This window comes from Schistocerca cancellata, chromosome 6, assembly GCF_023864275.1.
Source record: "Schistocerca cancellata isolate TAMUIC-IGC-003103 chromosome 6, iqSchCanc2.1, whole genome shotgun sequence".
Taxonomy (NCBI): Eukaryota; Metazoa; Arthropoda; class Insecta; order Orthoptera; family Acrididae; genus Schistocerca; species Schistocerca cancellata.
This window is the reverse complement of record NC_064631.1, coordinates 714371018-714659375: the sequence shown is the minus strand read 5'-3', so window position 1 is coordinate 714659375 and position 288358 is coordinate 714371018. Positions and strand designations below refer to the sequence as shown.

At 42.4% G+C, this 288358-nt stretch overlaps 1 pseudogene; it reads left to right on the top strand.

Moving 5' to 3' along the window:
* The first annotated feature begins 271154 nt into the window (after positions 1-271154).
* LOC126089647 (5S ribosomal RNA) lies at positions 271155-271272 on the top strand (annotated as a pseudogene).
* The last annotated feature ends 17086 nt before the right edge of the window (positions 271273-288358 follow it).

Sequence of the window (288358 nt, the reverse complement as noted above, 5' to 3'; positions counted from 1 at the left end):
AGGAGGTTTCCAGTTCTTTAACGGCTCGGAGAAGGGGTGTTCATTGAGAAACACATCAGCCAACAGCATCGCAGGCATACTCTGTAGCGCTTACGTCCGAGGAGTGCGCAGGACTTTCCACACGTTCAATATCTTCACTTTCCACTATGTCTGACCCCTCAGCTGTCGTGTGTGGGCAGATATTTTCGCCGATGAACAGAAAGTCAGGACATACCGCGCGCTTCAAAAAACGGATATGATCCACAGTAATCTCCCTGCAGTACCATCGCACTGTAACGGTACCTGGCGCAAAGATATAACGTCGAGGTCATACTGATGACGTTAATGAACATTATGTGTAACGCGTTCCCCTCTCTCACCATGGTATCTGGTGGCCAGGATCACTGGCCACAGTGAAACGGGATTCGTCGGAAAACGTCGCCCTCGACCACTGTTGCTGACCCCAACCAGTATGCTCCCTACGCCAACGAACTGCTGCTTGACGATGGCATGCCTGAAGTGGGATCCATTTAACAGGCTTCCGAGCATACAAACCAGCTTGGTTTGATCGCCGGAAAATGGTTCTGGCAGGGACACATGTACCGGTGGTGGCTGCAAGGTCTGCAGAGATCTGCCTTGGAGCGAGACGTCTGTTCCTTCTTCTCACTAGGGCTACGTACGTATCGATTCTTTAGCTGGATGATGGTGCAAGGTGCCGGGGCTAGCAGTGTATTTAACATTAAATTCTTCTAGAATCTAATGATGCTCTAAGCCCCCCTATTCTAACTCCGACTTTTGCTGTTGCACAAGGATAAAAAAAATACGCAAACTGACTCTAATCAACCCTGCCAGTGGAGTAGAAGAGAGTTTGGCACCTGCAATAATTTAATTTGATAGTTAAGTTAAATAAACGAAGGTTTCATTAACATAGTGAGGAATGATAGGGTTGCTCTACCGATTAACAGAATGAAAGTTCTGTCCAAAATAACAATATGATTTATTAAGACTAAACACAAAATAATAAACAAAAACACATGAATTCTTTTACAATACATCAAATTGGCTCAAATTGGATACTCAAACAAACGCTGTGAATGTGAAGTTGTCCCTAAACAAGATTGTGAGGATTATGACGAAGTGGTATGTGCAGCCAATTCCTTGCAACTCAAATCTTAGAGAAAACACATAGCACCCGTACAAAACCGAACACAGAACATTCCCGCCCCCACGACAGTGGCCGTGGTTAAACGTTCCAATCAGCAACTCGAAAACCGGCGGAAAATTCCACTCCATTGCTGGAACACTACCATTCCACCAATGGAGATTCTTGACGCCAACTTCTGCGCCGATCTTGCTACGTCACGGAGCTATGCCCTGAGCAAGCCAATCACAGTTACTATTTTGCAGAAAGCGCGGGAATTTTCCCGCCACAGCTGCCTGGGTGCACAAGTCATTCCCACGCCTCGCTGGTAGCCCGCCAGAAAGTGTTTTCGCTAAGTTTCTGCGAAGTAACAGAACCTCTAGCCCAGCCGCTACTTCAGGCCCTGCGGGCGTGCCTCTTGACAATGTCGGCGTCTGGAAAGCATTCACTCGACTCCCTCACACCTGTCGGCTTACCCTTTCAAAGTCAAACAGAGCCCGCCTGTCACTGGACCACCTGGGTGACGAGAGACACTGCGTGGGAAGTCCGCGTGTGAAGGAATAGCAACTTTCCACCGCATGCAATTAGAGAGGAGAATCGTAAGATAGAAATACGAGAGGGGGCTCATGCCACCTCTCAATGGTCCGTCTACGACACCCGGCTTTTGGACAAACCCATTGCTTTGGTAACAGCATTGACACTACCGTGGATACAGTAGTGACCAGCTTCCAGCCGTCTAGCTGCTCGTCCACGGCCGTAAGCACTTAAATGATGCCTTGTAGACTTGTTGCCATAGCACACGAAATGTCACTCTGAACAGCTCCCCAAAAAACAACAAACTTTGTAAGGCAGCGTACTGCATGAACTGTCGAATGCATATAAAGCATTCGTCCACAGACTTTGCTGCAGTTAGCACGTCCCACACCATTTTCTTTTACTACATTTCTCGGGTGTTCTGTAGCAAATGGCTGATGTTCCTTAGCAAGAGTCAGCTGTCCCTTAGTAATAGTCAAGCAGTCTATGTTAGCTGTAAAGTTGATTTTGTACAGCTTCGCTTGTTTTTTTTGCCTCTTCGTGGCTTGACACCGTGCTATCTGCAAAGCAATAGAGAGATTCTGATTAAAAAGTTATTTCTGGAATACTTCTTTCGAGATTATATTGGTATATTTTGTGTACTTACGGTTTCCTTACACCTCTGGTGTGCTTTCTTTATTGGTTGCAATTAGACACGCTGTTTTTCACACCTTTTACACTTACACACTCCTCAAATCACATACTTTCAAACAAAAAACGAGATTTGGAAGAAATTTATGATACCATTGTCATCGAGAGACGCCATATTAATGTCGCAACTCACTTGTTCATCGGTTTGTTTTTCTCTAGTGTGGCGCTGATTTCGAATGTTCAGTGTTAGTTTTCATGGTGTATCTGGTGAAATGGAGGCCTAAGTAAGATGACACACAGGTGTCGAAACACGTTCGGCCGAAAAGGAAAAAGATATGCATTGTGCTTTCCAGAAAAATGAATTTAAAATCACGTGATGGTTAACATGATTAAGAGTGGCAGAATTTCAGATGTTAACTTCGAAAAGAGTTGCTATACTTTTTTGAAAAAATGTGAAGAATATTCAACTTGAGTAGCAAAAACTAAGATACATTTCTTATCGATGGCGTGGATATAGTTTAATGGAAAATTGGAGAGCTAGAAAAACGTATAAAAGAAAGTCCTGATCATTGCTATATACCCCAGTTATCAGTGATTATAAATAATGGGAATACATGTGACTCAATTCTAAGTAAGTGAATTATTTAAAAACAATGCCATTCTACTTCCAGAAATGAGATACGCACTAACTGTGAATGCGCTCTGTGCTAGGATACTGATCGATACCGCAGGTTTCGACAATCTTCATCAGGATTGTGGGAAATTCAGAATGGAAAGACGAGTTATATAGGGAGACTCAATGTGACTGACATAACCCATTCTCAGCAGCACTAGAAGATGGTTTCAGATCATTAAAATGGAAAACGAAAAAGCAATATACTTTAGTGTAACGTATCACCGTTTCATTGATGGCATTGTACTCTTTGTCTTAAGTGCAAATACACTTCAACAAGTGACGAATGTTAGAAACAGTGCCAAACTGGGTTATGTTAAGTAGCGAATAACATTGTCCGTTTATGTAGAGAGAGTTTTCATCAGAATTTCAAATTTTTCTACGATCTCAGAAGTACCCCAAATTTCTTACTAACTTATAAGTTGCTTAATCTGTTATTAGTTATAAGCATCTGAAGAAAATGACTTGAAACAATTTGGTTCGCTGGTAATGTAAAAACGTAGCTGAACTTCTAAACCACTAGGAACGTCGCTCACTTCCAATTTCAGTAACAATAACAACATAATTTTGTTTCTCAAACACGAAATTAGTATTCCAAACATGGATATAAATCATGGCTTCCGGGTGACGTAGAATTTTTCCAGTCTTATGTTTGAAAATTTATGTTCCACGTAAGTGGCTTTCTTAGAGACGTTCACTGTATTAACATAATTTGCAATGAAATTCGAGGTGACTTGCAAGGACTTTCAGACAAGGCATACTCTCATGATTGCGTTTACGTTCTTTGCAAGAATTCGATCATCTGTGACGACTGCACCGTTGTTCCTGTCGGTCTCCAGTTGGACACTAGAAAACACGTCTCTTGTGGACATACCTTGAAGATGTTATGTTTTATAGAGTGCTGAGCTTGGGTAATGTGCTTGTCACTCGAAATGAACATAATGCAGTAGGTTTAAGATTCTTATGCATGTGGGAACTTGAAAAGACACCGGGGCCGTCTAACGCTGTGTGCACTGGAAAGCCGAAGATTTGCCCGTCTCACACGCTGTGGTTTCCGCCATACAGAAAATCGTCAATTTTACGATGGCCCACAGCGTTAAATCTACATCTACATCTATATCTCTGCAATTCACATTTAAGTGCTTGGCAGAGGGTTCATCGAACCACAATCATACTATCTCTCTACCATTCCACTCCCGAACAGCGCGCGGGAAGAACGAACATCTAAACCTTTCTGTTCGAGCTCTGATTTCTCTTATTTTACAGGGTGATTCAAAAAGAATACCACAACTTTAGGAATTTAAAACTCTGCAACGACAAAAGGCAGAGCTAAGCACTATCTGTCGGCGAATTAAGGGAGCTATAAAGTTTCATTTAGTTGTACATTTGTTCGCTTGAGGCGCTGTTGACTAGGCGTCAGCGTCAGTTGATGCTAAGATGGCGACCGCTCAACAGAAAGCTTTTTGTGTTATTGAGTACCGCAGAAGTGAATCGACGACAGTTGTTCAGCGTGCATTTCGAACGATGTATGGTGTTAAACCTCCTGATAGGTGGTGTATTAAACGTTGGTATAAACAGTTTACAGAGAATGGGCGTTTGTGCAAAGGGAAAAGTTCTGGACGGCCGAGAACGAGTGATGAAAATGTAGCACGCATCCAGCAAGCATTTGTTCGCAGGCCAGGAAAATCGACTCGCAGAGCTAGCAGAGAGCTGCAAATTCCACAATCAACTGTATGGAGAGTCCTACGAAAAAGATTAGTTATGAAACCTTATCGTCTGAAATTGGTTCAAGCACTGTCTGCAGCTGATAAGATTAAAAGAATCGATTCCTGTGATTTTATCCTTGCTCAAATGGAAACAGATGAATCTTTCATTTCAAAGATTGTGTTTAGTGATGAAGCAACTTTCCACACTAACGGGAAAGTCAACCGTCACAATGTCTGTATATGGGGCACTGAGAATCTGCGGGAAACAACTCAGTATGAACGTGACTCGCCTAAGGTGAACGTTTTCTGTGCCATTTCAGCCAATAAAGTTTTTGGTCCCTTTTTCTTCGAAGGTGCTACTGTAACTGGACTACAGTATCTGGAGATGTTAGAGAATTGGCTGTTGCCTCAACTCAAACAAGAAGCACAACAATTCATATTTCAGCAGGATGGAGCGCCACCACATTGGCACTTATCTGTCCGTAACTACCTGAACGTCAACTACATGAGGCGATGGATCGGCCGCCAGGCAGCCCGTGACAGAGCACTTCATCACTGGCCTCCAAGAAGCCCTGATCTTACCCCCTGCGATTTTTTCTTATGATGGTATGTTAAGGATATGGTGTTTCGGCCACCTCTCCCAGCCACCATTGATGATTTGAAACGAGAAATAACAGCAGCTATCCAAACTGTTACGCCTGATATGCTACCGAGAGTGTGGAACGAGTTGGAGTATCGGGTTGATATTGCTCGAGTGTCTGGAGGGGGCCATATTGAACATCTCTGAACTTGTTTTTGAGTGAAAAAAAAACCTTTCTAAATACTCTTTGTAATGATGTATAACAGAAGGTTATATTATGTTTCTTTCATTAAATACACATTTTTAAAGTTGTGGTATTCTTTTTGAATCACCCTGTATTTTGATGATCATTCCTACCTATGTAGGTTGGGGTCAACAAAATATGAGGGGTTGCTTGCGCCACAGTAGTGGCCTAATGAAGCAGAGGCACACTTCCAACAATACGGCCAGCAACACATTGCTGTGTATGGTATGTGTGGTGCTTTTACGGTAAAATGGACGTTGCAGTCGATAGAAAGGAATTAAATATTTTGCTATAGGATAGGTCTCTACTATGGGACACGACAACAGACACACAAAAATCGCACTGCCTCCCGGAATATTTGGTGAGAGGTCCTGTCACGCGGAAAAAAGGAAGAAGTAATTATAATGGTGTGATTAACTTTCTCTCAAATGATGTGGATGAAGTTGGCTTGGTGAACGATGTATTTGTGTAGCGTAGCGAAACGGAGAGAGATTGACTTGACTGGATGATTTGATAGAAACCGATCGTGCGGTTTGTTCCCAGCCTGAATGACTTCAATTTTTTCAACGATTAACAGAGAGCCACAGTTCTGCAAGCACAGTATACTCGTCAAAGAAGTGAACAGAGGTGAATCTTCTGATAATAATTTATGTATAGGGCCAAACGCTCTACGAGTGGCTTTATATACCTTGTGTCAAAGCCTTTTCAGGGAAGCAGTCGAAAACTCAAAGAAGGTAGCAGTGCTTAGATGCGTTGGAGAACCTGCATATGAGTGACGACAGTCCAGGTGAACCAACAGGAAGTCAGCTGACGACCTGGTACAGGCCATTTGACCGAGTGCGAATCTCCAACGACAACTGGCAGGATACAGGCTGGGGAATGAGAAGTATGTACAGGCAGCTTAGAAATAACCGACACTACACTTTTAATTAAACAATTCTTAGCTATCAATTGGCTGCGTCCGAAGAGCAAGGGATCCCAGAGATATTGATCAAAGACCAGCAACAGGGAGCGGCATCCGAACCAACAGGAAACAAGAGGACCACCTCGGCGATTAAAGTAGGGAAGTATCTGTAGGAAGCAGTGACAGGAGAGGAAGATATGCATGCTGTATGTTGGACCCATCTGAACTAAAGTAACAAAAGTCTGATTAAGTCTGTATTGGACGGGTGGCATTCCTGATCGACTCGTGTCGTTGCTAGCCCACACAACCCTCATGATTGCTGTTCACCACAAGAGAAAGTTTCCTCACTCACAGCTGATCTACAGTTTGCCCATCACCATCAGGATTGCAGGATTGTTGCTCACGCTGCCACAGGTCACTCTCATCGTCTCGTTTTGTCTTCCATGTCGCTACCTGTCGTCACGGTCATCACCATCGCTTGGATTGACAGGCGTGTCTCTGCCTCTCATCACCTGGACTTTGCCTCTTCATCTTCAGCTGATAGTGGGTATATTCCTGCCATCGCCGTCACCTGGACCCTCTTTCTTGTCGCCATTCTCTCTATACTTCGATTAAAATAAACTTGTAACTGACATTCCGGCTGGTTGAGAGATAAGGGCCTGTCACCAGCTAGTTGTAGTTCTTCCTCAAGGCCGCCAAGCACCACACTGACTGTTTTGCAGGTAAACCTAGAGCGTTTTCAACTATGGCCGCTGGCACATCTGCAGCCACCACTTGCCTAAATGTGAATTTTGTCACCACCACAACATCCAGAGCCGTTTACTCTCAGCTCTATTCTAACCTACCACTGCTTGTACCATCACCATATGTACCATGTCCTCACCAATTCTAGAACGTTTTCCATTAACCCTGACGGTAAGATGGTATCTCTCGTTTTCACTACACCTTATTCATTATCACCAAATCCATCCGCCATTTACTTTACACCAGCATGTGGCACGCCTCTGTTACTACCACAGCGCCCTTCCAGCAGCATCATCAGGTATAGTACTATCTTCACCATCCTATGTTTTATATTCATAAACGATTTCCATGCCAGCCTCACCTACCCCTGCTAAGGCCGTTCAAACATCGTCAGCACCTGGAACGTCAGCACCGTCTTATCTACCATACCATACCCCATATTGAACATGTTGCCAAGCAGATCTCATGATGCTGACCAATCAACTTTCTTAGAAATCATATATAAACAAAAATTGATCTCCGTATTAATTAATGGAGTACAGATAGCCTACTCATCCCAAGAGGTGTAGTGCCTCAACACGAAAAAGTCAACACAAAGTAAGTACTCCATCCCGAGCACATTCTGAATTCTTAGCTCAAACCATTCATTTATCCTATTAAAATCTGTCTAAAGGTTTCTTAATCCAAAGACCCTAAACATTTTTATATCAAAGTATTTTCCTAACCAGAAACTCAATAAAGAACACAATTTATTTACTTAAAGGATTCTTTGTCAGCAGAGAAACTTTTAAGACTTGAGAGGTGGCATGAGCCCCCTCTCATATTTCTATCTTACTCTGAGTAATTCGATTTTCCTCTCTAATTGCATGTGGTGAAAAGTTGCTATTCCTTCACACGCGGACTTCGCACGCAGCATCTCTCGTCACCCGGGTGGTCTGGTGACAGGCGAGTTCTGCTGACCTTGAAAGGGTTACGCCGACGGGTGTGAGGGAGTCGAGTGGATGCTTTGCAGACGCCGACATTGTCAAAAGACACGCCCGGAGAGCTCTGAAGAAGCGGCTGGGCTAGAGATTCCGTTACTTCGCAGAAAGTTAGTGAAAACACTTTCTGGCGGGCTACCAGCGAAGCGTGGGTATGACTTGTGTTCCCAGGCAGTCTTGGCGGGCAAATTCCCGCGTTTTCTGAAAATCGTAACTGTGATTGGCTTGCTCAGGGCATAGCTCCGTGACGTAGCAAAATCGGCGCAGAAATTGGCGCAAAGAATCTCCATTGGTGGAATGGTAGTGCTTCGGCAATAGAGTGGAATTTTCCGCGGGTTTTCAGGTTGCTGATTGGAACGGTTAACCACGGCCACTGTCGTGGTGGCGGGAATGTTCTGTGTTCGGTTTGTACGGATGCTCTTGAGGGAGTCGGCTCTCGCCTTTCGGTCGGAGTAGGTTACAAGACTGAGCTCTCGCTGCTCTGGACGGCCTGCTTTCCGTTAGCTGTCTAATATACTTTTATTTGATTGTAAATGTGGGACGAAGTTGCTGAAGTTTCGACTTCGACGTAACTTTCCGAGTACAGTTGGCAATTGAGCGTTCTGCGTACAAGCGGCCTATGTTTTCTGTCTTGAGCAGTTTTGGCTAAAATTTGTTTTTGCGGAGTTACTGTATGACTTCGCTTGTTAAAATCCGTCACTGTACCGTCAGTGATTGTGTGGCGAGCCTTTTTCGTCGCCCTCAGAGGCGCATTTGTATTGATAGGAAGTCTTTAGTATGGAACAACCAGACCAGGATAGTTTGTTTCGGGCTGTACTCGCGACATTGTCATCACCGCGACGGGACGTTGAAGCCACCAGCCATTGCTTCCGGTACGCCAGATCGTGTCCTTGCAGTTAAGAAGACAGCTTGGTAATGTATGTCCGCAGCTCCGGCAGATTAGGAAATTTGCTTTGTGATAATCAGAGCTCAGCAGAGCGCGCCTGTTCCCGTCTTTTCTTACGTGGTTCTGTCTTGGATGTTCATTGCGTGAGTTCTCACTACTGTAGCAGCAATTAATGTTGGATTGGCTGGGCGTTTCTCTTAAGATTTGAGTTGCAAGGAATTGGCTCCACATACCACTTGGTCATAAATGTCACAATCTAGTTTATGGACAACCTCACCTTCACAGCATTTATTTGAGTATCCAATTTGATGTATTGTAAATGTTTCATAAGTTTTGTTTACTATTTTGAGTTTAGTCATAATAAATCAAATTGATATTTTGGACAGAACTTTCATTCTGTAGATCGGCAGAGCAACTCTTTCATTTCTCACCACGTTAATGAAACTTATTTATCAAATTAATTTCTATCAAATTAAATTATTGCAGGTGCCAAACTCTTTTCTACTCCATTTGCAGGGTCGATTAGAGTCAGTTCGAGTTTCTTCTTAATCCATGTGCAACAGCAAAAGTCGGAGTTAGAAAAGGGGGGGCTTAGAGCATCATTTACATATGAAGATTCGAGAAGAATTTAGTGTTAAATGGACTGCTAGCCCCGGCACCTCGCAGACTTAAGCAGTTATTACGTATGGAATGCCTCGTAGATCATAAAATCTATCTAGTTAACCAGCCGTGGCTAACTCACTTCGTCTGCAGTTGAATCCCAGGACTATAATCTAGAATACCCAACTCGGCAACAAGTTGTGAGAGAAACACGGTGCGACAAATAACTTTTCCGTTAAAATACCTCTACACACGAACTCCAAAGTTGTTTAACGTTCGGTCTTGTGTTGTTTCGCTCCCCTTCCACTCCCCTCCTGACGCCTCTAACGAAATCAACTCCATCACAGCCTCAGAGAACACAATCAGCCCCAGAAGAATAGGACTTGAACCACAAAAGACTATGTAGACGCGCAGTTCGTTACAGAATACACTTTGTATACTAATGAAGAAATATGACAAAATTCAGCTTTTAGTCAGACAGAGTCAAGTTCTAAGGTCTGCAATATCGAAACTTTAAACACAACTAAATACAACGGCGCTTTCAGAATGTGTTAGAATGGCTCTGGGCACTATGGGACTTAATTTCTAAGGTCATCAGTCCCATAGACCTTAGAACTACTTAAACCTAACTAACCTAAGGACATCACACACATCCATGCCCGAGGCAGGATTAGAATCTGGGACCGTTGCGGTCGCGCGGTTCCAATCTGTAGCGCCTATAAGCGCTCGGCCACTCCGGCCGGCAATGTATTAGAAAAATGTAACCGAACTTTAAGTGCAATCTCCAATGCAAACACACCCCTATACGGCCAGTGCTGGGCTGCATCAGCGCACTAGTGTCGCTGTAAGTTTGGGTGTCATGTATAAAATTGTGAAAAAGAGTTACAAATTACTGAATTAAACTAAGTACACTAAATATTAATTAAACCTACATATCCAACCCGAGAAATTCTGTAACTACACGAATTGTTACTTTACAAAGGGCAACTGCAACGTGCTAAATAAAATTGACAAAAGAGTTGTAAGCAGGCTGTTTAGGTTTTTATATTGGTAACGCCACGTAGCGCTCTGTATGAAAATCACTGACTGTGCTGTGTGATGGCTTTGGTTGGTTTGCATTGTTGGAGTAATATTCGCCATTGTAGTGTTGGGCAGCTAGATGTTAACAGCGCGTAGCGTTGCGCAGTTGGAGGTGAGCCGCCAGCAGTAGTGGATGTAGGGAGAGAGATGGCGGAGTTTTGAGAGCGGATGATCTGGACGCGTGTCCATCAGAGACAGTAAATTTGTAAGACTGGATGTCATGAACTGCTATATATATTATGACTTTTGAACACTATTAAGGTAAATACATTGTTCTCTATCAAAATCTTTCATTTGGTAAGTATGCTATCAGTAGTTAGTGACATCAGTAGCTAGAATCTTTTATTTAGCTGACAGTATTGGCGCTCGCTGTATTGCAGTTGTTCGAGTAACGAAGATTATTGTGAGGTAAGTGACTTGTGAAAGGTATAGGTTATTGTTAGTCAGAGCCATTCTTTTGTCGGGATTATCAAAAGTCAGACTGCGTTGCGCTAAAAATATTGTGTGTCAGTTTAGTGTTGATCAGAATATGGAAACAGCGAAATGTCTGAGTACGTTCAGTTCTGCTCAGCTGTTTGAAAATCAAATAATGTAAGAGGTTTATCAGCACAGTAATTCATTAATTTTTCTAAGGGGACGTTTCAAAGGGATATTGTGGAGGGTTTTCATGTATTACGCTTACTGAAATGAGCGAAAACCCAGAACTCGTCTTGGCGTAAATAAACGTATATAAAAAGTGGCTGGTTGCTGTATTTCTCCAAGTAATTTACTCCACAGCCACCGATCAATCACCGTTTTTAGGGTTCCATACCATAACCGGTAAGAGCGGAACCCTTTTAGGATCAGTTTGTTGTATGTTCGTCTGTCAAGACTCTATTTTTCTCAGTCACAGGTCGAGGTATCAAGATGAAATGTACGAGGATTGCCCAGAAAGTAATGCTCTGCATTTTCTTTTTCAGCCGAAAACAATGCTACCTATGCGAAATGTTACGTATCTATTATTTGAAGTCTCCTGATTAAGCGCGCCAGGTTTCCACCACTTCCGACAGGTAGCGTAGCTGCAGAACAGTTTCAAAATAGCGTCTGTAGGTGATGTACGTGACAAACAACGTGCCGTCGTTGAATTTCTCACTGCAAAGGAAGAAGTAGTGGGGAATATTCACAAACGCTTGTGCAAAGTCTATGGAGCATCTGCTACCGACGGAAGTACGGTTAGTCGCTGGGCACGGAGGGTGAGGTCATCAGAAGAAGATTCAGCGGAGCTCCGCGATTTGCAGCGGTCGGGGAGACCATCCACGGCTGTAAACTTGACATGTTGCAACAAACTGATGTTATCATTCGCCAGGACAGATGTCATTCATGGAAGACATTTTAGGACGATGAGGAAGTGATTCATACATTGAACCACTGTCTCCGCTACCAGGACAAGAACATGCACTTGTTTTGTGCTAGACGAAGATCATAATACGGGGTGGAGATTACGTGGAAAAACAGGGTGTATAGATAAAACACCATTCTGTCGTGTGTGTAGTTTTTATTATGATCAATAAAGAATTGTTGAAGGAAAAAATGCTGTGCATTACATTCTGGACAATCCTCGTATGTCAAATACAAATGTCTGTGGTCCCGTGGCGGTATAAAACATTCAAACTTCTAAGGGAATGCAATTTATGTTGTAAGTAGCCTCTTTAGGTTTTTATTTTGGTAACGTCACGCAGCGCTCTGTATGAAAATCACTGGCTGTGCTGTGTGTACTCTGTGGATGGTTGGCATTGTTGGAATATTCGCTATTGTAGTGTTGGGCAGTTGGATGTGAACAGTGCGTAGCGTTGCGCAGTTGGAGGTGAGCCGCCAGCAGTGGTGGATGTGGGGAGAGAGATGGCGGAGTTCTGAGAGCGGATGATCTGGACGTGTGTCCATCAGAAAGAGTAAATTTGTGAGACTGGATGTCATGAACTGTTCTCTATCAAAATCTTTAATTTGCTAAGTATGCCTATTAGTAGTTAGTGCCTTCAGTAGTTAGAATCTTTTATTTACCTGGCAGTAGTGGCGCTCGCTCTATTGCAGTAGTTCGAGTAACGAAGATTATTGTGAGGTAAGTGATTTGTGAAAGATATAGGTTATTGTTGTCCGCCCCGTGGTCTCGCGGTAGCGTTCTCGCTTCCCGAGCGCAGAGTTCCGGGTTCGATTCCCGGCGGGGTCAGGGATTGTTCCTGCCTCGAGATGACTGGGTGTTGTTGTGTCGTCTTCATTATCATCATTCATCCCCATTACGGTCGGAGGAAGGCAACGGCAAACCACCTCCACTAGGACCTTGCCTAGTAAAGCGGTGCGGGTCTCCCGCATCGTTCCCCTACGCTCTGTAAAGAAGCATGGGACTTCATTTCCATTTCATAGGTTATTGTTAGTCAGGGCAATTCTTTTGTAGGGATTATTAAAAGTCAGACAGCGTTGCGCTAAAAATATTGTGTGTCAGTTTAGTGTTGATCAGAATATGTAAAGAGCGAAATGTCTGAGTATGTTCAGTTCTGCTCAGCTGTTCGAAAATCAAATAACGTAAGAGGTTTATCAGCAGAGTAATCCGTAAATTTTTCTAAGGGGATGTTTCAATGTCACATATTTTGATACTCATAGACCCTCTTATCAATACCTGCACAAATGCTGTCTACATATATGTGTATAATTACGTTTGCACGTAACGTGCGGAGTGTGAGTCCTTCTCGTACCTGTTTGGCTTTTTGTGTCATCAGTCTTCTGACTGGTGAGAGGTGGTCTGCCACATCTTCCTCTCTCTCCTGTGTTAACCTCTTCATCTCATTCATCTAACACCCGCATCTAAAGTTCTCAGTTATTCGTTGGATACATTCCGTGTCCCCATACATATTTTATCTTCCACAAATTCCTCAAGAATCATGGAAGTTATTCCTTGACATCTTAATGCGTGTTCTTTCACACTGTCTCTTCTTCTCATCCACGTTTTCCTCTCCCCGCCTTTTCTACAGAGAACCACCTCGTTCTTATCTTATCAGTTCACCTAATTTTAAACATCAATCTGTAGATCAGACCTAAAACGCTGCCCGTCTCTTCCTTTCCAGTTTTCGCCCAGTCCTTAGTTCACTTCCATATAATTCTGCGCTTCAAACGTCAATTCTCAGAAATTTCTCCCTCAAATTTCTTGGTACTGCTAGCCTTTTTTGGTCATAAGTGCCCTCTTTGCCTGCGGTAATCTGCTTCTAAGTCCTCCTTGCTCCGTTCGTAGTGATTTATTTTGCTCCCAAAGTAGCAGAGGTTCTTCGTATCTTGTAGTCCGTAGTCCCAAATTTTGGTGTCAAGTTCTACATCTATATCTACATCCATACTCCGCAAGCCACCTGACGGTGTGTGGCGGAGGGTACCTTGAGTACCTCTATCGGTTCCCCCTTCTATTCCAGTCTCGTATTGTTCGTGGAAAGAAGGATTGTCGGTATGCCTCTGTGTGGGCTCTAATCTCTCTGATTTTATCCTCGTGGTCTCTTCGCGAGATATACGTAGGAGGGAGCAATTTACTGCTTAACTCCTCGGTGAAGGTATGTTCTCGAAACTTCAACAAAAGCCCGTACCGAGCTACTGACCGTCTCTCCTGCAGAGTGTTCCACTGGAGTTTATATATCATCTCCGTAACACTTTCGCGATTACTAAATGATCCTGTAACGAAGCGCGCTGCTCTCCGTTGGATCTTCTCTATCTATTCTATCAACCCTATCTGGTACGGATCCCACACTGGTGAGCAATATTCAAGCAGTGGGCGAACAAGCGTAATGTAACCTACTTCCTTTGTTTTCGGATTGCATTTCCTTAGGATTCTTCCAATGAATCTCAGTCTGGCATCTGCTTTACCGACGATCAACTTTATATGATCATTCCATTTTAAATCACTCCTAATGCGTACTCCTAGATAATTTATGGAATTAACTCCTTCCAGTTGCTGACCTGCTATATTGTAGCTAAATGATAAGGGATCTTTCTTTCTATGTAATCGCAGCACATTATACTTGTCTGCATTGAGATTCAATTGCCATTCCCTGCACCATGCGTCAATTCGCTGCAGATCCTCCTGCATTTCAGTACAATTTTCCATTGTTACAACCTCTCGATACACCACAGCATTATACGCAAAAAGCCTCCGTGAATTTCCGATGTTATCCACAAGGACATTTATGTATATTGTGAATAGCAGTGGTCCTACGACACTCCCCTGCGGCACACCTGAAATCACTCTTACTTCGGAAGACTTCTCTCCATTGAGAATGACATGCTGCGTTCTGTTATCTAGGAACTCTTCAATCCAATCACACAATTGGTCTGATAGTCCATATGCTCTTACTTTGTTCATTAAACGACTGTGGGGAACCGTATCGAACGCCTTGCAGAAGTCAAGAAACACGGCACAGCTAATCTCGTTGCTACGACTCCTCATACCTTTTGTCTTTCTTAATTTCATTCATCAGATCTTCCACTTCTTCCTGACTTTCACTGAAGATAGCGAATTTTATCACTGATATCCTTTCACCATGAGTTTTAATCCCACTTCTTGACGCATTGCCATAAGTAAATGAACGGAGAAGTCGTGCTTGTTAAGAGGAGGTTCAGAGCCTCGAATTAGGAGTCATGAGAATGAAATGCGAAGACTGGTTGCAGTGTGCGACACGAGACACAGTGGTGCTTTTGACCCGGCAGCACTTCTCCACCGACGCGTCCCGGCAGAGTTTTTCTCTCGCCCGGTCGCGGCAGTCGACCACGCCGGCCGTTAGCCCCACACCCCTTTGGTCTTGTTGCGCAGCGCCGCACATTTGTCCGCCGTCACGACTCGCGTGTGGCGTCGCCGCCCGGCGACCCGACCCCGCCCGCGTGGGTTGGCAACCCTGCTGCGCCGCGCAGCGCCGCGCCCGCCTACTTTGTCACGGCCGCCGGATTCAATTTGTAATAACCAATCGCATCCATCCCGGGGGGTTAATTGACGCGCATTACCGTTAAGCTTTGCCAATAAATCGCGCGCGACGCAACTGGACGCCGTGGGAACAATCGGACCAGGATTAAGGATGCTGCCTCGGTGTCGCCGGTGTGACGGAGTACCCCAGCGGGGCTCTACAGTGTCCGGCAGGGATACCACCACAGCGACTGTCCGGTGCGCATTGTTTAGTGCGCCATACTGTGCGGTGGCGGACTGCTGGAGTAGGTGCTGCCACATCTGTTCAGTGGCGTGCCGGCAACAAATTAAAAATAGAATGAGATTTTCACTCTGCAGCGAAGTGTGCGCAGATATGAAATTTCCTGGCTGATTAAAACTGTGTGCCGGACCGAGACTCGAACTAGGGTCCTTTGCCTTTCGCGGCCAAGTGCTCTACCAACTTTTCTTTGCGGACGTCGCAAGACATCCTGTTCAAGTTCGGTGGTGGATCCTTCCACTCAGTTTTTTTATTACAGAGGCCAACCGGCTCTCTGGCCGAACACGCTGAGCTAATCAGCTGAGCTACCCAAGCACGACTCACGCCCCGTCCTCACAGCTTTACTTCTGCCAGTACCTCGTCTCCTACCTTCCAAACTTTACAGAAGCTCTCCTGCGAACCCTGCAGAACTAGCACTCCTGAAACGTCCCCCAGGCTGTGGCTAAGCCGTGTCTCCGCGACATCCTTTCTTTCAGGAGTGCTAGTTCTGCGAGGTTCGCAGGAGAGCTTCTGTAAAGTTTGGAAGGTAGGAGACAAGGTACTGGCAGAAGTAAAGCTGTGAGGACGGGGCGTGAGTCGTGCTTGGGTAGCTCAGTTAGTTGAGCACTTGCCCGCGAAAGGCAAAGGTCCCGAGTTCGAGTCTCGGTCCGGCACACAGTTTTAATCTGCCAGGAAGTTTCAAATTAAAAATAGCTGCAAAAAAGACTACGTACTTGCTGCTTGATGGTTGACTTTCTGTTACAAAAATGGTTCAAATGGCTCTGACCACTATGGGACTTAACATCTATGGCCATCAGTCCCCTATAATTTAGAACTACTTAAACCTAACTAACCTAAGGACATCACACAACACACAGTCATCACGAGGCAGAGAAAATACCTGACCCCGCCTGGAATCGAGAATGCTACCGCACGACCACGAGCTGCGGACTTTCTGTTACATTCAGTACTACTACTAGGCTCTGTGTCATATCAATAGAAGGAAATATCGCACGTTAAGTATCTGTACTTGCATGGCGACAGGAAAGAAATTTTTCGACGCATACATCCACAAAAATACAATATCTACAGGGTGTCCATGTTTAAAGTTCCAGTTTCAGAACGCTGTAGAAAGAGAAACACTGCTCAAAATAGTGTCACATTTGAACAGCATATTATTGACGTAGGGGTAAACATCTTGGAACAAAAATAATTAACAAAAATTTCACCACTAAATGGCCGTGTAAGAGTTTTACCGTAAATGGGGTCGGCTACAAATGAGAGATGAATTACAGTACGACGGCTATGGGTTGAGTTGCACATTACACCATCTGTAGTATTCAGTGCGTATGACTGCACGTTCTAGGCGTAACTATCCAGAGTGACCTTAAGTGGGCCGGCCGGAGTGACCGAGCGGTTCTAGGTGCTACAGTCTGGAACCGCGGGACTGCTACGGTCGCAGGTTCGAATCCTGCCTCGGGCATGGATGTATGAAATGTTCTTAGGTTGGTTAGGTTTAAGTAGTTCTAAGTTCTAGGGGACTGATGACCTCAGAAGTTAAGTCCCTTAGTGCTCAGAGCCATTTGAACCATTTTTTTGACCTTAAGTGGGATGACCATATAAAACGGATAGTGCGAAAAGCAGACACCAGACTCAGGTTCGTTAGAAGAATCTTTGTATTGTATGTTAACCGGAGACCTAGAAGCGACGGAGAGGCTCCGTCCCCGCCGCAGCCGCAGTGGTTGTGGACCACAACCCAACGACGACTACCGCAGTCCACTTACCCCTCCACCGCCCCACACCGAACCCAGGATTATTGTGTGGTTCGGCCCCCGGTGGACCCCCCAGGGAACGTCTCACACCAGACGAGTGTAACCCCTATGTTTGCGTGATACAGTAATGGTGATGTACGCGTACGCGGAGAACTTGTTTGCGCAGCAATCGCCGATATAGTGTAGCTGAGGCGAAATAGGGGGAACCGGTCCGCATTCGGCGAGGCAGATGGAAAACCGCCTAAAAACCACCCACAGACTGGCCAGCTCACCTGACCTCGTCACAAGTCCGCCGGGCGGATTCGTGCCGGGGACCAGGCGCTCCATCCCACTCCGGAAAGCCGTGCTTTAGAGCGCTCGGCTAACCGGGCGGGCCAGGAAGAATCTTAAGGACATGTAACTCATACGCGAAGGAAGGGGCTTATAAGGCGGTTGTTCGCACGATACTTGAGTATTGTTCTTCTTTCTGGGATCCCTACCAGGTAGGACCGATAGAGCAGATCCAACGAAGAGCGGCGCGTTTCGTCACGGGGTCATTTAACTGGTGAGAGAGCGTTACGGAGATGCTAAACAGACCTTACAAGAGACGCGTTGTGCGTCACGGAGCGAGTAACTACTGAAATTTCTGGATAGCACTTTTCAGGAGGACTCGGACAGCATATTACTCCCCCCCCCCCCCCCACATACGTGTATTGACTGCGAAAAGAAAATTCGAGTATTAGAGCCAATACAGAGGCTTACCGACTATCATTCTTCGCACGCACTATTCGCTAATGGAACAGGTTTTGAGGGATCAGATAGCGGCATCGAAAGTACCCTCCTCCACACACCACTAGGTATGATGTAGATGATGCAGATGTACAGGGCTACTACAAATGATTGAAGCGATTTCATAAATTCACTGTAGCTCCATTCATTGACATATGGTCACGACACACTACAGATACGTAGAAAAACTAATAAAGTTTTGTTCGGCTGAAGCCGCACTTCAGGTTTCTGCCGCCAGAACGCTCGAAAGCGCAGTGAGACAAAATGGCGACAGGAGCCGAGAAAGCGTATGTCGTGCTTGAAATGCACTCACATCAGTCAGTCATAACAGTGCAACGACACTTCAGGACGAAGTTCAACAAAGATCCACCAACTGCTAACTCCGTCCGGCGATGGTATGCGCAGTTTAAAGCTTCTGGATGGCTCTGTTAGGGGAAATCAACGGGTCGGCCTGCAGTGAGCGAAGAAACGGTTGAACGCGTGCTGGCAAGTTTCACGCGTAGCCCGCGGAAGTCGACGAATAAAGCAAGCAGGGAGCTAAACGTACCACAGCCGACGGTTTGGAAAATCTTACGGAAAAGGCTAAAGCAGAAGCCTTACCGTTTACAATTGCTACAAGCCCTGACACCCGATGACAAAGTCGAACGCTTTGAATTTTCGGCGCGGTTGCAACAGCTCATGGACGTGTTTTGTGCAATCTTACGGTTTAAAGTTTGCGGCCCCTTTTTCTTCTGCGAAAAAAAAAACGTTACAGGACACGTGTATCTGGACATGCTGGAAAATTGGCTCATGCCACAACTGGAGATCGACAGCGCCGACTTCATCTTTCAACAGGATGGTGCTCCACCGCACTTCCATCATGATGTTCGGCATTTCTTAAACAGGAGTTTGGAAAACCGATGGATCGGTCGTGGTGGATATCATGATCAGCAATTCATGTCATGGCCTCCACGCTCTCCTGACTTAACCCCATGCGATTTCTTTCTGTGGGGTTGTGTGAAAGATTCAGTGTTTAAACCTCCTCTGCCAAGAAACGTGCCAGAACTGCGAGCTCGCATCAACGATGCTTTCGAACTCATTGATGGGGACATGCTGCGCCGAGTGTGGGAGGAACTTGATTATCGGCTTGATGTCTGCCGAATCACTAAAGGGGCACATATCGAACATTTGTGAATGCCTAAAAAAACTTTTTGAGTTTTTGTATGTGTGTGCAAAGCATTGTGAAAATATCTCAAATAATAAAGTTATTGTAGAGCTGTGAAATCGCTTCAATCATTTGTAATAACCCTGTAGAAGTTCGCCATTCAACTCTTGTGCCACCGTTAGCTAGGTAAGCTGATCCATCACGGCAAGATGGGATGGAAAAATCATTGTTTAACTATCCTGGGCCTAAAATCCGTACAAAATGCAAAATGACATCGGTTTCTATTTGTCGTGAGACTGGTGCAAGACATGTTCAATATGCTGTTAACCTTTTCCTGCCACAAGTTCAAATCCAGAAACTGCATGTTCCACACCAGATCGGAGTATCTCGGGGGTCACGTTCAGAACGCGTTGCGCAATGCGTGCCTTCGATTCAGCTACGTTCGCTACTGGAGCACTGAATACATCTTTTTCAGATAACCCATCAGCCAGAAGTCACAAGGATTAAGATTAGATGATCTGGACGGCCAAGCTATATGGAAATGACGACTGATAATTCTAGCATTTCCAAAATGCCTGTGCAGCAGTCGCTTCACTGGGTTGCAAAAGGTGGTCCTACCCACACATATCCATGTGTAACCTCCCCCTCACTTATCGACCTTAATGACAGTGAAAAATGAAACCGCGTGTACCTAATGGGAATTTGGGAAAAGCAATCGTCACCGAAGTTAATCTGTCGGTAAAGAGGGAAGAAAGGGTTACATCTAAATGAAAGGAAAAATGCTAATGAAACTGGTGGAAATTAATTTTGAAAAGGGGTAAAGTTAATAAAGAAAGTAAATGTGCGGCCGTTACGTTAACAATTAACTAGCGGTGATTAGATATTTGAGATTTGGGGGAAATTACGGTCGCCAGTCCTATGGACAATTACTATAGTAACTGAAGAAGAAAGGTTATTACACATATAATTAGCACTAGAAGCGTGGCAACTGAAGGTTGACATGTGTAGTGTGAAAACTGAAAGTTTGTCAGAAGTAATAACTTTCGCTACACTCTGACTTCATTTAGCAAAAGAATGAATAAAACCGGAAAATCGAAAGTTAATTTAGTGACTGAAGTTAATAGTGAGCTTTCTTTCTGAAGCACATCGAAATTCAGTAAAATACGGTTAGTCTTGGACTACCTCAACAATCATTTCAAAAGTTACTTGAATCTATGCAATTTAGAAATAAGAGATTTAACTTTGAAAGATGAATTAAATGATTCTGAACAATTAACAATAGTAAAATTTAGTACATACCAAGCTGAGCTGCAGTCACAGGTAAGCTAAAATACGGTAACAAAACTCGCACTCTTAATTTGTGCTTGTGTAATCTAAATATTGTAGCCAGCTATGAATACTTTAACTGAACTTTGAAATTAAAGCAGCGAAATTGAATTATATTACTTTAATGCTGGCGTTTGAATTTCAACGACACTCGGGTTCATTTCGGAAAAGGAAGAGACCCTGCTTGGTAATGCAATTGGGAGAATGAGCAACAAAGTTTCATGCTAAGTTGCTGTAATTTTGTGATGCAACAATTTTAAAAGTTTGAAAAGCTGAGGTCTGCCATACAGTTCAAAGACTTTACGTGCTTCCCGTCTTCCTTGTTGGTTGATTGAAGGTTTGATGCCGTCGATCGAGGAGGTGGCGACAGTCACTCATTGTCGGCCGTTGCTGTTGCAGAAGCTGGATGTTGGCGCGCCTTATTCTCGACACGGTCACCAGACGAAACGGGCTCTTGATGTGCGCCAGCTAATGCTTCCCGTCCGCGACACATGTCAGAAACTATCATCGCAAGTCGAGCGCTATTACATGCTGCCAAACCCCGAAAGCGCGGCAACTCGCGGGAGATTCACACAACACACATGCTCCACTGCACCACCCCAGCCAGACTCCCTCTCTGCCCGCGCTCCCCGCGACAGAGTTAACACTACCAAAGATCCTAAACACTTTGGTTCTCCACACGACCTATCGATGTATTCGTTCGATAGCATAGTTTTCCCTAGGCCAGACCCAGCGCATAAATACAAATAATATTCACAAAACAAACCAATTATAAATCGACATAAATGCATATATATACATATAGTAAAACAATTACAATATACAAAGACACAGAAATGTCATATCTTGAGGTAACAAAACAAGGAAAAAGAATTATAGTACAATAGATGGAAATAGGAGGATATGCATTTCCGGTGTTACACATGCTGTTCAAGGGTTGGAATGACGTTCGTGTGGAAAAGACTCTCATAACGTTTGCAATTAACCAAGTAACAGGAATCGCAGAGCTCGTCTCCTCGGAAAAAAAAGAAAAAGGAAAAAAAGGCCCTACGAGAAACGATGCCATCAACCTGCACCACACAGAGCACAGAGTAGCCTTTGCAGAATGAAGTGGTACTGGTTGACGTGCGTGAGGATTTTCTGTTGGCCATATTCTGCAACTGCTTATTGACATGGCCTTGGAAATGTCCACAGATTGTTCCATGACCATTCATTGTTCATTTCCATGCCAGGAGGTCAGCGGGAGGCATGAACATGGGTGATTTTGTATGGATACAATGCAGGATATTTCGTAGGATTTTATGCACTGTGCTCGCAGGCATGATCAACGTTCTTGCAATTCTCTGGGCACTGCATGTTTGCACACCTCCGCTCAACCTCTCCTGCAGTGCTGTGGTAACATCATCTACTGACGTCGGTTCCACTGATTTCCTCCCTCTGGCACATTGCACTTCAAGAACGTGACTTTTTGACTTTTGTTATCATTATTTCCGGACTCTTATCAAACTTCGGAGCAACACCCTTGAGTGTTCGAATTTGTGCAGGACCACTGGCGCATAGTCACCTTTCTTGTAAAAGAGCTATACCAGCAGCGCGCCGTCCTTCTAGGGGACAGTCAATGTTGGGCGTCTCCGACGGAAACTGAGGAACAGCCGTGTCTAGGGTGCTTATTGGTGTACATATTCTGACGCTTACGGCACCATTCATTACTAAAATTTTCCTTAGGCTTTTTTTCGTGACGTTTCCCCCAGATTCAATAATATGCTGCTCAAAAGAGCACAGGTAGTCCCAGTCTTCAACAAGGGTCGTCGAGCAGATGCGCAAAACTATAGACCTATATCTCTGACGTCGATCTGTTGTAGAATTTTAGAACATGTTTTTTGCTCGAGTATCATTTCGTTTTTGGAAACCCAGAATCTACTCTGTAGGAATCAACATGGATTCCGGAAACAGCGATCGTGTGAGACCCAACTCGCTTTATTTGTTCATGAGAGCCAGAAAATATTAGATACAGGCTCCCAGGTAGATGCTATTTTCCTTGACTTCCGGATGGCGTTCGATACAGTTCCGCACTGTCGCCTGATAAACAAAGTAAGAGCCTACGGAATATCAGACCAGCTGTGTGGCTGGATTGAAGAGTTTTTAGCAAACAGAACACAGCATGTTGTTCTCAATGGAGAGACGTCTACAGACGTTAAAGTAACCTCTGGTGTGCCACAGGGGAGTGTTGTGGGACCATTGCTTTTCACAATATATATAAATGACCTAGTAGATAGTGTCGGAAGTTCCATGGGGCTTTTCGCGGATGATGCTGTAGTATACAGAGAAGTTGTAGCATTAGAAAATTGTAGCGAAATGCGGGAAGATCTGCAGCGGATAGGCACATGGTGCAGGGAGTGGCAACTGACCCTTAACATAGACAAATGTAATGTATTGCGAATACATAGAAAGAAGGATCCTTTATTGTATGAATATATTATAGCGGAACAAACACTGGTAGCAGTTACTTCTGTAAAATATCTGGGAGTATGCGTGCGGAACGATTTGAAGTGGCATGATCATATAAAATTAATTGTTGGTAAGGCGGGTACCAGGTTGAGATTCATTAGGAGAGTCCTTAGAAAATGTAGTCCATCAACAAAGTAGGTGGCTTACAAAACACTCGTTCGACCTATACTTGAGTATTGCTCATCAGTGTGGGATCCGTACCAGATCGGGTTGTCGGAGGAGATAGAGAAGATCCAAAGAAGAGCGGCGCGTTTCGTCACAGGGGAATGATCATATAAAATTAATTGTTGGTAAGGCGGGTACCAGGTTGAGATTCATTGGGAGAGTCCTTAGAAAATGTAGTCCATCAACAAAGGAGGTGGCTTACAAAACTCTCGTTCGACCTATACTTGAGTATTGCTCATCAGTGTGGGATCCACACCAGATCGGGTTGACGGTGGAGATAGAGAAGATCCAAAGAAGAGCGGCGCGTTTCGTCACAGGGTTATTTGGTAACCGTGATAGCGTTACGGAGATGTGTAGCAAACTCAAGTGGCAGACTTTGCAAGAGAGGCGCTCTGCATCGCGGTGTAGCTTGCTCGCCAGGTTTCGAGAGGGTGCGTTTCTGGATGAGGTATCGAATATATTGCTTCCCCCTACTTATACCTCCCGAGGAGATCACGAATGTAAAATTAGAGAGATTAGAGCGCGCACGGAGGCTTTCAGACAGTCGTTCTTCCCGCGAACCATACGCGACTGGAACAGGAAAGTGAGGTAATGACAGTGGCACGTAAAGTGGCCTCCGCCACACACCGTTGGGTGGCTTGCGGAGTATAAATGTAGCAGATGAAATTTGACGTCATTATGAGCAGTGGTTCTCTTTCTCCGTCGTTTTCAAACTGGAACTAATTATTGCCACACTGTAGGTATCTAGATTTGCACATCGATAAGAAAGTTTTCGATGCAAGTTTTTTCACCGAAATGTGTGCGTAAGTATTCAGGTTTTTTATACTGATTAGAAAGGAAATTTTTTGACAAGTATATCCACAGTTTTACAGGAGATGGATGCACAAGATTGCTCGTCCAGCACTACAGATCATAAAGTACTGTTTAAGTATCTAGGCTTGCATGTTGGTAAAAACAAAATTTTTGAACGGGTGTATCCACACTTGTACAGAAGACAGTCAAAATTATCCATAAGATAGCCCTCCCACCACTGTAGATTAAAGAATACCACCAAGCTTTCTGCGTGTGTATCGCACGCTATTTTCAATGCAACAGACGGGCCTGGGTCGAGTCTGCGGGCACATCCGTTGTGACTGAAAATATAGGGTGTCCAACGGAGCAGTTCCTGATTCCACCTGGATAACTATGATCCATAGACGAGTGCAGCAAAAGTTGGTTTAGTACCCAAAACTGCAAGAAAAAAAAATGGTTCAAATGGCCCTGAGCACTATGGGATTTAACATCTGAGGTCATCAGTCCCCTAGAACTTAGAACTACTTTTACCTAACTAACCTAAGGACATCACGCACATCCATGCCCGAGGCAGGATTCGAACCTGCGACCGTAGCGGTGGCGCGGTTCCAGACTGAAGCGCCCAGAACCACTCGGCCAGACCGGCCGGTGAAAGCTGTAAGAATTTCATACAAAAGTTATCGAGAAGTTTCGAAACAGTTCGAGAAGCCGCTAACAAATGGCACTGTTTAGCTCGTACAGTATCAGCGTGCATTATTAAAGTAGTCCTCTGCAAGCAGTGTTTGCAGACACATCACAGTCTTTTCGAAATGGTGACAACTCGCAGCAGTGAAATTTGTCATCACATCCTGTGGTGTCTCAACGGAAATGGTTTCAGATGTCATACAGCTCGCATATCAAGCTTGTCCAGCGTGGAGGGCTGGTTCCAGTAGACGGTGTCTTTCAATGCGCCCCTCAAAAAGTAATTACAAGAAGTCAGATCGGGCAAATATGGAGGCCAATCCATCACCGCGCCAGTAAATTTGCAATAATCCACTGCAGTGCCTCTGTTCCAGAAGAAAGCGGAACACCTGTTCGGCGTGATGTCGTCTAACACCATCTTGCCAGTCAGTACCTGGTCGGTCCTCCAACGCTAGCTGTGTGGCGGCAAATTGTTCCAAAATTGAAATGTAACTTCAACTAGTGACTGTTTTTCGGGTGAAACATGGGCCAACAATGCCTGTGCTGTACGTCGCAGCCCAAACAGTAACTTTGGTAGAATACAGCGGTTTCACTTGACACAAATGGGGATTCTCGGAGCCCCGAAATAGTCTATATTGTTTATTCAGACTCCATTTAGATGGAACTGTGCTTGATCCGTGAAACGGGTACATCCAACATCATATCCTTCATTACTGATCACTGTGGAAATCTGGTTCACAATGTCAGCCGTCCATGGCACAGCTCGTACAGGTGTGAGCTGGTTGTTTTAAATTTTGAGTGGAAACATGTGTGGGCTCTGTGTCAGTATTATCTGTGAGCTGGAAAGCATTAAACCAGCCTCTGCTGCAATTCTTCGAACGGCTTTCCTTGGATTTTGCTAAATAATTCCAGATACTGTGTGTGACGATATTTTAAGGAGTAAATTAAGTTTACAAAATTGCTAAGGCTTTCGTGGCCACTTGTTGACAAACTGCCTATTGGCTTCTGTCTCGGGTTCATTCGGCCGACGTTCATCTGATGATTTTACTGACGTTTCGCACGCACGAGTGGCTGGCATTGTCAAAGCTTCGCCCTCCACTGCCGGTGGTGAACTGGGGCCGAGCTCGCGGCCGCAGACTATATGTACCCTGCGAGGCCAACGTCCGAGGGCTTCTCCGCGGCCGTTTCAGATATGCTGGTCACAAGGGATGGCGAAAAACTGGGATACAGTGTGTATTGAAAACCGACACACACGGCCTGCACAAACTAACAAACCACCACCCGAGCCAGAAAAGAGGCATGATTAATACGCACGTAACTCCAGCAGGAGGAATATGTGAGCCGCAGCACCTCAGACGCGAAATGCAACACCTGTAAAGTGTTTTGAGGAGCAATGGGTACTCCACAAATTATATTAGGAGTGTAATAAAGCCAAACACTCGGCCAAGTGACAAATCATAAAAAGAAATATCGGGTACGGCCTTTCTGCCATACATTCCCAGAGTGACGCACAGAATCGGCCGTATATTGCGCAAACACGGCGTAAAGACGATATTGAAACCCACAAGGAAGATCAAAGAGTGTCTTAGATCGGCAAAGGAGAAAAGGGACCCAGTTGCAATGTTGGGAATATACCGTATACCATGCACATGCGGAAAAGTTTATGTAGGAATGACTTGACGATCAGTCAACACCAGGATCAAAGAACCTAAGCGACATTGCAGGTTGGGGCAGGTGGAGAAATCGGCCGTGGCAGAGCACGCACTGAGTGACACCGACCACGTAATAAAATTCGCCGACACGGAAGTTCTGGCGGTAGCTCAAAAAAATGGTTCAAATGGCTCTGAGCACTATGGGACTTAACTTCTGTGGTCATCAGTCCCCTAGAACTTAGAACTAATTAAACCTAACTAATCTAAGGACATCACACACATCCATGCCCGAGGCAGGATTCGAACCTGCGACCGTAGCAGTCTCGCGGTTCCGGACTGCGCGCCTAGAACCACTAGACCACCGCGGCCGGCTGGCTGTAGCTAAGCACTATCACACCCGCTTGTTCAGACAAGCTGTAGAAATACAAAAACACGCGGATAGCTTCAACAAGAAAGAGGAAACCCTTAAGGTATACGGATCCTGGTTCCCGTACTGCAACGAACGACCATCGCAGGTAGCAAGAGGAGAACCGCACCGGAAATGACCGCGAAGAAGCCCTTGGACGTTGGCGCGCCAAGTACATATAGTCTGCGGCCGCGAGCTCGCCTCCAGTTCACCACCGGCAATGGAGGGTGAAGCTTTGACAATGCCAGCCACTAGTGATGGCGAAACGTCAGTAAAATAATCGGATGAACGTCGGCCGAAGAACCCGAGACAGGAGCCAGTAGACAGTTTGTAAATTAAGTTTGCCTGGAGTCAACATTTCCCGCTAGATCATCATCCACGCTGCCTTTCTGTTGGAATTTGGTGAAGAGCTTGCGCATGACTCCAGCATCGGCTCCTTTTGGAACTCCAAATCGTGTTTGCAAACAGCGTCTTGTCACTGTGGAACTACGTCCTAACCTGTTCTATTCCAGTACCACAAAAACACGTTCAATGGCATACATGTTTTGAACCTCTTCGTTTCGATTACTAACCGCCTTTCACGTTTCAGCGGTGGAAATGATCGCTCGCACTCACTTGATCTCTTGATCTCGTTTCGTTGCTAGTTCTGGCACTTGTACTGCCTTGCCTTCTTATCTGCTCATTTTTTTTTTGGCATTTTATACTTCTCTTCTAGTTTTATTAACCTCTTACTCTTATTGCGCGCTTTATACACGCAATATGTCCGGCCACCTTGTGGTCCGGCACCATTGTATCTGGTTGCCCAGACTGGCGATTAAAGGGTTTTCAGACCGCTGCGCCTCTTCACAGAATTGGCGGGCTGTCTGTCTGATGCAGCCTTTTAGCACTGGAACGCCAGCCTGCTCACGAAGCTCCCTAGTGGGGACGCGTTTGGATGGGAGCAGTGCAAGGCGAAGAGCTTGTTTTTCAATGCGAATGTTAGCAGCATTGCCCCATACCACAGAAGCGTACTCTATAACGGGCCTAATAAGTGCCAGATACAGTGTTAATCCACACTGGGTGCAGCGCACTATTCATAGGCACTATGTATTGCGATTAAAGGGCCATCTGTTAGCAGCTTTTCGGACTATTTGGGAACCTCTGCGTAACTTGTAATGGTCGCCTGGTCGTAGATATTGCTAATTGCTATAATCGCACTATTTCACTTCCATTTACGGAGCTTGTTAGCACTTGATGTTAGGTTGGCGCCATTAACATGCATTGTGTTGTGGTAATCGCTGCTACTTGCTGGATCGCTGCTGTGTCTCGATGCTGATGCTGGCTCTAAATCTGGTTGTCTAGGGTTAAAAACTTGAGGTCGCGTGTTTTTTATGTGCTTTTGATGATAAAGAACGAGCGAAACCAACAAATATGTAAACATCAATTATTTATTACTCTGGTAGCCATCTTAATTCCACAGTCCACCAAAGACCATGACACAACACAAAGTAGTACTTCCTTTACATGTTCTCTGCATTGTTTATCCACCTCAAACAATAACACACAAACCCACTTTACCATAGTGACATTCCGACTGCCTCCCGACCCTTCTTGCTGCTTGTATTTATAACATTGTTAAAGAACTACTAAAAAGAGATATAGTTTATAAGTCACATGTACATCTGTTATCATAATTTGTGCAGAAAAGTTATTAATTTGCATCGAGTGACATAATTTAACATGTTATTAAAATGACAGACAGATTTGTTGACTTGACAGAATAATTCTTTGTTACAAAAAGGCCGTTTTTTAGAAGTTTGTCAATTGACTTCTCTAATTTGCATAAATAAGTAAATAACATGAATTATTAAGAATTACATTGGTTTTCGTCTAAAATAGGATTGATTACATGAATACTGAGTAAAAACGCTCCTAGTGAACAAATAGGTTTCACTGGGTGATTTTTATTTAAGGAGATCCAAAATACCTAAGTTGGCCACTATTTTTCGTACTTCATATTAATTATTTAAGATGAACTTAGTGTTTTTACATGATGACATTTACTGTATCAGTGATCAAGTGATATAAACTTTTGTGTGGGTCAGTTATTCAGTATAATTTAATGGGTTGACTGTTTATGGAGACATGTTATGTAACCATTGTTAACATACACAATAACTTTTCTATAATCATAAATACTCGTTAAAGTGGTTGAATTTGGAGGGTATCGCATACTTCGGTACAGTAAAGCCTTTAATAAGTTCCGTTACAAACTTCTGTATAAAATTCTTATATTTTTAATAATAAACATACCTTTCGTTGCGCTCGTCTATCGATCTTAGTTTTCGAGATATTTAATTCTGAAATCAGAGACTATCGCAGGACCCCTTGTATACGGGAGCATGTTGAAAAGAGAGGAAGGATGCGTACTTCTAAGACTTTGCGGAACAGTCAGGATGGTACCGGATGAACTCCTGTTTGTGAGTCTTGGAATGTTACCTGTAGATATCACTGCGAGATATTCAGTTGCGCCGTAATGGTTCCACTGAAAAAAAAATAAAAAAGTAAAAATAAAATAAAATAAAAAATAAACCACAAAGGATATCTGAAAATCGAGGTTCCAGAATAACGAACAAAGGCAACATAACACTCTAGAAGACAAATGAATTTATGGAATATTCCTTTACATTACATCACGGAAAGACTACGTTGAAACACTTTAGCCAGAGTCAGAGGATTCTAATTTTTATTAGTGGTTATGCCCCTATTATTGTTAAATATTGAGAAACAACACTCACACGTGCATAAATGTTGTCAGATCGGGATACCGGAGCACGATAAAAGAATGAAGCACCCAGAAGAAATGGTCGGATGGCAATGTAACCTACACGTACACATCATTGGTGCGTGTGTATTTCTCTGTGACAGTTATAACGGCCACCATAGTACATTAGTGTTGTTCTTGTTCAGTGGCCTTACCAGTCTTGGTAAAGGTGTAAGGGATATGAACGGCATCAGCTGTTGACTGTGAGGGACGCGAAATTGCGAGGCAGCATTATCAGCGTCGGACAGGTTTTGGAAAGGATCTCATTGTGGGCCTCCATTGGGCTGGCTGATCTAACCGTGCAGTATCCAGACAGACGGGGCATTCAGGTGTGACAGTGGCGTGCTGCTTTCCTGCTTGGGAATGTGAGAGCAGGCATACCTGCCGCCAACGTTTAAGTCGGCCACTTCTGACCACCAAGGAAGGTTCAAAGTGGTTCAAATAGCTCCGAGCACCATGGGACTTAACATCTGAGGTCATCAGTCCCCTAGATCTTAGAACTACTTAAGGGGCTCCGGAAAAGCTCAAAATCGTGAAAAGTTCAATTTTTACTTTTTTGCGTTTTCTGAATCTGCAGACTATTACCTTTTAATAGATACATAATTTATTCAATTGCGAAGACTACAACTATTTTCAAATTTTTTTTGAAATGTGTTCTACATGGGCGTGTCACTGTCACGTTTTGGCCCGTCGACGCCCCCAACCAAGTTTACCACCTACAATAAATTAATAGGGTCTAAAGTAGAAGATGTCTGTATAGAATCTATGAAGAACGCTGTGGAAGAGGCAGTAATGGAAAATAATGGTAACAGAGATTTGACTGCAGCGTTCGATGGTACCTGGCATAAACGGGGACACACATCTCTTCATGGTGTAGTATCTGCCACCAGTATGTATACAGGGAAAGTTTTAGATGTAGCAGTAATATCAAAGTATTGTAGATGTGCACAAAAATATAAAGGTACACATGAAAATAATTGCAAAGCTAACTATAGTGGCAGTAGTGGGGGAATGGAAGTGGCTGGTGTTGCCAGTATATTCCAGCGTTCTGAGGCGTGTGATAAAGTGCGATATGTTAATTACCTTGCTGACGGTGATTCTAAAAGTTGTAACCTTCCCAGAAAATTTCGTATGACAATTATTTTATTATATATGGAGCCAAATGTAACCTCCCACAATAATGTAAGAGAAGAAAGACAATAGTGTAACCTCCCAGAAAAATTTTCTTAAAATGACAATAATTAAATGTTAGAACTAGCAATCTGACCCCTGTATAACCTCCCACAAAATGAAAGTCAACTCAATAAGAAATGAATAAAATCTCAGTGACAATGCAAACACAAATAGACCGAAATGTCGATCTTTAGGCCCTGATTAGACTCAAATTCTTACCTCAGTAAAACTGCATCTGCTCTTATTGTTTTCCATAGCTTGGAGGAAATGCTTCGTAAAAATTCTTTGAACTTAAGTAAAAATTTTCTTTAAGGAAATACAAGGGAAATATTATTGCAAAAGAGGATTGTTTGTTAAAAATGCTTAGTTTGAAAACAAAATTATTATTGGGGCGATTCTTGTGAACAATTAAACACATTTACGATACATTACAATACATTATTAGATGAGCGCAAAGCTGCTTATTGTGTTATTTAAATATATACCTTGTCCTCAATCTTGACCAGAATGCCATGTCGACGCCCGCCGACTCCTCACACACAACTGCACTGGGCTGCTACTACCGACAGACTGCCTACATGCAGCTGCACTGCAAACTCTCAACCGACTGCCTCCTCTCGCGGCTCGCTACTCACTACTACTGCATCTCGCAACAAACTGCTTACTCTCACGGCTCGCTATTACTCTCTGGTCAAAGACTGTTATGCCTCACCATCGCTGCGTACGCGTTTCATAACCCTCCACTGGGGGGGGCAAAAATTTGGCAGCGATGGTGAGTCATTTGGACTTGCCAATCGCGGCAAAATTTTTCTAACTAATTAGCTTTACAATTTACAGAATATTCAGATGTAGTACATGAATTAAATGTGGTGCACATGCACCGTGTACAAAACATTTCAGACAAAGACAAAACGTAAGTACAAAACATATCAGGAAAATGTATATACAAATTATTTGATAGATAACAATGTGCACACGCACTGAAAAATTCTTTAGCATTTTCACAACAAATAAACAATGGCAAAAAATCATGTGACAAGTGCACATGCACTGCAGTTTAAAACATATCATCAAATCACAAAATGTATTAATAAATGGTAAAAGTGCACACATACTGAAATACAGAAGATGTTTTTCTACAACAAACAAACAAATCAAGAAGTGTAATAAAGTGCACATGCACTATAGAAGTCTTTAGTAATTTCAGGATAACTGATCTCATTAACAAAAGAAAAGAAGTGCACACGCACTGTATATGACCTTTTCATTTTACAATAATTAGGGAAGGAATAGGAAGGATTGCGTCATGGTTGTAGCACTTAGGTTGCACGCAGCTGCACTGAAAGTCCATATCTTTCCACAGAAATACAACACCAAGTGAGACAATTTGAAGTTCTTTTCCCATAAGTGTTTATCAGCGTATCCAAGACACTGAAATGTCGTAGTAATATTCCCAGTTTTCATTTTGGCAGTATATCAGGTACACCAAACAGTGGGACCATAATAACGTCTTCATCGCTCATGGTGGTGGACAGCATGTCGTGTCAACACCACGCTTTTACAAGGCACACCAACGTAGAAGTAGTGCAAAACCAAATATAGTGCTCCATGATCATGAGGATGGACAGGGCAAATGGATATTACAGTAATTCAGGGTGTTTAGCTCAGAAAGTGAAGGACATTAGGACACATACAAGTAATTACCTTAGTAGTTTGCGGCATTCATAGCCCACTATTGAACATTTCTGTACCATGAATGTAGTATTACAGAAAAATGTTCACAAAATTAAATTATTGGCATCATGGGTAATCGTATTACAATAAACAGTGGCAGTCCTTGGCCAGTTACAAAGCATATTTAGTATGACAGAATAATGTTAATTATTGGCAATCAGTGGCCAGCAAGTACTGAATAGTACAAAACATTACACTAATTATTGGCATTTGGCAATCAGTGGCCAGCAAATATTGAATAGTACAAAACATTACACTAATTATTGGCACTCAGTGGCCAGCAAATATTGAATAGTACAATATTTTTTTATCATTCAGTATTATTCAGAAATCTCTTAATTCATTATAAAAAATCAGTTAATTACAGTCATAGCATTAATAATCAGTATTACTCAGAAATCTCTTAAGTCATTATTAAAATCAGTTAATTACAGTCATAGCATTAATAATCACACACATTATAAGTAGTCTCATTACAATAAACAGTGGAGTTATTATAAGGGAAAGCAAGAAGAGAAAAAGAAAAAATTGGTTCTGGGTTGTTCCTGTAAATGAAAAATGTGTAACGTCATTCGTCATGAGTCAGCTGTAGCAAGGTTGTGAAACAAGGCAGTAATGTGATCACATGTATAAATGATAGACACAAATGGGTAAAAAAAATGTAAGTGCTAGTACAGGTATAATAAGTAACAGGTTTAGTAAGTATCATGAAAAGCTTCTGCTGGAAAAAATACAAAATGGATTATTGAACTGAAAGAAGAAACGCATACTATGCTGAAAAGTAGTGAACTTCGAATTAACAGGTAGTGAAATGTGTGTAAAAATATGTTCCATAGCTGTCCTTTCCAAAACCTTCAGTCATCCTACTATGCAATATAACACCTGCTGTCAAAGCAAACTGCAACAAATACTTAAATAACTACATAGCATAAATACATAAACTTCAACATCATCCTCATCTGTAAAGAAAAAACTTCATTATTCATCACTTCATTATTCATATTATCATAACTTCATCATTATCATCACCTGTAAAGAAAAACTTCATTATTCATAGTATCACACTCTTCAACATTATTCATCAGCATTCATTATCATCTGCAAAAAATATCACTTCATTATTCATTATACAATTATTCCTTATCTCTATCATATTTCATCACTAAAACTAAAATGTGTAGTTCTCTCTGACAGCCTGCATCAATCGCCTCGTATTCTGAAAGAAAAAATTAGTTAAGACTGCTATTCTGCGATGTGTATTCTATATTCTTGTTAATGCTTGTTAATTCTGATCCATTTACTCTTCCTCATAAAGTTTTTTTTTTGCATCTTCCTTCGTTTATTCCGTAGGTGAAATGCCCATTTCTGTTTAATTTATTTTCTTTACACGTTATTTCTTTCTGAAAATGATGAACAAAGATTAATGTCTTGCATTCAAATCATATACCCACTAAATAATTACTGATTAACGGTAACAGAATCAAGCATACAGCATAACATGACAGAAAACGTAATATGTCAAAAGCATAGACAGTGTTCAAAGGCAAAAAATGTACACGGAATATCACAATGCAGCAGCAAAAAATGTAAAAATAGTCACGATGTTGAGATATCTTAAAGCAAAAATGTCAAAGTCAACTGGTGTTTGCTATGTCTTAACTAATTCATAGTGCATACAAACAAAACAGGAAAATAATAATATATACATAAAAATGGAAAATATGCACGGTCTGACGTGTAACGACAAGAAAAGCGACCTGCTAACCTTATCTTGCCAGGCACTTGCCAAGAAAAAATAGATATTCATCAGTAAGTGTTCATGTGCGTATAATTGCATAAGTAATCATAAAAAAATTAGGAAATGGCATTACTGTGCGATAAATCATAAAGTATGTTTATTGAATAAAGGGTTTGATGTTGGAGACGTGGTGATTGCCTTTACTTTTTTTCGTTCTCAAAGTTTCGACGTGTACAACATTGGGGTGAGGAATGCTGCGAATCCGATATGGACCTGCGTATGGAAGTTCAAATTTACTGCAGCTACCTTTTATTTTGTTGGATAAATAGTGTGTACGTACTAATATCTTCTGTCCAACGTGAAAGTCTCGGCGTGTACAAACCTGTTTTTGCTGTCTTCTCCGGAGCTCTGCGGCACGTTTCATGTTGTTCAGTGCAATGTCAATTATTTCGTGGTGTCTCAGTCGACGACAGGTAGGGAAGTTGACTAATTCTTTAATTTTGTTTGGTGGTACAACGTTTTTCAGTATAACAGACGGAGATAACATAGTGGATTCATTTGGAATGGAATTAATTACATCTTGGAATGAGAGTATGTGTGTATCCCAATCAATATGTCTTTTGTGGCAGTATATTCTACACAGTTTACCAATTTCTTTCATTAATCGTTCACAAGGGTTCGAAGAAGCATGGTACTTGGATATATAGATGGGAGAAATGTTTCTAGCTCGTAACATACGTGTCCATATTGCAGATCGAAACTGTGGTCCATTGTCGGAAATTACTTTCATCACATGCCCTACATGAAATAGAAAATGCTTTACAAATGCTTTTGAAACAGTTTTAGCAGTAGCTTTGCGTAACGGAGTGAAGGTAACAAATTTTGAAGTGAGTTCAACAGCGACAAAAATGTAGCAAAAACCTCTATTAGTTCTAGGAATCGGACCAAAAATGTCTACTGCGGCCATATGTCTTAATTTAACAGGTACAATCGGATATAATGGAGGAATATGTGAAGTTGTGTCTGACTTAGCTTTCTGGCAAATTTTACATGACGCTAAAACTCGTCGTATACGTTTCTCCATGTTGTTAAAATAACAGTTCTGTCTCAATATAAGAAAACATTTTCGTGCTCCGTAATGTGCGTAACTTAAATGAGTGTACCAGATTAGTTTGTTAACAAGTTCGTCGGGAATGCATAATAACCAATTGTTGCTGTCAGGGTGAGAGCGGCGAAATAGAATGTTATTGCGTACAGTGTAATGGTGTCTAATCGTAACATTATTCTTATCTTGCCAAAGGTGTTTAATTTCTTTCCACACATTGTCTTTATTCTGCTCTTTTGCTATGTCCTGTAATGACGACGAAATAAAATTTTCAAATGCAACTTGCTGAATGTACATGATGCTGGAATTTGTTTTGCAGAAGTTGGTTGCGATGTCTCGCTGATTGTTGCTGAGAGAACGAGATAGTGCGTCTGCTACAACATTTTGTGTGCCGGGAATATGAACAATTGTAAAATTAAATTCCTGTAAATAAAGCTTCCATCTGCTTAACCTGTCGTGAGTGAATTTAGCTGAAAGTAAAAATTGTATAGCTCTGTGGCCTGTGTAAACGGTGGTATGTCTTCCGTAAAGAAAGTGCCTAAATCTCGTAAAAGCCCATACAACACATAATGTTTCTAGTTCTGTAACGGAATAATTTCGTTCAGCAGGTGACAAAATGCGGCTTGCAAATGCGATGTTTTTGATTACTGTAGAGCCATCTTCATCAATTTCCTGAAAAATATGTACGCCTAAAGCTGTGTTGGAACTGTCAGTGGCAATGGAAAAATTTCTGGTAAGATCTGGGTGCGATAAAAGTGGAGCATTCAACAAGGTTTCTCTCAGGTTCACAAATTCAGAATGTGCTTGCTTATCCCAAGACCAAATACTGTTTTTACCTGTCAGTTGACATAATCTAGGTGTGTCTAAAGCAGAGTGATGAATAAATTTACGAAAAAAGTTAATTAAGCCCAAAAAGCTGCGTAATTGTTTCTTTGTCGTAGGAACCGTAATGTCACGTAGAGCTTGAAGTTTTTCCGGATCAGGCGCAATGCCTTCTGCTGAAATTACGTGTCCAAGAAATTTTATAGAAGTTTTGCCAAAATGCGATTTACTGAGGTTAACTGTGAGTCCTTGCGCATGAAAAGTTAGCAACAGTCGTTCTAGAATCAGATTGTGTTCAGACCAGTTAGCTTCTGCGATAAGAATGTCATCTACGTACGTCGTAATTCTGTCTTTAAGTTCTGTCGGAAGTATTGTGTTCAAACCGCGAATAAAAGCTGGAGAAGAAATAGTTAAGCCGAATGGTAATTTGCAAAATTGATAGCAGTCGCCAAAACAGAGAAAAGCTGTATACTTTCTGCAATTCGGATGAAGTTGAATTTGCCAAAATCCCGATTTCAAATCTAGTGTAGAATAAATAGCAGTACCATGAAATTTCTGTAGTAGTTCTTCCCGTGTCTGTGGTCGATCTGTTTCATTAATAATTATGTCATTAATGTGACGTGAATCAAGTACAAGGCGAAGTGAGCCATCTTTTTTCTTAACAATATGTAGCGGGTTTATGTACGGACTAACTGCTGGTTCAATAATTCCTTGGTGAAGCATATCCTGCAACTCTTTTTTAACCTGTTCTCTGTGTATATATGGAATGGGATAATGTTTGGCTTTAAATGTATCGTGCGGTTTGACTTGAAATTCATACATAAATCCGGACATAGTACCAGAAATGTTGTCAAAAACGGGAGCTTGCTGAAAAAGAATTTTGTGTAGTTGCGTGCGTTCGTCGTCTGTATTTGCACAACTCTGTTTAACCTTATCAGAAATCATCTGTATTACATCATAGTCAGCTTCGTCTGGGGTGTTATAGTTGTGTACGTACGTATCTGTGAACAATGTGGGATTACTGTCTATGTTACGCGTTACGGAAATGACCTCTGTGCAATTAATTGTCTGTTCTTCCGCAGATAAAGAGTGCTGAAATTCTAAAGCCAATTGTACATCTTCATCCTTTAGCATTAAATAGGAATTCTGAAAATCAACCACTGCGTCGTGTTGTACGAGAAAATTAGTACCTAAAATAACGTCTGTTGTCAATAAAGGAACAATCCAAAAATTAGAGTGAAATGTGTGACCTGCAATACAAAATGATAAATGTGTCTGTAATTTAACGTCTACTCCTTTACTCGATACTGCTCCTTTTACTTTCGTTTTACCTAGTGGTAATGTAGGATACGTATTCTCTTTATTACACTTGTTGAAAGTTTCTTCATTAATAACTGACATAGGTGAGCCAGAATCGATTACTGCTGAAAATTTCGATGAACCAATTTTAATTTCAATGACAGGGTGTGAAATAGTTTTCTGAACAACTGGTCTTTCCTGTAAAAGAGTGTCTCTGATGTCGTCAAAAGTAATAACATTTTCGTGAACAATATTCTGCGTTTCTAAAGTAGTGCTTGTGTTACTGGAAGATGTGGCCTGTACAGTATCTAGTCATATTCTATCTGATGTGTTATTATTTTCAGGACGATTCTGTGGCATTTCGACTATTTGAACTGTTCTATTACTTCTTCCAGACGTATTACGCTCTGGATGAAATCTACTGTCGGTTTCATTCATGAGAATATGTTCTTGTGGATAATTTTGCTGCTTATATGACCGACTGTTAGATGTGCGCTGAAAATTGCACTCATCGTTTTTACGTCTGTCGTGATAGTCATTCCTATACGGTGCATTGCGATAGGAATTGTAATACTGTCTTCTCTGTCCATAGTTATTTCCTTGCTGCCGTGCGCTACTATTTGTTGTATCAGGGACTATACGCGCACGCGGCGAAACATTAAAGCCTGGTTGACCTTGTGCATTCCATTGTTGGTTAGGTATTCTAACCGGCTGGTTTTGTTGCAGTTGTTGTGAAAAATCTCTATTGTTACTAAAATGTGTCTCCTGTTGCTGAAAATTCTGACGATGTTGATAATTAGAATCTTGTCTGTTATTAAAGTTTTCGTGGTTGTCATTCCTAAAGCGTCTGTTACTTTTACTACTGAAATTACGTGACTGATCGTAATTACTGTAAGTTTGTTGGCCTTGGTTGTTATACGAAAAACTTTTGTTTACGAAAGAATAATCTGATTGCTGCACTTCTAAAAGCTGCAGCAGATCCCTGAATGCCAAAATGTTTTCTTTTTGCTGACCTGTTAGAAGTGACACTCTTAATGATCGTGGTAATTTAGAGATACATAATTGAATAAGTGCAGATTCACTGTAAGGTTCACTTAAATACTGGTTTTGTTGCACAATGTGCTCAAAAAATTGCGTCACACTGGGAAAATTTGTGTTCTCATAATTTGGTAAACTAATTAACTGATCTTTAATTCCGCGCTGTGTCGTCTTCGACCAGTACGCTGACAGAAAAGCATTCTGGAATTCTTCTACCGAGTAACATTGCCTCGCGATCGGTCTCATACGAGTTGCCGGCTCGCCTTCCAAAAAACTACAAATAAATTCAAGTTTGTGCGTTACAGGCCAAGTCGGTGGAAAAGCAATGCTAAATTGTTGTATCCAATCTAGTGGGTGAATCTGTGTTCTGTCATTCTTAAACACTTTAAACTTTCTCACTGACAGAAAATGTTTGTAATCAAAATTATCGTCTCTATATGTTGGAACAGGTTCATGATTGTAAGTGAATCTATTTGTCTGGGTCTGTTCGAAATCTACGTTGTGTACTCTCTGTTGATTACCTAAATTACACGCGCTGCGCGAGTCTGACAAATGTTCGCAAAGTGTCGTCTGTTGTGGTATGTTATTAACTGAAGTGTTTTTCATCTCTGTTACTTCTTGTTGTAAACTTGACAATTTTCTACGCAACGTGTTATTAGACGAATCGATCTCATTAATTGTCTGCTGCAAATTTTGAAATTCAGGTGTTTGGTTAAATGAAACCGGTGCAGTGTCGTCTGATTTATTATCATTATTACTTTCAATAGCATCAATACGACTGGCTAATTCATCATATTTTTCAGTCAGTATTTTTGCCTGATCATCGGTTTTAGAATCGGACGCATTAATCTGTTTTTGCAACTTACGTGTAGTTTCGCTCAGTTTTTTAACATCAGCTTTGATGACATCGGAATCCTGTGTTAGTTCTAATTGTTCGAGTCTGTCGGTCACTGTTAGAAAATCTGTTGTGTATGTGTGTGTTTTTGATTTAAGCTCAGAAATTTCATCACGTAATTCCGCGTTCAACTGTTCGATGGTATTAATTTTGTCGGACACTGTAGTAATATTATTGTCTACATACGTTTTTGCCTTCGCAAACATTTTACGTTTGTCTTCTTGTCTTTGAGCAGTGATTGTTTCCATTACTTGACGTTTGACTTTATTTTGATCTTGAATAAATTTTGCGGAAACGTGTATTACTGTTTTCTATGTGGTGATTAAAGCGTTCGTCAATCTGAGTGTTCTGTTGGTCGAATTTCGCGTCAATCTTTTCATCCATTGTGCGTGAAAGTTCTGCTGTCATTGCTTTAAACTCGTCGCGTAATTGTGTAGCCTTATCAGAGCATTGTTTAGCGACCGTACTAATTTCGTCTCTAAGTATTTCCGTTGCGGCTGTTTGCATTTCCCTTAATTCCTGAGCAACAGACCTAATTTCTTCGCTACCTTTTCTTGAACAAGCCTCAATTTCCTCGCGTAACTGTTCCTTAGTGTCATGACACTGCGCGGCAACGGCTGCAATCTGCTCGCTAAGCTGTCTGGAATTGTTGTCTAATTTTTCATTTAACTGTCTGGAATTGTTGTCTAATTTTTCATTTAACTGTCTGTTCTGTTCACTAAACTGTTGTTGTAGCAATCTTGCCATAATTTGTTCCAAGTCAATATTACCGGCTCTATTCTCTGTGCTGTTTAATGGTGGATCTGGAATTGTCTCGCTTTCTATAACCATTTGGTTATTCTGAGACTTACAAAAAGGTTTGCCAGTCGAATGTACACGGTCGGTCACTATTTCGGAATAAAATGGATCCGTCGTACTTTGTGTATCCTGTTCATTTTCATTAGAAGAATTCGTCTGAACGTTACTTGAATTTTCCAAACCGGGTGTGTTAAGCTGGGCAGCGCTCATTACAATAGGGCGCCCCGCGTCATCGATTGTCGTCAAGTCAACAGAGGACATAACCGAGTTCGTTTGTTCATCATTAAGACAAAAATCATCATGGGTGGATGGAATGCACTGATTGTTAGTGAACGCAGGATCGTCATCATTACATTGCGTGTCACAATTACTATCGGTCACATTGTTTAAGTCGGTAATTTCATTCACAATACCTCGCGATACACTATTCACACCGAGCGAGGTGGCGCAGTGGTTAGACACTGGACTCGCATTCGGAAGGACGACGGTTCAATCCCGCGTCCGGCCATCCTGATTTAGGTTTTCCGTGATTTCCCTAAATCACTCCAGGCAAATGCCGGGATGGTTCCTCTGAAAGGGCACGGCCGACTTCCTTCCCCATCCTTCCCTAATCCGATGAGACCGATGACCACGCTGTCTGGTCTCCTTCCCCAAAACCAACCAACCAACCACTATTCACAGTCTTTCGCGGCATTTTTACAATAGTCACAATTATTCACAAAACAAATAAGCACAATGCAAAAGCAACACACAAATACAACAGAGCAACGAATTGCCGATGATCTGAGGAAAGAAAGTCACAAATTAGTAAAAGCGTTGCGCCAAATGCTGATTATTTTAAAGCAAATAAGAGCAGATTTCTGACTACTTTTCAGAAGATTCTCAACGAAATACGATCCTGGACCGGATGACGCCAAGTGTAACCTTCCCAGAAAATTTCGTATGACAATTATTTTATTATATATGGAGCCAAATGTAACCTCCCACAATAATGTAAGAGAAGAAAGACAATAGTGTAACCTCCCAGAAAAATTTTCTTAAAATGACAATAATTAAATGTTAGAACTAGCAATCTGACCCCTGTATAACCTCCCACAAAATGAAAGTCAACTCAATAAGAAATGAATGAAATCTCAGTGACAATGCAAACACAAATAGACCGAAATGTCGATCTTTAGGCCCTGATTAGACTCAAATTCTTACCTCAGTAAAACTGCATCTGCTCTTATTGTTTTCCATAGCTTGGAGGAAATGCTTCGTAAAAATTCTTTGAACTTAAGTAAAAATTTTCCTTAAGGAAATACAAGGGAAATATTATTGCAAAAGAGGATTGTTTGTTAAAAATGCTTAGTTTGAAAACAAAATTATTATTGGGGCGATTCTTGTGAACAATTAAACACATTTACGATACATTAGAATACATTATTAGATGAGCGCAAAGCTGCTTATTGTGTTATTTAAATATATACCTTGTCCTCAATCTTGACCAGAATGCCATGTCGACGCCCGCCGACTCCTCACACACAACTGCACTGGGCTGCTACTACCGACAGACTGCCTACATGCAGCTGCACTGCAAACTCTCAACCGACTGCCTCCTCTCGCGGCTCGCTACTCACTACTACTGCATCTCGCAACAAACTGCTTACTCTCACGGCTCGCTATTACTCTCTGGTCAAAGACTGTTATGCCTCACCATCGCTGCGTACGCGTTTCAAAGTTTCAAACATGTTCAAGGAGTGAAGCCCTATGGTGATGATGTTGTAGTGCAGAAATTTGAGTGTATTGGACACGAACAGAAGCGAATGGGAACAAGACTTCGGCGACTGAAAGCTTCGCACAAAAAACAAAAACTCAGTGATGGTAAAGGGTTGGATGGGAAGGGAAGGTTAACTGACAGTGTAATTGACAAAATACAGAACTATTATGGAATGGCTATTAGGCAAAATACACAAAGTGTCGACGAAATGAAGAAGGCTGCTTGGGCTCTTTTTTTTTCATACTTCTTCAACCGATGAAAATCCCCAACATAGCTTGTGTCCCAAAGAAGAAGACAGTTGGTGTAAATATAACAAAGGATTGCTAACTGGTGAAGTGTACACTCATAAGTATAGTCTGCCTCATGCAATAATGGAGGTGATAAAACCTATTTTCAGAGACTTACCAGCATCTGAACTGTTGAAAAAGTGTATTCACGGAAAAACTCAAAACCCCAATGAAAGTGTAAATAGTGTTATATGGTCGAGAATCCCCAAGACTGTATTTGTTGGAATAGAAACACTTCACTTTGGTGTGTATGATGCTGTTGCGACTTTCAATGATGGCAACATTGTAAGGTGCAAGGTATTTAGAAATATGGGAACGAAGATAGGTTCTAACATGGTACGAGCGATGCTTGCTTTAGACAAGGAACGCCTTCGGGCTGCAGACAGGGCTGTAAAGAGTCTAGAAATACAAGCAAGAGTAAACAGGAGGAGGAACAAGAGGAAGCTGGAGGAGGAGTTTGCAGAGGATGAAGATAATCCATCCTATGGACCTGGAATGCACTAAAAAGTTAATCCAATCTTTGTCGCTCGATTCCCAAAACTTTTATTTTCTCATACTAATTACATGTTTTCTAAGGATCTTCCAAACATATTTGTTTCAAACTTTCAGTTAATGTTACACAGTACCTTCTGCATAATTTAACACAGCCTTTTTCCAAAAAACTGTATATTTTTGAATATATAAATAAAAAATTGCAAAAAAATGTTGTGAATTTTCATTACAATTGAAAAAAAATCATCTTTAATAACTGAACTAAAATTTTGTAAAATCCCTGTGTTAAGTTGTAGCCCATATTCCAATAAATAATCTGTAAAAAGTTCAACTTCCTACTTCAAATACTTTGTGAGGAAAGATGTAATTTATAAGCGTTATTTTAACATTGCAAGTATAGGGCGTTCCGGAGCCCCTTAAACCTAACTAACCTAAGGACATCACACATATCCATGCCCGAGGTAGGATTCGAACCTGCGACAGTAGCGGTCGCGCCGTTCCAGACTGAAGCGCCTACAACCGCTCGGCCACACCGGCCGGCCACAAGGAAGGATCCCCGTATTGTGCTCCGAGCACATCTCAACCCCTTCACGTCTGCGCCGCCATCCGAGAACAAGTAATGGACTCCCTGCAGTATTCTCTGTCAAACTGCACCACTGACGGTCGTACTAGGAACCTATAGTCCCATGCTTGGCGTGCCGTTAGCGCCACAATGCAAACTGCTGCGGTCCTTACTAGTACCGTGACCGGTTCGCATGGTCTCCGGATGAATGGCATCGTTTTGTGTGTAGCGATGAATCGCTGTTCTGCTCTACATCTACATCTGCACCTACGTGATTACCCTGCTATTCACAATTAAGTGTCTGGCAGAGGGCTTAATGAACCACCGTCAAGCTGTCTCTACCGTTCCACTCTCGAACGGCACGCGGGAAAAACGAGCACTTAAATTCTTCTGTGCGAGCCCTGATTTCTCTAATTTTATCATGATGACCATTTCTTCCTATGTAGGTAGGTGCCAACAGAATGTTTTCGCAATCGGAGGGGAAAACTGGTGGTTGAAATTCCATGAGAAGATCCCGTCGCAACGAAACACGCCTTTGTTTTAATGATTGCCACTCCAATTCACCTATCGTGTCTGCGGAACTATCTCGCCTATTTCGTGATTATACAAAACGAGCTACCCTTCTTTGAACGTTTTGGATGTCATCCGTCAGTCCCACCTGATGCGGATCCCACAACGCACCGCAGAATAGGGCGGAGAAGCGTGGTGTAAGCACTCTCTTTAGTAGAGCTGTTCCACCTTCTAAGTGTTCCGGCAATGAATCGCAGTCTTTGGTTTGCTCTACCCACAACACTATCTATGTGATCGTTCCAATTTAGGTTATTTGTAATTGTAATCCCTCAGTATTTAATTGAATTTACAGCCTTCAGATTTGTGTGACTTGTCGCGCAATCGAAATTTAGTGGATTTCTTTTAGTACACGTGTGAATAAGTTCACACTTTTCTTTATTCCGGGTCAATTGCCACTTTTCGCACCAGACAGATGTCTTATCTAAATCATTTTGCAATTCGTTTTGGTCATCTCATAACTTTACAAGACGGTAAATGACAGCATCATCTGCAAATAACCCAAGAGGGCTACTCAGAGTGTCTCCTATGTCGTTAATATAGATTAGGAACAATAGAGGGCCTATAACACTTCCTTGGGGAACGCCGGATATTATTTCTGTTTTACTCGATGACTTTCCGTCTATTACTACAAACTGCAATATTTCTGATACGAAATCACGAATCCAGTAGCACAACTGAGACGATATTCCACACGCATACAGTTTGGTTAAAAGACGCTTGTGAGGAACGGTGTCGAAAGCCATCTGAAAATCTAAAAATATGGAATTAATTTGACCTCCCCTGTCGATAGCACTCATTACTTCATGAGTATAATAAAGAGCTAGTTGTGTTTCACAAGAACGATGTTTCCTGAATTCGTGCTGACTATGTGTCAATAAATCGCTTTCTTCGAGGTAATTCATAATATTCGAATACAGTATATGTTCCAAAACCCTACTGCAAATAGACGTTAGTGATATGGGCCTGTAATTCAGCGGATTACTCCTACTTCCCTTTTTGGGTATTGGTGTGACTTGAGCAATTTTCCAGTCTTTAGGTACGGACCTTGATGTGAGCGAGCGGTTGTATATAATTGCTACAATCTGGATCGGAGGCCTTGCCTTTATTAAGTCATTTAAGCTGCCTTGCTACACCGAGGATATCTTCTTCTGTGTTTCTCATCTTGGCCGTTGTTCTTGATTGGAATTCAGGAATATTTACTTCATCTTCTTTGGTGAAGGAGTTTAGGAAAACCGTGTTTAATAACTCTGATTTAGTGTCACTGTCACCAGTGACTTCACAGTTGTTGTCGCGGAGTGGAGGTATTGATTGCGTTCAAATGGCTCGGAGCACTATGGGACTTAACTGCTAAGGTCATCAGTCGTCTAGAACTTAGAACTACTTAAACCTAACCAACCGAAGGACATCACACACATCCATGCCCGAGGCAGGATTCGAACCTGCGACCGTAGCGGTCGCGCGGTTCCAGACTGTTGCGCCTAGAACCGCTCGGCCACACCGGCCGGCTATTGATTGCGTCTTTCCGCTCGTGAGCTTTATGTATGACCAGAATCTGTTTGGGTTTTCTGCCAGATTTCGAGACAGAGTTTCATTGTGGATATTATTAAAAGCATCTCGCATTGAAGTAGGCGCTATATTTCGAACTTCAGCAAGACTTCGCCAATCATGAGGATTTTGCGTTCTTTTAAATTTGGCGTGTTTTTTTTTTTTTTTTTTTTGTTGCTTCTGCAACAGCGATCTGACCCGTTTTGTGTACCATGGGGGATCAGTACCTTCACTTAGTTAATGTGGTATACATCTCTCGATTGCCGTCGATACTATCTATTTGAAATCATTCCACATGTTTTCTACTCTTTCGTGATCAGATCGGAAGGAGTGGTAGAATTTTGGAACACGTGTTATGTTCGAGTATAATGACTTTTCTGGAGACTAGAAATCTACTCTGTAGGAATCACCATGGGTTTCAAAAAGACGATCGTGTGAAACCCAGCTCGCGCTATTCCTCCACGAGACTCAGAGGGCCATAGACACGGGTTCCCAGGTAGATGCCGTGTTTCTTGACTTCCGCAAGGCGTTCGATACAGTTCCCCACAGTCGTTTAATGAACAAAGTAAGAGCATATGGACTATCAGACCAATTGCGTGATTGGATTGCAGAGTTCCTAGATAACGGGACGCAGCATGTCATTCTCACTGGAGAGAAGTCTTCCGAAGTAAGAGTGATGTCAGGCGTGCCGCAGGGGAGTGTCGTAGGAACGTTGCTATTCACAATACATATAAATGACATGGTGGATGACATCGAAAGTTCACTGAGGCTTTTTGCGGATGATGCTGTAGTATATCGAGATGTTGTAACAATAGATAATTTTACTGAAATGCAGTAGAATCTGCTACGAATTGACGCACTTGCACAGAATGGCAATTGAATCTCAATGTAGACAAGTGTAATGTGCTGCGAATACATAGAAAGAGAGATCCTTTATCATTTAGCTACAATATAGCAGGTCAGCAACTGGAAGCAGTTAATTCCATAAATTATCTGGGAGTACGCATTAGGAGTGATTTAAAATGGAATGATCATATAAAGTTGATCGTCGATAAAGCATCATCATTGGAAGAATTGTAAGGAAATGCAGTCCGAAAACAAAGGAAGTAGGTTACAGTACGCTTGTTCGCCCACTGCTTGAATACTGCTCAGCAGTGTGGGATCCGTAACAGACAGGGTTGATAGAAGAGATATAGAAGATCCAACGGACAGCTACGCGTTTCGTTACAGGATCATTTAGTAATCGCGAAAGCGTTACGGAGATGATAGATAAACTCCAGTGGAAGACTCTGCAGGAGAGACACTCAGTAGCTCGGTACGGGTCCTTGTTGAAGTTTCGAGAACATACCTTCACCGAGGAGTCAGGCAGTATATTGCTCCCTCCTCCGTATATCTCGCGAAGAGACTATGTGGATAAAATCAGAGAGATTAGAGCCCACACAGAGGCATATCGACAGTCTTTCTTTCCACGAACAATACGAGACTGGAACAGAAGGGAGAACCAATAGAGGTACTCAAGGTACCCTCCGTCACACTCCGTCAGGTGGCTTGCGGAGTATGGATGTAGATGTAGATGTAGATGTAGTGGAGACTGTCTCTTAAAAAGGCATTTAGAGCATTTTTATCAGATTTTATAAACAGATGTACTTTGCGTTTCTTTTTGATGTTACGGTATTCAGCCTAGCAGCAACTGCCTTGTGGGCGCTAATCCCTGTATTGCTCATGATACTCCCTATTTGTCCAGGATTATTTGTTACTAAGAGGTGAGGTATGCTTTCGCAACTATTTACTCTTCTAGTGGGCTCATGAGCTAATTGTTGAAAATAATTTTCTATCCTTGGATGACGTTCGTCTGCGAATTTGGCGGCGACCTGCGGAGAGGCCCCATTCTCCCAACGTTTGGGGAGACACTGCGGTGCTACTCCTGGGCTCATGGTGCTGGAAGCCATCGGGTGTGAGTTTAGTTCACAGTTGGTAGTCTTTGACGGAACTCTGATGGCACAACAGTACGTCTCAGACATCTTGCTTCCTCGTGCTGAAACGTGTCCACGTGAGCCGTTGCATTGATCTCGGAAAGCAACCTTCGGTTTTGCTACAATTCTTAATGACTCAAATGTTTGGTATGACTACGGCTAGAGATAAAGATGGACGAGAGACTGATATTACAGGGACATTTCAACGCCAAACAAAATGTCTTTCTCGATCTCAAATTCAGAACTATGTTCAGTATGTATGTGTGTAATCCATTATCATGTACTCATATACAGGGCTATTACAATTGATTGAAGCGATTTCATAACTTCACTGTAGCTCCATTCATTGACATATGGTCACGACACACTACAGATACGTAGAAAAACTCATAAAGTTTTGTTCGGCTGAAGCCGCACTTCAGGTTTCTGCCGCCAGAGCGCTCGAGAGCGCAGTGAGACAAAATGGCGACAGGAGCCGAGAAAGCGTATGTCGTGCTTGAAATGCACTCACATCAGTCAGTCATAACCGTGCAACGACACTTCAGGACGAAGTTCAACAAAGATCCACCAACTGCTAACTCCATTCGGCGATGGTATGCGCAGTTTAAAGCTTCTGGATGCCTCTGTAAGGGCAAATCAACTGGTCGGCCTGCTGTGAGCGAAGAAACGGTTGAACGCGTGCGGGCAAGTTTCACGCGTAGCCCGCGAAAGTCGACGAATAAAGCAAGCAGGGAGCTAAACGTACCACAGCCGACGGTTTGGAAAATCTTACGGAAAAGGCTAAAGCAGAAGCCTTACCGTTTACAATTGCCACGAGCCCTGACACCCGATGACAAAGTCAAACGCTTTGAATTTTCGGCGCGGTTGCAACAGCTCATGGAAGAGGATGCGTTCAGTGCGAAACTTGTTTTCAGTGATGAAGCAACATTTTTTCTGAACAGACACAATGTGCGAATTTGGGCGGTAGAGAATCCTCACGCATTCGTGCAGCAAATTCGCAGTTCACCAAAATTTAATGTGTTTTGTGCAATCTCACGGTTTAAAATTTACGGCCCCTTTTTCTTCTGCGAAAAAAAAACGTTACAGGACACGTGTATCTGGACATGCTGGAAAATTGACTCATGGCACAACTGGAGACCGACAGCGCCGACTTCATCTTTCAACAGGATGGTGCTCCATCATGATGTTCGGCATTTCTTAAACAGGAGATTGGAAAACAGATGGATCGGTCGTGGTAGGGATCATGATCAGCAATTCATGTCATGGCCTCCACGCTCTCCCGACTTAACCCCATGCGATTTCTTTCTGTGGGGTTATGTGAAAGATTCAGTGTTTAAACATCCTGTACCAAGAAACGTGCCGGAACTGCGAGCTCGCATCAACGATGCTTTCGAACTCATTGATGGGGACATGCTGCGCTGAGTGTGGGAGGAACTTGATTATCGGCTGGATGTCTGCCGAATCACTAAAGGGGCACATATCCAACATTTGTGAATGCCTAAAAAAACCTTTTGAGTTTTTGTATGTGTGTGCAAAGCATTGTGAAAATATCTCAAATAATAAAGTTATTGTAGAGTTGTGAAATCGCTTCAGTCATTTATAATATCCCTGTATTTGCTGTCCCATTGTCGTTTGCTAATATGAATGTGCGGTTTGTCTGTAGCTGGGACTTTGGGCTTCATTAGTTGCCAGGGGGTTTCCTTGAATGTTAAGAGCAGTTTGGCCAACCTTTGTGTAGACCTTTACATACGGCTACGTTGGGTCAGAGGCGTTACTGCCCACTGGTCGGTGTCCACTTTAAGGTTGGTACAGGTAACACCGCTCACGCTCTGCCCTTCCTGGCGACGGGGCGCGTTACTTTACTCTTTCCTAGGACGCCGTTGAGTAAGGGTGCTCTCAGTAGTATCTCTAGTTGCTAAGTTGATATGTGTACGAGAGAGAGCTTTCTTTGGGTTTCCGGCAGTCACTTTGTTGTTTGACATTCAACTAATTCAGTCAGGGAACGGTATTAATTTCATTACTATTAAGTTTTTAGATGAGATCTTTTCTGCGCCTGCAACTTTACGTGGACGAGCGGTGTTGCCACGTGATGTACAGTTTTAGTTAGTGTCGTGTATTACACTACTGGCCATTAAAATTGCTACACCAAGAAGAATTGCAGATGATAAACGGGTATTCATTGGACAAATATATTATACTAGAACTGCCGTGTGATTATATTTTCACGTAATTTGGGTGCATAGATCCTGAGAAATCAGTACCGAGAACAGCCACCTCTGGCCGTAATAACGCCCTGGATACGCCTGGGCATTGAGTCAAACAGAGCTTGGATGGTGTGTACAGGTGCAGCTGCCCATGCAGCTTCAACACGATACCAGAGTTCATCAAGAGTAGTGACTGGCGTATTGTGACGAGCCAGTTGCTCGGACACCATTGACCAGACGTTTTCAATTGGTGAGAGATCTGGACAATGTGCTGGCCAGGGCAGCAGTCGAACATTTCCTGTATCCAGAAAGGCCCGTACAGGACCTGCAACATGCGGTCGTGCATTATCCTGCTGAAATGTAGGGTTTCGCAGGGATCGAATGAAGGGTGGAGCCATGGGTCGTAACACATCTGAAATGTAACGTCCACTGTTCAAAGTGCCGTCAATGCGAACAAGAGGTGACCGACACGTGTAACCAATGGCACTCCATACCATCGCGCCGGGTGATACGCCAGAGGGCGATGACGAATACACGCTTCCAATGTGCATTCACCGCGATGTCGCCAAAGACGGATGCGACCGTCATGATGCTGTAAACAGAACCTGGATTCATCCGAAAAAATGAAGTTTTGCCATTCGTGCACCAGGGTTCGTCGTTGAGTACACCATTGCAGACGCTCCTGTCTGTGATGCAGCGTCAAGGGTAACCGCAGCCATTGTCTCCGAGTTGATAGTCCATGCTGCTGCAAACGTCGTCGAACTTTTCGTACAGATGGTTGTTGTCTTGCAAACGTCCACATCTATTGACTCAAGGGTCGAGACGTGGCTGCAAGATCCGATACAGCCATGCGGATAAGATTCCAGTCATCTCGACTGACAGTGATACGAGGCCGTTGGGATCCAGTACGGCGTTCCGTATTACCCTCCTGAACCCATCGATTCCACATTCTGCTAACAGTCATTGGATCTTGACCAACGCGAGCAACAATGTTGCGACACGATAAAGCGCAATCGCGATAGGCTACAATCCGACCTTTATCAAAGTCGGAAACGTGATGGTATGTATTTCTCCTCCTTACACGAGGCTTCACAGCAACGTTTCAGCAGGTAACGCCGGTCAACTGCTGTTTGTGTATGAGAAATCGGTTGGAAACTTTCCTCATGTCAGCACGTTGTAGGTGTCGCCACCGGAGCCAGCCTTGTGTGAATGCTCTGAAAAGCTAATCATTTACATATCACAGCATCTTCTTTCTGTCGGTTAAATTTCGCGTCTGTAGCACATCATCTTCGTGGTGTACCAATTTTAACGGCCAGTAGTGTATATATGAATGTGACGTCTCCTTTGTGGAATGCCTATGTTAAATTTTATTTAATTTATCACCCAATTTGTGTTTCAGTCTCACGGGCTTAGTAGCCAATACTCTCACGTATCGCGTGCGTTTCTTTGTAAACCATGAGGCTCAAGTTCGACGTAAACACCTCTCGTGTTCGAACTGAAGCTTCAGTTTCATCGTGGAGTAGATGTGCTCATGTCTGGTAAATTTATTTACAAAATTACCGAGTTGCACGGAATTTCAGAAGTGGGCTTTGTTCTCTGAAACTAACCGTTAAAGCCAGTCGTGCTCTGACCCAGTGAGCATACATGTGAAATAGGGAAGCTTTCTTCTAAATTCTATCACTCGTTGTGTTGTTATCAGTGTGAACGTGGTGTTTGCGATCTTGGTAAACCGTAACCAGCAAATTAGCAGATTTGACCCACACGTGTCGGCCCAGTTGTTGCGTTGTATGACGTATCATGTATTATGTATGATGTATTAAAATCCATGGAGAAAAAATAAAAACTATGAGGTTCGCCGATGACATTGTAATTCTGTCAGAGACAGCAAAGGACTTGGAAGAGCAGTTTAATGGAATGGATAGTGTCTTGAAGGGAGGATATAAGATGAACATCAACAAAAGCAAAACGAGGATAATGGAATGTAGTCGAATTAAGTCGGGTGCTACAGAAGAATGCTGAAGATTAGATGTGTAGATCACATAACTAATGAGGAAGTATTGAATAGGATTGGGGAGAAGAGAAGTTTGTGGCACAACTTGACCAGAAGAAGGGATCGATTGATAGGACATGTTCTGAGGCATCAAGGGATCACCAATTTAGTATTGGAGGGCAGCGTGGAGGGTAAAAATCGTAGGGGGAGACCAAGAGATGAATACACTAATCAGATTCAGAAGGATGTAGGTTGCAGTAGGTACTGGGAGATGAAGAAGCTTGCACAGGATAGAGTAGCATGGAGAGCTGCATCAAACCAGTCTCAGGACTGAGGACCGCAACATCAACAACATGACGCTCATGTGTCGAGATTCACGCTCCAGCGTTCCAAGTAACTGTGATTTAAATTAGCATCTGTGTGTGTGTGTGTGTGTGTGTGTTACTTTTAATGAGGAAATAAATTTTAATTATTGCTAAACTAGTTGGAATTACATCTCCCACCGCTATTTCACTCCCTAGTCAGGATCCTTAAAATCAGTCAGTTTGCACCTCGCCTTAGTAATATTTCAATGAAATTTATCATGATTACTGTATGTCCAGTATATGGATTGGTATTTTATTAAATCATCAAATGATCTGTGATATGGCGCCCCTTCATCAATTTAATTAATTAAGTTTAAATAAATTTTGGCCACTAATCAGAAATTTTGTGTTTGGTACTTGTTCGAGGCAAGCGAATGTAGGCTCTCCTTGCAGTCATTCTTCGGATTTAGGAAACCAGAAAAGAGATATTTTGCAGAGCCGATCCTACCAGTATCTTGTGGTAACAAAAAAAAAAAAAAGTTCAAATGTGTGTGGTATCTTATTGGACTTAACTGCTAAGGTCATCAGTCCCTAAGCTTACAGCCGGCCGAGGTGGCCGAGCGGTTCTAGGCGCTACAGTCTGGAACCGCGCGACCGCTCCGGTCGCAGGTTCGAATCCTGCCTCGGGCATGGATGTGTGTGATGTCCTTAGGTTAGTTAGGTTTAGGGGACTGATGACCTCAGAAGTTAAGTCTCATAGTGCTCAAAGGCATTTGAACCATTTGAACCTAAGCTTACACACTACTTAAACTAAATTATCCTTAGGACAAACACACACACCAATGCCCGAGGGAGGACTCGAACCTCCGCCGGGATCAGCCGCACACGGTAGCAAAAGCCGACAGGTATCATTCAATGTGTTACCCCTCATATGCCGTATTACAACAGGAAAAGGCGCGTTTACACACGGCATGAGTGTCAATGAACTGCCTGCATGATGCTGAGATACTCCTGTGGGCAGCAAGATACCCAGAGATGTCCCCTATAGAATACGTTTGAGATCAGATCGGAGTTCCCGTGGCAGTTTCCAGGGTGTCAAGGACCAGTTACAAGAGTTGTCGGCACGCATGCTTTAGGAGACGACCGAATCAGTGAATGCATAAAGGGCAAAGGAGGTTCAATGTCGTAATGATAAGCGGGGTCATAGTGCCAAGTTATTTGTAAATTTGGTTCGATTTTACAATTAATAAAATAACATTACATACCCTCTCAACTCGTCAAGTTTCATTTTGTTTCCTCCTTCCCCACTGGTGATTCACTTTTTTTTCTCAGACAGTGTAATTTGTCCATGTATGGTAGATGTTAGAGTACCAGCTCCTTCCGAAGAACTGTATAACCTAAGACGCTAAGAACTAACTACATTCATCGGTGAACACAACTGCACACGGAGTTTCAAAAACTGACCTCCCTGAGTTCCTTTCCTGACCACTGTCAAGCAATGTACATTGCTTTATATTTAAATCTTATCAGTATGTAATTGATTGTTCTGTGCAGTGTTATGTGATTAGTGTGTAGAATTTATTGTAAGAAAGTGAATATTGATAATCTACATAGGCTCACGAAGATGCTAACAATGCCGAAACATGTAACAGCCCTAGCAGTTGGGTACCAAGAGAAAATGATAGTATAATCATTTATGATACACGACAAAGAAGTAGCGAGACTCGAAGTTTTTTCGAGGCAAACATCAAAAATTAAGTGTCTGTAGAATAGAAACAAAACAGTAGTTAATACATTGACGGGGTTGAGATTTACTTTTATTTTGATGAGGGAATAAAAACCGTACAACAACTACAGTTCGCTCCACAATATTCATGCTGTTAGTGAAGTTGTAGCTGTGTATTAATCAAAGAAGCTATGGAAGAATTACAATTTCTCTTAGCCCACATACTGTCCTTTTCTATCCCATTTCTACGTAAAACGTAAATATATATCCCATATTTATTTTAGTAACTCAATATTTTCGCCAGAAAAGAATAACTGTAAACGCTATTAAGTCAAGGGCTGGGAAAATGTGTTGTTGGTATCACATTTCCAGCAACACTTCACGTAATCGTTGTGAATTCAAGGAAGTGTGTACTTACGTTCAATTTGTTTCGGAAATTTTTGTTACAGCACTGTTTCTTTAGCCGAGGCAGTGACAACGCAACAGGGAAAACATACATCTCACTCAAGATTTATAAGTCGTTTCCACGTATTGCCAAGAGCTCTGGCGAAACACGTGCTCAGCGTAGAGGAAATATCACCGTGGTTGTTTAGTGCGATTCTTCGTCGCCGTTTGACCCCGAAGATAAGATTAAGAATATCCACCATTGCGGGAACGTGTCAAATGCGAAGTGTTTATGATGATTCTGCCGTCTTAAAAATGGTGACGCTTGTGCTGTGAGAGGAACAAAAAAAGCTTTAATGAGTAGGAACAAATGACCGACGCGAATATCCTATCTGGACACAATGAGTTATTCGGGACAGAAAATTAATTGCAGTACTACGCTTTAAATAGCGGAGCTGTTATGGATGACCTCGCTGCCTGTCGACAGAACGCACATTAAACGAAGGAAAATTTAAGAACCAGACAAATTTAGCCACTGTCACACTAAATGAAAACTGTGCTTCACAGCATATGAAATGAGGCTTCACCGTGAAGTGTAGCACTGCCCGAAGACGATGCTTACGACTAATTTCGAGTTTATACTTAGTTCTCAGAGAATCGATAAAATAAGAGGAACGGGAGATATTTTAAGTAGTCATCGAATCAAATATTTCATTTCATTAAAGAAATTACCATGAAGCTCATGCATTACACGGACATGTTCCATCAGCCTCCAGGTTGAAGTTCAAAAGTATTTCCCTCACGACCATTTCATGCTTGGTAACAACAGCAGCTACCGGATGGAAACAGTTCAGGGTTCTTCAAGAAAAACTCTACCTGAGAACTCCCTTCGGAAACAGTCCACCTGTGCATGAACGTAATTAGATCCTGTCGAGGTCACTCAGCCGCCTTCGTTCTGCAATTGGAAGATCTAGAAGTAATCTCTAGAAATGGCACTTCCTGAGTGTACCACCGCCTGTGACTTTGGGGGACCACGTACCAGGGGCCACCTACAGAAATGTCAACCGTGAACTGCATCGTGCATAGAAGATGGTCTTGTACCTTCGATTCCGAGCGTATTCAAGTTGCAAGATTTTGGTCAACAGCAGTGCAGTTTGATTACTTTCTCTTTCATTCGCCTTGAACGATAATAACAATGTGTTGGATTTGTTTCTTACTCTAATAAATACATAAATTTGTATCATGTAACAGCAACTCCTGCCTGGAAATATAACAACTTCTAGATATAAAACCTCAACTCAAGATCAGTAAAGTTGAAAACAGAAATCAATTTAAATGATAATTATTTGAAACCTTCAGCTGCCGAAAGGTGTTCTTGATATACCTTGATGGGGACAGGTGAAAATGTGTGCCCCGACCAGGACTCGAACCAGGGATCTGCTGCTTACATGACAAACGCTCTATCCATTAAAAAAAATTTTTTTTAGATCTCATTTTGTCCTATATTGTTCGTTGAATTTGTTCGTGGCGGACGTCCGATGACACCCGTTCAGGTGTTCGTTAATCCGTTCACTCAGTATTTTTTTTTTTTTTTTACAGAGGGTAGCTAAACCCTCTCACCGAACACGCTGAGTTACCGTGCCGGCTTCCATCTGAGCCACCGAGGACACAGATGACAAGCGCGACTGCAGGGAACCCCGTGACACCCACATTCCCAACTGCCACAATATACTCACGTAATGTTCCTAATAGATACTCTGCCCATCTCCTCATTACTCGCACACACTAAGGTAACGATTCCCGTAAGAGTTCTGGCAACCTGTGCGCATGCGCACAGACGAAGGTCAATGGCCGGGTAGCCATTTAACTATATATGAAGATAGTAACAGTTTCACCATGTGCATGGAATGCGGCACATTCCCGACATTGCAAGTGGGTCCCTTTTCTCCTCTGCAGATCTGACACAGTCTTTGATCTTTTTTGTCGGTTTGAATATCGTTTTTACACCGTGTTTGCGCAATATACTGCCGATTCTGTCCATCACTCTGGGAATGTGTGGCAGAAAGCGTTTCAGAACTCAAGTTTACTGGGCATATTTTTTCCTTGTTTTGGTGCAAGGCGCCGGTCACCAAATTTTCAAAACGTCATCCTGAAACACCTGTATAAGTAGAATTAGAGCGAAAAGCAGATAAAATATTTTGTAAACAATTATTACACGAAATGTTAATTTAAATTTAAACATTCATTTATTTTTTCCTGATAAAGTTCTCCCCGACTCTTTGACACAATACTGACAACTTTAAACAGTCAAACGTTTCGTAGAAATTTCGCAAGTATTTTTATACTAATTTGGAGTTGTTCCAATGACTTCCAGTACGTTCTGCAAAGTGAGAGAATAACAAATTTTAACATCCGATAGCTTAGATTTAGTAGAATTATGTTTACTGCTAAAAAGACACAGAAATTTGAAGGTGACTACAATTTGCAGAAAGTACAAAGTTTTACATAATTCTGATCTTTGTATCGCGTTCTTCGTTAAAGTTAGGAATTCAGATTCCACATTAATTTGTGTAATAATACAGTTGAAGTCAATCTGGCCCACATCCATTCAACTTCCACCTGTAAGTCACGGACGTTATTACGGGCAGCAACCAAGACATGCACATCTCGCTCGATGGCATCGCAGAAGTGATCCATAAGACTGAATAACCTTGATGGCGATGTAAGCACCCTCTTGGTGCGGACAGTACATGAAAGCGTTTGACACAGTCCAGGCGCGATGGGATGTTGACGATAAGCAAGGGATGCGCGCTACGGAACGGTAATGTCAGGCATCTTTCTTCGTGGTAGAGTACCAGGGGCTCCATTTCGTCAGAAGCAAGCATGCCTCATAGGAGAAGGCCTCCACGAATAACTGAACGATGCGATGTTTTGACAAGCGGGACCCCTTGCTTGATGCATCCTCCGACGACGCCGTACCCAACCACCGGCGTGAACCAAACGCTAACATGACTCGTCAGTCCATGGGGAGATTTTTCATGTTTCGAGCGAAGAATGGCGGTATGCCTGAGTCCATTCCCAATGCATGTGCCGTCGTTTGACGTGCAGGGAGTATCGGTATCTGGGAGGGGTGATGGCATTTGTACCTGACAGCCAAGATATTATGGAAAATATGCCTAATGGCCAGCTGTCGTTGTAAAAGAAGTGAATAGGCTAATGATCTGGTGTACTGTGGCCCGTCTGTCTTCCCACTGTAACAATCAACGTTAATCTGGGCCCCTGCCATCGTGGTAATGTGGAAGCGAGGAGGTGCGAGGATGGAGGTAGCTAGAAGCTTCTTGGGGGAGGGGGAAGAAGAGGAACCATTTCCGAGACATGTTGCTCTCTTCCACAAGCAGTTCAGACCTCTTTGCCTATTTGCAGGAGAGGTTCGTGTCAACTAATTTTGAACGTACTGGACTTTCTACTTACAGTACAACCTTTCTGCTGGCGTTACTCAACTTAATTAAAAGGGATATTTAAAAAAGAGAAACAAATAAAAAGATTTTATTTGTGACTTTAGTAGTGAGAACATAGTCGATATTAGCATGCCAGAACAGCGTTCTTTACATCACATCAAACGTGACACCTAGCTGGGGGGCAGGAGTGCCTTGAAATTAAATGGAGCCATATGCTACACTGAAGCATGCACTTACACATTTTAGAGAAAAACACATTCCTCATCTTCAACAAGACACCCCAGGCAGTAATTTCATAACGGACTAACCAGAATCGAGGGGATGTACTCTGCTGCAAGAGAAGTGGTGTCGAGGTGGTCCCACCACTTGGAAAAACTGCTCACCTGTTGGCATCCCTGTGTGATCGAGACTGACTGTAAGACCAATACCGAGACGGTGGCTTTATAGATTCACCATTCAAATCTGTATGTTCTATGGGTCTCCCACGACCTGGCTCAAAGTACCAGCTCAAGCGAGGTGACCTGAAGTAACCACCCCCAACTGTTGCCTTGAATAAGCCAAGGTAGGCACCCCCGAAGTTGGAAAGACGTAGCTACTCCCACAACCTGGCTCATGATACCAGCTCAAGAAGGGGTGATCTGAAGTAAAAGCCCCTGACTGATGCCTTGCATATGTCAAGGTAGGCACCTCCCACAGTTGGATAGACACTGCCCCTCGCGCCACCTGTCTCACGATAACATCTCCAGCAAGGCTGACCTGAATTAACGACTTCTGTCTGTAGCCTCCCACAAGCCGAATTATGCAGCTCCCCCAGTTGGTAAGAGGTGGACCCTCTCACCACCTGACTCAGGAAACAAGCTCGTATGGTGTTACCCTAATTAAGTACTCCTGGCTGTTGTCTTACACAGTCCAAGGTAGGCAAAACCACAGCTGGCAAAACGTAGTCCTTCTCACCACCTAGCTCAGGGCACGAGTTTAAGCAGGTGTGACCTGAAGGAACCACTGATGTCTGTGGCCTTGCACAAGCCAAGGGCAAGCACCTTATACAGATGGCTACATATAGCCAGGAAGTGCTGCATACATTTACAAAGAAGTTGCTAAGCATTTATTTATACCTTAACGGATCAACTAAATAAACATGACGTCGATGTTGTACTTAACGGGGTAAATGTTAAAGGGTCATGGGGAAGGGTAGATATTTTAGTGAGGTGACTACCTATTCCAGAAATTTACTATCGTTACTTCACTTGGACAATGAAAGATATGTGGAATGTAAACTTTTACAACCAGATATGTTACAATTAGTAAAATGGTCTGGGCTATTATGTTGTGGTGGAATGGGTTTCACAGTAAAACCCCATGTTCCTTCCCCATCTGGGGAGGACGTTTTCAGAGGGAATCGTAACTTCTTTGAGTGGCTGATTCATATCCTGAATCGCAACTGACTGGAGCAAGATTCGGTTAACGCATGCTCCCACGCGGTGGTGTGATGTCACATGTTTTGAGTACCCGAGTGCGACTGGCTGGAGTCAGTTACTATCACCCCATTGTGAAAGACTGCAACACATCTTCTTCAGCACCGGGATCCAGATGACATTCAATTTCACACCCTCTCCTTTCTAGTGAAATCCTTTGGATGCTAAACAATCTCTATGGTCTCTGTGTAGAGCTTTGATTATATCCGCTTGAGGCTGAGGTACTAGAGTCCTATGAAAATGAATGTGGTGCTTTTCTGGCTGCAAAGCATTTTCCACAACAGTTGACCTGTCAGTCTCTCCCCTTCTTTATGTATTGCCGAACAAAGAACATGTTAATCTAAGACCTACACTATGAGATCAAAAGAATCCAAACAGCCCCAAAAATATACGTTTTTCATACTAGGTGCATTGTGCTGCCATCTACTGCCAGGTACTCCATATCAGCGACCTCAGTAGTCATTAGACATAGTGAGAGAGAAAAATGGGGCACTCCGCAGAACTCACAGACTTCGACTGTAGTCAGATGATTGGGTGTCACTTGTGTCATATACACTCCTGGAAATTGAAATAAGAACACCGTGAATTCATTGTCCCAGGAAACTTTATTGACACATTCCTGGGGTCAGATACATCACATGATCACACTGACAGAACCACAGGCACATAGACACAGCCAACAGAGCATGCACAATGTCGGCACTAGTACAGTGTATATCCACCTTTCGCAGCAATGCAGGCTGCTATTCTCCCATGGAGACGATCGTAGAGATGCTGGATGTAGTCCTGTGGAACGGCTTGCCATGCCATTTCCACCTGGCGCCTCAGTTGGACCAGCGTTCGTGCTGGACGTGCAGACCGCGTGAGACGACGCTTCATCCAGTCCCAAACATGCTCAATGGGGGACAGATCCGGAGATCTTGCTGGCCAGGGTAGTTGACTTACACCTTCTAGAGCACGTTGGGTGGCACGGGATACATGCGGACGTGCATTGTCCTGTTGGAACAGCAAGTTCCCTTGCCGGTCTAGGAATGGTAGAACGATGGGTTCGATGACGGTTTGGATGTACCGTGCACTATTCAGTGTCCCCTCGACGATCACCAGTGGTGTACGGCCAGTGTAGGAGATCGCTCCCCACACCATGATGCCGGGTGTTGGCCCTGTGTGCCTCGGTCGTATGCAGTCCTGATTGTGGCGCTCACCTGCAACGGCACCAAACACGCATTCGACCATCATTGGCACCAAGGCAGAAGCGACTCTCATCGCTGAAGACGACACGTCTCCATTCGTCCCTCCATTCACGCCTGTCGCGACACCACTGGAGGCGGGCTGCACGATGTTGGGGCGTGAGCGGAAGACGGCCTAACGGTGTGCGGGACCGTAGCCCAGCTTCATGGAGACGGTTGCGAATGGTCCTCGCCGATACCCCAGGAGCAACAGTGTCCCTAATTTGCTGGGAAGTGGCGGTGCGGTCCCCTACCGCACTGCGTAGGAACCTACGGTCTTGGCGTGCATCCGTGCGTCGCTGCGGTCCGGTCCCAGGTCGACGGGCACGTGCACCTTCCGCCGACCACTGGCGACAACATCGATGTACTGTGGAGACCTCACGCCCCACGTGCTGAGCAATTCGGCGGTACGTCCACCCGGGCTCCCGCATGCCCACTATACGCCTTCGCTCAAAGTCCGTCAACTGCACATACGGTTCACGTCCACGCTGTCGTGGCATGCTACCAGTGTTAAAGACTGCGATGGAGCTCCGTATGCCACGGCCAACTGGCTGACACGACGGCGGCGGTGCACAAATGCTGCGCAGCTAGCGCCATTCGACGGCCAACACCGCGGTTCCTGGTGTGTCCGCTGTGCCGTGCGTGTGATCATTGCTTGTACAGCCCTCTCGCAGTGTCCGGAGCAAGTATGGTGGGTCTGACACACCGGTGTCAATGTGTTCTTTTTTCCATTTCCAGGAGTGTATCTGAACGCTAGACTTGCATACTCCTAAACATCCATAGGTCCATTGCTTCCAGTGAGATAGTGAAGTGGAAACGTAAAGGGACACGTAGAACACAAAAGCTTACAGGCTGACCTCGTCTGTTGACTCACAGAGACTGACAACAATTGAGGAGGGTCATAATGTGTAATAGGCAGACATCTATCCAGACCATCACACAGGAATTCCAAACTGCATCAGGATCCACTGGAAGTACTGTGACAGTTAGGTGGGAGGTGAGAAAACTTGGATTTCATGATCGAGCAGCTACTCATAATCTAAACATCACGCCGATAAATGCCAACCGACGCCTCACTTGATGTAAGGACCATAAACATTGGACGATTGAACAGTGGAAAAAGTTGTGCAGAGTGATGAATCATAGTACACAATGCGGCGATCCGATAACAGGGTGTGGGTATGGCGAATTCCTGGTGAACGTTATATGCCAGTGTGTGTAGTGCCAATAGTAAAATTCGGAGGCAGTGGTGTTATTGCGTGGTCGTGCTTTTCATGGAGGGTGCTTGTACCCGTTGTTGTTTTGCGTGGCACTATCACAGCAGTTAGGGTAGAGGTTGTAACCTCCCAACAGTTTGCTTCCGTAACCTCGGAATAATAAAATGTTACTAATCTCTCAATAAAATTGTGGCTCACATATAACCTTTCAATAATTAACTGACCGTGAACCTAAACTGGTAAATCTGGACGTCTGCAATGCTGCGTCATGGCCCTGAAAAGTCATTCTGAATAAATTGAAAAATGTTACCTCAATGAAGTCGCCGGATAACACTTACATATCGGCCCTTATAAGAAATTTGTCTGGCACATCCCAGTGCAATGCTGGCCGCTAGATTTGTTACGTATAAAAAGAAACAACCGATTTTTCTTTGTGATTATAGGGAAGTACAGAACATATTAAGAAATGAGATAAAGTGTACACACACTGAGCAAAGGACATACTAAGAATTGAAATAGAGTGCACATGCACTGCATAAGTCTTAAGCATTTTTACAAGAATTAAACACATTAAGAAATGAATTAAATTGCACACACACTGTAAAAGTCTTTAGCATGTTTACAAGAACTGAACACATTGAGAAATGAAATAAAGTGGACACACACTCTATAAGTCTTCAGCATTTTACAAGAATTAAACACACTGAGAAGTGAAATAAAGTGCACATACACTGTATAAGTCTATAGTATTTTACAAGAATTAAACATATTAAGAAGTGAAATAAACTGCATATGCACTGTAGAAGTCTTTTAGCATATTTAGGAGAACTGATCATATTAACAAATGAAACGAAGTGCACACCACTGTAAAAGTCTTTAGCATTTTTAGGAGAACTAAGCATATTAACAAATGAAATGAAGTGCACACGCACTGTATAAGTCTTTCACATTTTACAAGAATTAAACACAATGAGAAATGAAATAAAGTTCACATGCTCAGTATTTTTACAAGAACTAGGAAAAGAATGGGAAGGATAGCATCAGGGTTGTAGCTCAGTGGGTTGCACATAGCTGCACTATAAGTCCATATCTTTCCACAGAAGGACAACACCAAGTGAGATAATTAAAAGTTCCCTTCCCTGAAGTATTTATCAGTGTAGCCAAGACACTAAAGTGTTGTACTAATATTGTATGTTATCATTTTAGTAGTACATTAGGTATACCAAACAGTAGGTCCATATTAACATCTTCATCGTTCAAGGTGGTGCACAACTTGATACGTCAACACCACATTCTTATAGAATCCATAATATTAACTCAATGTAGAATTAGTGCAAAAACCAAATAGAGTGCTCCATGATCATGAGGATAGACAGGACATAAGGATATTGTAGTAATTGGTGGTAATTAGGTCAGAAGGTGAAGGATACATTAAGTCTTATGCTAGTCATCATTCAGAATTACACTACTACCATCCGATTTGAACAATTATTGGCACTCATTGCCCAGTTACACAGCATGTATGGAGTGTTACAGAACATACTAAGAAGTCATCTCATTGCAGTAATTATTGGCATAGTATTTATGGACTACTAAAAAACATTATTCATAAGGCAACTAAACTCATTACAGTAATTATTGGCATAGCATTTATGGCACATTACAGAACATTATTCATAAGTCATCTCATTACAGTAATTATTGGCACTTGTTGTTCAATTAGCCGGCCGGAGTGGCCGAGCGGTTCTAGGCGCTACAGTCTGGAACAGCGCGACTGCTACAGTCGCAGGTTCAAATCCTGCTTCGGGCATGGATGTGTGTGATGTCCTTAGATTACTTAGGTTTAAGTAGTTCTAAGTTTTAGGGGTCTGATGACCTCAGAAGTTATGTCCCATAGTGCTCAGAGCCATTTGAACCATTTGTTGGCCAGTTACAGAGCATTTATTATGCATTATTCAGAAGTCATCATTCAAACTGGAAGTTATTGCATGTAGCAGCAAGCTGCTAGTAGCTATATTTCATATCATGCAAGTGACATAAGACAAATTTAAAATGTGAAACATTGGAACTAGATGTTTAGTCCAACAACACATAGACATAATGGAATTAATGCATGAGAAAAATTTGCAATACATTTAGGACTAGAAATATATCTTAAATTGGTAGCATCATTTAGTTATATACTGGTAATAGTTGGGACTAGAAATATTTTTTTTGTGCTAGCAATGCATTGCATTGGGATCAATAGTCAATTACTGGGGAATGAATACATTTGCTTTTGACTTATTGCTTTAAATAAGGATTAATAACATCATTCATCATGAGTCAGCTGTAGCAAAGTTATCAAACAAGTAGAGTATATGTGATCACATTCACAAATGATAGAGACAACTGGGTAAAAAAGATTGCAAGTACTAGAACAGGTTTAATAGCTAAGTGCTTGTAGCATAAAACATGACGACATATTTCAGAAATCATTTTAATGTCATGACAAGCTTCTCCTGGAAAAAATACAAAGTGGATTATTGAGTTGAAAGAAGAAATGTATTCATATTATGCTGAAAAGTAGTTAACTTCGAATTAACAGGTAATGAAACATGTACTTAATACTATGTACTCTAGATGTCCTTCCCAAAACTTTCAGACATTATACTATGCGACATATGACATATTGTCAAAAAGAACTGCAACAAATACTTAAACAGCTACATAGCATCTCTAAACTAATAGAAAATATATAAACTTCATCATTATCATCATCTGCAAAGAAGAACTTCATTATTCATATAACTATTCATCATCATTTATTATCATCTGCAAAAAATAGACACTTCATTATTCATTATTCATATTACCATTGTCTTCATACAACTCATCATTTTCATTCATTATTGTATATATTATAGAGTTTCTTACTTCTAGCATATTTCATCACTAAAATTAACATGTATAGTTTTGTCTGACAGCCTGCCACAATCGCCTCATATTCTGAAAGAAAAATAATTAGTCAAGACTGCTATCATACGATGTGTATAGTATATTCTTGTTAATGCTTGTTAATTGTGATCCATTTACTTTTCATGACCAAATATCGCATTTTCTTTTGTTCATTCCGATGGTGGAATTTCCATTTCATAGTAAACCACTGTGGTTCTTTAATTTATTTCTTTTATACAGTATTGCTTTCTCAAAATGATGAATATGGATTAATATCTTGCATTTAAATCGTATACCCATTAAATGAAAACTTTCCAGTGATATGACTAAGCATACAGCATAGTATGACAGAAAATGTATTAGGTCAAAATCATCCATTTATTTTTCATGATAAAGTATTACTTCTTCTTTCTTTCATCCCATGGTAAAATTTCCATTTCATAGTAAACCACTATGGTTGTTTAATTTATTTGTTTTGCATGGTATTGCTTTCTGAAAATGATGAATATGAATTTAAATGAAAACGTGTTTCTAGTGAGATGACTAAGCATACAGCATAACAAGACAGAAAACGTATTATATCAAAACCATAGACAATTTTCAAGTAAAAAAATGTACACACAGTATCATAATGTAGTAGCGAAAAATGCAGAATAGTCAACATATTGGGATATCATAAGGCAAAATGTCAAAGTCAAGTGGTATTTGTTATATCTTAAAGATATCATAGTGCATACAGAGAAAATTCTACTTTCGATAGGAAAACCATCATACATACATAAAAAAATGAAAAATGTGCCTGGTCTGATATACAATGACAAGAAAAGTGACCTGCTAACCTTAATTTGCTGGGAATTTGCCAAGAAAAAATATGATCATCATCTGTAAGTACTCACATAGATATAGGTGCATAAGTGGTCATATGATATGTAAGTTTATCTGGAAAAATGTACACAGTCTGAGATATAACAACAAGAAAAGCGACCTACTAACCTTACCTTGCAAGGAACTTGAGAAAAAGAAAATATGATCATCAATAAGTGTTCATATAAATATCTGGAAACGGCATTACAGTGTGATAGGTCATAAAGTACGTTTATTCAGTAAAGGGTTTAATATTGGAAATATGGTGATTGCCCTTGGTTTCGCTGGTTCTCAGAGTTTCGACATGTATTACATTGGGGTGAGGAATGCTGCGGATTCAATATGGACCAGCCTATAGAAGCTCAAATTTACTGCATCTAGTCTTCCCTCTGTTGGATAAATAGTGTGTGTGCATACTAATATCTTCTCTCCTATGTGAAATTCATGGCGTGTACAAACCTGTGTAGAAAGCTTAGGTACAGAAAAGTTTTGTCTAGAGCAACATATAGAAGCATGTGCCTGTCAACTTAAACTGAAGGAGGGCTCTTTTATAATTTTAACAGTATATAGGTCCCCTTCAGGAAACTATCATTTATTCCTGGAAAACTTGGATGCCTTGTGCGATCTGTCAGATAGGGGAAAGCAAATTATTATTTGTGGAGACTTCAGTGTTGATTCATTGAAAGAATGTAATAGGAAGAATGACCAGGAAGTCTTGCTCGGTTCTTTCAATTTGACATCTGTCATAAATTTTCCTACTCGGGTAGTAAAGGATGGCAGAACATTGGTAGGTAACACTTTTATAGATGAAGATAGGTTTAAAAACATAAATTCTTGTCCTGTTGTGAATGGGCTTTCTGATCATGATGCTCAGCTACTTACAGTATATGACATAGCTCCATTCACTAAATCAAAACTAGCCTCCAAAGTTGTGCATTCGATTAATGACTCAACAATTAGAAATTTCAGAGAAAATCTTCCTCAGTTAGACTGGGATGAGGTGTACAAGGAACCCGATGCTAATTTAAAATATAACTTATTTCATGATAACTTGTAAGAGAATTTGAAAACTGTTTCCCCAAGAAAATAGTTAAATCTAATTATAAGAAACTATGCAAAAAACCTTGGCTTTCTAAAGGAATAAAAATATCTTAAAATGACAAAAGGGAACTGTATCTAACAACAAGAAAGAGTAGTGACCCAGAAACAGCCAAATATTATAAAAACTACTGTGCTACATTAAAAAAGGTTATTAAAAAGTCCAGAAGTATGTGCATCATGTCTGAGATTAATACCTCAGATAAAAAAATCAAAACAATTTGGAATATTATTACAAGGGAGACAGGACAACCAATAGTACAGGATGATGGCATCACCATCAAAGTGAATGGAAACTTGATAAACAACAAGCCGGAAGTCGAAAACATTTTGAATAATCATATTTTAAATGTTGTAGAGAAAATAGGATCTTATTGTTCATTAGAAGAAGCAAGGCAGTTAATGGAAGAGGCCATACCCACACCATTTGATACAATTGAAATTCCACCCACCTCTCCATCTGAAATTAGGAAGATAATTAACTCTCTCAAGAATAAAAGCTCACATGGGATTGATGGCATTTCCAGCCAGATAATAAAAGGTTGTTCCCAAGAAATAAGTGGGATTCTTAGCCACTTATGTAATAGCTCTCTAAAGCAGGGTATATTCCCAGATAGACTGAAGTATGCCATTGTTATACCAATGCATAAAAAAGGGGATACGTCTGATGTCAACAGCCACCGCCCAATCTCTCTTCTGACTGCCTTATCCAAAATTCTTGAAAAAGTAATGCATTGTAGAGTAGCTTCACACCTTTTTAAAAATAAAGTTTCAACAAAATGTCAGTTTGGTTTCCAGAGGGGTTTTTCAACGGAAAATGCTATATATACTTTCACTAATGAAATAGTAAATGCTCTGAGTAACCGGAAGTCACCTGTTGGGATTTTTTGTGATCTATCAAAGGCTTTTGATTGTGTAAATCATGGAATACTTCTAGATAAGCTCAAGTACTGTGGTATGAATGGGACAGTGCTCAAATGGTTTAAATCATACCTAACTGGAAGAGTGCAGAAAGTTGAAATAAACAGTCCACATAATATGCAAAAAACTGGTGATGTCTCAAACTGGGGAACAATCAAGAATGGGGTGCTGCAAGGTTTGGTCGTGGGTCCTCTGCTGTTCTTAACATATATTAATGACTTGCCATTCTGTATTCATGAAGATGCAAAGCTGGACTTTTTGCCGATGATACAAGTATAGCTATCACACCCGACAGACAAGAATTAACTGGTGAAATTGTAAACAATGTTTTTCAGAAAATCATTAAGTGGTTCTCTGCAAATGGGCTCTCATTAAACTTTGACAAAACACAGTATATACAGTTCCACACAGTAAATGGAATGACCCCATTAACAAATACAGACTTCAATCAGAAATCGGTAGCTAAGGTAGAATATTCAAAATTTCTAGGTGTATGCATTGATGAGGGGTTGAACTGGAAAAAACACACTGAAGATCTGCTGAAACGTTTGAGTTCAGCTACTTATGTTATTAGGGTCATTGCAAATTTTGGGGATATACATCTGAGTAAATTAGCTTACCATGCCTATTTTCATTCTCTGCTTTCATATGGCATCATATTCTGGGGTAACTCATCATTGAGTAAAAGAGTGTTCATTGCACAAAAGTGCGTAATCAGGATAATTGCTGGAGCTTATCCAAGACAAGAATTAGGAAAAGATACTAATTCTTTAATTTTGTTGGGTGATTCAACATTTTTCAATATAACAGTCGGAGATAGCATAGTAGATTCATTTGGTATGGAGTTAAGTATATCCTGGCATGAGAGTATGTGTGTGTCCCAATCAATATGTCTTTAATGGCAGTATGTTCTACATAGTTTACCAATTTCTTTCATCATTCATTCAGAAGGGTTCGAAGAAGCATGTTACCTGGATATATAAATCGGAGAAATGCTTCTAGCTCGTAACATACGTGTCCATATCGCAGATCGAAATTGTGGTCCACTGTCGGAAATTACTTTCAGTACATGCCCTACATGAAATAGTTCTCCATGTTTTTATGGCCAGAGTACTTAACTCACTTCTGCCACCCAGGATCCTTGTCCATTGTTCTTTCAATCCAACTATTAGTTATTTACTGTATTCAATCAATAACTATAATCTATGTCTGTTTTTCATTTAAAAAATAAATGTTGTTAGTAAATTTTACTACATTCTAAATCATTTTATATAGTCAACACCATGGGTTAACTTCCACTGTGGCATCCCATGCCAGGATAACTTTCATTGTGGCGACCCTGCCAGAATAACTTTCAACAGAACACCTTTGGCATGTTTTGGAGCACCAACTTTATGCTAGGCCTCATTGACTGACATCGATACCTCTCCTCAGTACAGCGCATGATTAAACATATGCCTGTGAGAGCGGAAGGGTGGGCCAACACTATACTGAATTCCAGCATTACCGATGGAGAAGCCACGAACCTGTAATTAATTTTAAGCCAGGTGTCCAGATACTTTTGATCACATTGTGTTCATCCTTGGCACGGTAGATTCTGGTGCCTGCATCACCTCGTAGGTGAAGAGGTCGATTTATCGGGGACCCACGATCTGGCATGAGATGCAACTTTCGCGTTGCCGATTTTGCGTTCGAGGCCTGTCATGTTTCCTGGAGAATTCCAAGTCACACTTCACGCCATACCAATCCATGCGCCACATACACAGGCGTGCTCTCAGAAAAACTCAGAAGTTGTTGAATGACGTACGATCACTGTTACAGAGTCGTAGCTAAGTTGCGTTAAATCAGTTATGCTAGGGAACTGATGTTATCAAAACTCCACTTCTCTATCTAACTTTGGTAATCATCGTCTGCTAAAACTTACTTTGATTACAGTTACTGTCCATTATCGTGTACCAATTATTTTCATGTTATATTTAGTTCTTTTAACTTTGTATATCGAACGTAATAGTAAGTTTTGGATTTACAAAGATTGTTTTGTAGGTAGTAAATGCTTTCTCAACTGGTGGTTTCGAATGAAAATGTATGAATTCACACGACATTATACGAAAGTTACGTTTTGCACACCACTGTAAAATACTTTAATACAGTATAGTTGACGAATCTGGCGTCAAGTAAGTACAAACACTATGTGTCATTCTACATCCAAGTACAGTAACCAGGATTAATTTGTATAAGTTTTTCAACAGCGCAAAGGAAATGCAAGGTGTATTGAAAAAATAACGGGAAATTTTGTTTTCCGGGAAAGAATTTTATTTCTTCGTCTTCTATCACTGGGCCATGTGTGAGGAATACGGAAGCTACCAGGTCACTACAATATTTTTTCTCAGCAAAAATTCACGAACAAGAAACGAAAAGTGAGTAGGTGCCTAATTGTGGTGCAAAATTTATGAACTGTTCCGCCACAAACACGACCGGTTCGGATTGTTTCCTGTAAGCGGCGTTGAAGTTATACAATGTATTCCTTACTGATAGTTCGATCCTGTGGTTAAAAGTAATGGTGCGCCATGACGTAAAAGTCGAAGAACCTTCACATTTGACGTCACATGTTGAGCCGTCTTCGGTTTAGGCGATCCAGAAAACCTCCACTGGGACGAATGAGCCTTAATTTCGACATTATATCTGTAAATTAACGATTCGTCACCTGTGATGTGATGTTTCAGTAGTTCTGCATCTTTTCCGACATTGTCTAGCGGCTCCTGAGCAACATGAGATCACCGCTGTTGTTCGAAATTCAACAATTGTGTCACCAATTTTGCTTCCACACGTTTCATACTCAAATCATCTAAAAAAATTTCTGTCATGGGCCAGTTGATATGCCAACATCATCATCATCTTCTCTGATTGTGATTCGGTCATTCATAATCATTTCTTTCAGTTTTTCCGCGATTTCCTTGCTCGATAATGTGCTGTGGCGTCCAGGGCGCTAATCAACTTTAGTGTGTTAACGGCTTTTTGTGGAACGCTTTTACCACTCACAAACCTTTATTTTCCTCACGGCACACGCAGTAAAAGCAGTATTTAACATTTATAAAACATTAACGCACTTTATATCGTTTTTATGTTAAAAATTAATATAAATTCTCCGACACATTTTATACAAAATAAATAATTCACCAGTATTGCCTAAAAAATGTAACCTGCTTAACAGCTGACAACAGACGGAATATCCGATATGTCCATCTCTTTGCATATACGTTTCAGACATGTTCACCAACATAACAGAAAAAATAGTCCGTACTGGACTAATACAACAAGCGAAATCGGAAATACTCGCGTTACTTCTCGAATACACCTCGTATGTCATGCGTGTGTCATCATCATCATCATCATCATCATCATTTAAGACTGATTATGCCTTTCAGCGTTCAGTCTGGAGCATAGCCCCCCTTATACAGTTCCTCCATGATCCCCTATTCAGTGCTAACATTGGTGCCTCTTCTGATGTTACACCTATTACTTCAAAATCATTCTTAACCGAATCCAGGTACCTTCTCCTCGGTCAGCCCCGACTCCTCCTACCCTCTACTGCTGAATCCATGAGTCTCTTGGGTAACCTTGCTTCTCTCATGCGTGTAACATGACCCTACCATCTAAGCCTGTTCGCCCTGACTGCTACATCTATAGAGTTCATTCCCAGTTTTTCTTTGATTTCCTCATTGTGCACACCCTCCTGCCATTGTTCCCATCTACTAGTACCTGCAATCATCCTAGCTACTTTCATATCCGTAGCCACAACCTTGTTGATAAGGTAACCTGAATCCACCCAGCATTCGCTCCCATACAACAAAGTTGGTCGAAAGATTGTACGGTACACAGATAACTTAGTCTTGGTACTGACTTCCTTCTTGCAGAAGAGAGTAGATCGTAGCTGAGCGCTCACTGCATTAGCTTTGCTACACCTCGCTTCCAGTTCTTTCACTATGTTGCCGTCCTGTGAGAATATGCATCCTAAGTACTTGAAACCGTCCACCTGTTCTAACTTTGTTCCTCCTATTTGGCACTCAATCCTTTTATATTTCTTTCCCACTGACATTACTTTCGTTTTGGAGATGCTAATCTTCATACCAGAGTCCTTACATTTCTGATCTAGCTCGGAAATATTACTTAGCAAACTTTCAATCGAATCTGCCATCGCCGCTAAGTCATCCGCATATGCAAGACTGCTTATTTTGTGTTCACATATCTTAATCTCACCCAGCCAGTCTATTGTTTTCAACATCTGATACATAAATAATATGAACAACAGTGGAGACAGGTTGCAGCCTTGTCTTACCCCTGAAACTACTCTGAACCATGAACTCAATTTACCGTCAACTCTAACTGCTGCCTGACTATCCATGTAAAGACCTTTAATTGCTTGCAAAAGTTTGCCTCCTATTCCATAATCTTGTAGAACAGACAATAACTTCCTCCTAGGGACCCGGTCATATGCCTTTTCTAGATCTATAAAGCATATATACAATTCCCTATTCCACTCATAACACTTCTCCATTATTTGCCGTAAGCTAAAGATCTGGTCCTGACAACCTCTAAGAGGCCTAAACTCACACAGATTTTCATCCAATTGGTCCTCAACTAATACTCGCACTTTCCTTTCAACAATACCTGAGAAGATTTTACCCACAAAGCTGATTAAAGAGATACCTCGGTAGTTGTTACAATCTTTTCTGTTTCCATGTTTAAAGATGGGTGTGATTACTGCTTTTGTCCAGTCTGATGGAACCTGTCCCGACTCCCTGGCCATTTCAGTTATCCTGTGTAGCCATTTAAGACCTGACATTCACTGTATTTGATGAGTTCCAACTTAATTTCATCCACCCCAGCCGCTTTATTGCACTGCAATCTATTGACCATTTTTTCCACTTCCTCAAATGTGATCCTATTTCCATCATCATTCCTATCCCATTCTACCTCGAAATCTGAAACATTACTGATCGCATTTTCACCTACATTGAGCAACTCTTCAAAATATTCCCTCCATCTGCCCAAGGCATCCACAGGCTTCACCAGCAGTTTTCTTGATCTGTCCAAAATACTTGTCATTTCCTTCTTACCTCCCTTTCGAAGACTGCTAATTACACTCCACAATGGTTTTCCAGCAGCTTGACCCATAGTCTCCAACCTGTTTCCAAAGTCTTCCCACAATTTCTTCTTGGATGCTGCAATTATCTGTTTGGCTTTGTTTCTTTCTTCAACATAACTTTCTCTGTCTACCTGGGTTCTGGTATGTAGCCATTTTTGATACGCCTTCTTTTTCCTTTTACAGGCTGCCTTGACTGTATCATTCCACCAAGCTGTTTGCTTCATCCTACTTTGACACACTACTGTTCCAAGACATTCTTTAGCCACTTCTAGTACTGTGTCCCTGTACCTTGTCCATTCCTTTTCCAATGACAGTAATTGACTACATTCAACTAACTGGTACCTTTCTGAGATCGCTGTTATATACTTGTGCCTGACTTCGATTAAGCTAATATTAATTTGTATTGCAGTATCTCAATAAATTTTTTCTGTTTCTCAACGACCAAATTCCAATGGCTGGAAACGTGGTTTTTATTCAGTCCAAAACACTTTCTAGTCCTCTGTCGAATATCGTGGGTAACCATGTCACAGATTCCTTCCAGAGAAGCAAAATGACGTTCTAGAATAGGCTGTTAAAACTCTATGAATGTGTCCAAGTTGGGTGACTTCATATTCGTACTCCTGGGAGCACGAAGTTTTAATTTCCAAGTCATACGCGCCCAGCTTCTGAGCTACCTCTATCCTGATGTGTGGGCAACTGCTGTGAAGAACAATGAGTTGTCCTGCCTCGGGCAAGTGAGGTAGGGAGTTCAACTTTTTTGTATAATATTTGCTTTAAGTTAGCAAACTATACTGAGCTGAACTTTATTCCAAATTGTACCTAATTTGCTTTGATGATTACATGGTGATCACACGTTGCTGGGAAGCTGAACTCGTTCATAGCAAATGTGACATGATGTCGATTGCTAGTTGGTCTTTGTACACTCTAGGAAATTGAAATAAGAACACCGTGAATTCATTGTCCCAGGAAGGGGAAACTTTATTGGCACATTCCTGGGGTCAGATACATCACATGATAACACTGACAGAACCACAGGCACATAGACACAGGCAACAGAGCATGCACAATGTCGGCACTAGTACAGTGTATATCCACCTTTCGCAGCAATGCAGGCTGCTATTCTCCCATGGAGACGATCGTAGAGATGCTGGATGTAGTCCTGTGGAACGGCTTGCCATGCCATTTCCACCTGGCGCCTCAGTTGGACCAGCGTTCGTGCTGGACGTGCAGACCGCGTGAGACGACGCTTCATCCAGTCCCAAACATGCTCAATGGGGGACAGATCCGGAGATCTTGCTGGCCAGGGTAGTTGACTTACACCTTCTAGAGCACGTTGGGTGGCACGGGATACATGCGGACGTGCATTGTCCTGTTGGAACAGCAAGTTCCCTTGCCGGTCTAGGAATGGTAGAACGATGGGTTCGATGACGGTTTGGATGTACCGTGCACTATTCAGTGTCCCCTCGACGATCACCAGTGGTGTACGGCCAGTGTAGGAGATCGCTCCCCACACCATGATGCCGGGTGTTGGCCCTGTGTGCCTCGGTCGTATGCAGTCCTGATTGTGGCGCTCACCTGCACGGCGCCAAACACGCATACGACCATCATTGGCACCAAGGCAGAAGCGACTCTCATCGCTGAAGACGACACGTCTCCATTCGTCCCTCCATTCACACCTGTCGCGACACCACTGGAGGCGGGCTGCACGATGTTGGGGCGTGAGCGGAAGACGGCCTAACGGTGTGCGAGACCGTAGCCCAGCTTCATGGAGACGGTTGCGACTGGTCCTCGCCGATACCCCAGGAGCAACAGTGTCCCTAATTTGCTGGGAAGTGGCGGTGTGGTCCCCTACGGCACTGCGTACGATCCTACGGTTTTGGCGTACATCCGTGCGTCGCTGCGGTCCGGTCCCAGGTCGACGTGCACGTGCACCTTCCGCCGACCACTGGCGACAACATCGATGTACTGTGGAGACCTCACGCCCCACGTGTTGAGCAATTGGGCGGTACGTCCACCCGGCCTCCCGCATGCCCACTATACGCCCTCGCTCAAAGTCCGTCAACTGCACATACGGTTGACGTCCACGCTGTCGCGGCATGCTACCAGTGTTAAAGGCTGCGATGGAGCTCCGTATGCCACGGCAAACTGGCTGACACTGACGGCGGCGGTGCACAAATGCTGCGCAGCTAGCGCCATTCGACGGCCAACACCGCGGTTCCTGGTGTGTCCGCTGTGCCGTGCGTGTGATCATTGCTTGTACAGCCCTCTCGCAGTGTCCGGAGCAAGTATGGTGGGTCTGACACACCGGTGTCAATGTGTTCTTTTTTCCATTTCCAGGAGTGTATTAAATTCCAGCTCGAAGTCTGTCAGCCACGTTCATCAATAGCGACTGTTCACTGCAACAAGGCTGCGCTTAGAGCATCGAATTTATGTCCGTCGAGCCTGCGACGTCCTCCTGCTTTACGTTTGGCTAAATATCCGGTAGTAACTGACGCTATGGACAAAAATTATCGTCTTGATTTAACTGTTTAACAGAATTTGGAAAACCGATATCAGTGCAATCTCCGTGATATTGATTACTTCTTCGCATTATGTTCTGTGAGAAAATACACTCCTGGAAATTGAAATAAGAACACCGTGAATTCATTGTCCCAGGAAGGGGAAACTTTATTGACACATTCCTGGGGTCAGATACATCACATGATCACACTGACAGAACCACAGGCACATAGACACAGGCAACAGAGCATGCACAATGTCGGCACTAGTACAGTGTATATCCACCTTTCGCAGCAATGCAGGCTGCTATTCTCCCATGGAGACGATCGTAGAGATGCTGGATGTAGTCCTGTGGAACGGCTTGCCATGCCATTTCCACCTGGCGCCTCAGTTGGACCAGCGTTCGTGCTGGACGTGCAGACCGCGTGAGACGACGCTTCATCCAGTCCCAAACATGCTCAATGGGGGACAGATCCGGAGATCTTGCTGGCCAGGGTAGTTGACTTACACCTTCTAGAGCACGTTGGGTGGCACGGGATACATGCGGACGTGCATTGTCCTGTTGGAACAGCAAGTTCCCTTGCCGGTCTAGGAATGGTAGAACGATGGGTTCGATGACGGTTTGGATGTACCGTGCACTATTCAGTGTCCCCTCAACGATCACCAGTGGTGTACGGCCAGTGTAGGAGATCGCTCCCCACACCATGATGCCGGGTGTTGGCCCTGTGTGCCTCGGTCGTATGCAGTCCTGATTGTGGCGCTCACCTGCACGGCGCCAAACACGCATTCGACCATCATTGGCACCGAGGCAGAAGCGACTCTCGTCGCTGAAGACGACACGTCTCCATTCGTCCCTCCATTCACGCCTGTCGCGACACCACTGGAGGCGGGCTGCACGATGTTGGGGCGTGAGCGGAAGACGGCCTAACGGTGTGCGGGACCGTAGCCCAGCTTCATGGAGACGGTTGCGAATGGTCCTCGCCGATACCCCAGGAGCAACAGTGTCCCTAATTTGCTGGGAAGTGGCGGTGCGGTCCCCTACGGCACTGCGTAGGATCCTACGGTCTTGGCGTGCATCCGTGCGTCGCTGCGGTCCGGTCCCAGGTCGACGGGCACGTGCACCTTCCGCCGACCACTGGCGACAACATCGATGTACCGTGGAAGCCTCACGCCCCACGTGTTGAGCAATTGGGCGGTACGTCCACCCGGCCTCCCGCATGCCCACTATACGCCCTCGCTCAAAGTCCGTCAACTGCACATACGGTTCACGTCCACGCTGTCGCGGCATGCTACCAGTGTTAAAGACTGCGATGGAGCTCCGTATGCCACGGCAAACTGGCTGACACTGACGGCGGCGGTGCACAAATGCTGCGCAGCTATCGCCATTCGACGGCCAACACCGCGGTTCCTGGTGTGTCCGCTGTGCCGTGCGTGTGATCATTGCTTGTACAGCCCTCTCGCAGTGTCCGGAGCAAGTATGGTGGGTCTGACACACCGGTGTCAATGTGTTTTTTTTTTCCATTTCCAGGAGTGTATATCATTAATATGCCATAGAGGAATGGCCAGAAGACTTTCTCGTAAGCATAATAGTCCGAATTCCAAAGAGTAACAATCCCGAAAATTGTGAAGACCATAGGACACTCAGCATAATATCGCAGGCAGTAAAAGTAGTTCTTCGAATTCTGAATAGGAGGCTGTATGGAACTCTGGAAGAAACACTTGGTGAAGAACAATATGGTTTCATAAGGGAAAAGGGAACACGAGATGCCTTTGAACTTCTAAGAACCATCGGTGAAAGATACCTAGAAAAGGGCAAAGAAATGTATGCCGTCTTCATAGACATCGAAAAAGCCTTTGATAGAGTGCACTGGGATGAGCTGTTAGATATCTTTAAAAATAAGGGAGTAAAGTGGAAGGAGAGAAGATTGATTGCAAATCTGTACCTGGATCTGAAAGCGCGGGTACGAATAGGTAATGGGATCTGTGAAGAGAACAAGATTGGGAGAGGTGTTAGACAGATCTGTTGTCTCTCGCCGATCCTATTCCTGGAGGAAGTACTGGAAAACTGTCTGGATAGGACAAGAGGCGTCAGGATAGGTGGCCGGAAAATTGAATGTATAAGATTTGCAGATGACATGGTGATCCTCGCAGAAAATCAAGAGACGCAGACTCAAATGCTAAATGACCTGAATGAAGCCTGTGCGGACTATGGTATGAAAATTAATAACAAGAAAACCAAAAGCATGGTCATAGGCCTAAAGAAAAGAAAAGTGAAAATTAAGTTGGAGTCAGAAATCATAGAGCAGGTAAGAGCATTCAAGTATTTGGGAAGTTGGATTAAAGAAGGCATGGACCGCCAACAAGATATCAAAGTGAGAATAGCTCTGACGAAAGAGGCATTTCAAAAGCAGAGATGACTCCTAACTAGTTGTTTAAACAAGGAATCATGGAGGCGATTGGTTAAGCGCTTAATACGAAGCGTGGCCTTGGGTGGAGCAGAATTGTGGAATTTGAGAAAACAGGATGAGAAGTGAAGCTTATGAAATGTAGATATGGCCTAGAATGGAGATCAGCTGGACTGATAAAGTCAGGAATGAAGAAGAACTGAGCAGAGTTGGAGAAGAACGAAGGATGCTGTTGGCGCTGAAGAAAAGGAAACTAAACTGTGTAGGTCACAATCTAAGAAGAGATTGCCTTCCAGTAGAGGCAATTGAAGGTTTCGTTGCGCGAAAGAAACGGAAGGGCAGATGAAGCTTCCAGATGCTGGATGATGTCAGCAGGCCACGAGGAGGATACCAAAGAATGGAGAGGAACTCAGAAGGCAGAGAAGCGTGGAGATCTATGCAGACGAAGCCTGCCGCAAGGCAGACGACCCAGTGATGATGATGGTGGTCTTGATTTATAGTTTACGACATACAACAACCACAAAAATTGTTGGAATACCAAAACAATTTACTGTGAGCCATTGTTAACTCGCAGCAAACTTTACAAAAAGCACTGGGTTAATATACGAAAGATTTCGCTATCAACATTCGAATTATGGTCTTCCAACAGACACAGTACCCGAGGCCCTTGAAGACGGAACATCATGGTTGAGTCAATACACTGGTTTCTTCATCATGCCTTCAGCTGCACCTCAAGTAACGTTTTCTATTGTTACACCATACGACTTCATCATTGCCAACCAGTACGTTGTTTAAAAAGTGACTCAATAGCTGTGGCGAGAGAATAAAAATACGAGGGCAGTTCAATAAGTAATGCAACACATTTTTTTTCTGAAACAGGGGTTGTTCTTTCAGCATTGAAATACACCAGGTTATTCCCCAATCTTTTAGCTACACAACACTATTTTTCAACGTAATCTCCATTCAATGCTACGGCCTTACGCCACCTTGAAATGAGGGCCTGTATACCTGCACGGTACCATTCCACTGGTCGATGTCGGAGCCAACGTCGTACTGCATCAATAATTTCTTCATCATCCGCGTAGTGCCTCCCACGGATTGCGTCCTTCATTGGGCCAAACATATGGAAATCCGACGGTGCGAGATCGGGGCTGTAGGGTGCATGAGGAAGAACAGTCCACTGAAGTTTTGTGAGCTCCTCTCGGGTGCGAAGACTTGTGTGAGGTCTTGCGTTGTCATGAAGAAGGAGAAGTTCGTTCAGATTTTTGTGCCTACGAACACGCTGAAGTCGTTTCTTCAATTTCTGAAGAGTAGCACAATACACTTCAGAGTTGATCGTTTGACCATGGGGAAGGACATCGAACAGAATAACCCCTTCAGCGTCCCAGAAGACTGTAACCAGGACTTTACCGGCTGAGGGTATGGCTTTAAACTTTTTCTTGGTAGGGGAGTGGGTGTGGCGCCACTCCATTGATTGCCGTTTTGTTTCAGGTTCGAAGTGATGAACCCATGTTTCATCGCCTGTAACAATCTTTGACAAGAAATTGTCACCCTCAGCCACATGACGAGCAAGCAATTCCGCACAGATGGTTCTCCTTTGCTCTTTATGGTGTTCGGTTAGACAATGAGGGACCCAGCGGGAACAAACCTTTGAATATCCCAACTGGTGAACAATTGTGACAGCACTACCAACAGAGATGTCAAGTTGAGCACTGAGTTGTTTGATGGTGATCCGTCGATCAACTCGAACGAGTGTGTTCGCACGCTCCGCCATTGCAGGAGTCACAGCTGTGCACGGCCGGCCCGCACGCGGGAGATCAGACAGTCTTGCTTGACCTTGCGGCGATGATGACACACGCTTTGCCCAACGACTCACCGTGCTTTTGTCCACTGCCAGATCACCGTAGACATTCTGCAAGCGCCTGTGAATATCTGAGATGCCCTGGTTTTCCGCCAAAAGAAACTCGATCACTGCCCATTGTTTGCAACGCACATCCGTTACAGACGCCATTTTAACAGCTCCGTACAGCGCTGCCACCTGTCGGAAGTCAATGAAACTATACGAGACGAAGCGGGAATGTTTGAAAATATTCCACAAGAAATTTCCGGTTTTTTCAACCAAAATTGGCCGAGAAAAAAAAAGTGTTGCATTACTTATTGAACTGTCCTCGTATTCCATTGCATTTGTGACTGATTATAGAGCATTTCAGTATTTTTCGCCAATAGCATTGAGAGACTGATGGTACCAAACCTGGCAAGTTAAGTAAATGAAGTTCGTAGATATTCATTACGAATTTAAAAAAGTGTTAAACATACAGCATTAAGCTGATTTCACGACTTCACAGACACAGCGCACACTGTCTCAAAACGTTTAATAATAAAATTCAATAATAAAAAAACCTAGAAATGTCCAGAATGTAAACATATGCAAAAATTTATTTGTGGTGTGAATCTAAAATGAGTCGTTCCACAATTGCGCAAAATTATCCGTGGAACATGTAACTAACTAAGTGCATTTCTTGTTCGCTATTTAACTTTTCCACATTTTTACACAAACGTCCCTCAACCAGTGCATGCAGTGACCCTTCGGTTGATGACTCGGAGCGCAGACAGATTAAACAAACTACCTTCAATACTCTCAATACGGTGGCGAACTTTCTCGTAAGTCATACTAATCGTTCTCCAAAGACACTTTTCCAAGAAGATATCAAAAACTACTTTATTTTGTAGAAGGAATTTTATCAATACACTCTATTAATCATCGGAACGAATGTCCCAGAGACGAGTTTCTTAATGGCATAATGATGAGGAGCCGTCTAAAATACGGTGGGGGTTTTTATGTATCATCATATTTACCAAAATCAGGCAGTGAAATTATACACCATCGCTGGGATTACTTGAGCTTTTGATTTGCCAGATTTTTAGCATATTTTATCCTCTCCCTGAAAGACGATTACAGGTCGCGTTACTTAACAACTACGCGTTACTGGAAGCCGTTTTTGTAGCGCAAAATGTCTGGATTCTTCCTCTGCAGCTTGCATTTTTTCTTCTGCCTGTCTTCTATTCATTTTCTGCTCATCATGGAAGAATTTAAACCTGACTTACAGTCTTCTGGTATGAAATGTCTCTTCGTTTTAATCCAACTCCTTGCATGATCATTTCGCACCTCCATGAATCATGCGGCGGAAACCTTAAGCATATTGTTGTTGCAGTTGTGATCTTCAGTCCCAGGAATGATTTGACGCAGCTCTCCGCGGTAGTTTATTCCGTACATGGCTCTTCACACCTCATCATAACTGCTGCAACCCACATCTATTTGAACCTGCTTACTGTATTCAAATTTTGGTCTCCCTCTACAATTTTTACCCCACACACTTCCTTCCATTGTCAAAATGGCTATTCCTTGACGCCTTACGATGTGTCCTGTCAATCGATCCCTTCTTTTAGTAAAGTTGTGCCCTACATTACTTTTATCTCCAGTTCGTTTTAATTCCCCATTACTAGCTATTCGATCTACTGTATTTATCTGATCGTCGGTATTCTCCTACAGCACTACGTTTCAAAAACTTATATTTTTTTCTTGCCTGTGCTGTTTATTGTTCACATCTCAGTTCCATAAAAGGTTACACTCTGCAAAAAAACCTTACGAAAATACTTCACAACATTTAAATCTGTATTTGATGTTGCAAAATTTCTCTTTCTCATAAACTTACTATTTTTTAACAGTCTGCGTTTTATATTTTCTACTTCAGCTATCGTCATTCATCATGCCGCCCAACTAGCAAAACTGATCTACTGCTTTTAGCGTCTCATTTCTTACGCCTCATTTAATTTCTCGGCATTCTGTTAGCTTTGTTTTACTTTTCTTGACGTACATCTTTCAACTTCTTTTCCAGACATTATCCATTTCATTCAGTTTACCTTCGAAGTCATTTGCCGTCATTGACAGAGTGACAGTGTCTTCGGCAAACAGAAAATTTTAATTTCTTCTCCCCGAACTGTAATTCCGTTTCTAAATTTCTGCTTGGTTTGCTTTACTGCCTGCTCAATGCATAGATAAAATAACTTCGGGGAGAGGCCGTACGTCTACTGACAAATCTGTCATAAATGTGTTCTGTCAACAGCTTCCCATCCATCCAAAACTGTACTGGGCTTGGTGAGTGTTGGTTCAACAAAAAGCTGCTACAGATCAATTCTTTAGTAGTTAATCCATTTCAGTATATCTAACTTACGACGTCCTTTTTGGGCAAACTGCAATTATTTTCCTCGGACTTCGTCATTTATCTAGCACCATCTTGCGTTTCTTTCGACACCTATTAACGGTAACCGAGCAGTTTATGGTGCTTCCTGCAAAATTAGGGCTGAAAGAGTTCGCTGTCTTTAGTAGCTGAGCTCGCTGCAAAAATGCATTACGTAAGCAGCGAAGTAAGAGGTCCGGCCAGTGGTAATAAATCATACCGCCGTACCGCAGTCTGTTGACAGTTCGTTCGGATTAAAAAAAACACGTCCGCTGCCTGTAGGCGCATGTTGGCTGCCCTCGGTGCGGCAAGATAATATTAATGGGACAAAACATGCGCAGCTGGCATTAAGCTGTGATGGGAAACTACTGCGTTGTGAGAAATACTGACCGGGAGAAACCGAAAGAAAAAGATAACGAAACGGAAAGCGGAGTGCGTTAACGTTCCTGCGGAAATGCTAAAGAGTTCATGCGCAGTGGAGCACGTCTGGAATGGGCAGAAGGAAAAGACGGACAATAAAGAGAAGCCTATGTAAAGACCTTAATATGCTGGTGCTGCTGCTGCTCTGAAAAACAACCGTGAGGTACAGAATTTCGCTCTCATATTTCATGAAATACTGTAATGCTCAAAACCTCCATACGACACAGGTGATCACGCTTGCATTTTGATGCGGATCTTACGTAATGTTGTAGTTCCTAGAAGTTAACGTCACTTTATGAAGAAGTGGTACGACTGCGAATTTTTTGCGTCTTTTCCTCGAGGTAAGAGATACTACATGACTAATTCTTGTTTCCAAGCGAGAATGACGAGATTTATTTTATTTTATTTTATTATTTTTTTAAATTGATTGAAAGTAATACATACGGACGTAGTTTTTTGGAATGCAGGATGATTACGGTTTAACATCTCGCTGAGGTCATCAAAAACGGAGCTCATTAACGGAATCATCCCAGAAAACGCCTAGTGATTTAGAAAAGCTGCGCAAGATCCGAGGTCGTACTGCAAAGTAATGCCTCCGAATTTTTCACAAAACTTGTTGTTGTTGTTGTTGTCTTCAGTCCAGAGACTGGTTTGATGCAGCTCTCCATGCTACTGTGTCCTGTCCAAGGTTCTTCATCTCCGAGTAACTAAAATGATTCAAATGGTCTGAGCACTATGGGACTTAACATCTATGGTCATCAGTCCCCTAGAACTTAGAACGACTTAAACCTAACTAACCTAAGGACAGCACACAACACCCAGTCATCAAGAGGCAGAGAAAATCCCTCCGAGTAACTACTTCAACCTACATGCTTCTGAATCTGTTTGGTGTACTCATGCCTTGGCCTCCCTCTGTGATTTTTACCCTCCGCGTGTACCTCCAATATTAAACTGATGATCCCTTGATGCCTCAGAAAGTGTCCTACCAACCGATCTCTTCCTCTAGTCAAGTTGTGTCACAAATACCTTTTCTCCCCTATTCTGTTCAGTACCTTCTCACTAGTTACGTGATCTACCCATCTAGTCTTCAGCATTCTTCCGTAGCACCACTTTTTGAAATCTTCTACTCTCTTCTTGTCTAAACTATTTATCGTCCATGTGTCAATTCCATACATGGCTACACTCCGTACAAATACTTTCAGAAGAGACTTCCTGACTTTTAAACCTGTACTCGATGTTAGTAAATTTCTCTTCTTCAGAAAGGCTTTCCTTGCCATTGCCAGTCAACATTTTCTATCCTCTCTACTTCGACCATCATCAGTTAGGTAACTCCCCAAAATAAAAACTCATCTACTAATATAATTGCGTGGGCTTTCGCGGCCAGAGTCAGTCGACATAAAAGTTTTCTGCGTATGTTACGCGTCGTAATGTATAAAGCTACTGCTGCTGGAGAAAAACCAACGTTTCGACCACGGTTTCAGCGGCCTTCTTCTGGATCTAGACCCAGAAGAAGGCCGCTCCAACCGTGGCCGAAACGTTGGTTTTTCTCGAGCAGCAGTAGTTTTATACATTATGAAGCGGTATCGTACCCAGAAAACTTTGATGTCGACTCATCTTCTACTTTAAGTGTCTCATTTCCTAATCTAATTCCCTCAGCATCACCTGATTTAATTAGCCTACATTGCATTATCCTCTTTTTGCTTTTGTTGATGTTCATCTTATGTCCTCCTTTCAAGACACTGTCCATTCCGTTCAACTGCTCCTCCAGGTCCTTTGGTTCAAATGGCTCTGAGCACTATGGGACTTAACATCTATGGTCATCAGTCCCCTAGAACTTAGAACTACTTAAACCTAACTAACCTAAGGACATCACACACATCCATGCCCGAGGCAGGATTCGAACCTGCGACCGTAGCAGTCGCGCGGCTCCGGACTGAGCGCCTAGAACCGCTAGACCACCGCGGCCGGCTCCAGGTCCTTTGCTGTCTCTGGCAGAATTACAATGTTGTTGGGAAACCTCAAAGTTTTTATATCTTCTCCATGGATTTTAATTCCTACTCCAATTTTTTCTTTTGATTCCTTTACTGCTCGCTCAATATACGGAGTGAATAACATCGGAAATAGGCTACAATCCTGCCTCACTCCCTTCTCAATCACTGCTTCCCTTTCGTGCCCCTCGACTCTTATAATTTCCATCTGGTTTCTGTACAAATTGTAAATAGCCTTTCGCTCCCTGTATTTTACCCCTGCCACCTTCAGAATTTGAAAGAGAGTATTCCAGTCGTAAGGCTTTTTAAATAAAACAAATGAAATTAGCATTCTACGTCTTTCCTCTTCACGTCTACATTTTCATTTCTTAAAATAGTCAGCCACGTAACGAACACATTTCTCCCAACGAGAGACCAGTTTGTTGATAATGTCACTGCAGAACGTTTGATTTTATTTATGAAGCCACAACCTCACCTTTGCTTGCTCCACTTCGTCACTGTCAAAGCGAAAGCCTCAAAGGTGTTTTTCAATTTCGGATACAGATGAAAATCGGACGAGGCCAAGTCGGGATTGTATGGTGGGATGAACGATGACGATACCCAAAGGTGTCGGATTGTTGGAGACGTAGCAGCGCTCGTGTGTGGCCCGGCTTTGTCATGCTGAAAGAGAGGTGGTTCCGTGTCTGGACTATCTCGTCGAATCTGAAACTCGATTACAGAACTATGTTTGTGACCGAAAGACATAGTTACATATACACTACAATTCGGAGCCCTCTACCAGCAAAAGGCTGCAAATATGTGGGAATGAAGTTGTAGAATATTAATAACGTTTGGTTTACTTAAGAAGCTTTGAGGGTTTTCATATAAAAAGTTCAGAGTCATTACTTTTCAGCACGCCCTCGTATAGTTAGGAGTCGTCAGATAGAAATTTGGAACCCAGTTCCGATGAACAGCAATTCAAATGACATTCTTGAGTTTCTCCCGGCGTATTTGATAATCAAAATATCCACGGGTGTACTGCCGGTCTACAGTGTCCAAAGGGCACAATATTTCGGCGATCATACATGTCGCCATCATCGGGTGAACGGGCGGACTGAGCTCCTGTGAACGTGCCGGCAGGGAGATCCGTACGCTATGGCTGCTCAGAGGGAACTGGGTTCAGTCACGGCGACGGCCGATTTAAATACCCTCCGCCCGCGGCGCGCTCCCTCCGCTGTCCGCGCGCCGCGCCACGGTCGCGCGGTGGAACAGATTGCGACGGCGTCTGAGGTGACGTCAGTGTGATGGCTCTGTCCGCCGTGGTCGTCACAACTATACGTTTGCTCGATTTACTCTTCATCCCAGTATGTGTCCAACACCGAACTAACAGGTTTTCCGAAAGCACGTTATACAGACAGCTATCTTCGAATCCGGTGCTTAATTGTAGCAAATTAAAGTTGTTGTAATACAGCGCGATAAGTAGACCAAAATAGGTAACATTGACGTCTAAGTGTCTAGAGAATGGTGTTTGCAAGCAGCGAAAATAGAGGATATAAATAAAATATTACCAGTACCTAGAATACACTTCCGGTGGAAACGAAGTGAAAATGTTTTTGGGAACCGATATCAGTGTTGATGCCTTATGTCTTTTTCTGCCCAGATGGTGGCCTTCCCTACACAAAGTAATAGCACCAAGTCTCGCCACACTTAGAGATGGTGTTCAGGAAAATGAGATCGCGGTCACAGGTGTCAGTGGAATTTAAAGAATTTTCCAGTGTGTTGCCTTCTGCTCATCAGTTAATCCGTGTAGCAAGTATGGGGCTTTTTCTTCTTACAGTAGTCTTTGTCAATAATGAGAATAAAATTATTCTTCAACTACTTCATCCTCATTAAATCAATCTGGTGTAGGGCCATCTATTGAGGGGTCATATTTATTCAGCTTTTGGAAATTATTTTGATGTTAAATGAGTGCCTAGATATCCTTCACTCATTCTGGCGTGTTAGTTGCTGTAGGATATGTACGTCTTGAGAATCACCTGTTTGTGAATCGTGTAAACTTTGTTATGTGTATATTCACATTTTGGTGGTTAATATGTTTCTGAGACGTAATCGAGGCTCAATCGGGAGCTAGTGCAGAAAAGATGCGTTTGACACTACCTAAGGCGGTGGTGTACTAGACCAGTGATCATGAATCGAGTCTCAATCCAGGTGTGTCTCAACTCTGTGACTGGTATGCTAGTGCGCTGCGCGTTAAGCTGCCCCCTCCAGATATTGCCCTTGTTGAGGCCCACGGCCTTCAATATTAGTCTCTGACACAGAAGTCGATTCTGCGCTAGCACGTGTCCCATTTTTCTTGTCACTATAGTTGTTGACTCAAGCATGGCACACCATGCAATGCTCCCTTCTCGTCCTGTGGAACGAAGTGGTGGGTTAATGCGACGCACTTTACTCGTCATATGAACTTCTAAACTCTGGTCTTTTTATCGCATGTGTCGACACCTTGCTGTCTGTAGCGTCGTCGAGTCCGAAGCTGACGTCACGGGACGCCACGCTATTCCACCTTGAAACGTCAACGTCCCCTTAGAAATATTTATACACGACTGTGCTTAACCTGACACACAATATGTTTTTAGCGCAACGCAATCTGACTATCAAATATCCCTGCAAAAGAATGGCCCTGAGTAACATTAAACTATACCTTTCACAAATAACTTACCTCACAAAAATCTTCATTACTCGAACTACTGCAATACAGCGAGCGCCACTACTGCCAGCTAAATAAAAGATTCAAACTACGGAAGTCACTAACTACTGATAGGGATAGCTAGCAAATGAAAGATTTTAATAGAGAACAAACACTGTACTTACCTTAATAATCATAATATATATAGCAGTTCATGACAAATTACAAAACTCCGCCATCTCTCTCCCCACATCCACCACTGCTGGCGGCTCACCTCCAACTGCGCAACGCTACGCGCTGTTCACATCCAACTGCCGCTGCCCAACACTACAATGGCAGACAACAATGCAAACTAGCCACAGACTGCACACAGCACAGCCAGTGATTTTCGTACAGAGCGCTACGTAACGTTGCCAATAAGAAAATATAAACAGCCTTCTTACATAGAGGAAACATAAACAGCCTACTTACAACCTCTTCATAGGAAGGTTGTATGCACCTTTCATCCAAATATAAAAATTATGCACCGCGATGTGAGACAATTACAGGGTTTCCAAAAAGTGATGCTTTAATTCTATTCAGCAGTGTCGTATCAGTACTGATTTCTGAAAAAAAAAGAGAAAAGAATCTTACGTAAATGTTCCGTCATACAAATGTTTTGATGTACAGATAACTGGAGAAAGGAAGGTGCGAAGACATATCGGATATCGTGCTGCACATTTCTTCTTCTGTACCTTGAGATGTAGTGTCTGAAAAATGATCACGTCTTCAGGAGACACATTGTGCGTGAGTTAAAGATGCCCGCGAAGAATAATTAGAGTTCACTCTAGCCAAGTCCGCAGCTCATGGTCTGGGGGCTAGCACTGTTGCATCTGCCCACGTGGTCTCGGTGTCGATTCCCGGCCGGGTTGGAGATTTTCTCTGCCCCGGGACTGGGTGTTGTGTTGTTCTCATCATTTCATCATCATCATTTGTGAGAGTGACTAGATTGGATTGTGAAAAGAAACTGGACTGTGTAAAAATTGGGACTTTGTACAGGCGCTGATGGCCGCGCACTTGAGCGCCCTGCAGACCAAATACCATCATCATCAACATCATCATCAACATCATCACTCTAGCCAAGAATACTTATCAAACAATATGCCACTTGTAACGAAACAGCTTGTAGTGTGGCTCTAGGTTGGAGTCAACGTTCCATCTATTTCAATGCAGTGTGGTCCACAGTAATTTAATTATAAAAGAAAGTTACAAAACATTATTCTTTTCTGTTAACAAATTGGATTGCGTAGCCATCATCTGCAGCAAGCACATAAACATTAGTTTTGTAAATAAAAACCGTCTTTTCCTAGCTGCAATGCTTTTTATTTGTTCCCGAAACGTTTCAACTTTTACTTTGTGGCATCTTGAGAGGAATTTAGGATGATACAATTTTGTTTTGTAATTACATATTTGTACATTACAAAACAGTCCACGTCTAGTTTTTTACGTAAATAAGTATTTACAGTTATTCGCGTTCTTGGCTGGCATATGGGTTTCTTCTCATCTGGTCACATGGCAGAGGCCGCACTATAACTTCATTTGCAAAACGTAAGCAGTTTTCACGTTACGAACTTTCACCTTGACAATTTTCATGTTCTTTGCGCTAATTGCTGCAAAGTACTGTTAGTCTTCTATCACTAGATGTAGATATTTTACCGAATACTCTGATATAAAGTCGTAACAACTTTATGTTTGTTCCTATTTGGTTTGTTTACAAACATGTTGCCAACTTAAGGAAGAATATGCTGAAAACTAACGGCTGTTCATTTCTGTTGTCTTTATGTGTGTGTGTGTGTGTGTGTGTGTGTGTATGTGTCTAGCAGAGAAAGAGAGAGAGAGAGAGTGACTAGGGGGGGGGGGGGGGAGGCACGAAACGCATCTGAAACAAATATGTATTGCAGCAAGTAAATGGCGGTTTTTATTGACAAAACGAATATATTTCTGTTAATTTATTTCTTTCTAATTGTTCCCACGAGCTGTTCTGAGCTCAACGTGTGTACGAAAAGTACGCAAAAGGTGGAAAATTATGAAATGAGAAAATGGCCGCCATTTTTGGTGTTTCTTGCTAAAGAAGTGTTCAGACAAAGTCTCTGGGTGATGCAAGGTACAAATTATACTCTCTGCGGATATATTTCGAATTTTCAATCTCTAATATTCTGAAAAACAATCGGGGCTGGCGATACCCTGTCGGAAGGAATACTGGAGGCATCATTTTCTTTTAGGAGAAGAAGAAGGCGTTGCAGCAGATAGCACGATGGAACGCTGTGTGTCTCTAACAGACACACGTTTTCAAAATTTAGCCCGCTAATAGCTTCAGAGACGCTGCCTTGAGGAGAGAACAGTATTTCGTTGCCATTTGACAGGGTGTTTTATGACGAGAGCAGCCTACGCACTGTTGCTGATGCAACCCTACACACGGGCGTTAAATATGGCTTCGCTGCACAGCAACCAGCTGTAACAGTCAATTCAGTTTCCAACGGCTTAATGTTTCTGGTTTCTGTCGTCTTGACGACAGTTTGTCGATCGCTGATGGCCGAATCGTCACGACTGGTATCAGCAGAGAACAAGTTTTGTCTAGCGAGTCGTAATTTACGGTTGTTTTTGGACATGACTGGAAAGTCGTTTTTGTGTACAGCTAATGTGTAAGTCTCGCGCTGCAGATATACAATTATTGTGAGCGGTAACTTACGTCTGTCAGTTGTTCTAGCTAGGGGTATAACTTTACGCTGCCTCTGTAGTGCTGATAAAAGCGTATGTGGGATGGCGCCTGCTTGGTATTATTTCCGTCGGTTTGGCTCCTGCTTTAGTGCCAGGCACAATTGCACTCAGGGAAATGCTCCTCCTTTATTTATTACATCAACATTTCCGATTAAATTCAGGTTTTTTTAATACAGTAGTTTTATTTGGCTACTACAGCGAATTCGTTCCCAGCTAAAGCAGCTGATGTTCCCCAATAATTTATATAATCGAGTCAGCCTCCGCAGCCAAAGCCGGTAAAATATGGCCATATGATGCCGCTCAACTTGAGTTTTTACATCCTGTTGGTATTATAAAATGTAAACCTGTAGTTCCAAGACTTGACGTTTCTTGAAATATTGTCTGAAATTTTATGGGATGATGCAACTGTTTCTGTATCTATAACAGCTAATCAAAATTTTTTCAGTAGTAATGCAAACTGTAATCCTTGTCACAGTGCTATTGATAAAATAACATGCAAGCACCATAGAAACCTGTATTGTGGTCAGATAGGCAGAGTGTGCCACTTAAGTTACTTGAACATCAGAGAAACTGTAAATTGAGAAAAAAAGGTTCAACCTTTGCTGATCGTCATCTAACAGTGAACCACTCACATGACGTATATAGCGAAGTTTTACATTCTGTTACCAAATGCAGAATCATGTCCCTGCCGGAAATACTAGAAATCAACAAATACATGACACATAATGTCAGATTAGTATTATATGTCCAAATTCAGTTTCCGTTTCCCCCCGCCTCCCTACCCCTTGTTACATTATGTTGTAGTTTTGTAGACCCGTCCTTAACATACCCCATAGAAGGGAGTGTAATGTCAAGCGAACTAGGAGCTAGGCATTTGGGCCACTTTCGGCAATCAGCGATCTGGAGACACCTGGTCTAGAACATCTGAACCCACTGTGGCGGTGCACCATCTTGTTGGAAAACACTGTGTTTTGTCGGCCACCTAGTTTCGTAACGCGGACAGGACCCATACGTCAGAGTTACAGTTAAAAGTTACGGTACATATTCTTCTGAGAAAAATAGATCCCACAATGCGATCAACCATAAAACAGCATCACACATTCACTTTAGGGCTGTCACATTGATTGTGCCATAGATGCGAATTTTGTGTTTGTTTGAATGTTGCATCGGCAGAAGATGTTGTGGTGGTCGGAAAATTTCCATATTCCTCTGATCGGTGAAGAGCGTCTACGTCCTACTGCAACTTACATCCGTTGTGGGCAGCCATCTTGTTTCCACACACACAACAGCTGCAGCAGGTACGGATACATCTGTGAACATTTCTGAAGGACCTGGTGCATCATCGCCCTAGGGTTTTGCAGCTCCTGTCCTCCAAACAGACTTCCGTGGCGAACGTTGATTTTTTTTCTTTTTTTTTTTTACGGGCTCAGTATTCGGCGGTTATGACAGCAGTACAGCAGTTTCGCTGTCTGCAGGAAGGTCACAGACAGTGCATGCAGCCGGTAGGTTCCTGCAGACTAGCAGATGTTGTTCGTCCCGTACGTCGCCACACTGCCAAGTTTCCTCCTCATTACTGAAGCCCCACTTCCTGAGGTCGGCTTTGCACCTTGACACCCCAACTCACAGTCTGTCCAAAGTCTTCCAGGTCACGTATGACAGGTGTGAACCTTCTGCTAGTTCCTCCTTGACCGTTATGTGATTGTCTTCAGCTAGGGAGTCTCGCCAAAGCTCCTCTCTGCGAGTTCTGGGAGACCAACGTATTGCCATAGTTTTCCGTAGGAAGCTTTTCCTTGACCTCAGTCTTGGCTGTTGAGGGTCATGTCCGAACAAAGGATGTCTAGGGTCGAATTCTTGTTTTTTCTTCTCCACTTCTGTTGCAGCTTGCCTTCCAATGCGTGGCGGTGCCCATAATTTGATACAGCTTATTGACAGGAGTAGGTCGTAAGCAGCCTGTAACAATGCGTCCTGTCTCGTTCAGGGCTGTATCCACATGTTTAGCATGTGCAGAGTTTTGCCAGACGGGTGCTGCGAATTCTGTGGCGGAGAAACATAGTGCCAAGGCAGATTTTCTGAGCACTTTTGGCTGGGCACCCCAGGTGGTTCCTGTAAGTCTGCGGATGATGTTGTTCCGCGCTTTTACTTTGAGGCTCGTTTCTTCACAGTGGGCTTTGAATGTAAGGGAACGGTCCATCTTCACCCCAATGCATTCATAAGTTTCGCAGTGCAGTAGTTGTTCTCCTCTCCAAGTGATGTTCAGTTTACTTTTGGCTTCCTTATTTCTAAGATGGAATGCACAGACTTGGGTCTTTCCAGAGTTCGGTTTCAGTTGGCTGAAAAGCGAACCGTATTCGTTGCCTTCACTTCTTCAAGGTCGTCCAGAATGATGCTTTACATCAAAACTTCTTGTCTTCTTAAAAGTCCTGTACCACTGGTGTATCAACGTCCAAAGGATGGCTGTTTCCTATACCTTATCTGGAAGTTCCTTTGAACTTGCGTGTCCAGTTTTGTCTGAATAGATCATTAAACACAATTGAGACTTTTCTTCAACCGTTATCATTATCCCGGACCATACACAAACAACACTGTATGACTTCGACTGTTAGGTAAGCAAACATGGTGCGAATGTCTTAGCAGCCTGCTTACCTGAAAATCTTTATAGCTTTGCCTGCCTGTCGGACCTCTCAGGCATGTGTTGTTAAAACACTTGGTACACTATTTTGACTACTTATGATGTGAACGACATTTGGGGTATAAATACTTTTAAAATAATTTTATTTGTGTATATTTTAAAGAACAATTTTATTACTTTTACTGGTAACTTTTATTCTTACTGCAAATTTGCGCAGGGTCTACTGCGAGCTAACATCCCAAAGATGTCCGGGCTCGCATGCGGTTCCTCTTCGTCCAAATGTCTTGGCTCAAACTCGTCTAGGGGTTGAACCGCACGTGTCGCATTACACGCCCTAAATTAGCCACTTGTGACCCTCTGGTTAAATTTTCTGGCTGATGGCAAGTTTGCGAAATACAAAGTTAATATAACATATAATAACAGTAATAATAACATCGGGAATTAAATTAACGACCCATAAATGATGTAGGCCACACAGTTGTGATTTGGTTAGAATAATTTTTCAAATGGTTCCAATGGCTCTGAGCACTATGGGACTTAACATCGGAGGTCATCAGTCCCCTAGAACTTAGAACTACTTAAACCTAACTAACCTAAGGACATCACTCACATCCATGCCCGGGACAGGATTCGAACCTGCGACCGTAGCGGTCGCGCAGTTCCAGACTGAAGCTCCTAGAACCGCTCAGCGATCCTGGCCGGCGAATAATATTTCTTTTATTTTTTTTATTTATTTTTTTTTTTTTATTCAGGAAGCAAACTAATAGCCAAATTGCTCACATTTAGGGTTACTGTTACACTCGAGCGCATATCCATTTGACACAGTTCGATCATTCACAATCTCATCGTGAAATACAAGTTATTTACGCGAAAAGTTAAAAGTTCACACCAGGCACACGGCTGCCCATTGCTCAGAGACTAAGTCCCGCTACACCACACAACGCGAAATTTTCTAAGTCGTTTCACTTCGTGGCTGCCTAAAGACCGACTGTCCGCTTTCGCGTCTCAATCCGAACTGTACCCTTTGGTGCCTCCAGCAGATCTGTCCGCTTTTACGTCTGCACCAGCACCGTCCCTCTGCCCATCCCCGGCCGCGTTTCCCACGCTCCGAACATCGTCTCTCAACTGACTAGGGCAGTTCCTTTCCTGAAGCCGTCCATCTAATTGGCTACAGCTTATTCTACATTATTTTACATTTTAACATATTTAAATAATCAAAGCTTCACCACTTTCACGTTCTAAATAAAGTAACAATAATATCCATTACATAATAAACGCTAAATTCTTTTACATGAAAAACACGATTTCCTTCTTAACTTTGAATGTCACAACCAGTAGCCTTGCACCAATGTGCTTTCTGACAAATAAATAAAGAACAAAAGTAACTATCATGCACTAAACTTTACAACAAATGTTCTATTACCTAATGATTCAATAAGGTGTCATGCTGTCATCGTTAAATGTGTTTTGTGTGGAGGGAATGATGATCTGATGCTTAACTGAAAATACTGATAATTTAAATTTACTGTATCTTTTAAACAAATGAAGTTATAGAGTTGATGTTTACAACGCTTGTCATTATAATGATGCGCTTCTATATGAAATGTCGATCGTTAAGATGGACCAAAGCGTTCAAATTTTAGCATTTAGGCCTTTGTTACAGAACTTTTTAATTTCACTTTAACAGTAAATCCTAAACTATTATAGATATGACCAATATTCATGTTTTATTTGGATCACCATGAAAATTTATGAAGGATCGTAGATTAAAATTACTGTGGCTTCATTCCCTGAATTACTACAGAATTAAATAGATTTCATAAATGTTTCCCTTTATGGCCAATCTTAGGTCCGCCATATTTAACACTGCTACGTCTCCTTGGCCACAAACGGCTTCTACTCGGTATCCCTATGACGTGGTTCTCGTCTGTCTCACTCGCACACTGCAGCTCTTAGGCCTCAATAGACAATAGACGCCTGTGAGTTTCCCCATCTCGTATGGTGACTCTTGCGGTTCTGGACGACAGGGTTCGTTTCACAATTCCTGGAAGTTCACTCTTTCGGCCATATACTTAAATGAGAACGAAATGCTCGTTAACTCACACTAAAGATAATAGCAGAACGTTCCGAGCACACAGGTTTGGTCCACCTATAAGATGTTATTTCCCTTTTTCTATCTTTATTCTCTACTGATTAAACACATCATCTCTTTTTCTTAGCTGGTGGTTTCACTGCCCTTCCTGGATCCGGTGCTACTAATGAATTCATTTACTTCTTTACCCCTGCTACCTGCTTTCCCAAATCGAAGATGAAAGTCCGACGTCGCATTTTTTTTTATTGGTAGCCAGCATCGTTCAAATTATGTATGCATTCATTCCACTTACGTCGATCATGTTGAAGAAAACCAGCGATGGTCAATGCCTTGTTTTTATCTTCACAATGTAGCATCGCGTCTTCGGGTCCATGGTATCAACGCCGCCCTTTGTAGCATTGTATGTCGTTATAAATTCAGGCTTCTTTACTTATGATGACACCGTTGGTCCGTCTTGAAGGGAGTTAAGGACGGTAACAACTTTGTTTCTCTTAGAAACATAAGAGGTTATCATAACATGAGGTTGAAAACCGAATAAGAGTATACTTCACGTCCTTTAGGCGTAATAAAGTCGGCAGACATTTCACCTTTGGTTTTTTCGGATATTACCCACCAGTGTCAAATCGTTTGAGAACATATAATCAGCTAAATCTTAAATGTAAAAAAAAAAAAAATTATCACAGGTGATATTACGCACAAACTTTTGAAGTTCAGTCACCAGGGTTTTCATAACATTCTCTCCACGTCCCACGGCTCTGATTTCTTCCTCCTTTCTCAAACACATTTTCTTCTTCCACTGTCACAAACTGTTTAGAACTTTATTCCTTATCTACCGAGTTCCGATAGCGTGTATTGTCGAAATGGTCAGTGACAATGAAAGGTGACCAACTCTTCATCCAAGGTAATGCATCATCCTGGGACGTACGCATCACTAAGGGTAATTTCCCACATCTCAAAAACTTCTCTGATTGGTTCTGGTTTGTCACTTGATCTGTGTTCAGGTTGGGATGCTGCTCTGTCAAAGCGCAACAAACAAATGGCTCTCAGCACTATGGGACATAACTTCTGAGGTCATCAGTCCCCTAGAACTTAGAACTACTTAAACCCAACTAACCTATCACACACATCCATGCCCGAGGCAGGATTCGAACCTGTGACGGTAGCGATCACGCAGTTCCAGACTGTAGCGCCTAGAACCGCTCGGCCACCCAGGCCGGCAAAGCGCAACACCCTCAGAGTAGCATGGAAGCAGTTGCGAGACATAATTTCATTGAGCAGTGGTCAGCCATTCTCAGTAGCCCCAACCTGGCTGATATCTTCATTTCTTGAGCTGTAAACTCAGAACACCAAGAAACAATTTCATTTCATGCATATCTATATTCACCTAGTCCTCGTAAACAATATGGCCTTCCCTGTTGGTCTACATTCACACTTTGTCAATGAGGAGTTCTCACAAGAACAACATAAAACAAGATTCTTCTTTATGAGAGTTGAGAATAGAATGACTAGTAAGTCCCTCGTCTTCTTTCAATACCTCCCTTTTGATCGGCCTACCAGAAATTCCAGCTTGAGGAGCTGTATCCCACATTTCATTCCCATTACGAGAAAACAATAACTCACACGCTGCAGGATTTGCACTACATTGTTCTTTTTCACCTTCGTAAAGGGATTCTTCATTATCAAGATCTTCACGTAGTTCTGAACTTCAACGATATCTACCTCATTATCACCACCACTGTGAGATTCACATTCACTAGGTGGGTTTTCAGAATCGGAAGCCTGTTAGAACAGTTCCCTTATCTCCTCATCTGATAGTCCTCTTCTCCGTAGCATTTTTTCCCAGCATTATAGCTAACCTGATATGTTAGAAAAAGTCATGAAATTTCATTAAAATAAAATGTATAGTTCGTAATAGAGAAGATATTAAACAACACAGACGGGACTCTGAGGCCCGATGGTAAGTAAAGGGTTAATGAGTTTGGGTGCTAGAACAGGATGAAGTTGTAACGTACATTTTGAGACACACTGCACTAGGCCTTGTAAACACTCTGCATGTCATCATTTTTGTACCGTTTGTATCTTCTGTTTAAATATTATCTCTGTAAGTCACACGTCGTTTTATATCTGTTTGCGACATTCAGTTGTTACCTGAAGATGGCCTAAGAAGCCGGAACCAGGTTCGCGACCAAATAAAGATAATGCAGAACATCTAGAAAGCGCTTCCTGTTTAAAATTATTATCATGTTCTGCCAAACGCCGACGAAAAATTCTGTTCATGTAATAGCAAATTTTTCTCATCTTTTCTCATTTCTTAATTTTATAAGGATAATGTTCATTTATACCAGCTTTTCAATCGCACTGGCACTGCTTTGTGTGTTAACAGCTATATGGTATCTCCTCTGACTTGTGCTCATTGGCAGCTAGTGTCTATAATCCTTATGTGTTTTGAGTCATAGCGGCTGTAGGATCAGAATGATATCTGTTCTTTCGTACTTGCCTGAAAGAACAGACACCATATATACACTAAAGCCCCAAAGAAACTGGTATAGGCATGCGTATTTCCTGTGTCGGCAGATTAGCCAACACAACGCACTAATTTAGAGAGGAGGCCGAAATGCACGCGTCAACTCACGCAGGCTTGCTTAGGTCTGAAACAGAATACGTAATGAATGCTATAAAGAAAAGTACGTAGCTGCTGGAATACTTAACTTTAATCCAACATTTGTATACAGCATTCTTGATGATACAAGTGAGACTCTCTCTACGTATGGTTAATGGCGCCTTGCTAGGTCGCAGCCATGGACTTAGCTGAAGGCTATTCTAACTGTCTCTCGGCAAATGAGAGAAAGGCTTCGTCAGTGTAGTCGCTAGCAAAGACGTCGTACAACTGGGGCGAGTCCTAGTACGTCTCTCTAGACCTGCCGTGTGGTGGCGCTCGGTTTGCAATTACTGACAGTGGCGACACGCGGGTCCGACATGTACTAACGGACCGCGGCCGTCACCGCCAGACACCACAATTGCTAGGTGGTAGCTTTTAAATCGGCCGCGGTCCGTTAGTACATGTCGGACCGCGGCCGATTTAAAAGCTACCACCTAGCAAGTGTGGTGTCTGGCGGTGACACCACAGTATTCAAATACAGATATGAGTAAACAGGCACTGCGGCGCTGCGGTCGGCAACGCCTATATAAGACAACAAGTGTCTGGAGCAGTTGTTAGATCGTTTAGTGATGCTACAACGGCAGGTTATCAAGATTGTGCGTTTGAACGTGGTGTTATAATCCACGCACGAGTGACGGGACTCAGCATCTCAGAGGTAGCTATGAAGTTGGGATTTTCCCGTACGACCATTTCACGAGTCTACTGTGAATATCAGGAGTCCGGTACAACATCAAATCTCCGAAACCGCTGCGGCCGGAAAAAGACTCTGCCAGAACGGGACCGACGGCGACTGAAGAGAATTGTCCCACAAATTGCTGCAGATTTCAATGCCGAACCATCGACAAGTGTCAGCGTGCGGACTATTCAATGAAGCATCATCGATGTGGGCTTCCAGAGGCGAAGGCCTACTCGTGTATTCTTGATGACTGCACAACTCAAAGCTTTACGCCTGGCCTGCGCCCGTCAACACCGACATTGGATTGTTGATGACTGTAAACTTGTTGTCTGGTAGGACGAGTCTCGTTTCAAATTGTATCGAGTGGATCGACGTGTACGGGTATGGAGACAACCGGATGAATCCATGGACCATGTGTGTCAGCAGGGGACTGTTCAAGCTGGTGGAGGCTCTGTGATGGTGTGGGGCGTGTCCAGTTGGAGTGATACGGGACTCCTGATACGTCTAGATACGACTCTGACAGGTAACACGTACGTAAGCATGTAACGCCGGAAATGCATATCCTCCTATTTCCATCTATTGTACTATAAATTTGTTTTCCTTATTTTTGTTACCTGAATATATGACATTTCTGTGTCTTTACATATTGTAATTGTTTTACTATATATATATATATATATATATATATATATATATATATATATATATATATATATATATATATATGCATTTATGTCGATGTATAATTGGTTTGTTTCGCAAATATTATTTGTATTTTTACGCTGGGTCTTGCCTAGGGAAGACTGCTATCGAACGATTACATCGATAGGTCGTGTGAAGAATCAAAGTGTGTAGGATCTTTGGTAGTGTTAACTCTGCCGCGTGGAGCGCGGGCTGAGCAGAGGGAGTGTGGCGGGAGTAGCGAGTGGAGCAGGTGTGTTGTGTGAAGCTCCCGCGAGTTGCCGCGCTTTCGGGGTTTGGCAGCATGTAATTGCGCTCGACTTGCGATGATAGTTTCTGACATGGTGTCGCGGACGGGAAGCATTAGCTGGCGCACATCAAGAGCCCGTTTCGTCTGGTGACCGTGTCGAGAAGAAGGCGCGCCAACATCCAGCTTCTGCAACAGCGACGGCCGACAATGAGTGACTGTCGCCACCTCCTCGATCGACGGCTTCAAACCTTCCATCAACCAACAAGGAAGACTGGAAGCACGTAAAGTTTTAGAACTGTATGGCAGACCTCAGCTTTTCAAACTTTTAAAATTGTTGCATCACAAAATTACAGCTACTTAGCATGAACCTTTGTTGCTCATTGTCCCAATTGCATTACCAAGCAGGGTCCCTTCCTTTTCCAGAATGAACCCGAGTGTCGTTCAAATTCAGACGTCAGCATTAAAGTACAGTCATTCCATTTCACTACTTTAATTTCAAAGTTCAGTTAAAGTATTCATAGCTGGCTACAATATTCAGATTGCACAAGCACAAATTAAGAGTGCGAGTTTTGTTACCGTATTTTAGCTTACCTGTGACTGCAGCTCAGCTTGGTATGTTCTAAATTTTACTATTGTTAATTGTTCAGAATCATTTAATTCAAGTTCAGAGTTAAATCCCTTATTTCTAAATTGCGTATATTCAAGTAGCTTTTGAAATGATTGTTGAGGTAGTCCCAGACTAACTGTATTTTACTGAATTTCGATGTGCTTCAGAAAGAAAGCTCACTATTAACTTCAGTCACTAAATTAACTTTATATTTTCCGGTTTTATTAATTCTTTTGCTAAATTAAGTCAGAGTGTAGCGAAATTTATTGCTTCTGACAAACTTTCAGTTTTCACACTGCATGTGTCAACCTTCAGTTGCCACGCTTCTAGTGCTAATTATATGTGTAATAACCTTTCTTTTTCAGTTACTATAGTAATTGTCCTTAGGACTGGCGACCGTAATTTCCCCCAAATCTCAAATATCTAATTACTGCTAGTTAATTGTTAACGTAACGGTCGCACATTTACTTTCATTATTAACTTTACCCCTTTTCAAAATTAATTTCCACCTGTTTCATTAGCATTTTTCCTTTAATTTAGATGTAACCCTTTCCTCCCTCTTTACCGACAGTTTAACTTCGGTGACGATTGCTTATTCCCAAATTCCCATTAGGTACACACGGTTTAATTTTTCACTGTCATTAAGGTCGATAAGTGAGGGGAGGTTACAAGCATCCTGTCTGATCTGGACAATTCCAGCAGGACAACGCGACACCGACACGTCCAAATTGCTACAGAATGGCTCCAGGAACACTCTCCTGAATTTAAACACTTCTGCTGGGCACCAAACTCCCAAGACATGAACATTATTGAGCATATCTGGGATGCCTTGCAACGTTCTGTTCGGAAGAGATCTCCAACCCCTCGTACTCTTACGGATTTACGGACAGCCCTGTAGGATTCCCTCCAGCACTACTTCAGACATTAGTCGAGTCCATGCCACGTCGTGTTGCGGCACTTCTACATACTCCAGGAGGCACTACACTATATAGGCAGGTGTACCAGTTTCTTTGGCTCCTACGTGTATAACTTAGTAAGGTATTTTCAGGATCCTGATCACATTCCCTTTAAATCACTGTGCTGAGTTTGCTAAAGTCATTTCAGAAAAAAGTGTTTACTTCTGTGGTGGCTCTTCTTCGAACATCACTTTAGGACCAAGTTATTGCGCATTTTCGCAGAGTCAGAAAGAATCAGAAGGAACGCCTGTCAGATACTGACTGATTCAGTTTTAAGTGCAACTGACAAACAAACTTGGCAGCGGAAAATTTGCTAGAGATTTTGTGATAGCCGTGAGTGTGTGTGGGCAACTACTGCCCCGCTGGCGCCATAGCGCACGTGCAGCAGCCGTCGCTCAACAGTTGACAAACGCCGCGGCAGCGCTCCGGCCTGGTAATGATATTTCGTGACAGAACGCTCTCCGATTGGCCGTCCGCGATAGCGCCCTCTGTAATAACAATGCGCACGGCGTACCGAGCGCGTAGCCGTCAATTTGTCGCGCGCTGTGTGGGCGCGTGGGGGGGGGGGGCTACTTGCGGCGAGAGAGGCGGAGGGCGGACATTTATAAACCCGGGAAAAACGCCTCTCTGCGTGCGGCAGCCGTGATAGCGCCAGCATCTGATACGTCACAGCTAAAAGGTCTGCCGCAGCAGTCCGCTTCTCTGGATTCCTGTGACACGTTTATCAAACGCGAACTGCGCAACTGCCCGCGGCACTTGTTTATTCCGTCTGACCTGCTCTCTGACCGTGCTAAAGCCGCTGACCCAAGAGGCAAATCAGAGATGTACAAATTCTCCTTACAGTCTGCCTTCTCCTATCTTTCCCGCAACCATCTAAGCAGCTCAACTCTACGCGACGGGAACACGATGAAACGTCTCTGTGAAGTCGTTTCATAAGACGCTTGTCGAATTCGGTATAACCTATTCATTTTACTACCTGATTTTAGTTCGATTCATGAGGTCTTCCAGAAAGACTGAGCGTTCAAATAAGGCATATTGATTATTATATGTGTGTTTTAATGTGGGGTTTCGGTTTTGTTTTGTGGGCAACGCTGAGTTGGTCATCGTCTTCTGGGAGCAGACGATGTTGCTTCTCGTTCTAAGGAGAGCACAGGATGACCAACTTAGGTCTCCAATACCTGAACAGAGAGGTTTACCCATCTTAGTCGAAGGCTGTTTTTGTGTGTGAGGTTGATGACGGAGGGCTACCCCTCTGGTAGCTTCCGCTGCACGGGGAGCTAGGTAATCTGGGAAGAGAAAGGGGCACTCTTCGGTGAACGCTTGTTGAGTACGGATCGTAGCTCTTAAGGGGGGTTTCAGGTGATAGGAATCAGGCTGAGTTAGGACTTCGTTATGTTTAACTGGTGAAATACTTAAGAACTTTAGCTTATATGAAGCGTGTGAAGCGAGTTATTTTTTCTAATGATTTTTAATCTTATATTTTGTGGAAATTGCTTTTGTTTTTGTGTGTCGATTTTGTGCCACGTGTTTGGTAATCAATAACCCTTTTGGTTCACCACGGCCCCGCAATAGGCTTTACTTTAACAGTTTGCTCGTTTAATGAGCTACAATTTCTGCACGGATATCTGTTCTTTCGCGCACTTTATACAAAGCAGCACAACAGTTTTAGTCAGAATGCACCACGTGCCCTAGTTCGGCCGTTTGCAAGCAGCAGACGCAGTTAGTATGTTAAATAATTATCGCACAGCCTTGTGTATTGGTTAAGCCTCAGTCCAGAATAGAGCATGCGTAGAATCGTAATGCAAATCTCACTTGGATATTTTTATGGTATTAATGCAAAGGAGATGATAGTATCATTGTCTCCTACCCCCGTCTTCTGTGTTTCTTCTTGTTGTAGTTAAGTTGTGCTCTGTTTCATTCTCACGTAATTCTTACTTAAATGTTTCGAGTCAGGCACCAGTTACGTGTAGTTAGGATGTGCAACCAAATATTTAGTTACAATAAATAATTTATCTGAAAGATAAATTCTTTGGTGTCGATCTTCCCCCCTTACTCTGATTTCCATTCCTGAATTAATCAAGTTGCTTCATGCACGACATAGACTGCTATTTATCCGGCTGCTTAAAGAAATTTTCGTACTTATAATTAAATTATTAAAGTCATTAAACTAATAATTTTCCAGCTCCGTGTTTGCTAATTGGTTAGGAAGGGCTTGGCCTTGTGGCGACCCTGAATTTCTGAATTTTTATTATTATTTGTGTGAGAGAAGCAGCTAAAAATGCGAGATAAGGTATATGGCTCGATGAGAAACGTCGTAAAGATAGTAATACGTTACAACGTGTACTGAAGCACAGTGTGTAAAGCACACCAACTTGGCTTCCCACAAGCCTGGCAAGCTTCAAGGAACCTATTCAGCTTGCTGCGCCCGACAATAGGTTGCGTTATGAATGCAGCGGGACTATCATAGTCTATGTTCGCGTAGGTAGTTGCACTGCAGCTTATTTGTCATAATGCTGGGAGCAACAAACTTAACAAACTAAACTTGAAGAAGACTGGGGACAAAATAAGGAATGAGGAACATACACTAGTCACGAAACATAACCATAGGCCAGCGGGCAGAATGTTTTCGTGTGTTTAAGAGGCAGCTTAAGAAAAAAGCCGGTAGGTGTCTCGCAATGCAAATTGCGTAAAAAGTTACCAGACACTCATTCGGAAATTTCGAGTTGTTAAGACATGTTTGTAAATTTGATCGGCAGTTTCTTCACTCCATAAATGTTTTGAAAGAAAGACAAAGATTTAACAGCTGAAAAGTGTGCGGAAATGTATGCTAAACACTAGAGGACATTTAGCAGGATGTAAGTTTTCTAAATTTAGGGTAAACATTGATTGATATATGAAAAAAATATGGTTCAGTGGATTTTAAAAATCGTATTCTGGTGGTATGCAGCGTAGTGCAAAGAAAGCTTAGCATAAAAGTAAAGCTTCTTCTTCCAGATATGCAGTTCTTAGATTAACATAAAATGTAAAAAGAACTTCGTGTTTGCTAAACTAAATCTGGGGAATTTAGAATGAACTGTTTTTTAAGAAACCAGCAATACACATCCAGGAAAAATAAGTAAAAGTGTTATAACTGGGCTCATATGTGGCTGAAACATAGTAAGGCTACAGAAACTACACTACTGGCCATTAAAATTGCTACACCAAGAAGAAATGCAGATGATAAACGGGTATTCATTGGACAAATATATTATACTAGAATTGACATGTGATTACATTTTCACGCAATTTGGATGCATATATCCTGAGAAATCAGTAATAACGGCCTTGATACGCCTGCGAATTGAGTCAAACAGAGCTTGGATGGCGTGTACAAGTACAGCTGCCCATGCAACTTCAACACGATACCACAGTTCATCAGGAGTAGTGATTGGCGTATTGTGACGAGCCAGTTGCTCGGCTACCATTGACCAGACGTTTTAAATTGGTGAGAGATCTGGAGAATGTGCCGGCCAGAGCAGCAGTCGAACATTTTCTGTATCCAGAAAGGCTCGTACAGCACATTCAACATGCGATCGTGCATTATCCTGCTGAAATGTACGGTTTCGCAGGGATCGAATGAAGGGTAGAGCCACGGGTCGTAACACATCTGAAATGTAACGTCCACTGTTCAAAGTGCCGTCAATGCGAACAAAAGGTGACCGAGACGTGTAACCAATGGCACCCCATACCATCACGCCGGGCGATACGCCAGTATAGCGATGACGAATACACGCTTCCAATGTGCGTTCACCGCGATGTCGCCAAACACGAATGCGATCATCATGATGCTGTAAACAGAACCTGGATTCATCCGAAAAAAAATTACGTCTTGCCATTCGTGCACGCAGGTTCGTCGTTGAGTACACCATCGCAGGCGCTCCTGCGTGTGATGCAGCGTCAAGGGTAACCGCAGCCACGATCTCCGAGCTGATAGTGCATGCTGCTGCAAACGTCGTCGAACTGTTCGTGCAGATGGTTGTTGTCTTGCAAACGTCCGCATCTGTTGACTCAGGGATCGAGACGTGGCTGGACGATCCGTTACAGCCATGCGGATAAGATGCCTGTCATCTCGACTGCTAGTGATACGAGGCCGTTGGGATCCAGCACGGCGTTCCGTATTATCCTCCTGAACCCACCGATTTCATATTTTGCTAACAGTCATTGAATCTCGACCAACGCGAATAGCAGTGTCACTATACGATAAACCGCAATCGCGATAGGCTACAATCCGACCTTAATCAAAGTCGGGAACGTGACGGTACACAGTTCTCCTCCTTACACGAGGTATCACAACAACGTTTCACCAGGCAACGCCGGTCAACTGCTCTTTGTGTATGAAAAATCGGTAGGAAACTTCCCTCATGTCAGCACGTTGTAGATGTCGTCACTGGCGCCAACATTGTGTGAATGCTCTGAAAAGATATTCGTCTGCATATCACAGCATCTTCTTCCTGTCGGTTAAATTTCGCGTGTGTAGCACGTCATCTTCGTGGTGTAGCAATTTTAATGGCCAGTAGTGTAGATCGTAGAACTTTACTTCACTTGAAGTTGCAGTGTAATGGACGACTTCAGTTCCTCAGGTGCAAAGGATCTCGACTTCCAGAGATGTGTCTGCTTAGAACAGCATATATGTATTAGAGGTGACATGATGGTGGCTCGAGTCGAGAACAGCTGGTAGGAGTCGATAGAGGGTGACGTTTAAGAGAAAACCGTTCACACCGAAAAGAAAAAAGAGGACAAATAAAATCAACAGTTTTTTGCCCTACAATGACTCAAAATGCATGCCTATTTCACTGAGCCTTATCTTGTGATACTCGGGTAGAAAAATAGTTTTCATCGACTCCTGAACCCTACTCATAACAGTGCAATGAAAGCGTACAGAATAAATTACTACGTAGCGTAGCACAGCGGGAAGACAGGCAGGCAAGTTTCCTTTCGCCTGCTTGAGTTGGGCATAGCTTGGCGTGGATGAGAGTGAAGTAGCCTATCCGTTCTGCTGATAACGTGAGGCAGCTTGCCTGCCTGGCTAACAGGCCACAGACAAGCATGATCATGTTAAAAGCTGAATGTGTACGCCTCTGGGGACAACTTCCCGGGCAGTGGGTAGCTGATTAGCGCCTCAAGTGTAACGAACGCCAGTTGTTCAACCAAAATGTTCGTGAGATGCTTGTTGTTGTTATTACAGCAGTCTTCAGTACGAAGTGTGATTAACATAGCTCTGCGTGCTACCCTCTTCCACACAATTCTCTTCATCTCTTCTTAACCACCACAAACTACATCCATTTTAACCTGCTTCCTCTGCAGGACCTTTGGTCTCCCTCTACAATTTGCACTCTCTTTCACGCGCACCTCCTTGCACTATCAAATTTGAGGCAACACACACTGACGATGCATAATTTTACTAAGATGCGCACGATGTGACGCTGTCACAGGAAAGTTCCCTGCTTCTATACAACAATTTTACTGATATAAATCTACCGTCATGTACTTCATTTGCAGATGTACATGGTGTTAGGCCATTGAGTAGGCTGGAAGACGTCACTGTTAGGAAACGGAAAGCAATCAGATTCACGCAGTTTTAATTGCAAAATATTGCATAAACCTAAGAAATGCTCGGAATAAATATTTCTGGGAGGTTCGGGTACTTAGCTGAAAATTAATTAACGGAAGGACGCTAATTACACACCATCGTTCGTGTCCTAACAATCCGCCCCTAACTTCGCTTGATTTCTCCTGTAACATGTACAAACCACAACAGTGGCTTGAATCAAAGATGGATCCAGCACAACTGGTGGATTTAAATAAGCTTTATCGATCGAAAACATTCACAACTAATATACTTACATCTGCTCAGCTTGAGCTCTTAACAACAAAAGGCGGTATCACAGGAAGAAGATGAAAGAGCAGCGCTTCTTAATTTATTCTCAGTGGCTTTACATTCACCACGTTTACAACTTCTGGGAGTTTTGTACGTTAAATGCAGACTTTGAACATTTAGCAGATACGTTTATAACAAACTGCTTTCTTTACCAATGACTCACGCTTTCCTTACTACACATCTACATCCACATCTACGTGATTACAATGCTATTCACAATAAAATGCCTGGCAGAGGGTTCAATGAACCACCTTCAAGCTGTCTCTCTACCGTTCCACTCTCGAAGGGCACACGGTAAAAACGAGCACCTAAATTTTTTGTGCAAGCCCTGATTTCTCTTATTTTATCGTGATGATCATTTCTCCCTATGTAGGTGGATGCCAACAGAATGGTCTCGCAATCCGAGGAGAAAACTGGTGATTGAAATTTCATGAGAAGATCCCGTCGCAACGAAAAACGCCTTTGTTTTAATGATTGCCACTCCAGTTCACGTATCATGTCTGTGACACTATCTACCCTATTTCGCGATAATACAAAACGAGCTGTCCTTCTTTATACTTTTTCGAAGTCATCCGTCAGTCCCGCCTTATGCGGATCCCACACCGCACGTCAATACTCCAGAATAGGGCGGACAAGTATGGTGTAAGCAGTCTCTTTAGTAGACCTGTTGCACCTTCTAAGTGTTCTGCCAATGAATCGTAGTCTTTGGTTTGCTGTACCCACAATGTTATCTATGTGATCGTTCCAATCTAGGTTATTTGTAGTTGTAATCCCTAAGTATTTAGTTGAATTTACAGTCTTCATATTTGTGTGACTTATCGTGTAATCGAAATCTAGCTGATTTCTTTTAGTGCTCATGTGAGTAACTTCACACTTTTCCTTATTGAGGGTCAATTGCCACTTTTCGCACCATACAGATATCTTGTCTAAATCATTTTGCAAGTCGTTTTGATCATCTAATGACTTTACAAGACGGTAAATGACAGCATCATCTGCAAACAATCTAAGCGGCTACTCAGATTGTCTCCTGTGTCGTTAATATAGATAAGGAACAATAGAGGGGCTATAACACTTCCTTCGCGAACGCCGGATATTACTTCTGTTTTAGTCGATGACTTTCCGTCTATTACTATGAACTGTGACCTTTCTGACCAAGTCATCTTGTGTCCTCCTACAGTCACTCAACGACGACACCCTTCCGTACGCCACTGCATCATCAGCAAACAGCCGCACATTGCTATCCAGAAGATCATTTATATAGATAGGAAACAACAGCGGACCTACCACACTTCCCTGCGGCACTCCAGATGATACCTTCACCTCCGATGAACACTCACCATCGAGGACAACGTACTTGGTTCTATTTCTTAAGAAGTCTTCGAGCCACTCACATATTTGGGAACAAATCCCATACACTCGTAGCTTAGTTAGGAGTCTGCAGTGGGGCATCGAGTCAAACGCTTTCCGGAAGTCAAGGAATATGGCATCCATCTGATGCCCTTCATCCATGGTTCGCAAGATGTCATGTGCAAAAAGGGCGAGTTGCGTTTCGCAGGAGCGGTGCTTTCTAAAGCCGTGCTGATGCATGGACAGCAACTTCTGTGTCTCATCTTGTTTAGTTCGACGCTCGGATTTCTTGTACCAGACAGTTTACCTTTCAAAAGTGCGTAAGCCGTTTTAATCGCAGCCGAATTCAGCTTGTTGAGCAAGCAACAGCTCTGCAACAGGGCCAAAGCTTACGTTTCTTATCCATCTGTACTCTGGAATCCCTCGAAACAATAATCATCAGCTCGTCTACATATGCCACGATTCCAGTAACTGCTTAACTTACTTCAAGTTGTTCAAGAAGAGACTCTGTAAGTGCGTCCCAAAACGTGGGCCCGATGATAGATCATCGTGGGCACCATTTTGTGACGTGTTGGTGGCTCCAAATAAAATAAATTTATCTTCCGAAAGAGCGCAATACCTATATTGCAGTTATTATTTCAAAATTTATTGATTTTAGCGATAGATCATTGTAGGCACCATTTTGTGACGTGTTGGTGGCTCCAAATAAAATAAATTCATCATCCGTAGACAGCACAATACCTATATTGCAGTTATTATTTCAAAATTTATTGATTTTAGCGATGGTAGATCATTGTGGGCACCATTTTGTGACGTGTTGGTGGCTCCAAGTAAAATAAATTCATCATCCGTAGACAGCACAATACCTATATTGCAGTTATTATTTCAAAATTTATTGATTTTAGCGATGGTGCAGTGGTAAGCTGTGAAAGTCTTACCTAATATGCTACTGAAAAGTTAGAAGTCCATTAATTTTTGCTTAAAATTTATTAGAGTAATACGAAATCAGAAAGCTGTCTAAAATAATAAAAATTACATTCCTTATCACGTTCTAACGATTTTTGGAATTGACATGTGAAATTCAAATATTAAGCTCTATATGGCTGCATGTAAAACGCTAATGCGTATCGCTGTGCCGTGTTCGTAGGCGAAGGATTAGCAGCGCTTAGTTATGTGAAGCGGATAAACAGTAGGTAATGCTATGAACACGCTGACCTGAATAACCAGCTTTGTCAGGTACGAGTAAGGATAATGCCGTGGCGCCCCGAAACAAGCGGATACACGACAGCGTCCGATCAATTGTCCGACACGACAGCAGCATGTGGGCCGCGCGCACCCGTGTTGGATTAGCGAACAGCGCGTGGAACCTGCACGGGTTGGAGCCCAGTAGCTTCATTAGCAAACTACAACGACACGCTGACCGCAGCTGTGAAGCCCTTCGCAGGTGAGAAGGTCGGGGACGCGATCCTGTGAAAATTCGAAAATACGGCTGATTCTTGTTTATCTAAAAATTTAAAGTCGTTGGAGACGACGAGGAAAGGTCAAAATGGCCTTTGAAAAAAACTGGAACGGGCTTGCTACTTACTATCATAAGAACTAACGGTACTGTATTACCAAAGTTTATCTTGAAATTTTGATGATAGAATAGGAACACAACGAGAAGGGTACTGAAACGTCCCCTTAGAACAATTGTATACGAGACTGTGCTTAAACTGACACACAATAATTTTAGCGCAACGCAATCTGACTATCAAAAATCCCTACAAAAGAATGGCCCAGACAAACATTAAACTATACGTTTCACAAATCACTTACCTCACCAAAAATCTTCCTTACTCGAACTACTGCAATACAGCGAGCGCCACTACTGCCAGCTAAATAAAAGATTCAAACTACGGAAGGCACTAACTACTGATAGGGATAGTTAGCAAATGAAAGATTTTAATGGAGAACAAACAATGTATTTACCTTAATATCATCACAAGTCATAATATATGTAATTTCAAAACTCCGCCATCTCTCTCCCCACATCCACCACTGCTGGCAGCTCACCTCCAACTGCCCAACGCTATGCGCTGTTAACATCCAGCTGCCCAACAATACAATGGCAGACAACAATGCAAACTAGCCACAGACTGCACACAGCACAGCCAGTGATTTTCATACAGAGCGCTACGTGGCATTACCAATATAAAAATCTAAACAGCCTACTTACATAGCCCCCATGCTCCCCACAAAAAATTTTACAAATTGTTTTGGCCAGTGGCCAATAATGATTTGATAAAGTTTTTCATAATTACACTAACAAAGATATCAAATGCACACACTTATCAATACATTGTTGGTCAAAGGCTAAAATTTTCTCACAGTCCATAAAGACAGTCCTGATCATTCATCACAGTAAAACTGCCGTTTCTTTTATCAAAGTCTGAGCAGTAAAAGACAATGCACACGGAAGTAGTGGGTGTCCATGCAGTCTTGAAGAAGTAGTGTTGTCCTTCCAACAGAAAGACAGTGCTGACTCTTGATGTGCTGACAGGTAATGGGCCACAACAGAGCAAACCCACAGCAGAGTCAGTCGATTTTCATACAGAGCGCTACGTGGCATTACCAATATAAAAATCTAAACAGCCTACTTACAGTACACACAAAGATTTGTGTCATTTCTTATGCAAGAAATATCCGTAGTCGAACCCAGGCAATCGACAGGTTGCTATTTACGTGTTTACTGGGGGTTAGAGTTGATGCAGCCTTGCGCCTCATGATTGTGTTGAGGTGCGACGATGAAGGTTAAGATTTTTGATGACCAGGTACGAAAAGTTTATTTTTGTAGTAGATTCCCCACGAAGAGTAAGTACTTCAGTTTAGTCAAAATTTCTTTATCTGCAGGATATGTGAAGTCAATGGACTCAAATTTTGGAGAAGCTGAGCTCTAATCGCGGTGTGGCCACCCTGATTTAGGTTCTCTATAGTTTCTCTACAGCATTTAAGGTAAGTGTCAACAGTACGGTTCCTTAGAGGAAACCACGAACAATTCTCTCACCATTTCTTGTCCAGCAGATGTAAGGCTGTGTCTCAACTACCCTAACGTCGACATGATGGTAAAATGACGTATTTCTCCGCTACAGTCAAAATAGCGGTTACTGAAATGTTGGAACTGCACGGTTTTGTAGACCGACGTAATTAACATCATCACCACTCTGTCCTCTGTTCACCTTCCCACAGTGTCGTTGTTAGAATTTCCGGTCAACAAATGGTTCAAATGGCTCTGAGCGCTATGGGACTTAACTTCTGAGGCCATCAGTCCCCTAGAACTTAGAACTACTTACACCTAACTAACCTATGGGCATCACACACATCCATGCCCGAGGCAGGATTCGAACCTGCGACCGTAGCGGTCGCGCAGTTCCAGACTGTAGCGCCTAGAACCGCTTGGCCACTCCGGCCGGCTTTCCGGTCAACACATGCGTCCTTTGTGAACTACAGTATATGAAGAGGCAGCTAATTTATGATATCGTAACGATTCTGTACCTAGAATGCCCTGGTATCACTGTGTTGTAACACGAGCAGGGTTCCATGATCCTCGAGACCACCGCCATCTACATAACATCACTAACAGCTCTAAAAGTAACTGCTGCTTATGCCACTATTCCTAGTATGTAACACACTTCCAGGAATAGGCATTACCACCGCGAACTAGGTTGTCGTTTACGTTCATCCACTCAGGGTGGTTATTGGCTGTTGTAATGCGCTCGCTATTGACGGACTGACTTGGCCATGGGTAAATGTAAATGAGGTATGGCATTGTTGGCTCGGGTATGCCATGGGATGGGTTGAGCCGCCTATTTCAAAGGGTGTTCTATGTCCCCTGTCATTGCAGGTATGCGGTAGTTGTGTCTAGAGATGGGCAAAACTGTTCTTTTCAGAGATTGGATCAGAACTGTTCACTCCCTGAAATGAATTAGCTCTTTTTCATGACTCACCACTCATTTACAATAGAAAATAAATGGAAGGCACATTGCTCTTTTAACTTGGTTTATTCCTGTACTATACCTGTATTTTGATCTTATTTGATCCTATTTTGAAGTAACACAGATAATGAGTAAGAATTTTGTATTGTTTATTGAAATTTCCACGATATGACAAAGTTTTTGATTATTGATTTATTTTGCACTATTGTGGTTTTTTGGGTGATCGGAAAATGTTGTAACTTGAGATTTACATTAACAATATATTTGGCTATAATGTATTAAAATTTCATTAACCTCATACAAATACATCGCAAGCCACATATTTTTAAAGTGAACGTTTCCTTCCGAAGACGCCTAAAATCGCAAAATCCGTACCAGAATAAGAAAAAAAATATAAATTTGACTGTAAAACGAAAGTGCTGCATATAGCCTTACGCAGAATAAAACAAGGAAAATATTGGTGTATCACATTTTGCGATACGTTTATCGGTGCGCTCGTAATTAAAGCGTAAATTCGAGTGTCCATAATAAATATCCTATAGTAAGAGGAGTCATCAGGAACCTAATCTAATCAGTTTAAACAAATAAAAATAAAAGAAAAACAATTGATGTATACATAACATAATAATGTAATATACATAGCGGTATTACTACGAAGAACAATATCCAGTAGAGACGGACTCCAATGCAGAAGCGCTGAGTCTAGCAGGTCGAGCCGCGAGCTGTATTACTGCGTGAGCTGAGACCGCAGAGACCAGAGTGACACCTGAGTCGCTTTGCTCAATGCTCTGGCTAGAGTCGAGACGGTGGGGTGAGCGTTGAGCGGGCGAGTTCCGAGGGTGGGGGGAGCGGTGAACTCACCCGCTCCGAGACAAATCGTCCGTTCCCTTGCGAGCAGGTTGTTGCAAGTAGTTCCTATGTTATCCGCTAGGTGGCTCTCTGTCCTGTTGCTCGCATCAACTGCCCAGAGGGCAGGACGTGCGACTGAAACGATCGCCGACAGAGTGCGATGCGAAGTTAAGCTGCGCCAGACACTGCACGTGGCAGACGACGCACAGAGACGGCACGGCATATGTGAAACACAAAATCCAATGGGGCACTGCACAATGCAGGCAGCCAAGGTAGAAGCAGGGCAGAGGCCGGCGCTGGCTGTGTTGTGTGGCGTGCACTGTGCTCTGACCAGCAGAGGCGCCACTGATATGCTCCGTCTCTCTCTCTCTCTCTCTCTCTCTCTGCCGTGGGAAACGTTTGGAGCTACCGTTCTTTTTTTCTGAATCACTGATTGTTCACTCCTTTGAAAGATTCAACTCTATGAATTAGTGCAAGAGCGGATCCCCCATCTCTAGTTGTGTCGTATATGTGTTTGTAGAGTGTAGGTGACTGTAATGGATGCCTGTATAGTGTAGTGTTGTAGGGTGATGATAATGAGATAAGATAGAGGGTGAAACTCGGTGGCGACACATAGCCTACTCCTCTAGAATAACACCAAGGGGGCCGCCGAACGTAACGTCCTCATCCATCGGACCGATCACCGTCAAGAGTGTCAGCTACCCTCACTGTTGAGACACAGTAGAGAGGTTTGGAATTTAATCCAGGACAATGGTGCAAAGACTAGTCATCAGAAAATTTACGCTACCACCTCTCCTCACCTTTCCAGTAAAAAAACTTGCTGTGAAAATTGAGTCCACCCAAGGGTTTGAACTAGCTTACCTCTCTGTCGAGCGCAGCCGCACAGGCGGGAGTTAACGTCCTCGACTACACGGAAACGGGTAAACTATGTGCTTAGCTTTGCAACATTGTGAACTATTTTGCTTTTGCTATCATGACACAGCGCTCTTGTGAACTCCGTTCGCATAATTTTATTGCTTTTAGGCAACAGCATCTTGCTTTTGCTTCATCTCTTACAACTAAACGCAGCGAGTGCACTTACAACAGACAGACCAGTTCAAAATCTGCAAACTAATTGTAAGAATAAGTATCAATGATTACGTGGAGTTTTATATCATTGATGTTATGGCGCTTCATTTATTTCATTAGATCCAATCCATGACGTAAAATTTTTAATTGCTCAGTAATAAAGAGTATCCCAAACCTTTAAGGACACATCTGTACATCTGTATAGTCCGTTTACGTTAACTGGAGAAACTATTAATGTTTAGTTTTTTATCGACATAAACAACTTATAACTTCCAAGCACCTATTTCCTAAAGTCCAGAACCTAAAGCTTCAGACGTTAACGCAATTGCAATCAAGTAGCAAGAATCACATTTCTTTATCAGTACGAAAAGCATATTGAGTCAACACTAATGGAGATTACGATTACCTACAGCTGTACATGCAGTATGTCGTGCGAAATAGCGCGGAAGTAAAAACCAAACAGAGAAAATGTTAATTTTGCTAACTGCAGAGGCTTAAAGATTTCTATAACTGATGGACAAAACAATAAGGAAATGCCATTTGAAAAACAAAATGCCAATGTAGTAAACTTGCATTTGCAAAACATAACAGTGAGTGGTTTGGAACTGTCAAGCGGCGATTATTTGGATGCTGGGCACGACATGCCATTTTTGCATTCGACGCCAGTGAATACGGAACATTTCATTAGAAGCAATACGTTCATTGCAGTAGACGAGATTAATGACACCTCAAGGCAAAGGAAAATTTTAAATGAAAGTAGCACGCGTAGTAGTGACAGATGCTGACACGCGTAGGTCAGAAATGACTAGAGAAGACATGCAAGCCTTATTTCGAGCCTTAGCAGACATAGATTCAAAAAAGTCGGGTTTTAGAGACCAATTTGAACACAGTAAATTAAAAAATGTCGAGTTTTGAGACAATACAAGCAGACATGACCATAGTAAATTCCGAGATCGGGAAGGTAAATAAAAACATGACACACTCTTCAGGAGAGGTAAAAAATTTGTGCACAAAACTTAGTAATCTGCATACGAAATTCACACAGCAGATTTCGCAAATCTCTACTGAAGTGGATAGGAAAATTAACGAACTAGTACAAACTGCAGTTCATGCAATGAGTGAGAAACTAGAAGTCACAGTGGAAGATAAATTTGAAACACTCACACGCAAGTATGGAAAGGAGCTATCCGGAATCAGAGAAACTCAGGATAAATTACAGAATACGCAGGTTAACACAGATAATGTACAATCAGAAGTTGCGAAGCTGCATTCTTTCTGTGACGACTTACCAGAAAACGGAGAGAAAATCACAGTTTTAGATAGGATTACTTAAATTATAGCATAAAAGAATCAACTCGGACATTGTGCAACTTTAAGAAACAGTAAAGGGTAATACAAAAGAGAAAAACACAAGCGGTAAAATGCGTACGCAAACAGCGTATTTATGTGACAGCGGTAAAGAAAGTAATGGAGGACAAGGAAGAAAAATTTTAAAACGAGTAGAACATGACATCAAAAAGGTAGAACAAAAATTAATGAACGAAATAGTTAACAAACAAAGTACGGTAATATCATCGCCGGGGCCGGTAACCGAAGCTATAAACAGCCGTACGCCGGTGAGAGAAATCAGTGGCGTGGACAACAATGCCCAACCCATGCCGATGCGCGACGTTAGCAACGGGCAAAACTTCTGTCAGACAGATATGTCATCACCACATGTAAATGCTGTGCCGTCCTGCTGGACAGCGTTGTTAATGGACAAGAGTTTAATAAAACACCGACAGTTTCCTGTATTATCAAATGAAACAAAGCGAACGCACACGGTAGTTTTTTTCCGAACCTTTAGGAATGTACTGCCTAGGGCTTGGATAGAAGCTCAAAAGATCAAGTATGTGGTAGAACACACTTTCAAGTGCTACAGAGATGTCGGAACTTTGCGAGACGTATGATCAATTTTAGAATGAATTTTTAGATAAATACCGGTTATCAGCTATCCAGGAGAGATTAAGAAGAGAGGTATTTAACACATTGTCAAAAAATGGTTCAAATGGCTCTGAGCACTATGGGACTTAACAGCTATGGTCATCAGTCCCCGAGAACTTAGAACTACTTAAACCTAACTAACCTAAGGACATCACACAACACCCAGTCATCACGCGGCAGAGAAAATCCCTGACCCCGCAACACATTGTCATATCATCCAAAATTCGAGGGGGATAAGAAAATATTTTGGAACGTATCTAAACAAGATCCGCTAATGGAATAACCCGAGATCTCATGTCGAAGTATTGAAAAATCTTAAAGAACAAGCTGCCGGCAAATGTTAGGGATAAATTGGTAACCATTCCCGAATATGATCTCGAGTATTTTCTCTCATTGCTCGACTCAATAGATTTAATTCTTGAGCCACAACGTAAATCCGTACTATCGGTTTACTTAAAAGCCACAGTTAGGAAAATAAATACCAGCCCCATAGGTACGGCAATGGCCGAGATAAGGGAAACTGGAGAGAAAACTTTGATACTAGGAGACAAGGAAATGCAAATTACCAGGTTCGGAATGTGGAACACAGGGATCCGAGAGAGAACGGCAGCCCGTACAGACAAACCGAAACAACCGGGACACGAACTGGCGAGCACGCGAACATTCAGCGAACATTGTAGAAGTGACGGCAGAAAATAAGACAATACCTTTACCGCACCCAGGAAATAACAATAACCGAGCATGACCAGAGGAAGAAGGTAATGAACTGTCAGTGTGCCACAGTAATCATATTAGTGATATAAACACTAACACGAAGAGAAATAAAAATAGAGGAAGTAGACACTGAAACAAACTTACACGTACAGCATATCCGTAATCTACTTTTAAGGTATAATAAAGAAGCAGAAATGAAAGAAGATTTGTTGACTGAAGAGAAAGAAACATGCAAGGTAAGTGAAATTATTCAAGCAACAATAAAGGTAAAGGTGGGAAACATAGCTATACCAGTTGTTTTGGATACTGGCGCATCAACAAGGCTGATGTTAAAAAGATAGGGCGGGAAGTATATGTGCCCAAGCTACCCCTGCAGAACTGTAAGATCGTAACGGCGATGGGAAGTAAATCTAAAGTTATACAGGGTGTTTCAAAAATGACCGGTATATTTGAAACGGCAATAAAAACTAAACGAGCAACGATAGAAATACACCGTTTGTTGCAATATGCTTGGGACAACAGTACATTTTCAGGCGGACAAACTTTCGAAATTACAGTAGTTACAATTTTCAACAACAGATGGCGCTGCAAGTGATGTGAAAGATATAGAAGACAACGCAGTCTGTGGGTGCGCCATTCTGTACGTCGTCTTTCTGCTGTAAGCGTGTGCTGTTCACAACGTGCAAGTGTGCTGTAGACAACATGGTTTATTCCTAAGAACAGAGGATTTTTCTGGTGTTGGAATTCCACCGCCTAGAACACAGTGTTGTTGCAACAAGACGAAGTTTTCAACGGAGGTTTAATGTAACCAAAGGACCGAAAAGCGATACAATAAAGGATCTGTGGGAAAAATTTCAACGGACTGGGAACGTGACGGATGAACGTGCTGGAAAGGTAGGGCGACCGCGTACGGCAACCACAGAGGGCGACGCGCAGCTAGTGCAGCAGGTGATCCGACAGCGGCCTCGGGTTTCCGTTCGCCGTGTTGCAGCTGCGGTCCAAATGACACCAACGTCCACGTATCGTCTCATCCGCCAGAATTTACACCTCTATCCACACAAAATTCAAACGCGGCAACCCCTCAGCGCCGCTACCATTGCTGCACGAGAGACATTCGCTAACGATATAGTGCACAGGATTGATGACGGCGATATGCATGTGGGCAGCATTTGGTTTACTGACGAAGCTTATTTTTACCTGGACGGCTTCGTCAATAAACAGAACTGGCGCATAAGGGGGACCGAAAAGCCCCATGTTGCAGTCCCATCGTCCCTGCATCCTCAAAAAGTACTGGTCTGGGTCGCCATTTCTTCCAAAGGAATCATTGGCCCATTTTTCAGATCCGAAACGATTACTGCATCACGCTATCTGGACATTCTTCGTGAATCTGTGGCGGTACAAACTGCCTTAGACGACACTGCGAACACCTCGTGGTTTATGCAAGATGGTGCCCGGCCACATCGCACGGCCGACGTCTTTAATTTCCTGAATGAATATTTCGATGATCGTGTGATTGCTTTGGGCTATCCGAAACATACAGGAGGCGGCGTGGATTGGCCTCCCTATTCGCCAGACATGAACCCCTGTGACTTCTTTCTGTGGGGAGACTTGAAAGACCAGGTGTACCGCCAGAATCCAGAAACAATTGAACAGCTCAAGCAGTACATCTCATCTGCATGTGAAGCCATTCCGCCAGACACGTTGTCAAAGGTTTCGGGTAATTTCATTCAGAGACTACGCCATATTATTGCTACGCATGGTGGATATGTGGAAAATATCGTACTATAGAGTTTCCCAGACCGCAGCGCCATCTGTTGTTGACAATTGTAACTACTGTAATTTCGAAAGTTTGTCTGCCTGAAAATGTACTGTTGTCCCAAGCATATTGCAACAAACGGTGTATTTCTATCGCTGCTCGTTTGGTTTTTATTGCCGTTTCAAATATACCGGTCGTTTCTGAAACACCCTGTAAAATTACAGGCCAGCATACCCATTAGCATATGTGGTGTAATTTTGCAGTTTACTTTCATGTTGGTAGACAAACTTAGAGTGAACTGAATGCTTGGTATGGAGGTGTTCAGGAGATATGGTGTAAAAAGAGACATCGGCAGCGGCGAATGTCAATTTCACGTAGGAGGACGCACACTGATAGTAGACTTAATAAGAACTACAATGACAAATCAGACTAGGCAGACGCCTGACATTAGTGTTAAACTTATCTACCCTAAAATCTTAATGGCAAATGAAATGGAACTTGGAGATCCTGGGAGGAGATCCTGGATGACCAAACAGTAAACAGTGAAGTAAGTAAATCCACTTGTCTTAACAATTAACAGCGAAGTGAACTGACAAAATTGGTCAACAGCCCAGTGTTATTAAGGGATATGAGTATAAAATGGAAGTGTACCCGCATGAAACTTATTGTAGAAAGTCGTATGGCATTACCTGGACAAAGAAAGAGGCAGTAAAACAAGAAAAAGAGCGTATGATTCGATGGAAGGTTATTGAAACATCGCACTCACCTTACTGCAGTCCGATTCTGGCAGTTTGTATAACTGACGGAATAGTGCGGTTAGTGTTAGACGAGAGAGAAATAAACAAAGTCGTCGTTCCTATAAGAAGAAGGCCAGAGAATTTAGAAGAGCAGTTATTAAAGTTTCATGGCGTTAGGAACTTAACATCCCTCGATTTCAAGACTTCACATTGGCAAATTTTATTACGTGAAGAGAGTAGAAAGTATACAACTTTCATAAATGCCGGAAGAAGCTACCAGTTTAGGGTGCTACCTTTCGGATCAAAAGTGAGCGCTGGTGTATTTGTTGAAGCATTAGACAGGGTACTTGGACCGAACTACTTAGCCAGGTTATACTCTACGTTGATGATCTATCAATTGCGACCCTAACATGGAATGAACATGTAAGTATTTTGGAAAAGGTTTCTCAAAACTTTGATTAATACGATGACACAGTTAACTTTAAAAAGTCTGAATCTGGAGAAGACAAAATAAAATTCTTGGGGTATAACATTTCACCAGTGGGAACTCTACCCGACCCCAGTAAACTAGATGCGATACGCACTCTCCCAACAACACAAAGAAACAATTAAAAGGTTTTCTGGGACTCGCCTCGTTTTTCAGGAAATTTCTGCCACAACAATTGTTGAACATTAGTTCATTATTAAATTTTCTGCGTAAAATCCACAGTTAGTTGAGGACTAAAGAATGCGAAAATGATTTTCAGCAGATTAAGCAGGCGCTGATTAGCACACCCATCCTTAAACAACCAGATATGGAGCAGGACTCATGTTTAAGCACCGATGCTTGTTATCAGGGACTCGGTGCGTGTCTGTTTCAAATAATAACAAAGGATGGTAAAGAGGAAGTCAATATAATCAGTTTTGCTGGTAGAACCCTCACGGAATGTGAAATATCTTATTCTGTAACTGAGCTAGAAGCGTTAGCGGTAGTTTGGGCGTTTCCCATATTTCAGTATTACCTTTGGGGAATATGTACTAAAGTTTACTGTGATCATCAAACTTGGTCCTTTGTTCTTACGTGTAAGTTGTTGCATAAGAGAATAATGATGTGGTGCATGTATGTCCAAGAGTTTGATTTTGAGATAGTGTACATAAAAGGGGAACAGAAAGTTTTGGCAGATGCGCTATCACGGTTACTCCAAGGCCTCACCGATTTCTACGAGTTAGAACAAACTTCAGATTTCAAGGTACTTTTAGTAAATGATGGAACTCTTAAACCATATTATATCAAAATGTGCAAAAACATGCAACGCTTGCAGGAAGACGACCCGAGATGGAGCAAAGTAATAAAAAATTTGCAGGCTAGAACACACGAACATTTAGAGCAGTATTACATTATACATAAAGGGGTCCCTTCTTCATAGAAGTGATCGACGAATGGATAAGCGGTGTGTGTGCATAGCTCAGAAATATGTGGACAACTTAATTCAACACACGCACCGCACATGGGGACACTATAGAGTGCTAAAGTGTGCTGCCAAAATTTCTATGTATTGTTATTTCCCTAATATGAGGCGACGTATGGAGCAAGTTATCAGACCCTGTTCGGTTTGTCAAAAGGTCAAGCATCAGAATAGGACATGTCTTAACGTTCTACACCAAATAATACCAAAGCAACCGAGGGATCTTGTATCTATTGACGCCGCCGGAACTAATCTCCAAGCCCGCGGCGGGGACAAACACATCGTAGCTCCGTATAACGTTTTTAGTAAGTATCTGCAGCTATTCGCAGTGAAAACAATTAGGTCTGGATCAGTTATAAGGCGGAGTCTGGAAGACTACATACCAAGCGTTGGGAAACCTCGCACAGTACTAACTATTAACGCATCAAATTTTACAGGTGGCCAATGGAAATCATTTTTGGTAATCACCAAATATACGTCATATTTTAGTATCCAAGTTCCATCCGGAAGCAAGTCCCGTCGAACGATGCTTTCGTGAATTTAATAGGTTTATCCGGGCACATATACCACAGAATCAAAGGAAATGAATAGAATACCTTGGTCCGTTTCAGCATATAGTAAATCACCTACAACACACACCAACAGGGTACACACCGGCCGAACTTATGTATGAAAAGGTGGAACTAGATGAATAGGCAAAACCGATACCTAAATTAGAGCACAAAGACGTAGCCTTAGATCAGAAAGTACGACGAGGGCTAATAACATTGGAAGAGCAAGCTCAAATAAGGAAAGGAATTTACGACAGGAAATTGAAGAACGTAACAGATTTCCAGACTGGACAGGAGGTACTACTAAGAAATGGTTCAAATGGCTCTGAGCACTATGCGACTTAACTTCTGAGGTCATCAGTCGCCTAGAACTTAGAACTAATTAAACCTAACTAACCTAAGGACGTCACACACATCCATGCCCGAGGCAGGATTCGAACCTGCGACCGTAGCGGTCGCTCGGCTCCAGATGATAGCGCCCAGAACCGCACGGCCACTCCGGCCGGCTACTACTAAGAACTCATCCAAAATAATCGACGTTAAAAGCATCGAATAAAAAATGTCATATCATTGTTGACAAGCCACATATTGGATGCTACTTGATAGGAAATGTAAAAACTGGTAATATAAAAGGCACGTATCCACATGAAAATTTGCGGAATCTTATTAAATGAAAATTCAAGTCTCATTCTTTCCTTACCTGTTGTATCAATAAAACACAAGAAGGTAGGAGGTTTGTCACCCTTTGACGAATGAAGCGATTGGCGTACGGTTCCTCTCCAGCTAGGGGGTACAATACTCGTATTTACGGTACCCTCCCTCACTTCTACTATCCTGTTTAGCCAATAAGGAATGTTCAATTTTCTTCAAATATCTAACATGCAAAGAATTAGGTGCAACCTAGTAAATAGAAATTTTACATGTATTTTGATATTGTACTCCCCTTAAGACTTAAATATCTATAGAAGCAAAGGAAACCTTTTGATACTCCTTAAGGAAACATGGGATATACAACAAGAACTAAAACAACTATACGTAACACTGATCGAGTGAAAACCATTAAATGACGTAGTTTTACTACATCAGGCGCAAAAACTTGAATAAGAATGATGGAAAAGAAACGAATTCACAGCGCGCGAGCTTTAAGTGAGAGTCATGAGAGGTGAAGTGTATTGAGACGCGCAGCCGAGCTTAAAGCGGAGTGTACATTAATAAACAACTATATGCGAAGTGACTAACTGCTGATCGTTGGGGCAGAGTATGCAAAATGCGAAGTTGAGTTCAGTGTCCCCTTAAGATGCGCAAAAACACACTGCGCACTGCGACGGAAACCATTTTAGAATTTAAGCGAATCGGAATCCTCGACTGGACAACACAGAAGCGATACGAAATAGAGTACCGATCAGCTGATTACCCTAACGTAAATCAACTAAACGAATGGAGACATTTATTCGTCGGAGACTATACTGTAAAGAGCACTAATTTTAAGAGTATATCATTAGGTTAAGCATATGTGGTTTTAAGAAAAGGAGCGCATCGGCGCAAGTAAACTATATGGAGTGTAGAATACGCTATTTTTGTGAACTTAACATAGGCTATTATTGAATGTACATAGTTAGAAATAAGTATAAGGATTCAAGTAGAAGAGAATATACACATGTAATGACCTATCCGACTACATACAACAGGGAGGAGGAGGAGAAGGAGGAGATTAGTATTTAACGTCCCGTCGACAACGAGGTCATTAAAGACGGAGCGCAAGCTCGGGTGAGGGAAGGAAATAGGCCGTGCCCTTTCAAAGGAACCATCCCGGCATTTGCCTGAAGCGATTTAGGAAAATCACGGAAAACCTAAATCAGGATGGCCGGAGACGGGATTGAACCGTCGTCCTCCCGAATGCGAGTCCAGTGTGCTAACCACTGCGCCACCTCGCTCGGTCATACAACAGGATTAAGACAAGTTTCAAAGAGAAGAAGTAACATGTACGCTTAAAAAACGCGATTAGCACATAACTTAATAACTAAGCTACTTACATACAGCATGCAAATAAGCGACGATGAGAAAGAGAGAATGAAATATACACACAGAAAAATGTGTTTGACTGAGATGTAAACTGTAAAGAAACATATCGTACAAGATTTAGCGAGAGGAGCGGTTGTGCACTTATAGAACTACAGTCTTACAGAAAACGTTAGAAGTAGCGAGATTATGTACAGGGAGAATACATATCTGCTATTATGGGACTCACTTATGTTAGTTGCTATTATATACATGAAACCGTATAGGAAAAGCATAAGCAGCAAAATAAAACTGTGAACATGAATCGTACAAAACGCGAGAAATAAACTAAGCAAATTCGCAAACCAACAAATACGCACACAACGTAATTCCATGAACTTAAACAAAATAACTGAGATAAGTACTGTATGGTTTAAAAAGCAATATGGAGAAATAAATGAATTTCGCTTCTGGATAATACTAGGAAGCGGAGAGAGTGTGAAAGATTTTAGATTCAACTGGAGGTATTAATTAGTTAATCTACGTTTGTGGTGACATATCATACATGGAGTGAAATTAGGAAGAGAATGAAAGTGTATTAGGGTAATATGAATTTATTTATATTTGTGGGAAGAAATAAACAGGGCGGCGGTGATAGTGTGAAAATCCCGCATGCAATACATGGGTATAAATGGAGATTTATGTGGAAGATTTTTAATGACTAATTATATGGGTATATGGCGATGAATATGAAGATGAATATTACAGTGGTACCTAGGAAAGGGCCAGGAAGGCGACGTAAGAAAGAACAGATTATGTAGTCTTAAGTCTCAAGATGAACGATTGTATGAGCGTGGAAAGCGAACTATGATGATGCATGTACGGTATGTAATTGTGAAAACGAATATCTTGAAGAAGCAGTGAAGAGTAAAGAAGAAACAGTGAAGTCAATAGTACAAGGGTACACAGTACATTTAACGTAGACCACAGCACAGTAATTTGCTACACATGCATCGGAATGTAAAACATTTTAGTATGAAAAATATTTCCTTAGCGACTAACTGCTTGAGCAACTATAAGGTGAATATAAATGAAAATATTATGTACAATTCGTACGAGGGATGAACACAAAATGCAGTGAACCAATAGTTTTTACTCTGAGTTCTTGACACGCGCAGAAGCGAAAGAAGTACATTTAGCTTAAGCACCTTCTTCTATAGCGGGAATGAATTAATGGTGGAATTACATATGACAAAAATACAGTAAAATTACCGGTCACACGTTACGAAGGTAAACATGTATGCGTCGTCGCGACAATAAGGCAGAAATACGGCTTGAAATATGTGTACTTGAATGTGAAATATTACGACGATTAACAAGCAGTGATGAAGTGATGATCGTCAAGGGATAAAACATTCCCCATACTCGCTCCCTAAGAAGCACTTGTAAATTGTACATAGCATGAAGATTTGTCAAATGTCAAGGATAGAATAAGTACACTAACGACGCACTACAAGCTACAATTCTAGAAGTAGCTTGATCTATTGAAACGTCCCCTTTGAACAATTTATACAAAACTGTGCTTAAACTGACACACAATATTTTTAGCGCAACGCAATCTGACTTTCAAAAATCCCTACAAAAGAATGGCCCTGACTAACACTAACCTATACCTTTCACAAATCACTTACCTCACAAAAATCTTCATTACTCGAACTACTGCAATACAGTGAGCGCCACTACTGCCAGCTAAATAAAAGATTCAAACTATAGAAGGCACTAACTACTGATAGGGATAGTTAGCAAATGAAAGATATTAATAGAGAACAAACAATGTATTTACCTTAATAGTCATAATATATATATAGCAGTTCATGACAAATTACAAAACTCCGCCATCTCTCTCCCCACATCCACCACTGCTGGCGGCTCACCTCCAACTGCGCAACGCTACGCGATGTTGACATCCAGTTGCCGCTGCCCAACACTACAATGGCAGACAACAATGCAAACTAGCCACAGACTGCACACAGAACAGCCAGTGATTTTCGTACAGAGCGCTACGTAACGTTGCCAATAAGAAAACATAAACAGCCTACTTACATAGCCCCCATGCTCCCCACAAAAAATTTTACAAAATATTTTTGGGCAGTGGCCAATAATGATTTGAAAAAATTTTTCATAATTACAATAACAAAGATATCAAATGCACACACTTATTTATACAATGTTGGTCAAAAGCTAAAATTTTCTCACAGTCCATAAAGACAGTCCTGATCATTCATCATAATAGTGATTACAGTTTTTTTTTCACAAAGTCTCATTAGTAAAAAAAATTGCACACAGAAGTAGTGGATTTCCATGCAGTCTTGAAGAAGTAGTGTTGTCCTTCCAACAGAAAGACAGTGCTGACTCTTGACATGCTGACAGGTAATGGGCCACAACAGAGCAAACCCACAGCAGAGTCATTCGACGTTTTGAAGAAGATTGTTAGGTAGGTCGTCACAGAGCAGACCCACTGTAGTCCTGGTAGAGATTACGGTATTGGTGGGCCACCAGAGGCGCAGACCCACTGCAGTCCTTGTAGAAATAATTGTATTGATGAATCATCAAAAGTGTAGACCCACTTTAGTCCTTGTAGAGACGGCCAGCAGCCATCTGTTGCGACTGTGCAGGTGCACATTCGCCATCGAAGAGTCTTGCGGAGAATATAGCAAGTCCATAACCACCACTTGTGCACTCACAAAGTTTTTTGGAGTTGTCCTTAGAACGAGCAATGCTGTTATCCAGTCCCTTGCTGAATTATCAACACACATGCAAACACTAACAGTTCCTACTACTCACATATTGTCCATATACTATGACCAACAGAAACGTGTGCAGTGAAATGGAACTTACAAGTTACTTAAATTGATGAACTGGTGTCAATTACTATATTATAACATAAGAATACAATTACAAAGATACAAAATACACCATTAAAAACATAATAATACAGATAACATTTGTGGTAATATGGCTTTACAAGAGAATTGAACTAACATATACATCAGTGTTACAGGAATTATGACATGAGTACATACATAAAAAATCAGAATAATTATTGAAACATACACTTCACACATTAGCATTAAAACAAAACAGAATAAATAATGTCTAAGCATATTTACAAGGTAAATAACATATTATTAATGCCAATTATATTTGAGGATAACAGTATTCCTCATTATAGTGAATGTAGCTTAATATTAGAAGAAAAAAATTCTATGAAACTACACAGAGACAGGAAGAAGACAAATACACAAGGGTACACAAACACATAGTGGGATAACACAAAAGGAAAGGACAGGGTTTGTTTTACTGCAGTATTTTGCATGGAGATCTCCCTTCGTTCATCATTATTCCCAAAAGTCCTATCTAAGCCTGCTTTCTGTATTCTGTTCACATCCTCTGTCAAAAATAGTTTTTCTCCACTGTACAGTACCCTTTTTTTTTTGCCCAAACCATTTTCATATAGCTTCTCAATACATTTCTTCCAAGTCATCATAGTTAGTTTCTTATATAGTCTACCCCTCTTAAGCTAACTTAAATCTACTGAGCTCAGATATATATACCAAGGGACGAGGCAATGCAGCATCACATAAAACAATTAATATAAACAGCAATGAAAGAAAACACAGATTAGCGAAGCAAGCAGCATTAAGAAATTAGCAAAGCAATAGCAATATTACAACTAATATAAGGCAATGTGCAGCAAACAATAAAAATAAATCATTAGTAAAACTGGCTTAACAGAATAATACAAAGTCAAATTCAATAACAGTATGCCTGGCAAACAGCAGCAACTTATACCTAAACATGACATAGCTCAAGCAGAAAAAAATGTTACAGTAAAAACAACAATGCAGAAAAGGGAAATGTCTGTTCACATCTTAATGTCTATGTAATTAAAGTGGTGCACCACAACAACTTATTGTAAAAAAAATATTACCATGTACTTGAAAAGAAAATTATGTGTCCAGTTACTGTTACTAGTCCCTTCTTATTGTTCTTTCCTTTCCAAGTGCTCCTTTTTCGAAGAATGTGGATCATAAAATAATTATTTAATAGATCTGTTGACAGAAAGTGTTCAGATTAGCAAATGCATCTAAGTTTATTTTATAAAACTAATGCTACAACACAGCTGGAAACCAGATATCAAATGAAATAAGCAACTACGAGAAGCAAAGCATAAAAATATCATTCAATAGTCATGTGACATTTCATAAGTTAGTAGAAATTCTCTCAACTCTCGTAGAAAGACGCTTGTCGTAATCAGGTGTGCAGATGTAAAAATATTTCTCGTCATTTCATTAGGCATTTCAGTAAATATCATAAATTACGAGCTCCACAGTATGCTTTCAACAAGGAAATGTCAATAGCGAGGATAATGGCCTCCCTTTTTTTTTTTTCTACCTGTGCTTCCGGAAAGGCACACCCTAATGGCTTGTTCTCCAGGTGTCAGACACAGCTGTGTGCTGACGACGCACGTGTAGGTGGTCACTTAACTTCCTTACGGAAATATTTACGACAGCAGTTTCCGCTACAGTGACAGTCTCATATAAAAATATTTCACAGGTCAAGAATTTGCGTTGCAAATGTGTAGAAGCAAAATCTTACAGCATAATACACATCGTCATCGTAAAAATATCATAACATCCTAGTCAATTCTCAAAATCGTCGTAGCTTCCTCCAATAATTTCAAAACCTAAAAAAATTCTCTGCTCATGTCAAAAGTGTCATCTGCCTCAAACGTACTTTAAAAATCGTGATCCCATACCAAATATATCATTCAAAGCTCTCATAGTATCACAATGGGTCTGAAAAAATATAAACAGTTCACAAAGTACAGACAAAATACAATTTCGTAAGTGTGAAGTAATCCAACTCTGTAATTGCGTAAACATGTGTCACTGACGTAGTAAAAAAATGTTTATCTCTCTGTTAAATGATCAGATAGCTGTGTAATTTATGTATTAGTGAAATATGGTACCGATGTGTAAAGTTGTATAAGCAAATACCATATTAGCTAGGGCTCCTTGTGCTTGCCAAACACATGGTACACAAAGCAGGCGTGTATCCCCCTGAGGATTATTGTAATTATACCCTCAGGTGTTACAGATTACAGCAATGGAATGAAATGTATCACGGAAAACTTCCTTTGTAATTCAAAAATCTTTAAAAATAAATGTTTTAAGTACAAAATTAATCACTCAAATACGTGTCCTGTAGCACTAGATGTGCGTCTTGCTGTAAGATCATCTCTGTGGAAGTGTCGTAGTTATTGTCCTCCGAAAGCTAAGTTCTGCGGAAGTCAATGTACTTACCTCATGATAAACAAAAGTGAAATGCTTTGCATATAGATATCTTAGTTATTACGCTTAGTGTTGTGATGATGAAAGTACTGTGCTGTAACGTATTGTTGTACTATGGAAAAGGCTGTCTCCTTGTAGCTATACCAAAAAAGTTACTAATAAAACATGTTTTGCTTTCCAGAAGGATTAAAAAAAAACTATGCAGATATAAAACAGATACACCGCAAAAGCAACATTGTAAATTGTCACTCATTAGTAACGTCGTGATATAATCGTGTAGTTGTCACATAAACTAACCACTGTGTCATCTGGTATCTCTCAGAAAGTACTTTAATTCAGAATGTATTTTCAAGTAAACCAAAATGTTGCATTAAAATCTCATTAGCAGTACTGGAAAATGTTCTAATCGTGCAACTAACAAGCAAGAATGTACACATACAATTACACTGTGTCGTCTGTTCGCAATAACAATGCATTCGTAATTTCCGTTTAAATAAGTTCTCTTGGTTCTTGAGTGGATATTTAACTTCAAACATTGTTGCATGTTAACAGTTTCTGTGTGACAAATTGTACAAGTAGCGTAAAGTGAAAATTGCAAAGACTAAGTTAAAAAGCAGATTATCTGTCAATAAATGGTTTTACATGTGAAATGTGGTGTAAACCTTTACTCTTCCTAGTACGCAGAGTTTCAACTTCAACGCAATTATCATGTGGTATACGTCGGATTCTCTAAGGTCCATTGTAAACTAGAAAGAATTTGTGACTCAAGTGTTTCTTCTTGTGTGACAATGAATGAGCTTTAATGAGACCTTTCTGACCAATATATAATTTCTTTGCATTTGCTTTACCGTGTAGTTTTCTCCTTTTGTCTGCTGCAAATTTTATATTTTTAAGAGCCAAATCAATTATGTCTTTGTGTCGAAGTTTACATGTATTCGGGAAAGGTACAAGCTCTCTGATTCTGTTCGGTGGTTCTTCATTCTTCAGTACAAGAGTAGGTGGTAAAGCAGTGGAGTCATGAGGCATTTAATTCAGCACGTTTTGAAATAAGTGTAAATATCTGTCCCAATGCTGATGCTTTCTGTGACAATAAAGTCTGCAAAGCTTATTGATTTCTTTCATAATCCGTTCGGAGGGGTTACAATGTGGTGAATACAATGAAATAAAAACAGGTTTGATTTTATGGTTCCGAAGCATGCGTGACCAAACAGCAGATCTGAATTGCGGTCCGTTATCTGAAATGACTTTACTGACGTGTCCAACTTCACGTAAGAAATTTTTAACAAAGGCGTTGGATACAGACCGTCCAGTGGCTATACATAACGGAGTGAAAGAAACAAATTTTGAAGTAAGTTCAACAGCGACTAGAACGTACGAAAATCCATTCGATGTTCTGACAAGGGGTCCCAAGAGATCAACAGCAGCAACTTCTTTTAATTTAGAAGGAATGATAGGAAACAGCGGAGCACGATGGGAGATAGTAGATGGTTTCGCCTTTTGACAAAGTTTACAGATAGACAAGACTCTTCGAATTCTCTTTTCCATATTGTTAAAATAACAAGTCGTTCGAAGAATATGATAACATTTTCGTGGGCCAAAATGTGCGTAGCAGAAATGAATGTACCAAATGAGCTTATTAACAAAATCGTCTGGAATGCAAAGTACCCATAGCTTGTCATCAACAATGCAGCGTTTGAACAGTATGTTGTTTCTGACCAGGTAATAATGCCGAATCTGAGTGTGTGTCTTTTCATGCCATTTACTTTAGATGTCTTTCAAAATCGGATCTTTATCTTGTTCATGAGCAATGTCCTTTAAAGACGTGGTGATGAAGTTTTCAAAGGCGACTTTCTGAATGTAAAGAATACTGAAATTTTTCTCGAGGTTGCCTTCTGTGTTACTTTTCTCAAGCCCAGCCGGTGCGCGTGACAGTGCGTCCGCAACAATGTTCTCCTTGCCGGGAATGTAGACTATTGTGAAGCGGAATTCTTGCAGAAACAATGCCCAACGTTTTAACCTGACATGATTTAATTTTGAAGACATGAGAAATTGTAATGCACGATGATTACTGTATACTTTTACGTGCTTACCAGAAAGAAAGAAACGGAATTTGTTAAATGCCCAAACGATAGCTAAAGCTTCTAATTCAGTAACGGAATAATTTTTTTCAGATTTTGTTAGCACTCGGTTAGCAAAAGCAATGGTTTTCTGAACAGTAATGTCATCTTCTATGGCTTCTTGAAATAAATGGGCACCAAGACCAACTTTGGAAGAATCCGTGCTAAGGCAGAAATCTTGTGACAGATCTGGATGAGCTAGTATTGGCGCGTGAAGTAACGCTTCTTTCAAAGAATTGAATTCCAACTGTGCTTGTTCGTTCCAGTTCCAAATAGTATTTTTTCCAGTGACAGAACAAAGTTTTGGTGTAACTAGAATTTACATATTCAGAAAACGACGGTAAAAATTTACGAGACCTAGAAAACTGCGGACTTGTCTTTTTGTGGATGGAACTGGAATGGCTCTGATTGCTTCTGACATTTCAGGATCCGGCTGAATGTCTTCAGAAGAAATAATATGTCCCAAAAACTTCACCTTTGACCTACCGAATTCAGACTTTTCCAAGTTAACTGTAATTCCAGATTCTGCAAAAATACGTAACAAACTGTTGAGGATGCGGTTATGTTGTTCCCATGAAGCTTCTGCTATTAGAATATCGCCCACATATAAGGTGATGTGACGTTTTAAGAACTCAGGTAATATGGAATTTAACCCGCGAATGAATGCTGCCGAAGAAATGTTCAAACCAAAAGGAAGTTTCCGAAACTGATAACAAACGCCGAAACAAAGGAAAGCTGTGTATTTTCTGCATTCTGGATGAAGTTCGATCTGATAAAAGCTGGATCTGAGATCAATGGAAGACAACACTTTTACACCATTAAAATTTTGAAGAAGTTCTTCCATCGTCTGCGGCCTGTCTGTTTCAGGAATAATGATAGTATTGATTTGTCTCGAAACTAAGACAAGCCTGATCGATCCATTTTTCTTCTCAACAACATGTAACGGATTGTTGTATGAGCTTACTGCAGGCTCAATAATGCCCTCGTCAAGCATAGATTGTATTTCTGTTCTAACACGGTCCCTATAATGTGCTGGAATTACGTATGGTCTAACACAAAATTTAGTATGCTCACGAACACGACATTGGTATTGAAATCCCTTGATTGTTCCTGTTTTGTGAGTAAAAACTGTGGAATGTGCTTGTAAAATCTCAAAAAGGTCCTGCCTATCAGTGTCATTACAATTCTCAATTGTTTGAATTTTATTCTGAATTGACTCATTAGTTTCAAATATGCCGTCGGTACCATCCCTGTCAGTACTTCCAGAGTGATTGTTAGTGTCTAGTTCCGTAGAAAATTCCGAACTGTTGTCTAACAGAACGTAAAGCCGATTAATTTCCTCATCATGGTTTGAGAGCCAGTCTTCAAATTTCAAAGCTATTGACTTACCTTCTTTCTATAAACTTATTTCAGCATCGTGAAAGCTTAAGATTGCTTTGTATTCATTCAAAAAGTCTACTCCCAGTATAATTTCCGTCGACAATAATGGAACAATAAGAAAGTTCATAGAGAAGCTGTGGCTTTGGCAAAAGAATTCTAAATTGGTTTGTTGGCGTACATCTACACTTTTTCCAAAGATTGCACCTTGTAATTTAATCTTACGTAACGGAAGTGTGGGGCAATCGTTCGATTTGTTGCATTTGCTAAAAGCTGTTTCACTAATTACTGAAATGGGACTGCCAGAGTCAAGTACTGCCATAAATTTTACGTCATTTACAGTAATGTGAATCACAGGATATGCAATGTTGTTATGTTTTACTTCGTGTTCCTGGAGTAAGATGTCCCTAATGTCTTCCATTTTTACGTAATTACTAGCTACGGCAGCTGTGTCGTCAGTTTCATAAGTACGTCTTGTGGCTGCCAGCGGTGTGAGTCATTGCCTATTGTCTCTTTGTTGGCGCGCGTCGTTATTGGGATTTGGAGACCTAACTTCTACGAATTCACCGTGACGAGAATCCCGCCAGTTCTGATGCAGTTCAGGTCTGTCGTTACGATCATATCGTCTGTCATCATGTCGGTAGATTCCATAGTTTCTTTCTTGTCGGTCACGTGGTGGAGAATTTCTCCCTGAGTCGTAACTGCGCGCTGGACCGTTGTGTCTAAAGTTATTCTGTCTCCCTTGATAATAATTGTTTTGGTTCCCATATTGTTTGTTTCTCTGATTGTCTCTGTGATAGTCATTACCGCAGAGAGGTGATCTTTCCCTGTAATTATTACTACTCTGCCAACGGTTGTCATATGGGTGGTGTCTGTTTTGGTCACGATTTGCGTTGTGAGAATAGCCTTGTCGTGTCCAGTTATTATTTCTTTCATCGCGGAATTGCGACGGATGTGACCTGTAGTTGTTGTGTTCCTGTTTTTGCGTTACGCGAATGTCAGTGTCAATTTCTAGTTCTTGTAACAGTCCCTGAAAAGCTTCAATGTCGTCTTTGCAACGTCCTGCTAAAATAATATGTCGTAAATGTTCAGGCAGTTTGATTAAGCAAATGCGGATGAGTTCTGAGGGGCTGTATGGGTTTGACAGGTACTGATTCTTTTGCAACATGTCTTCAAAATATTTCACAAGACTGGAAAATTCAGATTGTTCGAAATGTTTCATCATTATGATGCATGTTTTACTCGGTCTTGTGTGGCTTGAGACCAATATGCTGAGAGGAAGGCATGGTAAAATTCTCCTTCACTGTGGCAATCGTGAATGACCGATCGCATTCTTACAGCTGGTTCATTCTCTAAGTAGCCACACATAAATTCTAACCTGTGCTCCAATGACCAGTTAGGAGGGAAACAATGAGAGAATTGATGGAGCCACGCTTGTGGATGAATGTCGTTGGCAGAATTCTTAAACGTTTTGAATTTACGTGTAGTAATGAACAGCTTATAGTCAAAATCATCATGTCGGCGAGTCGCATATCGGTCATTGTTCGGTCGTGTCAGCCATTCCATCCCAAAATTCGGTGCACATTGCCAATTTCTTTCATAACTTCCGAAATGCCCTGTGTTATTATTTTGCGGCTTTTCCGTATTTCTAAGTCCCTCTTCCCGTGTTGGAGCGCGAGTGTCCTCTGAAATTTGTAACTTTTGTATTACTTGTGCCAACTGATCTTGTACTTCCCGGATTTCTCTTTTGTACTGTATATTGATTTGATTTTGATTGAATTTCCTAATTTGTTCGCACTCTTCTGTGTCATTGAAGACCACCGGTTTTGTGTCATTCAGATTATCATCTACCTTTGTAGATAAATTAGTGAACTGATCCGAAAGTTCGGCTACTTTCTCCGATAGTGAAGTTATTTCCTCTGTTTGTTTTTCTGAACCAAGTTTCAGAGTGTCCATTTGTGTTGAAATCGTATCTACTGTGTCCTTTAAATTTTCCTGAGTTTTTGCAGGTTGCGTAACGGAATCGGTAGATGCAACTGAGTCAGTTTTAGCTTGCAAGGTGTCTTGATTTTCATGAACAATAGTTTGGAGTTCTTTTATGGCTGCTTCGTGATTCTGTAATGCATTTTCATGCCGCGAAAAAATAGGTTGAAAATGCTCACAAATTTGTGTTTTTACATCATTACAGACTTTTTGACATTTCGATTCAATGTTATGTAACTCAGTAGTTAAATCTTCACGTGTTTGTTCAAGCTTATGTTCCACTGAGTCTAACTTTTGAAGCTTTTGTTCCATTATGTCTAACTTTTGAAGATTTTGTTCCATTGTGTCTAACTGTTGCTGTGGTTGTCTCTGATTTTGTTCCATTGTGTCTAACTTTTGAAGCTTTTGCTGTGTTTGTCCCATTTGTTGTATTAATTGTAATAACAATGCATTGGTGTCTAAAACATGTTCCTCAGTGCTTTTCGGCAGTGAATTTGCACCGGCAACATTCACATTTTGACAAGCGGAAAATGTGTCTTGACTCATTTGAAAAAACGGTGAGAACCCAAAACCTGAGTCTACAGTATTTGCAATATTGTGTTCTGTCATTCCCGATTCCTGAGGCAAGCTGTTGCCGACCGATCGATCGATAATGCTTCCCTGTTCACTACCTGTTTCACTGTGTACACCATTATTTGACGCCCGCTCCATTTCCCTATGCACAGTTACCAAATTACTACTTTGAACATTAGTAAGTTCATTACTTGGTGACGCTAACACACTGCTTTCGTCTTCACTGTCATTTCTCAGTTTACTTTGGAGCCTAGTGTTACGTTTTTCACACGCCATTATTGTCACACTATTTCACACGATAACAGAGAAAAGCACAATTTGAATAGTAAAATAAGATAACACATTAACATAGAACTGAAAATAATATCTAGTTAATTGCAAGCGCAGCTGCGAAATACACTCCTGGAAATTGAAATAAGAACACCGTGAATTCATTGTCCCAGGAAGGGGAAACTTTATTGACACATTCCTGGGGTCAGATACATCACATGATCACACTGACAGAACCACAGGCACATAGACACAGGCAACAGAGCATGCACAATGTCGGCACTAGTACAGTGTATATCCACCTTTCGCAGCAATGCAGGCTGCTATTCTCCCATGGAGACGATTGTAGAGATGCTGGATGTAGTCCTGTGGAACGGCTTGCCATGCCATTTCCACCTGGCGCCTCAGTTGGACCAGCGTTCGTGCTGGACGTGCAGACCGCGTGAGACGACGCTTCATCCAGTCCCAAACATGCTCAATGGGGGACAGATCCGGAGATCTTGCTGGCCAGGGTAGTTGACTTACACCTTCTAGAGCACGTTGGGTGGCACGGGATACATGCGGACGTGCATTGTCCTGTTGGAACAGCAAGTTCCCTTACCGGTCTAGGAATGGTAGAACGATGGGTTCGATGACGGTTTGGATGTACCGTGCACTATTCAGTGTCCCCTCGACGATCACCAGTGGTGTACGGCCAGTGTAGGAGATCGCTCCCCACCCCATGATGCCGGGTGTTGGCCCTGTGTGCCTCGGTCGTATGCAGTCCTGATTGTGGCGCTCACCTGCACGGCGCCAAACACGCATACGACCATCATTGGCACCAAGGCAGAAGCGACTCTCATCGCTGAAGACGACACGTCTCCATTCGTCCCTCCATTCACGCCTGTCGCGACACCACTGGAGGCGGGCTGCACGATGTTGGGGCGTGAGCGGAAGACGGCCTAACGGTGTGCGGGACCGTAGCCCAGCTTCATGGAGACGGTTGCGAATGGTCCTCGCCGATACCCCAGGAGCAACAGTGTCCCTAATTTGCTGGGAAGTGGCGGTGCGGTCCCCTACGGCACTGCGTAGGATCCTACGGTCTTGGCGTGCATCCGTGCGTCGCTGCGGTCCGGTCCCAGGTCGACGGGCACGTGCACCTTCCGCCGACCACTGGCGACAACATCGATGTACTGTGGTGACCTCACGCCCCACGTGTTGAGCAATTCGGCGGTACGTCCACCCGGCCTCCCGCATGCCCACTATACGCCCTCGCTCAAAGTCCGTCAACTGCACATACGGTTCACGTCCACGCTGTCGCGGCATGCTACCAGTGTTAAAGACTGCGATGGAGCTCCGTATGCCACGGCAAACTGGCTGACACTGACGGCGGCGGTGCACAAATGCTGCGCAGCTAGCGCCATTCGACGGCCAACACCGCGGTTCCTGGTGTGTCCGCTGTGCCGTGCGTGTGATCATTGCTTGTACAGCCCTCTCGCAGTGTCCGGAGCAAGTATGGTGGGTCTGACACACCGGTGTCAATGTGTTCTTTTTTCCATTTCCAGAAGTGTACTTGATGCAAATCTACATGCATGCCACAACAGTTTTACTGTACAACAACGAAAGACTGCAACTACAAAGGAGATTCTCTCTACAATTACACGCTAGCAATAAACAAAATCTACGCTAATTACACAAACTACAAGAAAAAATCAGAAGATTCCAGTGAGGTATCCTGGCAGGGTCGCCATTGAAACGTCCCCTTTGAACAATTTATACAAAACTGTGCTTAAACTGACACACAATATTTTTAGCACAATGCAATGTGACTTTCAAAAATCCCTACAAAAGAATGGCCCTGACTAACACTAACCTATACCTTTCACAAATCACTTACCTCACAAAAATCTTCATTACTCGAACTACTGCAATACAGTGAGCGCCAATACTGCCAGCTAAATAAAAGATTCAAACTACAGAAGGCACTAACTACTGATAGGGATAGTTAGCAAATGAAAGATATTAATAGAGAACAAACAATGTATTTACCTTAATAGTCATAATATATATATAGCAGTTCATGATAAATTACAAAACTCCGCCATCTCTCTCCCCACATCCACCACTGCTGGCGGCTCACCTCCAACTGCGCAACGCTACGCCCTGTTCACATCCGGCTGCCGCTGCCCAACACTACAATGGCAGACAACAATGCAAACTAGCCACAGACTGCACACAGCACAGCCAGTGATTTTCGTACAGAGCGCTACGTAACGTTGCCAATAAGAAAACATAAACAGCCTACTTACACTATGAAGCAGACCCTAGCAAATACTCTTTTTTCCATGTAGTGAGTTCTGCTGGAACGTATTTTCTATGTGTAGTTGTGAAGGTAAAAATGCAGCAGGTCGGTCCTGCAAGACAAGAAAAAAAAATGCAAATATTCAGAATAAATGCAAGATTCCTTCTGATTTAAGTATTAGCGTGTAAGATGATGCATGTCATGGAGTCCATATACGAAATGCGGGTGTGAATAGTACACTTATTTGTCAACTTTATTATTGTCGATGTCTATGTCTATGTAAAATGTATGTACTATTGTCAATTTTATGTGAAATTTTATTTTTGAATGAGAACCACTTATGTACCTAAGCGAAGAGCAACGCGATGGTTCAAATGGCACTGAGCACTATGGGACTTAAAATCTGAGGTCATGAGTCCCCTAGAACTTAGAACTAGTTAAACCTAACTAACCTAAGGACATCACACACATCCATGCCCGAGGCAGGATTCGAACCTGCGACCGTAGCGGTCACGCGGTTTCAGACTGAAGCGCCTAGAACCGCTCGGCCACTTCGGCCCGCGCGATGGACGAGTAAAATACTCGCACGTGTGAAGTGGCACAAAAATAGTAAGGACTGATAATAGTGAAAATAATGGCTGATTCGTGATAAGAGTAAACGCTACAGTCTAACGAAGTGAATACAGTGAGTGTGATGTGTGTGCGACGGAGAAATCAGAGGAAATTCGTATAACCACTAATTGATGAGTGAGGACCGCTAGTTAGTTACGTGTTCCATTGATCAATAACACGGAAAAACCGTTATGATGTGGAACGTGTCAAATGCACAAGAAATGCGCACAGGGAATAAGGTTTTTTTTTACATTATAGTGTTATACCTAAATATTTCTATTATCTATCCCATTCCCTTAAATGGCACAAAATCCATATATTATATCTCCAGATTAATTTACTCATATTCAAGAATTCATCTATGGTATACGAGGGCAGTTCAATAAGTAATGCAACACTTTTTTTTCTGAAACAGGGGTTGTTTTATTCAGCATTGAAATACACCAGGTTATTCCCCAATCTTTTAGCTACACAACACTATTTTTCAACGTAATCTCCATTCAATGCTACGGCCTTACGCCACCTTGAAATGAGGGCCTGTATGCCTGCACGGTACCATTCCACTGGTCGATGTCGGAGCCAACGTCGTACTGCATCAATAACTTCTTCATCATCCGCGTAGTGCCTCCCACGGATTGCGTCCTTCATTGGGCCAAACATATGGAAATCTGACGGTGCGAGATCGGGACTGTAGGGTGCATGAGGAAGAACAGTCCACTGAAGTTTTGTGAGCTCCTCTCGGGTGCGAAGACTTGTGTGAGGTCTTGCGTTGTCATGAAGAAGGAGAAGTTCGTTCAGATTTTTGTGCCTACGAACACGCTGAAGTCGTTTCTTCAATTTCTGAAGAGTAGCACAGTACACTTCAGAGTTGATCGTTTGACCATGGGGAAGGGCATCCAACAGAATAACCCCTTCAGCGTCCCAGAAGACTGTAACCATGACTTTACCGGCTTTTTCTTGGTAGGGGAGTGGGTGTCCCGCACGCGGGAGATCAGACAGTCTTGCTTGACCTTGCGGCGATGATGACACACGCTTTGCCCAACGACTCACCGTACTTTTGTCCACTGCCAGATCACCGCAGACATTCTGCAAGCGCCTATGCATATCTGAGATGCCCTGGTTTTCCGCCAAAAGAAACTCGATCACTGGCCGTTGTTTGCAACGCACATCCGTTGCAGACGCCATTTTAACAGCTCCGTACAGCGCTGCCACCTGTCGGAAGTCAATGAAACTATACGAGACGAAGCGGGAATGTTTGAAAATATTCCACAAGAAATTTCCGGTTTTTTCAACCAAAATTGGCCGAGAAAAAAAAATGTGTTGCATTACTTATTGAACTGCCCTCGTAGAAGGAGTTGTCAAGGAGGTATGAGTTCAATTTGTTTTTGAAACTATTACTGCCGAACTACGATGCACAACGGAAGATAATGCCGAGTCCTGCAGTGAGGCCCTTTCCTTCAACTTCGCTGGCCGAAAACTTCGTCGAGGTGTGAGGCGAAGTATTGGTGTTCTTCGAGTTGAGCGTTGGAGCTGAATCTGACGTATCCAGCCTCCGGACTGGACGGCGTACAAAAGCGACTTCATAAGCCTGGAGTGACATCACAATGGATTTGCGGGCAGTGCTGGTGCCCACTTGGCACTTTAAACAATGGGCTGCTGCAGGACAGAAGTACAGCGAACAATGAGATAGCGTATTCGGAAAGGATACCTTCTCAGAATCGCCAATGAACCGAAAGCAAGTGAGAAAAACAATTTTTTAAACATGGTGAGAGGCCAGTTTAAGAAATTTAAATTTTTTCCTCTGTTCACACCATGCAGGTTAACAAATGTAAGGATAAATAAGAAACTAAGACGATAGCACAACATGGACGTGCAGTTATGTAATATAAATGTATGTGAATGTATTTATGTGTATGAATTTGCTATCGACCAAACAAATGGAGTTTTATAGATATATTTGTAGTAGCATAAGGACATTAAGACTCCATTGACGTGCACTAAGTGACCAAACTACGAGCCCTAATGTAAATAAGGCTACTGTATACGTCTTCCTCAATAAAGAGACTTATTTCCGACAGTATACAATAGGGTGGCATTTGTGATGTACCTTTTGCATTTCGTGCTTTTATGTTTTCGTTTTCTTAAAGGGAAAGAGAAAAGATGAAGCGTTACCCCGGGGGTAGAGCCTGCGCCTACCGTCATGTATTTTTGATTTTCAAATGTTAAAAAACATAAGAGGTTTTTCCTGTTCCTCGGGAAGAGGAAGGACTCGTTCTCTCTGCTAGTGAACGAGGATAGAAGCACGTTATTTTAGATCGTAATCGGCAGTAGCCATTTCGGTTATGAGAATAAGTGAAAAGTCTGAATTTTTGATGTGTGGAAGAAATAATACATTCGTATTTCGTTAGTGAGAAATTGAGTTATTGTTCCAAGTAGTACTGTAATATAGAAGAACTGAAGAAGCCTATCTGCATACTTCGGAGTTACCACGAAGATCCGATGACCTTTCATGGACATGGTCAAGATTTTGTAGTAGTATATGGCGATCGGGCGTAGTATTATTAAGTAGTAAGCTAAAATCTACAACAAGAGAAAGACTATTTGTCCATGCAGGACTAACATGAACTAATACAAACCCTTCTACAGGCATAGCCCAGCTTATTGTGCTTATCAGGGCGCCAAAAAATTATATCATTAATTCCATATATCTAAAATTTTTTTGTTATTTTTTTATTATATTACACTCCGCCAATTACGCTGAACGGCAAACGCGTGGGACAGAGTCTTTCATTCGTAAACAACAGTGCCTGTTAGACTGCATGCCATCTTCTGATTGCTTTTGGTACTACATTTTAATTTGTGGTAGTTTGAGCCTATTATGCGGAGTTGGGCTTGGCACGTAGATACCACTTCAGAAAAACTTCAAATTTCCTTGTAATGGTACTTAGAGTCCTTTTTAGTTCAAGTCTTCAGTTGATGCTTCGTTGCTACCAGAGCGTCCGTGACTGTGGGAAGAAATACGAGGCTTATTCGGAAAGTAAGGTCCGATCGGTGGCAAAATGGAAATCACTGTGAAAATCAAAAATGTTTTATTTGCAGCATTTAGCTACACCTTCGAGCTATTTCTCTACATTGTTGTCGCTCCGATTTAGACATCTGACATTGCGTTGTACCAAGTTTCCAGTACTCTCGTCATAGAAGCAGGCCACCTCTGCATCCACGCTGGTCCATAGCTCGTTGCCTGTGGCAGAATGATGTCTTCATGTCAGCAGAGTTGAAACTCAAGGAGAATTAATTACATGCCCTATTGTGGGTGACCAAACACTTCCCATCAAAACGCTGCAGCATCTTCTTTGCCCCCTCAGAGTGCGGCCGAGAATTGTCAAGCAGAAGGAAACGTATGACAGTTATGATATGTGGGCTGCAAGACATCAGGCGGAATTTGTCACCAGGCCCCCGTACTTGGCGGGAGACACCATTGTTATAGCCGGCCGTGGTGGCCAAGCGGTTAAAGGCGCTACAGTCTGGAACCGCGCGACCGCTACGGTCGCAGGTTCGAATCCTGCCTCGGGCATGGATGTGTGTGATGTCCTTAGGTTAGTTAGGTTTAAGTAGTTCTAAGTTCTAGGGGACTGATGACCTTAGAAGTTAAGTCCCATAGTGCTCAGAGCCATTTGAACCACCATTGTTATAAGCATCTTTACGTGTTCACTGTGCGCTCAGAACTGAAAAGAGAGACGTGACACAATCGACGGTCATACTAGACACACTGTCCAACACATCTATGCAAAGCTTCATCGGATTTTCACTGTGGTTTCCATTTCGCACCCCATCGGACCTTACTTTCCGAATAGCCCTCGTATCAGTATTTCAATGGCAGTATTTGTATTACATTTCAGTGAGTCTTTAAAGCATATCAGACTTCGTAAAATTAATCGAGAATTAATGCAGGTTCTTTTATTGACCGTGAAGTATGCATTCAAGGCTGCAGCAGTGGTGACCGATCAAAACCATCACTTACTAGCAACCACTAACTTCGTTTGTAACTCACCGTTACAAATCAGTAAAAAAACATTTAGAATCTACAGACACTCCGCAAGGCACCGTACGTACGCTGCGTAGCGGTAGGTACCCTGTGCCACAACCGGTCATTTCCTTTCCTATTCCACTCGCAAATAGAGCGAGGGAAAAGCGACTGCGTATGTTGCCTGCATATGAACCATAATTTCTCGAATCTTATTTTCGTGGTCCTTACACGTAATGTATGTTCGCGGGAGTACAATCGATCGATAGTCAGTTCAAATGCTGGGTCTCTAAAGTCTCTTAGTTGTGTTTCTAGAAAAGAACGTCGCTTTCCCCCAGGGATTCCCTTTTGAGTTCCCGAAACATCTCCGTAACACTCACGCGTTGTTCGAACCAAGCGGTAACAAATCCAGCAGCCCGCCTCTGAATTGCTTCGATGTCTCCCTTCATTCCGACCTGGTACGGATCCCAAACACTCAAGCAGTACTCAAGAACCGGTTGCACTAGCATCCTATATACAGTCTCCTTTACAGGTGAGCCGCTCTTACTTAAAATTCTCCCTATAAACCGAAATCGACCATTAGTCTTCGCTACCATAGTTCTCACATGCTCATTCCATTTCGTTTCGCTCTGCAACGATACGTACAGATATCTAAGCCGGCCGAAGTGGCCGCGCGGTACTGGCGCTGCAGTCTGGAACCGCGAGACCGCTACGGTCGCAGGTTCGAATCCTGCCTCGGGCATGGATGTGTGTGATGTCCTTAGGTTAGTTAGGTTTAAGTAGTTCTAAGTTCTAGGGGACTAATGACCTCAGCAGTTGAGTCCCATAGTGCTCAGAGCCATTTGAACCATTTTTGAACAGATATCTAAACGACTTGACTGCGTCAAGCAGGACAATATTAACAATGTATCCGAGCAGTACAGGTTTGTTCTTCCATCCACATAACTTACATTTTCCCACATTTAGAGACAGCTGCCATTCATCACACCAATTAGAAATTTTGTCTAAGTCGTCTTGTATCTTCCTGCAGTCACTCAACTTCGACACCTCACCGTACATCACAGCATGCAAACAACCGTAGATTGCTGCCCAACATGTCCGTAAAATTATTTATGTATGCAAAGAACAACAGCGCTTTTATCACACTTCTCTGGATCACTTCCGACGATACGCTGGTCTCTGATGAATATTCGCGGCCGAGCATAAAATTCTGGGTCTTGTTATGTCTGTAATGGGGCAGCGTTTCGGATGTTTTCCGGAAATCTAGAATTTCGGAATCTATCTGCTGCCCTTCATCCATAGTTCGCAGTGTATCATATGAGAAAAGGGCAAGCTGAGTTTCGTCGTGCTGATTCGTGGACATAAGCTTCTCACTGTCACTCTCAAGAAAGTTTATTATATTCGAACTGAGAATATGTTCAAGGATTCTGCAGCAAATCGAAGCTAGAGACATTGGTCTGTAATCAGGTTAGGACAAGGACAAATGATAGTATTAAATAAAGATATTCATCATCAGATCTAATTAATATAATTTACACAGACGTTACACAAGATCATCCTCTGCGTTTTATGCAGACAGAAAAAGTGCCAGCAGGAAAAAGATACATGAAGCTGAGCCAATCCCAGCAAATGTTTTTGAAACAAGTTCGTAACGTAAAGATTATACATATTTTACTTATATTAGAGATATTTGCAACATTATCTCAGAGTTTGGGAAACTGTGGATGCTCCGTTATAAGGTCGGTTTTGTGGAGCAGCATTTAGCAACACAGTCCACCACTGCAGTAGACACAGTAACACTGCAAAACACTATGACAGCATTGCTGCAGCATTATTGCAAAATTACGCCTTTGGCTGGCCTCTTTTACATTTCAGTTACCAACTTCGTGTTACCTCATAGGAAAGTTAGCCATACGAGTGGGTACTGGAGATTCTCCTTTGTAATTTGATACTGACAAGGGAACCTCCCCATCACACCCCCCTCAGATTTAGTTATAAGTTGGCACAGTTTTTTTTTTCCTTTATTGAATATCAATTCCCCCCGAAGGGGGCGGGCTGGCAGCAGCTTAGGACGCCGCTCTGCAGCCTACAGATTTTCTGACAAAGAGCAGGAGAATAAATAATAATAAAAAACAGGCGATAAAATCGGGGACTTAGTGAGTAACAAGGTGAAAAGAAAACGGGGAACTTAAAACAAACAACAGAGCGATGATGAAGCGAATAAAAATACATACGGAGCAGACGGGGAACACAATAGACAATTAAAAAACACGGCGACAGTCTGGATTCAGTTCGCAAAGGATATAAAATTCACACCCAGCGACAGCATGGTTTCTGTTCGCAACACGGGAAAGACAAACAACACTGAATAGTCACTAGAACACTGCACGAAAAAGTCGGCAAAGGTGACACCACAGTCGAGAGCAGGTGGGGGGAAACTGGACAGAAGAGGGGAAAACATTGGCACAGTGAATAGGCCTTGAAAAACTGAATATAGATCAATCGAGAAAACAGGAAGAAGTTGTGTGGAACTATGAAAAAATAAGCAAAATATACAGGGTGTTTAAAAAATGACCGGTATATTTGAAACGGTAATAAAAACCAAACGAGCAGCGATAGAAATACACCGTTTGTTGCAATATGCTTGGGACAACAGTACATTTTCAGGCAGACAAACTTTCGAAATTACAGTAGTTACAATTTTCAACAACAGATGGCGCTGCGGTCTGGGAAACTCTATAGTACGATATTTTCCACATATCCACCATGCGTAGCAATAATATGGCGTAGTCTCTGAATGAAATTTCCCGAAACGCGTGACAACGTGTCTGGCGGAATGGCTTCACATGCAGATGAGATGTACTGCTTCAGCTGTTCAATTGTTTCTGGATTCTGGCGGTACACCTGGTCTTTCACGTGTCCCCACAGAAAGAAGTCACAGGGGTTCATGTGTGGCGAATAGGGAGGCCAATCCACGCCACCTCCTCTATGTTTCGGATAGCCCAAAGCAATCACACGATCATCGAAATATTCATTCAGGAAATTAAAGACGTCGGCCGTGCGATGTGGCCGGGCACCATCTTGCATAAACCACGAGGTGTTCGCAGTGTCGTCTAAGGCAGTTTGTACCGCCACAAATTCACGAAGAATGTCCAGATAGCGTGATGCAGTAATCGTTTCGGATCTGAAAAATGGGCCAATGATTCCTTTGGAAGAAATGGCGGCCCAGGCCAGTACTTTTGAGGATGCAGGGACGATGCGACTGCAACATGGAGCTTTTCGGTTCCCCATATGCGCCAGTTCTGTTTATTGACGAAGTCGTCCAGGTAAAAATAAGCTTCGTCAGTAAACCAAATGCTGCCCACATGCATATCGCCGTCATCAATCCTGTGCACTATATCGTTAGCGAATGTCTCTCGTGCAGCAATGGTAGCGGCGCTGAGGGGTTGCCGCGTTTGAATTTTGTACGGATAGAGGTGTAAACTTTGGCGCATGAGACGATATGTGGACGTTGGCGTCATTTGGACCGCAGCTGCATCACGGCGAACGGAAACCCGATGCCGCTGTCGGATCACCTGCTGCACTAGCTGCGCGTTGCCCTCTGTGGTTGCCGTACGCGGTCGCCCTACCTTTCCAGCACGTTCATCCGTCACGTTCCCAGTCCGTTGAAATTTTTCAAACAGATCCTTTATTGTATCGCTTTTCGGTCCTTTGGTTACATTAAACCTCCGTTGAAAACTTCGTCTTGTTGCAACAACACTGTGTTCTAGGCGGTGGAATTCCAACACCAGAAAAATCCTCTGTTCTAAGGAATAAACCATGTTGTCTACAGCACACTTGCACGTTGTGAACAGCACACGCTTACAGCAGAAAGACGACGTACAGAATGGCGCACCCACAGACTGCGTTGTCTTCTATATCTTTCACATCACTTGCAGCGCCATCTGTTGTTGAAAATTGTAACTACTGTAATTTCGAAAGTTTGTCCGCCTGAAAATGTACTGTTGTCCCAAGCATATTGCAACAAACGGTGTATTTCTATCGCTGCTCGTTTAGTTTTTATTTCCGTTTCAAATATACCGGTCATTTTTGAAACAACCTGTACAAACTGAGTAGTCCACGCACAGGATATGCAACATCAAGGGTAGTCTGAACTCAAGAGCGCCGTGGTCCCGTCGGTAGCGTGAGCAGCTGCGGAACGAAAGGTCCTTGGTTCAAGTCTTCCCTAGAATGAAAAGTTTACCTTCTTTAATTTTGCAAAGTTATGATCCGTCCGTTCGTTCATTGACGTCTCTGTTCACTGTAATAAGTTTAGTGTCTGTGTTTTGCGACCGCACCGCAAAACCGTGCGATTAGTAGACGAAAGGACGTGCCTCTGCAATGGGAACCGAAAACATTTGATCGCAAGGTCATAGGTCAACCGATTCCTCCACAGGAAAACGTCTGATATATTCTATACGACACTGGTGACGGCATGTGCGTCACATGACAGGAATATGTTGTCGACCCACCTAACTTATACACTTCGCGAATGGGTAAAATGATTCTTCTACCTTGCCCGATTTAGGTTTTCTTGTGGATGTGATAATCACTCCCAAAAAAGCGATGACAACATAAGAGTTTGTCATGTAAACCGAAAATAAAAAATAAAAATTTTCATTCGAGGGAAGGCTTGAACCAAGAACATATCGTTACGCAGCTTCTCACGCTAACCACGAGACCACGGCGCTCCTAAACTCATATTATCGTTGATGTTGCCTGTCTTGCCCATGGACTACTCAGTTTGTATATTTTGCTTAATTTTTCATAGTTACACACAACTTCTTCCTGTTTTCTCGATTGATCTGTGTTCAGTTTTTCAAGGCCTATGCACTGTTCCAACTTATAACTAAATCTGAGGGGGGTGCGATGGGGAGGTTCCCTTATGAGGAGAGACTTTCACTCTCTTGCTCATGGATATTCACTTCGAAAAGGAACAGTGCAGCGTCGTGTTGCAAATACATCAAGTCGCAGGCAAGACGTCTTACTGTCTCCCTCAACTGTGGCTCAACATCTCGTGTGAACACTCAGACAGGGTCGCAGAAAATAAGGTCCTGTTGGTTCAACTTGGACAGTTCTGGGCTAGAAGTCGAGGGAGAAACGTTCCTGGTGATCTGATATGAGTGTGGCCTACCATTTTCGTCATCCCAGCTATGGCTATTTTACTAACTCAAAACATCATCACAGTTGAAACAGATCTTATCTGTGAGCAATACAAACTGTAGGAAGTTCTTCGGCTTTGTATTACTGCAATGGATAAAAAAGAAGAAGCAGTTTCTAAAGATTGTCCGATCCAATCTTTGAATCATCACCGAATCGTTAATATATTGGGTGGTAACTTTGTGTCATCTGGAGTTTGTAGTTTCGTAGAACATTCTTCGTACTTAAAAATTCCACAATCGTCCCATACCGATTAAACAAAAAATACAACAAAGAAAACCTCCGTGTCACCAAACGCTAAAGGCCGTTCACTTCGCCTTATTTCAAGAACTTTGGGTAGCTGATTCGACCCTGGGTTCCAAGCTGCCTAAAGTTCCACGAAATTTTAATCGATTATAAGGCGTGATCAAAAATTTTCCATTCGAAGGCCGTACAGTCCAGAATAGGTATGCCAGTCAAGCAAAATCGCCGTGAGCGTTGAGGCAATCTCGCTACCGACACACCCGGCTGAATATACCCATTTGCTAAAACATGGTGTCCTGCTGCGTGAAGGAGTTCGTAACTGCCTCCGCACATCAACGTCCGACAGGAGCCGTTCACCCTTTGATGCCCTTATTAATGAACTCAAGGAGCGATAATCGCTTGGGGAAAGGTCAGGATTGTAGGGTGGGTGCTCGAATGTCTCCCATTTTGGTTGGCGTAAGTTCTGCGATATGAGGACGTGCTTTATGATGCACGCCTTAGCGCACCATTCCACAACAATGGTTTTTGGGAGACATGCTGCCTCATACACACCCTTGTTTCCTTTGTTTTATGAGACCTTTCATCGAATTTTTCAGACACATCTTGTGTTTAGTTGTATGTTACTACGATGAAGCCGCTCCGGTCTTATACAAGTGCGTGCTATTGCTGAAAGGCATTTTCAAATGTGCATTCGACTGTACAACGAATGAATTAAATTCATGTATTTAAAGTTCACGGCTGATTCTCAACGAAGAATCCAGTTTCTTTTCAGGAAATATTCTAGTGACAAATAAGTGAATTTCGAAGTCTCTGAATGTAGTAGAGTTACACCTCAACATCTCTCAGCGCAATGTATACAAACCATCTTTCTTAATTTTAACAAGCAGTCGAACAAAATTTTAGCCAGAAATGAAGGCTTCATTCGTTTACACTAGCAAATTGTCAGTCGCATTCCACTTCACTGTGTCCGAACACTAATATTTTTCTTAAAGTACTAATACTTCAGTCCACCTTATGTGCAGCCAAACGATCATTTTCAATCAGCTCCACATAAAACAGCTTTTTGAACTGCATTGTGACATCGCCAACATTTGAGAGCTTTTACCGTAGTTTTCAAGCGTTGAGTACTAGCGGCACGTACTATGTTTTACGTAATTTTATGACGTTGCAATGTTATAAATTTTGCTTCCATGCGTTGATACTGAGTTATTACTCAAGCTTTTTGTGTGTACATGTTGCTTTAATATTATTAATCTCCTCGTAAGTCGCTGAAGGTCAAATGTTATTATGAAGCTTCGCCTCGGTCTATTCAGAACTGCTGTGCAAGCACTTTGAATGCTTGAGCAGAGATTTTCTGGTGTCCACAGCTCAGTCACGACCCGTTAATTCACTTAATCGGATCACATTTCGCTATACAGTACGCAGTCTTGGAAAGTGTCGTCCCGACAGCATTTCTCGTGGTATTAAACACGACCGCCTTCCCTATTTAATCCTGTCAGTTTCTAAATCTGTGTCACAAGTCAGCATGGGAGTGGTGATGAAATACGACACAAGCGGCGTCCGTTGAGTACTCACTGAAACGGTCAAAAGCCTTCGATTTTCGTAAACAAGTGGTCAAAACGAGTTCTAAAAACGAAATTCGTTAATCAACTATTCCAACGAATGGTTCATAAAGAGTGAAACCTTGAAAAGTGTGTGTATTTGTATAAAGAGGTAGAGACAAATAGGTCATCATACTTTGAAGATATGCAGACTCTAAGTTTCTAGAGCCCCATACAACATACATATGAGTGAGTTCCATCTCTCTTGTCTCGTATTATCCACAGGTTTTTGACCGTTTCTGAAAAACAGTTGGAGTATACTAAAACTATTCTTTCCCAAGGCCACTCTTGCTCCAATTATCCTTTCACTTACAAATCTCATATCTGTAACTGGGTCAATGTCTTTGTGAAAAACAAACCCCACTCCATTTTTTCCCTCTTTATTGTGACCCTGCCAGTATAATTTGTACCCACCTCTCAGCAATTTAGAGTTTTTTGCCTTGAACTTGGTCTCACTCAATCCAAGGACTTGAATTTTTCCTCTCTTCATCATGTCTATAATCTCTCAGTCTTTCCTGTCAAGGTTATTAGATTTAATATTCCCATTCTCAACTTGTTTTTTTATTTTCTTTTTGTTGGGTTCTAGTTTTCTGTTCTTGTTTTGTGTATCTTCTTGCGTTCCTTGGTTTTTCTTCAGGCTGTGAAGAGCTGTCATTCGTTCCATGGGTACAAGAAGTGCTGTCTACATTAGGTATTTTTAATCTGAGGCTCGTTCTTTGACTGTGGGTGTTACAATCTTTTTAAACTCTCATATTCTGATATTTCATTCTCATGTCAATTCTAAATACTGCTACTTATATTTCATCCACATGTTTATTCTATTCAGAGGTTTGGTGCATTCCATTAGATGATACAATCGTAGACACATTCGAAACACAGATCTACTGGACACTACGAGAATCGCGCAAACGCAGGTTTGTCTGAGTGACATTTCTTCGTATGAATCTCACTCTGGAATGAAATGTTGTTACGTTTGACGAAGATTTCCAGGGTTGGCAAGAATTTGGCGGAAAACTTTGGATAACGGATCACTTTTCCTGAAACTGGCACTTGCTATTGATTATGAATCAAGACGTACTGCAAGAATTTCTCCGAAAACAATTTCAAATAGTTTTCTCATTTTTCTTGATTCATTTATCTGATATACAATTAGTAGACGAGCAAGGACAACATTATATCAATACATACTGGAAAACATTCTGTAACACTTATGTCGATTAGGAGTAGGTTTGTTTTATGTAGCTGTGTATCTGCAGCTTATGAAGTGCGTATTCTGTGTTGTTTAAACTCCTTGATCTAAGGCAAGAAAATTAGAGATTTGTAATGTATATATGAAAAACGTAAAAGAATATGTTGAAATTGTAAATTATTATAATATGAATATATTAACAAATAGAAAATGTTTGTTAAAAGCTGGTTCATGCTTAGGGAAATTGTATTTGTAACATGTAAAAGCTGTAGGGAAGTCCCTACACAACGGAAGTGGCATGGCGCGATGTAAAAGGTGGGTTTGGCGGTCGAACTGAGAGGCTCCTTTGTGTGAACGATACGCAGTATGTGGCTAGCCTTAGCATGGACACTTCGACGGTGCTAAGAGAGGCAATTGGAAGCTGCATAATAAAGGATTTTCCTCGGATGTGGATCTGGCTATTATTTGGTATTCATGGCATAGTAGAATGGTTCTGATATGTTGAAAATTCGACCCCAAGAAGAGATTTTATAGAGCCTTCGTACATCAAGTGACGTCAGCGCAGTTAGCCACCATGTCGCCTGCCACTAATCTTCGACACTCCTTCACAACATTCAGTTAAGTAATGTATATGGGCATGGACCAGTTAACCTGTGTGTTGTTTCAATAATAACCATATGAAACATAGATTTGTGTCAGGAATCATATTTCCAATACTGATCACGCAGGGTCCTCACCTAAGTGCAACTAAAACCGAGTATCCTGAATTAAATGAACAATTCTTGCGTTCATGTGTTTAAAAGTGATTTTTCGTCTACAGTAAAAGAAGTAGTAAATGTTAACGCTAAAACCACAAAAGTGAAGTTGGTCAGGCTTTTGCTAAAGTATCCTTAGTTTTCACTTGAAACTTCCGGGCTTAAACAGTGTAATTATGATGTCACCAACCTTTATTTGCGTTTCTTCATGACAGTCAAGACAAAAGCACCTCATGTCCAAATTTATTTCTGCACTTCATGCAGTGACATTTCAGTAGTTTATACATCGACCACGGCCTCTCAGCCCGGAAGTTTCAACTGAAGACAACACCGGCCGTGAAAGCCTACATCATCCTTAGTTTATTATAAAATGTAGTTTTGTAGGATTGCAGTGCAAGATTGTGTAAAAATTGTTGCAAAGAATACCTGTATCACAGGTAATTAAAGTTCAAGTAAATATAAATCTTTAATGAACAGATTTACGGTACTATTGTTAGAAGAAAAATTATGCACAATTTTAAAGAAGGTGTAATTATAGTACCAATCATGAAGGGTTCCTTCTTTGAAGTTAATTAAGCCCAGTGTTATATTTTATTGTCTTGCAAAGTAATTTATGAACTACTCCAAGTGAAGTGACTGATGAGCTTCTAGAGTTAGCCTTTACTAAAGTAATAATCAAAGAGCTCTGACTAGTGAAACTATACTAGTTTATGGGTTCCCATTATATTCTCCACCTATTAGGAAAAAAATTGAACTATTACTGTTACTACGAAAACTGCTATATATAGAGGAACTTAAACAGTGTGATTATGGTGTTATCAACCTTCATTTGCGTTTTTTCATGACAGTCAAGATAGAAGCACGTCATGTCCAAATTTAGTTGTGCACTTCATGCAGTGACATTTCAGTATTTGATTAAGTAATGCTCTCGAGTGTGGCTCTCATTAGTATAAACTTGGTGCACATTTAGTCCCTATAATTTACTGGTGTGTGTGTATTATTGGTAACTGCTGCTACACACAGTGCAGAGTGCACTGTGTCAGTTTGTATCCTGTTTGTTATTCAAAGGGAAACCTCAACAAAATTAACTTCAATAACTAGTATTCAATTTTCTCAAATATATATTTCCAAATTAATGTGCCTAATTGGGCTGGCGACCGGTCATTTTTTTCATTCATTTATGATTTTACCACTTTCGTCAACTCCCAAATTAAAGTCCGTTTGGTTTCTCTGCTAATTTCATAAAAATTGAAATTATAGTCCGATACCTTTGTCCATTAGACGAACGCGCGGTCAAACTTCGAAATCCTCTCAGAGGGTAACATTAGCGTGTTTAACGGCACGTTAGAGTGTTACATGTGCCTTTTACCGTGACCGGAAAAGAGGTTCAGTTATTAGGGAAAAGCATTAGTATTATAATTCGCGTACCAATCTTCTACAAATGTGGATATATAAATGAAAAACAGAAGTAAAAGTAATAAACCGGTTTCGAATACAGGGCGCAAAATTCAGAAGCCACAAAGCTAACCACTGTGCCACCATTTCATCTGAGGAGACAGCACGGCAAAATTCACATAAAATATCCGAAAATACTTCGAACTCTTTGTCGTTTTCTCCGAAATGGTCGAGTATCTACGGATAAGCCGAAACACGTGTTCGCTTGTTTTGACCCCTCTACCACTGAGTGAGGTTGCTGGGAAATCGGGTAATGGCACTTGGCGCGTTCTCGTAAGTAATGTGATCTGACTCTAAATGAAGTAGAAAATAGCGACACAACGAAACGTTTTCGTAAATTCAGCGCAACGAAAAGAAATAAGGATCTGCATAACTAATATGTACGAGGTTCGTGAATGTAACAGGTTACTTCGAACATGTGTTAGCATTTCGCATAGAGCTTTTGAAGTGTCGGCAGAATTGCCAACCCTGTTTTTAGAGGAGACCGAAATGCACGCTATAAGCTCACGCAGGCTGGCGTGAGGTCTGAAACAGGATACGTAATGAATGCTATAAAGAAAAGTACGTAGCTTCTGGAATACTTAACTTTAATCAACATTTGTAGAACATTGCTCTTGATGATACAGAAGTATTATAGCAATTGAATACGGCGCCTTGCTAGGTCGTAGCAAATGTAGCTGAAGGCTATGCTAACTATCGTCTCGGCAAATGAGAGCGTAATTCTCAGTGAACCATGGCTAGCAACGTCGGCTGTACAACTGGGACGAGTGCTAGTACGTCTCTCTAGACCTGCCGTGTGTTGGCGCTCGGTCTGCAATTACTGACAGTGGCGACACGCGGGTCCGTCGTATACTAGCGGACCGCGGCCGATTTAAAAGCTACCACCTAGCAAGTGTGGCGTCTGGCGGTGACACCACAGCTTTCACCAGTGCAATGAGGCTGTCTCTCCTTTTGTGCACACCTAAATTCAGAATGCTGAAATAGTTAGTTATCAAAGTGATCAATTGATATTCTAATTCGGTTGGTACATAACATTTTATCACAGTGTCTCTAATCACCTACGAGCAGCCCAGCACAGGGCGACCTACTTTTTTATTAGTGCCTGAAATATAATTAGCAATCAGAGAGATACTGTTTATTATTACTTACAATTCTCAGTTCCACCTCTGTAGCTGAGTGCCAATTCGTCAGGCAGACTGTGACTCGTATAGTAAGGTTTCATAAGCAGTGACGGCTGCTGTGTAAGAGCACAAGAACACGTGAACACCCTAACTTTCGACACATTGCAGATTTATTGGTTATATTTCTTTGAATCCTGTGAAACGTAATATAGATGCTGCTCTCGGAAAGGTGCGGCACCTAAATATGCTGCGCTACTGCTCCTCTAGACTCTGTGAGACTTAGTGGCAGGGTCGCGAGTACCCCTTCAGTTGTGCACATTTTAAGGCGCTTTTGCGAATGCACAACTCTCGCGACGTAGTCGCCTTACGGTCCAAATACACAGGGATCTGATAAACAATGTGCGCGGTTCACGATGTGCACAGCTGGCCCTTGCCACTCTACTTGACGTTTACGTCCGTGCCTCCATGTGGTAGCACTCTTCGGCACACTTTTGCCCTCGTTCGCTCGCCATTAATCCTGCAAGATGATAGCACACTCCTCAGGTATGCTAATTCACTCACTACATATTGTAAAATAAGATCGGACGTCAGTATATGTTAAAGTTGTACTGATAGTAAACCTATTTTGTGCGTTTATGAATGAGTTATATTTCATTAAGTTATGAATGTTATCATAGAGCAATCCATTCGAGGCGCTGAGAATCGTAAGGGCCTCACATTACAGTCTGTTGTGAGATTGTAGCATTCATTCATGCTTCTGAAATCTGTTGATCTTATCTGTGCTGTAGGCCCACATTGCATGTATGGAAATTCACAAAGAGCTGTATCACTTGTTTCTCGCCTTGCCACGGTTCCTAAGCGTAAGTTAGTTTAAGTTAGATTAAGTAGTGTGTAAACCTAGGGACCGATGACCTCAGCAGCTTGGTCCCATAGGAAGTTACGACAAATGTTTTTTGGTTTCTCAGTTATTTACTTAAACATGGGATCGACGGTGGTGTGTTTTAGGCCCTTGTGGATATCAGCGCTTCATTTGTGTTCTAGTCAAGTGATTATGTTGGTAGACTTCACTCATTCGGGTTTAATCATTTCCACAAACGACACTCTGTGTCTGGTATTCGTTGTTTGCAGTGCGGGAATTGGCTTTCGTGTGCGGTGTAAGCATGAAATTTATCGAATCTGTTTTAAATGCTAACAGAAAAGCTAAGCTGTGAGGATGGGTCGTGAGTCGTGCTTGGGCAGCTCAGCCGGTTGAGAACTTTCCCGCGAAAGGCAAACGTCCCAAGTTTGAGTCTCGGTCGGGCATTCTGCTTCAATCTCACACTCCGCTGCCGAGTGAAAAACTCATTCTGGGAAGAGGAAAGTAAATTACCAGGAAAAGTTATCCAAAAATGCACTAGGGCGTCCGAGAACCCATCCTCCGATTGAGAAATCAAAGAAGTGTGGCTACAAGCGAACATTTAAGAAGGAAGTGCACAGTTAACACGAGTGTTTGTGCGGATGCAGCGTAAGAATATCTCATTTTCAGCCCGGAAGTAATTTCATGAACTAACACATATGTTAGGGATCTTGTACATTCATCTGAAATAAAGGAAAAGGACGAAAATTCCCACTTACACGAAAATGCGAAACAGAGAGTTGCGGAAGCTTACACGTTATTTCGTTATTGCCTACATTGTACCTAATTATGTACAAAACAACAAAATTCCACAAAAACAATTTTTTTCTTTTTTCAGGTTATTATTATTACTGCTGTTATTATTAATACCAGTGGCTGTAGCTGTATAAACTTGTTGATAACGCAACTGTTATGCAGCAGACGCTTTTAATTGCACACTCTCAAATTAATCTGAATCTAAAGGTTTATGAACACTCAGAATGTATACTCAGGAGCCGCAAATGCTCTTAAGACAGCAAGATGGTGTCCCACCTGCGTAGCACATTCAAATTGATGAATTGTAACGACTGACACGGTTCTGGAAAAATTAATTCATAAGACGTAAATACAACAAGCAATACATATTGACTTTAAAGACAAGAGAAAAACTTTACAGTCCCGTATGGATACCACAAACCGAAACAGCACAGTCTAAAATACGTGATTCTAATACCTTGTAATATTAATCTTACTCTTACGGAAAAATTGGCATCTTTGGGTTTAGAACAGCATGGAATTTAATAAAGCAGTCAGTCATACAATAACCTGGCAGTGCGTGACAGCAAGCTTTGAGCATCTAATGCTGTGCGGAAACACACCATTGGATACCTAAGCGAAGTAATACCAGCGAACATTCCCAGACTAACCTCACCACTCAGAACTAAGTTTCATCACAGCCAATATGCTGACCTGGTATTACACAGAACGATGTCTGCTCAGCAGCGTGGACCTTGGTCACACAAAAGCAGCTTCCTTCTCAACATTAGCAACATAGCGCAAAGTGTGTCTCCGACTTTACCATACCACGTCCTGGCAAGAAGTGACCAAGAGTAATGGCGAAATACTTTCAAACGAAACATACCACTTTTCCGCACACGTGAACAAATTTTATTGATCAAGAGAAAAACGACCCGCCAAGGACGTAGTGTCACAGTATGAACCAAAGAAGATGCTGAAGAGCTTGTGTCGATATACTGAAACTGGATATGGCAAGAACTCATAGATTATAGGAAAATGAGTGTCGTAATGCATAAAAAGGTAAACTATACTGCGAAGAAATGAAAGTACTGAACAACAGGCACATTTCTATCAGTTCATCGGAAGAGTTCGCGTTTACGAATCGTAGCTTTTCTTTGCAAATGATTTATTTGGTTGACGTTTTGACCAAGCTTGGAGGGTGACTGTACACAGGCAATGTCGTCGTATCGTCGCGCGGCTTATTTGCCACCACAGGTTTCTCCTCTCCACTTTCTGCTACTTGGTTTATCGCCGTTCTCTCTCTCTAAAATTCTCTTCTGGTGCATTCCTAAGTTCATCTTCGGCGCTTCCGTCCTTTTTTCAAAACCCCTTTTGCCTCTGAATGATTTTTATTCCCCTACTGTGAGCACACTATGCCTTTAACTGCGCAGCACTTTACCTACGTTGAGTACGAATATTCTGGATGTGACTGATTCAGAACAGGTTTAAAGTAGATTGTCTTAAAACCTGTTTCTAACAGGTATCCTGTCGGTCAGGGATCGCTTTTGAGGCTACATATACGAAAGGTATCCCAAGTCTTACAAATTCTTAGATTTTCGGAGAATGACTTAGAATCAAAAATCAGAATCTTATAATATTTATGAACAGCTGAAATCGATGAAACGTCTTCTATATCGCAGTAAATTCATGAAGATAGCAACTGCCGATTATCCGCATGAATCTTTTCTCTTTACTGTGCGATTTAAGGCGTAAACATTAAGACCTTTATACGTCTTTTGAGATTCATAGTACCCACATGCCTGAGGCATAGTTCTGTATGGGACAGGAATGTGGACAGTTGGGGGGACATTACATTTACATATAATTTATTGCATATTTAAAGACCTGATGCCTGACACTTTAAAAATCAGGTCGTAGGTAATACAGTTTTACACGTAATAGTACATTGCCCACATTACTATCAAAATTTGTTCTGAGCAATAAAAAAGGGGTAATAACAATATGTTAGAAGGAAAATTAAACTAGTTATGGGTAATGGAGTGTTTAAATAATGAATGTTAGTAATTTAGAAGAAAATAATAGAAAGCTACGAAAACGACAATTTACAATTTTTTCTCATAAAATAATTATAACTTTTAAATTATGCATCGTGTTGCTGTTCCATGTGAGAGGGCCTCGAGAGAAACATCGAGACTGTCCCACCTGCAGTATCGTACAAAATTATGTCTTCTTAGATTACTAAATGAAATATGTCGTGAATGACTTTGTGTATTTATTGTTACTGTCTCATAAATTAGTACTACTAATTCTATTTTTTTAGTTCCGATGTAGGGCATACACATTCCGCTATTTGTGTTACTAATTCTATTTTTTTAGTTCCGATGTAGGGCATACACATTCCGCTATTTGTGTTACCATAGTTAGACGTAATTCTGCATGTCGAATATGTCTGTTATGTTTTATGTTTGTGTGGATGACCAGTGCCATAGGCGGGAGGGGAGTCTCGGAACTTTAAGCCTTACCTCCCTGTATAGCATATTCCTTAGATGTAATGATTACCTCGCTCCTTATATTACTCATTTTCCTTTACATTACTTAGTTACCATATTTAAAAGGCAGTTTGGATACATGAACCACGCAGAGTCTTGCACCACAAGGAAGCAGGGGGAGGATGTTGTTATGGGTGGCCTGTATCCTCTTTCTACAACACAAATGCACAAGTAGATTAACACGGTTCTTTATTTATATGAACAGGAAGCTGCTACTTCACTTGAATAGAATCCATGTTTGTGGTACAAGCTCATCAGTAATAGTCAGGCTATAGTCACTAATCTGGTCGCTATGTACTGTCATAGCCGGTAATGAACTAAACGCACTCTGTGGGTAAACTGACAGACGCCAAACTGGGTGTCTGAGAGAAGCGAGGCCCTCTAGTCAGTGGCGGCCAAACTACCTGCTGTCGAGAGGGCTCTGGCGGCATGTTGCTAGTGGATGTGCCTCTGGTCTTTCTCGTGATAGGTGCGCTTGATCCAGCGCCTACTAATCGATCTTCGCTCTTGATCTTTGCCAACCGGTGTGCTGGTAACAGCTTACGCCAGCACACATCTATCACATCCTATGTCTGCTGTTGTTATAATTATCTTTTTTAACTGTTTTAGGTGTTATGAGTCTGTGTCTAATGTTGTTATTGTGTTTGTGTCGTTTTCTGTGTCTGTATCTATACCAATGCCTGTGGCTGATCCTGTTGTTATACGTCTGCTCAAGGTCTGCCATAAGGATTTCCTTGCTTAAAGGCGTCAGCAATGTTCTTGATACCTTATCAGCAATGTTACATGGAGCACACCATTTGTCTGGGTCGGGTAACATTTCTGTGATGTCATTATATTCTGTTACAGGTCTTACATGTGTGAGAGAGTTCCAGGGTTAATACCATGTGCTCAGGAGAACCAAATGCTCCTCGTGTGCACGTAGCTCTCTGGCTAAGACACGCACGGTTCAGATGTGCTGGGTACAGGCCGTAGCCAGTCAAAAGTGAACAATGCCGTGGCTTGGATCAGTGTGCTTCAGCTTCAGGCTTCCCTTATATTGGAGAAGAAGGAGGAAACGTGACGGCCTTTGACGGTCGTTTCCCATTCCTGTTGCCATGGGTCAGTACGCCAAGTGTTTCACTGATGCATCCAGAATGAGATTTTCACTCTGCAGCGGAGTGTGCGCTGATATGAAACTTCCTGGCAGATTAAAACTGTGTGCCGGACCGAGACTCGAACTCGGGACCTTTGCCTATCGCAGGCAAGTGCTGTACCAATTGAGCTACCCAAGCACGACTCACGCCCCGACCTCACAGCTTTACTTCTGCCAGTACCTCGTCTCCTACCTTCCCTACCTTCCAAACTTAACAGAAGCTCTCCTGCGAACCTTGCAAGACTAGCACTCCTGAAAGAAAAGATATTGCGGAGACATGGCTTAGCCACAGCCTGGGGGATGTTTTCAGAATGAGATTTTCGCTCTGCAGCTGTGAGGACGGGGCGTGAGTCGTGCTTGGGTAGCTCAGTTGGTAGAGCACTCGCCTGCGAAAGGCAAAGGTCCCGAGTTCGAGTCTCTGTCCGGCACACAGTTTTAATCTGCCAGGAAGTTTCATATCAGCGCACACTCCGCTGCAGAGTGAAAATCTCATCCTCAAAACATCCCCCAGGCTGTGGCTAAGCCATGTCTCCGCAATATCCTTTCTTACAGGAGTGTTAGTTTTGCAAGGTTCGCAGGAGAGCTTCTGTTAAGTTTGGATCGTAGGAGACGAGATACTGGCAGAAGTAAAGCTGTGGGGATGGGGCGTGAGTCGTGCTTGGGTAGCTCAGTTGGTAGAGCGCTTGCCTGCGGAAGGCAAAGGTCCCGAGTTCGAGTCTCGATCCGGCACACAGTTTTAATCTGCCAGGAAGTTTCACTGATGCATGTCTGCGATGTTTTCCTCTGTTATTTCTAGAATCTTCTCGTGTCCGCCCTCTTTAGTCAGTATACTGCTGTTCTGTGGCGGATAGTGATGTTAATGGGGTAGTCCCCAGAGCCACACAGATGGCTTCTTCTGAAGTGTCCCAAAAGCACCCGTATTCTGAGTAGTATGCTCCTCTTTCCTCACCTCACTGTGTTTCTATAGGTTTCTAGAGGCAGACGATGCACCCCTGCACTTACTACAAAGTATACTATGACTTCCAAGAGAGCTGTGTGATACGTTTGTAGTATCTTACAACAGAGGTATTCAGTATTGTGCTGTGTTTAGCCTTGCAAGTTTCTGCCTCAGTTTCGTCGCTTTGTCAGTTGCCAATCACGCGGCCGGCCGAAGTGGCCGTGCGGTTAAAGGCGCTGCAGTCTGGAACCGCAAGACCGCTACGGTCGCAGGTTCGAGTCCTGCCTCGGGCATGGATGTTTGTGATGTCCTTAGGTTAGTTAGGTTTAACTAGTTCTAAGTTCTAGGGGACTAATGACCTCAGCAGTTGAGTCCCATAGTGCTCAGAGCCATTTCATTTCAACCAATCACGCGTGTACATAGAAAGCAAGTCGACCGTCAATATTTATTCCTAAATATCGTGTTACTTGTTTTCTCTTTATGTTAACGTTTATCTGGTTTAATAATTGGGTTCCATCTCAGTGTCCCTTTCAGTCATAGATATACTTCCTTGTTTGCTGCTATTTTGAGTTTGTTTTAGCTACAGCAGTCACTTACACTTGTGAGGAGTTGTAGTTTTGTTTTTTAGGTGTACTCGTGAGTTTGCTGATACAGCAAGTAATAATGATCTGCATAAACGACTACACCGTTTACACTGTTACCCGAATTTTAGCTGTCTAGGAGTGTTTCGGAAGCAATGTCCCAAAATCATCAGGGAGGAGTTTCCTCGTTGAATTCGTCCCTGATAATTTGTTCACAAAGCTTCAGTGAATTTTATCCACAGTGGATGCTGTTAAACTCCGTGACTGTTCCTTTATATGTGACTGGTAGCGGAAATTTTTCTACTCAGTAAGATTTATCTCATAGAGCTCTTCGAGAAAGTCTGGGTCAGTCAATGTAGAAGGAATTAGATATACTGCCAACAATGGCATGATTTTCCGATTCTCCTCACATATGATGCATTTAATTGTGCTGTTTTCTCATTTATTTTCTTTTTCTTTGCCTGCGTTTCTTCCTCTAGAATTACCGTATTTGCATGTGATCTGAGGACTTTTATTTTGACTTTATCTTATTTGGAATTAATGGGTTTTGTCGCAGAATCACGCAGAGCCCTTGCATCCTGATTACTTTCTGATTTTAAAAATAAAACACTGGTCTGCTCTAGCTCCGCTTGGGCTATCCGATCTAGCCATCTCGTTTTTCGGCTTTCTAGTTGAGCCAGCGGCTGCTACTGTTGCAAAATACAGCGGGATGTGCCTGCTTTCGGATCTTAACTTCTGATTCTTTGCTCTGAGGTCGGCAATTTCCGCTTTATGGACTAGAATACTGTCCTGTTGGTCGGGGGCATTGGCAGCAGTTAGTTCTCTGCGCAAGCCCTCATTTCCTTTCCTTAGCTCTTCAGTTTGTCCTTATAGTTTAATTTAGGATAGTACAAGCGCCCATATATTGTTTCTTATAGGGAAATATTGTGATATAGATACCTTCTTCTGTTTTGAGTCACTATGTGGGACAGAAATAAAACGATTAGAGCCCTTGGAAATGCACTGAGAAAGGAAAATGTAGGAGATCGGATGGATTAATCGAGTAGGGAAACGAAGGACAATAAGGAATATAGCACGATCAGAGTCGTTACCGATAGGCTGAAGGCTGTTGGGAGGAAAAATCTCAAGACATGTTTAGATAGAAGTATGCACTGTCTAATCCAAAATAATATGGGGTGAATCCACTCTTCACCTTTATGACGGTTTGAATTCTGCTGGAGACACGAAAAGTAAGGTATGTTAATACCTGTGGAGAAATGGCAGCCCATTCTTCCTCAAGAGCCGAAACCACAGAAGGCAGAGAATTTACACACTGGGGTCTGGAACGAATTCGACGTTCTTGGTCACCCCAAAAGTGTTCCATTGGGTTCATATCGGGACTTTGGGCAGTCAGTCCATTAAAGAAATATTATTGTCCACAAATCATTGTCTCATAGCCGACAGCACCTAACTATCGAAGTTAAGGTATGATCGATGCTCAAAGATGAACAGGGTAGGTGGCAATTCTATGTTACATGCTCCATGATTATGCAAAAATCATAGGAACATCTTTGGAGGAACTGTGTTGTCTGTGAATGCGTCTTTGAAAGAACAGTGGTATCCATGATACAAGGTGTAATCAACTCGCTTCCGGAATGATAATATGACATCATCCCGAAAACAATATCCTACACACACACACACAATTTGACGGCACTTCGCTGACTAGCACGTCGATGGGGATGAAATGATGATGATTAGGACAACACAACACCCAGCCGCTGGGCGGAGAAAATTTCCGACACAGCCGGGAATCGAACCCGGGCCCTTAGGACTGGCATTCTGTCGCGTTGACCACTCAGCTATCGGGGGTGGACACCCTACATGATGTACTGGTTTAAATGAGAAACACTCTGTAAGTAGGCTGTTTATGTTTTCTTTATGTAAGTTTGCTGTTTATGTTTTCTTATTGGCAACGTTACGTAGCGCTCTGTATGAGGGTCACTGGCTGTGCTGTGTGCAGTGTGTGGCTGGTTTGCATTGTTGCCTGCCATTGTTGTCATGAACTGCTATAGCTGGATGTGAGCAGCGCGTGGCGTTGGGCAGTTGGAGGTGAGCCGCCAGCAGTGGTGGACGTGGGGAGAGAGATGGCGGAGTTTTGATAATCTGTAAGACTGAATGTCAATTATGAATATTAAGGTAAATACATTGTTTGTTCTCTATTAATATCTTTCATTTGCTAACTATCCCTATCAGTAGTTAGTACCTTCAGTAGTTTGAATCTTTTATTTAGCTGGCAGTAGTGGCGCTCGCTGTTTTGCAGTAGCTTGAGTAGCGAAGATTTTTGTGAGGTAAGTGATTTGTAAAAGGTATAGGTTAAAGTTAGTCAGGGCCATTGTTTTGTAGGGGTTATTGAAAGTCAGATTGCGTTGCGCTAAATAATATTGTGTGTCAGGTTAAGCACAGGCTTGTATAATTGTTCTAAGTGGACGTTTCACATGTAAAATTCTTCAAAGGGGACGTTTCATATGTCGACCCTTGGCCTAGGATACCTCACTGGAATCTTCTGATTTTTTCTTGTAGTTTGTGTATTTAGTGTAGCTTTTGTTTATAGCTAGCGCGTAATTGTAGAGAGAATCTCCTTTGTAGTTGCAGTCTTTCATTGTTGTACTGTAAAACAGTTGTGGTATGCATGTAGATTTGCACCAAGTATTTCGCAGCTGCAATTAACTAGATATTATTTTCAGTGCTATGTTAATGTGTTCTCCTATTTTTGCTCTTCAAATTGTGTTTTTCTGTGTTATCGTGTGAAATATTGTCACAATAATGGCGTGTGAAAAACGTAACACTCGGCTCCAAAGTAAACTGAGAAACGACAGTGAAGACGAAAGCAATGTGTTAGCGCCACTGTGTAATGAGTTAACTAATGTTCAAAGTAGTAATTTGGTAACTGTGCATAGGGAAATGGAGCGGACGTCAAACAATGGCGTAGACAGTCAAACAGGTAGTGAACAGGGAAGCATTATCGATCGGTCGGTCGGCAACAGCTCGCCTCAGGAATCCGAAATGATAGGACACAATATTGCAAATACTGTAGATTTAGGTTTTGCGTCCTCACCGTTTTCTCAAATAAGTCAAGACACATTTTCAGCTTGTCAAAATGTGAATGTTGCCGGCGCAAATGCACTGCCGAAAAGAGTAGAGGAACAGATTCCAGACACTAATGCATTGTTATTACAACTAATGCAACAAATGGAACAAAATCAGAGACAGATGGGACAAAATCTTCAAAAGTTAGACACAATGGAACAAAATCTTAAAAAGTTAGACACAGTGGAACAAAATCTTAAAAAGTTAGACACAGTGGAACAAAATCTTAAAAAGTTAGACACAGTGGAACAAAATCTTCAAAAGTTAGACACAATGGAACAAAATCTTCGTAAGTTAGACACCACACTTGAACAAACACGTGAAGATCTAACTACTGAGTTACATAACATTGAATCGAAATGCCAAAAAGTCTGTAATGACGTAAAAACACAAATTTGTGAGCATTTTCAGCCTATTTTTTCGCGGCATGAAAATGCATTACAGAATCACGAAGCAGCCATAAAAGAGCTGCAAACTATTGTTCATGAAAATCATGAGACCTTGCAAGCTAAAATGGACTCAGTTGCATCTACCGATTCGGTTACGCAACTTGCAAAAACTCAGGAAAACTTAAAGGACACAGTAGAAAGACACATGGGGGAAATTAGTTCATTATCAGAGAAAGTAGCCGAACTTTCGGATCAGGTCACTAACTTTTCTACAAAGGTAGATGATGATCTGAATGACACAAGACCCATAGCCTTCACTGACACAGAAGAGTATGAACAAATTAGAAAATTCAAACAAAATCAAAATCAAATCAATACACAGTACAAAAGAGAAATCCGGGAAGTACAAGATCAGTTGACACAGGTAATACAAGAATTACATATTTCAGAGGATACTCGCACTCCAACACGGGAAGAGGAACTTAGAAATACGGAAAAGCCACAAAATAATAGCACAGGGCATTTCGGTAATTATGAAAGAAATTGGCAAGGTACACCGAATTTTGAGATGGAACCGCCGAAACGACGTGACAATGACCGACATGCTACTCGCCGACACGATGATTTTGACTATAAGCTGTTCATTACTACACGTAAATTCAAAACATTTAAGAATTCTGGCAACGACATTCATCCACAAGCATGGCTCCATCAATTCTCTCATTGTTTCCCTCCCAACTGGTCATTGGAGCACAGGTTAGAATTTATGTGTGGCTACTTAGAGAATGAACCAGCTGTAAGAATGCGATCGGTCATTCACGATTGCCACAGTGAAGGAGAATTTTACCATGCCTTCCTCTCAGCATATTGGTCTCAAGCCACACAAGACCGCGTAAAACATAGCATCATGATGATGAAACACTTTGAACAATCTGAATTTTCCAGTCTTGTCAAATATTTTGAAGACATGTTGCACAAGAATCAGTACCTATCAAACCCATACAGCCCCTCAGAACTCATCCGCATTTGCTTAATCAAACTGCCTGAACATTTACGACATATTATTTTGGCAGGACGTTGCAAAGACGACATTGAAGCTTTTCAGGGACTGTTACAAGAACTGGAAATTGACACTGACAATCGCGGAACGCGAAAACAGGAGTACAACAATTACAGGTCACATCTGTCACAATTCCGTGACGACAGAAACGATAACTGGACGCGACAAGGCTATTCTCACCACACAAATCGTGACCAAAATCGACACCACCCGTATGACAACCGTTGGCAGAGGAGTAATAATTACAGGGAAAGATCACCTTTCCGCGGTAATGACTATCACAGAGACAATCAGAGAAACAGACAATATGGGAACCAAAACAATTATTATCAAGGGAGACAGAATAACTTTAGACGCAACGGTCCAGCGCGTAGTTACGATTCAAGGAGAAATTCTCCACCACATGACCGACAAGAAAGAAACTATCGAAACTACCGACATGACGACAGGCGATATGATCGTAACGACAGACCTGAATTGCATCAGAACTGGCGAGTTTTAAACAGAGCTGGGCCCTCTCGGCAAGGCGAATTTGTGGAAGTTAGGCCTCCTAATCCCAGTAACGGCGCGCGCCAACAAAGAAACAGACAATGAGTCACACCGCAGGCAGCCGCGTGCGCCGGCTGGCTCCGAGAAAAATAACATTGACGCTAACCTTGAGCAAAATTCCCGTATTCTTTACGGACGAATACCGCATGATAATTGCATTCAAGTTGAAACTCTGCGTACTGAGAAGAGCAAAAGGTTTACACCACATTTCACATGTAAAACCATTTATTGACAGATAGTCTGCTTTTTAACTTAGTCTTTGCAATTTTCACTTCACACCACTTGTACAATTTGTCACACTGAGAAACTGTTAACATGCAACTATGTTTTAAAGCTAACTTACCATCCAGTCAAGAACATAGGTAACTTAGACAAGTAATTACGAATGCATTGTTATTGCGAACAGACGACACAGTGTTGTTATTTATACATTCCTCCTTGTTAGTTGCACGATTACGTAACGAATATACGGCTTACATACTTAGAACATATACCAGCACTGCTAATGAAAATTTCATGCAACATTTTGGTTTGCATACGAGTGGATTCTGGATTTGAGGTGCTTTCTGTGAAATGCCAGATGACACAGTGGTTAGTTTATGTGACAGCTACACGATTTTATCACAACGCTGCTAATGCGTGACAATTTACAATGTTGCTTTTGCGGCGTATCTGTTTTATATCTGCACAGTTTTTTCTGAATTCTTCTATAAAGTGAGACATGTTTTAGTGGTGACTTTTGCGCTATTGCTACAAGGAGACAGCCTTTTCTGTAGCACAACAATACGTTACAGCACAGTACTTTCTTCATCACGGCAATAAGCGTAATAAGTATGATATCTATACGCAAAGCATTTCACTTTTGTTTATCATGAGGTAAGTACATTGACTTCTGCAGAACTTAGCTTTCGGAGGACAATAACTACGACACTTCCCAGAGATTATCTTACAGCAAGACGCACATTTAGCGCTACAGGACACGTATTTGAGTGATTAATTTTGTACTTAAAACATTTATTTTTAGAGATTTTTGAATTACAAAGAAAGTTTTTCGTGATACATTTCATTCCATTGCTGTAAGCTATTATACCTGAGGATACAATTACAATAAACCTCAGGGGGGTACACGCCTACTTTGTGTACCATGTGTTTGGCAAGCACAAGGAGCCCTAGCTAATATGGTATTTGCTTATACAACTTTACACATCGGTACCATATTTCTCTAACACATAAATTACACACCTATCTGATCATTTAACAGAGAAACAAACATCCTTTTACTACGTCAGTGACACATGTTTACGCAATTACAGAGTTGGATTACTTCACACTTACGAAATTGTATTTTGTCTGTACTGTGTGAACTGTTCATATTTTTTTGGTACCATTGTGATACTATGCGAGCTTTGAATGATGTATTTGGTAAGGGAGCATGATTTTAAAGTACGTTTGAGGTAGATGACACTATTGACATGAGCAGAGAATTTTCTTTAGGTTTTGAAATTATTGCAGAAAGCTACGACGATTTTGAGATTTGACAGAGGTGTTATGATGTTATTTTTACGACGACGATGTGTATTATGCTGTTGAGGTATGTTTATGTCAATAAGATGATGCTACCATATATGAGGAATGTGATTACGTGTTTATATGTATATGAATAATGAAAGAAGTTAAGGACTCTTGACTTGTGAAAAAGGATGTTGGAAACCGAGAATCGTACTTTAAGAGTTATGAAATGTGCGTGTAAATGCGTGAATGTATCACAATGCCGGCGAAAATTTTTTTTTGACAATGTTATATTCTTCTACACATTTGCAACGTAAATTCTCGACCTGTGAAATTTTGTATATGAGACTGTCACTGTAGCGGAAACTACTGTCGTAAATATTTCCCTAAGAAAGTTAAGTGACCACCTGCACATAATGTGACGTGGGCACCCAGGTGTGTCAGACACCTGGAGAACAAGCCTTTTCAGACGCTCAGGTAGAAAAGAAAGCCATTAGGGTGTGCCAGAGGCACAGGTGGAAGAGAAGGACAAAGAGAGGCCTATATCCCTGTTAATGACATTCCTTTGTAGAGGGCATCGCTAATGCGACACGCTCACTACTTGAAAACATATGATTTTTGTAATGCGTTGTGGGCACACAGCTGTGTCAAACACCTGGAGAATAAGCCATTAGGATGTGCCTTTCATCGCTAATGCGACACCCTCGTTACTTAAAAATTTATGATATTTACTGAAATGCCTAACAAAACGACAAGAAATATTTTTACATCTGCACACCTGATTATGACAAGAGTCTTTGTACGAGAGTTGAGAGCAATTAACTTATGAAATGAAATGTCACATGGCTACTGAATGACATTTTTATGCTTTGGTTTGCGTAATTGCTTATTTCATTTGATATCTGGTTTCCAGCTGTGTTGCAGCATTGCTTTTATAAAATGAGATGCATTTGCTAATGTGAACTCTTTCTGTCAACAGATCTATTAAATGATAATTTTGTAATCCACATTCTTTAAAAAAGGAGCACTTGGAAAGGAAAGAACAATAAGAAGTAACTAGTAACAGTAACACTTAATTTTCTTTTCAGGTACATGGTAATATTTTTTTACAATCAGTTGTTATGGTGCACCACTTCAATTACATAGACATTAAGATGTGAATATGCATTTCCCTTGTCTGCATTGTTGTTTTTACTGTAATATTTTTTCTGGTTGCGCTATGTCATGTTTAGGTATAAGTTGCTGCTGTTTGCCAGGCATAGTGTTATTGAATTTGACTTTTGCTAATTTATGCTGCTAGCTTTGCCAATTTGCATTTTTTGTCATTTCTGTTTGTGTTGATTTGTTGTGATGCTGCATTGCCTCGTCCCTTGGTATATATATCTGAGCTCAGTAGATTTAAGTTAGCTTAAGAGGGGGTAGACTATATATGAAACTGACTATGGAGAATAGGTAAAGAATGCATTGCGAAGAAAGATTTGGGCCCCAATGAGTATTGTACAATCAGAAATAATTATTTTGAAAGAAAGATGAATAGAATACAGGAACGAGGTATAGGTAGGATTTTCTTGTAAATAAATGATGAGGTAAGCAATATGTGAACATATAAATACAGAAAGCATGCTTGGATAGGATTTTTTTGGTGGAAGCAAATGTTGAAATAAGACGAAAGATCTATCGAATGAAGTTGTGGGGTGGACTGCAGTACCAAATGTTACACTGAAAACAAACCCTGTCCTTTCCTTTTGTGTTATCCCACTATGTGTTTGGGTACCCGTGTGTATTTGTGTTTTTCCTGTCTTTATGTGTTTAGCTGATGAGAGCTATGCTGTAGAATTTTTCTAATACTCTGTTATTTTCTTTGTAAAGATGCTTAGACATTATTTATTCTGTGTTGTTTTAATGCTCATGTGTGAAATTGATGTTTCGAAAGTGATTCTGATCTTTTATTTTTGTACTCATGTCATCATTCCTGTAACACTGATGTATATGTTTATTTCTATTCTTTTGTAAAGCCCCTATTACTACAAATGTTATCTGTATTGTTATGTTTTTAATGATGTATTTTGTACCTTTGTAATTGTATTCTTACGTCATAAAATTGTAATTGACACCAGTTCATCATATTATTAACTTGTAAGCATTCATTTCACTGCACACTTTTCTGTTGGTCATACTATATGGACACTATGTGAGAAGTTGGAACTGTTAGTGTTTGCACGTGTGTTACTAATTCAGCAAGGGACTGGATAACAGCATTGCTGGTTCTAAGGACAACTCCAAAAAGTTTGTGAGTGCACAAGTGGTGGTTATGGACTTGCTATATTATCCGCAAGACTCTTCAATGGTGATTGTGCACCTGCACAGTCGCAACGGATGGCTGCTAGCCATCTCTACAAGGACTACAGTGGGTCTACACCTTTGATGACTCACCAATACCATCATCTCTACAAGGACTACAGTGGGTCTGCACCTCTGGTGGCCCGCCAATACCAATACTCTCTACCAGGACTGCAGTGGGTCTGCTCTGTGATGACCTACCTACCAATATTCGTCAGAACTTCGAATGACTCTGCTGTGGGTTTGCTCCATTGTGGCCCATTACCTGTCAGCATGTCAAGAGTCAGCACTGTCTTTCCGTTGGAAGGACACCACTACTTCTTCAAGACTGCATGGAAATCCACTACTTCCGTGTGCATTGTCTTTTACTGCTCAGACTTTGAGAAAAGAAATGGCAGTTTTAATCTGATGAATGATCAGGACTGTCTTTACTGACTGTGAGAAAATTTTAGCTGTTGACCAACATTGTATTAATAAGTGTGTGCATTTGATATCTTTGTGATTGTAATTATGAAAAATTTTTTCAAATCTGTATTGGCCAGTGCCCAACACCATTTGTAAAATTTTTTGTGGGGAGCATGGGGGCTATGTAAGTAGGCTGTTTATGTTTTCTTTATGTAAGTTTGCTGTTTATGTTTTCTTATTGGCAACGTTACGTAGCGCTCTGTATGAGGGTCACTGGCTGTGCTGTGTGCAGTGTGTGGCTGGTTTGCATTGTTGCCTGCCATTGTTGTCATGAACTGCTATAGCTGGATGTGAGCAGCGCGTGGCGTTGGGCAGTTGGAGGTGAGCCGCCAGCAGTGGTGGACGTGGGGAGAGAGATGGCGGAGTTTTGATAATCTGTAAGACTGAATGTCAATTATGAATATTAAGGTAAATACATTGTTTGTTCTCTATTAATATCTTTCATTTGCTAACTATCCCTATCAGTAGTTAGTACCTTCAGTAGTTTGAATCTTTTATTTAGCTGGCAGTAGTGGCGCTCGCTGTTTTGCAGTAGCTTGAGTAGCGAAGATTTTTGTGAGGTAAGTGATTTGTAAAAGGTATAGGTTAAAGTTAGTCAGGGCCATTGTTTTGTAGGGGTTATTGAAAGTCAGATTGCGTTGCGCTAAATAATATTGTGTGTCAGGTTAAGCACAGGCTTGTATAATTGTTCTAAGTGGACGTTTCACATGTAAAATTCTTCAAAGGGGACGTTTCAACTCTTATTATCAGTGTAGTGTAGAACAGTTATTACTGTGACAGAGCATAACAATTTGTCGATTCTTATTATAAAGTGTGCCTATGTGTCGTACATAAACATGGTACACAGAATTACGAAAGTTTTCCATTAATATATTAGTGCTGTAAGTAATATACTGTAGAAGAGATGCACAATCAGTTGACAAACGTCACGGGATACCTGCTACCACTGTGTCGGACCTCCTTTTGCATGGCTTTGTGCAGCTAGTCGACGTGACATGTACTCAACAAGTCGTTGGATGCCCCTGTAGAAACCCCGAGCCATGCTACCTCTATAAGCGTCCATAGTTGCGAAAGTATTGCGGGTACAGGATTTTGTACACGAAAGGAACGATCTATTGATACGTAATCAGAATGGTTTCAGAAAACATTGTTCTTGTGCAACGCAGCTAGCTCTTTATTCGCACGAAGTAATGGCCGCTATCGACAGGGGATCTCAAGTTGATTTCGTATTTCTAGATTTCCGGAAAGCTTTTCACACCGTTCCTCACAAGCGACATCTAATCAAGCTGCGGGCCTATGGGGTATCGTCTCAGTTGTGCGACTGGATTCGTGATTTCCTGTCAGAAAGATCGCATTTCGTAGTAATAGACGGCAAATCATCGAGTAAAACTGACGTGATATCAGGTGTTCCCCAGGGAAGCGTCCTGGGACCTCTGCTGTTCCTGATCTATATAAATGACCTGGGTGACAATCTTAGCAGTTCTCTTAGGTTGTTCGCAGATGATGCTGTAATTTACCGTCTAGTAAGGTCATCCGAAGACCAGTATCAGTTGCAAAGCGATTTAGAAAAGGTTGCTGTATGGTGCGGCAGGTGGCAGTTGACGCTAAATAACGAAAAGTGTGAGGTGATCCACATGAGTTCCAAAAGAAATCCGTTGGAATTCGATTACTCGATAAATAGTACAATTCTCAAGGCTATGAATTCAACCAAGTACCTGGGTGTTAAAATTACGGACTACTTCAGTTGGAAAGACCACATAGATAATATTGTGGGGAATGCGAGCCAAAGGTTGCGTTTCATTGGCAGGACACTTAGAAGATGCAACAAGTCCACTAAAGAGACAGCTTACACTACACTCGTTCGTCCTCTGTTAGAATACTGCTGCGCGGTGTGGGATCCTTCACCAGGTGGGATTGACGGAGGACATCGAAAGGGTGCGAAAAGGGCAGCTCGTTTTGTATTATCACGTAATAGGAGAGAGAGTGTAGCAGATATGATGCGCGAGTTGGGATGGAAGTCATTAAAGCAAAGACGTTTTTCATCGCGGCGAGATCTATTTACGTAATTTCAGTCACCAACTTTCTCTTCCGAACGCGAAAATATTTTGTTGAGCCCACCCTACATAGTTAGGAATGATCATCAAAATAAAATAAGAGAAATCAGAGCTCGAACAGAAAGGTTTAGGTGTTCGTTTTTCCCGCGCGCTGTTCGGGAGTGGAATGGTAGAGCGATAGTATGATTGTGGTTCGATGAACCCTCTGCCAAGCACTTAAATGTGAATTGCACAGTAATCATGTATATGTAGATGTAGATGTAGATGACTTCCAGATTACTTCCTATAAATGAACGATGCGATTCGTGACGGGCGATCGACACCGTTCGCTCGAATTACCCAGAATGTTCTTCAGATCAATCGCTAACAACAGCGGCCTGGTGACGTGACACACCATCACACAAAAAAATTCCATTCTTGTTTGGAAACAGCCAGCGACTGTGGCCGAGCGGTTCTAGGCGCTTTAGTCCGGAACCGCGCTGCTGCTACGGTCGCAGGTTCGAATCCTGCCTCGTGCATGGCTGTGTGTGATGTCCTTTGGTTAGTAAGATTTTAACTAGTTCTAAGTCTAGGGGACTGATGACCTCAGATGTTAAGTGCTATAGTGCTTAGAGCCATTTGTTTTGAATCAAGAAGTCCATGAACGACTGCAAATGGTCTCAGTTGGTCGTGTTGGATTAGAGGACGCAGTCCATTCCATATAAATACAGGCTTATACCATTATGCAGCCACCAACAGGTTGCACAGTGCATTGTTAACAACTTGGCTCCATGGCTTCGTGGGCCTGGAACACGCTCGAATCCTACCGTCAGTTCTGACTAACCGAAATCGGGACTCATCTGACCAGATCGCGGAGTTCCAGTCGCCTAAGGTCCAACCGATGTGGTCACGTACCCAGGAGAGCAGCTGCAGGGGATGCAGTGCTGTAGGCAAAGGTACTTGCGTCGGTCGTCTGCTGCCATAGCCCACTAGCGCCAAATTTCACAGCACTTTCCTAACGGATGCGTTCGTAGTACGTCCCACTTTGGTTTCTATGATTATTTCACGCAGTATTCCTTGTCTGTTAGCACCGACAACTCTATACAAACGCAGATTCTTCGGTCGTTAAGTGAAGGTCGTTGGCCACTGTATTGTCCGTGGTGAGAGATAATGCTTGAAATGACGTATTCTTGGCGCGCTCTTGACACTGTGGATCCAGCAATATTGAATTTCCTAACGGTTGCCGAAACGGGATGTCCCGTACGTCCAGCTCCAACTACGATTCCGCTCTCAAAGTCTGTTAATCCCCATCGTGTGGTCATAATCACGTTGAAAACTTTTCACATGAATCACCTGAATGCAAATGCTCGCTTCACCAATGCACTGCTTTTTTATATCTTGTGTACGCGATGTTATCGCTATCCCATGACTTTTACCACCTCATTGCAATGCATAAAATACAGGGTGATTCAAAAAGAATACCACAACTTTAGGAATTTAAAACTCTGCAACGACAAAAGGCAGAGCTAAGCACTATCTGTCGGCGAATTAAGGGAGCTATAAAGTTTCATTTAGTTGTACATTTGTTCGCTTGAGGCGCTGTTGACTAGGCGTCAGCGTCAGTTGATGCTAAGATGGCGACCGCTCAACAGAAAGCTTTTTGTGTTATTGTGTACAGCAGAAGTGAATCGACGACAGTTGTTCAGCGTGCATTTCTAACGAAGTATGGTGTTAGACCTCCTGATAGGTGGTGTATTAAACGTTGGTATAGACAGTTTACAGAGAATGGGTGTTTGTGCAAAGGGAAAAGTTCTGGACGGCCGAGAACGAGTGATGAAAATGTAGCACGCATCCAGCAAGCATTTGTTCGCAGCCCAGGAAAATCGACTCGCAGAGCTAGCAGAGAGCTGCAAATTCCACAATCAACTGTATGGAGAGTCCTACGAAAAAGGTTAGTTATGAAACCTTATCGTCTAAAATTGGTTCAAGCACTTTCTACAGCTGATAAGATTAAAAGAATCGATTTCTGTGATTTTATCCTTGCTCAAATGGAAACAGATAAATCTTTCGTTTCAAAGATTGTGTTTAGTGGTGAAGCAACTTTCCACACTAACGGGTAAGTCAACCGTCACAATGTCTGTATATGGGGCACTGAGAATCCGCGGGAAACAACTCAGTATGAACGTGACTCGCCTAAGGTGAACGTTTTCTGTGCCATTTCAGCCAGTAATGTTTTTGGTCCCTTTTTCTTCGAAGGTGCTACTGTAACTGGACTACAGTATCTATAGATGTTAGAGAATTGGCTGTTCCCTCAGCTCGAACAAGAAGCACAACAATTCATATTTCAGCAGGATGGAGCGCAACCACATTGGCACTTATCTGTCCGTAACTACCTGAACTTCAACTACCCGAGGCGATGGATCGGCCACCAGGCAGCCCGTGACAGAGCACTTCATCACTGGCCTCCAAGAAGCCCTGATCTTACCCTCTGCGATTTTTTCTTATGGGGGTATGTTAAGGATATGGTGTTTTGGCCACTTCTCCCAGCCACCATTGATGATTTGAAACGAAAAATAACAGCAGCTATCCAAACTGTTACGCCTGATATGCTACAGAGAGTGTGGAACGAGTTGGAGTATCGGGTTGATATTGCTCGAGTGTCTGGAGGGGGCCATATTGAACATCTCTGAACTTGTTTTTGAGTGAAAAAAAACCTTTTTAAATACTCTTTGTAATGATGTATAACAGAAGGTTATATTACGTTTCTTTCATTAAATACACATTTTTTAATGTTGTGGTATTCCTTTTGAATCACCCTATATGAGGTATTAAGTGCACAATTCACGTAATTATCGTATTTATAAGTATCAAACAGGTACCGAGCGGCCAGGAGGTTAGAATGGAATCTGGAATACAACGTGAAGGAATGGTGCTAGGGAGATGGTGGGAAGTTGTCAAGTTTTTAGTGAGATCAAACTACAGTTATTGAAAGGGAGAGTGGGAGGTGGGGGACGAAAGACATGGAATCGGGGATGACATGAGTCTGGAAGATAACAGAAAATTGGTGGGAAAGATGTCAGTGAAATGGAACTTAATGATTGGAGAACTGGTTGGAGAGTGGCATTAAGGGGTGGGGTCGGGAGGGGGGGGGCGGTAAATGACAGGATTGTAATGGGGAAGTACTATCACTCAAACATCATCACATCTCTGTGGACCTAAAATATAAGAAGATTATTATCCTGGTTAATTTTCATGGTAATCTGATTGATTGGGTCCAAAACATCACACAACTACTTCTGAACTACATTCTTCACACACTGTGTGTTAAACGCCTTTCTGCAACTTCCATCGTTGGGAAAGAGACAAGATTGTGGTTCATCATACCACATTCATGCGCCTCCAGTCAGCTACTGCCCACAATTTAAGGTATTTGGCTCACTGAATGCATGCAGCTTGATGTGACACTGTGAGGAACATCCTTGTGTATGGTACCCTGAACCGTTTTGTGCAGTTCCCTTGGCACTGTTCTGTCGGAAAATAGTTGAGATGGACTGCATTCACTGACTGCTGCAGTTCCTGTCATGTTGGAAACAGGGTGTCACTGACAAGGCTTGACACTCATCTCTGGTGCCTGTCAGATAGAGCCAACTGTTCTTAAGTCATATTACGGTGCTGGGAGTGGTACACCATTAATTATAGGTCATGTTGAACAGTCTGAGTGCATACAACAACCAATAGGGGAACTCCATGCACAGTGTGTCACGGTGACATCACATCATGGTAGCTTCTTTCTACCATTGTGCACTTCTCCTTGGCGACCCACCTTATTGCGCTAATTCTGTACACCCGATTAGCCCATACACAACACTCCTCTGACTTGAGTTACAGGTGTTGGGCAGATATATCGAAACACTGAGAGAAATTCATGCTTAAATATAAATGTAGATGCTGGCCAAGATCTGTGGTATTCGATCACGAATGGCATTTGTGCAGTGTCCTCAGTAATATAGGAGCCAAGTCCGAGACTCCGGGAATAGTCAGGAGAGGGTTGGGCAGGATTTGGTGATGAGGACCTAGCCGCACTGGAGGGTGCCAAGAAAGCATAACTGACAATGACACATTTATTAAGCAGTAATACATGATTGTCTTCCATAGTGCCGCACCACAGCTGGGCTGGCAGAGTGGAGGCCTTATCAGTAGAGGAGGGCCAGTACTCACTCTACTTGTGATTCCATTAGTGCAGACGAGCATGGAGGGGCGACTGTTACGTCACGGGGCAGCCATCGACCTGTGGACGCAGGCTCCCTCGAACTCTATGTACAGATCTCCGAAGTGCTCTTGTTGATGAAGATTTTCACACAAGAATCACGCCCCAAGGTCCACCTGCAGTACTCTCTGACCTGCAGGAGTCGGCTCTCAGCCCCCGTTTAGGAGATACGAGACTGCAGCACCAGTGTCGGCCTCAGGAACGGGATGAGCAGGAGCAGCGGCTCTCCCCCTAGAAGGCAGACGACTGAAAGCATCTTGGGCACGCAGGTTAAGCCTTCATCAGGCCTACAGAATGACGGCGGCCTCCGCATCCCATCAGCCGTGTCAGTGCAGCTCTGGCATCAGCAGCGACCTTACAGCCGGACTCATGGCTCCAAAGACGAAGGACGACAGCCAGGACTGCTGAGGGTCATGGAGATGACTTCACTTCTCACTGGACAGATACAACTGAGACTATGCTCTGGGCAGTCAACAATCTGCACTCAAAAGTCAGACATTTGTTAAGAAGTGCGCGTTACTTATGTTGCCGTTTCCTGTGGGAGTGGCAACGACATCATGTAGACTGGTTTAACATTCATTGTCAGGTCTCCTAGCGACTTCTGACTTCCGCTACTGCACCAGAGGCTCTTTTCTGCTGGTTTGGCACCTGATTACTTATTCTTGCGTTGTACCTATGCCTTTTTATGACACTCTGCCTTTGTCCCTGGTATGGCGGTATCTCTCACCTTCTGTGATGTTATTATGCTTCGCTTGCAGACTTGGGCACTCGGTCATCCCCCTGTGCTGAAATAGCTTCCGTGTCTGCCCAACTCGCTCAGCGTTTCCCCCTGGCTGGCAGTCTGCTAGTCACTGACACAGGCCGTTTCGCTTCTGGGAGCTGCCAGGGAAGGACTTGGGCGAATTTTTAGTGTCTGCAGGAGACCCTAACGTGGGGCGTAACAATACGGTGCAAGTGTCAGACGGGTCAGAAGAGTGTTACTGTGCCGCGTGTAGCATTATGTAGCAGGTAGATGATTAGATGATTTAGAACGTTGAGAAATTATGGGTGCTCTTGTGGTGGGCGCTTCAGTGTTATCTTAAATGCTTCGATTCTCTTCTGTTCCGGTTTTCCCACAGTCCATGTTTCACTACCATACAATGCTGTACTCCAGACGTACATCCTCACAAATTTCTTCCTCAAATTAAGGCCGGTATTTGATATTAGTAGACTTCTCTTGGCCAGAAATGCCTTTTTTGCCATAGCGAGTCTGCTTTTGATGTCCTCCTCGCTCCGTCCGTCATTGGTTATTTTACTGCCTAGGAAGCAGAATTCCTTAACTTCATTGACTTCGTGACCATCAATCCTGATGTTAAGTTTCTCGTTGTTCTCATTTCTACTACTTCTCATTACCTTCGTCTTTCTCCGATTTACTCTCAAACCATACTGTGTACTCATTAGACTGTTCATTCCGTTCAGCAGATCATTTAATTCTTCTTCGCTTTCACTCAGGATAGCTATGTCGTCAGCGAATCGTATCATTGATATCCTTTCACCTTGTATTTTAATTCCACTCCTGAACCTTTCTTTTATTTCCATCATTGCTTCCTCGATGTACATATTGAAGAGTAGGGGCGAAAGGCTACAGCCTTGTCTTACACCCTTCTTAATACGAGCACTTCGTTCTTGATCGTACACTCTTATTATTCCCTCTTGGTTGTTGTACATATTGTATATGACCCGTCTCTCCCTATAGCTTACCCCTACTTTTTTCAGAATCTCGAACAGCTTGCACCATTTTATATTGTCGAACGCTTTTTCCAGGTCGACAAATCCTATGAAAGTGTCTTGATTTTTCTTTAGCCTTGCTTCCATTATTAGCAGTAACGTCAGAATTGCCTCTCTCGTCCCCTTACTTTTCCTAAAGCTAAACTGATCGTCACCTAGCGCATTCTCATTTTCCTTTTCCATTCCTCTGTATATTATTCTTGTAAGCAGCTTCGATGCATCAGCTGTTAAACTGATTGTGCGATGGTTCTCGCACTTGTCAGCTCTTGCCGTCTTCGGAAATGTGTGGATGATGCTTTGCCGAAAGTCAGATGGTATATCGCCAGACTCATATATTCTACACACCAACGTGAATAGTCGTTATGTTGCCACTTCCCCCAATGATTTTAGAAATTCTGATGGAATGTTATCTATCCCTTCCGTATCAAAGAATTATATCGCATACATGAAAAAAAAAAAAGACTTGGTCGACCAAGTCGCAACGCGGACGAAAGTGTGGCAGACGGTCACTGAAGAGGATTATGTGTGAACGAAAAATATGTGAACGACAGCCGCAAAAGTCAATGAAGAACTGAATGTCTCATTCGCAAACCCTGTCATCATCAGAACAACACGAAGGGAGATCCAGAAGAAGGTAACTGCAAGACGACCTGGCATTTCGAAATATTAGTGATGCAAAAGGCCACAACAGGACTACATGGTGCCGAACCCACAAAACACGGACTATGGAGCAACGGAAGGAGTGACTTTGGTCGGATGGGTCTTATTCCTCCCTGTTTCCCATTTCTGGTCGAATTTACCTCCCAAGAATGAAACATGGCAGGGGTTTGGTAATTATTTGGGCAGCCATATCGTGGCATTCTGTGGAATCCATGATTACTTTTCACGATCGCATTACTGCCTAGGATTATGTGAACATTTTGGCTGATCGTCTCTATTGCGTGTTCATTTCGATAAAATTCGATCCCTTGTCCCGATCTGTCAGGGCATTAGTTGAGTCCTGTCAGCGATTGTCAGACTATTTACTTTGTGTTTCATGTAATACACTCCTGGAAATGGAAAAAAGAACACATTGACACCGGTTGTGTCAGACCCACCATATTTGCTCCGGACACTGCGAGAGGGCTGTACAAGCAATGATCACACGCACGGCACAGCGGACACACCAGGAACCGCGGTGTTGGCCGTCGAATGGCGCTAGCTGCGCAGCATTTGTGCACCGCCGCCGTCAGTGTCAGCCAGTTTGCCGTGGCATACGGAGCTCCATCGCAGTCTTTAACACTGGTAGCATGCCGCGACAGCGTGGACGTGAACCGTATGTGCTGTTGACGGACTTTGAGCGAGGGCGTATAGTGGGCATGCGGGAGGCCGGGTGGACGTACCGCCGAATTGCTCAACACGTGGGGCGTGAGGTCTCCACAGTACATCGATGTTGTCGCCAGTGGTCGGCGGAAGGTGCACGTGCCCGTCGACCTGGGACCGGACCGCAGCGACGCACGGACGCACGCCAAGACCGTAGGATCCTACGCAGTGCCGTAGGGGACCGCACCGCCACTTCCCAGCAAATTAGGGACACTGTTGCTCCTGGGGTATCGGCGAGAACCATTCGCAACCGTCTCCATGAAGCTGGGCTACGGTCCCGCACACCGTTAGGCCGTCTTCCGCTCACGCCCCAACATCGTGCAGCCCGCCTCCAGTGGTGTCGCGACAGGCGTGAATGGAGGGACGAATGGAGACGTGTCGTCTTCAGCGATGAGAGTCGCTTCTGCCTTGGTGCCAATGATGGTCGTATGCGTGTTTGGCGCCGTGCAGGTGAGCGCCACAATCAGGACTGCATACGACCGAGGCACACAGGCCCAACACCCGGCATCATGGTGTGGGGAGCGATCTCCTACACTGGCCGTACACCACTGGTGATCGTCGAGGGGACACTGAATAGTGCACGGTACATCCAAACCGTCATCGAACCCATCGTTCTACCATTCCTAGACCGGCAAGGGAACTTGCTGTTCCAACATGACAATGCACGTCCGCATGTATCCCGTGCCCCCCGACGTGCTCTAGAAGGTGTAAGTCAACTACCCTGGCCAGCAAGATCTCCGGATCTGTCCACCATTGAGCATGTTTGGGACTGGATGAAGCGTCGTCTCACGCGGTCTGCACGTCCAGCACGAACGCTGGTCCAACTGAGGCGCCAGGTGGAAATGGCATGGCAAGCCGTTCCACAGGACTACATCCAGCATCTCGACGATCGTCTCCATGGGAGAATAGCAGCCTGCATTGCTGTGAAAGGTGGATATACACTGTACTAGTGCCGACATTGTGCATGCTCTGTTGCCTGTGTCTATGTGCCTGTGGTTCTGTCAGTGTGATCATGTGATGTATCTGACCCCAGGAATGTGTCAATAAAGTTTCCGCTTCCTGGGACAATGAATTCACGGTGTTCTTATTTCAATTTCCAGGAGTGTAAATTGATTTAATTGAGGTCCTTGTTTAATTTAATAGACAATCGAACTCTTTTCATTGTTTCACAACAGTGATGATGTGTTCAAAGAGGAAAGGACCCGTGTTCATGCAGCTCTCATTGTCCAGGACTGTTTTTGTGAGCACTAGGATGAATGGTCGCATCTCCCCAGGCCGGCACGGTCACGAGATCTCAGTATTGAGGAGGCTTTGAGGTCTACTTTGGAGAGGAGAGTGCGCGACCGCTTAGTTTTTCCAAATTATGATGTTCATTTTTCGTCAAAATGGTTTATCCCGTACGCGCATACTATTCTTACTAGGTATGCGCGCCGTACGGGAATGACACACCAACCCGACCCCTTATACCGCCCTCCGTGTTGATAAACGTACATCGTGCAGTTGCTGCATACTGTTCTTCAGTGTAATATATGAATATTTGTTAATATTTTATCCATTTGTTGCATCCTTAAGCCCCTGGTTCTCGGTGTACGTTCAGCGGTTAGTGACGTCAGCAGTCTGAGATTAAGGCAGCAAGGTTAAAGTTCTTATACATTGAGGTATAGGACAATCAATGTCTACATTGCTATAATTTAATAGTATATGTTATTTTAGACGGAAAAAACCTTTTTCACGTTAATCAGCACTAAAAATAAAGGGTACACGCCGATCTTAGTTTTTCAAAATTATGAAATTTATTTTTCGTCAAAATGGCTTATCCCGTACACACATACTAGGTGAGTTTGGAGGAAATGGAACAGCCCAAGCAGCTATATTAAATGGACCTATATTCTTCCGTGGTAGTAGGGTGAACTTTACTTTGGATGTTGCTACGGGAAATTAGTGGTTGGTTTACCCTAGCCACGTCGTTACCTAAACTGGCCGTTATTTTACAGGATGAATGGCGTCACAGTCTCATGAAAAACATACAGAACTTGTATTTAGCCATTCGGAGACGACTGGAAGCTGTTTTCAACGCCGACGGGTTTCTTACACTGTATTAGGCATGGTAATGTGATGTGTTTTTCGTGTTCCCCTATTTTTGACCACTCCAGTGGTGGAGAGTGACATAGCCGTCCAGTAACATTTCTGTAGCATCTACGGCGATCAGTCTCCTCGTTTATGGGTGCAGCTAACATTTTGCTGGTAAATTTATACAATACACTTAATATCTATGTTTCAGTCCATAGGCAAAAGGGATATTCAGCGAACAGTTTAAATATTACATTGACTTCTAGTACGAAATTGTAAATTCAGTAAATAACTTCAGTGGAAAAATGTTAGCAAGTTATTGAGATCAACGGACAGGTAAACGCGGAAGTGAGGATCCATTGATCGTGACCGGGCCAAATATCTCACGAAATAAGCGTGAAACGAAAAAACTACAAAGAACGAAACTTGTCTAGCTTGAGGGGGGAAACCATATGGCGCTTTGGTTGGCCCGCTAGATGGCGCTGCCACTGTATAAGAAAGTCTATTAAACGTCTGTTAGCAGAGGCGAAAGTTTGAAAAGTTTTCCATGGTTCAACTCTCTCCGCTACTCAAGATGGCCATGCACTGTTACTGAAGAGAGGACTAGGGAATCAGTATGTATCTATTTGCAGGTAGACATGGTAAGGGGTACAACATAAAAACTTAGTTAAGCAGCTTTTGTCATTCTGGAACCAAACTGAAAGTAACCACCACCACCTGAAATCTGTCTGTTTTACACTGAAAGAACGCCACACAGCGTGGAAACTGGTTTCCGACCTATAAAATAAGGATATAAAATGTATTTTAACTATGGAAGAATGAAATGAAACGAAGCAGAAATACTGAATTACATACATGAATGTCGAATCCAGTAGTGACAGCCGAATAAAACGTTCTGATGTTTATGTAGAGAAACTGCGGAGGAGAGCATTAATTTCAGATATACACACAGACCTTTATTTATTTTGCGTTCAGGATCACAAACATGTCAGCCTATTTGACGTTCCATTTTCGTTAATTGTCTGTCGGATGCACGCACTGGCGCTCTGAGGTTTCAACAGCAGCGGAGCTTTTACCTCTGATTTTAAATAACACCGAATCCCTGTGCGGACACACAAACGATTACGAAGCGAATAAACCCCGCCAACGATCATGATCTAAACGCTCGGACGAGAATACTACTCAGCATCGATGGATATTCTCGTTAGAAATGTAAAGCGCTGTTTCCTGAGTGCTTTGCTTTATTGAATTATATATCTCATTATATATCTCTCTGCAGCTACCCTTCTCCCTCCTCTCTCCTCCCAATCATTCGGTCTCTCCGCGACGCCGCTTAAAGCCTCCCTCTCTCTTCGTGGAATCCGCACTCCCTCCCTCTCTGTCTCACCCTCCCTCCCCCCTCCCTCCCTCTCTCTCTATCTCTCTCTCTCTCTCTCTCTCTCTCTCTATATATATATATATATATATATATATATATATATATATATATATATATATATATACTCCTGGAAATGGAAAAAAGAACACATTGACACCGGTGTGTCAGACCCACCATACTTGCTCCGGACACTGCGAGAGGGCTGTACAAGCAATGATCACACGCACGGCACAGCGGACACACCAGGAACCGCGGTGTTGGCCGTCGAATGGCGCTAGCTGCGCAGCATTTGTGCACCGCCGCCGTCAGTGTCAGCCAGTTTGCCGTGGCATACGGAGCTCCATCGCAGTCTTTAACACTGGTAGCGTGCCGCGACAGCGTGGACGTGAACCGTATGTGCAGTTGACGGACTTTGAGCGAGGGCGTATAGTGGGCATGCGGGAGGCCGGGTGGACGTACCGCCGAATTGCTCAACACGTGGGGCGTGAGGTCTCCACAGTACATCGATGTTGTCGCCAGTGGTCGGCGGAAGGTGCACGTGCCCGTCGACCTGGGACCGGACCGCAGCGACGCACGGATGCACGCCAAGACCGTAGGATCCTACGCAGTGCCGTAGGGGACCGCACCGCCACTTCCCAGCAAATTAGGGACACTGTTGCTCCTGGGGTATCGGCGAGGACCATTCGCAACCGTCTCCATGAAGCTGGGCTACGGTCCCGCACACCGTTAGGCCGTCTTCCGCTCACGCCGCAACATTGTGCAGCCCGCCTCCAGTGGTGTCGCGACAGGCGTGAATGGAGGGACGAATGGAGACGTGTCGTCTTCAGCGATGAGAGTCGCTTCTGCCTTGGTGCCAATGATGGTCGTATGCGTGTTTGGCGCCGTGCAGGTGAGCGCCACAATCAGGACTGCATACGACCGAGGCACACAGGGCCAACACCCGGCATCATGGTGTGGGGAGCGATCTCCTACACTGGCCGTACACCACTGGTGATCGTCGAGGGGACACTGAATAGTGCACGGTACAGCCAAACCGTCATCGAACCCATCGTTCTACCATTCCTAGACCGGCAAGGGAACTTGCTGTTCCAACAGGACAATGGACGTCCGCATGTATCCCGTGCCACCCAACGTGCTCTAGAAGGTGTAAGTCAACTACCCTGGCCAGCAACATCTCCGGATCTGTCCCCCATTGAGCATGTTTGGGACTGGATGAAGCGTCGTCTCACGCGGTCTGCACGTCCAGCACGAACGCTGGTCCAACTGAGGCGCCAGGTGGAAATGGCATGGCAAGCCGTTCCACAGGACTACATCCAGCATCTCGACGATCGTCTCCATGGGAGAATAGCAGCCTGCATTGCTGCGAAAGGTGGATATACACTGTACTAGTGCCGACATTGTGCATGCTCTGTTGCCTGTGTCTATGTGCCTGTGGTTCTGTCAGTGTGATCATGCGATGTATCTGACCCCAGGAATGTGTCAATAAAGTTTCCCCTTCCTGGGACAATGAATTCACGAGTTCTTATTTCAATTTCCAGGATTGTATATATATATACAGGATGTTACAAAAAGGTACGGCCAAACTTTCAGAAAACATTCCTCACACACAAATAAAGAAAAGATGTTACGTGGACATGTGTCCGGAAACGCTTGATTTCCATGTTAGAGCCCATTTTAGTTTCGTCATTCCAACGTGATCAAATTGTAAATTTTCACAATCAACATGTGTGGGCTAACGAGAATCCGCACGCGATTGTGCAATGACGTCATCAACACAGATTTTCTGTGAATGTTTGGGCAGGCATTGTTGGTGATGTCTTGATTGGGCCCCATGTTCTTCCACCTACGCTCAATGGAGCACGTCATCATGATTTCATACGGGATACTCTACCTGTGCTGCTAGAACATGTGCCTTTTCAAGTACGACACAACATGTGTTTCATGCAGGATGGAGCTCCTGCACATTTCAGTCGAAGTGTTCGTACGGTTCTCAACAACAGATTCGGTGACCGATGGATTGGTAGAGGCGGACCAATTCCATGGCCTCCACGCTCTCCTGACCTCAACCCTCTTGACTTTCATTTATGGGGGCGTTTGAAAGCTCTTGTCTACGCAACCCCGGTACCAAATGTAGAGACTCTTCGTGCTCGTATTGTGGACGGCTGTGATACAATACGCCGTTCCCCAGGGCTGCATCAGCGCATCAGGGATTCCATGCGACGGAGGGTGGATGCATGTATCCTCGCTAACGGAGGACATTTTGAACATTTCCTGTAAGAAAGTGTCTGAAGTCACGCTGGTATGTTCTGTTGCTGTGTGTTTCCATTCCATGATTAATGTGATTTGAACAGAAGTAATAAAATGAGCTCGAACATGGAAAGTAAGTGTTTCCGGACACATGTCCACATAAAATCTTTTCTTTATTTGTGTGTGAGGAATGTTTCCTGAAAGTTTGGCCGTACCTTTTTGTAGCACCCTGTATATATATATATATATATATATATATATATATATATATATATATATATATATATATATATATATACTCCTGGAAATTTAAATAAGAACACCGTGAATTCATTGTCCCAGGAAGCGGAAACTTTATTGACACATTCCTGGGGTCAGATACATCACATGATCACACTGACAGAACCACAGGCACATAGACACAGGCAACAGAGCATGCACAATGTCGGCACTAGTACAGTGTATATCCACCTTTCGCAGCAATGCAGGCTGCTATTCTCCCATGGAGACGATCGTAGAGATGCTGGATGTAGTCCTGTGGAACGGCTTGCCATGCCATTTCCACCTGGCGCCTCAGTTGGACCAGCGTTCGTGCTGGACATGCAGACCGCGTGAGACGACGCTTCATCCAGTCCCAAACATGCTCAATGGGGGACAGAACCGGAGATCTTGCTGGCCAGGGTAGTTGACGTACACCTTCTAGAGCACGTTGAGTGGCACGGGATACATGCGGACGTGCATTGTCCTGTTGGAACAGCAAGTTCCCTTGCCGGTCTAGGAATGGTAGAACGATGGGTTCGATGACGGTTTGGATGTACTGTGCACTATTCAGTGTCCCCTCGACGATCACCAGTGGTGTACGGCCAGTGTAGGAGATCGCTCCCCACACCATGATGCCGGGTGTTGGCCCTGTGTGCCTCGGTCGTATGCAGTCCTGATTGTGGCGCTCACCTGCACGGCGCCAAACACGCATACGACCATCATTGGCACCAAGGCAGAAGCGACTCTCATCGCTGAAGACGACACGTCTCCATTCGTCCCTCCATTCACGCCTGTCGCGACACCACTGGAGGCGGGCTGCACGATGTTGGGGCGTGAGCGGAAGACGGCCTAACGGTGTGCGGGACCGTAGCCCAGCTTCATGGAAACGGTTGCGAATGGTCCTCGCCGATACCCCAGGAGCAACAGTGTCCCTAATTTGCTGGGAAGTGGCGGTGCGGTCCCCTACGGCACTGCGTAGGATCCTACGGTCTTGGCGTGCATCCGTACGTCGCTGCGGTCCGGTCCCAGGTCGACGGGCACGTGCACCTTCCGCCGACCACTGGCGACAACATCGATGTACTGTGGAGACCTCACGCCCCACGTGTTGAGCAATTCGGCGGTACGTCCACCCGGCCTCCCGCATGCCCACTATACGCCCTCGCTCAAAGTCCGTCAACTGCACATACGGTTCACGTCCACGCTGTCGCGGCATGCTGCCAGTGTTAAAGACTGCGATGGAGCTCCGTATGCTACGGCAAACTGGCTGACACGACGGCGGCGGTGCACAAATGCTGCGCAGCTAGCGCCATTCGACGGCCAACACCGCGGTTCCTGGTGTGTCCGCTGTGCCGTGCGTGTGATCATTGCTTGTACAGCCCTCTCGCAGTGTCCGGAGCAAGTATGGTGGGTCTGACACACCGGTGTCAATGTGTTCTTTTTTCCATTTCCAGGAGAATATATATATATATATATATATATATATATATATATATATATAAGCATCAAACGAAAAAACTACAAAAAACGAAACTCGTTTAGCTTGAAAGGGGAAACCAGATGGCGCTATGGTTGGCCCGCTAGATGGCGCTGCCATAGGTCAAACGGATATCAACTGCGTTTTTTTTTTAACTAGGAAGCCCCATTTTTATTACATATTCGTGTAGTACTTAAAGAAATATGAATGTTTTAGTTGGACCACATCGCTTTGTGACAGATGGCGCTGTAATAGTCACAAACGTATAAGTACGTGATATCATTCCGTCAGTGTGGACGGTATTTGCTTCGTGATACATTACCCGTGTTAAAATGGGCCGTTTACCAATTGCAAAAAAATCGATATCGTGTTGATGTATGGCTATTGTGATCAAAATGCCCAACGGGCGTGTGCTATGTATGCTGTTCGGTATCCTGGACGACATCATCCAAGTGTCCGGACCGTTCGCCGGATAGTTACGTTATTTAAGAAAACAGGAAGTGTTCAGCCACATGTGAAACGTCAACCACGATCTGCAAGAAATGATGATGCCCAAGTAGGTGTTTTATCTGCTGTCGCGGCTAATCCGCACATCAGTAGCACACAAATTGCGCGAGACTCTGGAATCTGAGAAACATCAATTGCACCCGTACCATATTTCTATGCACCAGGAATTGCGAGGCTACGACTTTGAACGTCGTGTACAGTTCTGCCACTGGGCACAACAGTAATTACGGGACGATGACATATTTTGTTGCACGCCTTCTATTGAGCGACGATGCGTCATTCACCATCATCGGTAACGTAAACCGGCATAGTATGCACTATTGGGCAACGGAAAATCCACGATGGCTGCGAAAAGTGGAGCATCAGCGACCTTGGCGGGTTAATGTATGGTGCGGCATTATGGGAGGAAGGATAATTGGCCCTCATTTTATCGATGGCAATCTAAATGGTGCAATGTATGCTGATTTCCTACGTAATATTCTACCGATGTTACTACAAGATGTTTCACTACATGATAGAATGGCGATGTACTTCCAACATGATGGATGTCCGGCACATAGCTCGCTTGCGGTTGAAGCGGTATTGAATAGCATACTTCATAACAGGTGGATTGGTCGTCGAAGCACCATACCATGTCCCGCACGTTCACAGGATCTGTCGTCCCCGGATTTCTTTCTGTGCGGAAAGTTGAAGGATATTTGCTATTGTGATCCACCGACAACGCCTGACAACATCCGTCAACGCATTGTCAATGCATGTGCGAACATTACGGAAGGCGAACTACTCGTTGTTGAGAGGAAAGTCGTTATACGTATTGCCAAATGCATTGAGGTTGACGGACACCATTTTGAGCATTTATTGCATCAATGTGGTATTTGCAGGTAATCACGCTGTAACAGCATGCGTTCTCAGAAATGATAAGTTGACAAATGCAAATATACCACATTGGAACATCCGAAATAAAATGTTCTAACGTACCTACGTTCCGTATTTTAATTTAAAAAACTTACCTGTTACCAACTGTTCGTCTAAAATTGTGAGCCATATGTTTGTGACTATTTCAGCGCTATCTATCACAAAGTGAAAAAAGTGGTGCAACTAAAACATTCATACACTCCTGGAAATGGAAAAAAGAACACATTGACACCGGTGTGTCAGACCCACCATACTTGCTCCGGACACTGCGAGAGGGCTGTACAAGTAATGATCACACGCACGGCACAGCGGACACACCAGGAACCGCGGTGTTGGCCGTCGAATGGCGCTAGCTGCGCAGCATTTGTGCACCGCCGCCGTCAGTGTCAGCCAGTTTGCCGTGGCATACGGAGCTCCATCGCAGTATTTAACACTGGTAGCATGCCGCGACAGCGTGGACGTGAACCGTATGTGCAGTTGACGGACTTTGAGCGAGGGCGTATAGTGGGCATGCGGGAGGCCGGGTGGACGTACCGCCGAATTGCTCAACACGTGGGGCGTGAGGTCTCCACAGTACATCGATGTTGTCGCCAGTGGTCGGCGGAAGGTGCACGTGCCCGTCGACCTGGGACCGGACCGCAGCGACGTACGGATGCACGCCAAGACCGTAGGATCCTACGCAGTGCCGTAGGGGACCGCACCGCCACTTCCCAGCAAATTAGGGACAATGTTGCTCCTGGGGTATCGGCGAGGACCATTCGCAACCGTCTCCATGAAGCTGGGCTACGGTCCCGCACACCGTTAGGCCGTCTTCCGCTCACGCCCCAACATCGTGCAGCCCGCCTCCAGTGGTGTCGCGACAGGCGTGAATGGAGGGACGAATGGAGACGTGTCGTCTTCAGCGATGAGAGTCGCTTCTGCCTTGGCGCCAATGATGGTCGTATGCGTGTTTGGCGCCGTGCAGGTGAGCGCCACAATCAGGACTGCATACGACCGAGGCACACAGGGCCAACACCCGGCATCATGGTGTGGGGAGCAATCTCCTACACTGGCCGTACACCACTGGTGATCGTCGAGGGGACACTGAATAGTGCACGGTACATCCAAACCGTCATCGAACCCATCGTTCTACCATTCCTAGACCGGCAAGGGAACTTGCTGTTCCAACAGGACAATGCACGTCCGCATGTATCCCGTGCCACCCAACGTGCTCTAGAAGGTGTAAGTCAACTACCCTGGCCAGCAACATCTCCGGATCTGTCCCCCATTGAGCATGTTTGGGACTGGATGAAGCGTCGTCTCACGCGGTCTGCACGTCCAGCACGAACTCTGGTCCAACTGAGGCGCCAGGTGGAAATGGCATGGCAAGCCGTTCCACAGGACTACATCCAGCATCTCTACGATCGTCTCCATGGGAGAATAGCAGCCTGCATTGCTGCGAAAGGTGGATATACACTGTACTAGTGCCGACATTGTGCATGCTCTGTTGCCTGTGTCTATTTGCCTGTGGTTCTGTCAGTGTGATCATGTGATGTATCTGACCCCAGGAATGTGTCAATAAAGTTTCCCCTTCCTGGGACAATGAATTCACGGTGTTCTTATTTCAATTTCCAGGAGTGTATTTCTTTACGCACTACACGAGTATGTAATAAAAAAAATGGGGATTCCAATTTAAAGAAACGCAGTTGAGCGTGATTCTAAGCATTGTTGTGAGACGAGTCAGTAGTGTTGGTCGAGAGCTCGGAGACAGAAAATGTGTCTTGCTGCCCTCACGTCGGAGATGGAAGATCTTACCACACTCGAGGCCTGATTTCATTTATATGGCCAGGAGAGGTTTAGATGGCTTAACTACGCTTGAAGATGAAATTCAAGGTAAAATTTGCAAGCATAGCGTAGAAAGCAATTGCCGGGTTGCTCGTGATTGTTAGTCCGAGTTTGCAATAATCCCATGTTTTGCTTGTCAGTTAAAGAAGCCTCCTTATCCTCCAAATAATAATAATTATTCTCCACATCTAATTCATAAATATGCTGTGGTTGTTAAATGTTTATGTAGCTTTGAATCTGAATAAATTTGTTAAATTTGGCACTCAGTCATTATTGAAGTTATGTCATTCTCAGTCATTTCGCCATTATTAATACTTCTCAAACTATTATTGGTCATGAAGAGTTCTGAAATTTTTAAATAGACTTAATTTATGAAATCCCTTCCTAAAGTTATTTAGTAGTTAATTCCTTTTTACTAAATTCATTCTCAGTGACAATAGGCTTTAGCTGCTGCTGCTGCAAATTGCTGTAAACCACTTGGGAAAAGGTTGAGAGGTGGCATGAGCCCCCTCTCATATTTCTATCTTACGATTTTCCTCTCTAATTGCATGCAGTGAAAAGTCGCTATTCCTTCACACGCGGACTTCCCACGCAGCGTCTCTCGTCATCTGGGTGGTCCGGTGACAGGCGGGCTCTGCTGATCAGGAAAGCGTTAAGCCGACGGGTGTGAGGAAGTCGAGTGAATGCTTTGCAGACGCCGACATTGTCAAAAGACACGCCCAGAGGGGTCTGAAGTAGCGGCTGGGCTAGAGGTTCCGTTACTTCACAGAAACTTAGCGAAAACTCTTTCTGGCGGGCTACCAGCGAGGTGTGGGAATGACTTGTGTACCCAGGCAGTTGTGGCGGGAAAATTCCCGCGCTTTCTGCAAAATAGTAACTGTGATTGGCTTGCTCAGGGCATAGCTCCGTGACGTAGCAAAATCAGCGCAGAAATTGGTGCCAAGAATCTCCATTGGTGGAATGGTAGTGCTCCGGCAATAGAGTGGAATTTTCCGCCGGTTTTCGAGTTGCTGATTGGAACGTTTAACCATGGCCACTGTCGTGGGGGCGGGAATGTTGTGTGTTCGGCCTGTACAGGTGCTCTAGGTAGTCGGCTCTCGCCTTTCGGTCGAGGACGTCGAAGCAACCAGCCATCGCCTCCAGTAAGCCAGATCGTGTTCTGGCAGTTAAGAAGACAGTTTGGTAATGTATGTCCGCAGCACCGGCAGATAGGGATTTTCCTAGGTGATAATCAGAGCTCAGCAGAGCACGCCTGTTCGTCTTTTTCTAACTTTGTTCTGTCTTGAGTAGCACCAATTAATGTTGGGTTAGCTGTGTGTCTCTCTTAAGATTTGAGTGGCATGGAATTGGCTCCACATACCACTTCGTCTTAAACATCACAAGCTAGCTTAGGGACAACTTCACCTTCATAGCGTTTGTTTGAGTATCCAGTTTGAGCCAATTTGGTGTATTATAAATGTTTCAAGTGTTTTTGTTTATTATTTTGTGTTTAGTTTTAATAAATCATATTGTTATTTTGGACAGAACTTTCATTCTGTTAATCGGTAGAGCAACCCATAATTTCTTACTACGTTAATGAAACCTTCCTTTATTTAACTTATTTATCAAATTAAATAATTGCAGGTGCCAAACTCTTTTCTACTCCACTTGCAGGGTTGATTACAGTCAGTTCGCGTATATTTTTTAATCCATGTGCAACAGCAAAAGTCGGAGTTAGAATAGGGGGGACTTAGAGCAGCATTTACATATGGAGACTCTAGAAGAATTTAGTGTTAAATACACTGCTTGCCCCGGCACCTCGCAAGGTAGTCATCTAAAGAGGTGAGTGAAAATCTTACAGCCAAAACAATGACACTGACACACCACAACATATCATGTTCTTCAATCCAGTAAATTCCTTTGCACAAGCCAGATTCTGTATCACTTGTAAATTCACATTAAAATACGCAGTCAGATTGCTTATCCAAATGTTACATTCAAGTTTTTCATGTAACCTTCTGTAGAAGGCTTAAATGATAGTGGTTCAAATGGCTCTGAGCACTATGGGACTTAACTTCTGAGGTCATCAGTCCCCTAGAACTTAGAACTACTTAAACCTAACTAACCTAAAGACATCACACACATCGATGCCCGAGGCAGGATTCGAACCTGCGACCGTAGCGGTCGCGCGGCTCCAGGCTGTAGCGCCTAGAACCGCTCGGCCACTTCGGCCGGCTAAATGACATTGAAACTGACACTGATACGACACGCACACAGTGTTGTGCAGGTTAGATTGCGATTACTGATAGCTCAGGTTGCTTATCGAGTCCATTTTGACAGTTGAACATAGGCTATATAATTGTTGTAGGTGAGTTACAACAGCTGACAACGTGAGTAACTTAGAATTAGATATCCTCGGAGTAGTGAATCAACTTAAATCGGTTAAAAATGCAAGTCTTCCGGTCTGGACTGTATACCAACCAGGTACCTTTCAGAGTATGATGACGCAACAGCTCCATACTTAACAACCATGCACAGCCGCGCTCGACGAAATATCTGTACCCAACGACCGAAAAGTTGCACAGATCACACCAATATTCAGGAAAGGCAATAAGAGTGTACACTAAATTACAGACCTATATTATTAACATCGACATGCAACAGCATTTTGGAACACATAGTGTGTTCGAACGTTATGAATACCTTGAAGAGAACGGACTATTGACATACAGTGAACATGGATTTAGAAAACATCGTTTTTGTGAGTCATAACTAGCTCTTTACTCACAAGAAGTGTTCAGTGCTATTGACTAGGGTTTCAAATGGATTCCGTGTTTCTAGATTTCCAGAGGGCTTTTGACATTGTACCTCACAAGCGGCTTGCAATCAAATTGCGTGCTTATGGAATATCGTCTCAGTTATGCTACTGGATTCTTGATTTCCTGTCAGAGGGGTCACAGTTCGTAGTATTTGACGGAAAGTTATCGAGTGAAACAGAAGTGTTTTCTGGTTTTCTGCAAGGTAGAGTTATAGGCCATCTGTTGCTCCTTATCTCGTCAAGATTAAAGTTACAATTTGAGCAGCCGTCATAGGTTGTTTGCAGATGATACTGCCATTTATCGTCTAGTAAAGCCATAAGAAGATGAAAACCATTATTGCAAAACGATTTATAAAAGTTATCTGTATGGTGCGAAAATTGGAAATCGATCATAAATAAGGAATAGTGTTTTAGGTCATCCACATGAGTGCTAAAAGGAATCCACAAAACTTCGGTTACACGGTAAATCAATCAAATCGAAAGGCCGTATATTCAACTAAATATCTAGGAATTACAATTACGAACTATTTAAATTACATAGATAATGTTATGGAGAAGGTGAACCAAAAACTGCGATTTACTGGCAGAATACTTAGAAGATGCTGCAGACCTACAAAAGAGACTGCTTACATTACCTTTGCCCTCCCCTGTTGGGCTACTGTGGGGTCCTTACCAGACAGGATTAACGGAGTACATCAAAAAAGCTCAAGAAGAGCAGAACGTTTTGTAGTATCGAGAAATAGAGGAAAGAATATCACGGACATGAGACAGAATATGAGGTGGACAAGCCTTTCTCGTTGCGGCGGGATCTTCTCAAGAAATTTCAGTCACCAACTTTCTCCTCCTAGTGCGAAAATATTTTGTTGGCGCCGAACAATATAGGGAGAAACGATCATAATAGTAAAATAAGGGCAATCAGAACTCGCACTGAAAGATATAGGTGATTGTTTTTTCCCGCTCGCTGATCGAGAGTGGAATAATAGAAAATCATTGTGAAGATTGTTCGATGAGCCCTCTGCCATGCAGTCAAGTGTGATTCATGTAGACGCAGGTGTAGATAAATGGTAATAAATCTAGCAGCAAGCCTTTAAATTGTTTCGATGTCCTTATTTAATATAACCTCGTGGGGATCCCACAAACTCGAGCAGTAGTGAAGAATGAGTCGCACAAGGGTTCTGTTCATGACGTACACTTTCCTCGAAGACGACCATTCGCTTTCCCTAGAACTGACCATACGTGCTCGTTCCATTTCATCTCATTTTGCAAGGTTACGCCTGCATATTCAGTAGACATGACAGTTTCAAGCAGCATTCGATGATTACAGGACTGTTTCTCCTACTCATCTTCATTAAAACGATTTGTGTCTGTGTTTGCTTTGCACTTACCTTCGACGTTTACAAGAGTCTGACAACTATTTTTGCGGTCAGCCAGAGAACGATGAGGAACATACTAACCATGATTTTCAGTCTGCATTTGTGCTCCCTAGAAGAAAATGTTGCTATTTGATATTTACTTAGCGGGATCAGGAACTATGACAAGAAATAAAAGTTTTCAGTTTTAACTGATTCACACTTCCGTGAAATCCAAGCGATCCAGGACGGTGTACAACCTCACGAGTTCACTTCCTACTATTACCGAAAACGCAGTCAAGTCTGTCGAGCTCTGAGATCATCCGAGGCACAATGCACGAATTTTAAGCTTTTTGAGCTTAATATTCAGTGGCTTCAATTTTTTGTTAAAATGCCGATTTTAACCAAAATCTCGCTGTAATCGATTTGAGACTTGTAACTTTTAATTGTGACATACATTTGCATACTCTGAACAATTTTTAACTTCGGAGTTTTATTATTCGGCGCCACTTTTGTTCTTAACATAGTATATTTTTCCTAACATGCATTTGATCATTCTGAGACTTTACAATATTAACATCAATATACGTAAGCTTACACCGAAGAAGTTTAGCAAAGTTATTTTAATTTCTGTCTTATAGTGCTATCCTTTGAATGTTAAGCTCAGGCCCGTTGTGATGACGTGGAGCTGGTAATAGTGAACCGGGGTAAATCCCGGCACACTCTCTCACATCTGTACTTCTTACAGGCCCTTGTTTCGCCTCAGTGTGTAAATCTGATGTCGACAATATGTAAGACTCTATTTGATTATTAATAAACGGTTGAAAATACCTAACAGGTTACTTCTACTTAAAATACAGGGTTATTACAAATGATTGAAGCGATTTCACAGTTCTACAATAACTTTATTATTTGAGATATTTTCACAATGCTTTGCACACACATACAAAAACTCAAAAAGTTTTTTTAGGCATTCACAAATGTTCGATATGTGCCCCTTTAGTGATTCTGCAGACATCAAGCCGATAATCACACTCGGCGCTCACTGCAGGCCGCCCCGTTGATTTCCCCTCACAGAGGCATCCAGAAGCTTTAAACTGCGCATACCATCGCCGAATGGAGTTAGCAGTTGGTGGATCTTTGTTGAACTTCGTCCTGAAGTGTCGTTGCACTGTTATGACTGACTGATGTGAGTGCATTTCAAGCACGACATACGCTTTCACGGCTCCTGTCGTCATTTTGTCTCACTGCGCTCTCGAGCGCTCTGGCGGCAGGAACCTGAAGTGCGGCTTCAGCCGAACAAAACTTTATGAGTTTTTCTACGTATCTGTAGTGTGTCGTGACCATATGTCAATGAATGGAACTACAGTGAATTTATGAAATCGCTTGAATCATTTGTAATAGCCCTGTAGGTAGTTCAGCTTTCTGGGGAAAATGTCCAGCTGAATATTGCGCGAAATCCGGGTTTTCGATTTTTGAACCTGGCAACCCTACCCGCACTTTTTGTGCTGCACTCTCCTTGTAGCCGCTAACTGTTCGCCCGCTATTGTGGACTGGGCACCTTTACGCTGAAGGAGAATGAATTTTTCGCAGAATAGGGGCAAGGCATGCCGTACTCGACGATTAGCAATGGTGTAGTGTAAAAGAAATGACTGGAACTGCAGGAGACCTCTGCTTATCTTTAAAACAGCATTCCTGTTACATCAAATTGCCGATGTTGAGCTTTCTGATTATAAAAGAGCAACCTTTTGATGGTCTGGTCCGTAGATAAGATCTTGCAAAAGATCTGGGAAGACAAAAACGCACAATTTAGGCCTCGATTTGAAATGTCATCGCCGCAGACGCTCTGTCTCCTAAACTCGGAGGTTAATGACCCGAGGCCTGATATATGAAGCACGGCATATGATGACCGTGTGGCGCCTTAAAAAGTAGCCAGAGTGGGAGAACGAGCGTCGCTTTTCGAAAGGGAGGAAGCGTGGGTTTTCTTGCCTTGGTCTAAGTCGCAATTTTTTTCCTGGAGTGAAGGTCACCGACAAAACTTTTGCAAGTTTGTTTAAAGTGAAAAATTAGGAGATTGGCTCCAGTAAGAATAAACTTTCCGGATGACAGAGGGCAACATTGGCTACATGGCCTCTTATTGTAGATCCAGTATTTCTTGGTCTACAAAGAGCATTTGACTCAGTGCCACATCTACGCTTATTGTGAAAAATACGATCATATGGATTATCAAGTGAAATTTGTGGTTGGAGTGAGGACTTTTTGTAGGGAGGATGCAGCATGTTATCTTGGATGGAAAGTCAACATCAGATGTAAAAGTAACTTCAGGTGTGCCCCAGAGAAGTGTGTTTTGATCCTTGCCGTTCCTGTTGTATATTTTAATGATCTTGCAGGCAATATTAATAGTAAATTCAGGCTATTTGCAGGTGATGCAGCTATCTATATTGAAGTACTATCTGAAAGAAGCTTCATAAATAGTCAGTCAGAGCTTGATAAGATTTCAAAGTGGTGCAGAGATTGGCAACTTGATTTAAATGTTCAGAAATGTAAAATGTTGCACTTCACGAAACGTAAAAAAAAAAAAAAAATCGTAGTATCCTATAATATCAATGAGTCACTTTTGGAATCGGCCAACTCATACAAAAAGCTAGGTGTTACACTTTGTAAGGACATTAAATGGAATGATCATGGAGCTCCAGTTGTGAGCAGCAGGTGGTAGGCTTGGTATTATTGGTGGAATCCTGGGGAAGTGCAATCAATCTACAAAGGAGATTGCTTTCAAATCACTCGTGCGACCGGTTCTAGAATATTGGTCAAATGTGTGGGACCCGTACCAGATAGGCCTAACAGGGGATGTTGAACGTATACAGAGAAGGGCAGGACGAATGGTCACAGGTTTGTTTAATCAGCGGGAGAATGCCACAGAGATGCTGAAGGAACTGAAGTAGAAGACTCTTGAAGATAGATGTAAACTATCCTAAGGAAGTCTATTAACGAAATTTCGAGAACCGGCAGTAAATTATTGCTCTAAGAATATATTAGAGTCTCCTAAGTGTCGCTCACATAGGGATCGTGAAGAAAAGATTAGAATAATTCTTGCACGCACAGAGATATTCAATCATTTTTCCCGCGCTCCGTACGTGAATGGAACAGGAAGAAACCCTAATGACTGGGACAATGGTGTGTACCCTCTGCCATGCACCTCACGGTGGTTTGTAGAGTATATATGTAGATTGTCTATACTACTCGTACTAACAATCTGTCAGATTCAGCAACAAGCCGGTTTTGGCGGCATCTCTGCAGAAGACTCGAGTGTCGTTTTAAGGATTCTTCGCTTCTGGGCTGGGACTGGCACAAAATAGGGAACAATTCTGTGGATGTGGACCTGACGGAGAAACTTCAGTTTCGGCTTCTGGATAGAGACAGCGTGGCAGCATTTGCAGCGCTGACTTCCTCTGCGACTGCTGAGGTAGCAGCCCGTCTTCTCGCAACGCATCACTGGTAAGCTGAGGCAGTACAAAGGGGCGAGAAGTTAGTGATGATGCAGGAGTAGTTGCATCTCTATTTTAAAGTTAATGGGGCTTCTCGTTACAAATTACGAGTTCGCAGTTGACGGCGAACTCATGACTCAGATATTTGGGATTCCTGTGTGTATTTTCCTACACCCCATAAGATCTACACAGTCATCACGATCGATGCAAAATTGTGTGCAAGGTTCATTTGCAATATAGCACTAGGCAATTACCAGGTTGTTTTCTTGCCTTCCCCGTCGATTTTGTCGCTCGGTTTTAGTCATTTGTATGAATTACACGAATTTTATATTTCTAATTCCACTAATCTGCATTGGGTGACAGAGTTAATCACTGAAGTAGTTAATCGCGTGATTTTCTTCCACTATGGAATCTTTTTATAATAAACTATGCGCAAAGTAGATGTATCATTGATTTCAGTATACAGATGATGCCTTTTTATTGCATTCATCACCATTAATTTCAACAAACACCCCCCTCTGACCCACTTATCAATTCGTTTCTGTCCCTCATCGTTTATCACAGTAGGTCTGGGTCGCAGGGGTGAGGGGGGGGGGGGAGGAGTGATATGCACATGGAGAGCGTTCACTCGATATACACTCCTGGAAATTGAAATAAGAACACCGTGAATTCATTGTCCCAGGAAGGGGAAACTTTATTGACACATTCCTGGGGTCAGATACATCACATGATCACACTGACAGAACCACAGGCACATAGACACAGGCAACAGAGCATGCACAATGTCGCCACTAGTACAGTGTATATCCACCTTTCGCAGCAATGCAGGCTGCTATTCTCCCATGGAGACGATCGTAGAGATGCTCGATGTAGTCCTGTGGAACGGCTTGCCATGCCATTTCCACCTGGCGTCTCAGTTGCACCAGCGTTCGTGCTGGACGTGCAGACCGCGTGAGACGACGCTTCATCCAGTCCCAAACATGCTCAATGGGGGACAGATCCGGAGATGTTGCTGGCCAGGGTAGTTGACTTACACCTTCTAGAGCACGTTGGGTGGCACGGGATACATGCGGACGTGCATTGTCCTGTTGGAACAGCAAGTTCCCTTGCCGGTCTAGGAATGGTAGAACGATGGGTTCGATGACGGTTTGGATGTACCGTGCACTATTCAGTGTCCCCTCGACGATCACCAGTGGTGTACGGCCAGTGTAGGAGATCGCTCCCCACACCATGATGCCGGGTGTTGGCCCTGTGTGCCTCGGTCGTATGCAGTCCTGATTGTGGCGCTCACCTGCACAGCGCCAAACACGCATACGACCATCATTGGCACCAAGGCAGAAGCGACTCTCATCGCTGAAGACGACACGTCTCCATTCGTCCCTCCATTCACGCCTGTCGCGACACCACTGGAGGCGGGCTGCACGATGTTGGGGCGTGAGCGGAAGACGGCCTAACGGTGTGCGGGACCGTAGCCCAGCTTCATGGAGACGGTTGCCAATGGTCCTCGCCGATACCCCAGGAGCAACAGTGTCCCTAATTTGCTGGGAAGTGGCGGTGTGGTCCCCTACGGCACTGCGTAGGATCCTACGGTCTTGGCGTGCATCTGTGCGTCGCTGCGGTCCGGTTCCAGGTCGACGAGCACGTGCACCTTCCGCCGACCACTGGCGACAACATCGATGTACTGTGGAGATCTCACGCCCCACGTGTTGAGCAATTCGGCGGTACGTCCACCCGGCCTCCCGCATGCCCACTATACGCCCTCGCTCAAAGTCCGTCAACTGCACATACGGTTCACGTCCACGCTGTCGCGGCATGCTACCAGTGTTAAAGACTGCGATGGAGCTCCGTATGCCACGGCAAACTGGCTGACACTGACGGCGGCGGTGCACAAATGGTGCGCAGCTAGCGCCATTCGACGGCCAACACCGCGGTTCCTGGTGTGTCCGCTGTGCCGTGCGTGTGATCATTGCTTGTACAGCCCTCTCGCAGTGTCCGGAGCAAGTATGGTGGGTCTGACATATCGGTGTCAATGTGTTCTTTTTTCCATTTCCGGGAGTGTATAATTACAGCAACTTAGCATGAACATTTGTTGCTTATTGTCCCAATTGCATTACCAAGCAGGGTCCCTTCCCTTTTCCGGAATGAGTGTCGTTGAAATTCAAACGCCAGCATTAAAGTAATATTATAGCATTTCACTGCTAATTTCAAAGTTCAGTTAAAGTATTCATAGCTGGCTACAATATTTAGATTACACAAGCACAAATTAAGAGTGCGATTTTTGTTAGCGTATTTTAGCTTACCTGTGACTGCAGCTCGGCTTGGTACGTACTAAATTTTACTACTGTTAATTGTTCAGAACCATTTAATTAAAGTTCAAAGTTAAATCTCTTATTTCTAAATTGCGTAGATTCAAGTAGCTTTTGAAATGATTGTTGAGGTAGCCCAAGACTAACCGTATTTTACTGAATTTCGATATGCTTCAGAAAGAAAGCTCACTATTAACTTCAGTCACTAAATTAACTTTCGATTTTCCGGTTTTATTAATTCTTTTGCTAAATTAAGTCAGAGTGTAGCGAAATTTATTACTTCTGACAAACTTTCAGTTTTCACACTACACGTGTCAACCTTCAGTTGCCACGCTTCTAGTGTTAATTATATGTGTAATAACCTTTCTTTTTCAGTTACTATAGTAATTGTCCTTAGGACTGGCGACCGTAATTTCCACCAAATCTCAAATATCTAATTACCGCTAGTTAATTGTTAACGTAACGGCCGCACATTTACTTTCTTTATTAACTTTACCCCTTTCCAAAATTAATTTCCACCAGTTTCCTATGCATTTTTCCTTTAATTTAGATGTAACCCTTTCCTCCCTCTTTACCGACAAATTAACTTCGGTGACGATTGCTTTTCCCAAATTTCCATTAGGTACACGCGGTTTAATTTTTCACTGTCATTAAGGTCGATAAGTGAGGGGGAGGTTACAATATGCAGAAAAAATGTACTCGTCGTCTTGTTCTTACTATTATTGCCACACTGCAGACTCTGACAAAGGTCTGAGCATACGGAATGGGTTCTCAGGTACGTGAATATCTGGAAGACTACTGTAAGACGTGTATATTTCTATTATCTGTTGTCAAACCACAATTTCTGAAAGATGCTTACATTTTATTAATACACTCCTGGAAATGGAAAAAAGAACACATTGACACCGGTGTGTCAGACCCACCATACTTGCTCCGGACACTGCGAGAGGGCTGTACAAGCAATGATCACACGCACGGCACAGCGGACACACCAGGAACCGCGGTGTTGGCCGTCGAATGGCGCTAGCTGCGCAGCATTTGTGCACCGCCGCCGTCAGTGTCAGCCAGTTTGCCGTGGCATACGGAGCTCCATCGCAGTCTTTAACACTGGTAGCATGCCGCGACAGCGTGGACGTGAACCGTATGTGCAGTTGACGGACTTTGAGCGAGGGCGTATAGTGGGCATGCGGGAGGCCGGGTGGACGTACCGCCGTATTGCTCAACACGTGGGGCGTGAGGTCTCCACAGTACATCGATGTTGTCGCCAGTGGTCGGCGGAAGGTGCACGTGCCCGTCGACCTGGGACCGGACCGCAGCGACGCACGGATGCACGCCAAGACCGTAGGATCCTACGCAGTGCCGTAGGGGACCGCACCGCCACTTCCCAGCAAATTAGGGACACTGTTGCTCCTGGGGTATCGGCGAGGACCATTCGCAACCGTCTCCAGGAAGCTGGGCTACGGTCCCGCACACCGTTAGGCCGTCTTCCGCTCACGCCCCAACATCATGCAGCCCGCCTCCAGTAGTGTCGCGACAGGCGTGAATGGAGGGACGAATGGAGACGTGTCGTCTTCAGCGATGAGAGTCGCTTCTGCCTTGGTGCCAATGATGGTCGTATGGGTGTTTGGCGCCGTGCAGGTGAGCGCCACAATCAGGACTGCATACGACCGAGGCACACATTGCAACACCCGGCATCATGGTGTGGGGAGCGATCTCCTACACTGGCTGTACACCACTGGTGATCGTCAAGGGGACAGTGAATAGTGCACGGTACATCCAAACCGTCATCGAACCCATCGTTCTACCATTCCTAGACCGGCAAGGGAACTTGCTGTTCCAACAGGACAATGCACGTCCGCATGTATCCCGTGCCACCCAACGTGCTCTAGAAGGTGTAAGTCAACTACCCTGGCCAGCAAGATCTCCGGATCTGTTCCCCATTGAGCATGTTTGGGACTGGATGAAGCGTCGTCTCACGCGGTCTGCACGTCCAGCACGAACGCTGGTCCAACTGTGGCGGCAGGTGGAAATGGCATGGCAAGCCGTTCTACAGGACTACATCCAGCATCTCTACGATCGTCTCCATGGGAGAATAGCAGCCTGCATTGCTGCGAAAGGTGGATATACACTGTACTAGTGGCGACATTGTGCATGCTCTGTTGCCTGTGTCTATGTGCCTGTGGTTCTGTCAGTGTGATCACGAGATGTATCTGACCCCAGGAATGTGTCAATGAAGTTTCCCCTTCCTGGGACAATGAATTCACGGTGTTCTTATTTCATTTTCTAGGAGTGTAGTTACGAAAAATGGTACAGTTTGAAAAGCTGATGTCTGCCATACAGTTCTAAAACTTTACGTGCTTCCAGTCTTCCTTGTTGGTTGATTGAAGGTTTGAAGCCGTCGATCGAGGAGGTGGCGACAGTCACTCACTGTCGGCCGTCGCTGTTGCAGAAGCTGGATGTTGGCGCGCCTTCTTCTCGACACGGTCACCAGGCTAAACGGGCTCTTGATGTGCGCCAGCTAATGGTTCCCGTCCGCGACACCATGTCAGAAACTATCATAGCAAGTCGAGCGCAATTACATACTGCCCAACCTCGAAAGCGCGGCAACTCGCGGGAGCTTCACACAACACACCTGCTCCACTGCACCACCCCAGCCAGACTCCCTCTGCTCCGCCCGCGCTCCACGTGGCAGAGTTAACACTACCAAAGATCCTACACGCTTTGATTCTTCACACGACTTATCGATGTAATCGTTCGATAGCAGTTTTCCCTAGGCAAGACCCAGCCTAAAAACACAAATAATATTTACGAAACAAACCAATTATACGTCGACATAAATGCATAAATATATACAGGGTGTTTCAAAAATGACCGGTATATTTGAAACGATAATAAAAACTAAACGAGCAGCGATAGAAATACACCGTTTGTTGGAATATGCTTGGGACAACAGTACATTTTCAGGCAGACAAACTTTCGAAATTACAGTAGTTACAATTGTCAACAACAGATGGCGCTGTGGTCTGGGAAACTCTATAGTACGATATTTTCCACATATCCACCATGCGTAGCAATAATATGGCGTAGTCTCTGAATGAAATTACCCGAAACCTTTGACAACGTGTCTGGCGGAATGGCTTCACATGCAGATGAGATGTACTGCTTCAGCTGTTCAATTGTTTCTGGATTCTGGCGGTATACCTGGTCTTTCAAGTGTCCCCACAGAAAGAAGTCACAGGGGTTCATGTCTGGCGAATAGGGAGGCCAATCCACGCCGCCTCCTGTATGTTTCGGATAGCCCAAAGCAATCACACGATCATCGAAATATTCATTCAGGAAATTAAAGACGTCGGCCGTGCGATGTGGCCGGGCACCATCTTGCATAAACCACAAGGTGTTCGCAGTGTCGTCTAAGGCAGTTTGTACCGCCACAAATTCACGAAGAATGTCCAGATAGCGTGATGCAGTAATCGTTTCGGATCTGAAAAATGGGCCAATGATTCCTTTGGAAGAAATGGCGGCCCAGACCAGTACTTTTTGAGGATGCAGGGACGATGGGTCTGCAACACGGGGCTTTTCTGTTCCCCATATGCGCCAGTTCTGCTTATTGACGAAGCCGTCCAGGTAAAAATAAGCTTCGTCAGTAAACCAAATGCTGCCCACATGCATATCGCCGTCATCAATCCTGTGCACTATATCGTTAGCGAATGTCTCTCGTGCAGCAATGGTAGCGGCGCTGAGGGGTTGCCACGTTTGAATTTTGTACGGATAGAGGTGTAAACTCTGGCGCATGAGACGATACGTGGACGTCGGCGTCATTTGGACCGCAGCTGCAACACGGCGAACGGAAACCCGAGGCCACTGTCGGATCACCTGCTGCACTAGCTGCGCGTTGCCCTCTGCGGTTGCCTACGCGGTCGCCCTACCTTTCCAGCACGTTCATCCGTCACATTCCCAGTCCGTTGAAATTTTTCAAACAGATCCTTTATTGTATCGCTTTTCGGTCCTTTGGTTACATTAAACCTCCGTTGAAAACTTCGTCTTGTTGCAACAACACTGTGTTCTAGACGGTGGAATTCCAACACCAGAAAAATCCTCTGTTCTAAGGAATAAACCATGTTGTCCACAGCACACTTGCACGTTGTGAACAGCACACGGTTACAGCAGAAAGACGACGTACAGAATGGCGCACCCACAGACTGCGTTGTCTTCTATATCTTCCACATCACTTGCAGCGCCATCTGTTGTTGAAAATTGTAACTACTGTAATTTCGAAAGTTTGTCCGCCTGAAAATGTACTGTTGTCCCAATCATATTGCAACAAATGGTGTATTTCAATCGCTGCTCGTTTAGTTTTTATTGCCGTTTCAAATATACCGGTCATTTTTGAAACACCCTGTGTATACAAACAGTAAAACAATTACAATATATAAAGAGACAGAAATGTCATATCTTGAGGTAACAAAACAAGGAAAGGAATTACAGTACATTTCCGGCGTTACAATATGCCCAAACAAAGGAAATGTTTAGGCGATGGGACTTTTGGGCCATCCGAGGTTAATGGCCATTGCCTTTAGGGGTTGAGAGACCACTCAAACGGCGTGTTATTTCGGTCGCTGACGGCGCGACGGATGTGGCCCGGAGCCGATCCGGTACCGGGGAACGCCCGCCGTGGCCGCCGCTAATTGCCGGCGCACCTGCGGCAGGCGGCGTCCTGCAGACCGCCGGGCGATGCATCAGCCGCGGGCGCGGCCCGCCCCCGCAACAGGAGACGCGCGCCCGCCGCAAGGTGTCGGCGGCCACGGCGCATGCGCGCCGCCACCTCGCGCTGCGCACGCTGTTATTTATTGCACGGGCTTTTATTTCGGCCTGGCGCTGCAGGCGTTCCAGCAGGTCCCTGTATCTGCAGCTTGCTATCACACCGTCCGTGCAAGTAAGCCTCTGTAACATCGCTGTGCCGTAAAAAAAATTTAGGATCCGTTAGATGACCATCAGTTCGTCTTCAGGAAGGGTAGAGGCACCATACAGGCAATTCTGTAGTTGCGCTTAACAACGGAACCAACACCGAAGGAAAATAAAGACACGTACATAGGATTTTTAGACCTACAGGAACTGTTCGACAATGTGCAAGATGAAATTTCCTGGTAGAGTAAAACAGTGTGCCGGACTGTGACTCGAAACTCGGGACCTTTGCACGTACCAGATGTTCGAAGTTTTGAGGAAAATAGGTGTAAGCTATAGGGAAAGAAGCGTAATATCCAATAAGGACAAGAACCAGAAGGGAATAATAAGAACGAATACACGTCCAATGTATTCGTAGTTCCATCAACCACCAGCTTCTATCAATATCACCACTTGCAAAGTAGGTTACAAATCAGATTAATAACGTTGCTCTCGCAGCATATGTTCGCTTTATCGGGCAACAACAAAGTTATTGACTATGGATGGTATCGTCAGAATGGAAATAATGAAGTCACTGTAAAAAAAATTCATTAATTTTGGCACTTATCTTGAATGGATTCCCACGTAGATTTCGTCGAAGTCGTTATGGCTCATCTTGTTGATTCTAGCGTGATTCCACTTTGACTGCTAGAAGGTCCAGATATCTGTATTTTAGCAATATTTGAACACCTAACAAATGCGTTTTTCAGGAAATTCTTAATTATCAAACAGTCCCAGATCAGAACAATGGTATGGTAGAAATAATTTTTGACTTGGTGTTCACGATCCACATTTTTATTAAATTTCTTGTAAATTCACATATACTTCTTAATTGTCACATCATGAAGAAAACAGTTTTGTATCAATCTTCATATATTTAATTTCCACTTTAACCAAACACAAGACTTGGCTGTTCTTTTACAAAGCGAAATAACAACTTAACTTCTGCAAAGTGAAACAAAGAATGCTCTGTGAGCATTCGCGCCAAAACAGTTACAAGTAAGTCAAAGATTATGACAGTCTCACAGTAATGAGTACACACAACAACCATATCACTGTAACATATCGATACATTGGAGTACCTATACATTAATAAAACCAAATGTGATTATTGTCACAAAAATATGTCTGTTACTTCGCAGAAAAGTAGTACGATATTACTGGTATCGAGAACTGGGGTTGGAGTGCCGTACTGGTCACGTAAATAAAGAACCATTACAAGCTGTATAATACAGGGTGATTCAAAAAGAATACCACAACTTTAAAAATGTGTATTTAATGAAAGAAACATAATATAACCTTCTGTTATACATCATTACAAAGAGTATTTAAAAAGGTTTTTTTTTTCACTGAAAAACAAGTTCAGAGATGTTCAATATGGCCCCCTCCAGACACTCGAGCAATATCAACCCGATACTCCAACTCGTTCCACACTCTCTGTAGCATATCAGGCGTAACAGTTTGGATAGCTGCTGTTATTTCTCGTTTCAAATCATCAATGGTGGCTGGGAGAGGTGGCCGAAACACCATATCCTTAACATACCCCCATAAGAAAAAATCGCAGGGGGTAAGATCAGGGCTTCTTGGAGGCCAGTGATGAAGTGCTCTGTCACGGGCTGCCTGGCGGCCGATCCATCGCCTCGGATAGTTGACGTTCAGATAGTTACGGACAGATAAGTGCCAATGTGGTGGCGCTCCATCCTGCTGAAATGTGAATTGTTGTGCTTCTTGTTCGAGCTGAGGGAACAACCAATTCTCTAACATCTCTAGATACTGTAGTCCAGTTACAGTAGCACCTTCGAAGAAAAAGGGACCAAAAACTTTATTGGCTGAAATGACACAGAAAACGTTCACCTTAGGCGAGTCACGTTCATACTGAGTTGTTTCCCGCAGATTCTCAGTGCTCCATATAAAGACATTGTGACGGTCGACTTTCCCGTTAGTGTGGAAAGTTGCTTCATCACTAAACACAATCTTTGAAACGAAAGATTCATCTGTTTCCATTTGAGCAAGGATAAAATCACAGAGATCGTTTCTTTTAATCTTATCAGCTGCAGACAGTGCTTGAACCAATTTCAGACGATAAGGTTTCATAGCTAACCTTTTTCGTAGGACTCTCCATACAGTTGATTGTGGAATTTGCAGCTCTCTGCTAGCTCTACGAGTCTTTTCCTGGGCTGCGAACAAATGCTTGCTGGATGCGTGCTACATTTTCATCACTCGTTCTCGGCCGTCCAGAACTTTTCCCTTTGCACAAATACCCATTCTCTGTAAACTGTTTATACCAACGTTTAATACACCACCTATCAGGAGATTTAACACCATACTTCGTTCGAAATGCATGCTGAACAACTGTCGTTGATTCACTTCTGCCGTACTCAATAACACAAAAAGCTTTCTGTTGAGCGGTCGCCATCTTAGCATCAACTGACGCTGACGCCAAGTCAACAGCGCCTCAAGCGAACAAATGTACAACTAAATGAAACTTTATAGCTCCCTTAATTCGCCGACAGATAGTGCTTAGCTCTGCCTTTTGTCGTTGCAGAGTTTTAAATTCCTAAAGTTGTGGTATTCTTTTTGAATCACCCTGTAGAATGACGAAAATGCAAATTTGTCTTTCAAAATGATGGAGCACTGCAGTCAGTCGTCCTTCCCTTTTAGGGTTTATTAAAGCAAATCTAGATTTCGGCTAGTGCCTAGACATTATCAATGCACTATTTAGTAGTTTCAAAACATCCCCTAGTACGTGAGACCCTGTTGTACGGGCTTCTGTCACAGTTCATTCAAGACAGTCTTCCGTCAAGAGAGTCTTTAACGAACTGTGACAGAAGCCGGTACAACAGGGGTCTCACGTACTAGGGGATGTTTTGAAACTACTAAATAGTGCATTGATAATGTCTAGGCACTAGCCGAAATCTAGATTTGCTTTAATAAACCCTAAAAGGGAAGGACGACTGACTGCAGTGCTCCATCATTTTGAAAGTCGTGTCACAGTCGTTGAGTGTATCCCACATTCCTATTGGAAGGTAACTTTATGAAAATTTTTGCCAGACCGTGACTCGAACCCGGATTTCCCGCTATTCGGCTGTCAGTGCTCGACTCAGGGCCACGCCTAAACTTCCAAATGTCGTCAACCATGTAGCTACAACCTGTACTCGTATATCCTTTGTGTATTTTCCCTTACAGGCGAGACATTTTACTTGAAACTCAGTTTCCCGGTGCCAGCCTATAAATACGACATTGCAGTCCCTGTGTTATTCCGATTTCCTTCGGACAGGCATGCTTGTACGAACGAACTTTGCATCGTAATGTGGAATAACACAGGCACTGTAATGTCCCGTTGTAGTGGATCAAGAACGAATTGCTCGGATTATAAAGAGTATAATACTGGGATGTATTCTTTCATTCCTAGTGTTCAGTCTACACATAGAAACAGCAATAAGAGAAATAAATGGAATTTCGAGGAGTGCTATTAAGATTCGGCGTTAAAAGATATCAATCACAGAATACGCTGATTGTCTTGCTAGCCTCGGTGAAAGTGAAAAAGAATTGCATGGCCTGTTAAATCGAACGGACTGTCTGATGATTGTAGAATCGTAAATCGTAAAAAGACGACGTTAAGGTCGAGTAGCAAAAATGAGATTAGCGAGAAAATTACGTCAAAATTAGGAACCATGGTGTACACGAAGTGAAGGAATTCTGCAGTCCTGGAAGCAAAATAACACCTGATCCACAAAGCAAGGATGACATTAATAGGAGACTAGCACTTGCAAAGAGGACTTTCCTGGCCAAAACGAATCTATTAGTGTCTACTATGAGTCTTAATTTGAGAGACATTCATGAGAACGTACGTTTACAGCACAGCATTGTTCATAACTGAATCATGGATTGTGGACAAGCCAGACTGAAGAGAATCGAGGCGTTTGAACTGCGACACTAGTTCAGGACGTTGAGTGCAAGTGATGAAGAGGTTGCCGTAGGAGAGAAATTCATCGTGGGCCGCATCAAAACCAGTCAGAGGAGTGTGAGTCGCCCGCTGCACCCGAAGGGCAGAACAGATGATTAGGATTGTGGAAAGGGCCAAACAAGGTTGAGGTCAGTTTCACGTCAAAATTATAATTTATTGTAATTTAATAAGACATTTGACGGCCGTAGTAACCGAGCGGTTCTAGGCGCTACAGTCTGGAACCGCGCGACCGCTATGGTCGCAGGTTCGAATCCAGTCTCGGGCATGGATGTGTGTGATGTCCTTACGTTAGTTAGGTTTAAGTGATTCTAGGTTCTAGGGGACCGATGATCTTAGCAGTTAAGTCCCATAGTGCTCAGAGCCATTTGAACCAATAATACATTTACAACCAAAGCGGCACATAGTCGAACTTTTACGACTACGACTTTCAAACTCCAAATCTTTCTCGGCTGAAGGCCTCCAAAGAAGAAACCTTAAAAATCAACAAGATAAAAATGCAGTTAAAATAGCAAATAAAAGAATTAAAATATATATGGTATCACAGATAGGCTGGAAGCCTCAAGGCAAGGGTGGATAGACAAACGTAAAGAAGATGCAATACAAATGGCTGAAAGCCCACAATCAAATTTTCAAGATTTTAAAATATATTACCATAACCTTTCAAAGGCAGAAGGCCGCAATGTTTAAACTTGCAAGGTAATTTAAAGAATAAGGTTGGAAGGCTGAAGATGCACAATTAATTTTCCAAAATTTTTAAAAAATATGAGCACAAGCCTTAAGTTTTAAGTAGCTAAAACCAGACTGAAAGAAAAGACAACACAACGGCAATAACCTTTCAGAAAATATCCACTTGCCGGAATTCAAACTTACTCACATAAAACACAGTAAAAGCAAGAATTTTTTTTTTAAAAATCACTCGCTATGATAGATTATAGACAGACAATTAAACGCCGGTGAGAAAGCCGGAAAAGACAACAGCACTCGGAAGCCTCCATGGGGTCGGTCTGCCCTCGTTGACTTAAGTGAGAGAGGTGGTGAGCCCAACTACACTTAACCCGTCGGAATCCAACCAGGGGGCAGCCGCGGACCAACCGACAAACGACTTGCTTGCCACCAATCGGTACATGAGAATTCAAACACAAAATGTTACGGGAGTGATTATCCACAATCGATATGTATATGTATTAAGCTGTCAAAACTACACACCGTGTTGGACAGCAACAACAGGTGAGGAAAGGCCACTGCCTGAAATTACGTTGGTGGTCAGGGCAGGTAACCGGAACACTAACGGCCACAAGGCAGAAAATTCCGCTGGTGCACTTGAATTTTAGTCACCCAATATAGTTAATTCCACCGCATGGCGGCTAAATTTCAGCAATAGAAACATTCGGTGTTGCTCACAGGGAAACCTCCCCAACAGCTAACCACCAAAACGAACCACACAACACGAATGGACGTGGCTTGGGTACTTGAAACCCCTACTCAACTTGACGTCCTGGGTCGGTGAACCACGAAGCTCGTAGCGATCGGACAGCTCCACACACGCTCCGACACTGCGCAGGGACCGCCAGAGGACCCAGCCGACTGCACCGCGCGGAGGTAACCTCCCTGGTCCGCAGCAACCTACCGACTGCCCACAGGTCCGTTCGCGACTGCCGCTCCGTAGCGATTGCACTGCTGGTGCCTCTCGCACTCACTTCCAGACACACGACGGAGGAAATACTGGGGGCTTGGAAACACGCCCACTGGCTAAACGACATCCCTGGACCAGGAAAGGACCGACCCAAGTTCCACAAGGTTATAATTGAGGGGGGCCAGAAGCGCTCAGAGAACCAGTTACATGTCGCCCGATGAGAAGACCAACCTCTCAGAGCCAATACGCCGACAACATTTAAGACAACTTGTCAATCAAACTCACACAAACTACACACACAAAACCTGACAAACACTTGCATGAAGACGTGAACGATACCCAACAGTAACTAAGCACACACGAAGACAAATCGGAAGTCGATGCGCACACACAGCCGACTCATGAGCGATCGGAAAGACAAAATGCGTCGTCCGGTAGGACGACCGGCCGACGATCCACCAAGACCGCGGCCCGGCTCAAGTGGTGCGTGGCGGCAACGGTCGGGCGAGCCATGTCGACGCAGACCTCACAGCTCCAACCCGACTGCACCAGTGTCGCATTGCAACTCCCCGACTGGCAGGTCCGGACTGTGCTCCAGACACGTTCCAACTGACTGGCAGCCCAAACTCGCGGCCCGAACTCCCTTACAACAGACAACTTTTTTTTTTCTTTATTGTGATTTTAAACACCTTATACAAAGGCGGGCTGTCAGCAGCACAATACGCCGCTCTTCAGCCTTGAGTTTGACAACAAGTAGTACATAAAGGTGGCACAGAGAAGACAGTCAAAACGGTGGGCAAAAAATGTAGACACTAAAAATCGAAAAAACATGGAGCTGTTCACGCTGGACGAGAAACATCACTAACACTAGGCGACACGGTGCACAGAACATGGATGATGGCGACGGAACATGAACGGTGGTGGCGTGACGGCGAACAACACTACACACAAACGAAGGCACACACACGAAACACTGACGGCGATGATCTCCGGCGCGCGAATGTTCACTGAGCGTGTGCGTGTCAGGGGACCTGCCAAGAGAGGAGGAAGAGGAGGAGGAGGAGGAGGAGGAGGAAGGGGAAGGGGAATGGGAGAGGGGAGAGCAGAGATGCCATGGGCAGAGAAGAGAGTGAGAGGGAGGAAGGGGGAGGGGAAGCCCGGGGGAAGAGGGGAGGAGGGAGGGGGAAAGGAAAGAGAAGGGAAGGGGAGGGAGGGAGGGTTCTAAAGGAAAGGACACAGGAAGTGGGGGGAGGATCAAATTTGATAGGAGGGGTAGATGGAGGGGAGGAGGACATCATCAGGGAGGGGGAGCTGGCGGAAGCCACGTTGGGAGAGGGTAAGGAGGGTGGAGAGATGGAGACTGGGTGGGACGTGAGAATACAGGCACAGCAGCGGGCGGGGGTGGGAGAGGATCGGGGAGACTAGCGGGGGAGGAAGATCGAGTTTACGGGAGGTGTACAGGATCCGATTCCTTTCAAGGAAAAGGAGGAGGTGGGGGAAGGGGATGAGATCGTACAGGATCCGCGTGGGGGAGGGGAGACTGATGCGATAGGCGAGGCGGAGAGCATGGCGTTCAAGGATTTGGAGGGATTTGTAAAAGGTAGGGGGGGAGCGGAGATCCAAGCCGGATGGGCATAACAAAGGATAGGGCGGATGAGGGATTTATAGGTGTGGAGGATGGTGGAGGGGTCCAGACCCCACGTACGGCCGGAGAGGAGCTTGAGGAGATTGAGTCGGGAGCGTGCCTTGTCTTGGATTGTCCGGAGGTGGGGAGTTCAGGAGAGGCGACGGTCGAGGGTGACGCCAAGGTACTTAAGGGTGGGAGTGAGGGCGATAGGACGGTCATAGATGGTGAGATAGAAAACAAGGAGGCGGAAGGAAGGGGTGGTTTTGCCTACAATGATTGCCTGGGTTTTGGAGGGATTGACCTTGAGCAACCACTGGTTGCACTAAGCGGTGAACCGGTTCAAATGGTTCAAATGGCTCTGAGCACTATGGGACTCAACATCTTAGGTCATAAGTCCCCTAGAACTTAGAACTACTTAAACCTAACTAACCTAAGGACATCACACACACCCATGCCCGAGGCAGGATTCGAACCTGCGACCGTAGCAGTCCCGCGGTTCCGGACTGCAGCGCCAGAACCGCACGGCCACCGCGGCCGGCCCTTCACTACAACATTCCAGTAAAGTTATCATGAAGATATAAACCTACCGGTCACACAAACTAGCGATCTCGAGGCGCACACCATTCGTCATGTACAGCGTAGCCCCCCCCTCCCCCCCCTCCCACATGGGCCGGGAAAGAGACCAGCACCAGAACGCAGGGGTGCACGCGATACCACTTTCGGAAACAATAAATTGATCAATCGGGAATTTGACATCGTGATTAGGTTTTTCAAGCAGTGTAGAATTCCTAAATTGTTTCTCTCCGCTACATTCGGAAGGAGGGAGGAAGGTGCGTGATCCAATAGAGACAACAAGTAAATACCAATGCAACACAGAGTCCACTGCGGTGTATTGAGAAGCACTGAACACGACACACTTAAACCACAATCCAGCCTGTAGCAGTAGTTGTCATGACTGAATGTTGGAGACAGCTGAAAACAGTTGCACACCTTGCATACACCTGTCCCAGGGTCCACATGCAACACGCCCACCCCCTGTACACCGCCAGCGCTACATAAAGAGGTCAGTGAATATTCAACCGCAGTCGCAGTCGTGGACGTGCGTGTGTACCAGAGTTCACCATTCCCCGGTCAAGGAGGGCGTCCATTGGTTGGACCGGTAGGAATTCAGATGTTATGAATACATCCAGTACAAACGCCCATAATTTTGAATCTTCTCTCACGCAACATACGCATGTACGCTTCTGTCGTTCTCACCCAGTACACTGGTTACTTCGCCAGCCCTCGCTGCTATGGGAAAGATCAGACAGGCAGGCGTAGTCTTTGTACACGTCAAAGGCTGAGCTAATTATGTACTTCCGATTGCCTATTCCTCGTTGACGACCCTTGCTAGCAGCTGTGGTGCACTGCAAAACAAGCAGCTTCAGCTTGGAGTATACAGTAGTTCTAAAAAATTTCTCCCCGGCATATGTCTACCGGTTTAAAAAGTTACTTTGCGGAATCCGTGAGAACGATGTTGTTGACCACACACCTCGAATATCTCGCACGAAATGTATATTCCTCCCCTTTATACGAGTTATTTTCGAAGACGGAAGAAACTGGACGATACACGAGTTTTCACGTCTCTAAAGTATCGTTACTTGTTGTGAAAATCCTCTATAGAACAATAGGACAGGCTATATTCCCTCTAAGTATTCTTTCGTCAGGTATAAAAATATCTTTCTTTAACTGTCACAACATAAGGAATCTCGAAGAGTTTTGAGACGTCGTGAAGCGTTTCCAAATTGCCGTCTGAAGGTGATTGACGACTTCTACATTTAAACATAAATGACGGAAAATACATATAAATTGAGGGAAGATGCGCCTAATTGTGGGGACATTGATTGTGAAATATACAGCCGATTCTGTCCGTCTTTATGGGACTGTATGACAGAAAGGACGTAACCGACACTTCTTCTTCCGATGTGTCACTTCGCCGAGTGTGTGACAATGGCTTCAACAAGAAAGGAGGAAGCATGAAAGTGAACGCATCTCAGATTACTGTGCTGCATAGAACAACCGTTGTAGGTAGCAAGGGGAGAACGGCAGCGGTAACGACCACGGAAAAGCCTTTGGACGTTGGCGCGCCAGCTGCGTACGATCTGCGGCCGCGAGCTCGATTCTGGTCTACCAGCAGCAAGGGAGGGTGAAGCTTTGACGATGACAGCCACTTGTGCTCGCGAAGTGTCAGAAAAATCATCAAACAAACGGTCGCAGAACCCGAGTCAGAATCCAACAGACAATTTGTCATTGATGAACACTGTTGCGATGAAATAGCGTCTTGCTCTTTCTTTTCTTTAATTTCTTTTTTCTTTTGGTCACTCTCAGCCGTGCGTGGCTCGTGTTCCCGCCATCACGTATTTTACACCCTGTTTTTAACGTACTTCCACCTCACTACCTTAATTTAAATTACTACTGTCACTGAGTTCCTGCTTTGCCTGACCGTGAGCGGCGCTAGCAGCGCGTATGATATATCCCCTCTCGTATTATCTTTGCTCAACTGCTATTACTTCCCGGTCGGGTCGTTGTCTGTTGCACCGACTCCTTCCCGGTACCCAGTGTGGCTTTCGGCCGTCCTTCTCTTCCGACGACCTTCTCCTTCACCTCACTCATCTCCTTTCCGACCAGCTTAATTCCCGTCGCTCCGCAATCTTCCTCTCCATGGACCTCGAACGTGCTTATGACCGCGTATGGCATTCCGGTCTCCACTTCAAGCTCCAAACCTTCGCCCTTCCCATTAACTACGTCCGTCTGATCGGCTCCTTTCTCTCCCGCCGTTCTTTCTATGTCACCATCCATAACACAGACTCCTACACCTTTTTCCCCTCCGCCGGTGTGCCCCAAGGCTCCGTCCTCTCCCCCCTTCTGTACCTTTTGTACACGGCGGACATGCCGCTGCCGTCACCCCCCGTCCACCGTCTCCAGTTTGCCGATGACGTCGCCTTCCTTGCCCTTGCCCCCACCCTGCAGCGCTCCCAACATCTTCTCCAATCCCATCTTGACCAGTTCACCGGCCGGCCGCGGTGGTCTAGCGGTTCTGGCGCTGCAGTCCGGAACCGCGGGACTGCTACGGTCGCAGGTTCGAATCCTGCCTCGGGCATGGGTGTGTGTGATGTCCTTAGGTTAGTTAGGTTTAAGTAGTTCTAAGTTCTAGGGGACTTATGACCTGAGATGTTGAGTCCCATAGTGCTCAGAGCCATTTGAACCATTTGTAGTGAAGGAAGGTGTGCACAAGACCTCTCATATATTTAGCACTACCATCTATCTGTTGTGCAAATTTCATTCCTTCATTTGCATAATGTTTGTATGTGATACTCAAACGTTTAAAATAAGTTTTATTACGAGGAAGGATCATTGTAAGGTAGAGAGTGTAATAAGTGATCTGTTTGAGTCCTGTAAATTGTTAAACAATTAGTTTGAAAGTGTAGTGTAACTTGTAACCTCCCCCTCACTTATCGACATTAATGACGATGAAAAATTAAACCGCGTGTACCTAATGGAAATTTGGGAAAAGCAATCGTCACCGAAGTTAATCTGTCGGTAAAGAGGGAGGAAAGGGTTACATCTTAATGAAAGGAAAAATGCTAATGAAACAGGTGGAAATTAATTTTGAAAAGGGGTAAAGTTAATAAACAAAGTAAATGTGCGGCCGTTACGTAAACAATTAACTAGCGGTAATTAGATATTTGAGATTTGGGGAAAATTACGGTCGCCAGTCCTAAGGACAATTACTATAGTAACTGAAAAAGAAAGGTTATTACACATATAATTAGCACTAGAAGCGTGGCAACTGAAGGTTGACAAGTGTAGTGTGAAAACTGAAACTTTGTCAGAAGTAATGAATTTCGCTACACTCTGGCTTAATTTAGCAAACGAATTAATAAAACCGGAAAACTGAAAGTTAATTTAGTGACTGAAGTTAATAGTGAGCTTTCTTTCTGAAGCACATCGAAATTCAGTAAAACACGGTTAGTCTTGGACTACCTCAACAATCATTTCAAAAGCTACTTGAATCTACGCAATTTAGAAATAAGAGATTTAACTTTGAACTTGAATTAAATGATTCTGAACAATTAACTATAGTAAAATTTAGTACGTACCAAGCTGAGCTGCAGTCACAGGTAAGCTAAAATACGGTAACAAAACTCGCACTCTTAATTCGTGCTTGTGTAATCTAAATATTGTAGCCAGCTATGAATACTTTAACTGAACTTTGAAATTAAAGCAGTGAAATGCTATATTATTATTTTAATGCTGGCGTTTGAATTTCAACGACACTCGGGTTCATTCCGAAAAAGGAAGGGACCCTGATTGGTAATGCAATTGGGACAATGAGCAAAAAAAGTTCATGCTAAGTTCCTGTAATTATAGTTGCGAAAATGGTACAGTTTGAAAAGCTGAGGTCTGCCATACAGTTCTAAAACTTTACGTGCTTCCAGTCTTCCTTGTTGGTTGATTGAAGGTTTGAAGCCGTCGATCGAGGAGGTGGCGACAGTCACTCATTGTCGGCCGTCGCTGTTGCAGAAGCTGGATGTTGGCGCGCCTTCTTCTCGACACGGTCACCAGACGAAACGGGCTCTTGAGGTGCGCCAGCTAATGCTTCCCGTCCGCGACACCGTGTCAGAAACTATCATCGCGAGTCGAGCGCAATTACATGCTGCCAAACCCCGAAAGCGCGGCAACTCGCGGGAGCTTCACACAACACACCTGCTCCACTCGCTACTCCAGCCAGACCCTCTCTGCCCTGCCCGCGCTCCACGCGGCAGAGTTAACACTACCAAAGATCCTACACACTTTGATTCTTCACACGACCTATCGATGTAATCGTTCGATAGCAGTTTTCCCTAGACAAGACCCAGCGTAAAAATACAAATAATATTTACGAAACAAACCAATTATACATCGACATAAATGCATAAATATATATATACAAATAGTAAAACAATTACAATATGTAAAGACACGGAAATGTCATATATTCAGGTAACAAAAATAAGGAAAACAAATTTATAGTACAATAGATGGAAATAGGAGGATATGCATTTCCGGCGTTACAAACTGACTTACTTCTAACCTATTTTCGTTATGGAAATTGCATCAGCTTTCCCTTTGTCTCCAGCATCAGTCAATAGGATCACGGTATTCCGAGAATAGATGAAAACCTACGCCTGCATGTTTCGGACGTTGGTTCACACAGTCAATCATTGAGTAGCCTCTTGACCAAGACAGAGACAGGAAGCAAGTCTGCAATTTCTCGAGCTACAGAATACCGCTACTTGATGCTTTGTTTGGGGGCAATGACGTTTGTGGTATTTAGTAACGTAGTCTGTAATTAGGACATTGGGAGGTTTTGACCCTGGTTGTAGTGCCCTGACGATAGAGACATGCACGGGAGACCCCAAATGGCGTGTACTATACTGCACTTCATCCCATTCATCCACGCTACTCTATCCTGTGCAAGCTTCTTCATCACCCAGTACCTACTACAACCTACATCCTCCTGCATCTGCTTGGTGTATTCATCTCTTGGTCTCCCTCTACGATTTTTACCCTCTACGCTGCCCTCCAATAATAAATTGGTGACCCCTTGATGCCTCAGAACATGTCCTACCATCCGAATTATATAGCGTGGCGGTACTGAGTATATTCTTACTGAGTATTTTATGGCGAGCATAAACTTTTACTAAAGACAACCACTGAATATCGTGTGCAGAAGTAATTGGCCGATCATTGACTGTGTTACAAGTAACTGGTTTCGGAATTTGGGAAGGTAAAAGTTCTGGCTGTTTTAGGTATGGTGATAACTGTGAGCAGAAACTTTAGAAATTTTCGTAAATCTGGGCTGATGAGATTGCTTAACGGCAATAAAGATCTATTGAAGGTTTAAATTTGAACTTCATGTTTAAAGTACGAGTGACATCCGCCTTCCGAATCATTTCTTTAAAGTACAAAGACAATTTTCAGCAAATTTTACTTATAGCGGCCTCCGGCGTGTAGCTATGAGGTTACAGTTTCCGCAACACTGCTTTTCTGTGATCTCGTAAGTAGCTGCAGTCGGGAGTTTACGTGCGAAGATCTACCGCTGTAAAGAGGTAGCTGAACAAAAATTATAAAAGAAATTGCATTGTAGCAGCAGCAACGTATAATCCGTCGCAATTGGTGCATCGCACGGACGCACGTAAAAAAAAAAAAAAATCCGTCGCACACTTTACACCTTGATTACCGAAACACCTACCACGCCAATACCAACAATCTTCCCACCTTCGAATCCACTTAGCTCCTATATAAAGAACTCAAGACTACCCAGAACATTGTTCAGACAGCGACTGACCCTTGCAACGTACTGAGGACACTGTACAGGTGCCGTTAACGGTCAAGTGTAATAGTGCCATCTTCAGTCTTGATTAGCATCTCCATTTATGCTGAAACACGTATTTCCGCCTTACTTTCATATCTTTCTCCAACCCCTGTACTACGTGATTGAACGTGAATTGCTTTTCTTTAAGTTGTGCGCAACTACACTGAACGATTGCGTGTGTTCGATCAAGCTGTGACCTTTTCACTGCTAAAATGCTGTTTCGTTGTTCTTTGCTCTTCCGCGTTATAAAAGAAATTACGGCGGAGGCCAAAAAATTACGTAACTTAAATTTCTGGACGATGAAACCATGAGGAAGTAATAGTTATCAAGAATTCACAAGAAGAAATTTACTACTCATTCAAGTACAAGGGTGAGTTTTTATTCTGTTTAAGTTCTTAAAAAAGGTTAATTTGAAAGAAAAAGAGTAAAGTTTATCTTGATTATAACTGAAAGTAATGCAGAATTATTTGTTATGGAGGTATAGAGCATTCACTAAGATCAGAACTCAGCAGCTATTGATGCGCTCCAGTGTCGCCATAGTATAAAGACGGGTATACCAGCTTCAACTCGGCACGTGTTTGCAGCGAGGGTGCTGTGTCGCCTACTGCTCCCCCCCCTCGCTGCAGGTAACACGATTTCCAATCTGCTGCCTCCTAATTCTATCACGGCCTACCCCGGTTCCCCCGGCCAATCACAACTCCGTCGTCTTGCATTCAGCAATATTGATCTTACAAGCGCCCGAGAAACATGTGCTGCAAAAATATTCTGTTTCATACTCCGTAGACCTCGGCAAACGGACGTTCCGGAACACGTTTCGGCTAATATACCATCAGTTACTCGTTAATTAATTTTCATTTTTTAAGCTTGACTCTACAGCCAGCAGCTCAAACAGAATGAAAAGAAAAGAAAGGAAAGTCAGTACACTTAGTGCGTGAGGTCACAACATGATGTCCTACGCAGGAAACAAAGGATTCACACTGCACGCTATTTGTCGTAATTGACCTCGTTCGTGAGGGTAATTACTACGTGATTGAAAGTGAAGTGCTTTTCTTTACTTTGTGCGCAACTACACTTGAACGAATGCGTGTGTTCGATCAATCTGTGATCTTCTTTTCACTGCTGAAATGCCGTTTCGTTGTTCTCCGCTCTGCTGTGTTATAAAAGAAATCACGGCGGAGGCCGAAAAATTACGTAACTTAAATTTCTGGTCGATGAAACCATGAGAAAGAAATAGTTATCAAGAATTCAGAAGAAGAAATCTGCTATTCATTTAAGTACAAGGGTGAGTTTTTATTCTGTTTAAGTTCTCAAAAAAGGTTAATTTTAAAGAAAAAGAGTACAGTTTATCTTGCTTATAACTGAATGTCATGCAGATGCTGCTTCGAGAACGTTAGCTTCCTTACATTCATAAGGGACTACATTCCCTCTTTTGTATTTGTTGCTAATATTACAGATCGGACTGGCTCTAGTATTCAGTTCTGTTTTCTGCTGCAAAAAGTATCAGTTAGCTGCCTGATGAAAAACGGCAAGAAATTTCGTGTAGGTCTATCCAGTAAACTAAAACTAAATTAAGAGTAACTACCATATCACTACATACATTAGGCTGTCTGTAGCAACCTGATGTTCAGAATCCATGTTATTAATTCAGCTCATAACGCAGTGAGCGAAAAATACTTTTGATCTGACAGTGCACAGATAGGTCAAGTACTTTTTAAACTATCGACAGAGTTACACAAATGGAAAAATGCATGAATAATCTCTTTCAAATTCTGCAGGGGTCAAATACAGGGAGCGAAAGGCTATTTACAATTTGTACAGAAACCAGATGGCAGTTATAAGAGTCTAGGGGCATGAAACGGAAGCAGTGGTTTGAACAGGAACGAGACAGGGTTGTAGCCTATCCCCTATGTTATTCAATCTGTATATTGAGCAGCAGTAAAGGAAACAAAAGAAAAAATCGGAGTAGGAATTAAAATCCATGGAGAAGAAATAACAACTTTGAGGTTTGCCGATGACATTGTAATTCTGTCAGAGACAGCAAAGGACCTGGAAGAGCAATTAAACGGAATGGACAGTGTCTTGAAAGGAGGATATAAGATGAACATCAACAAAACCAAAACGAGAATAATGGAAAGTAGTCGAATTAAGTCGGTGATGCTGAGGGAATAAGATTAGGAAATGACACACTTAAAGTAGTAAATGAGTTTTGCTATTTGGTGAGCAAAATAACTAATGATGGTCGAAGTAGAGAGGACATAAAATGTAGACTGGCAATGGCGAGACAAGTGTTTCTAAAGAAGAGAAATTTGTTAACATCGAATATAATTTAAGTAGCAGGAAGTCGTTTCTGACATTATTTGTATGGAGTGTAGCCATGTATGGAAGTGAAACATGACGATAAATAGTTTACACAAGAAGAGAATTGAAGCATTCGAAATGCTGTGCTACAGAAGAACGCTGAAGATTAGATGGGTAGATCACATAACTAATGAGGAGGTACTGAATAGAAATAGAGAGAAGAGATATTTGTATCACAACTTGACTAGAAGGGATCGTTTGGAAGGACATGTTCTGAGGCATCAAGGGATCACAAATTTAGCATTGGAGGGCAGCGTGGAGGGTAAAAATCGTAGAGGGAGACCAAGAGATGAATACACTAAGCAGATTCAGAAGGATGTAGGTTGTAGTAGGTACTGGGAAATGAAGAAGCTTGCACAGGATAGAGTAGCATGGAGACCCGATATTCAGGTACATCTAAGTGCTGTACACTTCCTTCATAAGTAGACTATTAAATTGTTTAAAAATAACTGTGTGCATGTGTTTCTGCTAATATGCAGCACATATAAGTGGCAATATTTTAGCTTTCTTTACACTGTTCCGTTTTTATGTACGAATTATGATAGTGACTATGAAATAATAGTTGAAACACAGAGATGTGCAAAAGGGCCTCCCGCGTGTTCCATAAAAAGATTAAGCATTTGATAGTGTGTAACATCGCAATAGGTGTCGTTACATGATTAAAAAAAGGTGCAACTAATTAATCTCAGCCCCAACAACCGCATGCCTACAGAAGCAAAATGGGTCTACACATTTGTTTTTCATTCTTTTGTGCACGTCCTGTGTCCTGATTTCCATTTTTCACCCTTCCTGTAAGCGTGTGGTCAAGTGTGAATGATTTGAATGCAGTAGCAGACGAACCAGAGAAGTGGTGGGTTTCTTAATCTTCTACCAACCTAAACGGTGTCGGTGGAAGGGAGAGAGCAGGAATTAGACGGCTTGGCCAAAGAAGAGTGAAGCTAAACGTTTTCCTAGCAGAGGAACCCCCCCCCCCACCTCGGGGGGGTTCAGAGAGAGCTCCGCACGACGGTTACAGGTTGTGTTGTTCTGAAGACGGGTAAGGGACCAGACGTTCCCTCGGAACGTCTGTGTCGAACAAGGGACAAAAGGTATTTGAATCTGTTAATAATAATTTGTTAGTCTCAACAATTTCTTCTCCTAGCCATTTTTTAATTACCATTTAGGTTCTGGTTACAATTTTTGGTGCCGTTAATCAGTGTCACAATAGTGTAATTTCCGTTAGGCCCTACCACGCAGTCCATAGATTCAAAGCGCAGCCCAAGCCTCAAAGTTAGTGCTTGCCATATTATTTTGTTTGTGCTGGACATTTTAAATTATAAATAAAACTGTACCGGGCGTATACCCGGCAAGATGAATCGAACTGATTCCGGGCGCTTCACGCAAAGATATACAGCCACCAAAATCCTGCTCGATGCCAGCCACGAGGTGCATACATTTCTTCCCACTAATAAATGCTGTCGACATTTTGTTTGCCGTGTGAATTAGTGCGTGTGAATGACAGTGTTACAAACCTGAGCAGTAACCACGTGCTCCCCACATTTTCCCACCCCACAGGATTCTACAGATTAAGGCCAACGTGGCTTGTTATTCTCGTATGAGAAAGCGATAGGATCGTATATAAAAGTTCCAGGAATGTTTTGTCCATCTATTAAATACAAAAATATTACTGTTAACATGCGAAATATTAGTCAAAAGTAAATATTTTATCATTTGAAGCTATTTTCGTGATCGTTGGTTTATTTTCAATACATCTGAAAATAGTGTCACATTTGATGATTATGCACCTAAAATCGAAAGTGCTTGGCTCAAGTTTAGCTAACGGTATGCATCTTTCTCTGACTGCCCCATAGAATACCATAGCGTTATCCGTTGAGACCTCAATAAATTCAATCAGTGAAGGAATTGTTCCTAAAATTTGGATGAGCAAATAACGGGCAAAACTATTCAGAGAAGGTAAAGTCGCCAAAGAAAAATAAGAGCGAATGTGGACAGGATACGCCATCATAGCAGGCTGGAACAAAAGAAATAATAATAATCAAAAGAAGCTCCTGCTAGTGAAAGTTTAAGTAACCTTCCATAGGCTGCCACTGAATGAATAGTAAGATGCCAGTGGTGAGTTACAAGTGAAATAGGATACACAAACCTTTTTGACAGGTCCCTAAATCCACTCCTTTTAGTAATAACATTACTTTCTACATAAGCTTTTGTTTCAACACCAATACTAATTTATAACATTTTGGCATTTATCAATACCATATAGTTGTACTTTGCAATGGGCCAAGTTATCTGCTTTCCTCTTCCAGCTGTTTACAGTTATTCTGATAACTTAATGTCAATTTGTAAAGTTATGTTGCTTCATGGAACAACTGTTGCTTCCCTCTTCGGGAACCACAAATTTGGCACGGGAGGACGGGCCAGTTATTAAGTGCGGCCCTCCAAAAACCGCTTTTAAAGCCATATGCAGTTCTACTGCTATTCTCGAACTGCCATTCCTGCTTTTTGAAAGAAGAAACATGAAGAGCGACAGGAGAAAAAGCTGGTGCTTCAAAAAGAATAGCTAGCTCCACCATTATAGTATAGTCTGTCTCCTCAAAGAGGCTATGATGATGTGCTCTCAACTTCAGCTCTTGAGCAATGAAACTTAATATATTTCTTTTATATTAAATTGCAGTTTTAAATAAAATTTTGCTATTATGTAAGTAACATATCCAAAAAAAATTATCTTTAGCTTCCTATGTACTGAGAAAAGTTGGTGTTACACAGAAAAAAACGCTGTGTAAATGGGCCTCAGATATTTTGCTATATATTTGATGTAATTCTTATCCATGAGGTATGTTTTCGGAGTCACTATACATTTCCTCTCCAAGATTCATTTTTACTTCTTTCATTATTTGTCTCTTACTTATGTGCACTTTTATTTTGATTCTGTGTTCAACAATATAGGCACCTCTATAAAACGCCTGTCAGACAGATCTCTGAAATCTGATTTTATAATGTAAACAGCAGCCTATGTTGGCATTTGTTAAATTCCTTGAAATCATTACGATTTTTGCACAAGCTGCGTTTATAGTCCATTTTGCTCAAGAAATGTGCAGCGAAAGTTCCATGTCTGCTTGTGTGCCCAGCCATTTTCTAGGAAAACATCTTTAGTTCGAACACTACTATTCATTTCAACAGTGTCTGTACTATCAGGAACTGAATAATTCCTCCAACAATCACAATATGCGTTTAATTGCTGAAAAACAACGCTTTTCAAAGCCTGTCAGTATTGAACATGTTTACATCTCGGGTCAATTTTTGGTCAATGCAGTCCAAATAAGATACTAAATGTAGGTAAGTATTCGTTTTTTTCGTCATCATTTCATTAACCCTTCATTACTGTGCTGGGGTTTCACACAAGCACCAGTCGATGTTTTTTTCAACGTTTTCATGAGACAGCTGACAATCTGTAACCTGAATACTTCAGTAGGTTGCTTTTACAAGCTACGAGGGTGAGTCAAATGAAAACCTTAAATTTGCAATAAGAAATCGAAATTTCGCGCCGTTATCCTGTAAGTTGGTAAGCGTGCTACAAACAGCGTGCAGAATGGCCTGCAGGTGGCAGCATAGTGCAGATGCACACATACCGTCACAGTATCAGTATAAAGATGGCCGCCCCACTTGCGACTTGCAACAGGGAAGAACAGCGTTCTGTTATTCGGTTTTTGCGTAGTGAAGGTGAGAAACCTACTGAATTTCATCGACGAATGAAGGTTCAGTACGGTGATGCATGTTTGTTACAGTAGCAAGTCTATTAATGGAGTAGGAAGTTCGCAAATGGTGTGACTTCAGTGGAAGATGCTCCTCGTCCAGATCAGGCACAATGAGTTGTGACTCCACAGAACATAGCAGAAGTTGAAGCCATGGTGAAGGGCAGCCGCAGAGTCACACTGAATGACATTGCAGCATGCTTACAGATTTGTCATGGGTCAGGACACCACAGTGTGCATGTTGTGCTCCAGTTTCACAAAGTGTCTGCAAGATGGGTGACACGGCAGCTGATTCCTGAAATGAGAGAACGACGTGTTGATACTTGTGAAGAACTTCTTCGGCTCTTTGAACGAGAAGGTGATGGCTTCCTTGCAAGAATCGTTACTGGGGACGAAACCTGGATTCACTTCCATCAACCGGAAACGAAGAGAGCGAGCGAGGAATGGCGCCATTCCTCATCACCAAAACCAAATAAGTTTCGAACAGAACCATCAGCAGGGAAGGTTATGCTGACTCTCTTTTGGGACGAAAAAGGGGTCAAAAAATGGTTCAAATGGCTCTGAGCACTATGGGACTTAACATCTATGGTCATCAGTCCCCTAGAACTTAGAACTACTTAAACCTAACTAACCTAGGGACATCACACAACACCCAGCCGTCACGAGGCAGAGAAAATCCCTGACCCCGCCGGGAATCGAAGCCGGGAACCCGGGCGCAGGAAGCGAGAACGCTACCGCACGACCACGAGCTGCGGGCAAAAAGAGGTCATTTTGGAGCATTACGTGCCTAGAAGGACCATTGTCAACAGTGCTACACAGATCACCTAAAAAATCATCTGCGGCCTGCAATCAAATCAAAGCGACGTGGATTGCTGTCAGCAGGTGTCCTTTTGCAACATGACAATGCAAGGCCCCACACTGCCCGTACTACAGTTGCAACAATCACAGACCTGCATTTTGAGTGTCTTCCTCATCCACCATACTCACCAGATCTTCCCCCAAGTGATTTCCATATGTTTGGACCACACAAAGACGCATTGGGAGGAAAGAAGTTCCTTTCTGATGAAGAGGTACGCCACGCGGTGCATGAGTGGTTGCGCGGACTACCAAAAGAATTTTTTTCTAAAGGAATTTATGCACTTTGTAAGCGCTGGAGGACTTGCATTGAGCGTGGGGGAGATTATGTTGAAAAGTGATACAGCTTTGTACCACTTCTGCACAATAAATAATATTTAAAAAAATATTTAGGGTTTCCATTTGACTCACCCTTCGTATAAATGGCAGTTAACATAAATTTATTTTTGTCTACAGAGGAAGACCAACGCGTTGTCCATTATCTAATCGGCCGGCCGCGGTGGTCTAGCGGTTCTGGCGCTGCAGTCCGGAACCGCGCGACTGCTACGGTCGCAGGTTCGAATCCTGCCTCGGGCATGGATGTGTGTGATGTCCTTAGGTTAGTTAGGTTTAAGTAGTTCTAAGTTCTAGGGGACTTATGACCTAAGATGTTGAGTCCCATGGTGCTCAGAGCCACTTGAACCAATTTGAACCATTATCTAATCAACGTTTTTTGAATTAGCTGCCGGTTTCAGTTTTTATGAAGGAAAGTGCGTAAAGTATTCAAGCAAATTTCGGGCTTGCAGCCGGTCGTCGGTTAATTCATTCGTCATGTTTCGACCCGGCAGCAGGCAGTCATTCATGCGAGCCATCGAAGACTGACGAAGACTCGCTCTCTTGCCCTAACATTCATACACTCGCTCCGTTCCGCCCTCTATAGCGCGCTGCGAGTATTCCACGCATGCGTCAAAGTTCAAGTTGACAGACGATTCCACACTTCACGGGGCAGCGCCCTTCGCTGCTGGATGCGCGGAAGTCAGCTGTCGTCCGTGTTACCGCTCGCCGCGGCCGTTGGCGCGCTCTGTCGTCTTCGATTGGAACTAATCGTGGAGACGATTGGGTGCCACGCCCAATCCTAGTGGTAGGCGCTATCACGGTCCATCAGATTTTCCGCCAGGTGTAATTTCACGGATTCTTTAATGACGAAGTCCCAAAAAGATGTTGTAACGTTGTTGCTTTAATTTTCTTATGAAAGCGGTGCTGATAGACAATAAAAGCGGGTTAAAAGCTGTGAGCTGTCTGGGGAAGTTAACCTTGCATGACTGCGCAACTGTTTTTTATTTGGTATCCAGTCTAGCTTACCAAATTCCCAACCAGACTAACATTAATTATAATCTTTTGATAGTCATACGCCAACCGGTGATATATATATATATATATATATATATATATATATATATATATATATATATATATATATCAAGAGAATTTAAATAAAAAGAAATAAATCAGTTTATATTTGGAAATTTATTTTAGCATTGATCATTGAAATTTCAGCATATTAAATTTGATTCATAAATAAACTGGTGCCTTATTTAGGATTGTGAAAATGTGAGATTGTAATCTTACAGAACACATCAAATATGGAGCCAAGATTGGGAGACTGCATACAACACTGCATTCATAAAACAACACACGAAAAACGTTGAAACATATGCAAGAGAAAATTAATCACTATCAATCGATTCAATTTTCACCCAAAGAAGTTACGTTCCTAGCACAATCCTGTCCGTCATGTAATTACCACACACTGGTATACTAAATTCATATTAACTCTTTGTCAAATTTTCCCGAAAAGAATAGCTGAGGGCTACTTTGATGATTACACCCCATGCCTCACGTGGTCAACTTGGTTTACACAAAGAGTGTAACTCCACAATAATTTTGATAATTAAAATAAATTAGATCGAAAAGCAATTTACAAAAGAAAAACCTCGAACTGGTTACTATCGTCTTACTATTAACCTGATGGGTCAAACAATTGTATAAGCACGTGGTACTGGTTTCACAAAGTACACCCCATGTGGGTTGAACATAAAGAAAAGTTGCTATATTGAAAAATATTGTCAAGACGAGACGTTATAATCTCACGCCCATTCGCATTTAAGATTGATGAACTTAGTTAGAGTTACTGATCAACACATGGTTCCACTTTACTCACAAAGTAGTGACAAAGCAACTACCGGAATATATTCTGAACTTCACACGAGAAATACATTGCGCTGCAATTTAAGATAACATTAGATATTTTAGAGCTAAACCTGAAATAAAGGTGATTAAATTTTCAGTTAGGATGAACTTAAGAAATCCATTGTCCTACGGACTTAGCAGACACGCGCTTAGCCAGAGATCTTACCACTTCAGACGCTCGCCATGGACAGACTGACCTGGTCTCTTTCTGAGGGTGGCTCACAAATACAAACGGTAGTGGCCAGAGGGGCAGCTTCCTATACCAACATGACAAGAGACGGACAGAAACATACTAAGGATAGAAACCTCTTTGCTTTTAGAAAGCGTAGCTACCTGTTCCGACGTTGGTCCTACTGTTCTCTAGCAGACAGGCTTGCCTGCTACCCTCAAGCATGCAACTAGAAATACATTTGCTCATTCATCCTCTCACACAGAAGGGAAGGGGGATGACAGTATCTTATCACATACTATATATAAAAGAAAGCGGAGGTAGGTTCCGTATGAGACTGTGTGACGTGAATTACATATAAACTTTGTTTTAAAGTGTAGTAGTGTGACAGATCGTTCTTGTTTATGTGTAAAAGTAACACGGTCCACTACTCAGTCTCGTCCCAGATAGTCAGAAACGCCACAGTAAATTTAGAAGAGGAATTTATGCCGTAAATGACAACAGATTTAAGAAATTAACATGAAAGGAATCCAACAGAGACCTTTCAATGTAGCTGTGCTCAGAATCACCGTTCTACCATCCACCATTGAATCCCGAGTGGAAATACCGTGTTCGGCAATAGCGTACTTGCTTGATTGCAAAAGGCGAGTTCAACGTTTGTGTTCAGTGCAGCGTTCTCTCTCAGTCCCTGTGTTCTGTCTTATGTAAGCCATTCCACACATTCACTTGAAATTTGTAGAGGATTCTTACTATTTTAAAACGAAAAGTTTGCCACAAGCGGAAGAAGAGCTAAAGACTTTGGTGGCGTGTTCTCCTCTTTAGCCACTTCCTGATCCTTGATTTTCCACTCAGCACATTAGTAGCACACTGTAACTCAAAATCAAAAATGAAAATATTCTCAGTGGCGAATAGGACAATAACAGAATACCAATATTCAAACTAATTCACAGTCTACCACAAACTACGAGTATAAATAAGGAAGACAGTAAAAAATAACAAGAAATACACTCCTGAAAATTGAAATAAGAACACCGTGAATTCATTGTCCCAGGAAGGGGAAACTTTATTGACACATTCCTGGGGTCAGATACATCACATGATCACACTGACAGAACCACAGGCACATACACACAGGCAACAGAGCATGCACAATGCCGGCACTAGTACAGTGTATATCCACCTTTCGCAGCAATGCAGGCTGCTATTCTCCCATGGAGACGATCGTAGAGGTGCTGGATGTAGTCCTGTGGAACGGCTTGCCATGCCATTTCCACCTGGCTCCTCAGTTGGACCAGCGTTCGTGCTGGACGTGCAGACCGCGTGAGACGACGCTTCATCCAGTCCCAAACATGCTCAATGGGGGACAGATCCGGAGATCTTGCTGGCCAGGGTAGTTGACTTACACCTTCTAGAGCACGTTGGGTGGCACGGGATACATGCGGACGTGCATTGTCCTGTTGGAACAGCAAGTTCCCTTGCCGGTCTAGGAATGGTAGAACGATGGGTTCGATGACGGTTTGGATGTACCGTGCACTATTCAGTGTCCCCTCGACGATCACCAGTGGTGTACGGCCAGTGTAGGAGATCGCTCCCCACACCATGATGCCAGGTGTTGGCCCTGGGTGCCTCGGTCGTATGCAGTCCTGATTGTGGCGCTCACCTGCACGGCGCCAAACACGCATACGACCATCATTGGCACCAAGGCAGAAGCGACTCTCATCGCTGAAGACGACACGTCTCCATTCGTCCCTCCATTCACGCCTGTCGCGACACCACTGGAGGCGGGCTGCACGATGTTGGGGCGTGAGCGGAAGACGGCCTAACGGTGTGCGGGACCGTAGCCCAGCTTCATGGAGACGGTTGCGAATGGTCCTCGCCGATACCCCAGGAGCAACAGTGTCTCTAATTTGCTGGGAAGTGGCGGTGCGGTCCCCCTAAGGTTCACGTCCACGCTGTCGCGGCATGCTACCAGTGTTAAAGACTGCGATGGAGCTCCGTATGCCACGGCAAACTGGCTGACACTGACGGCGGCGGTGCACAAATGCTGCGCAGCTAGCGCCATTCGACGGCCAACACCGCGGTTCCTGGTGTGTCCGCTGTGCCGTGCGTGTGATCATTGCTTGTACAGCCCTCTCGCAGTGTCCGGAGCAAGTATGGTGGGTCTGACACACCGGTGTCAATGTGTTCTTTTTTCCATTTCCAGGAGTGTAGAACAAAAAAATAAAAAATTACGCACATTCACACAGTACCCTACCACTCACCCTTCCTCCATCCTCACCCCCATCACTCCCCTGCACTCAGTAATGTTCCCTCATTCATTTCCCATGATCCGTCAATCAGCTCTAAGGTATGTGCCCAACAGCAGTGCATTTTCTACGAATGTCAAGCGACCATGTGTCACGAAATCTGCCTATTCAATTGGCCAACAACATATGAAAAAGCACCACAATTTCAAAACCGTAAATTTCACATGCAAAACGTGATATTACTCATTTCCGTTTGTAAATGTATAATAAACAGAAAAGTAAAAAAATACGCTTTGCTGTTTGCAGATCAGAAGTTGTAGATTGTGTAACAGAATAACTACCAAAATAAATGTCCAATAGTATGATTAACGTATGTGGACGAATGCATACACCCACTCTTTTTGCCAATTAGCTATAAATAGAACTTTGACATAATATAATAAACAACACACGGTGCATCAGGTCGTTAATAAATATTTCAACTGTGATCCATGAACAAAAGATGTATAATATTATACAACAATTACTCATTCACAGTCGTAAATATTATGTACCAAACGTTCCGCTAAATTTTAATATGTCACAACAATCTTACAGTTAGAAAATAAAAAATAACCCACTGAATGTGGCACAAAATATGGTGAAACACGTCTGGGTGAAACAAAACAAGAAGAGGTGTCTTGCATAAGGCGTGATTCCTCTTCCCATTAATTTTATATGTATTATAGACCACTGAAGATGCCTAACATGAACAGGCAAAATACGTCTGGTTCTCATGAACATATTTCAGTTACAAAAGAGGAAGTTTTTTACTTTATGATAAAAGAAATGGAAGTTAACAACTGAGGAAACTGGTTGAAACTATTAATAATATCACTTCTTTTTATTAACTATGTATTGTTTTTCATTAACATCTGTGATTTTAATGACCGATTTCGTAGTAGATCCACTCCGTCACCTACCCACTATAATTCAATCAGTGCTATATCACTATCTTAAAAAGCTACATAGTTATATAAATATCATTATTTAAGTAAGGTTATGTTCTCTAAACGTACCATATACTTCACTATGGAACATCCGTAATTAATTATAGAACCAGTGAGGTTTACAACACCATTACTATGTGAAGTACGGGATGGTCCAAAAGTCCGGATACTGTTCACACACTGTATCTCCACAAGCAACTACTAAATAACACAAATATCTACAGCATGTTTAGCCACCAATATCACATTTTATGACACTTTATGACAACAAAGCAAACTAAAAATGGTGCATTTTGGCGACATCTGTAATGCGTTCTATCACTTAAAACTGTATATTTTCATGATTGGCAAATGCACCAAAAACTGTACGTTAGCTTCTTCAAACCTCTTCGATTTACTTACATCAAAGACAATAATGAACAAGATTCCACAGAGCTACAGAAAATTCTATGTCCGCACCAAAATAAAATAGCACTTACAACTGTCTGTATATTTATCAAGATACGTCAAGATTTCTCTTATAACAGCACAAAACACACATGGCTCTCTTATTGACGCTATCGATCAAACTTAAAGCTTAGGTGATGCTTGTTGATGACTGGTTATGCTGTCAGGAAGTCGAAACTATATGATACTTTGAAGAAATAGCTTACTGAACAGTAGTAACACACTTTCGTGTAGGTAAGAAATGATGGATCCTACGCTGTCAAGTACCAAATGTCAGCTATGTTTAAAATTCATCCAAACATTATAGTGACTCCATGCTAGTACTAAAACATTACCCTGTAGTATAAAAGCCCAGATATTTTCATATACTGTATTTAAAGTAGTTGTGGGCCTGGCTTGTTCATTTTCTAATGAGAAGGCAGCGAATAGGAAAACAAATTTTGTTGTTGGTTCTAAAAATGGTTTATTGATTTATGCACGCACTCATACACAAATTAAAGAGCAACGTTATTTATTTTCTTACATTACAGTGACGTATGTTACGATGTTAACTTTGGCTTGCAGTAAAAGACGTTTGTCATTTTCTGCTGATAATGCTATTGTATGTCACCAACCAATGGAAACTACAATAGTAAGCAAGCAACGCAGTGATAGCTGACTGTTCCAAAGAATCAAATAGGCTTTTAAAACTGAAATGGTATTGTAAAACTAGAAGCTGACGGTGTATACGCCACAAAATGACAGTAGGGCTCAGCTACTGCATCACAAATAGTATGTTCTGACTCGGAATTCTAACACTAAAACTGACAGTACATGCGTGTGTGTGTGTGTGTGTGTGTGTGTGTGTGTGTGTGTGTGTGTGCGGGGAGGGGGGGTGTAGGAGGGGAATATACGCTTGCGTGCACCATAATCTGATAGTGGGTGTCAGCTACTGGATGTCAAATGGTATTTAACATCAGAGACTGACAATATATGAGGCATAACCTGACAGTAGATGTCAGCTAGTGGATCTTAGCAGGTGGTATTCTAGTACCAGAAGCTGACACAGCGTGTGTGTCGTGACCGGATGGTACGACGTAGTTTCTTTGGCTTTCACAGAACGATGGGAAGCCTCTCTGTATTAGGAAAGGCTGTTTCATAAAACAATTGTGTTAGAAAACTGTGTACATAATAATCCAAAGTACTGACGTTAGGCTTCGTCAGGTGCATCTCTAACAACACAACTGAAGTCTACTGGAGCCCCACAAGCACACAAAGTTCGTAGAACTTCTTCTAATACACCTATTATACCGTACTTAAAATCGTATTCAGTTGCAAATTTACTCGGTATCAAAGGAAAGTTTACTTCTGCGAAAAGCCTGTTGCCCGGGTTGTTGAGAGGTCGTTTCTACCGCTTTGTTGTAATGCACGACATGTTCTGAGAAGTCTTCGTGATTTGAAAAAATTAACAGCGTGAGACAAGAAATTCAACTTAGATTCACGCCTATTATCGATCTCAGCTACGTGAAGTGAATCAGCGCTTTCATCGGAGTTCCAGTGAGTACAAGAAAAGACGATTTAAATTCGCGCAGCAAATGTCTCTCCTCTTCAGCCAAAATTCCCTAACTCGCCGGCAGCAAACTACAATGATCGTTTCTTGTGATGAACCACTGAGTTGCAGACAACATGTAGCGGAGAGCGAGTTACGAACGATGTACGAAGTGAATTATTGTTACCACGTGACCACCAATGTAATGGTCTATCATTTTCTGATCTAGCGTTTTCTGTACTGTTGTGCACTACTTCTATCATTTAAAGAAGCATCCTCTTATTTCACAATTATTTTTTTTTTTTTTGAGTTTCCGTTCCTTTTGCTCAGATTTATGTTCGTTTCACAATTTTTCTTTTTCTTTTTTAGTTTCCCTTTCCTTTTCCTCAGATTATTGTACATTCTTGAATGCCTGAGTTTCTAGCGATCTAAGGTGGCTATCTTAGCTTTCATATTTTTTTTGTGATATGTGGATTTAGCAGGTGAAAAGCTGTACATACATCTTATGCAAAATGTGTTCTGTTGAAGTTCTGTATAGTTGTCTCTAGTGACAACGACTTCTACCGAGCTTAAGCTCTATCATCTGTTCGTTTAGAGGTTTTGTAATAGTAATAATTTCGTGTCGCTCTGGTGCAAGTCTTTCAGCTGGAAGCAATTTCGGCTATTTGTGTGTCGCTAACCAAACCGAGGTATTCAAACGAAGAAAGAGGATCTATAGTTCAACGTAGAATCCGAACTACGTGTCGTTTCTGGAGACATCTCACATCCCTGAGAGATGGAGGATAGGTTAAAACGCACACTGATTCGATCCCTCTACCTCTTGGTTTCCTGTCAAGCGCCTTACCACCACATTTTTTTTCGGTATTTGGTCTGCGCAGATGTCGCATAACACTCCTCTAGTTATCGTTGAGTAATTCACTCAGTTTCCTTACTACAGAGGGCAGCCAAACCGCTGACCGAAATCGCTGAGCTATCATGCCGGCTACAGTTAGACCACCAGGCCCGTTTTGGTGACTCAGCTTATACGTTTTCGTTCTGCGTGGTATTTGCAGTGGCACGATGTTTTCATCAAGATAGGAAGGGCCGCATGCTGTGCCCGATGGCTCGTGAAATGGCAGGCAGCTCGTAGCCTGTTCCGCCAGCGCTTTGAATGTCAGCAACATGGAGCACGCCTGTGTTTTTCAGGAACAGGTGCTCGTATTAGCATTGCTGCCCTGTGGAGAAACTGTCTGTGGCATTTCAGGGGGCAGAGAGCGACTGAAGCCAAGTTCCTTTGAGTCTAATCACACCACATACGCAGAAACTAATCGTTCAATTATCTATCAACTTTTAGGGATACAAACTTTAAGTCCCATAAGCACTTCATTCATTATTCATTACAGTTTTGTGGACAATATAGGTGGCTGCTAATGTAAAAATTTATGTTGAATTTGTGCTCGTATTTACTGGTGATCAGTGTTTTAGTATCCAAATTATGTAACATGTGGCACAGAGATGATTATTTTTATGCTTATCCATTACGGATATTTTAAAATCGTGACTGTATACTGAATGTAAATAAGTTATACAAAACTGCAACAAGTCACTTTCTTGAATAATGATGTTTTATTCCATGAACCGGTTTTCGAACCTTTTCAGGTTCATCTTCAGATTGTTTCAGGAAGTTATATCATTATTGCTAGCATAATGCTGGGTGCTGGCACAATAATTGACCTTATTGAAGAAACAGAAATATTTATCTACACAAATACAGCACTGATCAAATTGAGCCGAGAAACAAATTTTTCCTTCAGAACTTTGAAGATCTACTAGTTCAAAACAAGTAACCATTAAACGAACCCTACACCGCCTCTCCATCCCCTCCCCCCCCCCCCCCCAACGACCTCCGCTCCCCGTCCTTACATCCTAACTACACCGGTGCCAGTGTAATATCCTACCACAGAATAAAACCTGTACTATATTTCTAAATGTTAAAGCCCTCTACTGCTAACATAAATCAGTACTTTTATACATATTACCTCTAGCTGGAACAAACAGAAGCTGCCTTTACCAATATTCCAGATCACTTTAATGTTAGAATAAAAATAAGTCAACAGTTAGAGAACTTTTGTTCGGGTTTTTTAAATATAAAGTGTACAGCCATACAAACAGCTTTAGTCCATTACAATCACTATAACTTTTATACATGTACATTTAGCTAAAATAAACAGAAGCTACTCTTGCTAATACCCCAGATCATGATAACATAAGTTCATCTGAAGGTTAGTTATTAATTTAAATTTAAATATAAAGGTCCTGGTCTAACAGACATCTGCATCTCACTGCAGATACAATAACTCTGTAGCATTGATTCATGGATATCCACGCTAATGCCAATCACATAATTAAAAAAAAACTCTATAAACTGCCTGTACTATACGTAATATACAAATAGAAATAAGATATCGGATCACCTGAAGTTTATTCTTGTAGTAGTTTATTTATTTATTTTATTTTGTACTCTCATGTTATCGCCAGTCTGATTAAAATATTTGCCCTTATATCGACCTTAATACATGTAAAGAAGAGTAAATTACATCTCTGTGCAATGTAGGCCTATGCCATATCTCTCTGTCAAGATCTTTGTTACAAGCAACAGTTGTAAAGTGCATGCTGGATGCTGGAAAAGTCTCGTTTCAGAGTGTAATTAGTTTAGTTTGCATGGTAGTGTGTGTAGTGATACAACAACTGGACATCAAAATGGAGGCAGACAGATGGACACTAACCGAAAAAAGCTGCCTATACTGTCGCAAGTCAACGCCCAGCATTATGCTGGCAATAATGATGAAACTTCCTGAAACCATCTGAAGATGAACCTGAAAAGGTTCCAAAACCGGTTCATGGAATAAAACATAATTATTCAAAAAAGTGACTTGTTGCAGTTTTGTACAACTTATTTACACGATTTTTTTTTCCGAGTGCCAGTTTCGCTTCGGCAGTCCAATTTCTTACTTCATTTTTGAGCACAACACCTTGCATGAATCTGCGCAATCAGTGAAGAATCTCGTACACGTGCTTCTTTGATACTTTCGCTGTATTATGTCAGTCTCTTACCCACGCTATCGTTCTTACTTCGTTAACTTCTTAGTCTATTCGTATCAGAAAGTTGCTTTCTTATCTTAGAGATTCTTCTTACCAATACTGGAATGTGACCTCAGAGCTAATCGAATATACTCTTCCTAATTATACCTTTACTCTAACACTAAGTTTTACCTAATTCAACTCGAAGTGCCTACAGTACAGTCTGTTTAAAGCTCCAAGTCAAATAGTTTTTTTTATTGTTGACAGAATCAAATACTCGTACGTTTCTTCGGCTTGAAATATGGCAATTATATTTTTACAGAAAGAATTTTTTAGTTCCCCTGTCTATGACACTTACTTGTCTTGAAAGTTGTAGTACTTCTGACTATGAAGAACGTACACTGAAACGCCAAATAAACTGGTATGGACGTGCGTATTCAAATACAGAGATATGTAAACATACAGAATACGATGGTGCGGTCGATAACGCCTATATACGAGGGCAGTTCAATAAGTAATGCAACACATTTTTTTTCTGAAACAGGGGTTGTTTTATTCAGCATTGAAATACACCAGGTTATTCCCCAATCTTTTAGCTACACAACACTATTTTTCAACATAATCTCCATTCAATGCTACGGCCTTACGCCACCTTGAAATGAGGGCCTGTATGCCTGCACGGTACCATTCCACTGGTCGATGTCGGAGCCAACGTCGTACTGCATCAATAACTTCTTCATCATCCGCGTAGTGCCTCCCACGGATTGCGTCCTTCATTGGGCCAAACATATGGAAATCTGACGGTGCGAGATCGGGGCTGTAGGGTGCATGAGGAAGAACAGTCCACTGAAGTTTTGTGAGCTCCTGTCGGGTGCGAAGACTTGTGTGAGGGCTTGCGTTGTCATGAAGAAGGAGAAGTTCGTTCAGATTTTTGTGCCTACGAACACGCTGAAGTCGTTTCTTCAATTTCTGAAGAGTAGCACAATACACTTCAGAGTTGATCGTTTGACCATGGGGAAGGACATCGAACAGAATAACCCCTTCAGCGTCCCAGAAGACTGTAACCATGACTTTACCGGCTGAGGGTATGGCTTTAAACTTTTTTCTTGGTAGGGGAGTGGGTGTGGCGCCACTCCATTGATTGCCGTTTTGTTTCAGGTTCGAAGTGATGAACCACTGTAACAATCTTTGACAAGAAATTGTCACCCTCAGCCACATGACGAGCAAGCAATTCCGCACAGATGGTTCTCCTTTGCTCTTTATGGTGTTCGGTTAGACAACGAGGGACCCAGCGGGAACAAACCTTTGAATATCCCAACTGGTGAACAATTGTGACAGCACTACCAACAGAGATGTCAAGTTGAGCACTGAGTTGTTTGATGGTGATCCGTCGATCATCTCGAACGAGTGTGTTCGCACGCTCCGCCATTGCAGGAGTCACAGCTGTGCACGGCCGGCCCGCACGCGAAGATCAGACAGTCTTGCTTGACCTTGCGGCGATGATGACACACGCTTTGCCCAACGACTCACCGTGCTTTTGTCCACTGCCAGATCACCGTAGACATTCTGCAAGCGCCTATGAATATCTGAGATGCCCTGGTTTTCCGCCAAAACAAACTCGATCACTGCCCGTTGTTTGCAACGCACATCCGTTACAGACGCCATTTTAACAGCTCCGTACAGCGCTGCCACCTGTCGGAAGTCAATGAAACTATACGAGACGAAGCAGGAATGTTGGAAAATATTCCACAAGAAATTTCCGGTTTTTTCAACCAAAATTGGCCGAGAAAAAAAAATGTGTTGCATTACTTATTGAACTGCCCTCATAAGACAACAAGTGTCTCCTCCAGTTGTTATATCGGCTACTGCTGCTACAGTGGCAGTTATCAACATTTAAATGAGTTTGAACGTGGTGTTATAGTCGGCGCATGAGTGATGGGACACAGCTTCCCCGAGGTAGCGACAAAGTGCGGATTTTAACTTACGACCATTTCAAGAGTGTGCCGTGAATACCAGAAATCCGATAAAACGTCAAATCTCCGACATCGTTGCGGCCGGAAAAAGATCCTGCGAGAACAGGACCGACAAGGACTGAAGAGACTCGTTCAAGTGACAGAAGTACAACCCTTCCCCAAACTGCTGTAGATTTCAATCCTGGACCATCAACAAATGTCAGCTTGCGAACTATTCAACGAGACATCATCGGTATGGGCTTTCGGAGCCGAAGTCCCACTCGTGTACCCTTGATGACTGCACGACACAAAGCTTTACGCCTCGCCTGGGCCCGTCAACACCGACAATTGACTGTTGATGACTGGAAACATGTTGCCTGGTGGGACGAATCTCGTTTTAAATTGTATCGGGCGGATGGACGTGTACGGCTATGGAGACAACCTCATGCATCCATGGACCATGTATGTCAGTGGGGGATTGTTCAATCTGATGGAGGCTGTGTAATGGTGTGGTGCGTGTGTAGCTGGAGTATTATGGGACCCCTAATACGACTAGATACGACTCTGACAAGTGACACGTACGCGAGCATCCTGCCTGAACCTGCATCCATTCGTGTCCATTGTGCATTCCGACAGATTTGGACAATTTCAGCACGACAGTGCAACACACCACATGTTCAGGATTGCTACAGAGTAGCTCAAGGAACACTCTTCTGAGTTTAAACACTTCCGCTGGACACCAAACTCCCCAGACATCAACATTATTATACCTGGGATGCCTTGCAACGTGTTGCTCAGACGAGATCTCCATCCCCTCGTACTCTTACGGATTTATGGACAGCCCTGCAGTATTCAGGGTGTCAGTTCCCTCCAGCACTACTGCAGACATTAGTCTAGTCCGTGCGAAGTCGTGTTCGGCACTTCTGCGTGCTCGCTTGGGCCCTAGACGATATTAAGCAGGTGTACCAGTTTCTTTGGCTCTTCTGTGTAAATACCTTACACAGGATACAGAAAGTTCCTTGCACCCCACCCGTCTACCCTACGATAACATACAATAAACTCTTTCCCTACTCCTTCAAACCAGTGACGATATTATTTTCACCACTCTGAGATTTGTCGTTCATTTACTCTCGAGGTGATGAGTCTCAGATTTGATAAGTTTTTGGAGTCTCACATAGCGTTCTTTAGCGTTCGGTGTTGCGTTGGCACAGCCATAGAGGTAAAGTCATGTTGAAGTACAACAGGTTCTTACGTCATCGACCTCTACACTAGGGCTAGGCTAGTGGATAACCATTTATGATAGTTCAAAATCGTTCATATGGCTCTGAGCACTATGGGACTTAACTTCGAAGGTCATCAGCCCCCTAGAACATAGAACTGCTTAAACGTAACTAATCTAAGGACATAACACAGATTCATGACCGAGGCAGGATTCGAACCAGCGACCGTAGTGGTCACGCGGTTCCGACTGTAGCGCCTAGAACCGCACGGCCATTTATGATGATTGGCCCTCACAGTATGCTTTGTATCTGTGGGACCCCAGTTACTTACTTAATCCTGAAAACCTAGCAAATATTTCATTTGGTTTAGTGCCACTACCCCACTCCTCCTCACTGGTGGAAAGTCCACTTCTCAACATCATCATCTGAAGTGGATAGGGGGAACATCATCATCATCATCATCATCATCATCATCAGAAGCAGCTGAGAAATGAATTAACATTTTAGCGCCAGCTTTTCACCATGGACACCCACCTGTCCCATCCCTGTCAAACTGGATCTGTAAGTACGTAAAGGCAGTATATTTCATTTATGCCTTCTGTACGTCTGAGGAATGAGACCCAGACAATGAATAGAATTTAGTTTTACGTAATTTCGTATACTAATATAATAGGGAGTTTACTCTTTAAAGTGAAGTATGTATTTTGTATTTAGGTGAATTCTAAGTACTTTTGATCTTGTTTAAATATGCTGACACAAGTTCGTCGCGGAATATTCTCTAAAAACAGCCTCATTCGAGAATTTCAGTAATTCCACAGATAATATATATGTGGAACCCGTTGTTATGTTAGGCATCTTCAGTGGTCTATAATACATATAAAATTAATGGGAAGAGGAATTACGCCTTATGCAAGACACCTTTTCTTGTTTTGTTTCACCCAGACATGTTTCACCATATTTTGTGCCACATTCAGTGGGTTATTTTTTATTTTCTAACTGTAAAATTGTTGTTGCGTATTAAAATTTAGCGAAACTTTTGGTACATAATATTTACGATTGTGAATGAGTAATTGTTGTATAATATTATACATCTTTTGTTCATGGATCACGGTTTAAATATTTATTAACGACCTGATGCACCGTGTGTTGTTTATTATATTATGTCAAAGTTCTATTTATAGCTAATTGGCAAAAAGAGTGGATGTATGCATTCGTCCACATACGTTAACCATACTTGGACATTTATTTTGGTAGTTATTCTGTTACACAATCTACAACTTCTCATCTGCAAACAGCAAAGCGTATTTTTTTACTTTTCTGTTTATTATACATTTACATCTGAAAGTATTTGTATGGAGTGTAGCCATGTATGGAAGTGAAACATGGACGGTAAATAGTTTGGACAAGAAGAGAATAGAAGCTTTTGAAATGTGGTGCTACAGAAGAATGCTGAAGATTAGATGGGTAGATCACATAACTAATGAGGAAGTATTGAATAGGATTGGGGAGAAGAGAAGTTTGTGGCACAACTTGACCAGAACAAGGGATCGGTTGGTAGGACATGTTCTGAGGCATCAAGGGATCACCAATTTAGTATTGGAGGGCAGCGTGGAGGGTAAAAATCGTAGGGGGAGACCAAGAGATGAATACACTAAGCAGATTCAGAAGGATGTAGGTTGCAGTAGGTACTGGGAGATGAAGAAGCTTGCACAGGATAGAGTAGCATGGAGAGCTGCATCAAACCAGTCTCAGGACTGAAGACCACAACAACAACATACATTTACAAACGGAAATGAGTATATATGACGTTTTCCATGTGAAATTTACGGTTTTGAAATTGTGGTGCTTTTTCATATGTTGTTGGCCAATTGAATAGGCAGATTTCGTGACACATGGTCGCTTGACATTCGTAGAAAATGCACTGCTGTTGGGCACATACCTTAGAGCTGATTGACGGATCATGGAAACTGAATGAGGGAACATTGCTGAGTGCACGGGAGTGATGGGGGTGAGGATTGAGGAAGGGTGAGTGGTAGGGTACTGTGTGAATGTGCGTAATTTTTTATTTTTTTTATTCTATTTCTTGTTATTTTTTACTGTCTTCCTTATTTATACTCGTAGTTTGTGGTAGACTGTGAATTAGTTTGAATATTGGTATTCTGTTATTGTCCTATTCGCCACTGAGAATATTTTCATTTTTGATTTTGAGTTGCAGTGTGCTACTAATGTGCTGGGTGGAAAATCAAGAATCAGGAAGTGGCTAAAGAGGAGAACACACCACCAAAGTCTTTAGCTCTTCTTCCGCTTGTGGCAAACTTTTCGTTTTGAAATAGTAAGAATCCTCTGCAAATTTCAAGTGAAAGTGTGGAATGGCTTACATAAGACAGAACACGGGCACTGAGAGAGAACGCTGCACTGAACACCGACGCTGAACTCGCCTTTTGCAATCAAGCAAGTACGCTATTGCTGAGCACGGTATTTCCACTGGACATTCAATGGTGTATGGTAGAACGGTGATTCTGAGCACAGCTACATTGAAAGGTCTCTGTTGGATTTCTTTCATGTTAATTTCTTAAATCTGTTGTCATTTACGGCATAAATTCCTCTTCTAAATTTACTGTGGCGTTTCTGACTATCTGGGAGGAGACTGAGTAGTGGAACGTGTTACTTTTACACATAAACAAGAACGATCTGTCACACTACTACACTTTAAAACACAGTTTATATGTAATTCATGTCACACAGTCTCATACGGGACCTACATCCGCTTTCTTTTATATACTGTATCTGATAAGATACTGTCATCCCCTTCCATTCTGTGTGAGAGGATGAATGAGCAATTGTATTTCTAGTTGCATGCTTGAGGGTAGCAGACAAGCCTGTCTGCTAGAGAACAGTAGGACCAACGTCGGAACAGGTAGCTACGCTTTCTAAAAGCAAAGAGGTTTCTATCCTTAGTATGGTCCTGTCCGTCCCTTGTCATGTTGGCATAGGAAGCTGCCCCTCTGGCCACTTCCGTTTGTATTTGTGAGCGACCCTCAGGAAGGGACCAGGTCAGTCTGTCCGTGGAGAGCGTCTGAAGTGGAAAGATCTCCGGTTAAGCGCGTGTCTGCTAAATCCGTAGGACAATGGATTTTCTAAGTTTAGCCTAACTGAAAATTTATTCCCTAACTGAAAATTTATTCACCTTTATTTCAGGGTTAGCTCTAAAATATCTAATGTTATCTTAAATTACAACACAGTGTAATTCGAGTGTGAATTTCAGAATATATTCTGGTAGTTGCTTTGTCACTACTTTGTGAGTAAAGTGGAACCACGTGTTGATCAGTAACTCTAACTAGCATCATCAATCTTCAATGCGAATGTGTGTGAGATTATAACGTCTCGTCTTGACAATATTTTTCAATATAGCAACTTTTCTTTATGTTCAACCCACGTGGGCTGTACTTTGTGAGACCAGTACCAGGTGCTTATACAATTGTTTGAACCATCAGGTTAATAGTAAGACGTTAGTAACCAGTTCGAGGTTTTTCTTTTGTAAATTGCTTTTCGATCTAATTTATTTTAATTATCAAAATTATTGTGGAGTTACATGCTTTGTGTAAACCAAGTTGACCACGTGAAGCATGTGGTGTAAGCATCAAAGTAGCCCTCAGCTATTCTTTTCGGGAAGATTTCACAGAGAGTTAGTATGAATTTAGTATACCAGTGTGTGGTAATTACATGACGGACAGGATTGTGCTACGAACGTAACTTCTCTGGGTGAAAATTGAATCGGTTGGTTGTGGTTAATTTCCTCTTGCATATGTTTCAACATTCTTCGTATGTTATTTTATGAATGCAGTGTTGTATGCAGTTTTCCAATCTTGGCTTCATATTTGATGTGTTCCATAAGATTACAATCTCACATTTTCACAATCCTAAATAAGGCACCAGCTTAGTTACGACTCAAGTTTAATATACTGAAATTTCAATGATCAATGTTACAATAAATTTCCAAATATAAACTGATTTATTTCTTTTTATTTAAATTCTCTTTTATATATATATATATATATGTATATATATATATATATATATATATATATATATATATATATATATATTACCGGTTGTCACATGACTATTAAAAGATTATAATTAATGTTAGTCTTGTTGGGAATTTGGTAAGCTAGACTGGATACCTGGTGAAACAGTTGCGCAGTAATGCAAGGTTAACTTCCCCAGACAGCTCACAGCTTTAAGCCCGCTTTATTGTCTATCAGCACCGCTTACGACACAAAATAAAGCAACAACGTTACAATCTGTCTCCTTCGTTGTGATGTACAAGGTTTACACCACCGTCTTCCAGCTAGACATTTCGTACACAATTCTGCAAATTTATTTTTTATGACGCCACCTCCACTTTTAACCATTTCAATTGGAACACGTTTTTCACGCACCCTTTCTTTCTTCTTGTTACGAATATCTTTATACACGTCATCTGGGATTACCTCTGAAACCCAATCGTCGCATTGTTAACTATTCTGGGTGCTGGGTGCTGATTCACCCCTTGAACCATATAAATCTTAAAAACAATGCTGGCATCATCATCATCATCATCATTTAAGACTGATTATGCCTTTCAGCGTTCAGTCTGGAGCATAGCCCCCTTCTAAAATTCCTCCATGATCCCCTATTCAATGCTAACATTGGTGCCTATTCTGATGTTAAACCTATTACTTTAAAATCATTCTTAACCGAATCCAGGTACCTTCTCCTCGGTCTGCCCCGACTCCTCCTACCCTCTACTGCTGAATCCATGAGTCTCTTGGGTAACCTTGCTTCTCCCATGCGTGTAACATGACCCCACCATCTAAGCCTGTTCGCCCTGACTGCTACATCTATAGAGTTCATTCCCAGTTTTTCTTTGATTTCCTCATTGTGGACACCCTCCTGCCATTGTTCCCATCTACTAGTACCTGCAATCATCCTAGCTACTTTCATATCCGTAACCTCAACCTTGTTGATAAGGTAACCTGAATCCACCCAGCTTTCGCTCCAATACAACAAAGTTGGTCGAAAGATCGAACGGTGCACAGATAACTTAGTCTTGGTACTGTTTTCCTTCTTGCAGAAGAGAGTATATCGTAACTGAGCGCTCACTGCATTAGCTTTGCTACACCTCGCTTCCAGTTCTTTCACTATGTTGCCATCCTGTGAGAATATGCATCCTAAGTACTTGAAACCGTCCACCTGTTCTAACTTTGTTCCTCCTATTTGGCACTCAATCCGTTTATATTTCTTTCCCACTGACATTACTTTTGTTTTGGAGATGCTAATCTTCATACCATAGTCCTTACGTTTCTGATCTAGCTCTGAAATATTACTTTGCAAACTTTCAATCGAATCTGCTATCACAACTAAGTCATCCGCATATGCAAGACTGCTTATTTTGTGTTCAAATATCTTAATCTCACCCAGCCAGTCTATTGTTTTCAACATATGATCCATAAATAATATGAACAACAGTGGAGACAGGTTGCAGCCTTGTCTTACCCCTGAAACTACTCTGAACCATGAACTCAATTTACCGTCAACTCTAACTGCTGCCTGACTATCCCTGTAAAGACCTTTAATTGCTTGCAAAAGTTTGCCTCCTATTCCATAATCTTGTAGAACAGACAATAACTTCCTCCTAGGAACCCGGTCATATGCCTTTTCTAGATCTATAAAGCATAGATACAATTCCCTGTTCCACTCATAACACTTCTCCATTATTTGCCGTAAGCTAAAGATCTGGTCCTGACAACCTCTAAGAGGCCTAAACCCACACTGATTTTCATCCAATTGGTCCTCAACTAATACTCGCACTTTCCTTTCAACAATACCTGAGAAGATTTTACCCACAACGCTGATTAAAGAGATACCTCTGTAGTTGTTACAATCTTTTCTGTTTCCATGTTTAAAGATTGGTGTGATTACTGCTTTTGTCCAGTCTGATGGAACCTGTCCCGACTCCCAGGCCATTTCAATTATCCTGTGTAGCCATTTAAGACCTGACATTCCACTGTATTTGATGAGTTCCGACTTAATTTCATCCACCCCAGCCGCTTTATTGCACTGCAATCTATTGACCATTTTTTTCACTTCCTCAAATGTGATCCTACTTCCATCATCATTCCTATCCCATTCTACGTCGAAATCTGTAACATTACTGATCGCAGTTTCACCTACATTGAGCAACTCTTCAAAATATTCCCTCCATCTGCCCAAGGCATCCACAGGATTCACCAGCAGTTTTCCTGACCTGTCCAAAATACTTGTCATTTTCTTCTTACCTCCCTTTCGAAGACTGCTAATTACACTCCAGAATGGTTGTCCAGCAGCTTGTCTCATAGTCTCCAACCTGTTTCCAAAGTCTTCCCACGATTTCTTCTTGGATGCTGCAATTATCTGTTTGGCTTTGTTTCTTTCTTCAACATAACTTTCTCTGTCTACCTGGGTTCTGGTATGTAGCCATTTTTGATACGCCTTCTTTTTCCTTTTACAGGCTGCCTTGACTGTATCATTTCACCAAGCTGTTTGCTTCATCCTACTTTTACACACTACTGTTCCAAGACATTCTTTAGCCACTTCTAGTACTGTGTCCCTGTACCTTGTCCATTCCTTTTCCAATGACTGTAATTGACTACATTCAACTAACTGGTACCTTTCTGAGATCGCTGTTATGAACTTGTGCCTGATTTCCTTATCCTGAAGTTTCTCCACTCTTATCCTCCTACATATGGACCTGACCTCCTGCACTTTCGGCCTCACAATCCCAATTTCACTGCAGATTACATAATGATCAGTGACATCAAAGAATCCCCTGAATACATGTGTGTCCCTCACAGCCTTCCTGAATTCCTGATCTGTTATTATATAGTCAATGACAGATCTGGTTCCCCTGCTTTCCCAAGTATACCGGTGAATGTTCTTATGTTTAAAAAAGTAGTTTGCTGGCATGCTTATGTAATTTATTTGACACCTGTTGTTATTCCCTGTGACATTATCATCACATAAAAGTTTTAATTTTGCTTTCTTCATACTCCTATTGGTTCCAAATGTTTCTCTTATCAAACAGTCACGTACCTCCTGGAATTATCTCAACGATATTTACGAACAGTGCTGTTAAATTTAGTAAAATCAGTCATGTTCCAATTATTATTTACTGAAAATTCTAGCCTCCTCTTTAATAGTTGCCTTGTTTCGTTTGACATTTGCTTTTCTGTTGATTTTTTCTACTTCTGATCTACATTCACACATGTACCTTTTTAAATTACATATTCCATTTAACTTTGTCTTATATATTATTCTGTCCTGTTAGAACCTTTCATAACCTGTATTACTTGCCTGATGAACTTATTTCTTATGACATTTTCCTCTGCTTATTACTAGTCTACAAGTATCTGAAATTCTGAAGTGGTTTGATCTGTTATAATTTAATTGATGTTAGATGAAATGTAGTTAGTTTATTTTGTATTTAAACTTGGTAGGTTCTAAGAACACTTTCTATTTATTTCATTCTGATGAGGACTTCAAGTAAATATGCCAGTTGTTACATGTCAGACTGCGAATGGTTCCTACACATTTTCAGCTTCTTCATTAGCAGTGACAACAACAATGAAAACGAAAAGAAAACGAGCAAAAGTGACTTCAGCAGCAGCTAGCATCGCTACGGCAATATATTCAGCTAGTGTAAAGCTTTTTCTGGCATATTATTCTCAGAAATGTTACGGCGTACCCGCAAGACAATAATTTCGTCAAAAACGTAAGCTACTAAGTCACTTTCTTCATTGATGCATTACTGAGTTCCACGTTTTCAGTGCAGATTTTATATTAGTGCTTGCAAATCAGAAGCGGCAATGTTCCAACACAGATCTGTTAATCTATGAGACACTGTTGACTTAACGACCGAAAAAGACTAATTCGGAAAGTGTCTTTAAAATCATTGACATAACTCTACACTAGATTTTAGAAACCGTGTGGACGTTTGAAATAGAAAAGGTTCAGGCGGGTCACCACGGCAAGTCTGGTGCGTGTTTCCGTACAGCCTACCTACACTTCTGAAATACGAGTGCATCGTGTTACTGGCAAGAGCACGTTTCAAGGGCGAGCCCACCACAGAAATTTGTACGACATCAGACGGCCGGTAAATAAATTGACAGCACTGTATCATACGGTCATCCCACTACCACGAAAGGTTTTTATTCCATTGAAAATGCGATAGAGACGAAATTTCAAATGGCTTTCCATTAACTTGTCTTCTTTATAACCCTTAGGATTCTTGTCGCTGCCACTTACTCATTTCCACATAGTTACATGCGTCATCTAGCAAATTCTGACAAAAGTTTATTTGATGGTAGCACACAAAAAAGCGTCAGAGTGATTCATTTCTCTGTCTTCAACAGTCCGGGGCTTAAAAGAACTTGGGACTGGATACAGTCTATTGTGGACGAGGTCCAAGTTGTTTGTAACACAGTTCAGTTTAAAGAGCACAATGAATTATTAGTATGCTTAGCATGTGTACATATGTTTTCTTCCATGTTAGGCTGTGAGAACAATTTCGACGCCCATGGCTATTGGGCTCTAACTATCCACTTTGCATTATACACAGTAGCCAACAGAAGATAGATGATGCTGCCGATTACTATCTAGAATCGTCATCCGAAGATCGAAATCAATTACAAACTGCTTTTGATGAGAGTTTTGCTAGGCGATAAAAGCGACAGTGACCACCGAATAATAAAAAAATGAGAACTTCCACTTGAGAAATAAAAAATTCCTTTAACTTAGGTCACATGATGAATCACACACAAAAAAAATATTATCGATCCAACTAAATACCTAGGGACTATAATTACGAACGACATAAACTGGAACCATCACGTAGAAATTGTTGCGGAGAAGCCGAATTTAAGTCTGCGTTTCATAGGCAGAACATGTAGAAGATGGAACAAATCTACTAAAGAGACTAGAAGCAATTTGTTAGTTCATCTCCTGGATTACCGAACTGCGTTATGGGATCCTTACCTGGTACGACTGACGGGGGTATCGTAAATGTTCAAAAAAGTTCAGCTCATTTCGTATTATCACGAAGTAGGAGAGATAGTGTCTCGGATATGATAAATAACTTGGGGTGGCAATCATTAAAACAAAGGCGATCTTCGTTAAGGCGGTATCTTTCCATCAAATTACAGTCACTAACTTTCTCCTCCGAATTCGAAAAAAATTTGTTCAGCAATAAAATAAGAGAAATCAGAAATCGTACGGACAGAAAGAATCGGGTGTTCGTTTTCCCCACGTCCCTAGGTATTTAACTGAACCGATAATCTTTATTTTTGTGTGATTTATCATGTAACCTAAATTAAAGAAATTTTTTACTTCTCAAATGGAAGTTCAAATTTTTTTATTGTTCAGGGATCAGTGTCGCTTTTATCGACACTCAGATATCTCATCTAAAGTAGTTTGTAATTCATTTCGATCTTCGGATGACGATTCTAGATCGTAAACGACAGCATCATTCCATTCGAGTAATAGTCTGAAAGACGTCGTTCGAGTCCTCCGTCGGGCATGGGTGTGTGTTTTGTTCTCAGCATAAGCTAGTTTAACTCAGTTTCAGTAGTGTGTAAGTCTAGGGACCGATGACCTGTGCAGTTTGGTCCTTTAGGAATTCACACAAATTTGAACATTTTCAATAGTCTGAAAGTAGTTCTACGAATACTCCACCAAACAAACTGCCTATTGGCATCTGTCTCGGGTTCTTCGGCCAACGTTCATCTAATGATTTTTCTGACGTTTCGCCAGCACGAGTGGCTGGCATTGTCAAAGCTTCACCCTCCATTGTCGGTGGTGAACTGGAGGGTGAAGCTTTGACAATACCAGCCACTCGTGCTGGTGAAACATCAGAAAAATCATTAGATGAACGTCGGCCGAAGAACCCGAGACAGAAGGCAATAGGCAGTTTGTCAACAAGTGGCCACGAAAGCCTTAACAATTTTGTACTCCACCAAACACTTAAATGAGACTTACATAGTAATCAAGCAGATGCCGTTGCAGACATAGCTCGACAACTAGATGAAGCAAACACAGAGCCGTTAGCAACAAGCAGAGAGACGAGTCGATGAGCATTCATACGAAAGCCTACTGGTTTGATCCGGTTGTTGAAGATTTCCATTCAACTGAAATACGGAATCATATTTCGATATTTTCATTATCCCACGCCCGAAACAGCTTGTTAAGAAACTGCAACGAGGAAAATATTTTTCAAATCCGAACTCGCATGACGCCTATATACTGATACGTCGCGATGAAACGTCACAATAAAGTTTCGGGTGATTAATATTCTTTTTATTTATTCTTGTAAAGAGTCTTGCTATTTGACATACTTAGCACCCCTGCTATACTTCAAAGATCCCTAGAAGAAATGATAAGGCATTCTTTGAAACTTACCAGTTTCCTGGAGGGCTAATAGTGCGAGGCCTCCTGTTAGGACCGTCTGCAAAACTTGCGTACACTGCCTGTGGTGTTGTCCAAAGAGTGAAGTCCCATATTAATTTTGGTACCTCGCGACAGAGCCACTAGCTAAAGATAGTCGCTGCCAGACGCAGCCACAAAGGAGAGGTGTCGAGGAAGTCGCGTCCTCAAAAGGTTCCGAACGCCTTGGAACGTCCCCTTTAAACAATTATACAAGACTGTGCTTAAACCGACACACAATATTCTTAAGCGCAACACAAGCTGACTTTCAAAAATCTCTACAAAAGAATGGCCCTGACTAACATTAACCTATACCTTTCACAAATCACTTACCTCACCAAAAATCTTCGTTACTCGCACTACTGCAATACAGCGAGCGCCGCTACTGCCAGCTAAATAAAAGATTCAAACTACTGAAGGCACTAACTACTGATAGGCATAGTTAGCAAATGAAAGATTTTGATATAGAACAAACAATGTGTTTACCTTAATAGCCATAATACATGTAGCAGTTCATGACATCCAGTCTTACAAATTTCAAATCTCCGCCATCACTCTCCCCACATCCACCACAGCTGGCGGCTCACCTCCTACTGTGCAACGTTACGTGCTGTTCGCATCCAGCTGCCCAACACTACAATGGCAGACAACAATGCAAACTAGCCACAGACTGCACACAGCACAGCCAGTTATTTTCATACAGAGCGCTACGTAACGTTGCCAATAAAAAAACATAAACAGCCTACTTACATAGCCCCCATTCTCCCCACAAAAAATTTTACAAATTGTTTTGGGCAGTGGCCAGTAATGATTTGATAAAATTTTTCATAATTACAATAACAAAGAAATCAAATGCACACACTTATTGATACAATGTTGGTCAAAAGCTAAAATTTTCTCACAGTCCATAAAGACAGTCCTGATCGTTCATCACAATGAAATAGCAGTATTTTTCTCAAAGTCTGAGCAGTAGAAGAAAATGCACACAGAAGTAGTGGATTTCCATGCAGTCTTGAAGAAGTAGTGTTGTCCTTCCAACGAAAAGACAGTGCTGACTCTTGACAGGCAGACAGGTAATGGGCCACAACAGAGAAAACCCACCGCAGAGTCAGTCAAAGTTTTGAAGAATATTGGTAGGAAGGTCATCACAGAGTAGACCCACGGCAGTCCTTGTAGAGATTACGGCATTGGTGGGCCACCAGAGGTGCAGACCCACTGCAGTCCTTGTAGAAATAATGGTATTGATGGATCATCAAAGATGCAGACCCACTGTAGTCCTTGTAGAGATGGCCAGCAGCCATCTGCTGCGACTGTGCAGGTGCACAATCACCATCGAAGAGTCTTGCAGACAATATAGCAAGTCCATAACCACCACTTGTGCACTCACAAAGTTTTTGGAATTATCCTTAGAACCAGCAATGCTGTTATCCAGTCCCTTGCTGAATTTTTAACACACATGCAAACACTAACAGTCCCTATTTCTCACATATTGTCCATATACTATGACCAACAGAAATGTGTGCAGTGAAATGGAACTTACAAGTTACTTAATTTGATGAACTGGTGTCAATTACAATTTTATAACATAATAATACAATTACAAAGGTACAAAATACATCATTAAAGAACATAACAATACAGATAACATTTGTAGTACAGGCTTTACAAAAGAATCGAAATAACATATACATCAGTGTTACAGGAATTATGACATAAGTTCATACGTAAAAGATCAGAATAACTTTTGAAACATCAACTTTGCACATGAGCATTAAAACAAAACAGAACAAATAATGCCTAAACATCTTTACAAAGTAAATAACATATTATTAGAAAAATTCCACAACATAACTCATATCAGCTAAACACATAAAGACAGGAAAAACACAAATATACAAGAGTACACAAACACATTGCAGAATAACACAAGAGAAAAGGGCAGGGTTTGTTGTCAGTGTAACATTTGGTACTGCAGTCCAACCTAAAACTTCATTCCATAGATCTTTCATCTTATTTCAACATTTGTTTCCACCAAAAAAATCCTATCCAAGCATGCCTTCTGTATTTATATGTTCACATATTTCTTACCTCATTATTTATTTTCCATTATCTTACCTGTTATTTATTTCCCAGAAAATCCTGCCTAAACCTGTTGTCCCTAAACCCTACTTTTTTGCTCATATCCTCTTTCAAAATACTTTTTTTGGCCAAACCGTTTTCTTATAGCTTCTCAATGCATTTCTTCCAATTCATCACAACTCGTTGTCTCATATAGCTTACCCCATCTTAAGCTAACTTAAATCTACTGAGCTCAGATGGTAAACTAAGGAACGGGCAATGCAGCAGCACAAAACAATTAACACAAACAGCAATGATAAAAAATACAAATGGCAAAACAAGCAGCATAAATTAGCAAAGCAAATGCAATATTACAACTAATATAAGGCAAAGCGCAGCAAACAAGAAAAATAAATTCGTAGTAAAACTGGCTTAACAGAGTAATGTAAAGTGAAATTTAGTAGCACTATGCCTGGCAAACAGCAGCAGCAAATGCAATAACTTATATCTAAACATGACATATCTCAAGCAGAAAAAATATTACACTAAAAATGGCCATGTCTGATACCTATGTCACATCTTAACACTAGAGTGATGTATCACAAAAACTTACTCTGCAAGAAAGTTACCAAGTCATTAAAAGAATTATTTATGCAATTCCTGTGAAGGGAAATGACTATTTGTGCTCTCTTTTCTAAGAAAGTATATGAGAATCGTATTCTTTACTGGGTCTGTAGACAGAAAATAGTGATATTAGTACATCTATTAAATTTTATAATAACCAATGCTGCAGTGCAGCTAGAAACTAGATATTAAAGAAAATGAGCAAATATGTACAAAGGAAGGCATGAAACATCATTCATTAGCCATATGGTATTTCATAAGGCAGTAAAAAAAATCTCTCAACTAGAAAGACAGTAGTCATAATCAGGTGTATAGACATAAAATATTTCTCGTCATTTCATTAGACATTTCAGTAAATATAATAAATTGAGAGCTCCACAGTGTTATCATATGTTTTCAAGTTTGAGCGTGTCGTATTTGTGATGCTTTCTACAAAGGAATGTCAATAGCGAGGATAATGGCCCCTTTTTTTTCACCTGTGCCTCTGAAAGGCACACACAAATGGCTTTTTTCCAGGCGATTGTTGCGCAGCTGGGTGCCCACGACGCATTACGTGCAGGTGGTCACTTAACTTCCTTACCGAAATATTTACGACACCAGTTTGCACTACAGTGACAGTCTCATATACAAATAAAATTTTCACAAGTCGAGAAATTACAGTAGAAAAGTGTAGAAACAAAATCCTATAAATACAGGGCTATTACAAATGATTGAAGCGATTTCATAAATTCACTGTAGCTCCATTCATTGACATATGGTCACGACACACTACAGATACATAGAAAAACTCATAAAGTTTTGTTCGGCTGAAGCCGCACTTCAGGTTTCTGCCGTCAGAGCGCTCGAGAGCGCAGTGAGGCAAAATGGCGACAGGAGCCGAGAAAGCGTATGTCGTGCTTGAAATGCACTCACATCAGTCAGTCATAACAGTGCAACGACACTTCAAGACGAAGTTCAACAAAGATCCACCAACTGCCAACTCCATTCGGCGAAGGTATGTGCTGTTTAAAGCTTCTGGATGCCTCTGTAAGGGGAAATCAGCGGGTCGGCCTGCAGTGCGCGAAGAAACGGTTGAACGTGTGCAGGCAAGTTTCACGCGTAGCCCGCGGAAAATTGGCTCATGCCACAACTGGAGACCGACAGCGTCAACTTCATCTTTCAACAGGATGGAACTCCACCGCACTTCCATCATGATGTTCGACATTTCTTAAACAGGAGATTGGAAAACCTATGGATCGGTCGTGGTGGAAATCATGATCAGCAATTCATGTCATGGCCACCACACTCTCCCGTCTTAACCACATGCGATTTCTTTCTGTGGGGTTATGTGAAAGATTCAGTGTTTAAACCTCCTCTACCAAGAAACGTGCCAGAACTGCGAGCTCGCATCAACGATGCTTCCGAACTCATTGATGGGGACATGCTGCACCGAGTGTGGGAGAAACTTGATTATCGGCTTGATGTCTGCCGAATCACTAAAGGGGCACATATCGAACATTTGTGAATGCCTAAAAAAAACTTTTTGAGTTTTTGTATGTGTGTGCAAAGCATTGTGAAAATATCTCAAATAATAAAGTTATTGTAGAGCTGTGAAATCGCTTCAATCATTTGTAATAACTCTGTATAACAGTGTCCAAAAAATTTTCGACAGCATTGTAATACATTCACGCATGTACACACATTTCATAATTCTTAAAGTACAATTCTTGGTTTCCAACGTCCTTTTTCACATATCAGAGACCCTAACCACTGTTCATTACTCCTTACTTTATTACACATATACATATTCTTCGACACTTCTTCAATATTTCATCATAAGAAATACGTAGCATAGTCAAATTCCTCATATACGGTAGCATCATCTTATTGATCATAAACATACCTCAGCAGCATCATACACATCGTTGTCGTAATAATAACTTCATAACACCTCAGTCAAATCTTGAAAACGTCGTAGCTTTCCGCAATAATTTCAAAACCTAAAGAAAATTCTCTGCTCATTTAAATAGTGTCATCTACCTCAAACATACTATAAAAATCATGATCCCATATCAAATACATCATTCAAAGCTCTCATAGTATGACAATGGTTCCAAAAAAAATATGAACAGTTCACAAAGTACAGACAAAATACAATTTCATAAGTGTGAAGTTACCCAACTGTGTAATTGCGTAAACATGTGTCACTGATGTAGTAAAAAAAATGTTTATCTCTCAGTTAAATGATCAGATAGCTGTGTAATTTGTGTTAGAGAAATATGGTACCGAAGTGTAAAGTTGTATAAGCAAATACCATATTAGCTAGGGCTCCTTGTGCTTGCCAAACACATGGTACACAAAGTAAGTGTGTACCCCCCTGAGGATTAATGTAATTATACCCTCAGGTGTTACAGATTACAGCAATGGAATGAAATGTATCATGGAAAACTTTCTTTGTAATTCAAAAATCTTTAAAAATAAATATTTTAAGTACAAAATTAATTACTGAAATGCGTATCCTGTAGTGCTAAATGTGAGTCTTGCTGTAAGATAATTCTGTTGAAGTGTCGTAGTTATCGTCCTCTGTAAGCAAAGTTCTCCTGAAGTCAATGTACTCACCTCATCATAAACAAAAGTGAGATGCTTAATGCCGTGATGTAGAAAGTACTATAATGTAACATATTGTTGTGCTACGAAAAAGGCTGTCTCATTGTAGCTATACCACAAAAGTTCCTACTAAAACATGTTTTACTTTCCAGAAGAATTCAGAAAAACTGTACAGATATAAAACAGATACACCACAAAAACAACATTGTAAATTGTCACTCATTAGTCGCGTCGTGATAAAATCGTGTAGGTGTCACATAAACTAACCGCTGTGTCATCTGGTATCTCACAGAAAGTACTTTAAAACCAGAATGTATTTTAAAGTAAACCAAAATGTTGCATTAAAGTCTCATTAGCAGTACTGGTAAATGTTCTAAGTATGTGAGCCTTATAGTCGTTACGTAATCGTGCAACTAACAAGCAAGAATGTACACACACAATAACACTGTGTCGTCTGTTCACAATAACAATGCATTCGTAATTTCTGTTTAAATAAGTTCTGTTGGTTCTTGACTGGATATTTAACTTCAAACATTGTTGCATGTTAACAGATTCCAAGTCTGACAAAGCATACTAGTAATGTAAAGTGAAAAGTTATATGGCAAAGACAAAGTTAAAAAGCAGATTATCTTTCAATAAACGGTTTTAAATGTGAAATGTGGTGTAAATCTTTACTCTTCCTAGTACGCAGAGTTTCAACTTCAACGCAATTATCATGTGGTATACGTCGGATTCTGTAAGGTCCATTGTGTCTAACTTTTGTAGCCTTTGTCCCATTTGTTGCATTAACTGTAATAACAATGCACTGGTGTCTGAAACATGTTCCTCAGTGCTTTTCGGCAGTGAAGTTGCACCGGCAACATTCACATTTTGACAAGCAGAAAATGTGTCTTGACTCATTTGAGAAAACGGTAAGAACCCAAAACCTGAGTCTACAGTATTTGCAATATTGTGTTCTGACATTCCGGATTCCTGAGGCGAGCTGTTGCCAACCGATCGATCGATAATGCTTCCCTGTTCACTACCTGTTTCACTTTCTACACCATTATTTGACGCCTGCTCCATTTCCCTATGCACAATTACCAAATTACTACTTTGAATGTCTGTTAATTCACTACACAGTGGTGCTGATAAGCTACACTCGTCGTCACTATTATTTCTCAGTTTACTTGGGAGCCTAGTGTTACATTTTTCACACACTATTATTGTCACAATATTTCACAAGATAACACAGAAAAGCACAATTTGAAGAGCAAAAATAAGAGAACACATTAACATAGCACTGAAAAAAATATTTAGTTAATTGCAAGCACAGCTGCAAAATACTTGGTGCAAATCTACATGCATGCCACAAGTGTTTTACTGTACAACAATGAAAAACTACAACTACAAAGGAAATTCTCTCTATAATTATGTGCTAGCAATAAACAATAGCTACACTAATTACACAAACTACAAGAAAAAATCAGAAGATTCCAGTGAGGTATCCTGGCAGGGTCGCCATATGGAATGTCACCTTTGAACAATTATACAAAACTGTGCTTAAACTGACACACAATATTTTTAAGTGCAACACAATCTGATTTTCAAAAATCTCTACAAAAGAATGGTCATGACTAACATTAACCTACACCTTTCACAAATCACTTACCTCACCAAAAATCCTCGTTACTCGAACTACTGCAATACAGCGAGCGCCACTACTGCCAGCTAAATAAAAGATTCAAAATACTGAAGGCACTAACTACTGATAGGCATAGTTAGCAAATGAAATATTTTGATAGAGATAAACAATGTAATAACTTAATAGTCATAATATGTATAGCAGTTCATGACATCCAGTCTTACAAATTTCAAAACTCCGCCATCTCTCTCCCCACATCGCCGCCTCTGCTGGAAGACTACTTACGTCAGTGAGCAGCACTGCTCACTCCAATCTGTGATAGCCGATTATAACAGTAGCATCATTATGTCTCACATCCGGCAGCGAGCTAGTATCATTAGTCACAACTGTGTACCAAGGTCTGTAGTAAAATGAATGTAGAAAAGTAGAATGGAGTGACGACAATGCATCCATGTCAAAAGGAACATTGCATCGTAATCAGAATAGAACATGCAATGCGACTGCGTATCTCTTTGTCAATACCGGACAAGCGACTTTCAATTAGAACGTCTCACCTGTACAGGAATATCCATAATGGATGTACGAGTCCAGATCGTGGTTGATGACATATGGAAGTTGAAGCCAGTACGGTAGCTCAGCGGCTTCGGCCCGATTGTTGTCTGTAATTAAAAAAAAAATGAGTAAAGGAATCAACGATCAACTTGAACGGATATCATTTGACGTCGTTGATTCCTTTACTCATTATATAAAGAAAAATGGCAAGGTGACAGCCCACGATAAGCGGGAAAAACGGGTTCGAATCCCGGTCCGGCAGAATTTTTCATTGCCGTCGTTCCATTCTACAGTTGACAGTTGACATTATTTGCAATTGCGAGTACATTTAATGTATAGATATTTTACTTGTCTATAAAATCCAGAGGGTAAGTAAAGAAAAACTGAAAATAATAATGGATATTCAAATTGAGGAAATCCCTTACCGTATTGTGTGTAATAGTTTCATAGAGCCAAATGCATTGTTTTTCCGGCTACAGTGTCACTCCTAATGTAATTAATTAGAACGGAAATTTGACAACATGAATAAGTGCAAAAAAAACATAAAAAATATTCCAGAATGAGATTTTCACTCTGCAGCAGAGTGTGCGCTGATATGAAACTTCCTGGCAGATTAAAACTGTGTGCCCAACCGAGACTCGAACTCGGGACCTTTGCCTTTCGCGGGCAAGTGCTCTACCATCTGAGCTACCGAAGCACGACTCACACCCGCTACTTTACTTCTGCCAGTATCTCGTCTCCTACCTTCCAAACTTTACAGATGGTAGAGTTCTTGCCCGCGAAAGGCAAAGGTCCCGAGTTCGAGTCTCGGTCGGGCACACAGTTTTAATCTGCCAGGAAGTTCATAAAAAAATTGTTGGCTGTCAGCTCTTATCCCGCTATCGAAGAAAACGTATATAAACTGGAATCTGAGCTATGATACTGTGGCGAAAAAGCACAATATCATTGTTCTTCACATCTTTGAGTTAACTTCAGTTCCTGGTATCAGTCTGTCAAGAGGTCTGCAAAACGCATATACGAAGTTCGATGGTACTTCTGTAGGTGATATGTCTGGAGCAGCGGAGTAATTACACTCAAGATACGCTAAGCGCTGTACAGGGTAAAACGTGCCGTCCCAAAATCACGTGACTTGAGATGCAAGAGATGTTGCGGACACCATTCTCGTTCTGCGCATCCGAATCTTCACTCCGTAGCTAATTAGATGTTTACACTCTATGGAAGCAGCCGACAGTGTATTGCTTCACCCTTTCGCCTTACACAGAAGGTGGTCGAAAGGTATACGGCTGAAATAACAGCTCAAGAAATCATATTTCTGTAGTTGCTCTGCCGAACTCTTAAGGGACCATTTATTGTGCCGAGATAACATGAAGCAGCACATACTACTGCTAAGTTTAGGAGCCAATATAATTTGGTAACGCCGTAACAAGTGCTTAATGCACTTCGCTCTTCGGTCCGACCTCCACTGTTCCCGTAGCTCGTGCCATTTCATTCGCCAACAATCAAGCTCCTTTATTGCCAGCGGGGAAGTTGCAGCTTCGCTTGATTAGGGCATTGTGTCTGAGCCCCCCCTCTAGGTCGCGGTCTCGCACAGTGGAAAGGCAAACAATGGAAAGAGTTTGCCGCTGCGCAACGCAGGACACAGATGGCGGGTGCGTCGCGGTCTCTGAGGGGCAAACGCCTGGACCCAGAGCCACGGCGTTTGTAGCGCAGGGTGGCGCCGTTTTAATAGCGGCGCCGCCTGGCGGCGAGCTGTGACTAACGCCACTCAGCTGCGGCCTAATTCAATAACCGGAGCGCGCGCGCCCCATTGTCACGGCACGGTGTAAATAAATCATAACCGCGCTGAATGCGTCCGGGCGGGTGGTCTCTCAGGGATGAATGGATTATCTTGCCGGCCGCAGAGGGTAGGAACCTCTGCGTTACGTCAGCTGTCTGCGACGCAGGGCACGGGGTAAGTACAGGCGGGCGAGATACCAGTTGTCTGCACCACCCTGCATCGAACATCGGTTGACTTGAATATCTGTACAGATTATGAAACTGTAAAAGCTACTGTGTTTTCAAAAACTTAACGTCACGAAAAGACTATCGTTAACGGCTGCTAGATTTTAATGTCTGCATCGCTATTGACGGTGGTACGCAGGCTGTTGTGACCGAGCGGTTCTAGGCACTTCAGTCTGGAACCGCGCGACCGCTACGGTCGCAGGTTCGAATCCTGCCTCGAACATGCACGTGTGTGATGTCCTTAGATTAGTTAGGTTTAAGTAGTTCTACGTTCTAGGGGACTCATAACCTCAGATGTTAAGTCCCATAGTGCTCAGAGCCATTTTTGACGGTGGTATGTTCAATTACGAACTTCCACAGGATGCGCCTTATTAATTTTGATTATTCATAAAACACGCATAATCGATTTCGAAACACATTCCATCATCAGGTCTGGGAAACTAATTACATCTTCTCCGATTTAATGAAGTACGTCCATGCATACACAGCTGCTAATCATCGCTATCCTATTATATCCCGTGAAACACCGAAGTTATGGAAAAAACTTTTTTTATGTGCCACAACACACACAAAACATAAAAGCGACAGTGGTCCAGACGCTATAGCCGGCCGCGGTGGCCAAGCGGTTCTAGGCGCTTCACTCCGGAACCGCGCGACTGCAACGGTCGCAGGTTCGAATCCTGCCTCGGGGGTGGATGTGTGTAATGTCCTCAGGTTACTTAGGTTTAAGTAGTTCTAAATTCTAGGGGACTGATGACCATAGATGTTCAAGTCCCATAGTGCTCAAAGCCATTTGAACCATTTCCCTAATCTCGTGCCGGCTGGAGTGACCGAGCGGTTCTAGGTGTTGCAGTCTGGAACCGCGCGACCGCTACGGTCGCAGGTTAGAATCCTGCCTCGGGCATGGATGTGTGTGGTGTTCTTAGATTAGTTAGGTTTAAGTAGTTCTAAGTTTTAGGGGACTGATGATCTCAGAAGTTAAGTCCCATATTACTCAGAGCCATTTGAACCATTTTTGAACCCTAATCTCGTAGCCATCCACTTCTTCCTCTACCTGCACGGTCTACATACAAGTCTTGTGGGTTTAGTTGTACTCTTTCACCTACACTGAACTAGAAGCACATGAATAAATGGACTTAAGCCTGGTAAAAAATGTTATATAACACTGTTTCTGAACGGTGTAATGGATTTATTCATTTCATCATTCAAATTTATCAACAGGGCTGCTTGAACTATAATTTTTATCACTAAATTGACTAAATTTATCTGAGCTAGGGTATTTTGCACCTTCCCTGCCGTAATTGAGGATGTAACACTAGTAAATAGTGTAATTATAAAATTTGATCTACTCACTATTAATTGGCGAAGAAGTTTGTTTTAACATTCATTGCGCAAAACTAAAGTAAAGCTACAGATATGATCTCGTTCAGCAGCAAACAGCCGCTTCCGGTATCTGCAGAACAGCAAATAATACAGCCGACTTTCTAGGTAACTTAATAAATTCACTTCGGCTTCAGATTTGATCATCAGTAATAAACAACGAACAAAGATAACGTCCTGTTGTCGAGTTTAATCTATTGAGAATAATTTCTAGCCAGAAGAGAGCGCTTATTGATGGAAGAATCTTCTGTGCCTCCGCTGCGTCCTGCAGACATCAAGGTTATAGACAGTACGCAACTCACTACAGGCACTTCAGCTGTGCAAAAGCTTTGCAGTTGGCGCATGCTGTTTTTCTGTTGAAAAGTGGACAGTTGCTGGCAGTTCATAAGAAAATATCAGTATGCTTTTGAAACCATTAATAAATGGGAGTCCTTTCTCAGATAAGAACTACTTTCAGAATACGTTACTGGCCGCCCATGTCGTTGATTCGCACTGGCTAATGCCACAGTCCACGCAGAACCGTAACTATCTACCCTCTGGTGACAGGTCTTACTCACTATTTGAGTACCCTTATGCAGCCACTAACTTGCACCTCACTAAATTTAAAAGCTTCTCTGCGACTAACAAATATTTACTATCAATGCACAGTTTGGCTTCCATACATTTTCACGTCTTTCCAGTCATCCTTCGCTATAGTAAATAATCTGAATTTTAGTAACTTTACTTAATTTTTACTGCGTAATTCTCAATGTAGTGACGACAATCGTAACTTTATTAGTTCGTAAGGAGCTGCACAGAGATATAAATATCTACAGTAGTTGGAAACTTTATGACTTCCCGAAACAGACGTCTCAGAAGAATTTAACCATACAGTTTCTTATTTTCGAATATAAAATGAAAACGTTTTAACGGCACATTTATTTATTTCGCGCAGGAATGAGACTCAGCAGTTTAATTGCTTCTACTATCTGTGGATAAAATCCGAATGTAACTCTTAGATGTTGTTACTAAACAAGGCGGCAAGGCGGAATACAAGCTCGACTGATTATTAAAAAAAAAAAAAAAAAAGAGAGAAAGAGAGAGTTTCCATTCGCAGAGGGGAAGTATTTTTTACGTTTCCTGAGATATGTTCCGTCATTATTATTAAACCTGTTTATCGACTTAACACTCAGGTGATAATATGAGGACGTTGCAAAGTTACAAACAAATGCGCGGTCGTAAGGTAGAATTTACATTTTCCAAGCAGAAACAAAGCACACTGTCAGCATCTTAAACAATTAGGGGTGCAGTTTGTAATGGCTTGCTCTATTTGCCTCTACTTGTATTGATCGTTTTCGCGGCTTTCCATTGAGGACGAGATATCTGTTCGCTTCTTAGATGGCTATAGCTCGGGTCGGACCAGTGCACGCATTCAGCACGTCTTGTAACTTCATACGTAGGCATTACTCATGTCAGCCTGGAACAAGATACCCATTTTGTCTTGCGGTCAGTAGATTGTCCCGTTATAAATATGGATAGCGACGTAGTTCATGTTTCGGGAAGTTGCTGTCCTGCATTTCTCAGACTAGCGATGTACTCAAAAAGAACTTCGAAACATCGAAGGCGCGAAAACGAGTTTCATAGGTGAGAACTCCCCACAGTTCACGTTTGTCGACGGCTGTTCCCTGCAGTGCCGCAATAGTTCATCCTGGGAGATTGTAATCTGCCTGTTCTCGTTTCAGATTCTGTTTACACGCAAATGCGTATCCCGAAACTGTTGTATCCTGGATATTCGTCAAAGATGGGATATCTAGGAAACATGCTTCCTAGATCGCTAGAGAACAATTCAAGCAAATCGTGTAAATGAGTTTTTATAACAATAAGATAAATGACAATACTTAACTTTGAGAAATACATAAATGTGTAGCAAGCAAAGGGCGACATGCAATATACTCAATGTCCTTCAGTATAAAGGTTCCATTACAAGTGAAACAGCCCAGTAGATGCTTCTATCCAGTTCGCTGACCTTGACACTTCTGTAGAACTGGACCGCGACCAGTCGGGAGCGGCGCTAATGTTCTCTTCGCCTAGAGGCCGATGCTGTCGCATTGTCGTCCTGGAGAAAGGTCGGTCAGCGTGCTATTGGCTGACGTCTCCTTCACAGCCCTCTCTGATCTAACGTTCCCGTCTGGTGTGCCGCCGCTTGACTTTACGGAAACTATGCCCTGAATAAACATACCAAATTTAGACCCATGAGATTATATTATAAAGCTCTTTTAATGTGCCCTTAAAGATATACGATAGGCAGCCGATGTGGTCGAGTCGTTCTAGGCGCTTCAGTCCGGAACCGCGCTGCGCTACGGCCGCAGGTTCGAATCCTGCCTCGGGCATGGATGTGCATGATAACCTTTGGTTAGTTAGGTTTAAGTACTTCTACACTACTGGCCATTAAAATTGCTACACCAGGAACAAATGCAGATGATAAACGGGAATTCATTGGAGAAATATATTATACTAGAACTGACATGTGATTACATTTTCACGCAATTTGGCTGCATAGATCCTGAGAAATCAGTACCCAGAACAACCACCTCTGGCCGTAATAACGGCCTTGATACGACCGGCCATTGAGTCAAACAGAGCTTGGACGGCGTGTACAGGTACACCTGCCCGTGCAGCTTCAACACGATACCACAGTTGATCAAGTGTAGTGACTGGCGTATTGTGACGAGGCAGTTGCTAGGCCACCATTGACCAGATGTTTTCAGTTGCTGAGAGATCTGGAGAATGTGCTGCCCAGGGCAGCAGTCGAACATTTTCTGTATCCAGAAACGCCCGTATTTTCGGAATCCAGAAACTCCCGTACAGGACCTGCAACATGCGGTAGTGCATTATCCTGCTGAAATGTAGGGTTTCGCAGGGACCGAATGAAGGGTAGAGCCACGGGTCGTAACACATCTTAAATGTAACGTCCACTGTTCAAAGTGCCGTCAATGCGAACAAGAGGTGACCGAGACGTGTAACCAATGGCACCCCACGCCATCACGCTGGGTGATGCGCCAGTATGGCGATGACGAATACACGCTTCCAATGTGCGTCACCGCAATGTCGCCAAACACGGATGCGACCAACATGATGCTGTAAACAGAACCTGGATTCATCCGAAAAAATGTCGTTTTGCCATTCGTGCACCCAGGTTCGTCGTTGAGTACACCATCGCAGGTGCTCCTGTCTGTGATGCAGCGTCAAGGGTAACCGCAGCCATGGTCTCCGAGCTGATATTCCGTGCTGCTGCCAACCTCCTCGAACTATTCGTGCAGATGGTTGTTGTCTTGAAAATGTCCCCGTCTGTTGACTCTGGGATTGAGACGTGGCTGCACGATCCATTACAGCCATGCAGATAAGATGCCTGACCTCTCGAGTGCTAGTGATACGAGGCCGTTGGGATCCAGCACGGCGTTCCGTATTACCCTCCTGAACCCACCGATTCCACATTCTGCTAACAGTCATTGGATCTCGACCAAGGCGAGCAGCTATGTCGCGATACGATAAACCGCAATCGCGATAGGCTACAATCCGACCTTTATCAAAGTCGGAAGCGTGATGGTACGCATTTCCCCTCCTTATACGAGGCATCACAAGAACGTTTAATCAGGCAACGCCGGTCAACTGCTGTTTGTGTCTGAGAAATCGGTTGGAAACGTTCCTCATGTCACCACGTTGTAGGTGACGCCACCGGCGCCAACCTTGTGTGAAATTTCTGAAAAGCTAATCATTTGCAAATCACAGCATCTTCTTCGTGTCGCTTAAGTTTCTCGTCTGTAGCACGCCATCTTCGTGGTGTAGCAATTTTAATGGCCAGTAGTGTAAGTCTAGGGGACTGATGACCTCAAATGTTAAGTCCCATAGTGCTTAGAGCCATTTGAACCATTTTTTGAAAGACATACGATAAAAGAACAGGAATAGCTTACTTTGCTCAGCGCAACATAAAAACATGGAGAGAAAAATATAGGAGTTGTCACACTGAGTGTGGTTTTTTTTTGTACAAGGTGTTTGTGTAAGAGCATCCAAAAATTTAATAGTACATAGAGAGTGCTCCACTGAACAAATTGAAATAGGAAATCTGTGATCGGAGAAACTAGCTTAGGGAGATAATAGGAAAAACATCATTGATACAATTAACTTACCATTTCTATAGTATCTTACAAAATGTGCTGAAACTGACAACCTCAATGCAAGCATGACATCGGCGAACAAGACTATGACGCAGCATGACAAATATCCCTGGTGCGTTTCGAATCACATCACAGGGAGCTACAATTCTGGAAACTAATTCCATCTCCGTATCCACTTGGGTCTCATACCCACGTGACTTTAGATATAGCCATAGGAAGTAATCGAGGGGATTCGGGTCAGGTGACCTGGCAGGCCATGGAATAGGACCTCCCCCTCCTATCCACCGACCAGGTACTACAGCACTGAGACGGCTGCAGACATTGACACTGAAGTGAAGCGATACACCGTCATGTTGTACCCACATCTTCTCACATTGGCACGTTCTCCAGTAACTCAGGTAGAACTCTTTGCACGAACCTCAAGTACCGGTGGGCATTCAGTCGGCCAGGTAGAAGGTATGGAGGAACGTCCTCCTTGTTTCCTTGCAGGAAATAAAGAATGCACATGTAAATAAACAGCTCAGTTCGTGTAAACTTGTACGGATGTTAGTTGTAAATAGGTGCAAAACAGTAATGCAAGACAGAGCGGTAGACAAGTTTACTTTCATAGCTTCTTAAGTGGCTTCTCCTAACTTAGGTTCGCTATCTCGAATTGTTCACTGGGGCATTCTCTAAGTCCCTGTACATTTTTGCTCGTCTTACGGAAACACCCCTGTATTTCTGTCGAACGCAGAAATAACATTGCACGAGGTGGTTCAGTGCAGATTACAGAGTGTAACTCGGTCGAATTGAGGCCATGATTTAAAATTAGTGGTAAGAGTTCTTGACCATTTATTTATTTCAATTTTTTTATTGAATCATATCTGATTAGGACCATCAGGTCCTCTCTTATATCCGACTAGGGTTTCACACATCAAGTGCCTTTTTTACACAATAGTCACCTAAGAAATAACAATTTTAATACAGCAAATACTATTAAATGATCTCAGTTTCTGAAGTGGGCAATGTAAGTAGATAATGTTGACTATAAACTAACAGAGTTAAAACTGGCAGTACTTGTGCTGCTTCAGATGCTGTCGCTGGTAGCGATAACAGTAATAATAACGACAGTCATAATGACAATAATAACAATAACGCAGTGGCAGGTATAAAAATAATTTATAGGTGTACAACATAGATGTTTTCTGATATTGCAAGTTCTGGGGAAAGGAATTTTAAGGAGTCTGCGCCAACTAAGAATACTCGGGAAAGAGGAAGATCTGGCCGAAAGAACGATGTGCAACTCTAACTAGTGCGTTCAGGGACAGTGGTAATCCATATTGTTGCTTTAATAGATATGTTATTCACTGCCTTCTGAAGATGGAGATAGTTAGTTCTCTACTATAATGCAGGAGGTTATTCCAGAATCGGGTTCTTCCTACTGAGAAGGACTTCGAAAAAATGGGTGAACGAGCGAGAATACACAAAGGATTTTGCTCTGATTGGAACTTGTGTTTCTGCCATGTTGTTCAGAAAAGAGAGTTAATGTCGTGTAGAGATATGAAGCACAGTGTTCGTTCATAAGACAATAGAGAAGACAGAAGGTATGGAACTCTCTGCACTCGTATTGCACGCGGTGAGGATGCCTGAGCATATGGTGGTGAAATGTTATCAAAGAGTCGAGCATCACAATATAACGAAGACATGCATTCATAAACGGTTCCAGGGCTGTGAGCTTTCCTGAGAACGGCCTTGCAGAATAACATCACTGTAACCAATAATTGGAAGTGTAAGTGTTTGTCCAAGTTTATTTATCAGGTCAAAAGGGAAGAGCTTCTTATATTTTTATAGCGCGTGGAAAGATGCTGATACCTTATTGCACACTGTAGTTACATGCTCAATTCGATTTAGATTTTCTTCTATTATTACTCCTAGAGTCTTTGTTGAAGCAGAGAATTTGATATTTGGCCCATTTAAGTTTAAAGATGGCAGAGATTCCCGATATTTTGGGCTAATAAGCCTAGATTGACAAACCAGTACTGCTTGGGTTTTGTGTATGACTTAAGCTTTAATCCTGTATCCTTTGTCAGTTGTGTAGTACACAAGAGTCGTTACTGAGATTCTCAGCCTCTGTCTTCAGGTTTATTGGTTTTGTATGTAGGTACTACTAGATGTCATCAGCGCACATGTGCAGTTTTTTCCTAGAAAAAACTGATAATACGTCATTGACCTACTATGAAAAGAGTGCAGGACCTTGTGCTGGCGTAAGCTGACGCCGGCACAGCAGTTGGCAAAGATGTGGGCACATGTGCACATGTGCTGTATGCAGTAGGACAAAACTGATAATACACTCCTGGAAATGGAAAAAAGAACACATTGACACCGGTGTGTCAGACCCACCATACTTGCTCCGGACAGTGCGAGAGGGCTGTACAAGCAATGATCACACGCACGGCACAGCGGACACACCAGGAACCGCGTTGTTGGCCGTCGAATGGCGCTAGCTGCGCAGCATTTGTGCACCGCCGCCGTCAGTGTCAGCCAGTTTGCCGTGGCATACGGAGCTCCATCGCAGTCTTTAACACTGGTAGCATGCCGCGACGGCGTGGACGTGAACCGTATGTGCAGTTGACGGACTTTGAGCGAGGGCGTATAGTGAGCATGCGGGAGGCCGGGTGGACGTACCGCCGAATTGCTCAACACGTGGGGCGTGAGGTCTCCACAGTACATCGATGTTGTCGCCAGTGGTCGGCGGAAGGTGCACGTGCCCGTCGACCTGGGACCGGACCGCAGCGACGCACGGATGCACGCCAAGACCGTAGGATCCTACGCAGTGCCGTAGGGGACCGCACCGCCACTTCCCAGCAAATTAGGGACACTGTTGCTCCTGGGGTATCGGCGAGGACCATTCGCAACCGTCTCCATGAAGCTGGGCTACGGTCCCGCACACCGTTAGGCCGTCTTCCGCTCACGCCCCAACATCGTGCAGCCCGCCTCCAGTGGTGTCGCGACAGGCGTGAATGGAGGGACGAATGGAGACGTGTCGTCTTCAGCGATGAGAGTCGCTTCTGCCTTGGTGCCAATGATGGTCGTATGCGTGTTTGGCGCCGTGCAGGTGAGCGCCACAATCAGGACTGCATACGACCGAGGCACACAGGGCCAACACCCGGCATCATGGTGTGGGGAGCGATCTCCTACACTGGCCGTTCACCACTGGTGATCGTCGAGGGGACACTGAATAGTGCACGGAACATCCAAACCGTCATCGAACCCATCGTTCTACCATTCCTAGACCGGCAAGGGAACTTGATGTTCCAACAGGACAATGCACGTCCGCATGTATCCCGTGCCACCCAACGTGCTCTAGAAGGTGTAAGTCAACTACCCTGGCCAGCAAGATCTCCGGATCTGTCCCCCATTGAGCATGTTTGGGACTGGATGAAGCGTCGTCTCACGCGGTCTGCACGTCCAGCACGAACGCTGGTCCAACTGAGGCGCCAGGTGGAAATGGCATGGCAAGCCGTTCCACAGGACTGCATCCAGCATCTCTGCGATCGTCTCCATGGGAGAATAGCAGCCTGCATTGCTGCGAAAGGTGGATATACACTGTACTAGTGCCGACATTGTGCATGCTCTGTTGCCTGTGTCTATGTGCCTGTGGTTCTGTCAGTGTGATCATGTGATGTATGTGACCCCAGTAATGTGTCAATAAAGTTTCCTCTTCCTGGGACAATGAATTCACGGTGTTCTTATTTCAATTTCCAGGAGTGTACATCATTGACCTACAATGAAAAGAGTGCAGGACCTTGTGCTGACGTAAGCTGACGCCGGCACAGCAGTTGGCAAAGATGTAGGCACATGTGCACATGTGCTGTATGCAGTAGGACAATACTGATAATACGTCATTGACCTACAATGAAAAGAGTGCAGGACCTTGTGCTGGCGTAAGCTGACGCCGGCACAGCAGTTGGCAAAGATGTAGGCACATGTGCACATGTGCTGTATGCAGTAGGACAAAACTGATAATACATCATTGACCTACAATGAAAAGAGTGCAGGACCTTGTGCTGACGTAAGCTGACGCCGGCACAGCAGTTGGCAAAGATGTAGGCACATGTGCACATGTGCTGTATGCAGTACGACAAAACTGATAATACATCATTGACCTACAATGAAAAGAGTGCAGGACCTTGTGCTGACGTAAACTGACGCTGGCACACCAGTTGGCAAAGATGTAGTCACATGTGCACATGTGCTGTATGCAGTAGGACAAAACTGATAATACATCATTGACCTACAATGAAAAGAGTGCAGGACCTTGTGCTGGCATAAGCTGACGCCGGCACAGCAGTTGGCAAAGATGTAGGCACATGTGCACATGTGCTGTATGCAGTAGGACAAAACTGATAATACATCATTGACCTACAATGAAAAGAGTGCAGGACCTTGTGCTGACGTAAGCTGACGCCGGCACAGCAGTTGGCAAAGATGTAGGCACATGTGCACATGTGCTGTATGCAGTACGACAAAACTGATAATACATCATTGACCTACAATGAAAAGAGTGCAGGACCTTGTGCTGACGTAAACTGACGCTGGCACACCAGTTGGCAAAGATGTAGGCACATGTGCACATGTGCTGTATGCAGTAGGACAAAACTGATAATACATCATTGACCTACAATGAAAAGTGTGCAGGACCTTGTGCTGACGTAAGCTGACGCCGGCACAGCAGTTGGCAAAGATGTAGGCACATGTGCACATGTGCTGTATGCAGTAGGACAAAACTGATAATACATCATTGACCTACAATGAAAAGAGTGCAGGACCTTGTGCTGACGTAAGCTGACGCCGGCACAGCAGTTGGCAAAGATGTTGGAAGAAAGTCAGTAGTAGGCGCTGGATGAAACATGCCTATCAGGAGAGAGGCCAAAGGCAGACTCGCAAGCAAAACACCGACAACGTCATCTCGACCACAAGTATTTGGGGCACTGCCATGGACTGGTGGATTGAGTTTCAGCTCAGTCTCAGTCAGTCTCAGTCACTAGCTCAGTCACCAGCGCACTACCTCGCATCCTACTTCGGCATCTGTCATTCATCACTTAGCAGGCCTTGAACTTCACCAGCAGTGAGGCTAACGTGGACTATTAGCGACGAGCTTTTACCACGACAAATGGACTCTTAAAGTTAAGTACCTTCCTGTTTGTGTAAATAAAGAACCCTGTTAATACATGGGTGCAGTTGTGTTGTAGAGAGAGGATACCGGCCGCCAAACAACATCCCCTCCCTTGATTCCTGTGGTACAAGACTCTACAGTGGCGACGAGGACACTACAGTGGCGACGAAGAATACAACAGACCTAATACCGAACTCTGAGAGATGCGTGATGTTACCTGCCTCCATTGCGACTTTGTGGTGACGGATATGACGATATTGCTGGTGAGGCGTCAGGTATGAGAGAAAGCACTACACTGCACTTGGCGAGAAATTCAGGCTGCTAAATTTGGCCAGTAGGATGTCGAAGTCGTTGGTGTCAAAGGCTTTGCTGAAGTGTAAGAAGCACACGATAGTAGCCTCTAGTGTATCCATGGCAAGCTTTATTATGTGTAGATGTGAAAATCTATGGTTACATTAAAATCCTGATTGAGGCCTCCATGATCCACACAACATATTTTCTACAATTCGTTGTACTATTAATCACTGACTGTGAATTATTTAAACAAAAAGAACTGTATATGTATCAGAAAATAGTGAAAGAAGCTAACTCAGTGGGACTGCGATAGCTTCAAATGTCCTCATGTTCACGTGATTTAATATAATCCTATGATCAAGTACCATGCTTCGCCAAACTCAGTACTGTAAGTAGACTGTTTAGGTTTTCTTATTGGTAACGCCACGTAGCGCTCTGTATGAAAATCACTGGCTGTGCTGTGTGCAGTCTGTGGCTAGTTTGCATTGTTGTCTGCCATTGTAGTGTTGGGCAGCTGGATGTGAACAGCGCGTAGCGTTGCGCAGTTGGAGGTGAGCCGCCAGCAGTGGTGGATGTGGGGAGAGAAATGGCGGAGTTTTGAAACTTGTAAGACTGGATGTCATGAACTGCTATATATATTATGACTTTTGAACAATATTAAGGTAAATACATTGTTTGTTCTCTATTAAAATCTTTCATTTACAAACTATGCCTATCAGTAGTTAGTGCCTTCCGTAGTTTCAATCTTTTATTTAGCTGGCAGTAGTGGCGCTAGCTGTATTGCAGTAGTTCGAGTAACCAAGATTTTTGTGAGGTAAGTGATTTGTGAAACGTATAGGTTAATGTTAGTCAGGGCCATTCTTTTGTAGGGATTTTTGAAAGTCAGATTGCGTTGCGCTAAAAATATTGTGTGTCAGTTTAAACACAGTCATGTATAATTTTTCTAAGGGGACGTTTCACTCTGTCCTAGTCAACAACACGACACCTTCTGAGACTTACTAACATGTATATACGGCTGCACGTACGCACCCTAGGTGAAAATGACATTCGTTTAGGCTACCACGTGGAAGAGATTACTGTCGCTTTTTGTAGTGTTCAAACTACGGTATCTCGTAATCTACTTTCACTGGACTCTTGCATCACGCAACGTCGACGCTCTAATTTAGTCTACTTTGATTGGGGCACTGTAAATAGGTATTGTTCCACTGAAATATTTGTAACTTTAAAAAAAATGATAGTATTGAGTATTACTCGATTGTACAATAATGTCATATCTTTGCTCTCGAGCTGTTACATGTGAGCGAGCAGCGATTTTTGTACGCTGTATCACAGAGTTAGCTAATACAGCATCTTTGGTGTGCGCGTAGACGCAGTAGAAGATGGTGGTTAGCTGTGTTAAAGTGAGGAAGCAGTTGTTATGTTTCAAATGTTAAGTCTCAATTTATCGATGCGTTTAATTAAGATGATTATGTAATGGTAACTGATCTGTGAAAGAGGAAGTTAAGGTAATTGTTTTGAAGTCACTCTTATTATTGCAGCGCCCTTTTTCACCTACCTTCCTATTACAATTTTTAATTAGTCTTGATTTTTTTTAAGTACAAAAGGAACCAAGCCTGTTCTGAAAATACTCCGATTTGCAACTAACAAAGAACTCATCGCATCTCACTAGTGTCTGTGTAGATATAGTAATTTGCAGCTTTAGCACAGCGGCGCGCAAGACAGAGCAGTACTGCAATGCGTTATCCAGATTTCCGCAGAGTAGAGGCAAGGACTAAAAATTTTGATTTTTTTTTATTCAGGGCCATCTTATGTCATTGAGGGAGTGTTTGATTTTTCTGTGTTGTGTTTCAGTTTTAGTTCTGGGATCTGGGGTCAGTTTTGCAAAACTAATTATCGTAGGCTTTATGTCAAAGGACAACGGCCTTACCGCTGTGGTAACACCGATTCCCGTCAGATCACCGAAGTTAAGCGCTGTCGGGCTGGGCTAGCACTTGGATGGGTGACCATCCGGTATGCGGAGCGCCGTTGGCAAGTGGGGTGCACTCGGCCCTTGTCAGGCAAACTGAGGAGTTGCTTGATTGAGAAGTAGCGGCTCCGGTCTCGGAAACTGACATACGGCCGGCAGAGCGGTGTGCTGACCACATGCCCCTCCAAATCCACATTCAGTGACGCCTATGGGGTGAGGATGACACGGCAGCCGGCCGACACCGTTGGGTCTTCATGGCCTGTTCGGGAGGAGTTTAATTTAGTTTCGTATCAAAGTTCATTATTCAGGTAGTTTATACTGTTCAAAGTTCTTGCAGTCAGATTATTCACTTTGCCAGTATTAAAGACTTCCCACCTCATAACGACAAATCAAATTTCTATTATAATTCATTAACTTCTGCACAGCTTTTACACAAAACAGAGTACATCAGTTTTATTCATTTTTCATTTAAACACAAGTTTCAAAATGACATTTGAAATTCGTAATACTATGTATAGGTTTTATAGGCGGGTCCCTGCCTGCCATTCCAATCTGTGAAAACCGCATATCAATGGCACCTTCCATTATCGAAATACTTGCGGTGCAAGTTTTTGGTGGTTCACCCTGTGTACGACGCAAGCTAATTAAGCATCACATCATGGGACGATACTGTTTTCGGTAATACACTGCTGGCCATAAAAATTGCTACACCAAGAAGAAATGCAGATGACAAACGGGCATTCATTGGACAAATATATCATACTACAACTGACATGTGATTACATTATCACGCAATTTGGGTGCATAGATCCTGAGAAATCAGTACCCAGAACAACCACCTCTGGTCGTAATAACGGCCTTGATACGCGTGGGCATTGGGTCAAACAGAGCTTGGATGGCGTGTACAGGTACAGCTGCCCATGCAGCTTCAACGCGATACCACATTTCATCAAGAGCAGTGACTGGCGTATTGTGACGAGCCAGTTGCTCGGCCACCATTGACCGGACGTTTTCAATTAGAAAGATGAGAGATCTGGAGAATGTGCTGGCCAGGGCAGCAGTCGAATATTTTCTGTATCCAGAAAGGCCCGTACAGGACCTGCAACATGCGGTCGTGCATTATCCTGCTGAAATGTAGGGATTCGCAGGGATCGAATGAATGGCAGAGCCACGGGTCATAACACATCTGAAACGTAACGTCCACTGTTCAAAGTGCCGTCAATGCGAACAAGACGTAACCGAGACGTGTAACCAAGGGCACTCCATACCATCACGCCGGGTGATACTCCAGTATGGCGATGACGAATACACGCTTCCAATGTGCGTTCACCGCGATCTCGCCAAACACGGATGCGACCATCATGATGCTGTAAACAGAACCTAGATTCATCCGAAAAAATGACGTTTTGCCATTCGTGCACCAAGGTTCGTCGTTGAGTACACCATCACGGACGCTCCTGTCTGTGATGCAGCGTCAAGGGTAACCGCAGCTATGGTGTCCGAGCTGATAGTCCATGCTCCTGCAAACGTCGTCGAACTGTTCGTGCAGATGGTTGTTGTGTTGCTAACGTCCCCATCTGTTGATTCAGGGATCGAGACGTGGCTGCACGATCCGTTACAGCCATGCGGATAAGATGCTTGTGATCTCCGCTGCTAGTGATACGAGGCCGTTGGGATCCAGCACGGCGTTCCGTATTACCCTCCCGAACCCACCGATTTCATATTCTGCTAACCGTTATTGTATCTCGACCAACGCGAGCACCAATGTCGCGATACGAAAAACCGCAATCGCCATAGGCTAAAATACGACCTTTATCAAAGTCGGAAACGAGATGGTACGCATTTCTCCTCCTTACACGAGGCATCACAAGAACGTTTGACGAGGCAAGCTGTTTGTGTATGAGAAATCGGTAGGAAACTTTCCTCATGTCAGCACGTTGTAGGTGTCGCCTCCGGCGGCAACCTTGTGTGAATTCTCTGAAAAGCTAATCATATCACAGCATCTTCTTCCTGTCGGTTAAATTTCGCGTCTGTAGCACATCTTCACGGTGTAGCATTTTTAATGGCCAGTAGTGTATATTACTCGCTGTTTGACTGATCACACATAGCTACAGGAACAAGATAGACAGAAACGTGGAGCGAGCGAAGGTGGTTGAACAGAAGAAAAGGGAGCGGGGGAGAGGGTAGGGGAATGGAAGTAGGAGACCGGATTGGTTTTACGGCGTGTGGCGCCGACTTCGGAGCACGGTGCCCTTACGCGCATCGGACACTTCCTCAGATTAGCCGAATAACTTATTGGCCCGTTGCCGCTGTAAAACCGGGACGGATCTCGCATCTGGAGGCGAAGACGCCCGCTGGGGCCGTATGCATAATGCATGAGCGACTTTCGCAGCAGCTCGCCACGAATATACGTACGCGCGTACGGCAGAGCAAATAAAGAAACGCTGTTGGGCAATCGAATAAAGACGGAGGGAGGCTGGGAGGGGAACGGGCGACTCGTAAAGCACGGCGGACGCGGCTATATAATAAGCAGTTGGCGTGCGCTCGGCCGGGCTGCGTCTGACCCCGCGGTGCGCGGTCGTGAGCAGTCGCCGAGAGAGGTGCATCGGCCTCTCTCTCCAGGCCCCGGGACGTCCGACCGTCCTCTCCAGCGGCGATCGGTGGGAGTCGCCTCATCTGCCAGCTACGGTTAAAGTAAATTCGTATGGCACGATGGTCTGGGAGTCCCTCAGGGAGTACGTTCTGCCGTCTGCCGTCTAGAGATGGGCAAAACTGTTCTTTTCAGAGATCGGATCAGAACTGTTCACTCCCTGACATGAATTAGCTCTTTTTCGTGACTCACCACTCATTTACAATAGAAAATAAATGGAAGGCACATTGCCCTTTAAACTTGGTTTATTCCAGTACTATACCTGTATTTTGATCTTATTTGATCCTATTTTGAAGTAACACAGATAATGAGTAAGAATTTTGTATTGTTTATTGAAATTTCCACGATATGACAAAGTTTTTGATTATTGATTTATTTTGCACTATCGTGGTTTTTTGGGTGATCGGAAAATGTTGTAACTTGAGATTTACATTAACAATATATTTGGCTATAATGTATTAAAATTTCATTAACCTCATACAAATACATCGCAAGCCATATATTTTTAAAGTGAACGTTTCCTTCCGAAGACGCCTACAATCGCAAAATCCGTACCAGAATAAGAAAAAAAAATATAAATTTGACTGTAAAACTAAAGTGCTGCATATAGCCTTACGCAGAATAAAACAAGGAAAATATTGGTGTATCACATTTTGCGATACGTTTATCGGTTCGCTCGTAATTAAAGCGTAAATTCGAGTGTCCATAATAAAAATCCTATAGTAAGAGGAGTCGTCAGGAACCTAATCTGATCAGTTTAAACAAATAAAAATAAAATAAAAACAAATGATGTATACATAACATAATAATGTAATATACATAGCGGTATTACTACAAAGAACAAGTTCCAGTAGAGACGAACTCCGATGCAGAAGCACTGAGTCGAGCAGGTCGAGCTGCGAGCTGTATTACTGCGTGAGCTGAGACCGCAGAGACCAGAGTGACACCTGAGTTGCTTTGCTCAACGCTCTGGCTAGAGTCGAGAACGGTGGGGTGAGCATTGAGCGGGCGAGTTCCGAGGGTGGGGGGAGCAGTGAACCCACCCGTTCCGAGACAAATCGTCCGTTCCCTTGCGAGCAGGTTGTTGCAAGTAGTTCCTATGTTATCCGCTAGGTGGCTCTCTGTCCTGTTGTTCGCATCAACTGCCCAGAGGGCAGGACGTGCGACTGAAACGATCGCTGACAGAGTGCGATGCGAAGTTAAGCTGCGCCAGACACTGCACGCGGCAGACGACGCACAGAGACGGCACGGCATATGTGAAACACAAAATCCAATGGAGCACTGCACAATGCAGGCAGCCAAGGTAGAAGCAGGGCAGAGGCCGGCGCTGGCTGTGTTGTGTGGCGTGCACTGTGCTCTGACCAGCAGAGGCGCTGCTGATATGCTCCGTCTCTCTCTCTCTCTCTCTCTCTCTCTCTCTCTGCCATGGGAAACGTTTGGAGCTACCGTTCTTTTTTTCTGAATCACTGATTGTTCACTCCTTTGAAAGATTCAACTCTATGAATCAGTTCAAGAGCGGATCCCCCATCTCTACTGCCGTCTCTATAGGCCCCCTGGCTCAGCAGCTGTTGTGGCTGAGCACCTGAAGGATAATTTGGAAAATATTTCCGAGTAGATTTCCCCACCATGTTACAGTTCTGGGTGGAGATTCTAATTTGCCGGATATAGACTGGGAGACTCAAACGTTCATAACGGGTGGCAGGGACAAAGAATCCAGTGAAATTTTTTAAAGTGCTTTATCTGAAAACTACCTTGAGCAGCTAAACAGAGAACCGACTCGTGGCGATAACATATTAGACCTTCTGGTGACAAACAGACCCGAACTATTTGAAAAAATTAACGCAGAACAGGGAATCAGCGATCATAAAGCGGTTACGGCATCGATGATTTCAGCCGTAAATAGGAATATTAAAAAGGGTAGGAAGATTTTTCTGTTTAGAAAAAGTGACAAAAAGCAGATTTCAGAGTACCTGACGGCTCAACACAAAAGTTTTGTCTCAAGTACAGATAGTGTTGAGGATCAGTGGACAAAGTTTATAACACTCGTTTTCTGTTTGCTTGCTACTACTGTACCATAACCTCAATGCCAGAAGCAGGTTGTAACATAAAACAATTTTGTAAAAGAAACTATGGCACAAAGCAACAGAACAGTGTTACCCTCTGAGAGGAATTTTGTTAAATTGACCGTGTTGTTCCTAACGGAGGTGGCTTATCGGAAATGAAAGTAAGAATTACGTAAATATTGGAATAGTGACAAACAAAATTTTGCCTAGCTATACTATTCCTAGAATAAGGGAAACGGTCGCCAGCCTAATTAGGCAAGAGAAAGATTAACATTCTCGTTTATGAAAGTAGGTATAAGTAACTATAATGGACAACACAACAGACACAACCTAGACTTAGTAACACGCGAGTGCAATGAACTCTGACGCACATATGTTTTAAGATTGAAGCTAACAGTTAGAGCAGCAGGAACTATTTTCAAAATTATAACAGGTACAGAAAAACACTATCACTTTCAGGGTTTACACAAACTGAGTGGTCTTTATACTGTTAATATGCACACAAGAGAGACAAACACTTGGCATACATGAGAATGTAACGTTTCACAACTGCAACTTTCTCACTTTTACTACAACGAAGCACAATGTTGACAAAATTGCAAGAAACTGACTCTCCTTTTAGAATTTACTACAGGCAACAATGTGTTCATTTACTTTACTTAAGGACTTTTAATTTTACCGTTAGCAACAGTACTTTGATAAGCAGTTTTACTAGGAAAATTGTTTTCAGCAATTATCATTGACTTTAACTTTCTCTTTAATAAGTTCAAGAGGCATTATTTAACAGAGCTCTAGGCTTCAATGTACTTTCAGTAAGAACACTCGGTAATCACTTTACTTCAAACGGAGAGGACCCTGAGAGGTGTTATGATGAGGAGTAAAATCAAGGTAGGAACATAAATTCCGATATGAATTACCTTATATTTCAGCACACTAACACATCCATTAGGCTGATCCTTCACTGTACATCAATATAGTATTACGTTACAGTGATTGCGCAACGTGGTGGCAACTGCATGTTGGTAGGTGGATTCGCAGACAGAATTGCTGGACTTTATCGTATCTTCATGGCGATGATTCATACAAATTCCAGAATAGATCCAGCTATTTATCCACCCATCCGAGGCATTGGAAAGAAGCAGTAAAAGCCTCTCTCTGAATCAGCATGATATGCACCTTTACATTGACAGTGCACAGACTGGTAGCTCCTTTCCGACTGGTGGCTCGTCTCCGACTGACTATCAGTTCCACCTTTTCCACCTATGCCAACCACAATTTGCGCGCTCTGCACATTTCCGTTCCCGAGGGGAACCACTACACCTTTTACATACAGAATAACTAAAAGCCCTAAGTGAGGATCAGCAATTTACATAACAGCAAACAAATACATTAAATAAAACAGAACATTTTCACATATTGACACTTCTACAAAAAATTATTCACACAAAATTACAATTATATACAATAAGTTCTGTTCCCTCCAAATGGGACAAAGAACTTTAAATTACAGATACACTACTTTGCATAGAATCAAAACATGACTTCAAAGTTTATATAAAGAAAAGAGTACACAATTTTATGTTATCGATTCAATCACACTTACAGAAGATCAACAATGTGACATTAAATAAATCAAAAGCAAATAAATCCATACAGCATAAGAGCTGTGGTGTTACACATGCCCCATGTTTCGTTGAAGTTTCCTGTAAGGGATACTTCAAGGAAACATCTATAACACCTAAGTGGTGCTGGCTGTGAAAAAAAATTATTCCATCCAACTTCAGTTGGGAGAAAAAAAAACACACATTACAAACGTACAGTATATACTCTACGAAATTGCATACATTTCTTCCAAAAGATTTTCAAAATAAAACATCTAAAGCCATTTTCAATTTCACACTGGTTTAAGGAAACTAATTTTCAACATAACACAAAATATCTTTAAGCTTGTTCATTTCATACACAGTTCAATTAATAGGCAATCAGTACAAAATTAATCTGCATATTAGTAGAATATGGTATAGCCTTCAAATAAAATAAAGAAAATACACATATACAACAACACAAAACATTTTAACTTAGCAAAACAGAAGTTTGTCTCTCAATAATTTTAGAGGAATGTAAAATTTCATAGACACACAAGCATATTAATGATCACAATACATTTTACAAGGTTCAGCAATTAATGAAATATTGAAAATTTCAGTTTGCATCCAGATATGCACAATTATTTACACAAACAACTATGAGAACCTTTTTCCAACTGACTCTTTAAATACCAAAGTAACTTTGCAAGGTTGTTTCAAAATAATTAACTTTAAAGCTGCTCTTCATTAATTGCAGTCCAAAATATTTGTTACACATAAACACAGTAACATATTCAGAGCCTATCTTTAATCATCACTGCTGTGTTTTAAAACAAGGCAGTCCAAAACTTTAAGTTATCCAAGAAAACATAGTCTCAAAACATCAATAACTATTTGAACAAGAATACATACACACTTTTTTAATAACTTTTCACTGACTTCAATAAGAATAGTCAGTTTATAACATATTGCTCAAAAAACCTAACTTAATTCACTGCTTGCCTCAGCACTAGCAGTCCATGTTACACATTCTGCCCATTATTGGTTTAGCAGTCTTTTTACATACAAATTTAGGCACAAATGCACAATTTAGATAAAGAACACAAAAAAACACCTTTTTAAGTTGACACGCTGCCCCATCCTCTAGGTTTGGCAGTTCGTGACCACTTATCAACTTCTTGCCCCATAATGGCAAGTCCTTTGGCTACTGCTCATATAGTATATTTGGTAGCCCTTAGCTTCAGGACCGCAGAAGTTTTATTCTTTTGTCTTGTATTGCTGCCCAACAGCATATTTTTGAGCAGTTTATTGTCATCATCTTTAAGCTTTTCATCATTCTGTCACATCTTTGGTAAAATTTGCATTAATGGTATAAAACATAAAACCTGCAACTTTGAAACAGTAATTAGACACTGGCAACAAAACCATTTCTTTTCAAATGACACAATCAGGTAACATATACATTAATCGAGAAAGAATTAAATGTCATATTCAGGATCAAGTTAGAATAAAGTATTTCTTACTACTCCTTTATCATTGCTTTTCCACACACAGTTAGGTCATTACATACATCCAGATCAGGACAATAATTTCATATCCTATTGCAAGTGATTTCTGCCAACCCTTTTGCTGGCACTAGACACATACCTCACACACCTATTTCACATACCTTAGTCAGGTTCATCTCCTCAGTTTTAAATACATATACAGTTTTTCAATATCATATTTGCCCCTTTCTTTTTCAAAAACATTTACATTTAGTCATATTATGGCATTCATTTATCTTTTTGTTTTCAGTAACCTATTCTTTTCTCATCTACACTTTTCCCTTTTCAATTACTGTCCCATTTCGTTTTCTTTTTAACAATACCCACTATACTCTCATTATTCTTAGTCATTTTCTTGTGTATCCAATGTAATTATTTATTTACTTATCCACAAACAATACACAATATCTTACATCATTGCCACACTATTCAATACACTCTGATAGAGAAGAAGGAAAGAAGATAGTAAAAGTTCTGAATGATGAAGAGGAAGGTTGGCAGCACGAAAAGAAATGGAAGTAGTGCTGACAACAACTCGGGTCCCTGGTGCTCGTCAGGCACCTGACAATGCAAAGAGTGCATTGCCCCCTGAGGGTTTACATTTCATTCATCATTGGTTTCTGTGGACATACTTTTTCAGTTCAACTATATTTCTAACTCCTAAAGGCTTTCTTGACCTAGGGTACACAAGAAAATAAGCATTAGCATGTGGAGTTCCTTGCACTTCAAAAGGCCCATTGTAAATGTATTTGAATTTAGAAATTTCATTATTAATTTCGCTAGATTTTTCATGGGTCTTCACTAAAACATAATCTCCAAGTTTAAATTTAGTTGTTTTGAGGTTATTGTCATGCCTTTTAGATCTAGCGGCCGCTTTCTCTTTCATTCTTTTCTTAACTAACTCTTTTTTCTCATGCAGGTTAATTCCTACAATAGGGGGGAACTGCAAGACCTCTTCAATAATACTTTTACTTTTACGGTCCAACAAAATTTCTTCAGGGGTAAAACCTGTGGTTTCATGGTATAAGGTGTTCATGGTCTTTTCAAAGTCATTTACAAATCTGCCCCAAGCCTTATGGTTATGGTGACAGTAGGTTCTACCTAACCTTCCTAATTCACGCATATATCTTTCGACAGGGTTACTAGCCGGGTGGTAAGCTGAAATATATTTAACTTGAACACCATGTTGCTTCATACCTTCCTTCCAGATTTTTTAGGTAAACTGTGGTCCATTATCAGACAAAACTGCTTTAGGTTTACCAATGGTGTTAAAATACTCAGTCATCTTGCTAAAGACTGCTTTAGCAGTGGCTTTCCTGATTGGATATAATTTGATAAATTTGGAGAACACTTCCAATACTACAACAATGTAAGACCAATTACCTGAGGTTTTAGGTAAAGGACCATACAAATCCACTGACAGTAATTCTAATGTGTCCTCTGGTACGGTATTCTGCATGAAACCTTGATTTTTTTGTTTGTTACTTTTGCCCTCTGACATACATCACAAGATCTTATTCTCTCAGTAATTTTCTTAGTAGCACCTACATTAATCACAACCACATCAGTTAATTTTTCGATACACTTCTTGGGACCACAGTGCCCTAAGGCAAGATGAAAATAATCAATTACTTCAGTCTCAAATTGCCTAGGCCAACACACCTTCCATTCTTCAGTGCTGGTATTCTTTCTCCTGTATAAAATTCCATTAAATATCTTGTAAAATCTACAGATTTGTGGGTAATTCGGGTTACTAAAATTAACTTTCACTGATTTCCAAATTTCATCCTCATTCTGGTGGAACCTCATACTTTTACAAATTTGCTCAATTCTTTTCCTACCTGGAACCTCCTTAATATATCTTACATGAAATTTGCCATCTTCATTATATTCCCTTGGTAAGTTGTTCATACCCTCAGGCAACCGTGATAAAGCATCAGCTACATAATTGTCACTACCTTTAATGTATAATATCTCATAATCAAACTGTTGTAAGTACAGAGCCCATCGACTCAACCTGCCGGTAAACAGTCGACAGTTTTTTAAAAAGGTTAATGCCTTGTGGTCTGTATGAATTATAGTTTTATGTCCCCATAAATAATTCCTAAATTTCTTTAATCCCCAAATGATTGCTAAAGCCTCCTTCTCTGAAATAGTATAGTTTTTCTCATATTTAGTTAAAGTTCTACTAGCAAAAGCAATGGTATTATGTTCAGTTTCCCCAGATTCTGTGTTTTCCTGAAATATTTCAACACCAATACCATAAGCACTACTGTCTGTAATCATGTGGAATGGCTCACTTAAAACTGGATGATGTAAAATGTTTTCCCTTACTAACTCGGTTTTCAAATTTTCAAAATCTTTCTGACATTCAGATGTCCAAATATATACACTATTTTTCTTTAACAAGCTATTCAAATGTGGGCTGTCAAAAGCTTGCCCTTTCACAAATTTGCGGTAAAACCCGCAAAGACCTAAAAACGCTTTCAACTGTTTCCTGTTCTTTGGAGGAGGGCACTTTTCAATAGCATTAAGCTTTTCTGGGTCCTTGCTAATCCCAGATGTGGTTATTATGTGTCCTAAAAACTTAATTTCTTGTCTCACAAATTCACACTTTTTTAACTTTAACGTCATGCCTCCTGCTTGAAGAGCAATAAGGGTTTTGTTTAACAGGTCACAATGTTCTTCCCAGTTATCAGTAGCAATCAATAGGTCATCCACATATACAGTCAATCTTGCACAAAGTTCTTTTCCTAATACAGAATCCAAAGCCCTAATGAAAACAGAAACAGAAGTATTCAAACCAAATGGTACAACTTTGTATTGGTAACATTTTCCTGCAAACAAAAAAGCTGTATATTTCCTAGAATCTTTGTGTAATGGGATCTGCCAATATCCAGCAGTAAGGTCTAAACTGGTTAGATATTTCACATTATGAAATTTTTGTAATAAATCATCTAAATTTTCAGGCCTATCTACTTCTCTCCTGACAATTTTATTCAATGTCCGTGCATCAATGACTACTCTTACACCTCCATCCTTTTTGTTGACTATAATAAGTGGACTATTGTATTCACTATTGCTTCTTTCTATTACCCCCCATTCCAACATTTTATCAATTTCAGCTTGTACTGCCTCTTTCTTAGCTATAGGTATTGGATATGGTCTGACAAAGAATGGTTCATGTTCCAGGATATCCATACGGTATTCAAAATTATTTACGACACCCGGTTTATCAGAGAACACTTTCTTATTACTATTCAAGATATTAAATAAATCATTTTTCTGTTTACATGATATTTCTCGGATAACATCAACAATTTCCCTAAAACTGTCAGTTTTTTGATCATCCTGCAATAAACCTCTCACATGGTATATTTCATATAGTTGGGATAAACCATCATTTTCAGATTCTATTTTTAATAAAATGGGTTCTACATTTACAGCTTGGACCTGGTTGTCACCTTCAAATTTAATTTCTATTGTTTCGGTTTCCCTATTAATCTTAACTGTTCCACTACCACAATCTAAAATTACTTTTTCCTTGTCTAGCCAATCAATACCTAGAATCATTTCAGCACTTAGTTCAGGGACCACTAAAAAATCATGTTCAAATTTTTGGCTTCCTATTTCAAAGTCCATCAATACTTGTTTTTGAATGGGCTTGCTGGATCTACCAGTAGCTCCTATAATTTTCACTCCACTAACAGACATTATTACTAACCCTGGATTACATGAAATATGATTAAAGAAAGATTCTGATATGGCACTGATTTGGGATCCTGTGTCTAAAAGTACTTGCAGTTCAGTGTTACAAACATTTACAGGTATTATAGTTTGTTTAATAATTCTCTGTTCCTTTTCCTCCTGTTCTTCCCATAATAAATCCTGCTCAACCATAATGTCTTTCCAGGAAATATTACCTACTGATTTCAATTGTATATCAGGTGGCTTTTTGGGTTTGTGGACCTCTACATCTTTACAGATCTTTAACAGTTCACGGTCTACTATATTTATCTCTGAACATTCTTTAGGTTTCTGTAAATCTATTTCTGACATTTCATTTAGTAAAGCCCGCCCTAATATAGTATCATCCGGCGGCTCTTTCGGTTTTGTTTCAGTTACACATTCCGGATTTTGTTTCGAAAATATGTCGTTAATTTTCTCGTAACCTCTTTCTGTAAAGATATAATTATGTTTGTCGACCTCCGAAAACTCATCTGTATCTGAATCTGTCGTCTCTCCTTCGTCTGAGCTATCACTAGGTTCTATTTCGTTACCAGATTCGAGCAGGAAAGCAACTTTTAGACAGTGAGGCAGATTATTACTAGATGTTTCAGTCACTTCGTTTTCCGACTCATTTTCTACACAATGCACATCGTTTGGACAGTCAGGCACTTCTGTTATATCAATTTGAACGATTTCAGCCTTAACTTCATACTTAGTATAATCGTCACATACTTCAATAATTTTCATTTCATTTTCTTCCATGCTGTCATTTTCAGGTAATCGTGCGAAATCCTTACTAGACCCTTCTGCATCAAAACTATTAAACACCTTTCCATCAACAATAATTTCATCTGCACTGCTCATAATGTCATGATTACTAACGTCCTCCTCTACCTCATTTTTACCCATTATTAATTGTGCACACGTCTTTTGCGTGGCGTATTCTACCTTCCTTTCCTCTTTATTCATCACAACCTCCCCCACATCTACGTCTTTTACCTCATACATATCATTAACAGTACAAATATTCCCCTTTTCACTCGCCTTTTCTGTCTCCCTCTTATTCTTCAAGAAAGTCTTTTCGCACGATTCCGATACCGAGTTATCTTTATCGTATGACATATTAACTTTATTTTCATTTCTACATTCATCTACTACTGAAACCGGCCATCGGAAGTGTCCGATCCCGCCTCTTCTGTCTCTCTCTATGGCAGCCATCTTGTTCTGACGTCTGCCATTTGTGTCTGCTGCCAAGTGCAATGTACGCTGCTTCGGCAACCGCTGGCCCAAGCACGAACAGTCACGTGACTTCGCACTGGGAACGCCACTATGTATCACTCCGCGCCCGTCTGCTATAGGCGCGCCCTTAACCTTCCTGCCCCATAGTTTACATCTTTCCTTCTCGAATCTAATATTTGGTATCTTTTCTTTGGGCCCAAAACCGGTTTCCGCGTGAATCCGGCCCGTAACACACGCGGTCTTTAGTTTTCCATTTCGTCTCTAGTTTGGGAATTTCGTGCTATGTATCCTCTGCCGCGCGTCGTATAATTTCCTCTACCTCTCGTACGACCTCTTTGAATCGTGTTTACACGAAATCTATCGTTTTCCTGTCGTTCAGCTTGGTCATTACTTTCTCGCGAATAATTATTGTTATTATGGGGACGGTACTCGCGATTTCTTCGCCAGTGATCTTCATCCTCTACCCTTTCCAAGAACGCAGAAAAACTACTGTGTGTTCTCATCGTTTCGAATCCTCAGGCAGTTTCTGCCAAAGAACCCAAACGATCTCAGCTTCAGTCCTTCTTGCTTTTAAGTGTATTAGTTTTCTGTACCATGATTCGCAAAACTCTTTCATGGTTTGCCTACCTCTGACATCATACAGTCTGGCCATTGGAAATTCACGCCACAACTGGTCTTGTTTTTGTTCTGACCAGTATTCGTCAATAAATTTTTGTTTGAAAGTTTCAAAAGACATCTGGTTAGTATCAAGATTCAACCCCCACCTTTTTGCTTCTCCTGTTAATGCACTGATTACGACATTAATTTTTTCCTGATCAGACAAATACTCAGGAAAATTTCTTTCGCAATTCTTTACAAAGTCTAGGGGGTGCCATCCGTTATGCCTCTTTGCTGGGTCGAATTTTTCCTCGCCCTCTAATATTTTACTGAAAGGCATTTTTTCAGTATAATGTGTAGGTACTGATTGTATTTTTCTTTCCAAGTCATACATTTTGCCTTGGATTTGTGAAGTGTTATGTTCACACTTCTTTTCGCAAGTAAGAATCTGTTTGGTTAGAGCTCTGCTTGTTTCTGTTACAGATTGTTTAATCTGTGCAAATTCCGCGTTACATTCTGTTTGTATTTCGGATTTAATACCGAATACCTTTTCGTCAACCTTAGTACAGACTAAGGGTTCTATCTGATCTTGAATTTTAATTACTTCAGAGTCAAATCTTTCGTTAATGTCATCAATTTGTCCTTGTACATTGGCAATATTGCCATTGATGACAGTAATTTCGCTTTTAATACTTTTGATTTCATTACTCACTGTTCCTACCCTTGAGTTGACTTCTTCAATTTGTTTACTAAGTCTGGTACCCTGCTCTTGCATTTGTTTACTGATATCACTACCCTGTGTTGCAATTAGCTGTCTTTGTTCTACATTTTGTTGTCCCAGTGCTGCAATTTGTGCATTAATATTGTCACTGTGTGCTGTAATTTGTGCCTTAATATTGTCATTGATATTGTCATTTTGCGCTGCAATTTGTGCAGACAACATTTTTAACAATTCTATCATATCTGAATTCTTTTCACTTTTAGGTTCTACTGCCTTTTCGTGTTCAGATCCTACACCCCTTTCTGGTTTTGGTGATTCAAACATATCCCTCGATTCATCAGCATAGCCACTGTCTTCGATAACATCGCCTACATTGTCTTGCTTAGTACGCGCTACACACATAGCTTCGATCTGTTTATTAACGTCTGCGTGATAACGTACGTAATTTAACTCGCGCGTCATGCCATCTGTTGGTGTGCTGCCTGAACTGCTCTCAGTTGCATTCTGCTCTCGCGTGTCTACACTTATTTCTGATTTCCTGTCCATTTTAGCTATTATTAAGTACTGATACCTTTTATTTTTAATTTAAACTGAACTTTCACTATTAGTTCTGTCAAGTAATGTACAGGTTCGTGCCGCTGGACGTTTTATGTTCACTCAATGTTTGTAAAATGCTAACTACTTATAATTTTTTCCGTTTGTAGATGCAAACTGAACAACGTCCTGTCACGCGGCGCCACGTATAACACTCGTTTTCTGTTTGCTTGCTACTACTGTACCATAACCTCAATGCCAGAAGCAGGTTGTAACATAAAACAATTTTGTAAAAGAAACTATGGCACAAAGCAACAGAACAGTGTTACCCTCTGAGAGGAATTTTGTTAAATTGACCGTGTTGTTCCTAACGGAGGTGGCTTATCGGAAATGAAAGTAAGAATTACGTAAATATTGGAATAGTGACAAACAAAATTTTGCCTAGCTATACTATTCCTAGAATAAGGGAAACGGTCGCCAGCCTAATTAGGCAAGAGAAAGATTAACATTCTCGTTTATGAAAGTAGGTATAAGTAACTATAATGGACAACACAACAGACACAACCTAGACTTAGTAACACGCGAGTGCAATGAACTCTGACGCACATATGTTTTAAGATTGAAGCTAACAGTTAGAGCAGCAGGAACTATTTTCAAAATTATAACAGGTACAGAAAAACACTATCACTTTCAGGGTTTACACAAACTGAGTGGTCTTTATACTGTTAATATGCACACAAGAGAGACAAACACTTGGCATACATGAGAATGTAACGTTTCACAACTGCAACTTTCTCACTTTTACTACAACGAAGCACAATGTTGACAAAATTGCAAGAAACTGACTCTCCTTTTAGAATTTACTACAGGCAACAATGTGTTCATTTACTTTACTTAAGGACTTTTAATTTTACCGTTAGCAACAGTACTTTGATAAGCAGTTTTACTAGGAAAATTGTTTTCAGCAATTATCATTGACTTTAACTTTCTCTTTAATAAGTTCAAGAGGCATTATTTAACAGAGCTCTAGGCTTCAATGTACTTTCAGTAAGAACACTCGGTAATCACTTTACTTCAAACGGAGAGGACCCTGAGAGGTGTTATGATGAGGAGTAAAATCAAGGTAGGAACATAAATTCCGATATGAATTACCTTATATTTCAGCACACTAACACATCCATTAGGCTGATCCTTCACTGTACATCAATATAGTATTACGTTACAGTGATTGCGCAACGTGGTGGCAACTGCATGTTGGTAGGTGGATTCGCAGACAGAATTGCTGGACTTTATCGTATCTTCATGGCGTTGATTCATACAAATTCCAGAATAGATCCAGCTATTTATCCACCCATCCGAGGCATTGGAAAGAAGCAGTAAAAGCCTCTCTCTGAATCAGCATGATATGCACCTTTACATTGACAGTGCACAGACTGGTAGCTCCTTTCCGACTGGTGGCTCGTCTCCGACTGACTATCAGTTCCACCTTTTCCACCTATGCCAACCACAATTTGCGCGCTCTGCACATTTCCGTTCCCGAGGGGAACCACTACACCTTTTACATACAGAATAACTAAAAGCCCTAAGTGAGGATCAGCAATTTACATAACAGCAAACAAATACATTAAATAAAACAGAACATTTTCACATATTGACACTTCTACAAAAAATTATTCACACAAAATTACAATTATATACAATAAGTTCTGTTCCCTCCAAATGGGACAAAGAACTTTAAATTACAGATACACTACTTTGCATAGAATCAAAACATGACTTCAAAGTTTATATAAAGAAAAGAGTACACAATTTTATGTTATCGATTCAATCACACTTACAGAAGATCAACAATGTGACATTAAATAAATCAAAAGCAAATAAATCCATACAGCATAAGAGCTGTGGTGTTACACATGCCCCATGTTTCGTTGAAGTTTCCTGTAAGGGATACTTCAAGGAAACATCTATAACACCTAAGTGGTGCTGGCTGTGAAAAAAAATTATTCCATCCAACTTCAGTTGGGAGAAAAAAAAACACACATTACAAACGTACAGTATATACTCTACGAAATTGCATACATTTCTTCCAAAAGATTTTCAAAATAAAACATCTAAAGCCATTTTCAATTTCACACTGGTTTAAGGAAACTAATTTTCAACATAACACAAAATATCTTTAAGCTTGTTCATTTCATACACAGTTCAATTAATAGGCAATCAGTACAAAATTAATCTGCATATTAGTAGAATATGGTATAGCCTTCAAATAAAATAAAGAAAATACACATATACAACAACACAAAACATTTTAACTTAGCAAAACAGAAGTTTGTCTCTCAATAATTTTAGAGGAATGTAAAATTTCATAGACACACAAGCATATTAATGATCACAATACATTTTACAAGGTTCAGCAATTAATGAAATATTGAAAATTTCAGTTTGCATCCAGATATGCACAATTATTTACACAAACAACTATGAG